The sequence below is a fragment of the Cimex lectularius genome, unplaced genomic scaffold (assembly GCF_000648675.2).
Source record: "Cimex lectularius strain Harlan isolate CLEC.00 unplaced genomic scaffold, Clec_2.1 scaffold314, whole genome shotgun sequence".
NCBI classification, from domain to species: Eukaryota; Metazoa; Arthropoda; class Insecta; order Hemiptera; family Cimicidae; genus Cimex; species Cimex lectularius.
Genome location: NW_019392997.1, coordinates 214,979 through 475,836, shown reverse-complemented (window position 1 = coordinate 475,836; position 260,858 = coordinate 214,979). Strand labels below are relative to the sequence as shown.

Sequence of the window (260,858 nt, the reverse complement as noted above, 5' to 3'; positions counted from 1 at the left end):
ATTCCTCAGGGCGGGGTTGAACCCACTCCATTCTCGCTATTAACTTACTTTTACTCTCCAGACGTCACACACTCGCCCCAGAGTACTCCTTCGGGGCGGGGTTATAATATTTATAAAGTTGTAATTTTCCTGGATAGAAAAGTAATGGTACTGTTCTTAGCAGTTGGCTACTAGATGAACAAAATTATGTTGAAGTCACAAATTTGTCGAAAGCCTGACAAAAAACAAAAACCAAAAAAAGAACTAACTAATAAATTTATTTAATATCTGTTGTATCTTTTTCTCTAATGTTAATATCCGTGAAGATTTATGTATTTATTTCTTTACTTCACAACAATCGGGATTTGACCAAAATGCGTTAAACATGTCCATGATCTATAATGAATATTTCCGGTCAATTGTGATAATTCGTATGTACTATTCCATATTATCGTCCAAGGATATCTTGATTATAGAATTTACAAAAACACACACACAATATGTATCATAATACGTTTTTGTTCAGTTTCATAATAATTTTACAGTACGACGACCGCGACCACCACGTTCCGGGCACTCTTTTGCAACTTCGCCAGCGGGTGTACGACAAATATATATAATAATTGTAATATTAATGCTTGTTACATCCTTATCAGTAAAATAAAGGGTTGAGAGTTTATATTGAGGTTGTAAATAGCCCGGTTAGCTTAAAGAATCAATTCGACCTGTTATTTGTTGCTGTTTTCTGTAACGGTTCAGACGAACGACGCTCGCTGGAAGCGCAAACGGCGATTCCAGGACGAGGTCCCAGCTATTAACTTGTCCGTTGCCTTCGACTCTTTGAGAAATAGCACACGAACACTGGTGATTTATAAGAAATCGAGCGAGATACGATAGCGCTTTCGCACCGGACGAAAATAGCCTTTCACGTGGATTACGAAATTTTGTTTTGTTCGACTTACAAAAAAAATTCTACCATTGCCCCCAATCCGTGGTTCTAGATTCGATATGTCCGTAGTGATAAAAGGCATTACGGGCCAGTTCGTCAAGGTGATAAATATGTTTTCAGGTTTTATCAAGGCTAAGGATTCGTCCGGAACGAGAGGCTATTTTTTTGTCAGATAATAATCAATAATTTCCTCGTTTGAGTAGGGTGTGGTAACATTGTTTTATTACTATCTCATTTGTGAATGAAACTTTTGTTGACGTAGCGCGATAAAACCCTAAAATGTTGAACAACGTCGTTCAATCTTCCATCACCGCGAATCATTGTAGTTTTTGATCTTCACCTTGTTGTCTGTCACCCTTTTCCATGAACTTATCGCATACCCAAAAGAAAAGTGATACAAGCCGAAAATTTATAAAAACCGGCTTATTTAATTTTTTGAAGTATTCTTTTGTCTGATGCTATAGGAAAAATGACAACTGTAGATGTACTCTTAGCTGTTAGGCATATCTTTGTTCTATGCAAGCTTTAAAGCATCAATTTACCAAGAAAATGGCACAGTTTTGGTTACGTCAGTTTTTTCTGGTTTAGTGAAGGATTTTATGCTGTACCGGAGTCACATATTCACATTATGAAAAAATTTGTTAAATCAATTGTACAAATATGTTTTCGTAATGTGAAATTAATATAGGCGCTGATGATGGCTTTGAAGCAGGTCGAAAAGTTGGCAGTAACAACTGTATCTTTGATTTTAATACCTTTTTTATTTACTATTGTTTTTTCATAATTTTACAACAATGTTATCTTTTAACGTTTATATTAATTTATAGTTTCAACGATTTATTAATGTTTTAATTACATTATTTTTAATAATCAATAAAACCTTTATTTCAATAATTAATTTTGTATTTTAAATAACTGATTAGCCCGGACTCCAGGAGGAAAGCACATTATTTAGGGTGAAAAATAGACTTAGTAAAATTTACTACATGAATATTTATGCTCGTTTGTTAGTCATTCAATGACCACCATTATCGTTTGAGCAAACGAACTAAAGTAAATTACTGAAAGCCAATTTATGCAAAAAAAAAGTGTCACAACTCAAAAAGGGGTAGTCTTTGAGGGGTAGTACTGCTGGATTTTTAGTGTTTTGTGTTTTCACTTAAGTCTTGAAGAAACGAAAGACAATATTGACGGATCATGACAGTTTTTATTGCCAACAACCGTAATGAGGTGTAGTTAATACATAAGTCAAAAAAAGTAAACTTCCATTTATCTGACCTCTAAAATTTTATTTTCTTGAGTGGGAACACTTTTCTTGTGTGTGTGCGTTATGATTTCTGTTGTACAACACTAATTTGTCGATATACAGGGTGTATTGCAAGTAGGTAATAATGCTGAAGGCGGTGAAACTAGATCAAAAATGTAGTTAAATGCCAACATTTCCAACCCGTTCCAGAAATAGGCCGTTTTAATTTTTTCTTGAAAAACCGCGTTTTCTGTAATAAAAGCTTAATTTTCTCTACTTTTATACATTTTTTTAACTTTTATTTTTAAAATTTAAATAAAAATACACGTAATTTATGGGCAGATTAGCGGCCTTCGTTCAAGAAACATTTCAACACGAGTGGTTTTAGGTTAAGGCAATACATACTTCATTGGGTTCCTCAATAGTAATTTACAATTTAAAGTATTGTATTTATTTCCACCCTTCCAGTTTATTTTAAAAAAGGGAAGTGTTGAGTTGAAAAAAGTTTTAAAAAAGTTTTTTTTTTAAGTTTAAAAAAAAGTTTGTATTGAGAATGAATGTATTTATTAGCGTGAATGTGTGATGTGAAATGGGTGATGGAGGAATATCGAGTACTCCATCACTCTAATTGAATGAAAGGTAGGGAAATAGGAGTAAACATATTTAAGAATGAAAATGGTTGCTTTATTGTACAATACTTACTCAAACTGAAGCAACTCCTTGGCTATATACCGGATGTCCTTTTTAGATGGCCCGGCTGAATTTCTCTTGAGCCAATGACACTATCAAAAAAAACAAAAAATACGTATTTAATATTTTTTAGCCTAGTTCCAAATTTTTACCTTTTTTGGAACAAAATTATACAGGGTACCTCAGGCCCAGTAAACTTCAAATTTCAAATACGACCCTATACATCCGGACACATCATTTTAAAAGATTTTTTTACGCGGAAAACAATGGTGCAATCGGATTTTAAATTAGTCAAAAAGTGACAAAGATATGTCAAACAGTTTGCCTTTATTGTTGTCACAGGCGGGATTCGAACCCACGACTTTCGGCTAAATACGACGCTGTTCTACCAATTGAGTTTTTGGCAAGGGCGATCGAAGGGTAGCTCAAATGGTAGAGCAGCGTCGTATTTAGCCGAAAGTGTGGGTTCGAATCCCGCCTGTGACAGAAATTTTTCATTTCAAAAAAATTGTGTATAATAAGCTGATAAAATTAATTAAATTAAAAGTTAAGTATGGAATCCTGGGAAACAATGTTGGTAATTCCCTAGTTTCGTGGTCCGCTTGACTAATTAATATCGTTCAATTAATTAAGGTTTTTAGTTTAGATAAAAAAGCCATTGAAAAATGGCAAAAAGAAGGGAAAATTCAAAAGGTGAGTTGAGATGGGAAGTGAGTGTCCGAGTGGATCGAGGTCAGGATAGCTCAAGTGGTAGAGCAGCGGCGTTTCTAGCCGAAGATCGTGGGTTCGAATCCCCCTTATGACACTGACTTTTTATCTCAACTAAAAACCTTAATTAAAATGCTGGTAATATCATAACAAACTTAATAGTGCATTTAAAATTTATATAATATTATAACTATATTTATAAAAATTTATATAATATTTATTATTATAAAACAATATAAAGCATCATTTTTAGGCTTAAGTTTAATAATTAACGTGCTAATATTGCTGGTATTCTGATAAAACATCCAATCATAAATTTCTGTTACTTTATAGTTTAGAACAAACGACCCTTCAAGTTCTATAAATCAAATGCAAATTATTTTATAAATACTAATTGTAACTCATTTGCAGTTAAACTTGTAAAATTAGTGGTAACAACAGTAATGACTCGTCGAACAGCCATTGTATTTTGTTATTTATTCGTGCATAAAGCTCAAGATAGGAAGGTATGTCCGCATTATTTAACAAAGGTCGCCTTCGAGAGCATAAATACAAAGCGTGATAATCCACTCCGACAATTTTCTCAGAGTTCATGTTTTCAAATGAACATTATAGATTTTATTGCGAGGCACTAATTTTAAAAGGAACAAGACGTGCGCCGGAAATTTACGTCTACGGGGCCGGTGCATGGAAATATAACGCGGCCCGTCACGCGATCTTAGAAGCCGGGGTCCAACTGCATCTCCGCCAATTTTCCTCCGACTCACGGGCTGGAAAAGACTTAGAAATACGACCGGGGAATTAATAGCGCTTACGCTCGGCCGGAGTACGGGGAAAGTTCGAAGGCTTAGCATATAAAACTTACAAAGTCCTATGGCATTTGACTCCGTGCCAACCCCGGCTGTCATTTCAGATGTTAACTGAACTTTAGAAATAACTTTAAGCTTAGCGTCTCCTGTAATATATATTTGCTTTTACCTGGCCGTGTTGTGGATAGCTTTCTACTTGCTGATGACCAGTTACAAAATATATAAATAATAAACGACTTATTAAATTTATCAAAACGTATATGAATGTAAATGGATTTGAAAAAGCAATGTTTAGAATATTGTAGGTAAATACTGTTTTCTATGAACTAATTAACTAATTTTACAAATGTAACAAAAGAAATTATTACCATTCGAAATTTTTCTTTTTCTGTCATGTTTATTGGTTACAGATGATCTACTAACAATAACACCCTTATTTTAATAAAACAACAAGAAATACACGACGAAAAATTCTATCAGTATTGCAATAACGTCTATAGAGGGCGTCGGTGGCCGCAACGGTTTAGGCGTTCACACGGCGCTTATCACTGTAAGGTAAAGGTCCCGGGTTCGAATCCAGCGGCCCTGCATTCGAACCCGACATACTTACAAATAGGCTTTTTTTCTGGAACACCAACACCTTGAGGGTTTATATGACCTCTGCTGTTGAGAACCCTCATAAGAAATAAATACAAAATAACATCTATAAAGACAATACATATACAGGGTGTTCGGCTACTCGTGTGACAAACTTTGCTAGTACATTCTACATTCAAAATGGAAATAAAAAGTCCTAACTAACAATGGTCCGAATCTCAACAGTTTTGGAATTATTACATTTTTTGATTTTTTAAGATTTCCAGACCTTGCTTCAAATAAACAATGATAATTCCAAAACTGAAATGTTTTGGACAATTAGTTGATACCATTGAAAACTACGTAAAATTTGCAATAAGATGTGATCAATACTAAACACGTAAATGTTGGTGAAATAAGCGTTTTAGTTGCTAAATTTTGAAAAAACAATTTTTTTTCAGTGTTGAAAAACTTACTATGGTGATTCTAAACTATTATTTCCAAACCTGGAGACCAGCACATTTCAGAAAACGTACTTCATTTAATGTCCCTTTTAGTAGTGTAATTGTTTTTTTAATTACTTTTTTCAAAGATGAAGAAATTGCTGAAGGAAAGGAAAAAACCGTGGTTGACATATTGGTAATATTGAAAGATTAATAATAATAAAAAATAAAAACCTAAGGAAATTTTGAATAAATTTATTAAACTTTTTTACAATTTTGATTGGAAAAGCTCTCCACAATCCGCAATCCACAAACGAGTCCGTTTCCTTATTTATATCAGTCACTGTAACTTGAAAGTTTAATTTAAGTTTAAGTTGTTCAGCACCGGATTTATCCGTTGCTTTAAAATGAGAACATAGTATTAACAACAAACATAACTAAAAACGTTTGGAATCTTAAAACTCTTTTATTCCGGGGAATAATAATTCAATAATCCTTTAATCAAATTTGCAGTCGTGGGTAAATAAGTAACCACTTGCACTACTTCGGTTTCGAACCCAAATTTTAAAAAAAGTTTAATAAATTCAACCAAATTTTCCTTAAGTGTTTTATTTTTTATTATTAATCTTTCCACCTCACCAATCCTTCAACCACGATTTTCTCTTTTTTTTCATCAATTTCTTCAGCTTTGAAAAAAGTAATTGAAAAATCAATTACACTACTAAAAAGGATATAAAATGAGGTACGTTTTCGGAAATTTGCTGGTTGCTAGTTTGAAATAAGGTTAGAAATAATAGTTTATAATCATCATAAGTTTTTCAAATTTGAATTTTTTTTTTAAAGTTCTGGTTACTAAAACGCTTATGTCATCAACGTTTACAAGTTTACTATTGATCACATCTTATTGTAAATTTAACACATTTTTCAATGGGATGAACGGATTTTTCCCAAATCTTTTAGTTTAGGAGTTATCATTGGTTATTTGAAGCAAGGTCGTGAAATCTTAAAAAATCCAAAAAAGGTTAATAACTCCGAAACTGTTGCGATTCGGACCATAGGTAATTAGGATTTTTTGGTTCAATTTTGAATGTAGAAACTACTTGTGTAACACGAGTGCCGAACACCCTGTATATTGGTGAACATAGATTGTAGCGGCACTGGGTCCGTCTTCACTCGCTGGTTTTTGGTTTTATTCAAACTTTTTTCGACTCGTATTTCGACTTCTTCATTGAGAAACTGTTTCTGTATAATAAGAAAGTACAAACTTTAGAAAAACATTTGGTATGTTGTGAGGTGGACTTTTAAATTTGTTAACATTTAATATTGTTAGTTTACGGTGTGGACTCATTGTGGGTTTGGGTCCAAGTAGTTGTCCGTATCTTCGGTTCAGTTCCGAGTTTGGGAGTTTGGGCAGAATGGCACAATTACACAGAAGACAAACACATTGAGCCCTGAAGATGATCTCAATAAAGATCGAAACGTTGGCACGATAAAGAAAATGTTTTTCTGAAACCTACATCACAACAGACCGCATCTCACGATTTCAAAATAAATATCGATCATTTTCTGAAACCTACATCACATCACACCAGACCGCACCTCACGATTTTGAAAATAAATATCGATTAACAGTCACTAATCACCACACATTAAACAATAATGTTATCAAAAAATAATGTGTAATTTAAAAACTAAGATGAATGTGCTTTTATACTTTCATTTATAAAAAACTTGTCATTATTTAACCTCTTACTTGTAATTAAAGCGAGTTAGCTGAAATTCAGTATTAATATTCTAGCCACATTCCTATCATTTATTTACTTTCAAGTTGTTTACCTACTGGAAATAACAATCTATAAAATAATTATTTTGTCATCACTTTACTCGAGTTATTCTGCATCTTGTTCTTTTTTCTTGTTATTTATTGCAAAAAGTATATTCCATTTGGCAAAAGAATAGCAGTATTGTCGTCAAAAGAGTACCTCGTCCTGTACGTTTGTGAATTTTTGCGCCCTAAAAATCACATTGTCAAGCTTAAAGGTTTCGGTAAGCACAAATGGTCAGTTTTGATCAATAATCAACTGATAACCGTTCATCGACCCGTAAGCCATCTAGCATAACGACCACGTGTGATGTGGTCGAGGTGCAAACTGCCATGAGTTTAATTATCTGTCGGTTGATTACCTCGAAAACTACGAAACACGGGCATAAAGTACTCGAAACGCCTACGACAGGAAGTATTATGACAGTAAGAGGAGTTTTTTCGAAAATTTATCGTCTGGATTTTCTTCTGGAGCGCTTCCTGCGCCAATAATAGCACGGCGACTCGACGCTTTAGTGTTTCACCCCTTTAAACACCTCAACAGCCCTCGGCCGACGGAAATAAACATGTGACAAATGCCCGGTCTATTTTAAAGCGCGTAGGAGGAACGGGTAACCGCACCCCTATGTAAAGTCCGCCTGGTTGAACGGGGGACAAAAAATCATGGAACAACATACTGTAAAATGCTTCAGTCACACTTTCCAAATTGTCGCTTTGAGATTTGTGGTTGAGGTGTCACGCGTTTAATGCGGAAGGTTTTTTTAAATCAGAAATAATATTTTGGATGGGATAGAAAATCTTTATAAACTCCCTATAATGATATCACATGAGTAAAAACAAGTAATCAGACAGTACGCCAAGCAATTTTGGAACATCCTGCGTTGCCTATCCTCGATGAAATCAGCGATAATCCTATTCTAATGCACGAAAATTCCCGTCCACATCGCGCGCACAGTAGAAACGTACCTTCAACAGCATAACATCAGGTCTTAGCCTGGCCAGCTTTTCTCCAGACATGAACCCCATCGAAATGTTTATCCAGTCTCTTTTGAATTCTGAAGCAATAAATTGTCTAGTTTCATGTTTGTTTTCTTAATTTCAATTTTTAAACTTAAAAATGCCGCTTAGTGCTGAGGATGTTGCGCATGGTGTCGCACTTATTGATGATGGACGTTCCATCAGGTGTGCGGCTAGTGCCATCGGAATTCCATATGAAACACTGCGAGACCCCTTTAGACATTTTCGAGAAACAGGGTCCTATCATAAAAGGCCCGGTTCTGGACGCCCTAGGGAAACAGAAGAATATGGTGACAGTTTTTTGACTTCGAAAATTAACCGAAACCTACACCTTACCGTTGTTCAAGCGATTCATCAGCTCTAGTAAGTTCGAGGTGTCCAAATTTCTGAAAGCACTGCTCGAAGAAGATTAAATCAGTATGGACTGACAGCTTTTCGCCCCATAACAGGACCATAATTGACCAAAACACACAGAGTTGCACTGCTCGCATTTGCTCGAAAATATGCCATTTGTCTTTGGACGAGTGGTCTGTTGTACGTTTTACAGATGAGTACTTTCAATTGCTGCCACCGGTCCCCTTAGGCGTCAGAAAAAGTCCAGAGGCGATGGTGGGGATCGAACCCACGACCGCGGGATCTACTAGCCGAGAGTCTGACGCCTTAGCCACTCGGCTACCGCGGCCCCCGACAACGATCTCTAGATGGGCGGGAAAGAGTGTGTAGAAGGTGAAATGAAAGGTACGAACCCTTGTAATTTTTTCCAGAGCCAACCATTTCAGCGTAGCTCAGTGATTGTATGGGCTGGAATTTCAGTAGAGAGTCGCACAGAGTTGGTTGTTGTTCGTGGATGGTCTTTGACGGCCGCTATGTGGATGAAATTTTGGAACATCATGCGTCGCTTAATACTCGATGAAATCAGCGACAATCCTATTCTAATATCATTCATATGTCGCTCGCATAGTACAGACGTACTTTCAACAGCATAACATCAGGTCCTAGCCTGGCCAGCTTTTCTCCAGACATGAACCCCATCGAACATTTATGGGATAACCTCAAAAGACGAATAAGAGCACGCCCATCACTTCTTGATACACCCAAAGATCTCGAAAGGTCTCTTCGTGAAGAATGGGCTAACCTCCAGCAAGAGACATTTCCAGACTGGCACAAAGTATGCCGAGGCGTCTTCGAGATGTAATTAAGGCAAAAGGAGGAAATACGCCACATTGAAATGTTAATTAAAAATCTAAAACAAAATTAAAACAAATTTTATCTATCCAGTTATATTAAAAGTGAGTGGAATTTTTTCCCTGTCAGTGTATTTGGCTGAACCACTGGTTAAGGAACAAAACAAATTACAAAATAGATATTTTAAAGTTATTTCTTCAATTTTCAGTGCATTAGTTGCGTACGAGTTAGCGGTTCACTGATTGATAGTTCTCATAAGTCCTAAGGAACTTCCACTAATGATATCATGTTTCACCCGGCAGGCAGGCATTTTTGTTTTTGCCCGGTGTAGTTAACCGACGTGGAAACGGGCCGAGATTGCACGAAAAAAGGGTTCGGTTTCAGATGTCCGGTTTACCGTTGGTTTTTAATTTATAAGCATTTTTCTCGCCCTTCTCCCCGTTGAAATTCGTCGTGAGATAATCTTGCCCTCGGATGAGGATGGGGTCATCATCCGGCTTTAACTCGTCTCACGTTTTGTCTTTTAGACGGACGACAAAATGTTTTTTGTTTTGATTTACCGAGGGCTCTCGTGTCGCGATGACACGGCAGATATACAAACACTTTTCGGACTAACGGCGAACCCCGAGACGGTCTCGTTTATCCCGATGAGTCCGAGTTATCGGAAATGGGGTTTTTACATCTGGAAAGGGATCTGAAACAAGTGACCTTATTCTGAAAACCAGGTCTTTCTTTATTTACGCCAAGACTTTCTAATATAAAACTGCTTTTATCTCTATCGGTATCTTTTTCATATCTCTGGATTTGCTAGATTTCACACGTTCGTCCGCCGAATTGGCGTAAAATTAAAAACTTGGTAAACTAATTGTTTAAAACACTTTGAGAAATTCTTTTCCGAGATTCCTTATTTTTATTTTATGGACTCTCACACAAAAAGAGACAGGCAATAAGACTCAAAAGACAAGGTCCGCTGATACACGACCTTTCACACTGTGGAGACATTAGTTGCCTATCACCTGTTGGGTAACCTAACCCTTGTGTAATTATGTCTTCATCCGATGTTAAGCGTAATGTCTCTGTAACGAGGAGAAGAAGAAGAGAAGAAGAATATTGAATGAATATGAATCTTATGTACAAACATCGTAGAGTAAGTCCGGAGACAGTTCGGTTATGTCAGGCATTGGGAAAAATAACAAAATCCAGAGCTTCCTGGACAGGGAGGTCACTAGAAGGTCGATCAATTTGTCAAAGTAAGTTCAGTTAAGATACCTATCATCCCTGAATCGTTTCGTTGCAAAGTACCAAATTGCAGGCACATTGATTAAACAATGAATTAATAATAAGCCCTCGGATCAATGGGAATCTATTCCAGGTCAGAAGCATCCAACAAGCGATTGATCAAGCTACTAGACGAAACAAAGTAAGAAAAGGCTTTATTAATTAATAATAGATAATTTGCAAGAGTTTTCACTCGAGAAAAGTGTCGGACGGAAAAATAACTGCAGATTACCATCTTTTTCCATAAACCGATGCAAACGAAGAATACGTTTTTTTGCCATATTTAAGAAGATTTGAGACAACATATAAAACAAAATCAAAAAAGTCTTGCCTAACTTTTGTTCATTTCTATTGGATGTCCGAAAAATAAGGCAGGTTTTCAGGTTTTCTTTCAATTACCCATTTAAACTGTTTACGGTTGATGTATTATTCTTTTCTACGATTGTCAACACTTTTTAAACCTCTTCCGGACAAAAATGTTGTTTACCTAAGTAGCATTTCGTTACTTGGTAATAATTCAGACAAAAAAGTCAGTGTCACGAGCGGGATTCGAACCCGTGACTTCGATCCTCTCGGACACCAACTCTCCATCTCATCCTCCTTCTTTTTATCTCAACCAAGACCTTACGTAGAAAGAATAATTTCATAAGTAGCTGAGAATCCAATCCGATTACATGACAATTGAAAATGGCAAAAAGAGGGAAAATTCGAACGGTTGTAGGTTGAGACGTCAACGAGTGATTTTTGCGTAATTTCGTTTTACGAGGTTAAACTCTGTAGGAACGGTGCCCAAACGGCCAGAAACATTAATGATGTTTGGGGCGATGGCAATGTGGGTGAGAGCACCGTTTCGAGATGGCTTGAAAATTTTCGAGATGGAGACTTTAGCCTTGAAGACAAAGAAGGTCGAGGAAGGATGTCTTCCAATCAAGATGATGTTCTGCGAGCTTTGTTCGAAGAAAATCCCCCCAAAAAAACTGTTCGAGAATTTGCAGAGAATCTTTCAGTTAGCATATCGACCATTGCTGATCAGCTTAAGGCAATCGGAAAGGTGAAAAAGCTCGAAAGTTGGGTTCCTCATGCATTAAACGACCGCCAAAAAATTCATCGTTAGCCAAGTTTGCTGAAACAGAAATGAACCTTTTCTCGGTAGAATTGTTTCTTGTAATGAAAAGTGGATTCTCTACGATAACAGCACGGTAATGGCTCGATGAAGGAAAAGCAGCACAACATTTTCCAAAGCGTCAACTCATCAAAAAAAGTTGTTGGTGAGTCTTTGGTGGGCTTCAATTGGGATGATTTAATACACCTTGAATTCAAATCATATCCACAGGTGTTGGCACTCCGGGATCAGTCCTCGATCTTATCCGTCCAGCAACCGAGGTTGGGCTACGAGTACCGTCGACAGCTAGGTCAATTCAGCTCCCAACGAATGCAGTTTCTAGATCCAAACCAATCTACACTCACTCTCTCTTAAATGCATTATTTACTACTTTCATTCCATTCACTCAACTAGGTGGTGGAGTACTTATTCTATATTCTTTCATGGCCCTTTACAATCATACAACTAAACTAATTGACGGTCGATGAGTTATTAATATTCCGCCATAAGCCCTCTCACACTACACATTCACCCAAAACACACAAAATTATCAGTACTATTATAGTTTGGTTTAAACCAAAAATCGGAACAGCGGACCTAAGATTCTCATGCTCTCAACATAGAGCCAAGGAGTTTCACCCTTCAATTAGGTGGGGCATCGAGCAACCTTTCTTTGACACATGCTTTGAGCCAAATATAACAGTCCGTGTGTCAACCTCGCATGACCTATCCTTAATCGGTCATGTTTATTTTGTAAACGAAAATGTTTATTTAATTAAAATATCCAATCATGTACTTTATCAATTTATTTGTAAGTTTTAACAACAAGAGACTTGAATAATTAAAATACATATATAAATTGTTTGTAAAAATTTTAACAACTACTTTAAGAAAGTACAATCAATTTAAAAAGTTTATATCTTGTAATGAGTCATATGTAAAATATTAAGTAATCGTTTATGGAACTGGTTTTGCGAAACAGACAATTAACGTTTTTAGAAGCACTCGGAGTTGTAATCATTATATTTTATGGACGTCCCGCCGAGAGTGTTTTTGGTCCGGACAGAACCACTGTATTTCTTATTTTCGAAAAGTAGTTTCTCCGGAGGACTGAATGTATTTCCTTTCTCTGAAACCGAGAGTAGGAGTTAAAATCTATTGGGCTTTTTATGAAAAAGAGTGAGGTGTAGTGTAAATAGGTTTTAATCTCTTCCTTGCGCCCTGAGTTAAAATATTTGGACAACCCTTCACCGATAAGATAAAACTCCCCCGGCTGTAGAATATAAAAAAAAAATTATTTATTACTATTTATTTTTGAAGCGCGATATTTTTGAGAAGATATGTCAAGAAGCTACAATTATTCCAAAATACAATCTTGTAACAATGTGAGCATATAATATATTTCATCTGTTAACTAAATGAAAAATTGTCCAATAATTGTTGTTCAAAATGGATACGAAACCCTTACGTTGATTTCAAATGACCTAATGGCAACGAAAATACATTCATTTTAAGTACGTCAAAAAACTTTGATGGAGTTTTACCTTTGTTTACACTTGGTACAATCTGACCAATTTATTATCTAAGTTCAATACGAATTGCATGAGCAGATATTTTTGTGAGATTTCTTGTATAGTCTGATGAACCTGTTTTGAAAATCAAATCTCTGTCGTAAATTAAATTGGCCTCAGTTTCTTTTTTAAGATGGGTATGTTTTTAATAATATTATTTACTTCTTTCAATTAATTAATCTTTATCTAATGTATTGGTTGAAATGAAAAAGGTAGTGTCACGAGCGGGATTCGAACCCACGACATTCGGCTCAATACGTCGCTGCTCTACCACTTGAACTATCGTGACTTCGATCCACTCGGAAACCAATTCCCCATCTCAACCTACCTTTCGAATTTTTCCTCCTTTTTGCCATTTTTCAAATGTCGTGTAATCAGGATTCGATTCTCGGCGACAAAATTCAAAAGGTGAGGTTGAGATGGGAAGTTAGTGTCCGAGTGGATCGAAGTCACGATAGCTCAAGTGTTTAGAGCCGAAGGTCGTGGGTTCGAATCCCGCTCGTGACACTAGCTTTTTCATTTCAACCAACGCCTTACATAAAGATTAATTAATTGAAAGAAGTTATTTGGTCAATCAGAGCACGAAATATAATGGATTTAATATTATTTACACTAATTTTGTTCATGCTGAAACGTTATTTGGTCTTCAATCGAACTCGAACTCAGCTTCTCAAACTTGTTTCGGCATTGCGCCATCTTCAGTAGGGAATATTCAACGATCCTCACTGAAGATGGCGACGAGTGAAGACGGACCCAACAAGTGACCCAATGCCGGTGCGTGTGTTCACCGCCTCGCAGACCAACCCTGGTATTAGAATTAATTTTATAGCGTGACCATTTTCGCTTTACTGTGGTTAGGTTTTTTCCTTCCTCGTTTCCTTATTTGAATAATTTTATTATATTCATAAACCTTTTTCTTTTTAAAAATTATTTTATTAATATAGTTTTTGGCAAACGATTGAAGATAAAAAAAACGCTTTCAATTATTTGAAATAGTTTGTTTGTTCCTGATCTCCAATGTCCATAAATTTATCAAAAAAACGTTATCTTCGTTATTGTTGTCTTTTTTTTTCTTTTTTATAGATGACATTTTTTTGGCTTTGGCATTTTTGGTTAAAATCAATTTTTTTTAAAAATGTTCATGTAACGCTGAAAAATTAAAACGACTTGAAAATGTCCTAGGATCGGCGAAACATAGTTAAAGAGTGAAACAATCTCCTCAAATAATAAGGCCTACAAAACAGAACTCTCTATAAAAACTCTCATGCTTTTTTAATTTTATATTAAAAATTAAAACTTTTGGAATTTGAAGCACCAAGTTACCAAAAGAATGTTCTGGGACGTGTTAACAGTGGGAGTTAACAACCCTTTATATCAACCTTAATTTACTGAGGATTTATTAAATTTTAAGGATACATTTGTTTTGTCAACCTTGAAATAATGCACGTCTGCGTTCTTTTTTTCCCAAATTATCCAGAATCGATTGTATTCAGTGAATAGAGCGCATAAATCCATATTCGGTTATTCCATAAATCTATCCTTTAAATACCATCGGGTAACGATGGTGGAAGAACGGCGTTCCAGATCGGTTTCTCGTAAATCGCCAGTTTCGGAGCCATAAACAAATTTAAAGCAATGCCGTCCCAAATGGCGAAAGTCGAACCAGCCGGAAAGAGAGACAAAATTCATAGACAATTTTTTTGAGCGTTATGAACCATTTTACAAACGTAGAATAATATGCACAATGCATACCAGCTCCAATTAAATATGGAAGGGTAAAAACATCTTGAATGGATAAAAATATAATAATTTAAAATTTTTACTTTGATGTATGATATTGTATGTTTTACATATTGTTACTTACTGCTGTTCCTCCATTTGAATGTCACTATGTATGTACCTTTTTTCCATGTCGAAATGGAATTTGGATTTGCCTGTCGGCGTAACAGGTCAAAACAACTTATTTTTCTAGTAGGTTTTGCGACGTAATGAAGCTGTAGTTCGATCTTTTCCGTTCATTTCATTTTGTGTATCCTATTTTGTCCGTCAAACGCGTTTCTTCTCAGGATTCAGAACAGTCCAAAATAGCAAAAGGCAGGTTGAAAGGATCGAAATCTACCAAAGTACAGTTGCAGAATAAGTAAGCCGATTTTTTTTTCATTGTGAATTTATAGTTTTTATAAAGTCACGTGAAAGTTGTACTACGCGGCTGAATGATTAATTGAACACGGACTGCCTTGAAATTCGGTATCTTGAATGAAATCGATTCGAAAATTGGGTCCGAGATATGTTCAAAACGGAACCCCCAAGGTGCTTTTCAGTGCTTAATGAAATGCTTATTAAGTTAATCCAATTTGTGCAACTCTCTGATCATAAATAGGAGCGATTTTCAATTTCCTCGCTGTTCGGTCGATTCTAATTGCCAACCTTTCGGTTTAGGACAAACTGGTTTTGGGGCCTTTCATGATTTTATTGCCGGTTAACGTCGCCTCTTTTCAAAGAGACTGGTCTCTAAGCAGACAGCTTTCCAGTTGCGGTCGGAACGCTTCGTCCATACGCCATACGCCAAATACGGCCTCTCGAAGCCCGCCCGATCGGATAATGCAATCCGCTCGCAGTATGAAATTAAGATAATCGGTGAATTTCGCGATTCGGATCCGCTACTTCAGGAGCTGAAAGGTCACCGCCCGTACACCTGCCGGCCGTCTATCTGACTTTCCTCTTGACCTTTAAGCCTCTCTTCATCCAAACACAGATAATTAACCCGCAAAAGGAGTGGCTAATAACATATTTCAACACGATTAACAAAAACAGTTTAAATACACCTTAAATGTAGAGCCTTTGTGCCGAATACCAATAGTTTACGGAAGACCGACCTCGTGTCAAGTTTTTGTCAATAAGAAATACAATTTAATCTATTGCAGTAGCTACATGAGAAAAATCATCATCTTTAACCAAGCGAAACTCGAAAAATATAAATTGTAATCATGCATAAATTATTATAATCAAAGTTAGTTCATACTGTTTGGATCCACAAAACAAATATGGATTACTTTAATAATTAAAATAAGTAATTACTTCACTAACAGCTTCCCGGGAACACTGCAGAAGTCGCTGAGAATTTAATCCTGATTACTTAATCCTGCAAAAAAGAGGGAAAAATCGAATGGTTGTAGGTTGAGATTAAAAGTTGGAGTCCGAGGGGATCGAAGTCACGATAGGTCAAGTGGTTAGAGGATCGGCGTATTGAGCCGAAGGTCGTGGGTTCGAATCCCGCTCGTGACACTAGTTTTTCATCTCGGCCAAAAACTTTACATTAAAAGAATAATTAGTTTATACGTTTGTATATATCATTATTTTTGTTATTTCACAATTATTTTAATCCATAATATTTATTAATTACCAAGAGAAACTTAATGATTATCCAACAATATCTTTAATTAGGTGGCCGCAACGGTTTAGGCGTTGACACGGCGCTCATCACTGTAAGGTAAAGGTCCCGGGTTCGAATCCAGCGGTCCTGCACCCTCGTAAAAAAAAATATATATATGCACATATATATTGTAACTAAAGGATGGTTAGTTTAATTATCTCTATTTGTGGCGTTCAGTCTGAATTTGCGTGAACTATCAATATTCAAATATTGGACAAAGCGCAATCTGGACGTCCACTCGAAAATTGGTACATGTGTTGTTCTGATGATGATGAGCTGAAAGCACTTGCCCGGCGAATCGGCGTCTGGACGCCGGTTTAAATGTAAAATTTCTTCGAGGGGACGCCGAGTTGATAGGAAGATGTATATATATATAATTTATTGCGAAGTAAATGTTTCACATGAAATTTAAGCCCAATCGGAACTTTAGCTGCTCAAGTATTAATCCATTATTTTCTTGATGGACAAACTATATTCGTGGTTGGTTTGGAAATGTTATCCCTATCCGATAAACGAGCTTTAACATAAATCTATGATGAAATTACTAAAGAGGCCGCGGGAAGGGAACCCCATCCAACCGTTAGCGAACTTGAATCCTGAGTAGGTTTTGCAAGTTTTTTCGTTTAATTTGGAATTTATTAGAACTTAGGATTAACTACAACAAGCAAATATAATGGTGATTGACTTGTACCTGAGTGGAGATTTTACTCAGTAATGACACTCCGATATAGGCTAAGGTTTAGTACTCACTACCTATCAATCGAATCGAGTTCACAAGGCCATCGGCGTTTCAGTCGGTGGTGTGGAGTATCGGGTTGTATGGATGAGGAAAGTTTACCGAGATTGGGACGACCAGTGAGTGAGGAGTGGAATTTATTTTATCTTGATTTGTCATATGGGATTTTGAGATCATGGTGAAGGGTACAATTGGGCACATAGAAAGGACCTATTGTAATACAATGGAGGGTTTTGCACTGGAAAGTTTGGATTGATAGGAGTTGTTTACTTTAGCTGCGCCTCATATTTCCATACAGTAAGGCAATGTCGGTTTCAGTAATGTGTCGTAGATTAGACTTTTGCTGTTAAGGGATAGTTTGGATCGTCTGTCTAAGAGCCAAGAAAGAAGTTTGTATCGTCAATTGACTACTTACCGTTTAAGTCTATTATGGGGATTCCACGTGAGGCGTTTGTCGATGTATGTACTAAGAGAACAAGGTTTGTCGTAGTTAAAGGAACACAGTTGAGTTACACAGGAGGAAGGATTGCTTGCCGTAATGTGAAATTGAAGTACTAGCGTTTATTTTCATTTACTTTTATCCTTCACTTCTTTGCCCAAGGCTTCTTTACCCAAGGCAAGACAGCAAGGGACGAACGGCGTTGTCAGAATCAGCGTATAGTGGACAGGATTGCCGTGTCATCAGCAAATGTGAACATGGAAGTATTTGGATGATTAGGTATACTAGCAGCATATATTACGGAACGGGTTGGATCCAGAACACTACCTTGGGTGTTCTGTTATTGCACATTTTATCTTGAAAAGTTGAAAAGCTAGGTAATGTGGGTCCCGCTTGAGCTGAGTGAAGTTAGCAGCGGAAACATCAAGATATGGTTTTTCATGTTTCATGATCAATTTGTTAGGTGCATAATAACAAGAGACCAATAATGGAATCTGTGGCAACGACGCTGAAAAGGTGTCGATAAGGACACATGCTATAAAAGAAATATATATAAACAATTATAGTTGTTTTGTGGTTTGGGTACGTTTCAACCGATGGAGGAAAGAATCATTTTATCGAGGTCCTACCAAGAAATTGACCAAATAAATCAAAATGTAATCAAAAACAGCCGACGCAGGTGGACAGGAACCATCCTGGTGCACTACCCTTTTTTCCACTCGCCGTGAACTGGTTAAGAGGACTTGAGCATAAAATCTTCCTTATTCTCCTGATTTGTTCAATTCAAATTACCATACTAGTTTTTTAGGAGTATGGATAATTTTATCCGAGGAAAAGTTATTTAGTAATGAATCAGAAAGAAAAAAAGTCGTTTCTTATTACGATTAATTAAGGTTTTTAGTTGAGATAAAAAAGTCAATGGCATGAGCGGGATTCGAACCCACGATCTTCGGCTAGATACACCACTGCTCTACCACTTGAGCTATCGTGACCTCGATGCACTCGGACAACAACTTCTCATCTCAACCCCACCTTTTGAATTTTCCCTCTTTTTTGCCATTTTTCATTTGCCATCCCGCTCGTGCCATTGAGTTTTTTATCTCAACTAAAAACCTTAATTAATCGTAATATATTAATTGGTTAAGCGGACCACGAAATTAGTGAATTTAAGTCGTTTCTTATTTTGTTTCATGCCGTGGTTGAAATCATTTCAAATTTGATGGGAAACAGTTCGTTTTTGGCAAAAATGGGTAAAAAAAGACGGTAAATCTTTTTAATTGTAGAGATTTGGTGTTAAAAGGTAAACACACTCCGAAGTAAACTAAACTGTATATATTTACGGTTTCCATTTCCTTCTATTATCCGGTTGTGGCGTTCGGCGACCCCGTTTTCCTGTGGACAATAAAGAGCTGTTTGTTTCCTGGTTATTCCTTCCTTTAGGAGGCATTCATCGAAATCCTTGTTGCAATATCCAAACCATTGTCCGTCTGGAGAAATTTTATCACAATATCTTGTACTGTCATCAATAAAGGCGATGAAGTACTTAGCCTCGCCGTTGGGTAGAGAACTATAGGTCCACAAATATCTGTGTGAATGATATCCACCAAGAATGGCTGGAATTCTTTGGGTAAATTGATGACATTTTTCCTTTTAGACCTCGAAAACAGATAATTTTTCCTTAAGGTGGGCTTTACAGGCTATAGAATTCTTGGCTGTTATTTCTTTCAAATCTCTTTCATTCAGATGGCCATTTCTTTCATGCCATAACTGTAACTGAGACTGACTTGTGACGCTCCGAGAAATTTCATTACTACCTTTTGGAACTTTTTCAAGATAGTGACGATTTCCGTAAAACCGTTTTTGGGTAATTTTTTCTCCAAAATTATTTCCTACAAAAATTTTAACACCGCCTTTTCCTTATATGACCAGTTGAAGAATAATTTGCTAGATCTAAAGAATTATTGTATGGAGTTAAATTTTCGAAAGAGGATTTTTGTTCAACATGGCTTGTACAACGACTATCTAAACGCCATCTGTCCAAGGTTTCATTACAGGCTTTATTACAAACCTATAAATTTGAGTGATGAATTTGTGCATTAAAACTTACTTCACGAGATGAGGCTCTGGTTTGGGCTTTTAAAACTTACTTGTTAACAATGAATAGGTTTGTGCGTCATTTTTGTAACGGTGACATTGAATTAAAAAAAATATCTGATTGTCATTTCAAGCTCTTGAGGCTTCTTGAAGCTTCCCGATGTGCCTTCATTCGAGTCTGGTACTCGGAGCTTCTCTCCATGTTAAACGTTCTTCTCCTCTCAACCGGTGCAGATCTTTCCTCTTTCTTCCTTGTTGGAGCTGGAGTACCGCAAGGAAGCATCCTAGGTCTTCTTCTATGTGCAGTATACACTGCCGATATACTTCTAAATCCTGACACATTCCTTGCTATATTTGCAGACGACACACTTATCCTTTATTCGAAAACGAAACCGAAACAGCAATGGATCATAAGATGGAGATAAAAATTAATCAAAATATATGTTTCCACGCAGCCTTTACTCTCCGCCGTCCGACATTTCAATCAGACTGCATACATAGTAGAATATCTACGCATTTTTGTCGATAAAGACTTATATGGAACCCCTACACGGGACTGAAACGACAGGAACTTAACGATATCCAGTAACGTAATCCCATTCATCGTATTTAAACCTCTATTTGAATTTTCCAAATATCGTAATCGGTCTACCGAACATTTCTAACCTCAATCCAGTTATTGAACTCATATTCCGATCAGTAACTATTTCAATTAAATCAATAACTAAACTTCAACTGTGCCCATAACTTGCTGATATTTGATTTTAAAAGTTAAACACACTCCGAAGTAATCTAAACTGAATATATTCAATGTTAACATTTACACATTACAAATACAATGAACGTGGGCAGAGAAAGTCACAACTAGAATCACGCTTTATATTATATTTATATTAGAGCCTACGATGTGGCACAGTGTAGCCCACGGCGCTGATCACATTGGCCTCTTCAACATTCCACCTCGAAGTCGACGATGTACGAGCTTTTACCATTCTTATTTCTTCAGAGCAGAAGTTATGCTTCCTTTTGGGAAAGTGGTTTGGATCTGCCAACATTTTATCGGTCGATAGGTACCGATTTCTGTCTCAGCACCATGCAGGCCTTCGGACCCTCCTTGGTCGATAAGTATGTCAGCGAAACCTTCATTGAGTAACCGCCTTTTAAAGTGATACTTTGTGGCGATATATTTCGTTCAAGCATTGATTCATTGCTGCATAGCTTCAATGCAGTCTGACTATCGGTAAAGCGCATTTGCTTGAGCATGGCCTAGTTCTGATTCTGATAGAAATTCCTTAAATTCGCTAACGCTACCGTCTTCTGTTCTTCGCTTTCCGACTCACTGGCCTTCCTGCTGGAAAAAAAATCCAGTGTACTACCTGCTATCTTAAATAATCATCGTACAGTTAGCCCAATCTGCATAACAATATCCAGTTAGTTTTTGAAGTGCGTCTTTTGTGTGGGGTTTTGTACCTATTAATCAACGAACCTTTCAAATACCTCAGTATTGTCTTGGCAGCATGACAGCGGACCTCAGTATAGTTAGAATTGAACTGGTTGAGGTAATTCCACGAAAAAGTAATGTAAGGACGAGTTAATAGAAATGTTAAAGATGGGGTGAGACGTTGTTCAATCTCTTTACAAGAGTTCTTCCTCACAGTTTCTGTAAGTTAGAAACAACTATACCAATTCTGAGTAAGAACTATCTTTTTTCTATGTTGTCAGTACGTGTTCCCGTTGTAAGTACATAAAATAACCGAAGAGGGACTGGTAAGAAAATTTCCTCACTAGTTCGTCATTGGGCTGTTCTTTTTTCTTCAGTATTTGTTTTGTTACCATCGGAGTAGAAGTTGCCCGGCAATCATCCATCTTTTCAGTTCTTTACTGCAAAATTTTCTTGGCTAATTATTATTCCATCGTGCACGTGTAGATCCAGACAATATGTTTTCAAATTCTTTAATTCTCGCAGGATCGGACGATATGCTCCAGGCGATCTTTGCTATTTGAAAATGTCGTCAACGTGCATCCCCAAATAATTGATTTTTTTTAAGATTACTAGTAATATAAACACGGTTCTGTCTGAAAGGTATCAAATCGATCTTCAAAAGTCTACAAACATTATCTTCCTGACATTTTTAATTTGTAAAGGATTTCTTCAGTAAACATACTTTGTCCCCCTGTTTTATTTTTTATCTCTGTTTTATCTGTGCAAGAGACCTCTTTCAAAAATTCTTTCAAACAGTCGGATAATTCCATTCCAGAGGTTTGCAAGCTTTCTGTTGGGATACACAAACTTAATATCAAGTTGGCGCATTTCAAGTTGTCTGGTTACAGCGATACCGACGAGCCTCTTAACGAGAAGAATGAGAAGTTGCCCAGTGTAGCCAACAGTAATGATTGGTGACTGCGCCCTCTTCAACATTAATAAAATATAATTAATTAGTTAATCATATCCATTAATAATTACAATTAATTAAGGTTTTTAGTTGAGATAAAAAAGTCAATGGCACGAGCGGGATTCGAACCCACGATCTTCGGCTAGATACGCCGATGCTCTACCACTTGAGCTATCGTGACCTCGATCCACTCGGACACTAACTTCCCATCTCAACCCCACCTTTTTTAATTTTTCCTCCTTTTTGGCATTTTTCAAATGTCGTGTAATCGGATTGCATTCTCGACGACAAATGAAATGTCACGGAGAGCTTTAGTGAATCATTAAATTCACTAATCCCGCTCGTGCCATTGACTTTTTTACCTCAACTAAAAACCTTAATTAATTGTCATATATTAATTGGTCAAGCAGACCACGAAATTAGTGAATCTATTAAAAATATTACAACAACTGGAGTTTCTTGGGTGACAACCCAATGTATCACTATATTAATATTATTTTATATTCATTTAGTTTTTATTTTACGGGCTGGATCACATGTAATAGTTTGCTTTAAAGAACTATAGTCTCAACATTTTTGAAAACCTCTATTTTTATTTTTCCCATATCGCTTTCGGAGCCTCCTCCTTTTCAGTCTTATTATATTTGTAAATGAATTCAGAAATAATCGAAATGATAAAAATCATTATATTTGCTTATTGGTAATTCATAAAAATGAGGGCAATTGATTCATAATAGTATTGTTCTAGTACTACAATACCAAACGAATTAAGTCTGTCCAATCCAAAGTGAACGCTACTTACTATAGTATGTCTCCAATACCACCCTTCACAACGACCACAAAATAAACCTCGTACATAAATTAATCCCCACCAAATTGTCCACATTCCATGAAAAACTACGCTCACAGCCTAGCACATTAGCCAAATCCATGTCCAACCTAGTAAGGCGATTGAAGCGAAGTTAGCCCCGGGACCTACTTATGTATATCTCCATAAATAACTTTTCAGAAACTATTCAACAATGGTTACTGGCTCCCCTCAGGATATTTCTAAATGATAAATATTGTCCCACATAATAATCAATAATAAAAACAGTATTGATTGCGTAGTTTTCCCAAAAGCGACGAAAATAGGTTGGGTTTGAATTTGAAGATCGTAGGTAAATCGAACCCGGAGGAGAGTTGTTTTGGGTTCTCCGTCACGTTGGTCCCGAGGGAACGGAAAGGCAGTGATCACGATTCATCCTGGACGGCGATAAGGCGTAAATGAAAAATAGAACCGTCAGCGAATCAGACAGAGAAATCAGTACAACTGCGTTGCGTGCTGCAAGGCGGGCGAAACAACTCGTAGGAAATAAAACCGCTCAGCATGTTGCCGGACAGTCCATATACAGACGAAGCTGGAGTACACAGGAAGCCACTTACACTCTCATTCATAGTCGAAGGACTTTACATACTCTATTTGACGTAATTTGTAGCTTATTTCCATTCCTTTGTGAACGAGTTTAATAAATTTAAGTCTAAATCAATATAAATCCTTTAGGTCAATGACATGTTACCTCATTCATATCCTGTACAGCTTTTAGTCTTAAGTCATTTTAAGCAACATACAGGATTTTACACTAAAGCTCTGTTTTGATGAAATACACCTTCGGACAAATTTAAGACGCCACTCAATTTAGTTCAAATTAAACCAATTTAGTATATGTACCGCTGAGTGTTACAACATATTGAATTAATTTAGCTAAGGGCCAAAATATTGATACCAGGCACAATTAAGTTTCACAACTGAACGCTACTTAGGCCCACCATACACGGAATGAATTGCGGTGGACCCAACGTGAATGCGATGCGACTGCAAGCCAACCTCAACTCGACCTAAAGGTGTGGTATCCATACACGGGTAGATTTTTGTTCAGTCTACTCACCATATAAACGGTCATTTAAAGGTCGTATAATGTGGTTCAAGTGATGAGGAGGACAATGTCATGGTACCTTCAAATGAAAAGTAGGCGAAAAAAAGAATGGGTACATCCATACAATCACTGATTAAGCCGCGGATGAAAAACAACTTAATGCACTTTTGGCATGTTGGCAGAAAAATCCCAAGTACTCAACAATCCTATGCGATGCTGAAACCTGAAAAAAGATATATCAATGACATTATTAGAGCTGTTTGTATACTTCACAACTACATTAGAAAAAAAGATGGCTCACAATAGACGCCACAAATGTTGTAATGAAATCCCCCATATCATTGGTCTTACCTAGTCGCGTGATTTTATATAAATACAATGCAACTTGTGTCGTAGTCGTTTTAGGGATAGGAATGTGGTTAAGAAATATCCTGTGATGGGTTTTGCTTCTGAGGATAAATGTAACATGGGTGCATTTGTTTTCATTGAATTTAAACCCTACAAAGTTTGCTCAATTCAGTTATTCATTGAACGTTCACCCGGAACTCCTCCGGGGCGATTGCAGACTGGGATCAGAGGCTGTTGGATGGTTTGGCGAAAAACCAAAAAGTTACGTGAGCCCAGAGCTGTCAAAACAAAGTAATGTACTAACTTAGTTTTTTACAGCTACAATAGTTTTTGGTCCTGAAAATCCTGTAGTTGGGATTTCTGAGGTGTAGGGGATATACAGGTGTGGTCCGAGAACATTGCCCTGTGGCACGGCCGCTCCAAGGATTTTGCTTCTGAGAGTGGTAAATACAACATGGGTGCATTTGTTTTCATTGATTTTTAAATCCTCCAAAGTTTGCTCCATTTAGCTATTCGTTGGACGTGTTCCCGGAACTCCTCCGGGGCGATTGCAGACCGGGATCAGAGACATGTCGTCTGCAAAGGATGCAAGGATAGTTGGTTTGTCTGGAGTGTAGAGGAGATGCAGGAGTGGTCTGAGAACACTGCCCTGTGGTACTCCCGCTCCACAGGACAGTAGTCGGAATATTCCGTCCTTGGCGAACTCGGAAATGAAAATAACCTCAGCGCGGCACCCTGCTCGTGTACTTCCTTTTACCACAGCTCAGAAAATGGCTTCAATTTGCATGTGAATTGGACTTCGGAAGATTGGAGTCGAGATCTCTTTAGAGATGAGCTGAGAAGTGGCCTCAAATCCTTAGATGGGCTAATTTCATATTGAGACGCTCGGGAAAAAGATACGCCTAGTGCAGTATGTTTCTTCAGATGGCATTCCACGGTGGGTCATTGTTTGTTGTGGGGTGGCATTTCCTTGAACGACCGCACTGTATTGGTTCTAAGGACGGTTTCTAACTTCACAGAGGTACTTACAAGACATGATCGAAGAGCCAGCCACGTGCCATTCCCCCTACATCGGTAAATATACTTGCTAATGCAGGATAATGCCAAGCCCATAGAATTTGTATTGTGGATGACTACCTGATTGAGGTCCTAACAGCCTAGGAGAGTTGGAACGGCTGTTCTCGATGAATCGGAATAAATTTCTCAGGTTTTTCTATAAATCTTTTCCAAGGAATGCAAAGATGTTAAACAGGCATGATTCGTGCCAGAGGTGACGATGAAAGTTTCGTTATTTCACGATTTTTGATTACTTTCAGCGCTTCCAGTGTCTCCACAACGACGGCCAAATACCTGACTGAGGCCAACTTATAACAGATATAACCTTGTTCTAAAGCATCCATCTAAGAAAAGAACATTCCCAAACGCCCTTTAAAAATGTCTGGCTCAGAATAGCTTCTTCCTTTTAAACTGTGACTGTCTTTTAATTTTAAAAATTGACGATATCTAATAAAAATCAAAGTTTTTTCAATCTGAGTTGCCTGTTTGAAACGAAGAAAGTCCTTCAACTTACGATCCAAGTAAATTTTGAAAAATAATAGTTCTTGAAATTCGGTAAACTGCTAATTACTATGTTAACATAGGAAATAATTTTTTTTAAAGTAGAAACTACAAACCTTGCCCTACATTTGTAAGATCATCAACACGTTTTGCACTTCACCTTACCTGTACCTTTGGAGCCTTTTTACAGGCGGACTTGCAATACAAGATTTTTAAAAAAGGGGCTTAAAATAAGGAGATTTTTTTAACATCATTCCTATTCCTCAATACAATGACTGAGGGATAGGAAGGAATTGGACAAAAAGTTTGTTAAATACTTCATTGAAGTTAATTTAACTAACTGGAAAGGTTTTCCATATTTTCTACCTTGTTTTATTCACCTTTACAGAAATATTGTTAACTGTAGCTGTGTCAAAACAATTAACATATATTCGTGTAGGCACTCATATTTCAATAATTTCTCAAAAATTTACTAAAAAAATAATTATATACATTTAAAAATTTATAAATTATGAAATTTGGGTTTTAACAAATTACTGCGACTACTTTAGACATAAGGTACTGTGGGGTTCTTCCAAGCAGTTTGCGATCACATTTCTAATTTGTGCTAATGTGTATAGAGTACAAATAAAATAACTTAAGAAAATACTTCTTTTAATTACTTAATCTTTTTATGTAAGGTTTTGATTGAAATGAAAAAGTTATTGTCACGAGCGGGATTCGAACCCACGACCTTCGGCTAAACATGCCGCTGCTCTAGCCACTTGAGCTATCGTGACTTCGATCCACTCGGTCACTAACTTCCCATCTCAACCTACAACCGTTCGAAATTTATGTCTTTTTGCCATTTTTTCAAATGTGTAATCAGGATTCGATACTCGGCGACATATGAAGTGGCCACGGAGAGCTTTAGTGAAGATGTACTTCGTTTTACTTATTAAATCTATTATATTTAGTGGTCTATTGGCCAAATTTCTTCTTTCAATTACTTAATATTTGTATGTAAGGTTTTGGTCACGATAGCTCAAGTGGTTAGAGCAGCGGCGTATTTAGCCGAAGGTCGTGGGTTCGAATCCCGCTCGTGGCACTAACTTTTTCATTTCAACCAAAACCTTACATAAAAAGATTACGTAATTGAAACAAGTAATTTGGTCAATAAACCACTAAATGAAATTGATTAAAAAAAACTTTTTTATTTCCTTTGGCAAAAAAAATTACTGAAAATGATATTTATCGCCTAACAATAACCTTCCTAAATGTGTTACCGCACTTAACAGATGAAAATCTCAAAACATCCGTTCACGTATGGCGGACTGACCTAATACAACGATAAAACATTTGACAAGTTGCAACAGTCAAACATTATTTTATATTTTAGTATTTATTTCAATTTTTCAAGTATTAAGCCAAGGTGTACCAACTAGGAGTACCAGCAGTGATGTTTTGGTGATACGTCCGGTTTATTTAAATGATATAACGGTCCTTCGGTACAATTCCTTTTTGCGGTCTGGGCCGAAAATTGCTTCATCATAGAACTGACCTTAGTTATCTTGATTGTGGTAAGGTGCCGAAGTCCTGAGAACTCACAACCGCTGGCACACTTCTCAAGAAGCCTTTCCAAAAATCAAAGACTTAGAGGGAGAGGGTTTTTTTTTCAAAAAGACGTTTGCCGAGGACCGGGCCTGGAATCCGAGGGCTTCGCGTTCTTTTGGACCATTTCGAGACCGCGTTCTATTTCTAGATAATGTCAAACGGCCTCCGCGGGTTCAATGTCAGTACAATCTCGGTTCGGGCTGGTCTTTACACGTTTCGGTCTTTCTAGAACTGCCAACAAATTCGACTGGACCTGTCTGTTCTAGCAGTGATCCAAACAATTGATAATTCCCGTTTCAATTGATTTTACATAAATTCCTAATGAATTGTTAATAGCTGACATAAGAAAACAATCGATTATAATACTGTAAAGGGCGCCACACAAACACCCACACGTGACAGAATCCTTACTGTACGACCAACTTTTGCCTTTATTCAGGAAATTTACAGATGTACAATAATACCGACTACGTTTGTTGAAAAAAAACTACCTCTCACAGTACATATTCATTGACAGAAATGTCAAGACTTCATTATGTTATGGGTCCCACATAACCTTCTCTTTGATAGACTCATTCCTTTATTTTATTTTTTTACAACTGCTTTCTCTGACGCAACAAGTAAAAAATATAATACTTACATAAGACAATAATAACAGTGGCATGAAAGCATGAACAGCTACCATCCAGTGATGGTAGCTCTTGATTATGTTATGGCTACCACATAACCTTCTCTTCGATTGCCTCATTCTTTTATTTATTTATTTTACAACTACTTTCTCCGACGCAAAAAGTAAAAAATATAATATTTACATAAAACAATAATTACAGTGGCATGAAAGCATGAACAGCTACCATCCAGTCAGTGATGGTAGTTGTTCATTATGTTATGGCTCCCACATAACCTTCTCTTTGATTGCCTCATTCTTTTATTTATTTATTTTACAACTGCTTTCTCCGCCGCAACAAGTAAAACAGGTAATATTTACACAAAACAATAATAACAGTGGCATGAAAGCATGAACAGCTACCATCCAGTGATGGTAGCTGTTCATTATATTATGGCTCCCACATAACCTTCTCTTTGATTGCCTCATTCTTTTATTATTTTTTTTACAACTGCTTTCTCCGACGCAACAAGTAAAACGTATAATATTTACATAAAACAATAATAACAGTGGCATGAAAGCATGAACAGCTACCATCCCAGTGATGGTAGCCGTTAGTACATCAATACGATGATTGAGATGGACTCCGTCCTAGGAGAGCGATGTCAAGTGATCAGGTTGTCGAGGGGCCACCGATGCGTCAGTCTTCTGTTGGGATTATAAGGTAATGTGGTGGATGACAGGTTTTTGATGAAAGGGTTCGGATGATGGTCGGTGATGGAACGTTTTGTAGCGGGATTGAGCTAGCTCGTTAACAAGAGGGGCTTTAGGTTGTTACTGATGGTGTAATTGGATGCATAGAAAGGGGCGTTGACTATTGTTCTGAGGATTTTAGATTGAAGGGATTGGATTCGATTGATGTTGGAACGGTTAGCAGTAAAATGCAAGTCCGTGTGTCCAAATGGGGGCCAGGAGCGCAATGCAAAGTTTTCTTTTCTTTGTTAGTGAGAGTTTGATCGTCTGTCGAGTAGTCGTTTAAGCATGAAAAATCGTATGTTACAGTGAGTGCGCTTAAGTCGTGTGTGGAGGTTCCACGTCAGCGTTTGTCCAGGTAGAGTCCGAGGTACATGGTTCGCAATTGGGATGGGAACGTTGTTGAGGTTGGTGGGAGCGTTTTCTTGTTTAGGGTAAATATTATGTTTGTTGATTTGGTTTCGTAACCCACATAACCTTACAAGTATGTCTAGGTTGAAAAGATTCTAAGTTACTAAAAAGGATTTTTAAGCCCAACACCGAACCACATTTTTTAAATTTATTTTTTATAATAAATAACGAATTATCCTGGTACAAATTGTAGTTAATATTAGGTGAATGTATAACTTTGTAATGTTTGGTCTCTGATGGATTTCACAGTAATCAACCTAACAACCTAACACCCATCGACCATAATTTAGATTAGATTATTAATATGGTGGGTTGGTCCATGGAGGAACATCGAGTACTCCGACTAATCAAAATGAGTACAATGTACATTGGTGTGAATGTATTTATTTGTGCGAGTATAGAAGTTAGTTAATTTTAAGCGAGATTATTTTACATGCGTAGGAGGCAGAAAGGACTTAACTGTCGAAAGCCCCTGTTGGTCGGAAGCAATGATCCCCCGGGCATTGGTTTAAGGGAGATACTAGCGACCCAGCCGCCCAACAGGGTAGATGTACTCCCCTGAGGTATCGGCCAGCTCATCGGGAGTGACTACCCTTCGGGGTGAAAGTCCATTCGTTTCTACAATTATGACCTTGGTATTGTGGTATTGTACATGGAGTTTAGTTTTTTTAGGCTGTATTATTTGAATTATAAATTTGTGAAGATTTCTTCTCGAGATTTGTTGAGTTAGGATCGTGTTGTTTGGTCATTTTTGATCAGTTTGGTCAGGCAATCATTGCTGTTTTCATTTGCCGTACTTGGTGGCATTTGTCCATCTTCAGTTGTGTATTTTTGCCCATTTATGATTTTACAAAAATCGAAAAGTGTCACAGACCCAAATAGTGGAAAAGCTATGTACCTATAAATTTAATAAAAACAGACGATTTCATCACGTGATCACCTCGCAATGTAAGCTGCAGAAAACAAAATTTGCTTATGTAATTGTTCATTTTAACTACGATTAACAATATTGCCTTTTTATTTCTAAACTTTTAATTTAAATTTATAATTTACTAATTAGGCCCATACAAATCCACACATACAAACACACAACTCACAACCTACGCGGACGACACCGCAATCTTATCAACACACTCCAATCCCATCCTAGCAACTGACGCAATCCAGCAACACCCGAACCTCATTACCGACTGGTGCAATCTATTGAGGATCAGGTTAAATGAACAAAAAAGCCAACAAGTTACGTTTACACTGAAACGTCAAACCTGTCCACATTTAAAACAAGATAATACCACCATCGAACCAAGTCCGTTACTTGGGCTTTACTTAGATAGTAGACTTACATGGAACCCATATACAAGATTAAAACGCCAAGAACTTAACAAAAGATAGTTATTCAGATATCGATTAACGGTCACTAATCTCTACACATTTCTACACGAGAAGAACGAAGAATATTAAAAAAAAAAACACCCGACCGCATCTCACGATATCTGAATAACTATCGATTAACGGTCACTAATCTCTACACATTTTAACAAAAGATACGGACTACTCAGACACCTACTTGCACCAAAATGAACACTAAGCATACATAACGAACTAACCGATTACAAAACCCTCATCAGACCTATTTGGACCTAAGGAGTCGAGCTGTGGATGATCCAAATCATCCAATATTACACGAATTCAATCTTTTCAATCTAAAGTTCTCCGCCGTATCCTCAATGCTTCCTTCTATGTCACTAATCAAACGATCCATAAAGATCTTAAAACCCCTTTGTGAAAGATCTTATCCGAAAATGCTTTTTCACTTTCCACTCTAAACTATCCCTCCACCCTAACCCACTAGCCCCGACTCATCTATCAACCTTCGTTCTTTCGCCGATGTCGGACAGTGTGAGAAGGTATACCCGACGGCCTTAGCCGACGTCCACCGCCCCATACCCCGACTTCGTTCAACTGATTGTTATAAACACGCTTTACCGAGCCCCTTGAGGCCGGGCGCGTGCATATCGTATATTTAGTTCACAAAATCCTTTTGCCCGTAGGCTAGTAACGTGTCCCTCGTGAGGGTAGCACAGAGTGTGTTTACACATTTGTCGTAAGCTTTACAGTCTGATCGAATACCTTATTGTGTTGACCTGCGGACGCCCGAGGCACCTCTCTGGGTCCTCTAGTCGACCGCGAGGTCGTAATAGTGCGTCGCCTGTGAGACCCCGTGACGAATCACATGCTCGCGACTATGCTGTATTTAAAAAGATGCCGAGCGCCGATTCGTACCGCGGCTGGGCAAAGCGTCCGCGTCAATCCAAGCATATTTGCGAGTATTAGTATAGGAGGCTTCTCCAGGCACCCCCCTCGCAGTGCGGTCAACGGGTTCTTGGGGACGGAGGGACGGGACTGAGTCTACGGAAGAGGTGTCGTTCAAGACGACACCCGGCGCTATTAGTTTCTCTGTCTGGGAGTCGGGAATCAGCCATTGAGACTTGTCCGCGGCCTGGGGCGTGGGCACTTTTCTAACCACGGTGGTACTATTTTTAACGACGCAAACTGAGAAACTGCGCACCAAGACGTTCGTAGTAGCGTGTCCGAGTGGACAGGCTCACCGTCTTCTTCCCAACTCCACACCCCATGTTAACCCACTAGCCCTAAGCCTTTCCTCAACTTCCCACCCTAACAATTCTCCGTGTCGTTTAAAACGACGATGGCCTCGTGACCTTCTATCTAACCCACCCAATTAAATAAAAGATAGTTTCTCTCCCCTCTGCCTCTGGTCTGAGAGGTCTGTCTGATTTGTTTATAACAATGTATATTTTGTACAGATAGCAATAAATAAAATAAAATGGTTAAAAAATAAACAATTATGAGAATTGTGCAGAAGACTTCGAATTTCTTACTGTAGGGACAAACTCTGGTTGATGTCTGTAATAGTCATTGCAGACGGGCTTTAAATTGAACTGGTTTGCAAAGTTTTTACCTTTAACGAAAGCCTTTTTTGTTTGTGATTTAAATGAAAGTAGTTAGTTCAAAATGAAACCTAGTGTGCAATAACTGACACGAAAGCTCAAATTGGTCCGGTCTGAACCTGAATGGGCGAATTGGTTCTGACGTTTTTTTTTTTTTTTTTTTTTTTAACAAAATTGATTGTCTGCTGATCAGGGAGCTTTCGGAATAAGCGCCTGTTCTCCCGGCTGATAAATCATTTGTGAGAAATGCCACTCGGCCGTTTCTCAACTGCTGCCAGTCGGTTTGCTCGTTTGTGATTTACAGGAAGGTGTGAGACGCGGATGGCATTTAGACTTCTTAATCTTCACTGTACAGGACTGGGCCCGGACGGTTGCACAACAAAAGATATAAGCTAGAAAAGCGTTATAAATTATATTTACGTTTTGAGTGATTAATCACAACTCGATGAAATTGGATGTCGATCAACTTCAAGGCTCGCGAAAGAGATTTTGTTTCAATTAGCTCGGGCTTTCATTAAATATGGCCTTATTTCATGTTTATATGTACACAAAATTTCTACCGATAAAAGGTTCCATTAGACTATAGGAGAATTGTATATAAATTTTTTTTTCATTTAACTTGATATAATTTTATAACTATCTAGTTAAGTATTTTAAGTAGTCAGTGAGGAAATAAGACCTCCGCTTTGATTAATACTGCCGCCGTGATCTCGCGGGCCTTGAATCAAGAGATATAATTGTTTATAATAAGTGAAATAATTGAGTTGAGACGTGCAGGCGAAGATTAAGGCAGTTAAGAACTCAATATGGAACTTGTAGTTAAGCGCAGTTTCGAATTGGATATCATATTATATAATATTTTTTGCTCACTTATACACATTGCTATTTGCAAAGGGTACAGAATTATTATTGCTAGTACTACCAGCCAACGCTGGCACACTGAGTGAGAAGAGGTTTTTATGATGGGTTCGTGTGGGAGACTAGAGAGGGAGGGCTTATGAATTGGGGTTTGGGTGGATAGAAAAGTTTGAATGGAACTCGTGACGTTGACGAAAAAAACATTCAGGTCATTACTTAAGCAATATTAAGATGGATTGGTGCATATGCATCAATATGCATTGGATATTGGTTTGGCGGAAACTTACAGTTCTGTACGAATATTACGGTCGAAATAAATTTAGTAAGGTAAATTTTTATATGGTGAAAGTCTTCGCAATAGTAATGCTTTTTTATGTTATGGCCTCGTTATGTTTTGCATCGGGATTCCGCGTGAGTGTTTCTTAGATAGGCCGGTTCGGGACTACGACGTGGATGGATTTCGGAATGTGAAAGTGTTGGATCATGAATTATGAAGGTTATTGACATAGTAAGAAGCTTTGATTATGAGGTCTTCTGATTAGAAGGATTGGATCAGCTGGATATTGGATGGTTTGCCGAAAAACCAAAAGTTATGTGTGCCCAGAGAGGTCAAAACAAAGTAATGTACTAAATTAGTTTTTTACAGCTACCATAGTTTTTGGTCCTGAAAATCTTGTAGTTGGGTTCTTGTAAGGGATAGACAGGAGTGGTCCAAGAACATTGCCCTGAGGGACGGCCGCTTCAGGGTTTTGCATTGAGTGTAAATATAAGATGGGTGCATTTGCTTTCATTGATTTTTAAATCCTCCAAAGCTTGCTCCATTCAGCTATTCGTTGGACGTGTCTCCGGAACTCCTCCGGGGCGATTGCAGATCGGGATCAGAGACATGCATGGATGATATGGTGTCTGGTTTGTCTGGGGTGTAGAGGAGATGCAGGAGTGGTCAGAGAACACTGCCCTGTGTCACTCACGCTCCACAGTACAGTAGTCGGAGTAGTCTGTCCTTGGCGAACTCGGAAGTGAAAATAACCTCAGAGCGGCACCCTGCTCGTGGACTTCTTTTTACCACAGCTCAGAAAATGGCTTCACTTTGCATGTGAATTGGACTTTGGAAGATTGGGGACGAGTTCTCTTTACAGATGAGCTGAGAAGTGGCCTCAAATCCTTAGATGGGCTAATTTCATATTGAGACGCTCGGAAAAAAGGTACGCCTTGTGCAGTATGTTTCTTCAGATGGCATTCCACGGTGGGTCATTGATGTTGTGGGGTGACATTTCCTTGGACGGCCGCACCGAATTTAACTTCACAGAAGTTCTAACAAAACATGATCGAAGAACATGTGTTCCATTTGCCCCTCGACATCGGTGAGATATACTTGCTAAAGCAGGATAAAGCCAGGCCCGTAGAACTCTTATCGTAGATGACTATCTGATTGAGGTCTAGGAGAGTTAGAAACTGCTGTTCTTGATGAATGGGAATTCCTCAAGATTTTACTAAAAATCTTTCCAAGGATTACAGACTTTAACAAACATGATTCGTGCTAGAGGTAATATGAAAGTTTCCTTATTTCACGATTTTTATTTCTTTCAGAGCTTCCTGTGTTTCCACAACGACGGCCAAATATCTGACTGAAACCCAATTGTATATATAACCAGTCCTGAAAATCTTCTTTCTACTATCTAGATATAGACCTAAGTACCTAACTAATAATATAACTTAACCAGCTAGAGGTGTCTTAGAGAGAAACTCGCTTTTTTCTTTTTTTTACATTAATTAATTAATTTTTTTAAACGAAGGTTCGCAATAGCAGAGGCCATATAAACATTCAGGTTGTTTTGAAAAAACTCCCATTTGTAAGTATGTCGGGTCGAATGCAGTACCGCTGGATTCCAACCCGGGACCATTACCTTACAGTGATGAACGCCGTGTCAACGCCTAAACCGTTGCGGCTCCCAACGCCCCCAGGGGCAAACCTGCTTTAACAACTGTATTTAATTTGTATATTTTTGAATAAATATTTATGCTCAGTTCTGGAATTTCTTTGTTGACGTACAGTCGATGACGAGACTTTTTTTCAATAAAGGCATTTTTCCTATAATATCAATTTAGTTTTTAACTTAGTGCATCTAGGTGTTATCGGATTTTACTGGTTTCTTAAATAGGATTCGAGCTAGGAAGGAAAATGGTTCGCGTAGGTTGTAACGATGGTCAGCTTATAAATGGCAGAAAGGATAGAGGAAAAATGGACTGTTTTGCGGGACGCCAACTTGTATTGTTCTTATCTCGGCGTTTTCATTGGGGCAGTTCACTCCAAAATAAGTCAGTTACAAGACGGTAAAATGGAGAGTGCAATAAAAATAAGGTAAGAAGTGTCGACCCTATCAAAAGCCTTGGCTACACCTCGTAATAAAATATAAAAACCTGTTTACTTTGCACACTAGAGTTGGCGTGGAATTGCACTGCCAGAGAGATAAAAGTTTCCAAGTTCGACTCTTTGTATCTTGCAAATAATTATCAATGATGAAAACAAATTATTATTAGCAGATGAATATTCAATTTTTGTATTTTTCTAAGATTAAATTTAAACGAAATTACTGACATTTTAATTTTGCAGCGTGTCAGGGTACAATTATGTCTAAATTTTTGTAATTTACATCAAAGCGGCTTATTTTAATTTATGATCGTTAAAGAAAGACCGTAGTTATTAATTTTTAAGGGATCTGATCCGAAACCACTCGCTGGACGGCTATCAATCAGCGTACAATCCATTTCTTAACAGGGCCGATATCGGCAGAGTAAATTATGAGCGGAATGAAACTCGTTCTTTGCACATTTCGTAAATGTTAAGGTAATAGCGATGAGGAAAACCAACGGAACAGAAGAATTTGACAATTTTGATCGGATGCAACTCTCCTCCTCTCACCTTTATCAAAAAACGTTATCCCAGTGCGTGTAGCGCTTTTTTTTTTGCGAAATACATTCGACCCCATTCAAGTGCATCTAATTAAGTCGGTGTCGGCTCCCGGTGCGCGGTGTCTCCTTCAAAGTCCTGAAAACCAGTTAATCCACTAGCGAGGCAGAGAATGCTAAACAAGAAAAGTGCTTACACTACCGAGGGCTGAGGAAGAGAAAAGTTATTAGCCTGCATCCCGGCCGTGTTTACGACCCGGCTAAGGATTAGAGACGGAAAGACGTTCAGCCGTGGGAAAGGTGTACGTCGCGTTGTAAATCGATTCGGTCATAACGCCTCCGGTTGAAAATTGAAGCCCATTGTTCGCCAGCGCATGTGCGCACCACTGGCACAGTAGTCATTTTTCATTATTTAGTAGCCGTATTATTATTAAGACCCGGGAGCCACTATTCACGTGAAAGTTGATGATTGTTCAGGCTCAAACAATTCGTTCGGCTTTGGAACCTTTCTGACTTGAAAAACTGCAATTTGTTCGTAAGCAGCCTGATCTTGTATTTGAGTATGACTGCCTATCTGCCTACCTTCAAAGATAGTGAGCTTTTAAATAATAGAGAATAAACACACAATGATTCTAAAATTTTCAAAAAATACTATTGGTATAATTACACGAATTTAGGCTAGCGTGAAAAAATGAGGTGTGACAAAATCAAAAAATTATTTGAATCGTCACACAATTTTGGCCTTTTCAACCTGGCCTCGCTGTTTTGCTCTGTCAGACGCGTTTCGGCATTTCGCCATCTTCAGTGGTCGGCCTGGATAGGCAGAAGAAACAAGGTTAGAACTCAGGCAAAATTTAAAAAAGAATGTCAAAATTATTCACGAACCCACCACTGAATGTCGAAACGCGTGTGACAGACCAGAATCGAAAATGGGTTGACCAAATGATCAGAATTGACCAAGCTACAATTCCATCACCTCGCAGACTTAAAGAAGAAAGGCTTTCCGTCCCTTTTATAAAGTGTGTAGAGATTAGTGACCGTTAATCGATAGTTATTCAGATATCGTGAGATGCGGTCGGGTGTGATGTAGGTTTCAGAAAAACATTTTCTTTATCGTGCCAACGTTTCAATCTTTATTGAGATCATCTTCAGGGCCTGGGATTTACAAACAATGTTTACATTTAACAATTACATTTAGGATGTGGAAAAGTGAATTTATACAATGCAAAATATATTTTATATTCAAACAAAGTATTTCTACTCACTCAAAGTGTTTGTCTTCTGTGTAATTGTGCCATCCTTGCGTAGAATTTTATTCGGGAGATGTGAGATGCGGTCTGGTGTGACGTAGGTTTTAGAAACACATTTTCTTTATCGTGCCAACGTTTCAATCTTTATTGAGATCATCTTCAGAGCTCAAAGTTTTTGTTTTCTGCGTAATTGTGTCATTGATGTGTGTAGTGTTGAGAGTTGAAGACGATCTCAATAAAAATCTCCGAATAATCATTAACTAACGGTCATTGAACACCACACATTCAGAATATTATTGAGCGAATCAAAAGATTGAGAAAATATAAACATTAATAGTAATTTCTATTAATTAATCTTTATGAAAGGCATTGGTTAAATAAAAAAGCTAGTGTCACGAGCGGGATTCGAACCCACGACCTTCGGCTAAATACGCCGCTGCTTTAACCATTTGAGCTATCGACTTCGACATCGAATTGATAGTAATGTAATTCCTGTCACACAGGAGAGTCCTGCTACCTGATGGGTGGTGTGGACGAGGGGTCCAACTACATTACATTACTTTTTCAAAATTGCCATATAACCTTCTAGCGTGACAAATACGCCCCCATAACCACTCAGCTTCCTTATAAAAGTTTATGAATCAATGAGCCGAAATTAAAGACTATATTATTAAGAAAGGCCCAGTTAAGTTACTTGCAAAACAAAGGAAGTCCAGCGTAAATTGGCTAAAAAGAATGTGAAAAAGCGAAAATGTATCATAAGCATTATTCATTATATTTCATACGCAGTACTGTAAAACTCGCGCACACCAACAAGCCGACAGAAATGTCCATTTTTGGTACCCAACACCATCCGAAAGAGGCGGTCACCAAATCAAAACTTCCGCAGCCACAAAAGCAAAAGAATTTCCCACGATAGAAAAATACTCTATATACACCCAACAGACAACATGCCAATGGTCATAACAGAAATACAACAAAGGAAACCATAATAGGTCTCTTTGGGATCATTACGAAGAATAGATAAACTGGATAAGACAGTAAAAATACAAACCACGAAGAGCTTAAGTTCTCTACTACGATTTCTGCTCAGCGCTTGGAGGCTATCCATACCGCATCACTCGTTGCATTTGTATCCTTTGTTTTAAAAATGTCGATCAACTGGTCGAGGGCCGAATTTCTTTTATTTCTATCGGGGTAATCATTGTCCACCACTTTCCATAAACATGGTAAACTTTTATGAAATTCAATCACCTCAACAATACAATCTCGAATGGATGTCATTGCCAATAAAGAATAAACGTTTTTGACTTTTTGAGAATGCAGGACGGAGATGTTTGCTCAGTGACTGAAAGACGGAGACTGCGCCAAAAAACGCGGGTTTTCCCATTCAAGTCCAAGCCAGGGCGCCAATATTCCACCGTTCATGCCAGGTTTTCCTGCGTTTCGGCATTACGCCATCTTCAGTGAAAAACTGTCATTCAGTCTGAGTGGGGTTTATATAGTNCTCAAACAAAAACCCGCGAGTGAAGACAGACCCAGTAGTGCCCGTGTGCCGGTTCAACATGAGTTCGCCAACTCGCAGACCAAACCCCATCATCTACTATATCTACCTACCTAAAGAAATATAATTTTAAAAATTTATTTATTTATTTTGTTTCAGGGTATGGAGGGATTCTTTCAGACATGGTTAGCCTCCCTGCAGATGATTGCATTTCTCTTTTAGAGCAAGACTTTGATCAAGGTAGGTCCAAATTCTTCTCTAATCATCAAATTTCCATCAAATTAAGCCTACGTTTGCCAACGCGTTTTGGTTTGAATGAGTTTCAATCCATTAGACAAAACATATTTACGTCGAAAATACTGAGGTGGATTTTAACATTTCAAAAATAGCAAGCGAAATATTGTTAATATTCCTGCGATTAATATTTCCTTCCTATGTTGGCTATAATTACCGAAGAGATGGAGAAGATTGAAATTTACATTCCTTCATAAATTAATTTCACGCGTCGTTAACTCTCTCGTGTTTTCCTCCCAAGCGGTTAATATTGAAAGTTCGTGGCATCTTTGATTATTAAAGCTGCAAAAAAAACTTAATAGGAACTATTCTTGCATCTCTTAATTTTGATCGCCTGCTGTGGCAATGTGATTCATTGCTTTGTTTTTTGTTTGAACTTTCGGTCTCCTTTGACACTCTGAACAAGCAAAAACATAATGGATACAATAAATGCGCTATTCATAGTCAATAAATATCCAAGAGTTGCCTTAAATGGAATTGCATCTGGACAGAGTAGCCAGACAAGCTGAGAAACGAAGAAAATACTACTCTGAGCTTGGAATAAAATTATAATTTCAAATCGCGTTATTTATTTATATGTTATATTTTGTTATGTATATGTTCAATTATGTCGATATTCATTCGTCTTAGTTAACAAGGAGTGAAATTCTCGAAATACAAATTCTGTAACAATATATGAACAGTATAAAGGACTACTGAAACTAGCTGGTACGTGCTTCCACAGCTACAAATTGTAGAAGTTTTCTGAATCTAGTTTGGTTCCATTCTGCTTATAATAATAATAATCATTTATGGTTAGTGGTCTAATTGACCAAATTACTTCTTACATCCATTAGATTTCGTGGTCCGTTTGACCAAATAACCTCTTTCAATTAATTAAACTTTATGAAAGATGTTGGTTGAGATAAAAAATTCAGTGCTCAACGCACCTTTTTATCTCAACCAATAGCTTACATAAAGATTAATTCATTGAAAGAGATTATTTGGTCAATCGGACCACAAAATCTAACGGATTTAATAAGCAAAATAAAGTATATCTTCATTAAACCTCTCTGTGGCCAATTCGTTTGTCGCCAAGAATCAAACAAATTACACATTTGAAAAAAGGAGGGAAAATTCAAAAGGTGGGTTGAGATGGGAAGTTGGTGTCCGAGTGGATCGAAGTAACGATAGATCAAGTGGTAGAGCAGCGGCGTATTTAGCGGAAGGTCGTGGGTTCGAATCCCGCTCGTGACACTGGCTTTTATTCAACCAATACATTACATAAACATTAATTAATTGATAATAATTAATGTGAAATAATACGAAAAAGCATCTTCACACATTAACCAAAATTTGTGTTGGCAACTGCTACCATATCCTATTTTCTGAAGATGATCAAAAATGTTTTTAAATAATTTAGAGAACTCTGATATGATTTCAATTTCTAATCTCTTTGCCAATAATTTCTTTAGCGTTTATTCTTTAATTTTTTACTTAATAACTTGCTCGTGACACTGACTTTTTTATCTCAACTAAAAACCTTAATTAATTGAAATTGGTAATAGTAATGATGAGTCCAGTCATACTTGGTTAGACATGTGTGGTGTTTAATGACCGTGAGCCAATGATTATTTGGAGATTGTGAGGTGAAGTCTGGTGTGACGTAGGTTTTAGAAAAACATTTTCTTTATTGTGCCAACGTTTCGATCTTTATTGAGATCATCTTCAGGGCTCAAAGTGTTTGTTTTCTGTGTAATTGTGTCATTCTTTACATTTAACACTTGAGCCCTGAAGATGATCTCAATAAAGATCAAAACGTTGGCACGATAAAGGAAATTTTTTCTAAAACCTACGTCACACCAGATCCCATCTCACGATCTCCGAATAATCATTGACTAACGGTCACTAAACACCACACACACAAATAGCTATAGATATAGTCACGATAGCTCATGTGGTTAGAGCAGCGGGGTATTGAGTCGTGGGTTCGAATCCCGCTCATGACCCTAGCTTTTCCATTTCAACCAAGACCTTACATAAAAGGAATAATTAATAACAATATGGGAAGTTTAGACCGACAAACCGACATAAAGTATATATAAATATAACTCAATGGAGACAATCTGCAATGGAATGAAAACCCAGGGAAAGCAATTGTAGCAATTGAACGAAGAAAAAAAGAAGGAACGAATCGGTTGGGTGAACTAGGAAAGTTCAATAAGTCAGAAGGCTGGAAAACTTGGGAAATAAACACAAATTCCTAGTATCCAACATCATTATAATCATCATCAAATGCATTTTTTTAGATTATAATATTAAAAAAATAATTATTCAGAAATCTTGAGATGCGGTCTGATGTGATGTAGGCATTGGAAAAACATTTTCTTTATCGTGCCAACGTTTCGATCTTTATTGAGATCATCTTCAGGGCCTGGGATTTACAAACAGTGTTTAAATTTAACAAATACATGTAGGATGTGGAAAAAAGTGAATTTACACAATGCAAAACTTTTTTTTTAAATATTCAATCAAAGTATTTTTACTCACGCAAAGTGTTTGTCCATTCTTACGTGTCGTGTTGACAGTGCCAGTGAGATATTGCTGTTTTATGTTTATATATGTTGGATTTTGAAGGGGTGGGGAAGGAAGTCGTTATAGAAAAAAAAAGTTTTGCATTGTATAAATAAATTCACTTTTTTCAACATCATGCATGTATTTGTTAAATGTAAACAATGTTTGTAAATCCCAGGCCCTGAAGATGATCTCAATAAAGATCGAAACGTTGGCACGATAAAGAAAATGTTTTTCTCAAACCTACATCACGACAGACCGCATCTCACGATTTCTGAATAATTATCGATTAACGGTCACTAATCACCACACATAAAAAAAGTTTATCTATAATTTATTTAAAATTAATTTCATTAAAAATTTGGTTATAATCTTATATGGATTGTATTTTTACAATTACTGTAGTCAGTTTTTGTGAAAACACATTCAAAATGTTATATTTAATGTATTCTTAATATATAACCTTTTTTTTCATATAGAGTATACATAAAGCAGGGAAAAAGAATTGCATGAAAAACCTTGATCTGTATAACAAGAGGTTGAGCATTTGAGAATCGTAAAAATACCGAGATTCTGCTCAAATAAAAGAGAAAGAACGGAACTTCTAAAAATATCTTTGTAACGCGTGCATTCCGTTTTTAGCGAATTCATTCCGTTTTGCCCAAAAGGGCCCTGAGGCCGTTTATAACGAGAAAATAATATTTTTCTTCCCCGGTACCACTCCGCACCCTCATTACACGGAATGACTCGACGGTCCGAGTCCAGCAGAAGCAGGAAACTGTGCGAAGAACCCGTTTGAGGAAACCGTTGAAAACAAACCGGGATGAAGACGTGTTCCGACGTCCGCGATTTGTGTGTAAAACAATCTTTATAAAATATCTTTCGAACGTAACCGAAGAAAATCCTCGGTACACAGGCACTGTACTCAAGCGCCTATCGGACAAGATGAATTTATGCTCTATGCTTTTCTCCATCCTCTTCCCATGAAAGACCAGTCCTTTTTTGTCTTGTATAAGGAGGAAATGTGAAAAATATATACCAATTAGGTACGCTTATTTATCATTTAATGGGGTGAAATTTATTTATTTTCCCCCAGTTGCTCGTTTTATTAGTGCAAGAAATAAGGAAGATAGCAATAGGAAGGAATAAGGATTTCACAAAATAAAATTGATAAACAAAATTGTTGCTCCAAGCATCCAGGACCACAAGAAATAATCATACATACAAAGGCCTGAACTAAAACCCTTTTTGCTGATATGTTCTACGTTGAAAATAATCTGGACCTCAGATCTGTCTCATATTATTAGTCCAGATATTTCACCAACCCATACAACTATGCAGGGTGTCCATTTTAGATGGCCCGGCTGAATTTCTCTTGATCCGATGACGCTATCAAAAAAGAAAAAATAGTCTCGTTTCACATTTTTACCTTTTTTTGGAGAAGAATTATAGGTACCTTAGGCTCAGTTCAACTTCAAAATTTCAAATATGGTCCTATACTTCCTGACACTGATTTTAAACGTTTTTTTTTACGTAGAAGTGCAATCGGATTTTAAATTGGTCAAAAAATGGCAAAAATTAAAAAAAAACCATGACATTTGGTTTTTCACATTTCATGATCGAAGTGCCTGACAAAGTTGCAAAAATGTGCTCTTTTTAAACACTCTTCACCGATGCACAGAGCGATAGGTCAAGGGAGATGGATTGGGCAAGAATTCTTTATCCTTCCCTGCAGTTCTTCAACTGAGGTTGCTGGGCTATGATCAGCATAGACAGTTTTATAAATGGCGTCAAAGAAAATGCCAAGTGGAGTTAAATCGGGTGACCGAGGATGCCAACGGATCGGGCCATGAGGTCCTATCCACCTATCCCCGAAGTGGATAGGTGGCATCTATCAAGCTGGAGAATTATTGTCATTCGACAAAATTGTCGTTGCTACAAAGCAACATCGTTTAATAGTGTTGGTAAAACCTCCACGCAAAAAATTGAGGAAGTAGTTAAATTATTTTCGTAGAAATATGGCCCAATTATTTTATTTCCGAGAAAACCACACCAAACGTTGATATTGTGAACCACCTGATGATGACAAGAGTACAAAATTCTGGGATTTTCCTCTGCCCACGTTCGGAAATACGACGGTTTATTATGCCATTAGAGGTGAACTTGGATTCATCAGTAGGATGTAAGGAAGGACGTTTTCTTTAGCCTGCCAAATCGACATTTGCGCGTTAGACGCCTGTCATAATCAAAGTCCCGAAGTCCCTGGAAAAGATGGGAGGGATGCGACTTAAAATTGTAAGTCCTGAGTACATCTATAATTGAATATTTTGAAAACTAAAACCCTTCTAATATTTCGGAGAGAGGAATTCGGATTTTCGCGAACATGCAGTAAAATATTCACCTCCTCTTCGTAATTACGCTGCCGGTTTCTTGGTGATGGAACAGCTACTGATCCGATTCTCCTCATATTGCGAGAAATACAAAGAGCAGTACGTTTTTTGGCCTACTCTGGGGAAATCAGGAAATTTCTGCGAGTACGACTCGACTGCACGACGATACCACCAACATCAATAAAACAGTCGTACATATCATCTGTTTATCGGAAAAATGTGCTCTTCGGTTCATTTTGGATAGAAAACTGTATGTATCGACTATGTACTATCAAAAAAATTTATTTACTCCCAGGAATTAAGGTTTGCTCTCAAAATGCGACTTGGACAAATAATGACAAAATTTAAACAATAAAGGCAATTAATATTTACTTTAGGGAAGAAGCAAATTATAAGAATTAACGACAAAACAAACGAAATCCGTTCAAAATTTTTGCCAAATTTTTTGACCAATTTAAAATCCGAATGCATCATTGTTTACCACGTAAAAAAACGTTTAAAATGATGTGTCAAGAAGTATAGGATCGTATTTGAAATTTGAAGTTGAACTGGGCCTGAGGTACCCTGCATAGTTTTCTCCAAAAAAAGGTAAAAAAATTGAAACTAGACTAAAAATATTTAACAAGTTTTTGTTTATTGTGGCATTGGTTCAAGTGAAATTCAGCCGGGCCATCTACAAAGGACACCCTGTATATGTGTTTATTTATCTATTTTATTTATTGTTATTTTTTTCTTATTTTTTTACGATGTTCGCAACAGCAGAGGTCATGTAAGCCCTAATGGTGCAGGTGTTTTTGAAAAAAGCCCATCTGTAAGTATGTCGGGTTCGAATGCAGGGCCGCTGGATTCGAACCCGGGACCTTTACCTTACAGTGATAAGCGCCGGGTCAGCGCCTAAACCGACGCCCCTCCTATTTGTGTTATTGTTTAACAAATACGCAAACAAGAAAAATATGAAGAAAAAAATTTCATTATGTATTTTTTAAGAGTGTTTTATAATTTCAATAAAAAATAATGATGAAAATTTAGGATGAAAGAAACCAGGTATTCCGTTGGGGTTTAGAGCCACTGTTTCAAACTTTATAAGTGAATTTTATATTCTAGCGATAATTATTACAAAGATTGAGGATATTGTCTAAATTAGCCACCGGAAAAATCAGAAACAAGTCATCCACACACATACAAATAGGCTTAACATTGTAACTGACCATTTAAAACCCAATCAATCCATTAATTCTGCAAAAATGGGAGAAAAAACTCCTCCAGTCGTTACATCATCAATCTGCGTATATATTTTCTTATAATATTTAAAATATCTATTCGTTCCTGTGAAAATCGCTAAATCAATGAACAGATCATGGGGCACATTTGCCAAAAAAAGGTTCATCTACATTCTTTATTTTTTCTATGGAATCAAACGAATTCTTTACATGGTATTTTTTCATTTCTCACATCGGATGATATTTCTACATCCTCTTTACCTAGACCCAAAGGTGTTGCACCCTTCAATTTGGTGGGACACATCCAGCTATCTTTCTCTAAATGTCGGACTCATACGCATTGGCTCAAATTTGTGTCCGTGTGTCAACCTCACATGGCTTATTCTTAAAAGAAATGGAATATAAAATATATTTATGATTCTATATATCGCTATTTTATTGTCTTATTTTTATCTGAAATCTCCGGTTATTTTCTAACTATAACAAAATTTTATTGAGAAAATACATTAAATATTAAATTTACTTTTGAAAAGATTTATAGATTAAATAACATCACCGCTACGAAATTTTAATACTGATCTGATAATCCATAACAACTAGTTTTTATGTGGAAATTTCAATCTTTCGAAAAGTTCCGATAATATTTCTACATTCTCCCTTCGGAATGGTACATAAACTGGTTTTAGATTTATATCTCTAGTAATAATCAGTTATAAACAAATCCATTAATGGGAAATTCCAAACCGACACACCACCTTGGTATTTCTAATTTGCAAGTTTCTTTGCTTTCTTACAGCTTCTGATTTTTCAGTGAGAACAGTGGAACTGCTTTTTGGCTATCGTATACAGAGTCATTTGCAATTTCGATCGTTTTATATCCAAAATATTTCATACAAAACAAAATAATTGATTATAATTTAAAAAAACATATTTTAAATTAATAATATAATTTATGAACTATTTTTCTTACAGCTTGTTTTCATGCTGAAAATTCTTCATTCGTGAAGTTCCATGAAAAATTGTGTTCCCTGAAGCATATATGTACAAGAAATGTGGAAAAAAAGCTAAGAGAGTAAAACTTAATTCTTTAGCTTAAAATGATTTCTAAATGACTTGCAAAGTCCGGGCTTTTCACAACTAACAAATATTACAGTCCTAACCGTTCAAAATTTTTCGAAATGCACAAAAATATGGAAAATGTGAGGTTACATGTCTGATTCTAGGGGGTGGAATTAAAAAGACTGTATCCATGCACTCCTGGTTTTTTTCCCCAACTGGTTTTGACCCTTTTAAGGGCTGGGACGGACCCGTGCTGCATACTGATGGTGGCGATGCGGTTCAGCTCCACCGTGGGAGACTTTTTTTTACAAGGGTCACTTTTATAATAGAGGCGCAGTAAAATCTAGCAAGTAGTTGATGTTGATCCTTGAATAACTTGTTGGATTGTAATTGTCCCGGGTTTGTCTACTTTATTTATCAGTTAATGCAAATTCAATTGAACATGTAGCAACACATTCCTTACATTTCAACGAGGGCGTATTTTACAATCGTCCTTCGCAAAGGAATACATTAAGTATATAATTTACTGCTTTTCGGTCCAATATCGAGTTGTTCTTTTCATTATTAAAGGAATTAACGCTGAAAAATAACTAAATATAAAATGTTAAAAATTGACCAAATCTTTTTTTATTGTTTTTCCGTGATAACGATAGAAAACCAAATTAAATACGATTTATATAGATATTTCTTGTTGAACAATATTACAAATGGAAGATAATATATCATTTACTAGGTATTATGTTATCATCGTGACAGCTGAGTGATAATTACAAGACAAGGAGCGAAAATCGTCTGGCAGGGGTGATGAATGAACGATGATCCAACTGCTGACATCAGTCGATCGACTGAGACGACCCGTCGTGGCTGAACAATTTAACAGAATTCATATTTATTTCCTTCCTATTACATGAAACTACATAACAATTGAATTAGCAGCATTGATTTTTAATGAAAATTCTCCATTTCATCCGTAAAATAAATAAAAAATAAAAATAGGGGTATTCACGATGTTTGTAAGATGTTAACTCGTGTTAACTCGAATAGAGAAATGTCCAATAAGATCGTGAACGCCCCCTTCTTTTCTTAGCATGTTAAATGTTAATTTTTCCGCAATGCTGCTCGTGGCAAGTGGTAGAACCAAAAATAAAGCTATAACAGTCCTTGAAGGCTTGCTGTTGTTTGTTTTGGTTTTCGTTTGGGTTAAATTGTAAGATGGCAGAAGTTAATAAAAAAAGGAAAATTAATCTTTTTCATTCAAAATGCTATCTATGCACTCGAAAAGTACTAACACGTTTTAATTCGTGCCGACATGCCTAACTTGTATCCGAACTTCTAACAGCCTACAACTTTAGAGGGCATAAATTAACAAAATAAATGTATTGATCCTACGCATTAATTGTACATTTATTACATAAAAATACATGTAAACAAAGAACAGCTGTTAAATTCATGGCTGCCATGTTGGTCACCTACGCCCTAACGGATAGCAAAGTGACTACATTTACCCTGGCCTGTTAGATCGAGCAATGTTAACTAGCCTTACAGGTCTATGTCATCATTTTTCTCTATGATGATGTACAGGACCTAACAGAGTTAACAGGGTTAACACAAAGATCGTGAATACCCATATTGACTTAGTTTTCATACAAAAGCAGAGAGTCAGTAACAGATCAAGACGCTCAAATAGCTTTTACCAGAAATTGCACTTTTCAGTTGGTGTGATAATTGACTAAGAGTCTTGATTACTCAGAGGGCGAATAAATGAGGTTCTACATGTTAAAATGGAAAATAATAATTGTAACATTGAAACAGACACTGTAGGCTTAAGTTCAATTTATGAAGGTCTTATTAATTTAAAAAGAGGTTTTTGATAATGATAGGAGACCTCCGGTTTCAAATTCATAGTCCTTGGATATTTGGACTGAGTCGGTCGGATTTATCATGTCCCAGTTGAAAGCCCAGCGTAGAGTTTAAGGACAGGTCAGAAATTAACAAAAGAAATATATATCTGATTTAATTAATGCGTATTTAAGAATAAAAATACTTATAAACAAAAAACAGCTGATAAATTCGTGGCTGCCATGTTAGTTACCTACGCCCTGACGGCTAGCAATGTGACTACACCTTCGACTTAACATCTAGCGTTGGCCCTGCCTGTTAGATCGAGCAATGTTAACTGGCCGATTCTTACAAGTCTACGTCATCATTTTTCTCGATCTAACAGGGCCTAATAACAGACTTAACCGGGTTAACACAAAGATCGTGAATACCCCTAATATCTAAAAATGAAGCTTTTACTTATTGACCTTTCAGTGCCTCTACAAAGTTGTAAATATATCCTTTTTTTAATTAAATTAAACTTTTTATTTAGTAAAACTTGTCAAATAAGACCATGTAATATCTTTACAATGGCTATTTTGACAAATATACTTTGGTACATTTATTAATGTAACAATTTGCCTAGTTGAGTTCACCCCCCTTTTTACAGAACTAACTCAAATCGTTTCGTCCTCTTCAGCCGTCTTAGGATTTAGCAGCCGGCTGGCCTCGGTGTTTTGAAGACATAGGTACCTAAGCATACCGTGTGATCTCAGCATCTATGCGCGGGATGGTCAGATCTCTGTGTATATCGCTATTGCGAACATATCAAGGAACATTAACTATATTTCGTCGCAGTTTATTTTCCGTTGTATAATGATTCAATTGCTTCTTTTGGCATCCGCAAAGTATCATACATATCGATATATACCATGTTTGTTATTTTATATTGATAGTCGGGAGTTCTTTCTAATTAATGGTATTTGAAATGAAATTCTTTCTTTCCTTTTAGCCATGTTTTTTCCAATTTAATTTTTTATCTATTGTCATGCCAAAATATTTAGCTGAACTGTTGAGCTGAAATTACTTTGCCTATGAAGACGATTGGTTTATCTACTGATTTTCTATTTGTAAAATTTATATGCACTCATTTCTAATCCTTTCAAGCAACTGTCCTGTCATGAATGCTGTTGACTGCCATTTGCAGTCGGTTCGTGCGTGGATACATTTCACGAGAGGGCAGCTGTGTCATTGGCAAATGTTGCGACTGTTATGTCAAGTTGAAAATATGAAAACGTCTAGGTGTCACTCAAAATATTACAAATGGCCGGTACTTTTAATTATAACAGTGGCCTTAAGCAAAATTATTACAAATATTAGGCAAGGAAGGCGTGCCGGGGAAATTAAGGTCAGACTTTATTGGAATTTAGGCTTTACTTAATAACTTACACGAGATCCGTCAATGATAAAATTTATTTTACATAGAACCAATTATACTTGTAGATTTAAGACGCTTTGGCTGATTTGATTAAACGGACCAATTAGAAAAAAAATGTATTCCAGTCCCGCCCTATCGGCAAACGGACAAAATCTGGTCAAGCGGGCCAATGGCATTTCCAAACAAATGGTGAAATTCATGTAAGTTCTAAAAGTTTTGACATTTCGGACAACGAAACATAAATTAAAGTTCGATTATTAGCGGGAGCTGACGAGTGTCGCGTAAAAGGACGTCTTTTTCCAAAAATGCTACATAAAATTTGTACAAAGACCGTTTCATCCCGGCGGATCGAGTTTTGAAACGCGAATTCCAACGAAAATACCACCGAAACCGCCACACACTCAAACAGGTTGTTTAATAAATCTTTTATTTGCAATATATTATTCTAAACAACTTCATATAAATGCTAAATGATTTTAAGGCGCGTGGTGATGAAAGTCTAGTTTTGTCGTCTCCAGTCATCCTGGGGGCCGACTGTCATCGATGGTAAGTAAGTTCGGTCAAACGAGTTTTAAATTTAACGAGTTTTTTTTCTACTTTTGGCCGGCGACTTTCACCTTTACAAAAATTAATAATTATTTATTTGCTTTAATGTTCAACAATTTCATTGATTTACTTTTTTAACTCGTCTTCTTTCCAAACAAACCACTTTAAAAAATAAAGTCTTTTTTTCTCTTAACATTAGGGTATGTTTGTAAGATGTTAACTCGTGTTAACTCGAATAGAGAAATGTCCAATAAGATCGTGAATGTCCCCTTCTTTTCTTAGCATGTTAAATGTTAATTTTTCCGCAATGCTCTGCGTGGCAAGTGGTAGAACCAAAAATAAAGCTATAACAGTCCTTGAAGGCTTGTTGTTGTTTGTTTTGTGTTAAATTGTAAGATACCAGAAGTTAATAAAAAAAGGAAAATTAATCAACTCTTTCATTCAAAATGCTATCTATGCACTCGAAAAGTACTAACAAATGGCACGCTTCAATTCCTGCCGAATACCTAACTTGTATCCTAACGTCTAACAGCCTACAACTTTATAGGATAGGGGATGTATCTATTATGTATGAGAGTATAAGGACAGGTCAGAAATTAACAAAAGAAATGTATTGATCTGATTTAATTAATGCGTATTTAAGAATAAAAATACTTGTAAACAAAAAACAGCTGTTAAATTCGTGGCTGCCATGTTAGTTACCTACGCCCTAACGGATAGCAATGTGACTACATTTTCGACCTAACATTGGCCCTGACCTGTTAGATCGAGCGATGTTAACTAGCCGATTCTTACAAATCTACGTCATCATTTTTCTCGATCTGACATGATCTAACAGAGTTAACAGGGTTAACACTAAGATCGTGAATACTCCTATTGTCTACGCGAAGTTGTTAAATTGATTAGAATCTGCGAACAGGATGATCAGGGACGAATAAAATACAAATGATCACTAATCCGTGCTTGACGACTGTATGTCCGAATTTTTTTTGATGCTTTATTCCAATCTCGGACACCGACATTTTAGGTGGGAAATATCGAAACATTTAAAGTTGGAAACGGACTTTTGTTGTGTCTACTATTTTGTAATGTCTGTCGTTGAGCGGCTAATCAGGCTCCGCTAACCTACCTGGTTATATTAAATAGTCTGCTCAAAATTGGACAATTTTCAAAAATTGTTTGTAGCTTTCATGACGATTCGCTTTGATTTTTTTCATTCAAAATTATTAAAAATGACTGTTTCCTCCTTGTAGAATTTATCAATTTTTTGTGCTTCTCCTATAATAACTGCTCTACATAAAACTTTTTTATAATTTTAAGTCCACGACGAGAAGAAAATGTTTTCCTGATGATGAATACATTGGTAAAAGAACAACAATAAATTCAACTTACCTGAATACCTGGTTTCGTTTATCCTAAATACGCATCATTATTTTTTTTATTGAATATAATAATTTTATGATATTGATAAGAGATAGATCGAAATGTAAATTCGTGTAAATGAACAGGAATTAGGCCATAGAAACATAGAAACTACCAACTTCATTCCAAGCTTTCATTTAATTTGTTAACATCTTCAGGACTGAGTTAGTTTACAACTTCTTTATCAGGTACATAAGTAGATGTCTATATTGATTTTAAATAAATAACATATAACAACAACAATTAAAATATCAAAAATACCAAAAACAATAATATAAATAAAAATGATTTTTTATTGATTAAATAATTTATGTATTATTTCAATTAATTAAGGTTTTTTGTTGAGATAAAAAAAGTCAGTTTCACGAGCGGGATTCGAACCTACGATCTTCGGCTAGGTACGCCGCTGCTCGACCACTTGAGCTGTCGTGACCTTGTTTTTTATCTCAACTAAAAACCTTAATTAATTGAAATATATTAATTGTTCAAGCGGACCACGAATACTAGTGATTTTAATTATGTATTATTGTTTTTAGTATTTTTGATACTTTAATTGTTGGATTTTATGCTATTTATTGAATTGCAAAATCTTTTTTATAATTTAATGATTTAAAATTCGTAATTTTTATAAATTTTAATATTCATCGTTATTTTTTATTGAAATGATAATACTCTCTTAAAAATACATAACTAAATGTTTTTTGTATTTTATATGTTTTTTTACTTGCATATTTGTTTAAAAATAAACACATATACTGGCTGTCCTTTTTTGATGGCCCGGCTGAATTTCTCTTGAACCAATGCTGCTATCGAAAAATCAAAATTAAATTTTTTTAGTAAATATGTAGACTTTTCGCTCTTTCTATAGAATTTTTTTTCTTTTTTTGTCGGGGAGAGTTTTGCTCAACCTAAGTAGTCCATATTCTGAAACTCAGAAAATTGTCCCAGTACGCAATTTAGATTATCTGGAAAACGACTAACTATAATCTCCATATTTTTTTAAAATTATTTTATTTAGGCCCTTTCCATATTAGCATATATTTCAAATGTGATCACAAGTTTTTTTTACACTGACGCAGCACTAACACTAAATCCAGCGCTGCACTTGGAGGACACATGCAATGAGAGACCAGCCAATGCTGAGGGAGGTCTCGAGGCGATCGTCGATTAAGGCAGTTTCTCAGGATGAACATGTGAAGAAAGGGCTCGAGCAGTGGTTAGGATGAAAGGCTGGTGTGAAACTTTTGGAATCGGAAACGAATCAGTTCGTTGGCGAAAGGAATGTTGAGGTCGTTGTGGATGTGTGGGTTAGAGACGAAGTAAGGAGCTTTGACGATTTCTCTAAAGACTTTCGATTGGAAGTATTGGATGCGATAGATGTTGGATGGTTTAGCAGAAATCCTCAATTTTACTCCGTATGTCCGAAGTTGTAGCAGTAAAATGTCGTATAAGGTTAGTTTAGTTTTGACTGTCAAGACTCATTTCGGTCCTACAAGTCTTCGTGGTTGTCCAAGTTTTCTTAAGCATTGTGTGGTAACTCTACGTCAATATACTGTCTAGGTATAGTTCTAAGTATTTGACTTGACTGGTAATCAGTATATCTATGTTGTTGACGTACGGAGAAGGGCAAGACTGTTTTTTCAATGCGTGAATGTACACTGAGTACATTTTTTTCTATTCAGTCTTATCCTCTACTTTTTGCCCCAGACATCGATTAGCTCATATAACCTCGTAGTTGAAAAAAAAGCATAAGTAAATTTTTTTTATAGTAATTCAGATATCGTGAGATGCGGTCGGGTGTGATGTAGGTTTCAGAAAAACATTTTCTTTATCGTGCCAACGTTTCGATCTTTTATTGAGATCATCTTCAGGGCCTGGGATTTACAAACAATGTTTACATTTAACAAATACATTTAGGATGTGGATAAGTGAATTTATACAATGCAAAATATATTTTATATTCAAACAAAGTATTTCTACTCACTCAAAGTGTTTGTCTTCTGTGTAATTGTGCCATCCTTGCGTGTCGTGTTGAGAGTGCCAGTGAGATTTTGCTGTTTCATGTTTATATATGTTTAGTTTTGAAGGGGTGGGGAAGGAAGTCGGTATATAAAAGACAATTTTGTGCAAGGCGTCGGCTTCTTTGAAGTGAAAAAAGGCCCTGAAGATGATCTCAATAAAAGATCGAAACGTTGGCACGATAAAGAAAATGTTTTTCTGAAACCTACATCACACCCGACCACATCTCACGATATCTGAATTACTATCGATTAACGGTCACTAATCTCTACACACGTTTTTTTTTCATTTTACATGTTTTTTTATTTGTATATTTTGTGAAAAATAAACACATATACAGGCTGTCCTTTTTACATGACCCGGCTGAATTTCTCTTGAACCAATGCAAAAAAGTGTTTAATATGCTTTAGTCAAGTTTCAAATTTTTACCTTTTTTGTTTTGAGAAAAATTCTACAGGGCACCTCAGGTCCAGTTCAACTTCAAAATTTCAAATACGACCCTACACATCCTAACGCATCATTTTAAAGTGTTTTTTACGGGGAAAACAATGGTGCAATTGATTTTAAATTGGTCAAAAAATGCCAAAGTTATGACTAAAAGTTTGCATTTTATATACATATACACAAATAACTGTGGTCATCGCCGACCCTCTGCGTCTTTACGTTCTTTTTGCTATTTTACGCCTATTTTGTTTGAAACTGAAACCATTTGAATGTCTCGATCCAGTTTATGACTCTGCTTTTTTATGTATACTACGTCAATATTCTAAAATACTAGCCTCTCCTACCTCAGGTAATGTGCAAAAACATACAATATATCATGTACATCCAACACCGATCCAAACATGTCTGGTCACATTCACTCCCCTTGGGCGCTCCATATTTCTCGAGCCTACTCCATTCTCGCTAATAATTTATAATTTTACTTTCCAGACATTAAACATTCACCCCAGAGTAATCGCTATTCTTTGGAGCTAAGTTAAACAACCCCTACCTTTCACGCTAATAAATTACATTCATTCCAATAAACTAACATCTCAAACACTATAAATATTTAAAAATCCCTATAGCTCTGAAGAGTGCCTGTCGCCGTGTCCCAAATATCTTTGTAGCGTTTCTGAAACGTTAACCCTCAAATTTACATTAGAAGATTTTATTTCTATATTTTATATCACGAATTATCGACCAGTGATGATTTACAATTTTATTTTAGTGATCGAGGATGTGGTATGAAATAAAATAGTTGTACCTTCTGTACAGCTCTTGAGGAAGATTTAATAAAAAATCGAATGCTTGGCAAAAATATACAACTACTTTATTTCGAACTGGTCAGTAAAATAAAATTGTTTACATTTTAAGAAACAACATGCATCTCGCCAAATAACGAGACAATATCTTATCTTTGTATTCATATTTTCCATAGTTATTAATTAAATCGAACTAATTGGCTTAGAGTGGTCATTTAGGATGAATTTGGTGCGCCTGTCCTCTCTAGTTTGGGCCGCCCGAAGTAAGAAACTCAAAAATAAGTTGAATTGAGAAAGCATTATAAATTATAATATGATTAGCATTAGTAGTAGTATCTTCGGTATATTAAGCAGTATAAAAAATACTAAAATAAAAAATGCAAATCGATAGCTTGATAAGTTGTAAGATCACAGTTATGGGCTTTATTTGCACTTTGGAAGAAAGGTGGGCCATCTTCCCGACTGAACAAAACCAAGACCCGTGTGAAGGCGTTAAAAAATGGCCATAAATCAGTCGTTTATCTCTGATCAGATATGAATCTTCGGAGTGAAGTACGAAACCGCGCCGTTTCCCGTTGTTCTGCTGATGACGGGGAGGGCGCCTTGCTGCAGCTCGGATGACCGATAGGTTTTTATTCATCTCTATCTCACAGTGGATCTGACAGTAGACCGTTGTATATTAGCCGGTCCTGCTCTCTGACAGTTGTGAGCAGTTTAGCGGTTAATAATTTTCGAGAGGATTGTGTCGTTTATACCCTCGCCGGTAGCCTAAAACGTCTATTTACATTTAAAAAAAGGCTTTTTAAGAGGGTTTAAACTTGAAGTTAAAATATGCAAATAAAATTATTCGAAGATACGTGAAAGAAGTAAATATGAAAATTATAAAATATTGCAAGATTATTTTACTACGTTATGAAAGAATCTTCAAATGTTTGCCAGGGAGTTTTTTTTTATTTCTAACGTGTGTGGTGTTTAATGACCGGTAGTCAATGATTTTTCGGATATCTGAGATGGGGTCTGGTGTGACGTAGGTTTTAGAAAAACATTTTCTTTATCGTGCCAACGTTTCGATCTTTATTGAGATCATCTTCAGGGCTCAAAGTGTTTGTTTTCCGTGTAGATGTGTCATTCTTGTCTGTTGTGCACTCTCAACACGAGTCCTATGTTTCTGGTCTAATAAACGTTGCCGAAGAAAAGNACTTCAATCTGTCACGGCTTTATTTCATAAATGTGTGGTGATTGGTGACCGTTAGTTAATGATTATTTGGAGATCGTGAGATGAGGTCTGGTGTGATATAGGTTTCAAAAAAACATTTTCTTTATCGTGCCAACGTTTCGATCTTTATTGAGATCATCTTCAGGGCTCAAAGTGTTTGTCTTCTGTGTACTTGTGCCATTCTTGCACTCTCAACACGACACGCAAGAATGGCACAATTACACAGAAGACAAACACTTTGAGACCTGAAGATGATCTCAGTAAAGATCGAAACGTTGGCACGATAAAGAAAATATTTTTCTGAAACCTCCTACTTCACACCAGACCGCATCTCACAATTTCTGAATAATTTATTTCTAACTTTTCAAAACTGCTCCACTGATGAAATTTGTTCAGGAGACAGAATGTTTGTACATAGTTTTCTCACAAGCACTTATCAATAAACACTAAAAGCCCCAAAAATAACAGTTAAAAAGGACGATATAAACAGCCCAATTATAAAACCAAAAATAACGAGTCGTTAATCAATCTATTTTAGCTGGTCTTATATAATAATTAATCCATTAGAGTTCGTGGTCCGATTGACGAATAACTTTTTTTCAATTAATTAATCTTTATGTAAGGTATTAGTTGGGATAAAAATTTAAAACATTTGAAAAATGTCAAAAAGGAGATTCGAAAGGTGGGTTGAGATGGGAGGTTGGTACCCGAGTGGATCGAAGTCACGACAGCTCAAGTGGTAAAGCAGCGGCGTATTTAGCGGAACGTCGTGGATTCGAATCCCGCTCATGACCCTAGCTTTTTTTTTATCTCAGCCAATACCTTATGTAAAGATTAATTAATTTAAAAAAGTTATTCGATCAATCGGACCACGCACTCTAATGGATTTAATCAGTAAAATGAAGTGTCATCACTAAAGCTCTCCGTGGCCATTTCATTTGTCGCCGAGAATCAAATAGATTACACGACATTTGAAAAATGGCAAAAAGAAGGAAAATTCGAAAGGTGGGTTGAGAAGGGATTTTGGTGTCCGAGTGAATCAATGTCACGATAGCTTAAGTGGTAGAGCAGCGGCGTATTGAGCCGAAGGTCATGGGTTCGAACCCCGCTCGTGACACTGGCTTTTTTATTTCAACCAATACCTTACATAAACATTAATTAATTGATAATATTAATGTGAAATAATATGAAAAAGCATCTTCACACATTAACCAAAATTTGTGTTAGGCAACTGCTACCATATCCTATTTTCTGAAGATGATCAAAAATGTTTTTAAATGATTTAGAGTACTCTGATATATTTTCAAATTCTAATCTCTTTGCCAATCATTTCTTTAGCGTTTATTCTTTAATTTCTTACTTAATACTTTAAGTTACCCTTGTGAAATCGAAATTAATGGTACATCTTTTTGGTTTGATATGTTTTGTACAAAAGTTCTTTAATTTTTTTATTACTGTCCACATGACTTTTTCCGGTTGAGCATTTCTTAAACATATTCACTATGGCTAAATTTGTCCAGACGGTCTATTAATTAAGTTAAGTGCTACATTCATTTTGATCTGGATCGAGTGTTGGGAATTAAAGCACAATATTCTGTCTGAGGCGGACAATGTCTTGATAATTGGACAACTCCATGAAAATAAAGCAAATCCATATACCGCAACTAGGGATCTGACCATTAATGAAATTTAAAAAAAAACACGTCATAGATCATGTTTCGTGAGGGGAGTTTACAAATATTGTTCACCAACTATATGCGAGGACTAATCGTCGTTCAGAAGGTAGCGAGGCATCTCTTTTTCATTTGTCTGGTGGGATTATGGAAGTTTCTATTGGCTAAGGATTGAGCCACTCTTTTAGGGTGAGTGGAGAGTTGATTATGGCGGATAGCACAAGAATTTTGAGATCATTGTGAAAGGTGGTGTTGGAGATGTAATAGGGAGCGTTGATTATGGTTGTTAAAACTTTTACTGAAAGATTCCAGTTGTCACAGCATGCCCCCAACTCATTGAGATATTTTTGCATTGTAATTGGCGAGTCGGCCAGGATTACATCGTCGGCATAATAAAAGAATCTTTATTATGGACTTTCCACAGTGAATTCCATAATCCAAACAATCAGGGAGGTCATCCAAGAAGAGTGCAATAACGGATAGTTTAGTTATTGTAGAAACAGTGGTTTAGTTCAATTTTGCCAATTTCGTTGTATTATTTTTATTATGGGATTTCTTCTCTCGTTTTTGGTCTGGCAAATGCGTTTTGGCATTGACCTGAAACCAAATACTACGTACGCACACTTGATAAACTAAACTAACATCAGGCAAACCAAAATACACCTACCAAACTACAGTTCATCAGTCCATGAAGAATTCTCACCTTGCTAAAATTTTCACTATCTCTCTTAACAGTAATATCAACCGGAAATCGTGAGATGCGGTCTGGTGTGATGTAGGTTTGAGAAAAACATTTTCTTTATCGTGCAAACGTTTCGATCTTTATTGAGATCATCTTCAGGGCCTGGGATCTACAAACATTGTTTAAATTTAAAAAATACATGTAGGATGTGGGAAAAAATAAATTTATACAATGCAAAAAATATTTTTTATATTCAATCAAAGTATTTCTACGACTCAAAGTATTGGTTTTCTGCGTAATTGTGCCATTCTTGCAGAAATATTAACTACATATTACCACTGTAATATTTTTTCAGATTCTCTTCATTTTTGTTATCCAACATTTGATTTAATCTGGAGTATTTTTATGTAATTTATGTTATGTCATTATGTTATGTTTTCGAACGGTTAAAATGATTCCAATTAGTAAAATTCTGTTGAGTAATACCGGTTGCAGTCTGATTAAAAGGTTCAACACTGAAGTAATTAATTTATTTTATATGTTGCGGCTTCATTCATTAACCGATATTTGACTTCTATTAATATACGTCTGTCGGTGATTGTCGCTTTTAAAATTATTATTTAAATACCCTATATTTACGTCGTAATAATTTTGGTCGTAAATAACGAAACCTAATGGTCCGTTCAAAAACCCGATTTCGATACTCTTCCGCGGAGGCTAATTGCAATCCGTTGGGAGGGAATTGAGAAAAAACTAGCCCTCAATAAACGTCCAGAGATGAGAGACGATAAAAAGTTTTAATTATCCGCAGAATGACATAATTGATCGAGTTTATCATCCCGATAAAGGGCATTTCCGGTTGAAACACCAGCTCCGTCGCAGCGACGCCCCTCGAGGGGCCCAGTGAGAGGTCGCCTCTCGTGATCTCTGAATCAAGATTGGCCTGGAAAGTGCCCGACTAAAGGTCAAAGAAAGTAAAGTGAATCAGACCGCGGAGGGACGTTCACTACAAAATATCTAAGGTGTTTGTGTTGGTTTTCACCTCCGCCCAGCCTATCGACTGCGATTAATTTACTTTCTTTTAGACAATGCGGTTTGTAAAACACTCATTACACTAATTGAACAGATCCTACACTAAATTATGGTACAAAGTGTATAATTTGGAAATTAGACGTAAATTACTGCAGATCATTAGGGTTTTATATGATGATGCTGTTACGTTCGTAGACGGAGTACCTTTCTTCCCAAGGATTTCCGGTATCTGAAGGTGTTTTGCAGGGCGAAGTTTTAAGTCATTTTTTCTATTCTTGTCCGACATCGATCAATTTTTCTCAAATTCTATTGGATTACCAGTATATAGGGGCAAAGAGTTACGTTTATTGATGTAGCTGAGACTTGTGGCACTTTCACCTTCCTGGAACAGGAAAAGTTAAATTTCCTTAATAAATACTTTGCAAATGTAATAAATGCGAGTCGATGATTATTCGGAAATCGTGAGATGCGGTCTGGTGTGATGTAGGTTTCAGAAAAACATTTTTTTTTATCGTGCCCACGCAGAAATCCAATACTTTGAGTGAGTAGAAATACTTTGGTTGAATATAAAACATATTTTTTGGCATTGTGTAAATTCACTTTTTTCCACATCCTACATGTATTTGTTAAATATAAACACTGTTTGTAAATCCCAGGCCCTGAAGATGATCTCAATAAAGATCGAAACGTTGGCACGATAAGAAAATGTTTTTCTGAAACCTACATCACGCCAGACCGCATCTCACGATTTCTGAATAATTATCGATTAACGGTCACTAATCACCACACGTTTCGATCTTTATTGAGATCACCAACACAAAATAGAGAACAAATATTTTGATTAAACCTAAAATTTCTACTTTGTGTACATCATTGTATAAATTCTTTTTCACATCTTACATGTACTTGTAAAATATAAACAATGTTTTTAAATCCTAGGCCGTGAAGATCAAAGATCTCAATAAAGATCGAAACGTTGGCACGATAGAGAAAATGTTTTTCTGAAACCTACATCACACCAGACCGCATCTCACAATTTCCGAACAACTTTGCAAATAGTTTTTTAACTGTTAATACCAACAAAACACAGCCTATGGGATTCACTAGATCTCGGCACAGTTGAAAAAATGTTTTATGTACACTTTTATTTACATTTGTAAAAAAAAAAATTATCTACGTATATTTTTACCCCAGTCCTATTATCTGATTATACAATCATACCTTAAGGACGGATTTTTCGCATTAAACCAGAGTATGGAGACTTCTGGGACGGAAAAAGTGCTTGCAGGTGTTCCACAAGGGTCAATATTCGCTCCGCTCCTGTACTCAATTTTTACTTCTGATATGGCCACAAATGAGAATGCACTTACCGCCACATACGCAGATGGCCAATCTTCAAGTCAATCTTCAATTATGTTACAAAACCAAATATCAACAATTGAAAAACGGAGCAATCTTTGACAAATAAATATTAACCCCTCAAAAACATAACATATCACCTTCGTGAGACTTGTCAGATCGTACATACAACGAAAATGTTCTTCAATCTGACAAAGTTACCTATTTATGGCTTATATTTGGTAGAACACTAACTTGGAATTCGCACCCACGATTTAAAAAAACAGACAATCAACTAATGATTTAAAACTTGCTTTATTACCTACTCAACCGACAATCAAGTTAACGATAAATGTGTGGTGTTTAAAGACTTAATGATTATTTAGAGATAGTGAGATGCGGTCTGGTGTGACGTAGGTTTTAGAAAAAAATTGTCTTTATCGTGCCGACGTTTCGATCTTTATTGGGATCATCTTCATCGCTAAAAGTGTTTGTTTTATATAAATAAATACAAAAATTTACATATAAATAAATGTAAAATGTAACAAATACAAATGTAAAAAACATAAAACTTACTGTTATAAAAATATTAAATTAAGCATATAACAGAAACACAAAAGAATAATAACATAAAGGAGGCAGGCGGATGGACCTTCTTTTAAATAAAAGAAGTAAAAAGCACACGTGTCTGATTAGTTCCAACACATCCCAATGAAGTGAAAAAAACCATCCCGACAAACGAAGAAAACAAAATTAAAATAAATGACATTTTTATGTTCTATATAGAAAGTTTCATATCATAGAGTCCCCTCACAAGTTAAATCTTATTTGATTTATTATTATCTTTTCATTGCTACTATTTATTATGTAAATATATATTCAATAGAATTTCAATGTAATATTACTTTTATCAGTATGTCTTATTTTATGTGGGCTTTATTTACAGATTATGTTGTATTAAACCAACCTCCTCTGTATAACTTATTTGGTTTGAACGGAGTAAATAAATACAAATCATTGAACAGGTCTTGAAATCTTAAGAGAATACGATAAACGCCATTAAATTTAATTACTTCATCTTTTTATGTAAGGTTGTGGTTGAAATGAAAAAGTTAGTGTCACGAGCGGGATTCGAACCCACGACCTTCGGTTAGATACGCTGCTGCTCTACCACTGGAGCTATCGTGATTTCGATTCACTCGGACACCAACGCCCATCTCAAAGCTACAACTCTTCGAATTTTCGAATATGTCGTCGAGAATCGAATCCTGAGTACACGGCATTTGAAAAATGGCAAAAAGTGGGAAAATTCGAACGGTTGTAGGTTGAGATAGGGAGTTGGTGTCCGAGGGGATCGAAGTCACGATATCTCAAGTGGTTAGAGCAGCGACGTATTGAGCCGAAGGTCGCGGGTTCGAATCCCTCTCGTGACACAAACATTTTTATTTCAACCAAAACCTTACATAAAAAGATTAAGTAATTGGAAAAAGAAATTTTGTCAATAGACCACTATAGACAAAATAATGGATTAAATTTAATGAATGGTAAAATATCTCAAAATTTGCGACAACAAAGGCTAATTGTTTTAACTAGGGACTTCATAATATTTAATATGATTTTCCCACAATATCTCTCATAAGGCGGTGGAAAATTCGATTATATTTATTTATTATTCCGATTACAAACTTACAACATAGATAGCAAAATCCAAAAAAAACTACATAATTTAATATTTTTCTGGATTGATTATGTTAAACATAACAAGGTAGATTTTTAATAATTGGCGAAATTCAGATACCTCGACCTCTAAAACTACAGGCCACATCTGACATTAAAATCATAATTTACAAAATAATAAATAATTATTATTCATAAAATAATAATTTACAAGGATCATTTCTAGGTATGGTGAATTTATGCCCAAGAGACATTTTATTGCAAATGTCCAGGACAACGTCGAGTGTGGAGAAATAACTGTTTCGACCTGTTGAAGGATTTCTAATTTTTAATGTTAGTGAAGCTACAATATTTCGCTTATTGCAGACATTTAAGGAAATTCTATTAACCAAGGAGCTAAATGCCTTTGGCGAGAAAAATACGGAAGTTAGGATAGGTCAGGGATGGCAAAAGGTATTTCAGCATTAATATTCAAAACGCGTCCGCAAGCATAACACTAATGATACGATCCGATCGGTTTCCCAAGGCGAGAATCGATTAATTAACTCAAAACCGGCAGGAATGTGATCCATTATCGACACTGACAGCTCGGATAATTCCCGAGTTACGAAACGGCTGGAAGGTCTATATAAAAGTACGAGTGTATATATATATACGNTATATATATATATATCGTTATTTTTGCCCTTTGATAGAAAGGACAGGAATTCGGATCGTGATTTACTCAATAAGAAGAAATCGCCATTTTTATAATTGAATTTATATCTTTTAGATCGGCTTATTTTATTTATGCGCTATTAATATGTACGTCTATTAGTTTTGTATATGACGACAGGGAAAGTTAAGTTGTGATCGCTCGTTCTTTCATAACTGCCCTTGGCAAAGTGGAACCGTCCGAAAGCCAGATTTCGAACCTTGCCATGAAATAATGAAAAAAAGCGTTGAAAATACACAACTCCGAAAATGAAATCCGTTCCCGTTACCGTAAATTTCATGAAAACCTCCAAACTACCGTGAATCAGCACAATCAACATCAGAAACCTCCAACCCGACGAATCCCCTCAAACCCTCCCCGCGAGATCTCCTAGGAAGTGATGATGATGATATTGAAAGTGATAAACGACACAAGTATCAACTAAACAGACAATATTTTAATAACATTGGAGTAATACCAATTGGTGTTTTCTCCACTCTTGGTTTTAATTTCGGATATATTACCTTGCTCACTGTTACTTGTTACCTACCTGAAGGTAGTTGTAATGTACTTCAAATTATTTTTCAAAAAATACACAACCTAACCTACGATGATTATTTATTATTATTATTCAAAAAACCAGAGAGATAATAAATCAAGTTGAAAAAAAAAATTATTAGCAATTGATTATCCAACAGCCGACCAATACAAGGACATTAACAATTACAGCTCATTTAACATTACTATTCAATAATCAAACAAATACATAATGATTACTCAGAAATCGTGAGATGGGGTCTGATGTGATGTAGGTTTCAGAAAAACATTTTCTTTACCGTGCCAACGTTTCGATCTTTATTGAGATCATCTTCAGGGCCTGGGATTTAGAAACACTGTTTACATAAAACAATTACATTTTGGATGTGGAAAAGTGAATTTATACAATGCAAAATATATTTTTATACATTCAATCAAAGTATTTCTACTCACTCAAAGTGTTTGTTTTCTGCGTTGGCACGATAAAAAAAATGTTGTAATGTGTTAAATGTTTTATTGTATGTATTAAGGCGACTGGAATCGTACCCCTAAAGACACATTCATTCTGGTACACTGACGGCTAAAAATCAGTTTTGGGAATAAATCCAAATCCAGATACACATGGCCAGATTCGCTACCGGTTCTCAATCGGAAGTTGACCACAAAGTAGCACTTCCAAAACTTGTGTTAACTCGAATAGAGAAATGTCAAGTAAAATCGTGAAAATGTGAACACATCTTTTCTTAGCATGTTTAACATTTTTCTGCAATGCTGTGCGTGGCGAGGCGAACCGAAAATAAAGTTATAACAGTCCTTGAAAGCTTGTTGTTGTTTGTTTTGATTTTCTTTTGTGCTAAATCGTAAGATGCCAGAAGTTATTAAAAAAGGAAAATTAATCAACTCTTTCATTCAAAATGCTATCTATGCACTCGAAAAGTACCAACAAATGACTCGCTTCAATTCGGACATACCTAGCTTGTATCTTAACGTCTAACTGCCTAAAATTTTATAGGACAGGGGATTTATCTATTAAGAATGAGAGTATAGGACAGGCCAGAAATTAACAAAAGAAATGTATTGGTCTGATTTAATTAATGCGTAGTTAAGAATCAAAATACGTGTAAACCAAAAAACCGCTGTTAAATTCATGGCTGCCATGTTGGTTACCTATGCTCTAACGGAGATCAACGTGACTACATTTTCGACCGAACACCTAACATAGGCTCTGGCCTGTTAGATCGAGCAATGTTAGCTGGCTGATTCTTAAAAACCTACGTCATCATTTTTCTCGATCTAACAGGACCTAACCTAACAGAGTTATCAAGGTAAACACAAAGATCGTGAATATTCCTACTGTGTATAAAGGCTTGGGAATCCACTCTAAAGAAGATAGCTGTACCCTCTGACAACCAGACACTACAAAAAGCCGTCTAACCCTCTAAGTTCAAAATTTATCCGACGTGGCATGGAATTATTAGCAGAAGTCAGTCATAATAATGTCCTAAACTCCTGACCCTCGCCTGGGCTCCCAGGCATTCAGGACACTAGAGTATTGAGCAGCTTGACCTACTCAATAAGAGCAGGGCAGTAAATAAACACAAACTCTCTCGCACAAAATCATCCGAACACTGAAGTTGGTATACAGGTAATATAAGTAACTATCAAACAATAAATAATTAGTTATTTTGTTGAATAAGGTTTAATTTCATATTTTTCTTTAAGCGATGGACTTGTAATTTCTATTTATTACCGGTGGAATGGCAATGCCGTTTAATAGTTTTACTTTATTTGTTTATCTCCTCCTCACCTTGAAATGAGGGCAGTACTATTCTAGGGTCGCATTGTCGTAAGACAAGCTTTTGATAGAGCTTCGTTCCTGGCCTTAGGTCCATCTTGCTGTACATGCTGAAGGGCATCCTTTCCTCCGCCTTCTACGTCACAGTGCACTGTTATCTAAATGACCGGTTTTTGTGAGTCATTATAAGCAATGCCCGTCTCTGCATATTTCCTTGCTGGTGTTCATCAGGGTAGCGTTCTGGCCCCCACACTGTACCAGGTGTTCACAGGTGACATTCCATCACACCCCAAACCACCACTCTCACATTTGCAGTCGATATAGCGATTCTCTCATTTACACTCGAAACCTTCAACAACACCTTATAATTAAAATTAACCATTAAATCCATCCACGTTACTTCAATCTCCGTAAGATTTCCCTCCAATCTACTTAATTAATATTCCTCTATGAACTGAGGACAATGTGAGGTACCTCGGATGGTATATCGACAGTTTGGCCTGGATTTCTTACACACGAGTGAAACATGAAGAAATTATGACACGATAGTCATGCACGACTTCTTGGCAACATTTTAATTTACCTTTCATAAATAAAACGCTGTTTTACAACACCATATTTAAGCCTATATGCACCTATATGATCAGGAAGTGTGGGGTTCAGCCAAGCATCTACACCACCGCACCCAAACTGCTCAATCCTTAATCATACAAAAAAAATCATGATACTCCATTTTATGTATCTACATCTATATATAACTTGTTCAAGTAGTTCAAGACGAAATTCTTGTCCAGTGTCGAACATTTCACGAAGCCGCTTCTTGCTGAATGATGAGACGATGGCCCCTCGAGATCTCCTGCACAGTGATAGAGAAAATGATAATGACACAAGTATTAATTAAATAGACAATATTTTAGCATCATTGGAGTACTACCAATGGTTATTTTCTCTATTTTTGTTTTTGATCTTGTATCTATTTCCTATCTCATTGTTACATGTTACGAATTGAAGGTAGTTTAGAAGCAGTGATAATGCATTGTAAATTAGAAAAAAAACTTTAATTTTATATGGAACAAACCGAAAACTATGCATCAGATTTGATACTACTCTTCGCTACATCCCTTGAAGTCTCTTATGTCCGTCTCGCGTTTCCTACATCGTCCAATCTGCAACTTTCTGAGGTCGTCCTCAATGTAGACCAACCATCTTTCTAGGCCTTCCTCGTAGCCGACTACCCCCTGGCTATCCGACTAAACTTTCTTAACAGGCCTGACCTCTGGCATCCTTTCCACGTTGCCAATACACCTGAGGCGGCTCGCTTTTATTTCAGCCACAGTATCTGTTGTCCGGTATAGAACTTTCAACTCTCCGTTTGTACGAATTCGCCATTGACCATTCATGCAAACTGCGCCAAAGATCTTCCGAAGTGCTTTTCCTTCGAAACGCCACAGAAAATCTTCGTCATGGTCATCGTTTCTGAGCCATGAAGGACCACCTCGCTATCGTTCCATAGATCCTGAATTTCAAACTGTAGCAGAGAGATAAGGAAAATCACCCCCAAGGCAAAGTATCTCAAGTTTCATTACGTCTAATAAACGATGAGAAAAAATTTAGAGTGTAAATAGATGTTAAATCGATGCTTTAATTTTGTCTTTTCCGATCATTCTGGTCCTCCTGTCCTCGTTTTAGTCAGCCATCTACGGCATTCTAATATTTTCATGTGGGTTTTTTTGCTATTTTTGACAAAAAACAAATACAAAAGTTGACAAATTTCTGAAACTCGTCCTCGGAAAAAAATCCAGCGAAACTAGTCAGACCAGCATCGAAAACGGCCATACTACCAAAACATAATGCATTTAATTTTCCTCCCGGCTTCTGTAGCAGTTTGTGACATTCTTCGAACTCTAAAAAGCTGCAAAATCTTGTCTTAAATGGAACGCGGCTAACATAAATTACACACAAACTTACCACTGAAGATTGCGAACGAAACCCTTCTGTCAGATTAAAAACAGCGAGGATAGGCGGAATGTTCGGAAACGACTAAACTACAGCATAATTTATAGCTTGGATTTCCACCCGACAAATGTTCAACGTTTATCTGATACATCCGACTAGCAGGTTTTCACCGTGTGCTCTTTAAAAATGAAATAAAATAATTAAATTGCCTCACAATTCCACTGTTAATAAATGAAAGGAAAGTTAGATAAAAACCTGACTTTCAGATGTTATATATATATTTATAGCTCAATTATCAAGGAAGTAAATCAAAATTATAAACCAGGGATAAAAATGAAAAATAATACTTTTCTCCCTTAGTTTTTTATATAAATGAGCTTGTATACCCGAAAAAATTATCCTTTCATGTGAAAGCAATTCCCGACGGACGTTTCTCTACCAGAGGTGAGAAATTATCTGAGAAAAAAAATCTGAAATAAAAATAAAAGAGGAAGGACTTGAAAGAAGATTTTAAAACCGAGTTTCGTTAAGTTCGGGGCTTGAAATTCCTTGATAAATTGTTTATTAAATCTAGAAAGTTTATATCAATACAGACTGGCCTGAAGCCCCGATCGTTCTTGAATAAATTCATAGGGTACAATTCTCAGGTGATTACTATGATTAACGTTAGTCATCAAACAGTACAACGAACCAGTTCAATAAAAATAGGTACTTTACGTAAACTTAATTTAATGACTTTTTTACCGCTTTCTTCTCTCACCGATTTTGTTCTCCTCGTCCAGTTTGACGCCATCGTGGTTAATTTGAAACAATATTATTAATGATTAGTGATTCGTGAGATGCGGTCTGTTGTGAAGTAGGTTTTAGAAAAACATTTTCTTTATCGTGCCAACGTTTCGATCTGATCATCTTCAGGGACTGCGATGCATAAACATAGCCCAAAGTGTTTGTGTCCCCTTTTTACGAGGGTTCGCAACAGGAGAAGTCCATAAACACTCAGGGTGCCGGTGTTTTTGAAAAAAATTCCATTTGTAAGTATGTCGTATCCAGCGGCCCTGGATTCGAACCCGGGACCTTCTCCTTACAGTGATGAGCGCCGTCTCAACGCCTAACGTTGCGGTACCATGAAACCTATCATAGCTGGGAGAACAGTTGCGTATTATATAGTAGAGTTTTGTAAGAATAATGAAAAATGAAAAAAGAATGTATTCGTTTAGCTGAAAAGTTTCTAGAACATCCAGTCATAAGATTAATTCTTATAAAAAAACAATGTTACAGGAAGAATATGACAGTTTACTATTAAATCATCATCGTTAATTACTGCCCGGAAGTCAAATTTTGATATTCACAATTTAGACATCTCTGTGCAGTTCTGTCTTGTGGTACGGCCCGTTTTCGGCCATCCTTGTCTGTCTACCTATCCACGATCAACGAGTCTGACAGAGAGAGTATAGGTGGACCAGGTTCAGAATGAAACGACCAAACTTATTGTATATTATACTCTGGTTGGGGGTTCACAACATCAGAGGTCATATACCTCAGGGTGCACGTTGTTTTGGAAAAAAAAAAGAAGCCCATTTGTAAGTATGTCGGTTATTCTTAGTGCGGGTTTGCAAGAGGCAGGTAGAACTACCACTATTGCTAAATAAAGGAAACATTTTTAACAGAAAACCAACAAAAAAAATTTAATTGAACCCATGCCAGTTCAGCATGAAAAGAAAAAATATTTTTAGTCCATAATGTTGTTCATAGTTGTAGTTGTTTTCTTATTTTCCCCACGAAATTGTATAAGTGATTTTTTTTCCGAGGGTTCCCAACAGCAGAGGTCATATAAACCCTTGTTTTTGAAAAAAAAGCCCTAATAAGTATGTCGGGTTTGAATGCAGGGCCGCTGGATTCGAACCCGGGACCTTTACCTTACAGTGATGAGCGCCGTGTCAACACCTAAACCGTTGCGGCCACCGACGGTCTCAATCTGTGTTGTTTACGTGATGTAAAAGTCAATTTTACAAATATTTAAAAAAATATCTAAACTAAATATATACTTAATTATATAGTGTATAGTATATATAGTAGTAGTATATATAGTATAGAATATATAAAAATATAAACTATATATAAAGCAAATAAACTCTAAATCATGAATGTATCAATGCTCGAATTTGCGATTCCTTGACCAGGAGTATTATGTTAAGATGTGTTGGTTATTACAACAACAGTAAGTTATACCGGAGCAGCATAAAATCCTTCACTAAACCAGATTAAAATTGACCTAATTAGAAATGTGCCATTTTTCCTGATAAATACACACAGCGATGCTATAAAGCTGAACGCAGAAGTATGATGTACCACTTTTCAAACTTGACTTCAAAAGTAACACAAGATTCCACTTACAGTGATTTCATTTATCCTGTATCATCACCCACCCGAATACTTCAAAACCCGATTTTAAGAATTTTTAGACTTTTGTCACTTTTCTTGTAGGTATGCGATATTTATTGTAAGTACAGAGCATGAGATAAAACATATATTAAAGATCACAATAAAGTAACATAACTCTTGGCATGTTCATCATTATTATTATCGTAAAAAAAGTTTTGATATGTCTGAAGAATTTAAAGTAGGATAGGAAAGAATAATTATTCAGAAATCGTGAGATGCGGTCTGGTGTGATGTAGGTTTCAGAAAAACATTTTCTTTATCGTGCCAACGTTTCGATCTTTATTGAGATCATCTTCAGGGCCTGGGATTTACAAACGTTGTATAAATTTAACAAATACAAGTAGGATGTGGAAAAAAGTGAATTTATACAATGCAAAATATATTTTTTATATTCAATAAAAAAATATTGTTTGTAAATCCCAGGCCCTGAAGATGATCTCAATAAAGGTCGAAACGTTGGCAGGATAAATAAAATGTTTTTCTGAAACCTACATCACACCAGACCGCATCTCACGATTTCTGAATAATTATCGACTAACGGTCACTAATCACCATACATAGGAGAGAATGTCACACACTGAACAGCGATCACCAATCGATCTACCTGATTCAGTTAATGAGTGGAAAAGAAACCTTAATTATTTTTATGTTCTAGCAAGGGTCGAAGTAAGAATGAGTTGTGGTTCCGAAATTATACAGCGCACAACTATAAATTGCTCAACTCCAATTCGAATCCTCGCGATTTGAAAGTGGCCGGCTGTAATTCGAAAAACATAACCGGACTTTTAGTTTTACGACAGTTATAGTTACTGGTTTTGATTTAGTTTGGAACTCACACGAAGATCAATTGCACAAGCCGTTCCTCCAGTCGCTGATGCTGGAAAATCGGTCAAAGTTGTACATTTTCGACCGTTCTCAGCTCACTGACAACAGGATTTATTCAGGATGAAATACTGGCCGGTACGGCGAATAACAAATACACGTATCATTTTCGCTTTATAGAATTTCATTTAATTTTGGGTTTGTTCTGTGATATCTTAACTTATCAGGAAAACAAAGAAATGCACAAAGAGACAAGTTAGACATGTCATGGAGATAAGAAAAAGAACATTACATTTAAATATTAATTCCATTAAAATATCAACACCTTTCAAACTCGATCCCGAATAATTTATACACCAAGATATCCTTCAGATGAAATACCACTGAAGTTTATTCCCTTCACCAGTATTATTGCAAAAAATAAATAAAAGGTTATAAGAATTTTTTGGACCGTATTAAAATAATAAATTACAAACAAATAAGAAGTTATTTTTAATCGCTGTAAGTCAGTTTTGAAAAAAGACAAAATATTTTGAACGACTTATTCAATTTATGAATGAATATCTGGAAAAGCTGTTAATAATGAAAAATGAAAATATAAAATTATATTTCCTTTTGTTTTATAAAAATCAAATAAAATCTGCTATTTTCTTAGTATTTAAGGCAAATAAATCTCTTTGGCCTCAATTTTGGAAAGTATCCTGTTGCCGATCTGCTTGAAGGCTTCACCGAAGGCAACACTGACGGAAGGTTTGAGCTCGTTGAGTATCTCACGCCAATGTTCGTTTAGAAAGTTGTTCATGTTGTCCCCTTAAAAAGTAAAACGAACGATTATTCAAATGCAATTGGCGATTTGAAACATGTTTACCTAAGGTCCTGTCGCCGTTGAAAAGATTATCGAACCTGAGCTTTAGCTTGTCAGTATCAAAGTGGTATTTGAGCTTCTCGATCTGAAAATAAACCTTGCCCTTTATGTTCTTCATAACGTACGAGATGAACGTGTTAGCTTTGACATTGTCTAGAAATGATAATAAGTTCAAACATACTTAACGATAACCTGATTTAATAATTTAATGTCCATTAAGGACACTTCAAGGCGATAGTTTACCAAGTGAAAGCTTAAAATGCCCTTCCCCGATTATAGGAAGAACCAGGACTTTGCCGTTTATCCTGTATTTGCCCTCTATGATAACCGGATCTCTGACTGTCAAATTGGACTTCATTATTTTCCAATCATTGCTAAAAAAATAATAATTTGATCATGACAAAATGTATGTTAAATTTGACGTAGTATGTACAGTTAAGAATAGAACAACGAGCAGGCTGTTTATCAGATTTGAGTAATGTTAGGTTGGTGCGATATCATACCTGTACTGGGCCTATAAATACCATTTATTTTAACATAAATAAGTGAAATAATCCCCCAATTAATAACTATTATTTGGAGCTGTATACAGGGTTCAATACTTTTAACATAATGCCTTCCATAACTCTCATTAATTAAGAAATAAATAAATTTTAATTGTATTTTTTGGCTTTTTTTAAAAATAAGTAAATGATAAGAATTTAATTTATGTTATTCATGTTTGTTAATGACTTCCTATCACATTATTATTATCTTCTTACTTTATTTTTTATATTAATTAAGCTAATAAAACTTTTATTTATTAAAATAATGATTACGGTGAGCGCAAAGTAAAGGCTGCCGACTCGTATGTCCCACGCTAAGGATTGTAGGTTCGAATCCCGGATTAGCCTTTTAAATTTGCATTGAAAATAATCCATTAGATTTCGTGGTCGGATTGACCAAATAACATATTTCAATTAATTAATCTTTATGTAAGGTGTTGGTTGAGAAAAAAAAAGTCAGTGTCACGAGCGGGACTCGAACCCACGACTTTCCGCTAAATACGCCGCTGATCTACCACTTGAGCTATCGCGAAATCGTTCTACTCGGACACTAACTTCTCAACCCACCTTTCGAATTTTCTCTCCTTTTTGCCATTTTTGATCTTGATTTTCCCTTTAAGATGTGAAGTAAGTGTCCGAGTGGATCGAAATCACGAGGAGCGGCGTATTTAGCCGAACGTCGTGGGTTCACATCCCGCTCGTGACATTAACTTTTTCATTTCAACCAATACCTTACATAAAGATTAATTAATTGAAAATAATATTAAAAAAGTAATGTAAAGTGGTTTTGTCGATGGGTGGCCCTAGGAGGACCTGACTCGAAGGAAGGTCATACCCACCCGATTAAGAATAGGCCATGCGAGATTGACAACCGACACTTACTTTTGGGCCAAAGGTCGCGTTCGTGATCGGTTGAAAAAGATTGCTCGATGTGTCCCATTAAATTGAAGAGTGCTATTCCTTGGCGCCATATAGAGAGCGAGTAAGGAATGCAACTCAATATGAGAATTGTGCTTGAGGTGTTGAGTATTTGGGTCCCCTGTTCCGATTCTTTGAGGAAACGGATTTGTCTATTGCATATAGTAATAATAGTTGAGTATCTAGTTTGTGTAGAGATTGAATGTATTTATTAGCGTGAATGTGTGGTGTGAAATGGGTGATGGAGGATATAAATCACTCTAATTGAATGAAAGGTAGGGAAATAGGAGTAAACGTATTTAAGAATGAAAATGGTTGCTTTATTGTACAATATACAGTAATTATAGTTTTGTTAGAATATGTTGAGAATGAATGTATATATTGGCGTGAATATTATGTGTGAGGGGGCCGAAGGCTAAATGAGTACTCCATTGAACCTAAATTAGGTTAGTTATATAATACGTATAAAGAGTGATGGAGGAATATCGAGTACTCCACCAAACTTTGCGAATGGTATGTGAAGTAAGAGTGTGAATGGATTTAGGAAATGATTGCGTTGGGGGTCTGAAATTACCTAAATTGTGAGGTGATAAACAAATTGCTTGACGGTTTATACCAAGATGACAGATAACTATTAAATGACTTAGCTGTTGACAGCCCCTGTAGCCCAACCTCGGCAGATGGACGGAGGTCTGACCCCGTACTGCCCACACTGGAATGGGTGATTCTCGAGGCCTAAACGCGCGTGCAGATTTGAGCTTTTATAGATCACATAATCAATAAAGTTGTTCTGACCCTTCGCCCTCGAAGCATTGCAGAAATTAAAGTTTTATCATGTATCTACATTCCAAAACGACTCAAAAAAATTACATATTCCAAATAAGCTTAAAGGAATAAAAAAGGAAGACAACAAAGACGAAACGAAAAAATGTGATATCGGCATGTGCCGTTTTCCCCTGTGCCCAACTTATTTGAGGTTAACATCATTTTGACCAAATTAAGATTTTCAAATTGTAAAACAAAAATTTAACAAAATTGTTGTATTAATTTTGGAAATTTATCCGATTTAATATAGATATTTATCTGTCCAAATATTAGAACTACAAGAAAGCTTTGATCAAAATCTGTAAAATCATTCCAGAGCCAAGCCAAAGATATTTTATTCCTGTGCAATATTGAGAAATGGTTTCTTCAAATATTTGCGATTTTATTCTTAATTATTAGTTTGTCTGTTTAATTGCCCATTTAATATCAGTATAGGTTATTTCGAATTTTCATTATGCCGTAACTCACACGAGATGGACTGTATGCATGCTCTTTAAGTTTTTGACGTCTGTATCGAAGAATTCCAGCTTAATGCTAACAGGACCAGAACCCTGATCGATGTAAATATGTTCGAATCTGAGCGGATCCATGGACGTCACGCCTAACCCTTTATGTCCTGTAAAAAGCCAATATTCAATTAAACAATTTATAAGATTATCACCGCAAACTTACCGTTTATCAGTCTTCCGAAGGCATCGTTGATTGCTTTCCGCAAGCATTCGTTATAAACGGGATCGCTGTTTTGACAAACTTTCCATTCTCTCGCTGAAATTTTATTAAATTAGACTTGTTGACACATAAAACTGACAAACAGCTATTAGATACTAATTTATTGACGTCAGCCCTGCGGGCGATGAATTTGCCGAGTCTGAAAGTGCAAAAGAAATTTTATTATTCACACTCCAGCGACATCTTGAACTGGACTAACGGAGATTTAAGAAGACTTCTGGAAGCAATCCGTCTTGACTTATTAAATTAACTTTTCACAAGAATTTATTGTACCATTTTCGATATACGGTGTGGAACCGTGGGGTTCTACCAAGCCATCCAACATCCAGCGCAACCAATCCTTCCAATCAAAAGTGACAAATAGTCAAAGCTCCTTACAACGCAACTATCCCCACTGTCCACAACGACCTCAGCATTCCAAAAGTTTAACACCAACCTCAATTCAAGTTTTTTTAATCTTCTTCTGATTCAATTTCTGCCACATTAGTCACTCGGCAGACGAGTTGCCCGAAACTGATTAGTAAATAGTCACCATTCGGTTACCTTATTCATTTTATAATCAAGTTTCAATTTTTTTCTGTGAATAATCTTTTTGAACACGTTAAAACAGTTAGAGGATGAAAATCTTAATAAGAGCACATTTAAAACTATACTACGGCCGCATGAATTTCAACGAATCAGTCAAACACGTAATCTTCAGTGAGGAACTATGTTATAAGGACCCAGTAAAGCGATCGGATTTCTTCGGCTAGTTTAATTTACGTACACCGATTCGCAGACCCCTCCACCAACTTTAAGTAGTTCATGACGATAATATAAAAATATTGAAAATTGTATAATGTATTTATATTTTTCAATTAATTCTTCTTTTTATGTAAGGTCTTGTTGGTTGAGATAAAAAGTCAGTGTCACGAGCGGACTCGAACCCACGACCTTCGGCTAAATACACCGCTGCTCTACCACTTGAGCTATCGTCGATCCTCTGGGACACCAACTCTCCATCTCAACCTCCAATTGTTCGAATTTTCCAACTTTTTGCCATTTTCAAATGTCGTGTAATCAGGATTCGATTCTCAGCGACTTATGAAGTGGCCACGGGGAGTTGTTAGTGAAGTCATACTTCTTTCATTTATTAAATATTAATCCATTTACGTTTTAGTGGTCAATTGACCAAGTTCCTTCTTTCAATTAATTATTTTTTTATTTGTGGTGTTCAGTGACCGTTAGTCATTGATTATTCGGAGAACGTGAGATGCTGTCCTGGTGTGACGTAGGTTTTAGAAAAACATTTTCTTTATCGTGCTAACGTTTCGATCATTATTAAGATCATCTTCAGGGCCTCTGATGCATAAACATAGTTTAAATTTTACAAATAAATACAGGAGGTGAGAAAAAAATATCAATTTCATGTATTTGTAAAATTTAAACAATGTTTATATATCCCAGGCCCTGAAGATGATCTCAGTAAAGATCGAAACGGCACGAAAAAAAAACGTTTTTCCCTACGTCACACCAGACCCGCATCTCACGTTCTCCGAATAATCATTCTTTTTATGTCGTATCTCGCTCGTGACACTGACTTTTTTATCTCAACCAAGACCTTACATAAAGAAGAAAGAAGAAGAAATTACTTGGTCAATTGACCACTAAAACATAAATGGATTAATATATTTATATTTAAACACGGCTGGCTATGAAACTGATCATGTTCGAAATATATGTAAAGGCAATTTCAATATCATGGCGAACATTCCACAAAAACTGAACTTTTCTGCCACATTTATAAGTGTGCACTTACGTAATTTCGCTTCGACGACGAGGAGAATCGACAGGAAAATCGGCCATAACATCCTGTACGGTAGTTGAGAGAAAAAGAATAAACTTCTATTTAATATGAGCTGCCTTGGTGGAAAAAATCGGCGTCTTTCTTGGAAAAACGATTGTCATATAATGATGGAAATAATAGGGATGCGCCATTAGGAGCCAGAATTATGCACAACCCCTCCTCGAATCCGTAGCTCTAGGCTGGGGCAATTACCTACGCACAGTAGCCAAATAGGGCCATTAGGGAAATAATGATGCCAAATTTGCCCTCTTCCGGAGCGTAATTATCTTTCGTTGTATTGTTTTACATTTGGATTGTATTTGATTATTGTGTTGGAAGAAGGGGGCTGTCCACAACTGGAAGCAGCTCCTTACCTTTGATGTTGAAGGTGCCTTCAAGTTCACTCTTTGCGAGAATGAATGATATCTATTTACAAAATATATACAGTATTTGCAAAGAAATTAAAAGACTGGCTTCAGGTTTCCTGCCGATATACCTGATTTAAAGTAAAAAAACAACTAATTTAAAACATATCTAAATATTAACGCAGAGGGAAAAAACCTCTACATTATATAGTTAATTCAGCAAAATGCGCTTGGCTCTTTTGTATTTATATTTTTTGTAAAGTGACTGCAAGGAGGCAGCGTCATAATTAACAATATTTCTAATTAATTAATTAATCTTTATGTAAGGTATTGGTTGAGATGAAAAAGTCAGTGTCACGAGCGAGATTCGAACCCACGACTTTCGGCTAAATACGCCTCTACTCTACCACTTGAGCTATGCTCACTTCGATCCACTCGGGCACCAACTTCCCAGCTCAACCCCACCTTTTGAATTTTCCCTCCTTTTTGCCATTTTTCAAATGTCGTGTAGTCTATTCGATTCTTGACGACATATGAAATGGCCACGCAGAGGTTTAGAAAAGTATATTTCATTTTGCTTATTAAATCGATTAGGTTTCGTGGTCCGATTGACCAAATAAATTCTTTTCAATTAATTAATCTTTAATCTTAACCAATACCTTACTTAAAGATTAAATGAAGGTTATTCAGATATCGTGAGATGCGGTCGGGTGTGATGTAGGTTTCAGAAAAACATTTTCTTTATCGTGCCAACGTTTCGATCTTTTATTGAGATCATCTATCGTTGGCACGATAAAGAAAATGTTTTTCTGAAACCTACATCACACCCGACCGCATCTCACGATATCTGAATAACTATCGATTAACGGTCACTAATCTCTACACATTAAATGAAGGATTGGAAGCTCCGGGGTGCACTTGTCCACACAAGATCATGTCACATCAGACTTATAATTGGCCACATGCGGTTGGACCACGTGTCTAACCTTTCTTTTAGGCGATGAATAAAGAAAATAAGAGAAGTTGTATTTTACTTCATAAAAGAATTTAAGGTTTTTATAATCTTATAAAGAAGAGACCGCAGTGTCGAATGGTTAGGGCGTCAGATTCCTATTTGCACTCTAGCTGTTGTAGGTTCGAACCCCGGCAAACCGCGTGGAATTTTTATTAACAATAATATGTAAAAGGTATTGGTCCGACCCTAGTATATGACAGGAATTACTTTACTTTTTTTTCCCTAATGTTTACAAACCAATATGGAGGGGCTAGTTGCCGACAAACTTATGAGCAAGGTTTAGGCTTATTATTCAAAAGAATAGTTAGCTTTGGCTGGAAGAATGTCACTGAGAAGTTCTTTTTTCGTCACAGCTGAGTTACGAACAGGAAATTTTGTAGTGGGAAATGGAGTCTGGCCGATGAAACAGATTTAAATTGGAACATTCCGTAGGGAAAGTGTTTTCAAATCCTGTATGAAGGCTAATTAGTAATTACTCATTGCTCATTTCCAAATTTATATCATATAAACCATCCTCTAAGCTGGTATTGACCAATCGCCATTCTTGTTTTTTTAAAGCTTTTAATACATGGATCATTCCCTTTTCTGAATTATACCAAAAACCTTATTTTCCTCCTAGTGACCCCCCTGGTTCCATTCTGTCCTTTCTCATCTAGTGTCCGTCCCAAATCAGCCTCCATCCCCTCCTAGGTGCATCACGTCTTGAATTCATGAAGGTTCAAGCAACTCCGCTTCTCATTTTTGCTGTTACATTAATGACTTACCAAAATCTTTAAAATAATGCTTCCTTCACCTTTTTGCAGATGACTTTCAACATTACCTTTCCTTCCCTTCTGCCACAAAAGCTGAAGCTTCAGACCTGTTCGTATGTGTATTTAGATCAATATTTTTATCATAACCTTAATACATTTTGTTTTAATGTGAATCAGGGGAAATTAAATGACAGCCTTAACTCAATCGTATCATTGCACTTAATGTATTTAAAAATTTCTCAATTGTCTCTTCATGGTGGGGAAATTTGACCGGCGTCGATTTTCGAGAATATCCTGTTGCCGATTTGTTTGAAGGCGGCGCTGAAAGCGCGAGAGATGGCCGACTTAAGCTCGTGGAGGATCTCCCTCCAGTTTTCGTTGAGGAAAAGGTTCATGTTGTCACCTGAAACAGAACATCTCAATAATAACAGCGGATCCGACTTTTACTTTTCATTTTGGTTTATTGCTTTACCCAGTGCTTTGTCTCCGTTGAATAGGTTGTCATACTTCATTTTCATCAGGTCGACATCGAAGTTGAACTTGAACGAGTCGAGGTTATAAAAACTTTTGTTTCCATCGTTCTTGATGGTATATTTCAGATAAGCCTTCGCCTTAAAATTATCTATAATAAGGAGCTTCGTTAATAATCATGCTATTTAGCTATGAAAATAAGTGTTTGCATGTCACATTGCTCATCTAATTAATGATTAGTTACGACAATTTAGAGATCCTTTCAGGAAAGAAAGTAGAATGGTGACAGTTTCAATTCTTGAACTTCTAATAAAATATAATTACCTAATTCGAGAATGCAAGGGCCATCACCGTTAATAGGAAGCACCATGACTTTCCCGTTGACCTTATATTTCCCTTCCAATGTCAACTTCGGTACGGACAATTCGATAATCATATCTTTCCAATCGTTTCTGAAAAAGAAAAAATCTTAGCAGTTGAAACGTTTTTCTGCCGGTGTAACAAGAACTTACTGTACTCTTTCAATCTTGACGTTTTTCAACCCGATGACGTCCAGATCGAAGAAGTCCAGCGTGATGCTGACAGGCCCTGATCCCTGATCTATGGTCAAATGGGTAAAGTGCAACGGATCTACGGGCAGGATTCCGAGCTTTCGATTTCCTGGAAAATCGATTAATTCAATGTATTTGTACAAATGAATAATTAATATTCTTACCGGTCATCAAATCGCTCAAAGCGTTCTGTATCGCACCGACAAGACATTGGTTCATGTCGGGATCACCTTTCTTGCAAGCGACCCAATTCTTTGCTGTGGAAAGTTATGGTTATACGGATATAATAAATTTGTAGTTAATATAAAATATAGTCCATCAGACTATCTACCTGTCTCTCCTTTCTCTCTCTCTCTCTCTCTCTCTCTCTCTCTCTCTTTCTCTCTTTCTCTCTCTCTCTCTCTCTCTCTCTCTCTCTCTCTCTCTCTCTCTCTTCATAAATGTTAATTACAAAGCAGACTGATTTGTATCAGCCAAGAGAAGATAGATGAATAATGAATTTCTTCTACTGTTGGAATACTACCAACATCAAACAAATATGTATTTTTGCTAATGTCTGAATACATTACGTACAAAAAAAAAAATGGAAATTTTTCGCTGGAGGAAAAAGAAGAGGAAACCATTTTAACAGCTTGAACTCGAGAATCATTAGGTTTATTTCGCAGGCAGGTCGTTGTTGCGCAGTTGAGTTTGGGCATTCCAACACGGTATGAAGGCAAACCCAAACTGTCAGTCGTCCGTTCCAGCACGTTTCCAGGCCCAGTTTGTGACTGGTTTTTGACCGTCCAAGGATTTGAATATGGGGCAGGTATATGGGCAAATGTTTCCCAACACGTTCGCTCTCGTCAAATCGCGAAGTTTTTACTTAACTAGGAACCGGATTTATACGTGAAATAAAACAAACAAAATAAGAAAAACAAACAAGAATATATATNCATTGTATAAATTCAATTTTTTTTATCTAACATTTTCTAGCATTGTATAAATTAATTTTTTTATCTAAGATTTTCTAGCATTGTATAAATTCAATTTTTTTAATCTAAAATTTTCTAGCATTGTATAAATTCATTTTTTTCAATATAAATTTTTCTAGCATTGTATAAATTCACTTTTTTTAATCTAAAATTTTCTAGCATTGTATAAATTCATTTTTTTCACATCCTACATGTATTTTAAAATTGAAACAATGTTTATAAATCCCAGGCCGTGAAGATGAACTCAGTAAAGATCGAAACGTTGGCACGATAAAGAAAATGTTTTTCTAAAACCAACATCACACCAGACCGCATCTGTCGACCTCCAAATAATAATAAAACATTTAGTTATGTATTTTTTTTCAAAAATTATAATTTCATTTGATATATTCAATAAAAGAAAGCTCTTTTGATGAATATTTAGGATTAAAGGAACCAGGTATTCCGAAGTAGTTGAATTTATTGTTGCACCCGGCATGCCTGGCTTCTTTTCACCAAAATATTCCTAATTAGAATTTTTTAAGTAAAAACTAAATACATATAATTGTGCTTATTCTTAACTAATATGCAAGTAAACAAAATATGTAAAATATGAAATATTTAGTTATGTATTTTTTTTCAAAAATTATAATTTGAATTTTGTTACTCAATAAAAAAAGTTCTTATGATGAATATTTAGGATAAAAGGAACCAGGAATTCCATGGTAGTTGAATTTATTGTTGTAAACGGTGTTGAGGAGAGGGGCGGGTCGTTTTGGACCAGCAAACCTCCGATCTAGTTTCTATCAATGCCTGTCTTCTTTCTCACTACGATATGACTACGTAAAGGCGGGTATAAACCTTCACGGAAAACACATTAAAAATAAAACAATTAAATTACAATTAAAATAAATAGGTATAAATCAATAAATCTTCTTTGATTAAAAAACAAATAATTTTAAGTAATAAAGAAAAAATATATAAATAATAGATTTCAACTTCAAGTAAATAAAGTAAAATAAATTGTCAACTTCTAATAAAATAAACTATTGTAAACTTCAAATGAATGAATTTAAAAAAATCCGAATCCAAAATAAGTAAAATTAAAATGAACTTAAATTAACGATCGATCGATATTACAAGCTAGCAAACAGTCCAAATATTTAATAAAGTGGTACCGCTTCCCTCATAAAACGACGATCCAACGATGAACGGGTTGGCGATGATATTGATGACGATGATGAGGAAAAATGGTGACGATGCGATGAGAAAAACGAAAAAAAAATTATTTCGACGGAACAACGAACGAAAGACGACTGACTCTTATCTGCCGTAATCCGCCAACGCCGACTCACTGAGCCAAATAATAAAAAGGTGCGGATTAACGAAACGCGATCTTTTAAATAAATTCAACAATTAATTAGCGTTAACAAACGGCATTCCTGGTTTCTTTTATCCAAAATGTTCATGATTTGAATTTTTTTTAAAAACCATTTTCTACCTCACCGTGGACCTAACATTTTAAAGAAGTTCTATGTGGTACAATTATAATATAAGGGGGAAAAAATTGATAAATTCTAGAAGGGATATCATCGTTAATAATTTCGAATAAAACTAATTAACCATAACGAATCTTCATGTTACTTTATCGACGTGAAATTCCTGTTTTAGGACTATAAACAATTTTTAAAGTGTTTCAATTTTGAAACCAGAATATAATTATGCCTGGGTAGACCAGTCGGAGATTGGAAAAAGCGTTACAACAGAGTTAAGAATCAGTCAATGTTCGGGCACGAGCAGTCATAAATCATGGATTATTTGGATGAAACCTATTTGTTTTTCTGGGACGGGGTTCGCAACAGGAGAGGTCATATCAACCCTCGGAGTGCCGGTGTTTTTGAAAAAAAAGCCCATTTATAAGTATGTATGCGGGCCCTGGATTCGAACCCGGGACCTTCACCTTACAGTGATGAGCGCCGTCCCTACGCCTCAACCTTTGCGGCCCCCTGAAACCTATCAAAGCTCGGAGAGCAGTTGCGTACCAACTGATAGAGTTTTTTAAGATTAATGAAAAGTGAAAAAAGAATGTTTTCGTTTAGCTGAAAAGTTTCTAGAAACGTCCAGTCATAAGGTTAATTCTTATAAAAGACAATGTTACAGGAAGAATATGACTTCCCATTAAATCATCATCATTAATCATTGCCTTGAAGTCAATTTTGTGTTTTCTGTGCAGTTCTGTCACGTGGTACGGCCCGTTTTTGGTAATCGTTGTCTGTCTATCTATCCACGATCAACGAGTCTGACAGAGAGAATATAGGTGGACCACCAGGTTCGGAATGAAACGACCAACTTATTGTATTTTATACTTTGGTTGATAACTTACGGAATTTGGCCGCTTGGCTGTTGGCGATGAGTGCAATCAGGGCTAACGTGAGCAACATGACGACGATCGTGAGATGAATCCTCCCTTGAAACAATACCAGAGGATATATACCTGCCAAACGCCCCCCTCTTGGAGGGAAATAATGACGCGAAGAGCATGCAAAGCCTTAAGATGTCCTTGCCGAGCGGTTAATTGCCCTTGTTACGAACAGAAGCCAAAATTGGTATACTTGGAAATAATAATTAACAAAAACAAATTGAGATATGTAGGAAAATAGGCACATCCTGCTATTTGTTTATCACACGACGTTTAAAATTGCATGTATGATGTGTCAAATGGCGTCTTCTTTTTGTCAAATAGTCTTTGAACTGGTCCAAACTTCCCTATATGCGTCAAGTTGTCAGCTTTAATTGGCTTAAGAGAAAATCATTGTGTAACACTTGAACGAGCATGATATATAAAATTAAAGCCAAAACTGCCAATATAGTTTTAATTATGGACAATAAAACATATCCAACACTGAAGGCATTAGTAAAACAATGCCACTAAAACACATTAAAAGCAAATTAGGCTGAATGATAATCTAGTGAGCTTAAAAATGTTGCAAAATGTGGTGTTATACATGTATATAAATGTACATAAAACACTGATTTACAGTGAACTGTGTTTCACTACTATAGGAAAGTACAGTACGCTAAGCGAGCAAAAGAATAACCAGTAAGAACTCTGGCAAACAACCCAAAATGGTGGTCAGAATATACACCAACTATTTGAAAGAATTTGCGGTCTAAATTACATATTTTTTGGTAGTGTCCATTCTGACTGTGGAAGTCCATAATAAGATGACGGTTAGGATATAAATTAAATACCTTGGAAATGCAAAACCTGCTGATCCCCTGGGTGGGTGCCAGGGCATACAGGAGATGAGTAAAACCAATAAGCAAATGTCCTTGGTTAATGAGCTGCCACACCGATCACACTTTTATTGCATTACAGAACACTTGCCCGCAGGAGTACCTGCAACACAACCGTGAAGTACCTACAACAACTTTTGTAGCGAGGTTGTATAACATTCTTCTACAATTGACAGGTGTACTTTAATTAAGTACAGAAAGTAGATCAAGCAAATCTTAATAGAGTAGTATAACAACCCTTGAAATTTTCATCATTATTAGGAAGAAAAGTGATGATATAAGTGTATGAAGTATGTAAAATAGAACACCGATTGTGAGAGTATGTCACACACTGTCACTCAACAGGATTTCTCGTAGATTATTTAGCCAGATAACTGCTGAACACTTTGGCAGTACTTATTTTTTTGGCGATTCATATTCAAAAGCTGCTGTTCTAAAGTTACGTGCTTTATTTATAATTAATGTTTAATTATTGTTAATTGTGCTAGAAAATCCGAGTACGCAAGTATCTTCCAATTTGTAACTCCTCGAATGATATCGCACGTTAAATGAAAATGAAATAAAGTAAGTCCGTAAATGGGTTGTTGGTTTATATATTCTACAATTAATTCATGTAAAAATATATATCTGTTATACACTAAAAGACGTAGGTTGTATTAATCGATTATTTTTCCATAATAATTAAGTAAGTATAAAGATTAATGGTTACTTGGAGATCGTGAGGTGCGATCTGGTGTGACGTAGGTTTTGGAAACACATTTCCTTTATCGTGCCAACGTTTCGACCTTTATTGAGATCATCCTCAGGGCTCAAAGTGTTTATTTTCCTTGTAGATGTGTCATTCGTGCCTGTCGTGTTGAGAGTGCCCACCACCATAAACACCACACATAAAGATTAATGGTTAACTTAAAACGCGAGCACAACATTCATAATTTGTTGTTTACCTTTATAGAATGTAACTAACCATTTTACACTCTTTAGATTAAAAATATCAAAAATCAGTTCGATTTTATCCTTTGCAGAGCCAACTTGTCGAATGAGTTAATTGGTTTTTAAAATGTTTTCTTTGATAAAACAATAAACTTGAATTAATGTTTTTCCTGAAAACAGCATGTTAACACACGAACACTTATTTCTGGGCCAAAACCCGCATATGTATCTGGCATGAAGAGAAAGGTTGCTCGATGTGTCCCACCAAAAGGAAGGATGCAATTCCTTGGCGCCGCGCAGAAAGGAATACAACCTGGTATGAGATTTGTGCTTGAGGTGTTGAGTATATAGATCTTCTGTTACGGTTCTTGGAGGTTCTATTGCATAGTAATAATAGTTGTGAACCTAGATTATGTTGTGTATTTATTAGCGTGAATGTGTGAGAGGGTCGATGGCGGAAAATTGAGTTCCCCATCGTCTCTCAATTAGGTTAGTTGTATAATATCCGAAAAGGGTAATGGAGGAATATCGAGTACTCCATCAACCCAATTGAATGAATGGCACGTCAATAGGAGTGAAGGTATTTGAGTGTGTTTGGAACTGCATGTGTTGGGTACTGAATTGAACTGCTGACAGCACCCCCCACCTCGGAGCAAAACCTCGTTGGCTGGACAGATAAGAAAGAGGTATACCCCGGGCTTTCAACACCCGGAGTGGATGATTCACGAATCTGCCGGCAATTTATTGAGAATAGCAAACGCTGGAATAGACGGGGGACTACGAGAAGCAAATAGGCTCAATTCGGCACATGCTTGTATGTATGTACTTACATGTGCGTAATTGAGCCTACGTAAATACGAATCCAATCCAATCTTAAAAGGATGGTTTTTAGTCGAGAACATCTCGCCGGGACTAGATGCTATGGCCAATGACATCGCCCATTTCCTGGGTGTCCAGCACTATACCATCTTCGACGGTCTCCAGCGGTTTAGAGCCACTTCAAATCTCAATCGAAGAGAAAGTAGTGGTCGATCGCAATATACGACGGCTAGGGACGATCGTTTTATCGCTCTACCTGTCTACGGAAGAGACATTTAACAGCTTCCTTGTTAAGTAGTCAACTCCAAATGGTCCATAACGATATCTAAAATAGGCATCTCAAAACATCGTGGGAATAGCTTCTCTTCTACTTCAGAGTCATCGAGCAGAATGGCGAATATTTGGAAATCAGCATTTCCCTTGGACACTTGAAAAATGGGGGCTGTTTGTTGCCAGATGAGTGCCGGTTTGGTTTGTGGCAATCATAACGGACCGTCTGTGGAGAAGACATGGAGTATGCTATGCGGGGGTCATAACCTTTTCTAAAAAGTCACTTATGGTGTGGGGTGGAATCAACTTCGATGCTTGTACTGGACTGATTATCATACGGAATCTGTTACTGTACTAAAGAGCATTGAGAAAATCTTCTGAAAGCTGTGCTCCCATTCGCTCCATTTATCGGGGACAACTTCGTGTTAATGCATGATAATGCTCAACAGCATGTAACTCGAGCTATCACCCATTACATGGAGGGTATTGGGATTACCACAATGAAATGGCCAGCACGTTTTCCTCACATGAATGCCATAGAAAATTTATGGGACATGATAAATGGTTTGACATCGTTCGCCGTCTCCAAAAACTTTGAACAGCTTTAAACCGCTCTTGTTGAAGAATGTGTTCTGTTTCACAAGACGAAATCCGATCACTCATTTATTTAATGTTACTAACTTACACTTAGAATAAATTACTTATATAAGGTTTGTGCTAATCTAAATCGTTGTCGTAATATAGAATAACATGGTTTTGAATCGTATATCACGATGGTGAATCCTACGCTTTCTGCGTGACTACTTTCATCGACGAAGGTTTGGGCGAAGGACCACGATGCTTTCGCTTTATGAGCTCGATGCGACCACTGCTCAAGCCGAGGATGCCTATAATTTGCCACCGCATGCACAGAAGACTTAAGGCCCTCCGCAAGCCCAGGGGAGGTAATTCGAGTTAATAAGAGCAAAACTAGGTTAAAAAAATTGTTAGTTAAATTTTAATTTATAACTAAATGATTTTCCGGTATGTTGATGAATTTTTTCAAACCATCATAATTAAATCATTTTTATTAAAACTTACGAATTTCTGATCTCGTTTAATTTGGTTTACATTAAAATTAGTATTTTGAAGTTAATATAACGACAAAAATACATATCGTTTAAAATAAACAATGAAATACGGTTGTATGGTTTTTTGTCTTTGAGTGTATAAATATTTTTGATTGTATACAATCGCTCTGACTAGTCATGTTTGTAAGTAACTTTTATAAATCCATGTTTATGCGAATGGCAGTGTGCTGAGTCGAAATTTTTCATATTAAGACCAGATAATTATCTTAATCATATATTTTTCGTGCGTATAAACATTTAACATGTATTATCATCGGTTATCATAGTATAAATTTGATACAGTTGCTTTCAGTAATATTATGTTTTTGTATAAATATCTTCACTTAGGTTCACAAATAATCAGTCTGAGCTTTTGTATACGATATGCAGTACTGATTTTTCATTCTGTACTCTAATATAAAATCAGTAAAATTTCGTTATTGCACAACCCTTGTTTTCCAAGCGCAGACTTAAAAAAGGATTATTTGGGGTTGGATGTGTTACAGGGGGGCTATTGAACTAGACTGGGAGTTTTTCTATTTCTATCTTAACATCGCCTTACAGTCTTCTTATTGCGAGTCAACCATTCAGATATCATTTTGAGGGTGGAAAATGTTTACGTGTGAAAATTAAGTACATATTCATTATTAACATTCCATTAACTTCATATTGAAAAAATGGTAAGTGGAGTTTTATTAGTTATTTTTATTACTATTATCCTGAACGTACCGAAACAATCACTTAGAGAAATTTACAAGCCATTAAACAAATTTAAAACACAAAAAAATCCCCTAATGTGATGGAATCTGTGTCAGAAATAAAACTTTGGCGTTATTTATTAAGTTTATTATCGTAGTATATTTTGTAAATAATAAAGCGGGCGTAAAGTTTCTAATGTGCAAACTTTTTTTACTTTCACTATTATTAAAATAAGTGGAACTAACTGAAATATTTCACATGGTTTAACGATTGAAAAAAATTAAAACCATAAAATTTTGAAGAATTAATTGGGCTTAAGAACTGAATATGGTCATTTATAAAAAATAAATTTGTTTAAGCCTTTACCAGTCTTTTTATAAGTTATCTGATGCTTTATTCGCATAATCGCACCGATTCACCCCAAATATGAACAACTCAGAACATAAGCATCATTGAGGCCTTTTTTAAACTTTTATTTTTTTTACATCTTTTGAAATCGCATCGTGAAAAATCAATTTTGGCTTAAACTTTGTTTACGGGATGCCAAATATGACATGACATTAAAAAATTATAAATAGAAAGCATTTATGAGCAGTTTGATAACCCCTGGCCAACTTGGTCCGTCTATTCTCGCTGTATGAGTCGGTCAGACACATTTCGGCATTTCGCCATTTCACCTCACTGCATTTCTACTTGAAGGGAGTGAACTTCGTTCGTAAAAATACAGATGGAAGGTGTACAACAGAAATATACAATATTATTAATTATTTGACTACAAGACTATAAATATAAATAGAACGCAAAAGATGTTGGTTTTCCGATTATCGGGAAATAATATACTCATACATATAATTTAGTCAAATCTTATTTGGTAGAAAGAGTTTTAACATTATAAACCTCTAATGAAGATTTCTAAAACAAATCGGTTTCCCTCAGGGTACATCCTTTGTACCTTGATTCTGGTCAATTATATGACCCGGTATTCAAGCAAGTGTACCCAGCAAGCACCAAGTGGTGACTTTTGTTGATGATTTTTTGTTAGTGACTTCAGGAAAGCCCCAATAAGAGGCAGAAACAACAGCTAACAAAACTTTATATCATATCGAAAAATGGGCGTCCAAACATAATCTTTTCTTTTCTTTAACCCTGAAAAAGCAAAGTTCTACTGGTCATCATTAGCATAAAAGTACATTGTGGGAGTGGATATTAATGCAAGAAGTTGGTAACCTGAAATATCTTGGCTTTTTTATAGGAAACTTAGATGGAATGAAAATAATTTTTACAATTAATTTATATCCATTCAAGAGCAGTAAAGATCCATTGAGATTGGGAAGTGATGGCCTTTAAACTACACTCAAAGGTGCACATCTCTAGATTCTCTCTGACGCTGTGCAATTTTGGGCTGATACATTAAATATTAAATTCACTAATTTCGTGGTCCGCTTGACCAATTAATACTTTACAATTAATTCGAACCCACGACCTTCGGCTAGATATGCCGCTGCTCTACCACCTGAGCTATCGTGACCTCGATCCATTCGGACATCAACTCCCCATCTCAACCCCACCGAATCCCTCTCGTGCCATTAACTTTTTTTTTCATCATGTGAAACAATGAATTGTCTTTGTTTTGTGATGGTTGGGGGAGAAATTAAATATGTAGTCAGTCATCAGGGAGCAGAAATTTAAGATCTTTAGGTGAATCGTGGTGACCCAGTAGCATATTTTTTTCGCTTTAATTTGTTGTTTATGAAATAAACCATGAACTTGTTATTTTCAATAGAAAAATATAACTTTTTCTAGTAATGACATAAAGGGAAGGTAATACTTCATACTCTGCGTCCAGTTGTCACAATAAATTATGAATGAAAACCAAGAAAAAGCTCATTATTTTCATTTTCGTAATGGGGTTTAGGAGAAAGTAGAATTTATTATGACTTTCCTTTGATAAGTTCATGGCCAGTCATTTCACCGAGCCCTGGGCCAGGCGATACCGCCGTTTAAATATAGGGGACAGGCGTTCCTACATTTATCCTCGCTCCTACTTCGCGACCGGGCAAAACTTAATTTTGCGCTTCGCGCAGGAGGGAGTCTGGAAGTTCATATGCAAATTTCGACCGGGCTTGAGAATAACGACTAGAAAGCACACCGTGTGTCAAAACAGGCGATAAACAGGGTGAGCACTGCGTTGTAAATTTGGCGGAAGTAAAACAGAACTTATTTAAATGTTACCGCGGTGTAAATGGAATTCAAAACGAGTCCATGCCCATTAAACCGCCCTCAAAGTGTCAATAAATTCCTCGGCGATTTTAATATTCTAGTTTTACACGTGTCTGATTTTATGGTTTCTACATTTTATAATATTTATTCCATGTTGACAAAAGGAAAAAGAATTAACAATCAGGAGATCCTGATTAGCGGTACAAGAATACACAGAAAAGTGATCTGTTTGCACAACGCTGCGCTTTAAACCTTAAACTGTTATGATGTTTGTAGATCGACCTGCAGATAATCTATTTAGGGTTCCTATCTTCGTAGAGGTCATTAGACAGGCGAAAAAGAGAAGACTTAGGGTTCACAGAGCTATCGGCATCTTATAGTGCCTTCATCAGGGCTTTCTCAAGAATGAAGAAAACTATTAGCATAGACAACTGTTGTAAAAACATTTTGGGTTTAAGTTTATCAAGCATATGGCCAGCATACTAAATTTTTGACTGTGAAAACAGACATCTCGCTAAAAATCCATATGACTAGAGGTCCAACTATTTTTTTGTTCTGACTCGCAATTTCTTACAGGTACATTTGTGATCACAGAGAATATATTTAAAACTAAAATTCCAGTTATTTACAGAAACTATGTACAAAGGATTGAAATTAATGAGAGAGAGAGAGAGAGAGAGTGAGAGAGAGACTGAGAGAGAAAGAGAGAGAGAGAGAGAGTGAGTGAGTGAGTGAGAGAAAGGAAGAGAGAGAGAGTGATTGAATGATGGTTTCATTATTAATCATTCATGCAAACATAGAGAGAGAGAGAGAGAGAGAGAGAGAGAGAGAGAGAGCGACGAACCCCGTCGCCTCCGTTTGGACTGCGACCCAGCATATAGTCTTGTTTTTTCACCTGTCTAATGACCTCTAAGAAAATAGGAACCCTACTTAAACTGTCGGTTTGGAAAATTACTCATAAAGTTAGCTTGAACGGTACCCTTAAATTTATTCAAGTGCGCATGCTCAGTTTTAATGAAACACTATCGGAAATAGCGTCCTACGTTATTTGTCTTAGAATAGCATCCTTGTAGGCGGCGTCGGTGGCCGCAACGGTTTAGGCGTTGACACGGCGCTCATCACTGTAAGGTAAAGGTCCCAGGTTCGAATACAGCGGCCCTGATGAAAAAAAAATAGCTTCCTTGTTAACGGTGGCAGTAAAGTCAATAAAGTAGTTAGAGTGAGAGAAAGGAAGAGAGAGAGAGAGTGATTGAATGATGGTTTCATTATTCATCATTCATGCAAACATAGAGTGAGTGATTGAGTGAGAGAGAGAGAGAGAGAGAGAGAGAGAGAGACGTAGAGAGAGAGAGAGAGAGAGAGAGAGAGAGAGAGAGAGAGAGAGAGCGACGAGCCCCGTCGCCTCCGTTTGGACTGCGACCCAGCATATAGTCTTGTTTTTTCACCTGTGCCAATTTAAAATCTAAATTTTTAAGAGTAGGAACAGAATGTGGTTATAATTGGGGTATGTATAACGTTAACTAACTGCAGTATAATATTTTAGTTATTACTAAAATTACTAACCTAAGCTAATAGCACTTTTCCTCCCCAATTTTACTAAAGTTCAACTAATGTTGCTGAAGTCCAGGTGTATCGAATTAGGATTCTGTATTGGCCTATGACCAGGCGACAACTACTGACCTTTTTTTCCCACCAACATTTTTTTTTCGGCGTGCAAGCGAAGAAATTCAATATCTACACTTTTTGGCATGTGACGTTCACCCAGCTCCTGCGTTAACTTTTTTAAAAGTAAGTTTATCCTATGTTTTACATGATAGTTTAGATAATCGTTTTAGGTAATTACTGATGAGCTAGAGCGAGGTACGAAGGCAGGGGTATTGGGTCCTGGAACTAAACTTGGAACCCACACCAGTAACTTCCAAGCTGAATAGTACCACCAGTAACTACCTCGAATGCGTGAGGAATGATGGACGGGGGGTATGCTTGTCAGTGGTTGTCGTCTTTACCGTAGGCATGATCTCCTACGGAGAGTGGTTAGAGATTCCACTAAAATCGAAACTGCGGCCGGAGAGCACCCGGAGGTTTCGAAGCTAGCAGAGTCCCTACACCCAGGGAGATAGAGTTGTCATCTCTATCTAGGGAGTGCGTAGGAGACTTGGCCGATGCATTTCGCCCACCTTTTAGGTATCTCTTTACGCGCGTCCCTGGTAAAGTGCACAACGTTAACCCATCCCCTCGGAAAGGGGCAAGCGGGAGAGTCGACATGTCGGCAGTTTGCTGCAGGATAATATGGGCTTCTACACCGAACCTCAGGGAAGAAGCAGATTTTCCGTGCGCGGAGGTGAGTTGCTCCTAACTTAGGAATAATATATATGTGATATGGCCTTATGGCAAAATGCGCACGCTGAAGAACCTCAATGTTACATGACATTGCGAGCCCAGTGGAAACATATCCAGCTCAACTTGAATGCCAGATAGCCAAGCATCTATGGAAGCTCTAAATTCAACTTAGTTCAAAGATGGTGCTCAACTGCTAAACTAAACTAAACAGGTGTGCAGAATGAGGTCCCAGGACATGCTGGAGTAGAGAGCAAACGCCCTTGCAAGGAATAGGGCGGATAGCCCCTGAGCCCTTCTTTGGTATATGGGATTCACACTATCAGTGAGTACCTTAGACAAAAAGACAAACTGAAAATTAGGAAATCGTGGAATTCACTCGTTGGACATAAAATCTATCAAATTCGGGATGGAAAGAAACAGTAGAATGCATCGAAGGTAGGAGGAATAAAGTTCGAATCCTGCAGGCATCTGAAGAAGATCGGTAGTTAGTAGTTTTCAACTATCCGGATTTCGAGCTTACAGCTCATCATCAGGTTGAAGGAGTTCTACAACCACGTCTCTCGACATGAATTGTAAGTCCCCCGATCCCCCGGCCAAGCGACGTTCCAATAAGAAGCTGTTTTTTTTGTCTACAGGCATGTGCAGATTCTGTAAAGAAACAGAGGAGAGAGAGGAACACACTAACAAGTGTGGGGGTACATTTGCCTGCAGGAGAAAGTGTTTTGGGATGTACAACGTAGAAGAAATTCAATCACTGAAACCGGGCCTATTAATCAAATTTCTTTATGAAATAGGACTGAGCGATGTGCTATAGGTACAGCAAAGGGAATACAATAACTTCAAAGGATGCAGTATATTATACGCCCCAAATATTACATCTTATCTTAATTAAAATACTATAAACTAGGGACGTGACGCGAGAACACAAAGTGGTGGTTATGGCTATAGCTGTTACTCAACCTTTTAATAAAAGTAGTTTAATATTTACTTATAAAGATAAATGTGGCGTTTGGTATATTTTTGGATATTTAAATCTATTATAGTTATATTGTTATACATCAAAAAAGTAATCGGAAATCAATAACAAGAAATCATCTCGGAGAATCGAAAATGGAATGTAAGAAAAAGTCTTTGATATTTGCAAATTGCTTATCTGATGTAAAGCACGAGAGAGCAGGACGGTAATGTAAGGAAAAGGTAACAAACCGGTGATCTTTCAATAGAAAGTAATTTGCATGAGATCATATTGAGAATCGCCATGGTGGAACGGCCTCCCTGGATGATATCAGATCTGGGCTCGCCCACGCTGAATCGGCCACAACTGTATTATAATTGTTACAATCGTATAAAAGATCAAGAATAATTGAATAGCCGCCTTTCTATCGGCTCACATCCTTTTCCAGCCTTCGGCATCGTTTTTGGAACTGTCCAAATTCCACAAAAATTAGTAGTAGTGTCTTAAAGTAAACCGTATGCTTTCAAATATATTGATATAATACGCAATCCATTTTTTCTAAAATATGTGAATCTTTGGTTTGCAAAAAGTTAAAAAATGAACTCAAAAAGGTTATTATTCTCCTACAACAGGGCTTCTGTACTGGCAGTTACTAATTTGCTAATATATCAAAATTATATTTTGGACGTTATAGCCGATGGTGTCAGGTGGATTCTGTATATGTAGATTTTTCCAAGGGCTTCGACAAAATTGATCCTAACGTCGTAACATGATTGAGAAGCTAGAAGCCAACGTACAAAACCAGGTAGAGAAGCATATCTGGAAATCTACTGCTTTTGCTGCACATTTATTTAAATTAACACACCCAAATAGAATATTTTAGACCGCTTTTCTGCATTATCCGGTGTGCCACAAGGCTCCCATCTTGGTCCTTTTCTCTTTTTCCTCTTCATTAATTATATTCACCTGATTCCATGTGGTACTGAGTTTCTTCTAATCGTTGACGACCTAAAAATATATACAAAAATTTATTCAGCCTTAGATTGCATTAATTTGCAAATCGCTCTGAATAATCTTTCAGGCCGGTGTCAAACTAACAAACTATTCCCAAATAATTCTAAATGTTAACGACAGCTTGTTAACCATACTAACTTCTATTAAAAATCTTGGAGTCATCTTTGATAATCTTACCTTTACGCTGGGTTTACAAGAAATCTAAAATCGCTCCTTTAAAATATTTGGCTCCATCATCCTACCTTTTACCTATCAGCCCTTCTGTCCTTCCTGTTCGGCCTATCCTCAATCATATGGAATCTGTACTACTGCACTGATATAAAACTTCTTCAAACTGTTCTAAATAAATTCATACATTACATTTCAAATTAAACTGTCACAATGATACATCCTCTCATGCTCCCACAAAATCTTTTTTCAATATTTCTGATCTTAGCCGCAGGAGAAAGTTTTTTGGGTTTATTTTTCTTTTCAAATTAATTAATAATTTTATAGATTTTCCAGAAATCCCTGTTAGACTCCAATTTTATGTACCTTCTTGCCACCTCAGAAATATGAAAATATTATCGATTCGAGTGGATCGAAGTCACGATAGCTGAAGTGGTAGAGCAGCGGCGTATTTATCCGAGGGTGTGGGTTCGAAGCCCGCTCGTGACACTGACTTTTTTATCTCAACAAAACTGTACTTAAAGATTAATTAATTCAAGGCAGTTATTTGGTCAATCGGACCACGAACTCTAATGGATATGCAATAACGTTAATTTATTTAATACTTACTACTTAATACTTTCTGTTTCCCCAATAAAACGTCAGTTAGGTAAGCATAATAATAATATTATTTAGTTAAAAAAATGTAAAAATGTACTTTTTATGTTAAGTTATAATGCTTTATCATATATATATTGTATGTAATTATCTAGAGGTTGTTTAATTAAATTTTCATATTGTTTTATTTATAAGAAGTTCATTGTCATTTTCATTGATATGTAGTACATTGTTTTATTTTTTATAAATGTTGAGTAAGTTATAAGCGTTGTATTACATTTATTTTTCCTCCTTTCTTTCGAATGCATTTTTTTTGTTTTTAAGAAATGGGTTTTTGACCCGTAAAATTTAAATATATATATATATATATATATATATATATATATATATATGTGTGTGTGTGTGTGTGTGTGTGTGTGTGTGTGTGTGTGTGTGTGTGTGTGTGTGANATGCTTTTAGTGTTATTTTTTAATTGGAATGAATCGTGGCTGGAGAAAATTAAAACGCGAATTGAGTTTTATTTAATTCCGATCTATTTTTAATAGATTTATTCGTCATGGGTCGATAGAACCTCCATTCATAAGCGTTTTTTTCTCTCTCCTTGAAACAGTATAATTAAAGGATTTTTAAAACAAAAATTGATTACAAATCAGCGATACCGCTGTTATCAAGTCTGACGATATTCCTGTTGGTGTATTTTTCAAAGGACACAAGGTCGTTTCATTTTAATTACATATTAACATAACAAAGAACTGGTTCAGTTCTTCCTGATACAATAAAAAAAAAACAGTTAATCCAATCCAATTTGGAAGCGGACAAATTAGATCCTATCGAGAGGGATTTAGTCTTTTCCTGCGTGACAATGATATTCTAATTATACCTGGGGCTGGACTATTAAATTTTTTATGTTTACATATTTCATTACATATGTAGTGGGAGGTTTATGGGCCTACAAACAGCTGAGGCTATCGCCTTGTTTTCCATATTTTCCTGGTTGTTTAAACCGTAGCCATTTGAGCGTCTTGATTTTTCACTGACTCTGCTTATTTTTAATTTTACATAATTATACTATTGATATCCTTAAATGCTGGCCTTTCATTGATACCTAAGGTTGTCAACTACAGAATAGACACTAGACATATAATATACACATATATAACATAAAATAGATTGATGATCAACACTTACCCCAGAGTACTCGATATTCCTCGGGGCGGGGTTAAACAACCCTGTTCTTTCACGCTAATAAATTACATTCATTTCAATAAATTAACATGAACACAACACAGTCACACAAACACTACATACATTTAAACATCCCTACAGCCCTCAGGTACCATAACAGCGATCTGTGCCTGGTGTCGTGCCCCAAGCTTACTTGGTCTGACAATATGCCAAAATATTGCATACATAACTAAAGCCTTCTAAGATCAAATAGCTCGACCGTTATTCTATCCTTGCTTAATGTGCACCTAAGTGGTGTTTTTAAAAGTTTTTTGGCGGTTGGTGCAGAAGAAAAATTTTTCCTCCACTATAGTGCTTGCTTTTTGCTCAACTATAGTTTTCTTGGAGCCTCATCGTCTCCTTGGGTATAAGAAATGCCCTACCTAAGTGGATATACCGTAAACAGGCTAACGCTTTACATTTGCAAAAGATGTGTGCTTGACTCTGGTTTCTCCTGACAGAGGCATGTTTCCTTACCAGCCTTGCCCCTTAATGTGATAGTTAAGAAGGCAGTGGCCAGTATAGAAGCCTGTAATTCTCAAGTCCTAGCTTCTAAGAGAGAGGAGAGAAGTTCCTTCGCCTTCCATTTTGAGATATTTATAAATCTCTTAGCTTGCCTTAGAGTTTGAGTATTTCTTTCTCAACCCGTTTTTCCAGCTCCATCTTAAGCACATACTCCGGAGTACTTAGTTGTGCTTCTGGTCCCATGGGAAGGAGGGGTGCCCCATGATAGCTAGTTAGTCCGCCTGTTCATTTCCTTCTAAGCCTTCATGTCCGGTAATCCACTTTTTAATTTGATCTTATTTTGTTTTCCCAGAGTCATTAGGCAGTTTAGGCACTCTATGTTTTTTCTTTATTAACTCCTGTACACAGAGTTGTATTGCACGGACTTCAGCTTGGAAAATAGTCTGAGGTAATCCAAAGGGCAACACTAAGGTGAACACATAGATCGGTACTTTGCGACCGAAAGGAGCTTGTCAGTAGGGTCTTTTCCCATTTCGACCCGTTCTCCGAGATCCAGGGACCGACGTCTTTTTAATATGGCACAGTTTAGCAGGTTTATTTTTATTTTTACATATAAATGAATGTGATCTTCTCTTCTTTTGTAAGAATATTATTTTCTTTATTAATGACTATGTCATGACTGTTTTGGGTGTTATGGTGGCTGTTTTGGGAATGCTGACAGAACTTCCAGTTTTTTACTCAATAGACATACAATTATACAAATATTCTATTTATCCTTTCAGGTGAGCGTAGTTATTACATTTTGTTTTTCTGACTTCGTAAACTTAAAACTAATTAAAATTATTTATTGAAACAAAAAACTAGTCTATGATTAAAAAAGAAAAAATGCAAGAAAAATAAACATACCAGGTTTTACGACACTTAAACAAGGTGATTCACTATTCGTACGACAATGTTTGACAGGTGGTTTTACACCTCAAATGCAACAAAAAAACCTTGGTCCGATTCTCAACCCTTTCACAAATATTTAATATAATTTTTTTTCTTCAACTATCTCCTGTTTTCGTCATAAATCTATTCGCAGCTCTTGAACTATTCATTTTAGGGGGGGAACACATTGAATAAGAGTTCAATTTCCTTTATAACGGCCTCTTTGAAAAACGATAAATTTAAAATTTGTAGGTCGTGAGATGCGGTCTGGTGTGACGTAGGTTGTAGAAAACATTTTTTTTATATTGCCACGTTTCGATCTTTACTGAGATCATCTTCAGGGCCTGAGATTATTAAACATTGTTTAACTTTTACAAATACATGTAGAATGTGAAAAAAATGAATTTATACAATGCTGGAAAATTGTTTGATTAAAGAAAAATTGTATTTATACAATGCTAGAAAATTTTAGATTAAAAAAATTAATTTATACAATACCAGAAAAATTTAGATAAAAAAGAATTTATACAATGCTAGAAAATTGCTGGCATTGTATAAATTTTTTTAATCAAAATTTTTTTCTAGCATTGTATAGTCATTTTTTAATCTAAAATTTTCTAGCATTGCATAAATTCTTTTTTATCTAAAATTTTCTGGCATTGTATAAATTCATTTTTTTAATGTAAAATTTTCTAGCATTGTATAAATTCATTTTTTTTAATCAAAACTTTTTGCTAGCATTGTATAAATTCATTTTTTTAATCAAATTTTTTTTCTAGCATTGTATAAATTCATTTTTTTAATGTAAAATTTTCTTGCATCGTATAAATTCTTTTTTTTCTTTGAATATTTTCTAGCATTGTATACATTTTTTTAATCTAAAATTTTCTGGTATTGTATAAATTCATTTTTTTATCTAAAATTTTCCGGCATTGTATAAATTCTTTTTTTTCTTTGAATATTTTCTAGCATTGTATACATTTTTTTTAATCTAAAATTTTCTGGTATTGTATAAATTCATTTTTTTATCTAAAATTTTCCGGCATTGTATAAATTCATTTTTTTAATCAAAATTTTTTTCTAGCATTGTATAAATTCATTTTTTAATGTAAAATTTTCTAGCATTGTATAAATTCTTTTTTTTTCTTTGAATATTTTCTAGCATTGTATAAATTATTTTTTATCTAAAATTTTCTGGTATTGTATAAATTATTTTTTTAAATCTAAAATTTTCTGACGTATAAATTCATTTTTTTAATCAAAATTTTTTTCTAGCATTGTATAAATTCATTTTTTTAATGTAAAATTTTCTAGCATTGTATAAATTCATTTTTTTAAAAATATTTTCTAGCATTGTATAAATTCTCTTTTTTATCTAAAATTTTCTGGCATTGTATAAATTCTCTTTTTTATCTAAAATTTTCTAGCATTGTATAAATTGATTTTTTATCTAAAATTTTCTAGCATTGTATAAATTGATTTTTTATCTAAAATTTTCTAGCATTGTATAAATTAATTTTTTCACATCTTACATATATTTGTAAAATTGAAACAATGTTTTTTAATCTTAGGCCCTGAAGATGATCTCAATAAAGATCGAAACATTGGCACGATAAAGAAAATGTTTTTATAAAACCTACGTCACACCAAACCGCATCTCACGACCTCCAAATAAGTTGTGAAACAAACTAAATTTGCAACCTAGTTCGAAAAATTCACGGTAGAGCTTGGGCAATTTAAAAACAACTTCGTTTAATAAGCTTTCTAGCGGTATACTTTTTCTTTAATTACATCAAACCAAAATGGAAAAGTTTATGCTAAATGGGAAAAAAGTTGTAACGGTGTGAAAAGGGGGTGGGGTTGATATAGTAATTCAATTTTTTTTTTCATGGGCAAAGTTTATTTCCCAACTTTAAGTTAACAAAAAAGCCCAAAAAGAAAGAAAATGAAACTAAACACATACAAAAGAGAGAACAAACAGAGCGAACAACTAAAGCCCCCAAAAATGGACTAAATGTACACTAATAAACATAACACACATAACACTAAAAGAAACCATAGATGCATTTAATATTGAAATTATAGTCAAGAAAAAATTGACTTAAATAGGCAAGATTTTTTACCACACAGTTTCAAAGAGGAAAACACCGCAGTGTTGTCGAGATCCTTCTTGACTTCATTATTAACAAGACATAGTTTCAGTATGTAAAGCGGTCTTATTAACTTGTACGACACGGGGTATTTTAATATTTGATTTATTTCACCGTGGATGACAGGTGTTGCCAGATGGTTCCACCGTGGGAATCGAACCCACGTCCAAACATCCATCCGTCGAAACCATCAGACCTGCACGATTTTCCGCCTTTCCCCGAAAACTTAAATTTCACGGGTGGAGCGACCGAATCGAGCATCAACCCCTCCACAGAAAAGCCATGTGACGCCAGGGAGGGGAGGAACATAACAGGTGGCATCAGTATGAATCCGAACGTCATACCGTCGGCTTCGCACCCGGTTCTTCATTCGTTCAGTTGTGATGTGTTACGACCAATCTTTTGGATACGCTTTTACCGGTAGGTAGACCAATTTTACTCAGTATTTTTCCTCGTTATGCGTACAGTGCTTTTTCTTACCTCCATTCGTTTTCTACGAGTAAATGATATATATTATTCCAATTAATTATTCTTTTTTATGTAAGGGTTTTGGTCGAGATGAAAAACGTTTGATAAAAAGAATAATTAATTGGAGTAATTAATATGGTCAATTATGACCACTAAGCAAGGACAAATATTGTTTCACTATCGTGGTTTACAATTTATTTTCATCAGATAGACGCACCATAAAACTGTGTCATTAAATTTATAATATTGAAGGGTTTATTTGTTATTACGATATTACTGTTTGGTAAGTTTTATACACTGTTTCGATGGTCAAGCTTTTTTTAATCAAGTCAGCTTTAAAGTACAATCTTGAAGCTACAGTTTGGCTCGAAACATCGAAGTGGATATTTGTCATTATGACATCATGACCTCAAGCCTACTTTGTTTTATAAAAATGTATATTTGGAACATTTTTGTTGAATACAAACGATCCAGTTAACAATACAGATAGTTGTGTAAATAACGATGTAGTTGGAATGTTACAATTGAAATTAGAAATGAGTTTACCTCTTGAACGAATTCATTTTTGGATAATTGTACATATATATATGCAAATGTGAAAAATATAATAGAAAAGTGCAACAGTAATAATGAAAAGAAACACATTGTAAGAGGAAAACTTGTTAATATGTTGATTAATTACATGCAAATAAAAAGTACGTTCAAAACAAATTATAACAAATGGATGGTCAAAAAATGAGGTGCTTTATGATAGGATCTATGCATTTTCACAAAAAAACAACACTATTTTTCAAAAAAATTTAAAGACCTCATAATACTACTGTCAAACAAAACAAATGTATAGAAAGCAAAATATTGAAAAAAATGAATTAGCTCATACAAGACAGCACAACATATAAAAATATAAAAGTAAATCCTACAAATAATATAAAATTATTGGATCTGAATACAAAGAAAAAAAAATTGGACAAAAACTAGATGCAAAAATTATAAATGATAATTACACTTTGGAGCACACAAAAGCAAAAAAGAAACATTTAGACCCCTAATCAGCACAATTAACTCTCCTTAATGTTAAACCATTAAAAAGCGTAACCAATTGTAAATTTGAAGAAAGATAAAGTTGGTTCTTAATAAAGTAATATTGTAGACATATATAAAAAAGAAAATGTAATAATCAAATAAAAAAGTAAAATGAAGAGATACATGTATAAAAGGCATAAAATAAATGTAATTAACACTGAAGAGAGGAATCATGCCATGACGAAAACGTTTTGTTAATAATGAATTTCCATGCAAAGTGTACAAGTGACAGAATTGTAGCGTAAACCGCAAAAAGATTTAAATATTGTTTTATAAAAAAATATATCAATAAAATATTAACGTTATATAAAATAACCAAATTCAAACAATTTTCCAATGAAAAATGATTTTGATAAAAAACACGCCATGGTGGGATTATAAATTAACACGTCTGAAAGTGATAACATTTTTTTAATAAACAAACCCCTCAGTATGTGATTATAATAACTGTAAAATTGTAAATATAATTAAAGAAGTTCAATGCACCATAATTACGTGCTACTAATTTGATGTAACGGAATTATGTAAATGAAATCGATGTGATAGAACATGCAGATGTAACCTTAATTTCATAAATGCGTCAGATAATATAGAAAAGGCGATAATTTATGTCGAAAGAGAAGGCAAAACACAACAGAGAAAGGGTTTTTTGTCAGTGTGATCATCCCCGATTTCTTCTTTGGTTCTTTGATTAGGGGGCTTTTCACCGTTTCACCACCAAATGGTGTCTATAGAAGAACAGCATCACAAATTATACTAATCCTTAATCTAATCTTATCTTTTGACTTTTTTCTATTATCTGTGTTATTAAAAACATTGAACAAACGTTAGATTCAGTCGTAGCTTGTATACTGCAGACATCTTCAGATTGGCATTCATGATAAATCAAACTTTTTTAGGCGCCCTCAACACGACAGACAAGTACGACACATTTACACGGAAAACGAACACTTTAAGCCCTGAGGATGATCTCAATAAAGATGGAAACGTTGGCACGATAAAGAAAATGTTTTTCTGAAACCTACGTCACACCAGACCGCATCTCACGATCTACGAATAATAAATCAAACTAATAATGCAAAACTGAAAATTTAAATAGATACTCAAAGGGAAAATGGTCGAAAATGGAGGACCAAACAAAACTTGTATAAGTAATTTTGTTATAAGTTTCAATTATAAACCAATTATTTTATTATGAACAATATTGAATGAACAACATCATCCGCATCATTACACAAACAAAAATATAAGAATGAAATATAAAATTTAAAACTAAAAGGTAGAAAACTTTTAAGAATACACGAAGAAAAAAAATTAAAAATATACACAATAAAAACTATTAATAGTAATTAAATTTCTTAATTAGTTCGACCTTAGTTTTGAAAACTATATATAACAATCCTATTCAAATAAAATAACTATTTATAAAAACCATTTAGAACGTTTCAGTTTATAAAAAAATCTCATTATCAACAAAAACAATAGTGAGTTGTTTGATCAACCAATAATTGTTTTTGGTTCAAAAAGAAGTGTTTTTAAAAATAGTTGATGTCTGAATGGTTTTTCTAAAGAAATGTAATATTATTTTAATATAATTTATTATAATTATTATATACAGCGTATATCGACTTCTATAGTCTACCCATTTAATTGGGAAACGTTAGCAAAAAATTTGGTCTTATACAAACCGCAAGTTAATTTTGGCCAGGAATCGCGTGGTGGTTACGGATTTAACATAACTTTCTCATCTAGCTCAGAAATGACACTAACTTTGTTATTTTAAATGAGAATCCCATATTTTTATTGTCCAGTTAGATACTAGAGCTTATTTTATGCCACTTTTATTCTTTTATTGAAAGGAAAAAAAAAATATAGGAGCGAGCATTTAATATTTTTTTAAATTTTTTTAAAGAGGTTTTTTCAAAAATAATATTTTGAACTTAATATATAGTGCTAGTTTAAGCTAAGCGTAAAAGCAACCCCATGATCCCTACCATATAAAAAAGCATATCCCCTTCAAGGGCATAACTCAGAAATGGTCGTTCGTATCAAAATTTTTCATTCGCTAAAATTGGCATAAAATAAGTTCTAGAATCGAATTGTACAATAAAAATATGGGATTCCCATTTAAAATAACAAAGTTAGTGTCATTTTCCAGCTAGATGAGAAAGTCTTGTTAAATCTGTTACCACCACGCAATTCCTAGGCAAAATTAACTTGGGGTTTGTATAAAACTATTTTTTGCTAAAATTAATCGTTTCCGAATTAAATGGGTGGACTATAGAAGTAGATACACCCTGTATTTTTCACAAATAAGGACTTTTAACGGCGAGTCTATGTGGACTGCAGGTTTCTTTTTGTCATGAATTTTACGTCAATTTTCCATTTTTTATTTAGGTGGACTTTATTTGCCTATTGTGCCCTGAGGAAGACATGAATATAGGCTTGGCAAACTTATAAAAGTTTTGTTCATTGGACCTCATCCCTGTTCAACAACTAGAATTAACAACTTCTAGCCGATAAGTACATCCTTGCTGATAAGCTTGACATTCCGCCTAATCGTACAAAACTTTACAAAAACAAAGCTCGATCAAGTTAAGGGTTTTATACACATGTGTGTAGGCAAAACAATAATTTTCGTTAAAAGAAATTTTATTGTATAATATGAACTTACGTACAGTAGAATTGTTTGTAAGAGCATTTGTTCTTTATTATATTGTTACTGTTTTTTATAAACTTATTTTCAAACTTTTTTCTCTTAATGTCCGTTTATTTTGACAGTACATCTCTGGAGGTCCCTATTAAAATTTAAATAATACCCGACTAGCTTTCGGACAAAATGAGCACAATGAAATAAAATTAAATATCCTTTTTGATGTTAAAACTTTTCAAATTGGGCAATTTGTATGCAAGAAAGTGACCCAAGGTGAATTGTTTAGCCACCATTGCGCATTCCTTCCCCGTTACGCGGCCGCCTAATAAATTCGAAACGGACTACCGACAAAAATAAATAATTATATTGTCTAAAAACACACCAACCGGTCTCATTGACACCGGGGCTGAGAATAAATGCGAGCGGTGGGCCTTGAACTCGTCGAAAGCCGAGTCTAATCCACTTTTGAGCGATCGTACCATTAAAATTACATACAAGTTGACGTCGAGAAAATAGGAAATATATAACATAATTGATTCGTTGAATTATATCGGTCATAATTCAAAAAAATCCCCTTTTACTCGACCCCTAGGTTTTTCGGTTAGAAAACACAATTAACTCAGTTTATTATTATTAAAGTTTTAATCGATTTTTGGAGATAGAAATCGCCAATTTAAGTTCGGTCGGCTTGAGCAAGCTGTTTAAATACCCCCATTGAATCATTATTATTGAAACTGCTGCAAGTTGGATTATTTATTTAACGATTTTCCAGTTACAAATGTATACAATAAAAGCATAATGTTCATAAGGCCAGATTTACATGCAATAAAAATCATTAAATATGCCATAAATAAAAAACAACAATAAAAAACCTCTCAAATATGCAATATTCTCCTGCCCTTTTCTCAGCTGGTTGATTTTTTTTATCTCGATGTAGATCTTTCGTTTTTTTCAATGGGGCTACCTCAGAGAGAAGCTAAGTTGCCTCTGGTGTTACGCAGGGTTCCCACCTTGGCCCGATTTTATTTCAGTGTTCTCAAATTATGTTGCATTTGCCTTCACCTGTAAAACCCTGCTTTTCGAAGCTCGTTGGTAGGGTGTTAAGGGTATTTTTTATATCGAATCGTTATCACAGGCTTTTAGTATCGCGGGATTCGAACCCACGATCTTCGGCTCACTATACCGCTGCTCTAACCGGTTCAGCTACCCATCGAAGTCACGATAGCTCAATTGGTTAGAGCGTGGCGTATTGAGCCGAAGGTTGTGGGTTTGAATCCCCTCGTGACACTGATTTTTCATCTCAACCAAAAACCTTTATAAAAAGAATACTTAATTTGGATAATAATAATAATAAAAATAACACAATATTTAAAATGTAAAAAATGCTTAAATTTACATAAACTGACATTAAATGCTTTCGAAAGAATGTATTATATTTGTTATTCTTGATATAATACACTGAATTTCCATAATTAGTTGTATGGCAATCAATGGGGAATGTTATTTGACGTCTGAAATGACAAGATGGAACATGAAAGTTAACTCGGTTAAGCAGAAAGCTGCAATCAGTTGAGGAATGTTATAATTGATAAAATAATGGCCGTCAAAGAATTTTCTTCTGCAAAGAACAGTCGTCAGTTTCAGATCCGTCATTAATGGCGTATCTGTTTTAAGTTAGAGGTATTGACCACTTTTTTACTCACGAACACCCAGGATCACGGTATGATTTGGATGAAAAAGTAAATTGAATTGTTACTGCCAAGCTTTCGACCTATTTTAAAGTCATCATCAGCGCAAAACTATCTTAAACGTCTCTACAAATTGGCATAATTATTATTCCTTATTATATCCAAGTTCGAAGTAACTTTTTTGTGTGATTTGCCATAACTCTATGGCTTCAAAGAACTTTTCCATTTTCAAGTGTGTTGCCAAGGCAGGAAATACGAGTTGTAAAAATCCAACTTTTTTCCGAAGCCTCAGGGTCTTTCTTCGTTTGCAAACCCAAATCTCTTGTTTCTTTAATGCCAGCAGAAAGCTCTTCAACTTTATCAGTACACTCTTCGAACCAGATCTCCAGCTCTTTCATAAAGATGGCTTGATTAGTGATGCTATGGAAAACTGAAAAATCGGAAAATACAAACTTGACAAACCATTATATTTCGTGGTCCAATTGACCAAATAACTTTTTTCAATTAATCAATTTTCATGTAACGTGTTGAGGTGAAAAAGTTAGTGTCAATAGCGGGATTCGAACCCACGACCACTTCTAGTGGTTAGAGCAGCGGCGTATTGAGCCGAAGGTCGTGAGTTCGAATCCCGCTCGTGAGACTAACTTTTTCATCTCAAACAAAACCTTACATAAAAAGAATAATTAATTGAAATAAGTAATTTGATCAATTAGACCATTAAGCATAAATGGATAATAAGTTAGATTGAGAAAGAAAGGGTGAAAAAGGTAGTTTCTTTGATTAATATATAAAAATATATACAAATCAAGTTATATTAAAGTGGGCGGAATTTTTTGCCGTCAGTGTATTTAGTAAGTTTTCTTAAGGCATGTTGAAGTTTTAACAACAATTGTTAAGTATGTATTTAAATCATCTGGGGAAAAAATAGGGGCATGACGGATGGAAGAAAATCAGATGGGTTAACGGCAAGTTGACTGTTAGAACTTATTTGTCTGGCTGATGTTGACGGCTTGTTGCAATTTAAAGTGCGAGGAAGCAGATGTAAAATGTTTTATAGGGTATAACGGTACGCCGGCCTTCTCAAAGATGTAATCATTGAATTACATTAGATTTTGCGATTTGGCTGTCAACGGGACGAAAGGATAAGTGAGTTTCGTGATACAACGAACTTTCATTGATTCCTATCATAGTTGGTCTGGTCCTCACTGACTGAAAGCTTCGACCTATTCTATTTCACCTTTTACGGTTAAACTTTTCGCGAACAATACAGAGTCGAGTGCTCTGGTTTAGAATTAATAAATTCCTGGCATTTTTTCTTATCTTTCTTTTATTTGTTGACTCTTCGTATAGATAAGGCCTATAATAAACTTATGACAAAAAATTAGGAAATGTACACGTGATTTATTGTTGAATGTAGAATAATTAGTAGCATAGGTTTTATTTCTCTGTGCTAAGCACACAATCAAGCTCCATCACCTTTTCCGACATGTAATTATGCTTTTAATCGAACGGTGATTACAACCACTGGCCGCGAGATTGTCTGATTGTATGTTAATGTTGTAAGTTAAGTCCTGAGGTGTGTTTGCTTTACACTCAGAATTTTTTTTATAAGTACATACAACTGGTATAGCTCAAGACCTACTTTCAAAGGTCGTGCTCGGTACAATGAATATTTAAAACATAAAGAAAGAAATTTGTTTTTCACCTATGCGAAATACATGGTGATACATTACTCGTATTAGAGTTAGCTCCGAGTAGATTTATGACGAAAACTGTAGATTGAAAAAACATAAAAAAATTTGAAAAATGGCAAAAAGGAGGGAAAATTCGAAAGGTTGTAGGTTGAGATGAGGAGTTGGTGTCCGAGTGTATGGAAGTCAAGAGCAGCTGCGTATTTAGCCGATGGTCGTGGGTTCGAATCCCGATCGTGACACTAACTTTTTCATTTCAACCAAAACTGATAGTTTCTCCCATGGACCCTCTCCTGCCGCAGCAAGCAACCCACTTAAAATAACTATACTAAAAAAATAATCTAAAAAACGGACATACCACGGAAGTTATCCTATGGAAGCGAGTGCATATTGGACATCCCTGTACTGTGTAATAATAGTTTATGAACTGTTACAGAAAGTTTGTACCAACTGTGTAAATTTAGTATTTTTAGGGCCTGTTATATGAACCCTGAAAATGTGGCCAGGTTTGCCTTGCGTATCCAGAATTATGAAAATTACTTGACACCTTTTTGAAATATCTAATAATTTATTCTGTAACTAAATGATTTCCTGTGTTTGGTGAATTTCAAGCCAGTGTAATTAAATTTTTTTTAAAACATATGAATTTCTGATCTCGTGTAATTTGGTTTACATTAAAATGAGTATATTTAATAATGTAAATAAACAGCATAATAAGAGTGTTCGTTTTTTTGTGTTTGAGTGTATTAAAAAAAAGTTTATTATGTACTATTCACTGTGCACACCGTATCATATTAAAGACGAGAATTTTTATGACGCAAGTGTGCTATTTTAGAGATAATGATTATTTAGAGACACTGATGTGATGTAGGTTTAGAAAAACATTTTCTTTATCGTGCCAACGTTTCGATCTTTACTGAGATCATCTTCAGAGACTGGAATTTATAAACATTGTTTAAATTATACAGATACATAAAAGAAGTGAATATGAATTTATACAATGATGTACACAATGTAGAAATTGTAGGTTTCTTCGAAGTATTTGTACTCACTCAAAGTGTGTGTTTTCTGTACACACGTGTCACTGTTGGGTGTGGTGTTGAGAGTGTGAGTGAGATACATATATAAAGAAAAAATATTAATATCTCACTAACACATACACTCGACGCGAGCACGTCTAAGGTATGTTAACTGGTGTCCTAATTAGTAAACTCTCTGAAAATAAGGCTTTGGTTTACTTACCACATGTTAAAAAATAACATAATGAGTTCAATAAATTATTCTTTTTGTGTAAAGTCTTGGTTGAGGTGAAAAAGTTGGTGTCAAGAGCGGGATTCGAACCTACGACCTTCGGCTCAATACGCCGCTGCTCTAACCTCTTGAAGGGGTCGTGTGTTCGAATCCCGCTCGTGATACTCACTTTTTCATCTCAACCAAGACCTTATATAAAAAGAATAATTAATTGAAATAAGTAATTTGATCAAATAGACCACTAAGCATAAATGGATAATGAGTTAGATTGAGAAAGAAAGAGGGAAAAAGGTAGTTTCATCATACTTTTTTCCAATAACAAAATCTTTAAACTGTTAGTCTAGCAGCACTAGATTTTTCAACCTATGTTATAAAAATTATTTTAAACAATAATTGTTCGTTATTAATCTATGAACAAAAACTAAGAACATTTAGTCGTAAACTTGTGAATATCCTTCGTGAACAAGTTAGGACATTTAGCGGATTAGCATCTTGACAGGTTTTTCACTTAGATTCGTACTATATTTACAGCACAATAATGCCACGATGGAGCAATAAATTATTTCGACATACTCTCTTGGCCATCTACTATACTTAACCGCTCGCATACCATCGGATTCATGCACTTTATACCATTATATCATTGTCTTCATATTGTATAAAATAAGAATTTAGGGTACATGAACTTTTGTTATGCCTTTTTCAAAATTTTGTTAACAATAAAAGCACAATTTGTATTCGGTCGTGGACCCTTGCTGGGGACGGGGTGTCTTAACCCCTCCAAATTGGGTAGTGCTGATCTAAAGAAGAAATAGAACGTCGGTGGCCGCACGGTTAGAGCATTGACACAGCGACTTATCCTCAGTGGCACGTACAATTTTTTTTGTTTTGTTTTGTTTTTTAAATGACCAATTGTGCTATTCCACCTGATAGGTGTGTTTAATTTTATGCTTAAAACTCTCTCATTTTCAGTCCTGAAGTCTAAAATGAATAATAAATATCATCAAAATATTTTATATTATAACATATGCGTGGTCAATGCTCTTTGCGAGGATCAAAGTTCAATTGGCGATTAGAAAATTGATAAAAATAAAACATTAAACTAGTTTTGCTTGGCAGATTATTTTGTCGTAAATCATAGGATATTTGAATTTTTGTTTTTTACTTCCTACGATTCTAATTGTGTTTAAAAAAATTTATTTTTTTTATTATTTTATTATTTTTATAGCAGAAGTCATATCGACCCCCGAGATGCCGGCGGTTTTGAAAAAAACTCATTTGTGAGTATGTCGAATTCAGGGCCGATGGATTCGAACTCGGGACCTTTACCGTATCTTTATCATGTCAACGCTTTAACTGTGGCAGCCACCGACACTTAATTGCTTACACATTACATTTACAATTTTTAATTTTTTACCCTTATCCATGGAAAATTTATAATGTTTATAAATTAAAAATTCAGTTTAAAAAATTAGTACAATAGTTTATGCTTTGCAAAGCTTGTTTATATGTTGTCTTAATGTGAATCAATCGTTATACAGCCATGTTGACTAATTAGTTTATTTTAATTTTGTGTGAACGAAGATTTAAATAAATGGCCATTAAGTCTATTGGTATAGGTAGGAAAACTTCGTATTTTATACAACAAATTTAAACACCTCCCTTGTGAAATGCCAAAATTATGAGTTCGCCATGTCGCTAGTTTAATTTGCGTGTTCGTCATAATATTTGTCTTATTTTTCCTTATGCAATTTCAAGTGGAAGAATAAGAAAACAACTAAATCTATGAACAACATTATAAACAACAAATATTTTTTCTTTTCATGCTGAATTTGCATGGGTTCACTTAATGGGTCCGTCTTCACTCGCGGGTTATTACGAATTACTCAAATTCGGAATTGATGGATTTCGGAATTGGGTCATCTTCAGTCAAGAATATTTTCTTCTGTTTAGGAACTATTTACAGGAAAAAAAAACTTGGACGCTTCACAAACGCTATTATCCGAAATTTTTCAATGATTATTTCTAATTATTTCAAGCGAAAGTTTATTTTTACAAGGGTTGGCTGTGAAAGGAATATTGGAACAAGCTCTTGGCCGTATTTTCGTTTGCCCCTCGTAAATATAGATTTATGTTAGTTTTATTCTTAACCTAATCATTAACTTTGGGTTGTTTACGGCCGATTTTAGGACTGATCAAATTTTATTAGACGCCAAGCGAAAAAAAAGAAAAAATCTCCGCACCCGTCTTTAGCATATAAATCGCACCAATTTGAAACCGTGCAAAAAATTGCCCATTTCGAAGTTTAAACCTGTTCATCCCGCATTTCCCCCACGGGTCTGAATAATATTAACAACAAATCGTTTTATTTTGATTTATTTGTGGTTTTTTAACAGCCTTAATCTTTCAAATAAAAATACAACCGTTGTCGTTTAATGAAGGAACGAAATCCATTCTTAGAACGTCATTCTCTATTCTCAGGCTGTCCACTCCGCTGCTTCGGGTTTGGCAAGTGGCTGAAAACTGTGGCAGAGATGTTTACTTTTTGCGCCATAAATTGAGCCACATATTAAAAGCAAGACCGAAACGATAAGATCATCCAGACGTCTAGACCAAGGGGTTCGTCCCGACTAGTTTTAGATAGATCTAAAATATACCGTGACGATTTAGATATTCCCAGCCGGATTGAATTTCATCAGGAGCAAAACCTAGAACAAATTGGTTTTTAATAAAAAAATATAATTCATACTAATTTGTACGTTAGGTCCATTATTTATTACTTCTTTCAATTAGCCAGTGCTATATTGCCAATGTATCTGCATTTTATTTATTTGTAAACTCTCTTGTTAAAAAAATTATATACAAAAATGTATTTGCTTTACCACATTTTTTTGGTCAAAGTGTTTCCATTTAAACTCAAATAAACCTTTATGTCCAAAGAAAAGACAAACGACCTGTAAAAATTCGAATTTTCTTTTGAATCAGACACAAATGGCTAATATAAATCAAATTTAAGAAATCGGATTATCAATTGCTAGATTTGCTAATGCCTGCTCATTTGGCAAGTTAAACCTAAAAGTTGGGGGCGTCGGTGGCCGCAACGGTTTAGGCTTTGACATGACGATTATCACTTTAAGGTTAAGGTCCCGGGTTCGAATCCAGCGGCACTGCATTCGAACCCGACATACTTACAAATGTCCTTTTTGTCAAAAACACCGGCTGATATGACCTCTGCTGTTGCGAACCCTCGTAAAAAAAAAAAAAAAAATAATAATAAAACTAAAAGTTAAAAAGCACTTGCCAGCAGATTTTATTACTACTGAACATTTATTTCGGATTTTTCGGTCCTGTCGAAATTTTTTACATTATTGAGCGTATCGTATGTTTTCATTTTGTCGTTTCCTAGTAACATTTAATTAATTTAATTGTTGGTGACGGCCCTTTCCAACAGATAACTTTTCTTCCTTTTGGAGTTTGGTGCCGAAGGAATTGTCCCCTTGTATACTTCAGCTTTCCTCCATCCTGTTGGGGAATACCCCTTTCCTTTTATATTCTGGTAAAATCTGGAGTCCCCAAGGAAGTATCCTTGGCCCGATCCACTTTATAATATTCACTGCTGACATCCTATTTCCCCAAGCACTGTGATTATCATGTTTGCCGACGACACGGCTGCTCTGTTGTTTTTTTTTTTTCCTTTTAGATATAGTCAACGTTGGTCATCTGTTAAAGTTATTTTACGAGGGCATCTCCCGTAAATACACCTAATGCGATTTTTTATTGCTTTCTGTACTGTGTTGTGATCTTCAATGACCCAAAATTCCAGTTCTTTTTTTTAATGGCTATAATTTTTGTCAAACAATGGATTTGGATGAACTTTTCCGAGGCTCCCTTTTCAGCTAGGATACCTGATGCCACGTTGCATGAAATTTTCTCATGATCCCACTTTAGCGTCAGGCTTTTTATAGATCCCGTATTTCTTAGTACATTTCGGCAGTTCCAGGCTAGTTTTTATTTGATCACGGTGGCTTGGTGAACTGCGAACGATTAATAGATTTTGTCAAAATTAAAAGAGTTGGCAGGGGACGTGTGGCGTAAATAAAACCTCTAAACAAAGTACGATAGGAGGCTGTGAGGGTAGCTGCTATAAATAAATAAAATGAAAATTTCTGTTATTCCAAATTTTTATATTATATTATTTTTCTATTTTCTTCAACCTCTTTGCCTAGAATTAAATCCACAGTTTGTCATAGTCTTTCATCTTCTTCCACTTTTTCTTCTCGCTGTCTTGCCCAAGCTTCATGACAAAAAGCTCTAGTTAATCTCTCTATCATGTCTTCCTGACTACCTCTCTTTTTATTTATTTGGGTTATTTATTTACTTTACTTTTGGCAGGAGACCATGCGGCTAGCAGCTAGGGCTATGGCCGGCTCTTCACGTTTTGTCTATCAGCCATTTTTTATTACCCATAATCTTTGATGTTTGACACTTTCAATATACAAATATTACATACATATATACAAAAATATACATTCTTGATATTTAAAATATTATCTAACCTAAGTTTGGTGGTCAAGATTTGTCGAAATACTGCTGAAGTTATGAACAGCCTGATCCTACGGTTAGGAGGCCTCTATGGCGATTTTCCAATCGACCCTGCCTTCATTCACGCTAATAAATGCATTCACACACAGTAAAATCATGAACTCGCTATTTTAAGCTAACTTTTGGTCGATCTTCCATACAGACGACTTAACCATTCACGCAGATTCACACAATTCCGTACCCACCAGGGTTTTTGATATCACACTACAAATACATATAACGTGTGATGTTCAGTGACCCTTACTTAGTGATTATTTAGAGGTCGTGAGTTGCGGTCTGGTGTGACGTAGGTTTTAGAAAAACATTTTCTTTATCGTGCCTACGTTTCGATCTTTATTGAGATCATCTTCAGAGCTCAAAGTGTTTGTTTTACGTATTGATGTTCTGTCGAGGCACTCTCTGTGTTTACATCCTCTACCATTTTCATTATGAAAAGGAGATTTTGACGAAACGTGGTGAAAATCATAATTAAAATTTACCAATACAACAATGCCATAATCTTTTTCTACCTAGCTTTGTATAAAATGTTCGAATAATAAAATGATTTGAGTGTTATTTTAAAACCGGGATGAACCATTCAAAAGGATTTAAGTAAGGATTTCGTCGAGATAGTTAACAGATGTTGCCCTTCTGAAAAACATTACTCCCATGTCCTTTCTATAATTAAAATTCTGTCATCTGTACAACAACTGGTAGTTTTCTTAACCCGCGTTGAGAAACTGTTGTATCAAATTGTTTTCATTCGGTTTCCCGATGTTATATAGTACATTGTAATATCTGTTCTGAGTACATTTAACATTTAAAAATTAATAGATTAGAAATCAGAAATAATTTTACGTTCTTCCAGAGCTTCTATACTATCCTCGGTTAAAAATATTATCAATTGATGTTCAATGTAAATTAGGCTTATTGTCACCACGCGGAATTGGTGTTCGGACAAATTTAACGGTATATACTTAAAATGGCACTTGTACAGTGAGGCGACGCTGCCACAGGTTTATAATTGCAGTTTAAGATCGTGAAACCGAAGGAGGTCCGCGGAAGAAGTGTCAAAATCCAGGAAAGGGTCCTCGACAGTGGCGAAATACCCGGCATTGCTATGATGGCAAAGAGATTTTGAACCTCTTTCCCCAGAAATCCGCTAAAAGAAGGAACGAAAATATTTTAATTTTTATGTAAACGAAATTTGATGTAAAAATGTGAACGTCATGAATAAATCCATTATATTTCGTGGCCCGATTGACCAAATAACTTCTTTCAATTCATTTTAAGGTATTGGGCGAAATGAAAAAGCTAGTGACACGAGCGGGTTTCGAACCCACGACCTTCGACGATCTACTCGGACACCAACTCCCATCTCAACCTACAACCTTTGGATTTTCCCTCTTTCTTCGATTCTCGCCGACAAATAAAATGGCCAAGGAGAGCTTTAGTGAAGATATACTTCGTGAGGAGGGAAAATTGAAAGGTAGGTTGAATTGGGGAGTTGATGACCGAGTGGATCGAAGTCACGATAGCTCAATTGGTATAGAAGCGGCGTATTTAGCCGAAGGTCGTGGGTTCGAATCCCGCTCGTGACACTACCTTTTTCATTTGGACCAATACCTTACATAAAGATTAGTCATGGATAAAATTGGAACCAACTGCCTTTGAAAGTCCACTTCGATGCTCTATCCAACTGAGCCAATTGGCCATCCCATCCGAATATTGATCTTTTTATCTCAAATTTCGAACATACAAAACTAAAAGAATATTTAAAAAAAGGTATTAAAACGATAAAATCTTTTAAAAAACATGTGGCATATGTGGTGAAAGTTGGTCATGATACTATGAACAACGGCTTTTCAGGTGGTTCAATGAGGCAGTGTAAAAAAAACATCCATACAGTGTTTTTTAAAACTAAACATGTATTATTTATCCCAAATATGGACCTTATGAACTGCGAACTCTACTACGGACATAAATAATTTACGATTGTCACAGGGTTCCTCGTTTTGCTTAGCGTCAACAATCCAAACCATTATTTGCTGTACTCTCAAGACCAAGTTAGGAAATATTTTAATAATTCTGCGGATGTCGTGAAATTGCGGTGCAACAGTTTTTCTACGGCTATCCCATTGAATAGTGCTGGGATCGAGCAGTTGGCTGAAAGACGACTAATGAAAGTGAAAAATACTCATTTACAATAGATTTTTTTTTCCTATGTTTAGAACAGTCAGTTCATTAATCACCTTTTTACACAAACCTTTATAGATGTTTTCTTTCTACATATCGTCAGTAATTAGACTATCGGTTCAAATGTTGTCTATGCGTGAAGGATTCTGTTTCTCATGAGCCGTGACTAGAAGCTGATTATTTAGCAGATGGGGTTTGCTTCTGCAGTTACGAGATAAAGCAGTGGAGGCGAGATAAGACCTGTACGCAATTTCCTTCTCGGCTTTCCCCGTTTTTAAAACTTGTGTTTTCAGGTGACTAAGTCATAGATGTGAGATGCCGACGGGCTCGAAGGGGATCGAGGCTTCCGAGGAGCCGGCGGAGGATCCGTTCTGGCCTCGCCTCGGTGAAGGTAAGCGAAGAGATTTTCTACCCCCATTTCCCGGCCCAATTACATAATTGTCGTGTTCCCGGACTGTGACAGATCCAGTTCTCGAAGTAGGTGAACGTCATCTTAAGAAGTTTATTTTTTTATATTTTTTATATAGACCGCGGTGTCTTCGGATGGGGTGTGTTTAACTTTAATCGCCGAATTAAGTATTTAAATCAGCCTTAATGACACAGGTACTGAAAGCGTACTGTCATTATGTGTCGATTACACCAACAAACCCATGTTTTTTTCATAAACTTCCGTTTTGCCGTATTAAGAATTAAGATCATCGTAGAATAGGATGGATTGATAGAAAGCCTGGTTAATATCCAACAGTAGAACATTATATTTTAATAAATATTATTTAATTTTTTAAATCCACAAATTTTTTGCTTTTTCAGCAATTCCAACCAATTTGACATCTTTAATGGGTCTTAATTCATAATATCTTCAAAAAATCAAAAATCTTTCCTTTCTTTCATCCATAGAAAACAATTCAACTGGACATTTATAACCCAATTCATTCACGTCAACTTTTCCAGCCCTCATTCATTTATTTTAGATTTACTTTATCTATACCTACCGGTGGTACTCTGATATGGAGAAGTTGAGACGTATCAGAAGAACACTGGGTGGAGAAATTCAAAATGCAACCGGAAGAACTCTGGGATGAAAACTTAGTAGAGCCGATGGAATCCTAGTGTCCTAATCATACCGGCGGTACTCTGGGATGGATAAATTCAAATTGTAACTGGAAGAACTCTACGATGAAAACTTAATAAAGCCAGTGGAATTCCAGTGTCTTAATCCTACCGGTGGTACTCTGATATGGAGAAGTTGAAACGTATCAGAAGAACACTGGGTGGAGAAATTCAAAATGCAACCGGAAGAACTCTGGGATGAAAACTTAATAAAGCCGGTGGGTTCCCAGTGTCATAATCATACCGGTGGTGCTCTGGGATAGAGAGGTCGAAGCATACCAGAAGAACACTGGGGTGGAGAAATTCAAAATGTTACTGGAAGAATTCTGGGATGAAAACTTAGTAAAGCCGATGGTATCCTAGTGTCCTAATCATATCGGCGGTACTCTGGGATGGATAAATTCAAATTGTAACCGGAAGAACTCTGGGATGAAAACGTAATAAAGCCAGTGGAATTCCAGTGTCTTAATCCTACCGGTGGTACTCTGATATGGAGAAGTTGAAACATATCAGAAGAACATTGGGTGGAGAAATTCAAAATGCAACTGGAAGAATTCTGGGATGAAAACTTGTAAAGCCGATGGGATCTTAGTATCCTAATCATACCGGCAGTACTCTGGGATGGAGATATTGAAACTTATCAGAAAAACACTGGGTGGAGAAATTCAAATTGTAACCGGAAGAACTCTGTGATGAAAACTTAGTAAAGCCGATGGGATCCTAGTGCCTTAATCCTACCGGTAGTACTCTGATATGGAGAAGTTAGACATATCAGAAGAACACTGGGTGGAGAAATTCAAAAAACCGGCAAAATGGTTATAGCAGATTGTTGAATTGATTGTTTTAGAATCACCTTTCTAGCTAAGACAGGTACTCCAAAGACAAAAAAAGTTACATAAATGTTAAACGCGCGTTGAAAATGTTAAGGATGGTTAGGATGACAAAGTCCTCATTTATCTGGTTTCCCATTCATTTCTTCTGACAAGCGTTTAGTTATTTTTAAAGTCCTCAGTCGGCCGTGGAAAAGAGAAAAGCGGATCGGAGTTGAAAAATAAGACATTCTGAATGTGAATTTCATCCTCTCCTAGTTATCGCGTTAGTTGCCTAATTCGTCTTTATCAAGGGTGATTGATACCCTGCTTGGGGCGGCTCGAACTTTCGAGACCAGTCGCCGAAGGATGGGAGTTGTTGGCCAACCGCCCTGGGCTGGCAACATGCCCTTATTCATGGCGAGATTTTCGATGTAAAAAACGTCTTGTGAAGGTTTAAGCGAAGGTTCAGGCTATTCTGACATACTTTGTTTCTGCTCATTTACATTTGCTTATAATAATTAAAAATAAAAATAATATATTAACTGATAATATTACTTGAAATGTTGAAATGTATGAAATACTTCCGTACTGATAATGAATGATCAAAGAGAAAAATGTTTCTTTTGAAATTTATTGTGGCTTTATGTATGTCGTTAATTCTGGTGTTTGGCGGTGTTAGTGTGGCATTTGTGAAGTTAAAATTGTTTTTGATGTGAGTAGGAAATATCTTGTGTTGTCTGCATTTCTGCAAAAAAGTTTTCTGGTTGATAGCCGATGCGAGTTTCTTCTCATTGCTGGCGATGTCCTTCAGAATACTTTTAGCTTCGTGTCCATATGTAGTTGAAATTTGTACATAGAATCCCATGTTTGGTTCTTCTTGTGTAGAAATGTGAGGTGATTAGTGACCGTTAATATGGGTACTCTCAACACGACACGCAGCAATGGCACAATTACACAGAAGACAAACACTTTGAGCTCTGAAGATGGTCTCAATAAAGATCGAAACGTTGGCACGATAAAGAAAATGTTTTTCTGAAACCTACGTCAGACCAGACCGCATCTCACGATTTGGAAGAATTATCGATTAACGGTCACTAATCACCTCACATTATTTATTTAGGTTTTAATGAAAATATTAGGAATAAATTTAGTCCTAGCGAGAATTTGTACGAAACTTTATTTGGATTTGCATACCTTGGCATGGGCTGGTTTTCACCAATTTTCACTCAGTCATTACCGTGAATTTTTTATTTCAGTACAAAATTAAATTTTAAGTGCCGACGGCTCAAATCAGGTGGATTGTTTACTAACACACATTTCTACACGAGAAGAACGAAGAACATGGGATTCTTTGAACAAATTTCAACTACATATGAACACGAAGCTAAAAGTATTCTGAAGGACATCGCCAACAATGAGAAGAAACTCGCATCGGCTATTAACCAGAGAACTTTTTTGCTGAAATGCAGACAACACAAGGCCCTGAAGATGATCTCAATAAAGATCGAAACGTTGGCACGATAAATAAAATGTTTTTCTGAAAGCTACATCACGCCAGACCGCATCTCACGGTTTCTGAATAATTATTGTTTACTAACTTGACAAGTCCGTCTTTCCAGAGTTCCACTAGTTTCCTCTAAATACAAGAATCCTCTCTATCACAGAGTTCTGCCGTTATTTAACCTTCAAACCAGAAGGATTTTGCCAACATTAAATGTTCCCTTATCCTAGAGTTTTTCTAGTATTCCTCAAAGGATGAGAATCAGCTTTATCCCAGAGTTCCACTAGTGGGTTTTTTTTTATCCCAGGGTTCGACTAGTGTTTTTTTATTATCCCAGAGTTCTGCCGATACTTAATCTTACAACCACAGACTCGCATATTTTGCGATATGTATTTGGTTTACAACAGATTGTACTATTACTAACACATGTACCGTAGGTCAAGATACATTTTCTTCGAGTCGCGTACTGTTCAAACATTTTCACGAAATATAACATAGGTTTTATACATAAAATACTGTAATGTAACGCATGAATGAGAAAAAGTTTTCAAATAGTGTAATTTGTAGGTGAAGCGATGCGAATATGTGGTAAATAATCCTTTTGGAAACTTCTGCGTGGTGATCCTTGACCTTCCGCAAGGCCGTCGTGGGCCTTCGAGATCCAACATGTAAACACAACAAGCGCGTGGGCAGATTCAGAAAACGTTCTACGGCAATGAGTCACCTGGACCAGAAGACAGACAGACGGTGGGGGATCGAATTCGAAACCGGGGCCGTTAAAGCCGAAAAACGATTTGTTACTCCACGCCGAGAAAATGAGTCAATTCGTATGCACTTTCATCCCTTAACATTTATACCCAGAGGACTTGATAGTAGAAAGTATTTCCTAATTATAAAGTAAATTTTGGCACTCCACTGATTGGGTTGCAGGTTTATTTCCTGTCTCCCGGTGGAAAAAAAAAGATGGTGGTTAATAAGCAGAACATAATTTTTATTATAACGGTGGTCGCAACAGCAAAGGCCATATCTATATCTACACGGCGGTTCTGGTGTTTTTCTACAGATAAATCCCTTTTGGTAGTACTTTGGATTTTATTCAGGGCCTATGAGATTCGAACCCGTTACTTTAGAGTCAAGAAATCGTAATTATCAAATGTTGCGATCTAATAGAAAAATTTCTGTAAAAATCCTTAGAGAGGTTATTATTTATCGAAAAATCGCTTCTTCCAGAGGGACCCCAGGTAGCCCGACGGGATGGGAGGCAAAAAATATAAAAAACAGGTGGACCCTTTCTCCCGATAGCATATTTCAAATCCCCGTTGGTATTGCGGGCAAACGGTTGGTCGGAGGACGAAGGGACCAAGACTAAACAATACTTCACTTGCAGGCCTGTATGGAATCTAGTTGACACATGGATGGTGCCGTCTGACGGAGCCTCACACCCTTGAATGCTAGCATACGGTAGCATCCGCTCAAGTAGGACGCGTGACGCAAGCCGTTCTTATTTACCTCTCTCCGGACCTTCTCGCCTCACACGGAATCATTATATTTAATATACGTACAGTTTCACTCACCGCGTTTCCACACGTTTTATTTCATCTACGTAATGACGTTTCACCACAGGCGATAAATTATTTTAGTCGGCCCGGAGACATTTGCATGTTTTGGCCTAAACGGGATGTCAGCTTTTGAGCATCAGTCGACAAGTCGATGCCTTACGGTTTCTGTAATCTTGCGTAAATATACGGGAGGATTGGCCCGACCTCGATCAAGCTGGTTCTCGTCATAATTAATTTGATATTAATTGTTTGCCCTTATTTGTAGTGTAGTATTGTTGCCTAATCTGTACAAAACTTTACATTCGGATTAACATGGAAATCGTTTTAAAAGTAGCGTCCAACCTTTATATTTTTTTTATTGATAGTAAAATTAAAACTACCTTCAAGTCGCTTACATGTAATAATGAGATCGGAAAAAATAATTAAAGAAATTGTGGAGAAAATATCCGTTTGTACTACTGCAATGATGCTAAATGTTGTCGTTTAATTAATGCTTGTGTTAATATCCCTTTCTCTATCACTTTGTGGAGATATCCCAACTATCTTCAACGGAATATCAGCTTGTACACCTGATATTATGTGTGGGGCTAGAACGCCTGAGAAAGCCCAGGCATGGTTATGGAAATATTCTGAGGAGGAATTGCCTTCAATGGCTCGGAAAAACCGGTCAGTGAGATAACTGTGCAGTACGAGATAGTAGGTGGATTGAAGGATGCCCTTGAGCATGAACGGCAAGCCCGGATGCCATCTCGATCAAAAGTTTGGCTTAAAACATGAATTCAAAATAAAGACATACTATCACGTGCCGTCAGTTATTTTCAGGCTTGAGGGTTGGTAATGATTCAACTGTATTCTTTAGATTATTTAAGTCGTGGTAGTTGATACGACTGAAATAATAAACTCAGAGGTAATATAGGTTGCTCGATGTGTTCCACCTAAATGAAGGGTGCAATTCCTTGGCTCCATACAGATAGCGTGCAGGAATGCTACCGGATTTAAAAATTGTTCTTGATCACGGCAGCGATTATTTTGGTCCCCTATTCCGATTCTTGCAGGAAACGGGGTTGTTCTATTGTATATAGTAATAACAAGTTATGAATACCAAGCTTCTGTCGAGTGAATGCATTTATTAGCGTGAATGTGTAATGTGAGAGGGGTCTCCGGTAGAATACCGAGTACCCCAACATCTCAATAGGCCAGTTTTAAAATATGTGTAAAGGTTGTGTCGAGAGAGAATGCTTTTATTAGCGCGAATGTATGGTGAGAAAGGGTCGATGGCGGAATATCGAGTGTACCCATCGACCCTCAATTAGGTCAGTTGTAAAATATGTGTAAAGGTTGGTCGAGAGTGAATGTATTTATTAGCGTGTGGTGTTTAGTTAGCCGATTATTATTTGGAGATCGTAAGTTGCGGTCTGGTGTGACGTAGGTTTTAGAAAAACATTTTCTTTATCGTGCCAACGTTTCGATCTTTATTGACACCATCTTCAGGGCTCAAAGTGTTTTTTTTCGTGTAGATGCGTCATTCTTGTTTGCCGTGTTGAGCCCTGACAAGACAAATCCTTTGAGTTAGGGATGGATTAAACACTTTGTGCCCTGAAGATGATCTCAAAAAGGTCGAAACGTTGGCACCATAAAGATCATGTTTTTCTAAAGCCTACGTCACACCAGTCTGCATCTCACGATCTCCAAATAATCGTACTTATCAGCGTGAATGTATGGTGTGAGATGGTCGATGGTGGAATATCGTGTATATCCATCGGCCCTCAGTTAGGTTAATAGTATAATGTGTGTAAAGGATGATGGAGGAATATCGAGTATTCCAACACCCTAATCGAATGAATGGTATATAAATAGGAGTGAAAGTATTTGAGTGGGTTTGGAACTGCATGTGTTAGGTACTGAATTGACCTGGCTGTTGACAGCCTTGGCTCTATATAGAGAGCGTGTTCTTACACGTTATATGCCATCCAATATGATAATCGTACTTGAGCACGGCATCAAGTTTCTGGGCCCCTGCTCCGACTCTCGTAGGAAACCGTATTGTAGCAGTAGTGTATTTATTAGCGTGAAAGTGTAGCGTCATTGGGCCGATGGGGTAATATTGAGCACCCCATCGATCCCGAATTAGATTAATCATATACTAGGTGTAAAGGGTGATTACATATATATTGAAAAAATCAGGAATAATAATTATAATACTAAGACTAATATCAAACATCAAGATAATACCGAGCACTTCACCACCCTAATTGAGTGAATGGTATGTAAATAATAAAGAATGTACTTAAGAATTAATGAGAGTGTGGATTTAGGAATTGAACGCGTTGGGGCCAGAAATTTTGATACCTTTTGATAGTTTCTGGAGCCCAACCTCGGTGGCTGGATGGATAAAACTGAGGTCTGCCCCCGGACTGGACTGCCCATGCCCGGGGTGAGTGATTCTCGACTATGCCGGCTATTTACTTTAAATAGCAAAAGCTGGGATTGCCGGAATGCGAGAAGCCAGTAAGCTCAACTTGGCCCATGTTTGCACGTATGTACCTTCATGTGCGGATTTGAGCCTATACAAATCCAAATCAGAGGTAATATGCAATAATGCATTTAGAACGTTGAAGTTTCAACGTGATACTCTTTTAGTACCGTTTTGCGGTTTGGATCTGGTAACCGGTTAAATTTAAAACAATTGCGTGCGAAGGGATTCGCTAAATGCGACCTCAACGGTCCTGCATGTGTCTGTCCTCTTTCCGGACATGACCTCCGCTGGTCCTCCTGGAGTGTAAACAAATTTATGTCCGTTATTAATTAAGAAGAGAAAAAAAACATTACGACGGTCAGCCGATCTACAACCGATAAGATCAAATTTTGGATTCATTAGAAATATTATCGGTGCCTCCATTTCCTAGATTGAGTTTCGAATATCAATTAATTTTATTAATAAATTTTCTAATTAAAGATTCAAATAATCCTCCTTGTGGAACGCGCAACCATTTCAATAAATAAAACACTGCCACAAAAAATTAATACGCAAGTCAATTAAGACAATATTTAATTGATCTAATAATAAATGATAATAATAATTAACGATTTAAAGAGATAAAATAAAGTTAAAAAATGAAAAATTCGAAAATCACACCCATCAAAATTTACAATAGCACAGGAAGTGAGTCTGTGGATGACGTCTCTAAAAAAGAAGAGACCATAGATACCCTGCTGAATTTCTGAGAGATAATTTAGTTTTATGATTTGTATCATACCTTACATATTTCAAATAAAGAATTATGTACATTTCAACTGTTAAAAATACGATAGAAAAACGACGCTAAATTGTAATAGAAAGTCTTATCAGTTGATGTTTTCGTACGCGTAGGAACTAACCAAGTAGCAGAAGGACAAATAAACATTCTGTTATTTAGAAAGATTGGAAGAGCTTTAGATAGAGACAAATTCAAGCTATGAGCTTGAACTTTACAAGCAATGAAAGTTTTTGAATTCTTGAAATTACGCTCTTAACTTATTTTTTATTCATCAAAGCTCCTTGTTCAATTATAAACAAAACGGTGATAAGATCAGACGTGATAATTTAATCAATTTAGCATTTAATTAATTTAATGCGGCATATGTATATGATCAGTATACATTACATTATCGTGTTTCGTATCGCATAAATATTTTGTTCCTATGGACTGTTACATGTACAAGTAAAAGCTTTTTGTAGCTGCGACCGACAATCGTTAATGTTTAAGTCTTAAAGGTCAGTCGTACGGTTCGGATCCATTAGAGTGAAGTCCTCGCAAGCCGTGGCACAATGGTAGCCCCAGGCTGGGAAAGAACGGAAACCGACTGTTCTCTTGCAACTAAGTTTTAGGTAGGCCGTCCACTAGAGCCGTTTTCGGCGGAACTTGCTCGGCCGTTGCACGGCCGAATGTGGCCGGATGGTCCAAAAGCGAAGAAACGAATGAGCACGCGTCCATTAGAACCAATTCGTTCGGTCGTGTTGGGCCGTGTACGGCCGAAGCACTTTCCGATCCAAATAAAGTTGGATTTTCCTGTCCTATTCGGCCGAATGGTTACTTCGACTTCAACTGTCAACCACGTGACATTAAACGCTCACCATTGTTTAACGCCGTTCTTTGCTTTTTGCTTACATTTTCGTTTCGTTTTCATTTCGATGGATTGCGAAAAATTGATAAGTGCGGTTGAGGAGCAGGCTCTTGGGACACGCGTGATCCACTCTATCATCGGAGAGATGTCCAGCGTAAGCTGTGGTCAAGGATAGCTTTAGAAATGTAACTTACAATATTTTTGTTTATTTCTTTCATTCCATTTGTATGTAAACTAAGAATTTTACAAATCTTCTACATCCATTTGGGGTGTGTCGTGAACTGACGAAAATCGGCTACAGTGGTCGACGGCGTTCGGCTATATTGCCGGTCGTCCGTTTGGTCAAATAGTTCGGCTGTTGAACGGCCGTCGTAGTTCGGTTCCAATGGACGAGCAGCCTTAAACTTCACATTGTGCTCAGGGCTTTATCAAGGAGGAGTCTGTGTCTAGTCACCATTGACACCTCTTCCCACTGGAGATTTTTTGATATCAGAGTTCGGGGAGGCACCCCTCAATCCAGCGCATATGAAACAAGAATTGAGGGGATGTGAAATTAAATAGTTGGATGTCTGTTAAAAAAGTTAAAAATTTTGTTCATTAATGTTGAATTGTTTAGTATGGATTGGAGGTCTTTGGGAGCTTGGTGAAAGGTTCTAGTAGCGGTGTATAAAGGACAATCAATTATAATTGGGATAGAATGAAAGGAGATGTACAGTTTGGACATAAAGTTTTAGAGGTTCTTTCAAAGAGGAAACTATGGTTGAGTCGGGAGTGACCAATTCGAAGCCGGGTTAGAAAGGCTTATCCTTTTTTGGAAGGTCTGGAAAAGAATGAAAAGATCAAGCGTCTCTTAGTATTTTGCAACTTAGTAAAGTTGTTCTTAGCTGACAAAACTTGATTTTCGACTCGCTTTGATAAAATCCTTTCACACTGAGTAATGTATGATAAACATGATAGGCGAGCAAACATGTAATTAGAGCAAATATAAACATAAATAAATTATTAGACTTGTTAATATTTATTAAAGCGACGTGGCGATCGCCCGAACCGGAGCATTGCCTTATCTGTCAACAGCACCACCACGCCTATTGTTCTTGAACGCCTCCAATTGTCTGTCGCAACTTAGCCTACTCGAGTTTCGGCCTGCCTTGGAAAATGCATTTTTCCTTGTAGTGTACGATTTATATTAAAACTGTTAGCAAATGTAGAATCAATTATGGATTTTAATTAGAAGTGGGGTAGATGTACATTTTTGACACATAAAACCAAAAGCATCTTACCATTTCCAGTGGTTTCACCATATTTATAAATGTGTGATGATTAGATGTCACCATAGTCACGATTTCTGAATAATCATATTTATAAATTTTGATCGAATAACCTACATATTTTTAAAAATAGTATATTTTTCCCAATAAAATAGTTATTACCATCTGTATGAAATAAAACATTTTAATAGAAATGATAAATGATGGAGTGATTGTGGTGTTCAATACTTTTTAAAAGGATAGTTCCTACTCACAGTAAGTTGTTTTGCAACGATCCGGATTTCGAGCCTTTTTGCTCATCATCAGGTTGAAGGACTTCTACAATCACGTCTCTCGACATGAATTGCCAAAGTGAAACCGCTGATACCTCCGCCAACGCGACGTTCCAATTATCAGCTGATTTTTTTAATGACGCTCAATTTGAACGTGCGAAACGCGGAAATTATAACACAAATAAATATTAGACTAATAAATACTTAATATTGTTAAATTACTATAAAAATAATAAAATTAAAATAATTAGTTTAATTATTTGGATGTTTGATATTATTTATGTACATATTTAAAATGGGAGGTAGATCAAAATCTGTTTATTAATGCATTTATCACCTTGTTCAATTTTACATTTTTTAATTTCAAATTTCTCAAACCAATCTAGTTCTTTCCCTTTGTTGAAACTATGTAACACTCTTGTATTTAAATTTGCATTGAAATTATGTTTTGTTTCTTTTAGATGGTCCTTAAATTCCGAAAATTTGCTCGATTTAGGCAATAGATAGATAATATCAAACATCCAAATAATTAAACTAATTATTTTAATTTTATTATTTTTATAGTAATTTATAGTAATATTAAGTTTTTGTTATTCTAATATTTCTTTGTGTTATAATTTCCGCGTTTCGCACGTTCAAATTGAGCTTCATTAAAAAAATCAGCTGATAATTGGAACGTCGCGTTGGCGGAGGTATCAGCGGTTTCACTTTGGCAATTCATGTCGAGAGACGTGGTTGTAGAAGTCCTTCAACCTGATGATGAGCAAAAAGGCTTGAAATCTGGATCGCTGCAAAACAACTTACTGTGAGTAGGAACTATCCTTTTAAAAAGTATTAAAACATTTTGTAATTTTATGGAATATCATACACATTTGCAATACGTTATGTCATGAGGGGAATTAGCAACCATTGTTGTTTTCTCAGCTTTACCCAAGGCTAGTCCTTGGCGAAGTACTGGGGCCGTACCGCTTCAGTCATCTGATGGGGATGGATTATGTTGGGCATGGCTTGAACTAGAGGGTTGGGGTGAGTGGATAATTTATCATCAAACATGGAAAATTTGGAGAAGATTAATTTATTTATAAAGGGTATTTTGGGGTCGCTCTGGAGAGTGGTATTCGAGACATATTAGTGACAGTTGACTATAATTCTGAAGACTGTGGATTGGAAGGACTGAATGCATTGGATGTTGGTAGGTCTATCGGTTCCATATGTCCAAATTGGTTTCAGTAGTACTTTGTAGTGTGAGTTGATTTTTGGCGATATGTTCAAGAAGTTATACAGAAGTCTGTACCTGTCTTTCTATTTATATGTCTCGGTTTCATGTTAGGTATTTGTCAAGTTTGAACCTAAGGTAGCGTACGCAACCGGTTTTAGGGTTAGGAATGTTGTTTAAAAATATGTGACCTAAATGGGTGACTTCGTTAATTTTTATCCTCCAAAGTTGGGCACAATTCGTAGGACGTGTGCCTGGAGCTCCTCGGAGGCAATTGCAGGATCGGAATCAGAGGCAAGGCGGTGTCGTCGCACAGGATGCAAGGGGATGTAGTTGGGATGTCTAAAGTGTACAGGAGGTACAGGGAGCACAGGAAAATCGTAGTCTGTAAACTCTGAATAATCGCCCAGTGAAGTAAGAGCTAACGATTAGGTTATAAGTGAAGGACGAGCTTTAGTTGGTATAAGTGACCCATCATGCCACTCCGTCGAACGCGGTATAATTAGTGCTGTTAGATTTATTCTTCTCAATTTTGTCTGATTAAACTGTGTGAGATATGCAATTATTCCCGGTTGAAAAATGTGATAGACATATATTTATACGTAATAACGACCTTTCGAATAACAACACTCTGCTAGCATAGGTATTTCGACATTTATCTTCCTTTAAAGCTGCCTTTGTGGAAGACAACATAACTGCAAGGTAAAATAGGCTAGAAATGGAAATGGAATTTAGAATCTGTAATTGTTTAATCCTAATTTTCCACCTTTAAACAAGACATCCTCTTGCGTTCAAAAAATTATTATCTTTGAACTTATACTTCTTTGAAGTTTTATTATTGAAAAATGCTCTACTATGGCAGTTGTTTTTAGTGAAATCTTCATGAAGAAATCATTATAAAGTATTTCTATTAGTTTTGGTAAGGGGTCCTTCTGAAAGGTGGAATTTGGGACGAGGTTTTAGCTTTTCTAGATATTAGTGGATAAATGTGACCGTTACTTAATGATTATTAGGAGATCGTGAAATGCGGTCTGGTGTGACGTAGGTTTTAGAAAAACATTTTCTTTATCGTGCCAACGTTTCGATCTTTATTGAGATCATCTTCAGGGCGTGGGATTATTAGACATTGTTTAGATTTTACAAATACATATAGGATGTTAAAAAAATGAATGTATACAATGCTAGAAAATTTTAGATTAAAAAAAAAATTATTTATACAATGCTAGAAAATTTTAGATTCAATCAAATATTTCTACTCACCCAAAGTGTTTGTTTTCCGTGTAGATGTGTCATTCTTGTCTGTCGTGTTAAGAGTGCCAATGAGATATTGATGTTTTATGTTTACATACGTCGGATTTTGAAGGGATGGGGAGGGAAGTCGGGAATAGAAATATATACATATACAGGGTTGGTCATTTTTTTACGCACCATTGGAAAATCAACGCGGGTGCGTTTAAATCTGACTCGAGGCTTATTTCCTTTGATTAATACGTTAATAAAAGAAAGTGAGTCAATTTTCAGTGCACCATTGGAAAATCAACGTGGGTGCTTTTAAATCTGACTCAAGGCCAATTTCTTTTGATTTTAACATTAAATAAAGGAAGTGAGTCAATTTTCGGTGTACCATATGAAAATCAACGTTGGTGCGTCTAATTATGACTAGGCACATGTTATTTTGTTAGTCTCGTACCAAAAAATAGGCGAGTCACTTTTCGACGCACCATTCGTTACAAATTAATTTTAGTAGATTGGAAGGAAAATAAACAAAACCAATATTATTAAAACATTATTCAAACACAATTTAAAAAATTTAAAAAAATTCTTCACAAATTAATCTGATTAAGGTTTAAGAGTATTTTTTTCTGGTAAAGTAAAAAAATTAAATAAATATAACAATCTCCTTTTCTCTGGTAAAGTAAAAAAATAAATGTAACAATCTCTTTTGTTAGCAAATCAAAAATGTTCAAAATCATTATAATAATTGTTCGAACAGACCTCCATTTGCTGCAACACAGTAGCCTAGTCAATCGTAAAACGATGATCGGACGAAAAAAATACTCTTAAACCTTAATCAGATTAATTTGTGAAGAATTTTTTTTGTAATTTTTACATTGTGTTTGAATAATGTTTTAATAATATTGGTTTTGTTTATTTTTTGGTACGAGACAAACAAAATAAAATGTGCCGAGTCATAATTAGACGCACCAACGTTGATTTTCCTATGGTGCACCGAAAATTGACTCACTTTCTTTTATTACCGTATTAATCAAAGGAAATAAGCCTCGAGTCAGATTTAAATGGTGCGTCAAAAAATGGCCCACCTTGTATAAGAAGTCGGCTTTTTTGAGGTGAAAGGAAAACAATAGGAAAAAATGGGGAATGATTCTGTCTGATTATCTTTTTAGGATTTTCTAGCATTGTATAAATTGAATTTTTTTAAATCTAAAATTTTCTAGCATTGTATAAATTTATTTTTTTATTTAAAATTTTTTTCTGGCATTGTACAATTCATTTTTTCACATCCTCCATGTATTTGTAGAATCTATACAATGTCTATGAATCCCAGACCCTGAAGATGATCCTCATAAAGATCAAAACGTCGGCACGATAAAGAAAATGTTTTTCTAAAACCTTCGTCACACCAGACCGCATCTCACGACCTTCAAATAATCATTAATGCATAAATTAAAAAAAAAAGTTTTTTTTATTTTCATATTTGTGGTTTCTATTTTATAAAATGTTGTACAATTTAACGAATAAAAAAAAGTTCAATTAATGTTATTCAGGTAGAGTTGTAGCATTAAGTTCACACCAATAGATTCAAATGTAGGTATGGCGTAATTAAATTGCTTATTTCGGAATAAATCGCTGGAATTAACTTTCAGCCTCATTTTCCAGTAAATGACAGTGTTTTCTTGTAGGGAACTAGTTCTAGAGACGTTCGTATTTATTTGTTACCATACTTGCTGCTCCAGGCTACATACAAGAGTCGTTTGTAGCCACTAACGGTGTCCCTCGTGTCATCCAAAACCCGGTTATCTCGTGTTATCATGTACAAAAAGATACCTTTACATTTCGGCGTCCATTTTCATCGTCGGAGGAAAAAAAACCGGGTAATTCCGTTTGTTTCTCACATATCACTCTTGTCTGGCCCTCGGTTAAATTACGTCGTGATGGCGATAAAACTCTTATTCCCGTCACGTATACCAGGAAGATGTTTTACATTTTTTTGTCACACTTTGTTACTTTGGAGGCGAGTGGAACTAATGAAAAAACCACCAATTAACAGGAAGACAATCGAAGTTTGTACAACGCGTACTACCATCGGGAAGATCCAATTAAAGATTGTTCTAATATAAATGCCCCACACAAAGAGATTCGACGATAGCGTGATACCAACACTCCTAATTGCCACGCGGACGTGTTTGTGTGGAGAGTTCTTTTTAATAACCTCAGACCTAATTTATTACCCGTAATATAAAGATTTACCAGGAGGTCTTGTTGGAGCTTCCATTAGGATCCAGGTTTAATGTAAATTCAGAAAAAGTCATGTCGATCGGAGGGTATTAGTGTAGGACGACAGCTTACAGTCGGCCACATGTCAATGTTAGGCGGTGGGTTTAGAACGGTCAAATGTTAAGGCCATATGATCGTCCCTGACGTACTGATGAGGGTTTTTTGTCCATTTCCGCACCCAAAACGCAGGCGCCAGGGGGAAACGTCAACAAAATTTTCTTGAGCATTTCACGTTCGCCGAAGATCTGAGTGTGTTGCCTACTCACTCACTAGTGAAAGACTAGCCTTGAAATGATCGAGGTCCAAATAATGGCGGAACGGCCAAACACGCAACTCGAACCAATAGGCAATTAAAAAACGAAATAAAAAAATCGCTTCTAGCTTTGATACAGCTAGTTCGACGGAAACATTAAATTAACAAGTTGATGGACGGAAACTGCTTAAATAAACAACCAGGAAATTCGACAATGGTTTCAAGCCAGCAGTCGCCATCCGGGTTCACTTTCCACCTTTCGTTTTAAATTGGCTAACAATAAATTCTACAATTTAATATGCTTTTCTATTGAAATCCGTTGTACAGTGTCTGAATTGCAAAGGGAAATAGGATTTTTAATTTAATAATAATTGAAAGAACTTAGTTCCTAGTTCTTCCTGAAAGGGGCACAAAATTATTATTATTTAGTTTCTAGACAGGCATACGTACATAACTACATCTAATGACGTTAAAAAATGTGCCAGCCTATAAATAAAAGGTAATTTTGCTTCAAACTGGTCGGTCCATCGGATTAAATTAGGTCATTTAAATGTGCATAAAAAATAAGTACAGTCAGCTCTTGTTAATTCGAAACTTGATAATTTGAATTTTTGATAATACAAACTCCTCAGCAGGTCACTTTGGTAAATCGAAAAAATTCTTTTTGTTGGTCTGTTTGTCGTTAAAATCCTTTTAGTCGTTTTCGGATTATATCCGTTTCGATCATACATCACGATAACGTCTTCACAAAAATCAGAAAAATTGTAGGGGTCAAAAAGTAAAAAAACTTAAAATCAAACAAAAAGTTAACTTTTGAGAGATTTTGCATATTAGTTTCACAAGAACAAAAATTTCTAACCTAACTTACAAAAAGAATATTTGATTTTTAGAAAGTTTGGATTATTGATCAACTTCACTAGTTTTCGTGGTCCTCTTGACCAATTAATATCTTTCAATTAATTAAGGTTTTTAGTTGAGATAAAAAAGTCAGTGTCATGAGCGGGATTCGAACCCACGACCTTCGGGTAGATACGCCGCTACTCTATCACTTGTCTTCGATCCGCTCGGACACTCGCTCATTTGTCGCCGAGAATCGAATAGATTACACCACATTTGTAAAATGGCAAAAAGGAGGGAAAATTCAAAAGGTGGGGTTGAGATGGGAAGGTAGTGTCCGAGTGGATCCAGGTCACGATAGCTCAAGTAGTAGAGCAGCGGCGTATTTAGCCGAAGGTCGTGGGTTCGAATCCCGCCCGTGACACTGACTTTTTTATCTCAACTAAAAACCTTAATTTATCGATCAACTTCGATACCTTTCACTATTTTACTTACTTACTACTTATACAAAACTATAGCTTTTACTTACTCTTTTACTATTTTCTATTGCCATCTTTAAAAAAAATGCTGTAAAATGATATATTAACATAGTTGATTGAGCAAGTAGAACGGTGAAAAAAATGATTAAAAAACGAAATCAAGACCTATTCACAATAATTGCCTAATAGTCCAATCAATATTTTGGAATGTAGAATCATCAAAAAAAGTTTGATCCAAAACCGTGACCCACCATCCTCGTACTGTTGTTAGAGCGTACCGTTTCCTCTAACGATGCAGTTATCGTCCGTAACACCAACGGTGTGTAAATTTTTGAATTTTTCATATAAATCGTTTCTGAAAATGATATACCAAATTGGCCCTGTAACTGAATCTCGTGGAACGCCTTTAGACAATAATTTAAAGGTGTTCGGATCGGTTACGGCCAATTTTGAAAGTCAATTCGATCACTCAACAATTAGTGGACATAAGTATGTTATTTCTAATGTTATCTCCAAATCAAAACCATCGATAACTTCCGTTTTGTCTGTTGCAAAATAATGTCAGTTGTCCTAGGTAGTTTTACATTACTAATAGAGTCCAAGAATTTAGGGTTGTTAAAATGTTTACACCGTTTTTTGAAATATCCTAACAACACTAAATTGCCCGACACATCCACAGCATTCCTATAACATTCTGATTATAGAGACAAAGAAATAGTGAAGTTATCAAACCGTTTCTATTTTTATTCATAAACAATCGTTAAACAAAACGAAAATTGATTTCAAAATAAGAACGAGTTTTCGTCCTCTAAACGAGCTCTGAACGGTGTCTGTTTTCTAGAATTGCCATGTCCCAGAAAGGGGTTGAAGTCGGGCAGGTCGAAATCCGGCTGTTCGAAGTTGCATTGTTCTTCGTAACCGTTGATTTCGGAAAGAATGGCCTCGAGGGATTTCCTCGACTCTTTGATGGTGTCTTTGAGAAGATCACAACGGATCAGCAGGTGCTTCAAACTGCGCAACGGCATCTCCTCTTCCTCGTCGGACCTGAAGCCAGGATCCCTAAAACGATCCTGAAAACGGGTGGATATCGCTCTCTGCAACTCTTCTTTCCATTTTCTATCTCTTTCCACGGGTCTGGGCGTGTCGACAAATCGCCTCCTCTCGGGCATGTCGCCGCCTCCAAGCCATTTGCGCTTGAAAAGTTCGAGATCGTCGGGTTCTTTCAACTGTTTCGTCTTCTCTTTACTCTCCTTAATCTGAATCGCGTTTAAGTTGAGCTGAAGACGCACCCGGTCCAACTGTTCGACGATCCCGTATATGTCCTCGACCTCGGAGTTGGCCCTGCATTGGTCGCAGCCGGAGCACGCTTTCGAGGAGCCTTTCGAAAGCCTCTTGGGGGCAGAGTTCCTCCTCACTTCTTGCAACTGTTGTTTCAAGTAGGACACCTCTTCGTCCTTCGTCATAAGGCGCTTCTTCAAATCTTCCAGGTTTCTCTCTAGTTGAGTCTTGTTCAATGTCTTGAATTTGGTCGATGTGGTTGAACTGCGGTTGGGCCTCGAGCCCCTTCTTTGTACGTTAGCAAATTGCATTTCGCTTAAAAACTGGAAATTCTTTACAAATTCCATATGTTTTAGTCAGATCTTTCATGTGATTTAATTCCCTGCGGTTCTCTTGTATTTTATTCTTTTGCAACAACACCGGACCTCGACGTCACATGAACAAATCATATTTGAAATTCAAAGCCCCAGTCGGGGTCGTGGCCAACCCCTGCTTAACCCTTCATTGTTCTAATTTGAAGGGACTGACAGCCTCCCCCTTGAAAAAATCATTTAACGCGGAGAGCAAGTGTAGAGGGGAGTATTGTTCGAGTCCGTAGGGTGCTTCGGATGCAGATGTTAGCCGAAACTGTTCCCCAGCGTTATCATCATAAAAAAAATCAAAGAGCTGAAAGATTAGATAAGGCGAGTCTCGTTAATGCCGCGCTTCGTGGATGTCCATTAACATGTTTCATACTTGACTTAGTATAAGTGGTTTCTCCGAAACATAAAATTATATATTATATAACAATAATATGAGCATAATTTTCACTTGACCAATAGGCCATGTCGTTTAAACGGGTTCAGGGCTTTACCGAACTAAATTTACACATGCCTCAAGGCTGAAACTTTAATAAAGTGTGTAAGGAGCTGTACATAATTTATATTATGGGCAAACTATTACAGTTGTAGGATTTAATCTCTTTTTTATTTATATAATAGAAAAATTAAAGCGAGACTCCCTAGAAGATGTTCCATGTCTTTCTTTCTGGATGTGATAATCATAATCTAATCAGGTGAGAAGTTTCTCATTCTGTGTTATCTCGACAACAGAAAATACAACCATTAAGATACAGTAAAATTTGTTTCGAGCCTCAATTAAAGGCGTGTTTTGACCCGGGGATCCCGACTGGGCAGCCCAGTTCGACCCCGGCAGATAAACGCCCCACAACTAGTGATAAGTCGTGTCGGGTTCGTAGTGAGATATGACCGTCGAATCCTAGATGGAACTCGCTCTGCACTTCGCCGTCGGTAGATGTCTCCTATCATTTTTTTTTTTTTTTTTGTAAATGATGGTTCTACTCACAGATTTGTCGCTTACGTTCCGGATTTCGAGAACTACATCATAAGTTTGGAGTACATCTCTCGACATGAATATTGAACCCAAGTGAACGTCGGGTTCGGCGCGTTCACTCTTAAAATTCATATCGAGAGAGATGTTTGTTTGTAACTACTCCAACTTGATGATGAGCGTTTAATGCTCGAAATCCGGATCGTTGTAAACAAAAAATCTATGAGTAGAAACATTTACAAAAGTGAGCCTACACACTCGCCCCACCTTCATTATTTCTATATATATACTATCATTTCCAGGCGTCAGCTGGACGTTTAATTAGACAATTTCCTCCCACGACACGGTCATTTTTCCCCTCAGCCGATTGAGATAAAAAGGCCGTTAATAATCCAGAGCGTACGGTCCCGCGACGTCAAACAATGCGTGTTATCTAGATACAACTGGACGGTTTCCGGGGCCGAGGTTGTCTGCCCTTCTCGACGTATTTTTTTTCCGGACGTGGAGAGCCGAATATTCCCAGCAAAATTGAAAAAGCGAATCATTTACGTAAAACATTAATAATTAGAATTACTTTCGTAGTGAAATTTTTACTTAAATATTAAAGAGATTTTGCATAACGTTTCCGCTATTTCAAGGTAATCGTTGTATTTAACGTCTTTCCCGTTGACGCTATTTGGAGATTTTTTGCCGAAAATGCTAATTTTCCTGAGGCGTTTATAGTAGTTCAGGTTACAGTCGTATCTTACGAACACCCTGGATCAAGGGTCTTGAAAAAATGAAGCCAGAACAAATTTACTTCCTTTGTAATTTCGACCGATTTTAAGGTCATCATCAGGGCAAAACCATCTTAAATATGTCTACAGATTGAAATATTTTTAAGTATTTTACTGTCGATGTCAAATTTCCTTGAAGGCCGACTCAGTCCTAATTTTGTCAAGGAATGTAACCAACAGAAACACCACAACTTGTGTATGGAGGTCACAGTCCTTGGCAATGTCAGGACTGAGTCGGTCTTCAAGGAAATTTAAGATCCCCTCTAAAAAACTTAAACATTGTCAATCTCTAGACATATTTAAGAGTCTTTTGCCCTCATGATGGCCTTAAAATAAGTTGAAAACTTGGCAGCAACTACTAAATTTGCTTTTTTTCTGAAGACGAAGGCTTGATTCAGAGAGTTTGTGGTATGGCATGGGATGGTAAAAAAGGATACGAGGAAGCGGGGTTTGTGCTCCCCAGGTACTTTTGGCTTATTGTACCTTCCTAGTTCTTTAGTTCAGTGCAATAGACTCTATCCTTCTCCTTAGAAGTATCAGGCCATTGACTATCGCTGCTGCAATTTGATTTCTTAAGTTTTTCCGTACGTTAAATCTCCACTCAGCTGTTGCTTCGCATTCGAAGAAGATATGGGTAACTGTTTCCTCTTCCTCATTACATAATCTGCAAATGGGATCATCGCTGTATATACCCATGTTGTGTAGATGTTTTCTCAGATACCAGTGACCGGTCAGTAGTCATACCACACCTCTGAGTTGTGTACTCTCCAATTGCAGCAGTTTTGCTTAGGGTTGTATCAACATAAGTTTACTATGTCTAGCGCCGCTAGAGTTTATCCACTTCACCTTTTGTGTTGTTTGGATCCATTCTGCGATGGAGGATTCTGTATTTGTTTTTGTTATCCCATGTATAGGTTTGGGGCAAGTATGGGTTATGGTCTTGCAGATCCTCCTCTGGCCAGACTGTCCGCTTTCTCATTACTCAAAATTATCCATCCCTAACCATCCCTGTGCCCTGGCACCCAAGATATCATCAGGTTGTATCTTGCAAGCATGTAGAGCTAACTTTATGCAGAATCTCACTATTGCAATGTCTTTCTTACTCGGCGAGTTTGTACGTTAAACAGTTTCGATCGTTTACGGAAGTCTGTACACTTGAAAATCGTTAAAAAGTACATATTATTTTAAGTACATTATTTTACTGCTTAATATATGATTCGGCTTAAAAAAGTCAGTTGTTCGAGGTTTTGTTTGTAAGTTAAATCATGGACAGGATAATGACCGTTAATTCACCTAGAAGACGCCATTTACTCTCCCATTTGGTCATGGTTCATTTGACTGATGAGTCATTCCGATAGTTTCGAGACTCACGACTCGCAAATCTTTCGGAAAAGCCTGCCCCAAAACCCGATCGCCGTTTCGTCAGGTCGAGCGTACATGGTGTTTTCGACGAAACGCCACCTTAACGACCCTCATCTTTATAAATGGTTCTATTTTCGTCCGGCGAATCGTGCAAATGTTTGAAAGCCGAGGCTTTTGTGTTACGGCCTTTTGTCCGACTGCATCCGAAGACGCACTTGTCGAGAGAATCCACCCTTCGGTAATCGCCTTCGGGTCCTTCAGGTAGCGGTTTTTTTCCCAGGCCACTTCTCGTTTCGAAACCCCGGCCCCCTCTATGAAGTCATAGACTTCCACTAGAGGAAGATTTGTTTCATTTACATAATCGGGCCCTCTCGAGTAAGGCTCGGATTTCATTCACGTTCGAGGGCCGTCACGTTGTAAATAAATACACTTCAAACACGTACGTGTGTTCTTAGGAAAATGACCATTAACCGTCGCTTCAACTTAAAAAGGTTGGAAAACAACTCACCCATCTTATTTTGATGGGTGGTAAAAAAACTTTAAAAGGCAAGAGTTTTCAAACAAAACTTAAAGCCAGACTATTGCTCACGTTGCATATTGGAAAAATCAATTTTCTTCTAAAGCACCATTGTAAAATCCAAAAAATGAAATTTTTAGATCATAATTCACATAGTTTCTATGGAAAAATTGTCTTTGTCGTACAAAATATTGCATATTGTATAAGATAAATAAACCTATTTATGATTTCTCAGTTAATTTATTTTTAAAATCTCAAACATTGTTTGCACTTTCCATTAATTAATCTTTATGGAAGGTTTTGGTTGAGATAAAAAAAGTCAGTCCTTTTTAAAAAGATAGTTCCTACTCACAGTAAGTTGTTTTTCCAACGATCCGGATTTCGAGCTTTTAGTTCTTCATCAGTTGTAGAACTCTTTAAATCTGATGATGAGCTAAAAGCTCGAAATCTGGATCATAGGAAAACTACTTACTGTGAGTAGGAACTGTTTTTTTAAAACTGATTGAACACCGCACTCACTCCACCATTCATCATTTCTATCAAAAAGTCAGTGTCACGAGCGGGATTCGAACCCACGAACTTCGGCTAAATACGCCGCTGCTCTTCCATTTGAGCTATCGCGATTTCGATCCACTCGGACACCAACTTCCCACCTCTACCCACCTTTCGAATTTTCCCTCCTTTTTGCCATTTATCAATTTTTTTCTAAGCCAATACCTTACATAAAGATTAATTAATTGAAAAAAGTTGTTTGGTCAATCGGAACACGAACTGTAATGGATTTAATAATTAAAATGAAGTATATCTTCACCAAAGCTCCCGTGGCCATTTCATTTGTCGCCGAGAATCAAATAGATTACATGACATTTGAAAAATGGCAAAAAGGAGGGAAAATTCGAAAGGTGGGTAGAGGTGGGAAGTTGGTGCCCGAGTGGATCGAAATCACGATAGCTCAAGTGGTAGAGCAGCGGCGTATTTAGCCGAAGGTCGAGGGTTCGATCCCGCTCGTGACACTTGTCTTTTTATTTCAACCAATACCTTACATAAAGATTACTTAATTGAAAAAAGTTGATTGGACAATCGGACCACGAACTATAATGGAATTATTTACACCACTCTTCATTTTTGTACTTATTACCGTTCAGGCCATTGCGATATATCATAGACAGCTTTTTTTTTACAAACTCATCAAAAAAGCTATTGGTATCTCTAATTGTACAATTATGATTTATGGGTGTTCTTCGGTTCCCTTTAATTCGGCAAAGTTTGCTATCAGTGATAAAAGCACTACAGAAAGAAAATCTTAGTAGTAATTTATATGACAGGTGGAATAAACGAATCGATTGTGAGGCAATGCCAGTTTCTAAGCCCGCAGCGAGCTCAGGCCAAGATCAAAATTGATCCTTTTATATCAATTAATGATCCTGAGAGAAATCTTAACGATGACAATGGAAAAGTGGGTCGAGTCTAGGCGAGGGAGAGGCTCCCAGTGGCCCTAGGGCTAGAAGGCCCATTACTGGTAATTCCGTGACGGGGAGGAAAAAAAGATAGGTGGAAGAAAGTCGCCCCCATACGAGTCATTACAGCGTAGAAGCCACGGATTCGAATCGATTAGCCATGGATTCTCAGACGGCCATCGTCAACCGAAATGACACATTGCCCAGTAATCGCCTTGGGATCCGGGCTCACATTTTTATAGACAACTCGTCTCTGATCATTAATCAAGGGGAAACCTATTTTTAAACCTCCCCCGCGTGGAGTCGCTTACTTCTGATGGAGGAAGATATAAAACTACTCCTGGTCGACAATCGGATGGATACTGGATGCTCGAGAATAAATTGACGAATAACTGTTTTTTCATATTCTAACGCGTTCGTTCGTTAGATCTACTCTTCTGTAGTTTGGGTCAACTCTCAACATCTGGAAGAAGCCCTTTTTGACTTTAACTAACGTCTTACGATACAGAAAGACTCAATGTAGACTCAACTTCCTCCTCTCGAGGACTTATCACGGTATATGAAATTCTTACTGCTGAGTAAGTGTTTGTTATGTGGTTCTTTGACTGCACAAAGAGAAACGTTTTCGTCTCAAATTTAATTGTTCATAATCACCTACCATAAAAATGATTAAACTGATAAAATTGCATTGGGGAGCAAAACGTTATTCGACACCCCACTCTGCTCGATCCCATTTACGAGCAGTGTTTGTTTTCGACGTTTTTATTGCCCGTAAACTCCGCTTCAGAATAAATACGTAGCTTGTGGGCTTTCAGCCTAGGTGCGGACCAGGTCTATAAAATATGAAACCCAGGAATCCTCAATATAATTAAACTTTTCCCACCCACTCTTTATTATCTTTTCCTATCGAGATTAGACGACGATGCGCCGGCGTCCCACAAGGGGGCGGTTTTTCTCCAATCATGTTTATCATTTATACTTGAACTTAGCTGTGAATCATTACGACTTACTGATGAAGGATTTTAATACGAAACTGAGCCCTGCTGCATTTCCATCCAACACCTCTAACATCCAAGAACTTCTTGAATGATGCACAGTGAAGATAATAAAACCGGCTAAAATACACTCAGTGTACATATTACACAAACATCTACATCATACTACATTTAACAAACCGACTTGCCTTCTCCTGTACATCAACAACTAGGGGATACCGACAAAAAAATAGTCTGAAAAATCCCATTATTTATAAGGCTGGTCGACTTATTGTTTGATGCATTACTTCGTTACTGCTCAAGGTGTTTTTACAGGTTGAGATGAATAAAACCAACCCAAACAAACCAAATATGACGATCCGATCGAATTGTGTACTATTTTTCTACAAAAATAACGTCAAAATCGATATTAATACATAACAGCAAGAATGCAATATTTCCTTTTTAATCATGTTTCAGCACGCTCTCTGATAATAAGATGACTACTGACCATAATTGACAATTTTTCAAAAATATCTCGAAATGCTTTTATGCACTATTATAAATAGTTACGTGTGTATTCTGAAGCGAGGAAGTGTTTTGCTTTCCAAGTTTTACACTATGTTTATTTATTTTTAAGTCAGGAAAAGCAACGGTTACTCTTTACAAAACCATCCGCTACCTATCCAACATTTCACGATGATAAAACTCCCCATTTTTATATTTCACTACGACTCTATAATTATTTTTTAATTATTAATTTTTAGCAATTACAAATTTTGTGTCGTACGTTGATAAATGAATAGGGATATTTTGCATACCGTTAGCGTGAACATTAACGCTGAATTGATAGAAGTGCGCATGCGCAGATTTAACTGAACGCTATAGCGTACGTTATTTGCCTTAGAATAGCGTGCTTATTAACGAGTGACAGTAAAGTCACAAAGCACTTTTTTGTTGGAAATATTGTCCGATTTAAAATTTAAAAAATTATATAGGTAGAAAGAAATGTAATAAAATTGTTAATTTTATAATTAACATTTTACAATTGGTACCAAACGAATGGTAAACCTCAATTTGTATTAAAAAAGACACTTTTTTATGGCTGACGACAGCCTAAGGAGACGCCGCCATAAATGAATTGAAGTCATAAAGTGATATACATCGACAATAATTCGAATTTACACAACGGCTCGGATAAATGACGCAGCCTCGAGGCCTTCTACAATTCGACCTGAGTAGAACTATTGGGCCTGTTTTTTTATAACTCACTGTCCTGCTCCAGGTTGTTAATCAACGTCCATGCCTTGCCAGCGACTCCTTGGTGTAGGATCTTGCTTGAGGTTTTTCCTGTCCTTGTTGCAAGAACCTGCGCGTAGACCTTCCCAGGAACATAAAATGTATTCTTTCGTCTCCTCCTTGGTAGTATCTGCACAATGTTTCTTCTGTTTGTACTCCTATCCAGTGCTTGTGCTTTCTCAAGTGGCACTGCCCTGTCAAGAGTCCAACCAGAATCCTGGTGCGGTTGCGGTCGCCTTCCAGTAATTCCTTTGTAAGTTTTGCAGATTTTGTAAGAATCCGTTGGCCTGCCTCATGATTGTGGAATTATTCCACTAGGTTTTGAACTCATTAAGCATCCATTTTATGATGTATCCTCTTTCGTGGTAGGATACTAAGCCATAGTAGGATTCAGGACCTTGAGTGTCCATGGCTCCCTCTTTGGTGAACATGTCAACCTGTTCATTGCCTCTATGCCCCGAGTGCCAATGGACCCAAGCCAGTTCCAGGTCGCTGACTTCTGACAGGACCTCCAAGCAGTTCCAAATACACTTTACCTTCACCTCGCCTGAGGCCAGGCCCTTAAGTGTTGCCTGACTGTCAGAGAAGATGGAAGAATCGGTCTGTATGCACGTTAGATCTTTTACAACTATGAAGACCTCAGCATTTGCCAAAATACACCGTCAGCAATCAATAGAAAATCCATTAACATCCGTGAACGGTGCCTTTGTTTACAAGCTTGCAACATAGGACTATAACTTCATCTATTACTAACTCACCCAGAAACTTATTGTTAGCGTTATGCAAAAAGGCTTCAAATAGCGTCAACGTTATTTGAAACGCGTTAAATATATCGGTGACCTTTACATAGTGGGAACATTATGCAAAATATGTCCATTATCTCAAGAAGAACTCTTTAAAATAACAGCTATCTCTCTCTGTACAAGCATTTCATTTAATTCTGAGTGTAATAATAAACCCGACGATGGGCGATAAATAACTGACTCTTCGATCGAGAATATCGATAGAGGTACATTTTGCAATTCTATCTACTTCGAATGCAATTTTTAGTCGTAATTGCCCCTCGCTGAATCATGCTAATGAAAGGGTTTTTTTTCCGAATCCGATTGCCCCAAACGCTCCTAAACTCGGACCTTGACTCGACAGTGCTGACACACTTTCGAACACTTTTAAATTTATTTACATTGCAAAAAACGTGGAAGGATTAAACCCCCGGGAAATAAGTAAAAGAACTTAAAACGCGGTAAATGCATGCTGTTTTCGAAAAGGCCTTGTCCGCCCTTTTAGCCTGTGATTAAACGATAGAAATTCCGCCATCTCGTTTTCTGCCTTTTCGCAAGAATTAGAAGAGAAAACCTGCAAAATTGCCGTGAAAATAGTCATTAAATACTGTTTACACAGCAATATTTAAATTATAATAATGGATGATGCTTGCCTGTCTAATTTTTTCGCTGTATTTGCGGAGGACAAATCTTAAAGAAAATAATAGAAATTATTTGACAGAAATTTCTGATGATGAAAGACAAATATTTTCAGACAAAAAGTTTAAATTACCTGCTTTCATTATCTTAATCTAACTACTTATTTTGGTGAATAAAAACAAGAAATTCTAGTCAGGAATATGTACCATGTATACACCCCCTCAAATAAAGCTTAGTTTTTTAGCGGGCTTCCGAAACTGTGGTCCGCCGACCCTAACTTCAAGCTGTCTCACATACCTTCATCAGCCCCAGCTTTACCATGCAAAAGTTGTGCTGTCTTGTGCGAAAGCACTTTTACGATTACAGGAATTAGGAATTACGCTCTGAAGACTTATGTTGATGGACCACAATTTCAAATTGGCCAACATTGTCAATGATGAGTCTTTCTTGGCATGGGAATAGTATCACAATTTTCGATGCTACTGACAAAGTTCACGCCTTTAAAAGAAAAACCCAGTTTTGCGTTGAATCTGTTCAGGAGGAAGAAGTGGGGTATTTTCCTGAGTTAAAAGATTTTTTAAAGAAACAAAACTGATGCTTGCGATTGATAAAATATGTGAACACCAATTTATGTTTTAGTGGTCAATTGGCTAAGTCTCTTCTTTTATGTAAGGCTTTGATTGAGATAAAAAAGTCAGTGCCACGAGCGGTATTCGAACCCACGACTTTCGGCTAAATACGCCGCTGGTAGACCTAACGTGGCTTGAGATGGAGAGTTGGTGTCCGAGAGGGCCTTCATGTCATATGTGAACACTTTTGATGTTTAAAGATATCCTTTGAGCAATACTACCCAACATCAGTGATGCAAGACCATGAATGGGTGGTCAAACCGTTTTCAGTTTTGACAAGCCAACCAGTCTATCTTCAAGGTTTAAACCTTTAACTTAAATGTTCAAGCTAGTAGGTCTATAAAACTTCCGACTCTTCGATGGCTTCTTAAACTCAGATGCGAGCAAGTGTTCCTCAATTCTGTGCCATGGAAGGAAGACGACGGAAATTTCTTGTGCACGCTCTGTAACCTAAGAGTTAGGGAAGATATCTTTCATTTTGTTGCCCAGTGTCCCATACTGTCTGAACTCCGTATCCTGTATCTAGGCTATAAATCGCTTTCCAGGTCTCAGCTGCTTGATCTGTTAAATATCGTGGATATGGAGAGGTCGAAATGTCTAGCACACTATGCACGTCATGCCTGGCAATATAGGTACGATTATAATATCGAGTCATAATTGTTTAACTTGTATCTAAAATCAGCTAGTTTTTATAATTTAGTTTTTACTTATAGTTTTCTAATATTACCTTTATTATATAGTTTATTTTATTTTTTATTTTTCGCTCGCCTGGAAAAAAAAAAAAAAAAAAAAAAAAAAAAACAGCCAACTTCCGGCAGACGGATAAGCATCCATGCTGTAAAACGCTTTTAATATTGTATATTATGTAACACTTCTCTTTAATGTAAATAAAGCATGTTATCTATCTATCTATCAGTCTATCTTCAAGTGTATACTAAAACGTTCGATAGACGTTATTCAGACTCCACCTTGAAATCCATTTTCGACTTCCAATACCCATACCACCGCACCGTCTGGAAAACAAAACATTTCAACCCTCCGTTGAAAAAGCAAAACGTGTTTTTCTTCATTTGCCAACTTACCTATGCGAATCCGGATTTCCAATCTATACAGCCACCATAACTAAACACCGAAGCTGCCTACATGCTGAATTCAACATCCGTCTCTACCTATCAAAAATTAAACCCAACATATCCAAATTTTGCAGTCTAAAACAACCTCACTCTTACCATTAAGTCATTAATAATAAATGTTTAAATTATTGCATTTGAAATTGGCTCGAGTTTTGCATACCTATGAAGATTCCGTTCTGTCCAATTTTATGTTAGTGTGCCGGATATTGTAAATAAAGTTTTGCATGTCAATCTAATGTTTTTATAGTGATGCCCTCTCCATAACCTAAATATGAATGGACAGGCTAATGCTAAGTATTAAACTTTAATTTACTACATATACTAAGTATTAGCATCTAATTTTAAAAACTTGAATGCAAGCAGTCCGCCCTGGATTTTGTGATGTGTGAAAAGGAGGGTCCGCTGGGTAAAAAGTTTGGAAACCCCTGGTTTATAGGATCTTCAATTTTGGTTTTTAATAGAATTGTGTGAATAATTTAGATCTCGGTATGGACTTATCGGTATGGTGACCGGTAGGGGCCAACTAATCCGTGATTTATCGCTGCGCATGCCATATCATTGTCCGATCACGGATTCTTACCTCTGTTGGAACGGTTTTCACTCCTGCTGAAATTTTTAGAAATATCGATCACTTTTTCACTGACTAACATTCTGGATTAAGGTGGGGTGAAGAAGAAAGCAAATTCAGTTTTCGACCTATTTTAAGTTCATCATCAGAGCAAAAGAATCTTAAATATGTCTATAGATTGACATATTTAAGTTTTTACTGGCGATCTCAAATTACCTCAAGACTTATTCAGTCTCAACTTGCACAGTCCTCGCAATGTTGGGCCTGAGTCGGTACACGTTCATAAATATACTATAAAAGTGTATACAATTCTTCCATCAAGACGTCGACATGTAATTATTTTTTTGGAGCCTTCACTTGAATATGGAATACACTTTTGAATTGGCCGTTTTTGGCTCTCCAATTATTTTTCAACAACACTCCAATCGGGATCCTAGAAGAAAATGAATAAAGATGAAGATTTACAACTCATGTGAACCCTGTGGTCATTGTGGTCTACGATTGGCATCTCTCGACTAGATTCAGCGATGCTTTTTTCTCGTAATATTCACGGCAAATTGGAATTCTCGGTGTGAAGAAGGGCCTAGGGAGATCTAAGATAGCATCTTCGCAGTTGAAAAAAAAAAAAAAACTGCAGGCACTCAGCGGTTATACGAAATGATAAAATCTCACTTCTCATTGTCCCTGATGATGGAATTAATTTGCGTTTTTCTTTATATTAACAGGTGGTTTACCTCAATTATACTGACACACCAGATATACTCGTAGTTTACTTTGAGTTTAATGTCAAAACACCAACTGGGCACTTTTCTTGTACTAATTGTGTTTGATTATCTGTTATAGGACGTTCGGCTCAAAGTAATAACGTTTTGAATAATTAGTAATGGATATGCAATTAAAAAAGTCTAGGTACCAGGTTAGAACCCAGGATAGTGGCTTTGTTTAAGGTATCTTGTTTCTCCGGAGGGTAAATGTGCTTTCGCTAAAGTTTATTCCATTCGGTTTTGCCAAGTCATGGGACCGGACGACTGTATAGTCGTGTCAACGGTGGAGGGTTGGGAATTCTAGACTAAGTCGAAGTTCACTGTCCTATGGACCCGAAATAACCCCCTGGATAAGAGGGTAGAATTAGGTATAAAGTTTAATTAGGTATAATATGCACGAATATGTGGAGACTTTCATGCCAGACTTCATCAATCGCTAGTGACACATCAAGAAAGGCACCTATACTGTGTTCTATACTCTCAGAGATGAGAAAACGTTATCAACTGCTCGAAGCACTTGCTGGCTTGTAGAGTGTTGAGGGAGAAAACCAAACTGGTGGTCTGGGAGAAAAATGAAAGAGTTAAGTAGCTGTATCAATTGTTTAAAGAGGATATTCTCGACTTTAAAGAAAGTTACGATCCTACTTACAATCATTCTGTTTCCAGAAGATGGCGGATTTAGGAAAGTTTGTGTATTCTAGTATTTCCAAAGTAAGGGAAAAATTAGTAGTATGGAGTATACTGTTGTATTTGTAAGATTATGGCTTTTTTTATGGAATTCATGGAGGATTCGGGACGTGTTGAGGTCAAATTCGAGACATTTAATTTCTAAAAAATGGGAGTTTTGAAACTATATATTTAAAATATAGATGTATACTTTAGTCTGTATCTTTTCAATAGAAAATACATTGAGGTCGGGACGGACAAATTTATGCATGCGCTTTGCTTTTCACTCTCTCGTCTGAGGCTTCACTTTTGCTAATCCGCTGGTTTTCTCTAGTCCCAGGGCTTAGTAAACTTTTTAGCTTGCGTACCCCTTTCACAAAACAAAATTTATGGTGGACTCCTCGCATACAAGATGTTAGATGGTAAATTAGGTGGTGAAGGGGTTATCACAATGAAAACAAACATTAGATTGATATTCCTAAATTTATTTACAAAATCAGGAACACAAAAATCAAATTGGACAGAACGGAATCAATAGGTATGTAAAATTCGAGCCAAATTCAAAAGTAATAATTTGAACATTAATGAATAAATTAATGAAAAGAGTGAAGTTCTTTTAGACTGCACAATTTGGGTTTAAGTTTTGATACCTGGAGACGGATGTCGGGTTCAGCTAATATCCTACTTCGATATTTAGTTTTGGTAACTGTAGAGACACAAAATCCGGATTCATTTAGGTAAGTTGTGGCAAATGGAAGAACACTTTTTTTTTCTTCAACGAGCGGTTGAGTTTTGGTTTTGTCAGACGGAGTCAGAAATGGGCGTAAGTATTGGATGCGAAAGTAGACTGCACAATTTGGATATGTTGGGTTTAAGTTTGGATAGCTCGAGACGGATGTCGGGTTCAGCTAATAGACAACTTCGGTATTTAGTTTTAGTGTCTGTATAGACAGAAAATCCGGATTCATTTAGATAGTTGTGGCAAATAGAAGAACATGTTTTGTTTTGTTTTTCAACGAACGGTTGAAATTTTTGGTTTTTCCAGGCGGAGTCAAAAATGGGCGTAAGTATTGGATTCGAAAGTAGACTGCACAATTTGGATATGTTGGGTTTAATTTAATTGGGTTTTATAGCTGGAGACAAATTGTTGAGTTCTTCGGTATTTAGTTAAGGTGGCTGTATAGATAGGAAATCCGGTAAGTTGTGGCAAATGTTTTGCTTTTTCAATGGACGGTTGAAATTTTTTGTTTCCCAGGCGGCGCCAAAATTGAGGATGGAATCGGTATTGGAAGTCGAAAGTAGATTTCAAGGTAGAGTCTGAAGTAATGTCTATCAAACGTTCGTATACACTTGGAGATAACTGGTTGGCTTTGTTAAAATTGAAAATGGTTTGACCACCCGTTCATTGTCTAGTAGCATTGTATCTCAAGCCGTACGGAAGTAGTGCTCAAAGGATATCTCCCGATTTCGAATGTGTTCAGGAAAACACCCCACTTCTTCCTTCTCAATAGATTCAACCCAAAATTGCATTTTTATTTTGAAGGCGTGAACTTTGTCATTAGCATCGAAAGTTGTAATACGTCATTAGCATCGAAAGTTGTAATACTTTCCCCTTCCAAAAAAAGACAACCCATTTATTTTAATGAAAATATCTTATATATACGACAGAATATATTGCCATTTTTCATCAGTGAAATCATGGGCCAGTTTGACATTGAGGTCTAACAACAGAGATAAGACTTTAGAGAGTAATTCTTGCAATCGTGAAAGTTCTTTTGTATAGGACAGCGACAACTTTTGTATGGTGATGCTGGGGCTGATGAAGGTGTGTAAGACAGCTTAAAGTTAGGTTGTTCGGACCACAGTTTCGGAAGCCCCGCCTTTTTTGTGAGGGTGTATACATGGTTCATATTCCTGTCTACAATTTCTTCGTTTTATTCAACAGAATGAGTAGATTAAGAAAATGAAAGTAGGTAATTTAGACTTTTTGTCCTTTCAATTCCTGTAATTTTGAAAGTGCTTCCCACGAGACAGCCACATCATGTCATAGATTTAGTTTTATAAGCCCATAATTTAGGAAATTATTATATTTCTAGATTACAACCAGCTGGCAACTGAAAAATAGTTAAATTAAACCCCAAGCCCTCCTTAAAGTTTTCTTCGTAAATTTACGAAGACAGCCACCTCACTTCCGTACGGAAAATGATGATGGCTTCCCATGTCTTCACATAGTATTGTATAAAGTCTTGACTTCGATGGCCGCGACTTGATATAATTAATAATTTGCGCAGACTCATCGAAAACGTTTTTGGAAGAGGCTGGCATTTATTTTATGGCTTAAGCATGTCTATGGAAAACATAATGACTACTACTGGAAAATAAAAACCTTTCATTTTCAGTACTCATTGTTATTAATTATTTAATTTAATTTATTCATTCTATGTTTATTTTTGTAATAATTAATTTTTATAGAAGTTCGCCGCGGACCCCCTAGTTAGGGTTGATGGAGCATAGTTTTTCCTCCTCTAGATTATTATTGTACAAGAATACCAAGTATGATTATTTGGAGATTGTGAGGTGGGGTCTGGTGTGACGTAGGTTTTAGGAAAACATTTTCTTTATCGTGCCACGTTTCGACCGTTATTGAGATCATCTTCAGGGTTCAAAGTGTTTGTTTTCCGTGTAGATGTGTTCATTCATTCTTGTGTGTCGCGTTGAAAGTGCCAGTGAGATATTCAATATGAATGGCACATCTACACGGAAAACAAACACTTTGAGCCCTGAAGATGATCTCAATAAAGATGGAAACGTTGGGATGATATAGAAAATGTTTTTCTAAACCATATATCACACCAGACAATCATTGACTAACGGTCCCTAAAACACCCCACAATACCAAGTATGTTGTGCCTCTCCGAATAAAAAATTCAGTCCAGCTATCTCACAAACACAAATTTCATTGTTCTGATATTGTAAATTACCGAAAACTTTTGTTATTTCCTGCGAAAAATTAAACTGTCAAGCGACGAGAAAGTTCCTTGGGCCCAGGGGTTGGGTAAGTCCTACGCTTAAGATTGAGTGCTCATCAGGCTCGTAAGGTAGACACCCAATCGATCCTTGGGTCGGCCACCAATTTGGCTAATTGGAAAATTACACATTCCTAATCTGCACGGTCTCTTTCCTTTTTATAGACTATTTTTATAAACGTTCCTGTTGATTCGAGTGCATTCAGCTCGGCCTTGAACTGGAAACCTTGCTCGGCCGCAGCAGATTTACATACGGAATTACAGGTTAGCGGACCCCTCGCACCCGAATCTTATTGATTTCCCTTTTACCTTAGGTATACATTTAATATTTAAATTTTCCACCAGTGCAAGAATAAAAATGACGACCTTTGAAGTAGCCGTTTACGTAATAATTATTACTGTACAAGCTTAAGTTAATTTCTAAATTGGGTGCAATCATAAATCTTAACACGATTACTTTCATGATTGGAATTCACCTTTTGAAAATCATAAACTTAATTAACTTAAAATCATAAAAGAAACATCTTCCTCGCAACTAGTGCAAATCCGATGAATAGGTGTTTATACAACCTAATAGAAATAGAACGAGGCCGCTAGTTACCTAATATCGACCTCCCGGCAATCCCTGAGTAATTCGTTAAGCTTATCAATATGTATAGGCATGAGTCACTTCGAGAACAAGAAATCCAGAAAAAAAATCGCAAAAGCAGAGGTTATATCTACCCCCGAGGTGCCGGTGGCCGCAACGGTTTAGGCTTTGACACGGCGCTCATCACAAGGTCCCGGGTTCGATTCCAGCAGCCCTGCATTCGAACCCGACATACTCACAAATGGACTTGTTTTCAGAAAAAAATCTGCGTTTTCAAGTTGAGTCTGATGGTCAGGATGTAGACTAAAATTGCAATAATTTAATTGCTGACGACCATTTTGGATATCGCCGTGGTGGTGTGTCATATGTTTTTCGGCTTTTCATCAACTTAAACGTAGGGTGTGAATAGATCATTGTACCTTGAAAACATTTTGAGAAATGACTTAATAATTTATAATTACAGTACAATCCGGGTAATTCGCACTGATAAGGGAACCAACACTGAAGATGACGCATTTAATTTTACACGGGAACTTCAAATGGTCAAGATTTCAATAGGTGCATTCACGATTTTTGTTGGATCTTATCGCTTGTTAAGTCCTGTCCAAAATGATCGGTAAGATATTTAACCCTTTTCTTGTCACGAATTTATGATAGTTCTTGACGGTAGTGCCGCACATAGCGACTAGTAAAACCAAAAACCGTTGTAAAGGTATAGCAGTACTTCAAGATTTGTTAATGTCGCAAAGCTTTTGTTTTCAATTGTGAAGGAAGAGTATTTTTCAAAATGCCAAAAGTCAGTCTATTCAAGTGTTCGATTCAAAAATGCCATTCACGATCTTGTGTAGACCCTGTTAACTCTGTTAGGTCCTGTTAGATCGAGAAAATGATGACGTAGACTTGTAAGAATCGGCTAGTTAACATTGTCGATCTAACAGGCCAGGCCCAATGTTAGGTGTTAGGTAGAAATGTAGTCAAATTGCTATCCGTTAAGGCGTAGGTAACCAACATGGCAGCCATGAATTTAACAGCTGTTTTTGTCTACACGTATTTTTATTCTTAAATACTCATTAATTAAATCAGACCAATACTTTCTTTTGTTAATTTCTGATCTGTCCTTATACTCTCCTTCATAAAAGATACATCCCCTATCCTACGAAGTTGTAGGCTGTTAGACGTTAAGATACAAGCTAGGAATGTCGGAATTGAAGCGTACATTTGTTAGTACTTTTCGAGTGCATAGATAGCATTTTGAATGAAAGAGTTGATTAATTTCCTTTTTTATTAACTTCGTCATCTTACAATTTAACACCAAAGAAAACCAAAACAAACAACAACATACCATTCACGATCTTCTGTTAACCCTGTTAACTCTGTTTGGTACTGTTAAATCGAGAAAAATGATGACGTAGACTAGTAAGAATCGGCTAGTTAACATTCCTCGATCTAACAGGCCAGGGCCTATGTTAGATGTGTTAGGTCGAAAATGTAGTCACATTGCTATCCGTTAGGGCGTAGCTAACCAACATGGCAGCCATGAATTTAACAGCTGTTTTTTGTTTACACGTATTTTTATTCTTAAATATGCATTAATTAAATCAGACCATTTCATTTCTTTTGTTAATTTTTGACCTGTCCTTATACTCTCATTCATAATAGATACATCTCCTATCCTATCAAGTTAGGCTGTTAGATATTAGGTACAAGTTAGGTATATCGGCACGAATTGAATCGTGTCATTTGTTAGTACTTTTCGAGTGCATAGATAGCATTTTAAATTAAAGAGTTGATTAATTTCCTTTTTTATTAACTTCCGGCATCTTACAATTTAACACGAAAGAAAACCAAAACAAACAACAACATGCCTTCAAGAAATGTTAGCTTTATTTTTGGTTCTACCAATCGCCATGTGCAGCATTGCGGAAAATTAACGTTAACATGCTAAGAAAAGAAGGGGGCGTTCACGATCTTACTGGACATTTCTCTATTCGAGTTACCACGAGTTAACATCTTACAAACATTGTGCATACCCCTAGTTGATGAAGATCCAATGCCCATATTATAAATGAGGTTATGAGGATAGATCGGAAACAAATAATCAGCTGTATCATATGCCGAACGTGTTTGTTGTTACCTAAGATGATTTCAATACCCTGTCTGTATTGACGTCATGACTTCTGGAGTAAACGATTCAATTTGGTACAATCACCAAAAGAAGTCATATTTATAGACGATTGTAATAATTGTATCGGTTGAAAATGGCTAATTATGGAAATGGAAAGGGTTCCCGAGAGGCAAAGGTGAGAGCGATTCTCCTCCAGGTCAGAGTTGGCATTTAGCTCCAAGCTCCATATTTGGTCACTGGCTTAACGAAGTTTCCGCCCCTCTGAAACGCATTCCCTTTCAGTTGCACTCTTCCTCGCGGCTACAGCCAAAATATTTTTTACCCTAAGCACTAACTAAATTTGATTTATTGTTTAATTCACCGCGTTATATAAATTAGTAGTGTCAATTTGTTTTTTTCTTTTAGGACCAAATGTCACGGGTTTCAACTAAAATTTATGGTTTGCAGTTCTTACTTTCGTTTCGTGACATAAACAAACATTGTAATTTATGTCGTATGAACGAGTTATTGAGTCGCCCCTCATGACATGTCCATTTCCGTGGTATGTACATACAACACTTCAAAATAGATAAATAGTTTCCTGTCGGTTCACAGCGAAATGTTACAATCTGTAATGAAAACGTGTTAATTCACTATTTAATACGTGCCATTTTTCTTTTCGTGAAGGCCCGTACATTTTAGTTGCCACTATGCGCGATTTCGAATACTTTTTTATGAGTTCATGCCCCTTGCACCAACTGCAGGTGATAATGTACAGGCTTTTATGGCGTCCTGTGATTATTTTAAGACCCTTCCTTCGGAAAATACGACCTATGAAACCCAATCCTCTGGACAGAAAATTTTCATCAAACCGGAAGAGAACCTGCACATGTTGTTGTAAAACGGTGATTTCCAGGCACTTCGAATAACTGGAAAACTGTGGCCTAGAGGTCATGGCGTCCGACTCGTATTTTCAACGCTACCGGTTATGGGTTCGAATCCCGTGTTAATTTGGTCAAAAGTATGGGTCATAAAGTGGTTCCGTCCCCTCGTCCGCGACACCCAACTAACCCCCCCAGGGTAGTTTAGACGCCCTTCTATGACAGTTATTACTTTACCCTTTTATTTTGGTTTTGATATAAAAGTTAAAAAGACACTGTATCCTGCATGTAGGCCACCTGAAACGTCAAAATGTGTATACTCATCTGTTTGCGCTTTTAGAAAAATTAATAATGGCTGTAAGGTTGTGTATGGTTGGCGTTAAGGTTACAATCAACTAAAACGTACCATCAAGAAATTAACCAAATGAATCAAAATTTGAAGAAAAACAGCTCTTGTGAAGAGGAAAGGTCGTATCCTCTTGCTCGACATCATCCGACCCCATGTTCCAAAGGAGAATGTGAAAGGCATTCAGCTTCGCTATGAAATTGTAGCACATTCACCTTATTGTACAATCTTGGACAATTATCCGAGGAAATATTTTACAAATGAATCGGTGATTTTAAAATAGGCCTTTTCTGACTTTGTTTTTACTCGCGACACTAGCTTTTTCACGTCCGGAACAAATTGCTGTTGGAAAAGTTGTATAGAAAAATATAATAATAACTTTGAATAATTAGTAATATAAAATATAAAATAATAAAAATATAATTGGTTAACTGTTATGTGTTACAACACAGTACATTAGTATGTAGCAGTGTTCTGACTCGAAAATGGTGTAATAGTATGAACAAAACCATGAAATAAATTGTTAGTTAAATTTTATAAGCAAAACCGTGTAATAAATTGTTAGTTAAATTCATTATATTAAAAAATGGTATTTCGGTGTTTTGATCAATTTTCTACCTAATCATTAAAAATGAACATAAAGTGTCCGGTTCTGTTGTCTTCGACTGCACTCGATGCTACCCGACGAAAATCTGGACAGTGGGGATCGCAGAACGTAGAGTAGGGTAGCGTTGCATAGCATCGGGCAGATGTGCACGGGGGTAATACAACCTTATGGAAAATTGGACTTGGATTTGCGTCGGGTAGCGTTGCATCGGGTAGGTGTGTTCCCGGCTTTAGATCTTTGTGGTTGGTTTGATTAGTGACATAAAAGGGAGCGTTGAGCGCGCAATTGACTTTTGATTGAAAGCACAACCATATAATAAATTGTTTATTAACTTAATTGTTTTTTAATAAAGTTATTCCGGTGTTTTGATCAATTTTCTTCCTAACCATCATAATTAAATAATTTTTATAAAAACTTATGCATTTTTGATCTCGTTTAATTTGGCTTACATTAAAATAGGAATGTTGTAATCGATATAACGACAAAAGTACATATAGAAAGTTTGAAATAAACTATAAAAATTATGAGTGTCCTGTTCTGAAGCTTCTCGACGAAAATGGTGTAGTGTAATTTTATGAGCAAAACCTTGAAAAAAAATTGTTAGTTAAATTGTATTAGTAAAACCGTATAATAAATTGTTAGTTAAATTCATTATATCAAAAAATGGTATTCTGGTGTTTTGATCAATTTTCTACCAAACCATTAAAATTATTTTTTTTTTTTTTTTAAATAAAAACTAAAGAATTTTTGATCACGGTTAATTTAGTTTAGATTAAAGTAAGTATGTTGTATTTAATATAACGACAATAATACATGTATTTTGAAATAAAAATATGAGTGTCCGGTTCTTTTGTCTTCGACTGTACTCGATGCGACCCGACGAAAATCTGGACAGTGGGGATCGCAGAGCGTAGAGTAGGGTAGCGTTGCATAGCATTGGGCAGATGCTCACGGGGGTAGCGTCGCATAGCGCTGCATCGGGTAAGTGTGTTCCCCGCTTTACACATGTACAGCGACTGGATCATTTTTTACCAACTAGTACCATTTTTCACCAACTAGTACCATTTTTCACTTTTTCACTTTTCAAAATTTATAGTAATTCATACATCAATTTATATTTTATACTCTTTGAGACAGAATCTCTCGCCCACATACAATTTATACAAATGTACTTATTTTACTCTACATTTATACAAAGTTTATTGATAGTTTATGAGACAAGAGTTTTGTAAAACTGCGCTAATGAAGACGCTATTTTTTGAAATTGGATTGTTTGGTCCTATTTTGAGCTATTTCGATTTGTACTAGTTTCGGCGTATTATTTATACATAATGCAATTGGTAAATCGTTATTTTAACAATTTTGGTTAAGGTCTAAGGGATGTACCTGTAGTTTTATTTCTATTTCGTACTTTGCTCTGCCCATCCTCACTGGTATTGACATTATACTGTCGTCTTCGGTATGTCTATCTTATTTTTGGACCAATAAATAATACGAGTTTGAAAGATCAACAGATCGAAATTCGACAGATCGGGATGTATCAAAAATGGCCAAATTATATAAAATATTTTTTCATGGAACTTTCCTCCAGAATTCTAGAGAATCCGCGATACTGCTCAAAGGGGTAATAAAATCATTCATCTGATATATTTTAGATGGAAAAAGAAGGAGAATCAATAACAAAATTACGTACAAAACCGCCACTGAAGATACCGATTTACCCGCTTCCGCTTTACGCCATTTTCTCTGAGGAACTGGGCGGAAAAAATCAAACCACAAATAAAAGCTTTACATTTTTTTAATTACATCTCCTGGGTCTGTTCTTTTACCCGGGTTGAATATTAAAACTATTTTTATTTTATGTAGTGTGACAAGGAAGATAATAAATTCGATATTCTTCGAGTTTAGCACTAAAAGTTGCCATGATATCATTGCTGCCGAGCGCAGCATACTTGTTTGACTTTCATGCATAGTTACAATTCTCGTGGATGGAATAGATACTGAGGATAAAACTATTGATTTCTTGTGTTGCTCGGGTAAGAGTGTTCCCGCTTAATACTTCTGTTTCATGTTTAGTCGTCACACAGTAACTGTAATATCGTAATATCGGAGCGTGAAAAGAAGGATTCCATTGCTTTATCGGTTGTCATCGTCAAAGGCATTTTGCGCGATGGTGTAGTGCATCTTGAGAACATGCACACTTCTCAAACAAAAACTAAAGGAACAGCCTGGTATTGCGCATATCCCTGTGTCACGACCATGTTTATTAGCGCTACATAGTGAGAGCCCAGACCCCAATGATAAAAGTTACTTGATTAAGTAACCAATTTGGGAAATAAATCGGATTAATATAACGTGAAAATAAATATTCTCTGTTTATTTATAAACTTTATCGAAAGGGAAAAAAGTGAGGGGAAAGCTGGTAGGACTTTACCCAAAGAAGATAAAACCAAAATTGCATACCGGCTAGGTATGTAGCACCGACCTTTCTCAACGTCCGAATGACGAGACCGTGCCCGTAATGTAAATATGTTATACCTGGGGAGTGAACTGTGCCCCTGACAAGTTGCGGGTCGGTGCTTTAGAGGTGGTACTTTCTGTGAGAAATCTGCCCTTACTTTTTCTACATGCCTGTCACAAAACATTATCTAAATGAAATAATCCTTTCAAATCCTTGTCGTGTAAAGTTGCTTATAAAACCGTCGATGTTCTGTCTTTTTGCTACCCCGGGAAAAATCAACCGTCCCGGGTGGGTATTTTTTATTTCGTCGGGCTCTTCTGTGGGATGACGAAAACAAATGACCTCTATCAGTCCTGCCCGATGTTCACTCCTTCACCTAACTGCCACGGCCTTCTCGCCCAAGGCATGTTAAACTCTTTATCACCTAATGGACCTCTAAAGCCCCCGATAAAACCTTTAGTCACGCCGCGCCCTTTTAACCGAGGATTTACTGTTTCCAGATTCAATAAAAAAAGCCTTGATGATTTCAACCGTAGTTAAGAAAAGATGTTGACATTCGCTTAAAACGAGACCTTCATATTGGTCAGGGTAATGCCTATCCATCTGTACAGACTTGGATGAATGGTCACGTAGACAACCATTTGAAAAAATTATAATTTATGAAATAATCGACCTGACTGACTGACTGTTAAAGCCGGGCTCACAGGAGTGTCGTTCATAATTTGAACAAATTTCAGAGAAGGTACAAATTTCAACCCTTGTACCATCTGTAGGGACCACCGTTGAACTGAACCTAGTTCAACTTCAAGTTAGTGGAGGCTTTTTTACGGTTATAGCTATAGGTCGTCGTTATTCATTGTTGGTATTGTCTGCTGTACCACTTTGTATTTTATTTTTATATTATATTCGTTGTTTATTGCACGTCTTGCATTACCATCGTTATATAGTTCTCCAATTTGGTCAAACTGAAAGTTAATCTTTGTGGATGCCATCACTGATAAATTGAATTAAATTGCACCTCATTATAATAACAAGTATGGGAAGCGACGTTTCCATACACCTATTCCTATCTCTAGGACGTTTCTCGTGCTTATTAAAGTGTAATTTACATATTGCTTCTGCTCTTGAAGTTGCTAGCAAATACTTTTATGGAGGTATCAACTGTCACCAATTAAAATATAGATTTGGATTATCAAATTGAGTTCTTAGCATTGCGTTTCTAATAACATAGGTATTACGTGTAAGCCCATCTGGCAATGATAGGGGTATTCACGATGTTTGTAAGATGATAACTCGCGTTAACTCGAATAGAGAAATGTCCAGTAAGATTGTAAATTTTTCTTTGCATCTTAAACGTTAATTTTTCTGCAAGCTGTGTCTGGCGATTGGTAGAACCAAAAATAAAGCTAAAACAGTCCTTGAAGGCTTGTTGTTGTTTGTTTTGGCTTCCTTCTGTTTTAAATTGTAAGATGCCAGAAGTTAATAAAAAAGGAAAATAATTAACTCTTTCATTCAAAATGCTATCTATGCACTCGAAAAGTTCTAAGAAATGACACGCTTCATTTCGTGCCGACATACCTAACTTGTATCCTAACGTCTAACAGCCTACAACTTTGTAGGATAGGTATGTATCTATCTATTATGAATGAGAGTACAAGTACAGGTTAGAAATTAACAAAAGAAATGTATTGGGCTGATTTAATTAATGCGTATTTAAGAATAAAAATACGTGTAAACAAAAAACAGCTGTTAAATTCATGGCTGCCATGTTGGTTACCTACGCCCTAACAGATAGCAATGTGACTACATTTTCGACCTAACATCTAACATTGGCCCTGGAGACCGCGGTAGCCGAGTGGTTAGCATGAGAGACTCTCACGCCGCGGTCGTGGGTTCGATTCCCACCGTCGCCTCTGGCCCTTTTTTCCCGATAACCCCCAAATTTGAACAACATATATAAGAGATTCGTTATGGCTAATATGCAAAGATCATAAGGCCAATTTAAAAAAAAAAAAAAAAAATTGGCCCTGGCCTGTTTGATGGAGCAATGTTAACTAGCCGGTTCTTACAAGTCTACGTCATCATTTTTCTCGATCTAATAGGACCTAACAGAGTTAACAGGGTTAAAACAAAGATCGTAAATACCCCTAGTGTTTTGAAACTTTAACTCTTCAACAAAAACTAGTTGTACATTCAATGGAAAAAATACGTTCGCCTTTCGAAAATGTTCTATTTAAGTACCATCTCAACTTTATACCCAGAGACAATTGTTACTATGCACCTTTCAGGATTAAATAGACGGGGATAATTAGGGAAAGGAAAGACAAATTGTTGAAGAATTAGACTGTGCAGAAATGTTTGATGTATGGAGTGTAATGATTATTTTATATGTTGTATTATATGTTTTGTGTGTTACTGTTATTGAATTTGATTAATGTTATTAGCGTAGCTGCGGCTGAGTTTGCATGTGTCTGTTCTGTATTTGATGCTGTGCTTATCTCTGTTGGTGTAAACCATTTTTAAAAAGTTATGTTTATGTTTGTTTTGTTCTGTGTGTAATATTTTTGGATTGTTGTAATCAAAGTTGTGTTGGTGTTCAAAGGGTAGACAGTGCTGTAAGATTTTGTATGGGTTTTTTGCAATCATAGATATGTTGCTTTACCCACTTATCCCAGATTTCGGGATGTAATTCCGATTTAAGTTGGCGGACAATTTAAACAATTGATTTTGTAAATTACATCAGATTTATTTGTTACTGGTGTGGGATCTTTAATTTTGGAAAAAAGAGTGTGAATAGTTTTATAGTTTTTGAAGGCTATTTTAACGTGATCATAAGAGAGAAGTGTATTTAATTTATGTGATCGGCCGTTAATGAATGGCTTGGTTATGTATGTTGGTTTGTCTGTATCTGATAGATTTGATGTAGTATTATTAGTAATATTAGATGGTGTTAGTAGTATTAGTTGTTGGTTATTCTGTTGATTATGTGTTTAGGCTAGTGATTGTTATGTAGGATATGACTCCTCATAGAAAAATGGATTTCTATCCCTTCTTCCTTCCCCACTCCTTTACAATCCAACGTGTATACACAAAAATCATTAATATCTCCCTGGCACTCTCAACACGACACATAGTAATGACATCTACACCGAAAACAAACACTTTGAGTGAGTACAATTACTATGATCGAGTCTAAAATTTCTATCATTGTATAAATTCATTTTTTCACATCTTACATGTATTTGTCTAATTTAAACAAAGTCTGTAAATCCCAGGCCCTGAAGATGATCACAATAAAGATCGAAACGTTGGCACAATAAATGAAATGTTTTTCTAATCCTATGTCATACCGGACCGCATCTCACGATTTCCAAATAATCTGAACAGAATTTAGACCACGCTCGGCCGTTCCAACTTGATCGACGTTCATTAGGTTTCTCTTGAGTAAATACAAATTATGCATGTATATCGCTTTATGACTTTATTTTTTTATGGCGGAGATTCCATAGGTTTATGGCTGTCGATACAATGGTTTAAACTTCAACTTAATGAAGATTAAAAATTGACTTTGTATCTTATCGAATGCGAAAGACAAAGTTGTACTCAATCTCGATAGAAGAGGGAATAAGTATCCAAAACAAAAATATAAAATCTCACACTTTTCAATTGTTCCATTTCCGCTAAGATGATATAAAAGATTTTTTTTCTATTTGAAATGTCCGACGGGTCGTTTAGAGAACGGTTGAAATGTCAGGTTTATGGCCACTCCCAGCCGGCTTCTGCCAAACTCCTCGTTCGCTTTGTCGGCCGCCCCTTGGGTGTCCTCCGGCAGGATGTTCTCCAAATTACAGGGTCGATACTTGTTTCTGGGAATGCAGTTCATAGCGGGGAGTTACCTACGGCCACATGAAGGTAAAAGATCAAAAAGAACCCTGAAACCATATTCCCCAAAGTGGTTTTAAAACCCCACGACCCGTACGACTCTTTTTTTATATTTCTCGTCTTAATATTTGACAAATTTTTGTATTTTACAATTCCTTGAAAAATACATAAATAGAAAAATAAAATTTGGATAGAAAGGACCTCAACCTCAATCCGAACACTATGGAATATCAATCGTGATCTTAAGTGGATGAAAACTACTCGTTTGGATTGACCAATTGGCCGAAAACAATGGATGTTTTAATTAAATAAAAGATTTCCCATCCTCTCATTAACTTTAATTTCTTTGGGTGAATTTTTTCCGATTTTTTCCTCGGCGATATCAAAATTGCTGCCCAATTGAATGATTTCTCGTTAGAGAGAGCTTATACGAAATTACGTTCATTCATACTCTTATATGCAATTATAATAATTATTATATAAAAAAACATATTTTTGTTTAAAATGAAATACACATTCCAACCCACTTGCATAGAGATTCTTCCAACAGCACTGTTACCTGTTATAAACAAAATGAGGAAAATCAAGTTTGAATTAGAAATGCCCATAGTTTATTTTGAGAATTTATGCTGAAAGAATTGTTCTAGCTTGAAGCCAAATAGAACAAATATTACACAAAACTTGTTAAATTAAATCAGAAGCACAGTTGGCTGGAGAAATCTATAATTCGGCTATGCTTCTCTACTGGCTTTCAAAATCAAGTTTATATCGTCAAAACAACTATTTGGAATTTGATCTATGCTAGAAAAAATGTTGTATATTATGAAATTGCCTTTGTCTGACATTTATTTTTTTCGTGGCTAATTGATGATCGTCCAACCTCTTCCACAATATAGTGGAATCACAAGAACGATCAGCACAAAATTTCTACAGATTTATCAATAAAATGGTTAAAATATACTATCGAATTTACCGATAAGAATTTTTATTAATAGGGAAATTGCACCCTTATGTTTCAGAAAAATTAAACAAAACTTTTAAATATAAGCTAGGAGGTATATGACGCTATCGGTTGAGTGACAACAATTTCCATATTTTATGGACATCATTTTAATAACGAATTTGTATATGTACACAATTATCGATTGTCACAAATCCGCATAATCCTATTCTGGATTTCTATCAAATAATTTTATTTATTTTCATAGATCTTTCAAACCTCGCTTGAATTTATGGTGCATAATTAAACCTCATACGACCATTGTCACCTGTTGGCGACACTCGTTTAAATTGCCCCATAAAATAAACTAAACGGGTCAGGACTTCCGATTCTTGTTTACTGTGTTCAACGAAGTCCCTTCTTTTACCTGAAAAAAAAAAAATCCAGGCCTTTTACATCGACCTCAATCGGTAATAAACCATTTTTATGTTCACTGTGGTCTCGTTCTCCGTCGTCTTTTAAGTTTGAATATTCTTTACTATAAAATGGATAGAAAAAAAGTATGTTATTCCATTTTTTTTACTTGGGCTAAATTTTGCACATTTTGTCGCTGGAGATGTCCTTTTCTTTCTCTCTCTCTCACTCTCTCTCTCTCTCCCTCCCTCCCTCCCTCCCNGTCTCTCTCTCTCTCTCTCTCTCTCTCTCTCTCCCTCTCTCTTTCTCTTTCTCTCACTCTCTCTCTCTTTCTCTTTCTCTCTCTTTCTCTCACTCTTTCTCTCTCTCTCTCTCTCACTCTTTCTCTCTTCTCTCTCTCTCTTTCTCTTTCTCACTCACTCACTCACTCACTCATTTTGTTGTAATTTCACTTTAGGTGTAAGAGTCGTCCTAGAGACTGTTAAATAAAGGAAGAATCAATCTCTTTCTTTCTGTCTTTCACTCTCTCTCTCTCTCTCTCTTTTTCTCTCTCTCTCTCTCTTTCTCTCACTCTCTCTCTCTCACTCACGCACTCTTTCTCTCTTCTCTCTCTCTCTCTTTCTCACTCACTCACTCACTCACTCTCTCTCTCTCTCTCTCTCTCTCTCTCTCTCTCTCTCTCATTTTGTTATAATTTCACTTTAGGTGTAAGAGTCGTCCTAGAGACTGTTAAATAAAGGAAGAATCAATCTCTTTCTCTTTCTGTCTTTCTCTCTCTCTCTCTCTCTCTCTCTCTCTCTCTCTGTGCGTGTGTGTGTTTGTGTGCGCGCGCGCGCAGCATTTAGAGCAGAAAAACCTGGTACTTTTGTGACAATGCTTACACACTTTTTAAATATCTCGCGTTGTTTGGGAAAAACTGGTCTTGTAATATGAAACATTTTTCTAAGGTGGAACAAATCGTTTTTCGGCGTCAAGCGATAGCCGAGTCAGCCTGCGGTTACAATGGGAGCAGACGGTGCAAAAAAAAACAAAGACCAGTACTTGCCGAGTCTTTTATTTTAGCTTAATTGGGGCCCTTGATTAGAGTGAATCCACACAATGTAATGAAAAGTGCATGTCATTTCAATATCGAAGATTCAAAAAGAAAAAAAAACTAGTTATGGTTCTTGAACCCAAGGGCCCGATTAAAGCGACCGACCGCCTAGACCGGTTGGTGCCATCGTCGAACGACCATTTACGGAATAGACTAAACCGCGTGTACCGTTAAAAAGTTCAACCCGGTCGCCGATTTTCATTAAGCACTTTAAACAACCGATAATTTGTTTAATTACACAAGAGCGGAGGCAAGGAGACCACCGAGTTTGGAAACCCACCTTATTTGGACGTCTGCTGACACGAATTTTTCAAAATATTGGCCGTAAGGATTCGAACGGCTTTTAAGGTTATCGCGAGACCGACGGCTAAAATGGGACCCATACACGTCGCATACCCTCACACATGCTCAATCTGTCAGTTAACCTGAATCAAGGTTCATTTAACCGTTTTCGTTATACCGAAAACTAATAACCTTCATTTTTACTGGTAGCATTTTAACGTGACCTTGTTCGATAAGACAATGGAAACAAAATGTCGTTTATGCAAACATAAATGAAGGTTTATCCAGTAAACGGAATTCTATTTTTAACGATGATGCACAAAAAAAATCAACTGGATATCATTCACAATAACAATTTAAATATATTTTATAAATATCCTGAAGGATGTGTGTATTTCACAAGAATAACTAAAATTAGCACTGCTTTTATAAGCTGGGTTGGTATAGATCTATGAAGATGAATAGTAATAATCAAGTGGGAAAAAAATAAAATGAAATGAATATAATAGGATCACAAGATCTACATTTTTTTATTTAATTTAAATACTTGACTTAAACTACTAGATTCATCGTGTATATTTTTACACAGGGCGAGTTAAACTTCTGTCCCCCCCGTTTTATTTTTATTATTATTTGGAGATCGTGAGATGCGGTCTGGTGTCACGTAGCTTTTAGAAAAACATTTTCTTTATCGTGCCAACGTTCAAATGAATTATAAACATGGTTTAAATTATGCAAATGCATGTAGGATGTGAAAAAAGTGAATTTATACAATGCTAGAAATTTTAAACTCAATCAAAGTATTGCTACTCACTCAAAGTGTTTGTTTTCTGTGTACATGTGTCAAAGTGTTTGTGTCATTGGGCGTCGTGACATGACACAATGACACATCTACACAGAAACCAAACACTTTGAGTGAGTACAAAGACTTTCAGTCTAAATTTACTAGCATTGTGTAAATGCACTTTTTTCACATCCTACATGTATTTGTAAAATTTAAACAATGTTTATAAATCCCAGGCCCTGAAGATGATCTCATTAAAGATCGAAACGTTGGCACGATAAAGAAAATGTTTTTCTAAAACCTACGTCACACCAGACCGCATCTCACGATTTCCAAATAATCATTAACTACTAATCATTAAAGCTCACTAAACACCACACATTATCATTTCTGATTAATGATTTTTATAAACTGAAATCTGCACAGTACGTCTGTACCAAGTGTAGAGAGTTGAGCCAGCCACTTATCAAAGTACAGAGTACAATTTCAAGCTTTTGTAATTTACAATAAATTTAAATTTAAAAAAACAACCAGCAAATGTTTGTTCATTGGTGTTGCCAAGTTGACTATGAGAAAAATTCGTAAAAAAATATATTTATACTGCATAAAGCAGATACTGAGCTTATTTTATATTTCGAGCAATTTGATCAGCTTTTTCTTTTTTTGAATGGCATCTATAAATGTAAAGGTATATGTTTTTTAATTGGTTTTCTGATCTGTAAATTAGTATAGAATTGAGATTCAAGATTTTCATGAGTATTGTGTTGTATACTTTTATCGAGTTGATTTGATGAAAGGACAGTAAAAAAAAGATCTATCATCCTTTTCTCTGTTTCAGCAGGTAGGACAAAAACCATCAGTACCATTCGTACTTCGTCTATTTAAATAGTGCGTTGTGTGTCGGATAGCCTATGTTGGGTGATCGTTAATAATACACACTAAAAATTATTTAAATATTAATTTAAAATCTTGACATTATTTTTCGAAAGGTGTTTCTGAAACGCCCAAATTACTAATTTCCTGTTTAAAGTGCTAAATGTATCGACTACTCTTCCACTTACGATACGGATCGCGGTATGGTCTTGATGAAAAATTAATTCATTTTTTACCTGTTAAGCTTTCGAACTATTTTAAGATATCATCTGGGGGCGTCGGTGGCCGCAAGGATTGGGCGCGCCCGTAACTGTAAGGTGAAGGTTTCGGGTTCGAATCCAGCGGCCCTGCATTCTAAACAGACATAATTACAAAATCACCGGCAACCTGAGAGTTGATATGACCTCTGCTGTTGCGAACCCCCGTAAAAAAAAATAAAAAAATAAAATAAATAAAAAGAAGACATCATCAGGGCATAACCATCGTAGATATGTCTACAAATTAAGATAATTCAGTTTTTAATAAACGATTTCATATTAATTTGAAACCGATTCCCAACATTGTCAAAGAGGGTAATTACTAATGTTTCGGAAGTGAGAATTCAACTGGGAAGTAATTGACAGAAATAAGCCTATAATTAAGGAGTTATTTTCACACACACACACACACACACACACACACACACACACACATATATATATATATATACNGATATATATATATATAGATAGATAGATAGATAGATAGATTTTTTTACGCACTAGCAGAGGTTATATCAATCCTCGGAGTGCCGGTGTTTTTGAAAAAAAAAAAAACCATTTGTAATTTGTAAGTATGTCGTGTTCGAATGCAGGGCCGCTGGATTCGAACCCGGGACCTTTACCTTACAGTGATGTGCGCCATGTCAACGCCTAAACCGTTGCGGCCACCGACGCCCCCTTTTTATAATTAAATTAGATTTTTTTTTGTATTGTAGCTTCTCTCATGGATTTCTAGATATGCTGGGCAACAATCTTGTTGTGAGATTTGTTTAAAGTTTGTGTCCGATTAAATAGAATATTTTTGTTTTCCACATGTCAGACCAGACTATAACAACGTTTCTCTATAGATTCATCACAGAGGATCCATGCACAAAAATGGAGACAATATTGAACTATGAGCAAGAAAGTAGACTAGGTGTCTTTCTTAAACGCATGTTGTACAATTCTTCTTCATGACAAGTTCAGACATGACAAATTACGATGTTATGCTCTATTCAATAACATTGTCAGATAATTTAACCAGGGGATCAGTTTTACGTTTTCACGGATTTCGACGCGATATTTGTGGAATATACTGCGGTCAGAAGAAATTAGTCTAGAAAAAGACGCGATCCATTCCGTCCTTGATGACCTTAGGTAAATTAAAAAGATCAAGAGACACTCTCACCTCTGACAAATCGAAAGAGCTTAATTTTGATTTTACCTGCTTCCTGGTTGGCCGGTCTAGATTCTGCCGCCGCTTTTCTTCCAGGCCCTCAGGACGTCCCAAGGATTTGCTTTGTTTCAAAAGAAGACGTTGAAGGCGAAACCGGCCGTTGGAAAGTCATGAGTGCGCCTTCTCGAGTAATGAATTATGCTTCAGGTAAAAGAGAGCTCCTTCTCCGTACCGCCTACTTTAAAACCGCTCTTTTACGCAGACTTGAGCGAAAACAAGACCGACATTTCATATTCGAACAGCTTGTTTTCCTTCAAGTCTTTTTATAAGTTTAGCCCTTTTTAGAGTTCCCAGAGGAAGGTGTCTGAGGTGAAGGTCGTTAAAGGCAATGTCAGCTATGTGGAACACCTGATTACAGGCTTACGAGCACTGTCTTCACTCGAAGTGAGGAGACCGAAGAGTTAATGGCGTGGCTATCTCATTCGGTATCATTATGTTGTCTCCGGCCGTGTTAGTTTACCCGATTTTCAAATGGATTTACTTACGGATTTATTAGAACGGAGAAACTGGTCGAGGGAGAAGTAATAATTAATATGAAATCTTGTATGAGACGCATTTGAATAATTTAAAGAAATAACTAATGATTCGTAGATCGTGAGATGCGGTCTGGTGTGACGTAGGTTTAAAAAAAAACATTTTCTTTATCGTGCCGACGTTTCGATCTTTATTGAGATCATCTTCAGGGCTCAAAGGGCTTGTTTTCTGCGTAATTTTGTGATTCTTGTGTATCGTGTTGAGAGTGCCAGTGCTNGGGAGAAGTAATAATTAATATGAAATCTTGTATGAGACGCATTTGAATAATTTAAAGAAATAACTAATGATTCGTAGATCGTGAGATGCGGTCTGGTGTGACGTAGGTTTAAAAAAAAACATTTTCTTCGTCGTGCCGACGTTTCGATCTTTATTGAGATCATCTTCAGGGCTCAAAGGGCTTGTTTTCTGCGTAATTTTGTGATTCTTGTGTATCGTGTTGAGAGTGCCAGTGCTAAACACCACATAAGAAATAGAATAATTGTGATTTCTATACTGTGTTGGACCATTTAATACTCGGGTCTTTTCTGTTATACGACCATATCCATAACCATTCCTAAAAATTTAATTGCACTTAAAAGTTTTGCCGAAGTTCGGTTTGGCACAGCGTATATGAAATATTGATTGTCTTCATGACATATCCCCACAAAAACACAAGGTTCCGTGATTGACATTTAAGTTTGTTGCGGTCTTGTTTTCGCTCAAGTCTGCGCAAAAGAGCGGTTTTAAGGTACGATTCATCCTACGTGGTTCTTTCCTTTTGAAAAAAATTATTTATCAATTTCGAGTTTTGTTAGGCCCACCAGTTTTTCGGAAGTTTTGAATAAAAGAATATTGATATCCGAGTGGATCGAGGTCACGATAGCTCAGGTGGTAGAGCAGCGGCGTATCAAGCCGAAGGTCGTGGGTTCGAATCCCTCTCGTGCCATTAACTTTTTTATCTCAACTAAAAACCTTAATTAATTGTAAAGTATTAATTGGTCAAGCGGACCACGAAAATAGTGAATTTAATGAATTAAAATGAAGTGCACTTCACTAAAGCTCTCCGTCGCCATTTCAATTGTCGTCGAGAATCCAAACCGATTACACGACATTTGAAAAATGGCAAAAGGAGGGAAAACTCATAAGGTGGGGTTGAGATGGGGAGTTGATGTCCGAGTAGATCGAGGTCACGATAGCTCAGATGGTAGAGCAGCGTAGTATCAAGCCGAAGGTCGTGGGTTCGAATCCCTCTCGTGCCATTAACTTTTTTCATCTCAACTAAAAGCCTTAATTAATAATAAAAGAATACACTCATACTTCTGGTAAGAAGCTTTTCCACTAAGCATTGGAGCTTGTACTCATGTTAAGTTCATCAGCGTTGTAATTTGCAGTTGTGTTTTGGTTTGCCCATAAATCTGTAAAAAAATAATAGTATCAAAAGATAATTAGCTCTTTCTTTTAATCACGTACAGATCGAGACGTTCGAATGGCTCCAGTTGAACAAATTTAGCGAAAGAATAAAATAGAACAGAAAAATATGGAAAATACGCAGAGGACCAGCTATGACTTCAGCTTTCCCATAAACCTCCCACTTTATATGTAATAAATGTTCTTTTAAGCACTTTTCGCGTGTCCCAAAACGAAGCCGTCAAATCTCTTAAGGACATTTAACCGTCTACGACAACAACCCAGTAACCTGAAACTTCAGTTCCGCACAAAAAATTATATGTATATAAGTGAGTGTGAGTGTGTGTGTGTGTGTGTGTGTGTGCGTGCGCGCGCGTGTGCGTGTGCGTGTGTGTGTGAGTGTGAGTGTGTGTGTGTTTGAGTGCTTTATTATTCGGAGTTGTTCGAAAAGAAGACCACGGGTTCTTCGCTTGTCGTGACTGGGAACCCGGTGGCACCTGAATAACACCTTCACCGGCCCTGGGCCCACAATCGCCTCGGGAACGCCTATACGACGGACAAATAAAAATATACGAGTCACATTTCAAACTCAAAGACAACGTACATTGTTAATTTGTTTTAAATTTCCCGGTTAAAATTGAACTATCTTTGTGTATGTGTACTTCTTTCGATTAAACTTATTTTTTTATGTAAAAATACAATTGAAGCCGTTTTGAAAGCTGGATTGTGCCAATTTGAGTTTTTAGTTTCGCAATTATTTATATTGCAATATGTGCAGCCGAAAATTTAAAATCTCAGGATCACTCGGGATGAAGGCTAATAAACTTGGGCTGACGTAATATGACAAACTTGAGTGCGTCAACTCTTTGCTATGGGAATTTCCAAAAAAGGGAGGGCTTTACAAATTTGAACAGAGATTACATAAGTAAAAATAACATGTTTATTTTTCAAACTTAAAACTAGTTTAAACTTGGTAGAACAGATGGCGGGCCACGGGACTGGATTGACTGGAATGGCATTTCCCGTCCAAAGCTACAGATCGCAGGGCAGTTCCGAGCAGTCTGTTCGGTCGACAAAGATTTCAACGCCCTTCAATACTCGATCTGATAACATAACATTATTTGTTAATTACTGTGAGTAACTAAAGCAATAAATGGCGTACTATTTTTAAAAAGATCACATCCCAAAACCCTTCGACAAAGATCATTTAAAATGTCAATAAATGAGGGATAACAAGAACCAAATTGTATTTTGGTCGTTGACGTTCATCCCGGTCTGCCTGTCCGTTTCGGCATTTCAGTGATAAACCTGCGAAGCCTGAAGGAGCAAGAACATAGGAATAAAAAAGGCACGACTGAGACACGAACCTGCCACTAAGATGTCGAAACGGAACTGACATACTGTAACAACCAAAGGTGGTAGTAATCGTAAATGTGCTCCTTTCTGTTAGACGACCATACAGCTTAAACCATTAAAGCTATTTTTATTTTATGTTGTATAATAAGGAGCGTTTTCGATATTCCTGGACTTTAGTACTAGAAGTTAACTTTCACAATACTTGCCATGATGCCGTTGTTGCTGAACGCTGCATGCTTGTGTGTCTTTCAGTGCAGAGTGTTCCGTTGACAATTATATCCCTCTTTCAAAAAGCTATTAATTTCGTTTAAAGGTATTCTGTACTTTATTTAGAAATCGTGAGATGCGGTCTGGTGTGATGTAGGTTTCAGAAAAACATTTTCTTTATCGTGCCATCGTTTCGATCTTTATTGAGATCATCTTCAGGGCTCAAAGTGTTTGTATTCTGTGTAATTGTGGCATTCGAGAGTGTACAATCGTTATTGCGTTAACGGACACGAAATGAACCTTACTTTAAGCGAATCATACGACAGGTGAAGATGCAGTAGAAAAGTATGTCGCGTATAGTAGACATAGGAGTAAGAAAAGTTATGTGGTTAAAAGGAAGCAAATTATATTTTGATGTTATTTTTAGTCATATTCACGGAGAAAACAATACACAAATTACAATCTTACAACTGTGGTGAATACTTTTTACAAATCCATTTGCTATGTTATCTTCTTCAAAATTTCCGAAAAATTGTTAGACCTAACAAAATTGTCGAAATTGATGCATCATGTCTTTTTCCAAACGAATGAACCACCTAGGACGAATATACCCGCAACAATCGTTTTGGGGAGTATGTGTCCTGATAAACAATGTTTTCTGTTCCCTGCGCCTAACCGAAAATCAGCAATACTTTAAACTGGAAAATTTTTAGGTATGGTTTGGATGTGAAATTTTAAAAGACATTAAGTTATTTTTATTTTAACTGTGCGATCGTACAACAGAGAAGACTCCGGAAATGACCAAGCTACATGTCACTGTGCAGACTTAAGGAGCAAAATCACCCTTCCTTTAGATAACGATTTGATTTTTCTCCCTCCAATGTATTAAACATTACATAAATAATCTAGAACAGAATCATATTATTATGATTAATAATCTAAGCACATGCGGGAATTCGAACCCAGAACAGCTAGGAGGCAAATACGAGTCAGACGCTCTAATCAGTAAATAATTTTAATAAATAATATTATTATTATATGAATAAGATAGAGCATTAATAACATAGAGCAGTGACATGAGTAAAGCAAAACATGTTCGCTTGGAACAAATGTGATGTCCAGCTTTGTCTATTTTGTATTTAATTTTTTTCCCGATGGCCCGAATCCCTTTCACCAGTTGGACAGATTTGAAAAATATCCTCTTCCTTCTAATCAACGTTCCTTTTAATATGAAAAATATAGCTTATAATCCGTTTGGCTCCTTGAGAACAGGTCAGTCGTAAAGTTTAGCTGTTACGAGTGTTGAAATTAGTCGAAAACTTGTCCCCTTTATTGATTTTTATCATCGGAAACGTGAATGAACCGTTTTCCAACGGGGGGGCTTAAAGACTACACGCTCCTTTCCAGGTTCGCCCACGTCTTGGCCGAAGCTGTGAATGGTGAACGCCCACCGACTTTCCGGAGGCTTAGCCCACAACTCGGACCATTCACACTTCACGGTCTATTTATGGACGGACTTCGGCCTCCACCGTCGCAAAACATTTCGTCCTTTTTTCCGCAAATCTTATGCAATTTCCCGCTGCGAAAAATTAACATTTTGAATTCTCTTGGATCATTCTGAACGTTTTCCCTTAAAATATATAGTAAATACTTAAATACTATGTAAATTTTAGTGAATTTATATATATATTTTTTTACAAAGTTATTGGATTGGATTTTGAAAAAAAATTCCATTTGTAAGTATGTCGTGTTAGAATTCAGGGCCTCTGGATTCCTGGATCCGAACCCGGGACCTTTGCTTTATGGCGATGAGCGCAGTGTCAACGCCTTAACCGTTGTGATCACTGAACCCCTTTTTACTCTTCATTCCAAGCAGTTCTGTATAGATTAAATTATTTTACCTGTGTAGCTGCTTCTCGACTTGCAAGGGCATCCGCTTCCTCTCCTTGGACCCAACATGTCATTTATTATTACTTTGGTCACGCAATCCAGAATAATTCACGTTCTGGATGGAAATATGTCTTTAAGTTTGGGTGATGCGGTCTTCTTTTAGAGATCATATGGATCAAAAACAACTTTTTGGGCTGTGCCGAGCATTCGGTGGATACTGTACCATGGTAAGCATTTCTGCGGCAAAATAGCAAAATCATGTGCAATTCGGCAGTTTACGTATACTTTTGGGGTGACGGGTACTGGCGAGTGATAACCTCACAGAACTTCAGGAAGTCAACGAGCTGATTGTGTTATTAAAGGTAGCATGAAGGTTATAAAGTATTTCCAGTGTGATCTTAGAAGCCTTTTTTGGATTTAGACATACCATAGCTAATAGCTCATGATTTGTGCGTTTTCTCCGTCTTCCTCCTTCTCCGTATGAATGGGTTTAGAGAAGAATGCCCGCGCTGGTGGGCGTCGCGTTACGACGGCGTGGGCCGACCAGGGACGTGAATGGCAAACGATGCGCTATCCATTTTGATCCGGTTCCATTTTTTACACCTTTCCACTCGCTGACACTGCAAGTTTTCCGACACGTTGTGGTTTAGCTGCGTCTGTCCACTGCCTGTCGTATCGCTGATGAGCAATCGAACAAACAAACGAAGGACTTGTAAATATCTCAGAACATTTATGATCTACGATTCTCTGTACACGTATTTCTGTTCGTGTAATTTATTCAATTCAGCCGCTGAATGAGCAAAATTTCTTAAGAAATTTACAACTCAAGCGGAATAATAATCATTTTCATCATCAACTTTACACACGAATCGAGCCATGTTGAAAAAAAAAATCATCCAAAGATCCCTGACCTGATATTTATAGATTTCATCTCACAAACGAAGGAGGGAAAACAAGTATGTAGAACCTTGAAATTTCTCATAAGAAATGCTAACTTGTCCCGATGCAGCCGTCTTCATTTGGCATTTTAAATATTTTAAATAAGCAATTTGAAACTGTGCGGCAATATCTAATATTGTCTTGACACAAAGATTCACGAGTCAATTTTTTAAAGTACTTCCTGAATATGTAATTGCTATGATTTAATGATTATTTGGAGATCGTGAGATGCGGTTTGGTGACGTAGGTTTTAGAAAAACGTTTTCTTTATCTTGACAACGTTTCGATCTTTATTGAGATCATCTTCAGGGCTCAGAGTTTTTGTTTTCTCAACACGACACACAATGACACATCTACACAGAAAACAAACGTTTTGAGCCCTGAAGATGATCTCAACAAAGATCGAGACTCCATTAAATTCACTAGTTTTCGTGGTCCGCTTGACCAATTAATATATTTAAATTAATTAAGGTTTTTAGTTGAGATAAGAAAGTCAGTGTCACGAGCGGGATTCGAACCCACGACCTTCGGCTAAATATGCCGCTACTCTACACCTGAGCTATCGTGACTTCGATCCACTCGGACACTAACTTCCCATCTCAACCCCACCTTTGAATTTTCCCTCCTTTTTGCCATTTTTCAAATGTCGTGTAATCTATTTGATTCTCGGCGACAAATGAGCGAGTGTCCGAGTGGATCGAAGTCACGATAGCTTAAGTGGTGGAGTAGCGGCTATCTAGCCGAAGGTCGTCGGTTCGAATCCCGCTCGTGACACTGACTTTTTTATCTCAACTATAAACCTTAATTAATTGAAAGTTCGAAACGTTGGCACGATAAAGAAAACGTTTTTCTAAAACCTACGTCACACCAGACCGCGTCTCACGTTATGACTTAATTATGTTGCCCGTACTTTCCTATTTCACAGATGAGTATTTCGTTCTCGAATGAAATAAGAGTGGGATTTTTTAATTAATGTTTTTTTTTCTCATTTACAATGTCGTTTCTCACATATGGAACGGGCTTTACTTTCTAACGTAATCCACTAAAACTAAAATGTGGGTTTGCGTTCAAAAAGTGAGAACTTTTGTCAATAGCAAAATATAATAGGAATACCGGGCGCGTTTTAAAGTGTTGGTAGTTGTTGAGAGCATCAACGCGTTCCCGTGAAGAGAGAACCAGTTCATAACCCATTAATGTTAATTTTAGTGCCCGTACGTGGGACTATCCAGTCGGAGATTAGTGCTGGATTGACCTTTGTGAGCTTCAACACGTTCGTATTTAGAGGCGTAATGCTATTTAACTGAAGACAGAACCCATAACGTATGGCATCGGGATGGTGGTGAGAATAGAAGAATCGGATGGCATATTCTTTGGGATGTGTAATAAGTAAGGCATTGGAAACATTAAGACACAGGCACGAAACAGTTATGATGCGCTTTACAAACACTACTAACAGTACTTTCGATATTTAAAGACGATTCCAAAACATTATTACACTTTCGTTTTTGATGTGAAGTCAACGTCTGTTTCAAGGATAGGCTCACCCGCTCGCATTGTCAACGGCCCGAGCTGGAAACGGCACGTTCGAAAGCCGGCGTGAGTCATCTCGCCTCGGGTAAAAGACGGGAGTGGGAGGACTGAAGAGAAAGAGGATTTGTGTAGATACCAGGGAGGAAAAGAGGTGCTGGTGGGAGGCAATCCATTCATGCCACGGGCTGAGGGTGGACAGTCAGCCGAAAGGAACCGGCCGCGTAGCATGTCGGTCCGTGAGTGTATGTTTTGTGCATAGTTGAACAGTGACATGCCGCGACCTCTCAGCAAGGGACGCCCCAATGGCAGCCTCAGCTTCAGCGTTCTCGGTATGTCGAATAACATTGATTCGCAAACCTTCTCAGCTTCTTCTAGATCACGGATAGATTCCAAGCGTGATTCAATTTTTTAATATTTTAAGGAAACTGTATTTCAGAATATGCTTCAAACCAAGACAATATTCTGAACGTTTATGAGTTATGCAATCCAAATTTGTGATTCATGAGTCAAGTTTTTCGGGAGATGGCGTTTAGTTAAATTTACTAAAAACTGACTGCCTATTTATGATATTTTTTATGAAATTGTGACTTTAGACGACTGTAAATAAACCGGCCTGACCTGGTCGTCGTTGAATTTACGACTTGGAAAATTTATGTGGTACGTCAGCCGCTTTACTACTAAAACAGGGCATATTCGATATCTGATGTCTGTTCATTGTTTCTTGCAAATAGTAAGTTTATAAGATCAAGTCGCAGAATGTGTGGGTTACTACTTTCCGAAACGTCGGCATATTTCAGTTTACTTTTACTTTTATCAGGCCGTTCAAGGGAAATTGCCCGGGTTTATTGCAAATGTACAGGTATTAGATCATCTGGAACCATCACGTGACTTCTAGAAGAATTAGATTGCGTTTACGAGAGCTATTCTTACAAGGGAAAATCTGCTATGAATTTTGCCTTAAACGCTATAAAGAAAAACTGTGAATAAACTAAAAACTATTCAAAATAATGAAACAAGAAACAAAAATGGATATTTTAAAAACTTTCGTTGTCGTGCTTAAGTCAGAAGTTCTGTAGTTTCACTGGTTAGTTTTGAGTTGTTTTAGGATTTTGTATCTTCGGATTATGGATTGCCAAAAATGCCAATAACCAAAACATCTAAACAAGGCTAACAAATTGCGAATTGCGTGGAACCCGTGTTTTGAATTTTTGCAGAGTAATGCGTCTAAATTCGACCGTAAATCGAAAAATTTAACCGTGTACTTATTTGGGTCGAAAATGTTTCGTTTATCAGACACGTGGCCAACGAAATTTGCGGCTACAACTCCGGTTTTTTACATAAATACCAGATATGAAACTGTCATTGGATAAAATTTGGCCTCGAGTATAAAATTCCTGAAATGTACGAATGAATTTTAATTCCGCCACCATTGCAATTATTGAATTTACTTTTCAATGAGATCATCCGTGTATATTCGACGAACGTTCAATCTCAACATTACATTAGCCGATATTCGATAACGATGTTATCTCGTCCTAATTCGGGTCTCGACGACACGAATTACACAATTCATAGTTAAACAGGAAAAAACATGAATGAGATCTCCCTTCCACGTGCCACAACAAGGGGTTAATTACCGTCCAAACAAGAAACACTAATGGGCAGGCAAACAAATAAATACATTAGCTGGAAACTGTACGAACGAGTGAAATCGTGCTAGAGTTTAACAAAGGCGACTAAGAATATGTCATAGATGATTAAGTAATACTTTTGAGATATGGTATAATTGTGGGCGTCGGTGGCCGCAACGGGTGGCGTTGACACGGCGATCATCACTGTAGGGTAAAGGTCCCGGGTTCGAATCCAGCGCCCCTGATTCGAACCCGACATACAAATGGGCTTTTTTCCAAAACAGCGTTGATATGATCTCTTCTGTTGCAAACCCTCGTAAAAAAAATGGTATAATTGCCATGTGGTATAGTTTAATTTCAATTTAAATTTAAATTGCGAATACGACAGTTTCCTAAAGAAAAATTATCCGGATTTGGTAACGTCTGAAGTTGTTCAAGAACTTCCTCAAAAAAGCCGTCTTTCTGACTACTTTATTTAATGTAGTATTGAGAACTACACAATTTCCCATTAAAAGCAGTCACAAATGGTCCGAAAGCCTTCTAAAAATTTAAGCTCCCCATCATCTTATCGTTCTATTAGGTTGTTACCTGTCTTTTTTTCTAAATTTACAAAATAAATATCTCTATTTTTACTTCGAACAACGTATTACCAGACCATCAATTTGGTTTTCGAACCCACCAACCCACTAGACATCAACTTCAAAGTACTGATGGCATTACTTCATATCTCGAGCAGAAACTGTAGTGTTTTTAGATGTTTCTCAGGCTTTCGACAAAATATGGCATGAGGGACTATTGTGCAAATTAAAACTATTTTTCCCCTAGGCTTATTAACATCTTACTCAATCACACCCAAAGGAGAGATTTTTCTCAGTAAACCGGGATCAAAGACTTCTGAGTTGAAAGAAGTGCTTGCAGTGCCTCAGGGGTCAATACTCGCTCCGCCATTGTACACAATTTTTACTTCTGACATGCCCACAAATGAGAATGCACTTATCGGATGACACCGCGGTATTAACAAGTCACCCCTCTTCTACACAAGCTTCACTTACGTTTCAAAACCAAATGTCAACAATTGAAAAATGGAGCAATCTTTGAAAAATGAAGTTCAACCCACCTTTACACTACGCCGTGGGACATGTCCGAGTATACAATAAAACTGTTCCTCAATCTGACAAAGTTACCTATTTAGGTATATTTGAAAGAAGACTAACTTGCAATTCGCTCACACGATTTAAATAAACAGACACTTAACGACTTAAAATACTTTACTACATACTGACTTGACGACCATAATTACCGTTAAAATCAAAAATTTCGACATACACATATTCAAATCACTACGGATATAAGGATATGCAAGTTATTCCAAGAGGATCTTCACATGATTTATTCATAAAAAAAATATTACAGACTTTTGCACAGTAAATTAATTACAAGATTACAATAACAAATACGATTACTCCATATCCCACAATTACCCCGTTGACGGTCGAAAAGAATATGGACAAGAGGCTTCTTGAATGATTAATATCATATTAAACGGCTGCCAATGGGCTGCTGCTTACATATAAAACATATACAGTTTTAGGTGAAAATAAGTGAAATAAAAAAACAAATTTGTGAACAGTTCAATTCACTAGTTTTCGTGATCCGCTTGACCAATTCACGATAGCTCAATTGGTAGAGTAGCGGCGTATCAAGCCGAAGGTCGTGGGTTCGAATCCCGTTCGTGACTCTGAGTTTTTTATCTTAACTAAAAACCTTAATTAATTGTGAACTGTGTGATATGGATCCGTTCACTTTTCCATATCTTCAGTATCTTAGACCTAAGTTACTACAAATATGTATTATTGATCCCGTGTACTTGGCAATTTCTGATAGAATGTAGTTTGTGACATTATTTCATGTTCTTTTAGTTTAAAATTTGAATATTTTTTTACTTGTTCTCGAGGTCTGTCTATTTTCAATAGTGATCAATATTTAATCTCATTTCAAAATCGCCATGACGTGGAAAAAATTCTTCTTTATTCGGATGATTTGTCCTTCATCTTCTAGTTGTTTTACGATTCTATTAGTTCTGCATTCTCGCAATTAAGATATGATTCATCATTGTGTATATTAATAGAATTTAGAAACCCGGTCATCCCATTATACCTTATTACATAATGTTTAATGTACCAATTTTTATCATTGTTATTTTTATTAAATATGTGTGCTGTTTAGTGACCGTTAGTCAATGATTATTCGGAGATCGTGAGTGCGGTCTGGTGTGACGTAGGCCTTAGAAAAACATTTTCTTCATCATGCCAACGTTTCGACCTTTATTGACATCATCTTCAGGGCTCAAAGTGTTACATACACGGAAAACAAACAATTTGAGCCCTGAAGATGATCTGTATAACCTCACGATCTCCAAATAATCATTAATTATGTATAGTCAATTGATTATACTTATACACGATTTTTCGAAATGAAAAATTTGTGTCACAGCCGAGATTCGAACACGCCATATTGGGATACTCCGAGGCTCTAACCGCTTGAGCAACTTCGAGAGACTTCGATCGCCCATACCAGGGTTCGAATCCCGTCTGTGACACACTTTTTCATTATTAATTAATTGATCAATTAATTAAATATATATGATATTTAATATTACCCACTATAAATATGTAACAAAGTTGATAGTTTAAGGGGTTTGTATAGAAAATAACGTAGACGACATTACCGCATCATGTGAACGGTAGTTATTGAACGTTATCATCGTTATATTTATTTAGCTTTAAAAAAAGAAACAAACTTGCAGTAAATGATTCAATTTGCAAGACAAGTGATTTTTAATCAGAATGGTTAAGGATTTTTTTCGGATATTAATTCTGAGAATAATTTTGATTCATCTATGAAACAGCAATAGGATAGAAAATGACTGAATTACAGCAGCAGCTTTTACAGTGGGGAGCCATTGCCAAAAAACAATAATCACACAAATAAAAAAAGTAAGGAAAACGATAAAATGTAATACATGAAGATACCTATCTTCTAAAATGAAATATTTTAACATTAATAAATTAAAAACGGTGGTTATGAATACTTATTTAGCCTTTTAAAAAAAGAAGAGATATGCAGATAAGGAGCCTGATTACTAAAAAAAAAGTGTTGCACTATCTAAATACCAGTCAGATAACAATTTACGCAATGCAATGCATCCAATTGGGGGACAACTAAATTTAAAAAATTGTGATGTTTTCCATGTGGTATGCGGGATTGAACCTGTAAAGTGGTCGTTAATGATCATTTTTGACAAACTAATGCCTGTTTTGTGTTAATGAAGACTATGAACAATTAATTTTTCCCCGCCAACAACACCCCATGGCCACTTCATAAGGCGCTGAGAATCGAATCCTGATTACACGATATTTGAAAAATGGCAAAAAAGAGGGAAAATTCGAAAGGTCGTAGGTTGAGATGGGGAGTTGGTGTCCGAGTGGAAAGACGTCACGATAGCTCAAGTGGTTAGAGCAGCGGCGTATTGAGCCGAAGGTCGTGGGTTCGAATCCCGCTCGTGACGCGAACTTTTTCATCTCAACCAAGACCTTACATAAAAAGATTAATAGACACAAGTCAATCAGACCACTAAATATAATGAATTATGAGAAATGCTCGAACAGACTCGCATGGAAACATTTTATCAATCATCATCAATATTGATATTATGAAAGTTGTGAGTAATGGGGATTCAGACATGCAGGTACGATGGAAAAGTGGACCAAAGAAATGACCGAGACCTTTTGTGTTACCAGCCACTTTCACTCATGTTAATTAAGCCTCTGTTTGAAAGTGTCTGTAACATTATTTTGAACGTTCTGGTTTCTAATTATCTGTTTAAAAATAGTCGAATTAACATTTTAATTGATCATTATGAGATTATTTATTACGGTCGGTAGCATAATTTTAAATCTAATACTTTAAATATTAATTAGCGCTGTATATTATCAAATGTAACAAGATCGACCCTTTTTCTCTTTCGGACGTACCCAAGGAATGATATCTAGATATCAACATATTTATGATTTATTATCCTTTCATTTATCTCGAACAACCTTGTTACTGCAAGTAATTTATGACGGGCATGGAAGAGTTGAGAGATTCGATGTGCAAGACAAGTGATTTGTAATTAGAATCGTTTAATTTTCTCGTTATTAATTATGAGGATAATTTTGTTTCATCTATGAAACAACGATTGAATAAATATAAATTTACTGTGTTTCAGCAGTAGCTTTTACAGTAGGGTAGCCATTGGCCAAAAAATAATACATATCATTATAATAAAAAAAGAAAAAAATGCAATGCCTAAAGGTACCTATCTTGTAAAAAGAAATATTTCAACATAAATAAAAATCCTTGTAAAATATAAATAAACTAATATATAGGGTGATACACTTACAAAATTGGTCAGGTGCTTCAACACCTCAAATGCAACAAAAATGTTAGCAGTCCGATTTTCAACTCTTTCGCTGATATTCAATTTTTTTTCAACTATCTACGGTTTTCGTCATAAATCTGCTCGTAGCTCTTGAACATCAGGGCTTGGCAAATTTCATAACAACTTCTTCGTTTAATAAGCGAACGATACAGTTTGTTTTAAATTACGTCTAACCAAAATGCAGAACTTTTGTGCTAAATGAGGAAAAAAGTGGTGACTGGGTGAAAAAGGGGAAGTGGGATTAACTCAAACAGTAATTCAACTTTTTGTCCAGGCGGAACTTTATTTCTCAACTTCAACTTATTAAAAAAGCACAAAAACGAAACAAAACACATACAGAGATAATAAACAACCAACAGTCCAGAAAAATTTGACAAAATATCGTCACTAAACGCAGACAAAACAAAAAGAACAACAATACAGTAGTTGTACAACCCAACTTTAACAAAATAAATTTACAAAATCAAAAAAATCAACGCAATTTATCTGTTTTGATTATCCATGGTTCAAACGAACTTTTTGCTGTGTTTGAGGTGTAGAAGCAGCACCTGACGGACTTTGTCCTACTTGTTCAATCACCCTAAATAATGAACTTAAAATAAATTAATCTTTTAAGTTAGGTTTTGGTTGAAATGAAAAAGCTAGTGCCACGAGCGGGATTCGAATGTGTAGGTTGAGATGGGGAGTTGGTGTCTGAGTGGATCGAAGTCATGATAGCTCAAGCGGCGTACTGAGCCGAAGGTCGTGGGTTCGAATCCTGCTCGTGACACTAGCTTTTTCATTTCAATCAATACCTTACATAAAGATTAATTAATTGAAAGAAGTAATTTGGTCAATAGACCACTAAATCTAATTGATTTAAAATAAATTATTACTTGATGCAAAAAAAAAAATTTAAATTTAAAAATATAAATAAACAAGGATTATTTATTTTTAATCTCGTAAATCTTATTCCTTTTGGTGCAACTTTTGGCAATGCGGCTCTATTGCTCATTGGCCATGTGAAAACTTCATTTTAAGTACCTTTTCAGGTAATAAATCTGTGTTCACAGAATTAAACGATAAATTTATTTTACATAAATCGACAATTCAGCATTGAGAAAATGGATGTCGATTTATTCTGATGATTAAAAATGGAAGTTAATAGCCTGCTCTTAGTAATTTTCCAAAACTACCTATTTCAATAGTTCAGTAAACTTAGAAACTATTCCCGCTGGTCCTAAAATTAAGTCCAAAACCACCGTAATGTTATTTCGTATAAATGTGAAAAGCGCAAATATTCTAGATTTGTGTCATCGATGAAGCCATGAGAAAGCAGGACACCAGATAAACCTTACGAAAATTCCAAACCCACTTCATCCGTCCGTGCAATTTGAATGCAACTCAGGGCAGACGGGTGGGAGGTACGAAAGGATGTTTGACGACAAAGTTGAGTCACCTGCTAAGTCCTTTTCCCATATATGGACTTTAAACAATAACCGATTAAGCCGCTTTCGATTGGATTTAACATTTAACTTAGGATTCTACAACCGAGGGTTTAAGTCAATATTACTTGGCAATAGTCAATTCTTGAAATATGCCGTGTGATGAACATTTAGTTTTGGACATTTTCAATTATTTTGGTGCGCCTATTCTCAATGTTTTGGTTTTACAGTCATTTCGGCTTCTCGTCACCTTCGGTCTGTGCTTTAATCAGTCTTGTCTTTAAAAAAAATACTAAGTCACTATTGAAGAAGATAATAATAAAATATATTATATTTATTAAAGTAAAATGGGCACGCTGAACACGACACGCAAGAATGGCACAATTACGCAGAAAAAAACACTTTGAGCCCTGAAGATGATTTCAATAAAGATCGAAACGTTGGCACAATAAAGAAAATGTTTTTCTGAAACCTACATCTCACCAGACCGCACGATTTCTGAATAATTAAGTAAAATGAAAAGTTGAGCTTATCAATTTTTCACAAGACACTTGACATGTCGGAAATCATTTAATGCACAAATTGTCAAAATTGTGGAAATGGGTTATTGTCCTGTTTACTCGTTATGTCAAACTTGAAGCGTGAGGCACAACATTGTGACTTGGACTTCATGGAATAACACTATAAATATAACTTTTAATTAATTAATCTTTTTATGAAAGGTTTTGGTTGAAATGAAACAGCTAATGCAACGAGCGGAATTCGAACCTTCCACTGGGTTCGAATCCCGCTCGTGGCACAAGCTTTTTCATTTCAACCAAAACCATTTTAACATTGAACAAATTTTACAGACATTTAGCCTATTAAATCATTATTTGATTTCAGTGTTAGTAAGTAAAAGAAACTGTATGTCTAAAAGTCTTTATTCCAAATGTTATAGTTTATAAAGTTTTTTATTTATCAAAAAACCGTTTATAATTGTAATCTCTTTTTGTTTTTTGTTATAGGTAGGTTGACAAGACCAGTGCAGCTTTTCTTCCCATCGTGTCGTAAGTCGATCGCATAGTTTATTCCGATTTTATCCAAGTAGAACACACTGCGAATTTCAGAGTCTGACGAACGTCACTTTCTACTGAATATAAATTCTGAGTTTTCTGTACCCTTTCCCTTTTATTACGAGACTTAAACGCGTCGACGTGGGACGCCCGGCAAGAGCTCGAGGATGACCAAAATGGCCCGGCAACGCCCACGAGTACGAGCGAAATGATTCCGCATGCCTGCTACGTCCATCTTCGTCCAATTAGTTAGCAGACGTCGTACAACTCTTTACAAATGTAAATTTGTACATAGGATAAATTTATATAACTACAAAGGCGGATAGTAGGGGTATTCACGATGTTTGTAAGATGTTAACTCGTGTTAACGCGAATAGATAAATGTCCAGTAAGATCGTGAACGCCCCCTTTTTTTTCTTATCATGTTAAATGTTAATTTTTCCACAATGCTGCGCGTGGTGATTGATAGAACCGAAAATAAACCTGTAACAGTTCTTGAAGGCTTGCTGTTTGTTTGGTTTTCTTTTGTGTGAAATTGTAAGATGGTAGAAGTTAATAAAAAAGGAAAATTAATCAGCTCTTTCACTCAAAATACTATCTATGCACAAGAAAAGTACTAACAAATGACACGCTTCAATTCTGACATACCTAGCTTGTATCTTAACGTTTAACAGCCTACAACTTTATAGGTTAGGGAATGTATCTATTATGAATGTAGTATAAGGTCAGATCAGAAATTAACAAAAGAAAGTATTGGTCTGATTTAACTAAGACGTAGTTAAGAATAAAAATACGTGTAAAAAAAACAGCTGTTAAATTCATGGCTGCCATGTTGGTTACCTACGCCCTAACGGATAGCAATGTGACTACATTTTCGACCTAACGCCTAACATTGGGCCTGGCCTGTTAGATCGAGCAATGTTAACTAGCCGATTCTTACAAGTCTACGTCATCATTTTTCTCGATCTAACAGAGTTAGCACAAAGATCGTGAACACCCCTAGTATCTTAACTTGTTTTTTAAACTTGAATCGTGTTTTATGCAGAAGCTGAATAATCTAATACGTCTTATCCGATTAAATGCACATAATGGAAGAACAGTTTAAGCCTAAATAGCACTTGTTTTGAAGAGGATTACCTCGAACAAGGCTCCACATAAAAGACCCCTTTCCACAATACCCAAGGCTTATTTTAAATAAATCCTTGAAATATAATTCGCTGCTATATGGCTAGAGGCAATAATTTGATCTGCTTATTTATACAAAAATATTATAATACCATTAATACAATATAATTATTAATATAGCATAATATTATAGTAATTATAACGTATGCACAATAACAGCTATATAAAGCTTATTCGTGAAGTTAATTTTTTTTAAGTGCACGTGTGTAATTAATATTCTTTTAGTGTAATCATTCATATTATTAAGTCCGGAAGCTTAGACAAGTTTAAACCATTGGAGGAATTTTTTAAATGGATTTTTACCAAGATTTGCTTGATTTGTGTTTCTAATATTTTTATTTATAGTATAACATTGCCTAAATGTAGTTTTCAATGTTGTATGTTTGTGCCCAAAGAATTTCTTAGTTCATTAGTGCATACAATGAACGATTTGTTATAGATACTAGACCATGATAAGCAGTAAGCCCATGATGGCATGATTCTGAGGTCGAGAAAAATAAGTTCAAACGACAATGAAATTACTGCCGTTGAGACATTTTCTGCCAATCATCCGGTTGAAATCCAGTTTTTTTTTTCAGCGTGTGTTCGGCTGTGTCAACCGGATTGCGCAATAGTGCGTCCAAAGGGGTAACTTGTAGACATAAGTGTGGGTCGCCCTGTAACGGTGCCAGTTGCGACACATTTCGAAAATAAGTGAATTAACCCACGCCGATTTCTGGCAGCCATTGTCAACCGAAGAAGGCCGATCCACATCCCCAACCATCGTTGCTCAGTGGTGACGCCGTATAAAGCGTTGGAATTGTTTTGACACCAATCGTGTCAAGAGTAAATTTACGCTTAGCGAACATAGGTTATATCAAAATTGTTCTGACAAATAGTAACATCCTGATAGACAATAGATAGTGGGATTTCTTCTGGAAGGAAGCAAGTGATGAATCTATAGGCCGGTGGTCGCTATGTCAAAGTGACGCAGAATCACCACTGAAGATGACGAAACGTCAAATGTGTCTGACAGACCGATTTGGCGAGGTTATATACACATCCGAAACGATCAAACTACATGTAAAAAGGCGAGTTTTTTCTTCTTCTTGCAATTTTTCTGAAAAATTGCGAGATGCTCTTAATTGCTAAGTTTACAATTTACAAATGAAATATAGTATAGTCGAATTAGGATGGACGTAGACGTAGGTTTACAGTTACGGTATCGCGTAAAATCCATTCGGCCTGGAAACATTTGTAAACCTTTCGATTCGAGTCCCACTCTAAACGTTTCGTCCCGGACGGTTCCAAGATAAATCTTGTCGTTTAAGGCGGGATCGGGACGTATGACGTCAAGGGACGTGGGAAGCTACCGTGTGGGCCGAGGTGAAGCTACGAACCGGAACGGAATCTGTACGCTGATTGCTCTCCACTAGAACGCTTTTCTTACATAATCACCGCTGATGATCATCTAAGGAGGGTGTAGAGGCTTCCGGTCGGATACAATCACCGTGTACAGAAATAAGTTATGTCTGAAAAATGCTTAAATTTAAAACCAGCGGACCTAGATCACTACTTCGTTACTACTTAAAGCTTCTGGTTCTATTTTTTCCACACCTATAACATTTAAAATAGATTCATCTTATACATAACAAGAATGCAATGTACCTTTTTTTGGTCGTTTATCAACACGATCTCTGACAATAAGTTGACTAATGGTCATAATTAGCAATTTTCCGAAAATGCCCTTTAAAGCTTTTATCGACTATAATCAATAGTTACGTGTTTATAATCTGAAGCGAGAAAGTGTTTTGCTTTTAAGTTTTACATTGTATTTATTTATTTTTAACTGTCAGCATAATCAACCGTTACCCTTTACAAAACCATCCGCCATTTAAAATCTCAGGATGATAAAGCTCTCTGCTTTTTTATTCCAGTATCTGAAGGTAGTTTTTTTTTTAATTATTAAGTTTTTAATAATTACAATTCGTGTCAATACCAATAAATATGTCAATGACATTCGCAACATATAAACTTTAGCCCACCGCGTTGTCGACACCATCGCCACCTACTTCGAGCTAAAACAATACCGTCCTGGTGTTTTCCTTGGCATATCCCACGTCTTTGATCGGCACGAGGGCTTGTGAAAGTTAATGAGCATCCTTCCATTTACGTACTACATTATCCTCAAACCGTTCCTAAAGAACCGATATTTCCAAGTAACCCAAGGCACCTCTTCTTCTATTTCTTCCACGGTAAGAAGACTTGCTCCCTCACTTTACACCTCATCTCCCATTGTATACCAACACCTTTACATTCTCCACAAATATCAATCCCTTTACTTTTGTATGCAACCTCTAATCCTAGCTTTTCATATACTTGAACCATGGCTTCGACAACATCAACCTAAATAATCAAAACTCTAAATACATAGTTTTCCTTAATACATCCATTATATTTAGTGGTCTGATTAACCAAATTGCTTCTTTAAATTAATTAACCTGTTTACGTAAGGTTTTGGTTTGTAACCGGGTAATTAAGTCGTGGCCCGGAGTTGGTGTGGATGTTGTTGGCTCGGACGCTTTGAACTTTGGCCGGAACTGGAGCGGGCGGAGAGGAAGCCACATCAGCACGGTCAGGATTCCACGAGTCGTCCTACGAGCGTGTTCGAAAATTTTTCATCTACCGGAATATCGTTTCCTTTCACGTCATCGGATACTGTCTCGTGTCTGTCTCGGAGAAGATAACGAGTGAGTGCTCACTTCAGACATTTTATTGTATGTTAAAGAACTAAATGTTATGTATATAGTTTTAGTTTAGTTAGGATAAGTACCTTAATTTCTTTTCGTTATGTGTAAATATATTTAGTTAACCATCACACTTTTATTTCTTTGTTTTCTTTAATTTCTTTACCTAACAAATAGTCAGGTCCATTGCGAACCCTCCCGTCTCACGCGGAGCTATCTCTTGGCCGCCAACATTTGTTTCCCCCCCTTGATAGTTAAAAGACTATCTGGCGCCCGTACAAAATTTTCTTTTGGTCAGGACAAACCAGACCGGGGGTTACAGGTTGAATTGAAAAAGTTAGTGTCACGAGCGGGATTCGAACCCATGACCTTCGGCGCAATACGCCGCTGCTCTAACGACTTGAGCTATCGTCACGTTTTTTCTTAATCTGAAAGCTCTCCACTTGTCTATTTATTATAGAATACGATATCTTGGAGTTTACGTGGTCCAAAGCCTTATGTAGAATCTACACACACACACACACACACACACACACAAAGACTGAAACGAATTTACTGTAACTTTAGATATAGAATACTGAAGAGACTACATGACAAAAGAACAAAAAACTATTATACACTACCCTAATCGCACCAATTTGGATCAACGGATTTCTACTGTACAGACAGCCCCGAGTTCCAAGCTTAGCAAAATCCAATCCCTACAATGCAAAATCGATTCCACGTCATCACTATCCAATCCGAACTCGACGTATATACAAACCGACAAGTTCACTCATCAAACTATCATCTCATGGCAACACTTTAATTGTCACCCTGTCCGGCTCAACCCTTCCTTCCAACCCTCATAGAAGACTAAAACGCAGGTGGCCTCGCGACCACCTGATTGTGTAACTTAGGCCTGCTAGGGTCTTCTGTTTACTTTACGCCATAATGCCTCCAGACAACATGCATACAACACTAAGTATGTGAATAAAATAATTTTTGCTTGTTGCATTTTGTATGCAGTTGTAAAATAGAATAAAAAAGGAATTCGTACGTGTAGTGAGTATGCTGTAAAAAGTAAAGAATAAAAAGCACCCAGAAAAAACAGTAATTAAGAATAGTAGGGCTTGAAATAAATGGCTCATGATTCGTATGTGTGTAATTAACAACAATAACACAGATAAAAGATGGAGGAAAACTATTTTTCTTTAGACCGAAATTATGTCGACGCATTCTTTTGACTCTAGGCCTATGTGGTAGACAACAATAACTTCTGCTGATTACATGCTACGATTTACAACAACGTGGTAGTGAGAAGAAGAATGGATTTCTATTCCTTATTATTTCTTTTAATTGCTGGGATGTTGAGGACTCTAAGGTACTGCTGAATGTTTTTGATGGAATGGCCACGTGCCATCAACGTTTTGCGTCTACGTAGTCCAGGATTGTCCATAGTTCACGTCTTGTCCTCAGCCGGCGTTCTTAGGAAATCGAACCGATGTGACATTCACCCCGACCCGGAAAGGAAACCGGCTCCCGGGCGGCTCGAAGACGGGCTTTCATTTCAGGTCAATTAGTTCGCTGTGAACCGATTCAATTGTAGGAAAAAAATATTTCCTATTTTATTATTAAGAGGAAATAAATTTGTCATGGAGAAGGTGGGCCGGATCGTAAATTTGTACAGTTGAAACGATTACGTCTCCGGTCAGAAACGAAACCAATAAAATGATGCATATTAATTAATAAGCCGGATGATCTGGGCCACGTGTTACATTAACATATTTTATACCCGAGAAACATCAATCAGCCGTATGTATTTACATATTTATGTGGACGATTTATCATCAACACTATTATATCGGAGTGAAACCCATTAATATTAAATTTACGATTGTTCCGTTTGAATGAAGTGCAAATAGTTTTTTCTTTTTCATTGATTGTCATAATTCTGTGCATATTTGAACAAAAAAAAGCTCGTTTTGAAGAAAAGGGACGTGTTATTAAGGGCCAATCTCGAATGTGTTCACGAGCTTTTACAAAACACATCCGCTCTTAAGTCCGCTTTGTTACGCCCCATCTTTCTTCTTCTTTTACGATTCTCAGACTTTATTGGCCTACCCGCGGACGAATACGTTCTGTAATTTATAACATGAAGTTAAGCTTATTCGTTTCCTTTCGTTCATCTTCGACGATTAATGTCAATCTTGAACCGAGTTGAGACTCGCTACGAGTAGTTTAATTGTTTAAAATAATTCCCCGTTTAACGGCACGGTCAGGTGGATTCAATTATTCGTGGGAGCCGGCTTTTTTCACCCCGAGTACGAATCAAAATGCGTAACGAAGCCCGACCGAGACCGAGTCGATTAAACAGGCTTCGGTCGGATGCGCGCAGCTCAAGATAAACCTTCGAAAAACCGGCCTTCGTGCTGAAGATGTTGCGACTGTTTTAGCCAGGCCCAGGGTTAAGACATTCGAATTTAAATGCTAATTTCTAATGTAAACATTATGCGGTTTCGACAGATGCGGTCTACCGCGCTTTTAATATTAGTGGGCCGGTTCACCATAAAGACAACAAACACTGTTATTTTCTCTTTAAATCTGATCTCAAAAAGTCAATTTTCGGGATGTATCGTTTTGGTTAGTAGAGTAAAGAACCTCTTCTACTTTGTGTGATTTCCGATTCAGAAAGCGCGATTATACGTTCGGAAGGGGGCTCGTGGTCGCAACGGTTTAGGCGTTGACACGGCGCTCATCACTGTAAGGTAAAGGTCCGGGGTTCGAAACCAGCCGCCCTGCATTCGAATCCGACATATTACAAATGTGCTTTTTTTCAAAAACTCCGGCATCCTGAGGGTTTATATGACCTCTGCTGTTGCAAACCCTCGTTTAAAAAAATAAATAAATAAATATAAATGGCAAAAAGGAGGGAAAATTCAAAAGGTGCGGTTGAGATGGGAAGTTGGTGTCCGAGTGGATCGAGGTCACGATAGCTCAAGTGGTAAAGCAGCGGCGTATCAACCCGAAGATCGTCGGTTCGTATCCCGCTCGTGCCATTGACTTTTTTATCTCAACTAAAAACCTTAATTAATTGTAATTGGTCAAGCGGACCACGAAATTAGTGAAATTAAATAAATATAGTTCCGACATAGAATGTTAAGGACGGCTACATACTTGCGATTGTCAGACGGCACGACTGAAAAATCACGATCGCTACAAACAGTGATGTACAACACTGGAGCAGTAAGAAAATATATCTCCTAGAGACAAGTTGTCTAGTCGATTTGTGCTTCATTAGTCCGAGAACAACCAAAAGAGCAATTTTATAAAATTCGTCTTAAATTGAAGGAAGACCCTGATAAATTTTTCGGATACGTTTTGTTCAACAAAGCTGGCCGTTTCTGTACTTCTTTACTTGTCGTATGGGATATGGGAACTGCCTAGTTCATTTTCGTAATCCGACATGATAGTTTTACACAAGAAACAAAAAGACACAAAAGCCACTCAATACAGGCAGCTTTGAACTTCAGCCTGGGGACCGCGGTAGCCGAGTGGTCATCGTGATAGATTCTCGGGCTCGAAATGTGACCATTCGCTGTTGCAGGTGCGCGCAAGGTCATCCATTTCTGTGATTTATTTATACTCGTGACAATCAATAACTTCGCCAGAAAAATAGAGACTATTACTCCATATTAATCGCCACAATTTTCTACTCGCGTTGGAACTCATTGAATGTAGTATCTTCTAAATAGTCGCGTCTGAAAATGGCAAGTGCGTAGCCGCCCTGACAGTCGTTCAATCGAAGATTTATCCCTTGGAAAAAATGAAATTTAACACTTCTCTTCTGTCATCCTTTTAAAATTGTAGCGATATGTCGCAATACAGGATGTGTGGAAGGAGCCGAGCAGTCTGCCGTTGGACGTCCCACGCGGAATCCGCAGCCCACGCAGCACCTGCAGTCCAAGGAAAACCTCTTTCCCTCGACGGGATCCGGAATGAAAATGAGGTTATCAACGCAGGGACAATTAATACTCGTCATAATAGCGATCCCGGCGTATAATTTAGTTTATTTACGCTTCCGGAGGTGTTGAAACGTTCATGTAAGTATACAGGTGTACACAGCTCGATTACCATATTAAAATATTCTGGAAAAAGTTAATTTAATCCCCTGTTCGTAAATAACTTCTCAGTGCGACTAATTCTGAACAACATAGCTTGTTTTATTTTAGTTGATAGCGGGAGTGGACAGTTCTCACTGAAGATGGCACAAAGCCGAACGCGTTGGGGAACATCAAAAATCCCCGAGTGTAGACGGACACAGTAAGTGCCCCACTATCATGTTTTTACTGGCTTACAGATTTAATCAGCCAAATGTTCACAATGTGTTCAAAAGAAAACCCTTATGTCACTGTACTCGTATTTTCTTAAGTTTATAGTATACCAGGATCTCTCCCTAATACAGAAACATTTTTTCTCCTATAGAACGACCAAATTGATTCAGGGATGAACAGTCCACCAGTTTCCTCTTTATTTTTATCTTATAACGAATAAACCTTCCCCATGCATACACGAGGGCTTAACTTCACTGTCGTGGACGAATGGTCGGAAGCACTTAACAATCATTTTTTTTTAATAAAAATCCAAAGGCTGATGCAAACCCAGAACTGCTAGTGTGGCAAATACGAGTCAGCTTACCCTGACGACTCAGCCACCGGAGTTTCGATAAAGCTGAGTTTCGGAAAATTTTGTTCAGTCTGTAAAAAAACCTTGTAGGTCTTAGTAACATTCCTATTGTGTTTATAGTTTCCAGTGCTGTTTTTCTAGCTAATTTAAGTTAGTTGTACGTATGTAAAAATATGAACCCATTTAATGTCTGTTTTTATGGAGTTGTTTCGTTTTTGTGCGCACGTATTGTTTATTTTTCGTGGAACAAATAGTGGTTAAAACTATGGTTAAATTCGTTCGTCTTTGGCCAGTGGGATTGATTTTAGTCTTTCATTTTGACATTTTGTGTCGGGTGAGTGGTTTCAGTCGGCTTTTGTGATGTTGTCAGTTGCTGTCGGTTTTCTGTATATGTGAAATAAAGTTTATACTGATATTTATTTATATTTCTACGTTGAATTGTATATTTTTGTGCAATGACTTCAGGTCTGTCAGTATGTTGAAAACTTGGCTGCAGACCCCAAAAAAATTTCAAAAAGCATTGACACTTTCAAATACACAAACATGAGCCACAATACCCACAGCACTCTCAAAAATGCACAAACAAAACTTTCAAAACAAAATGAAACTTATTCAGAAATCGTGACATGCGGTCTGGTGTGATGTAGGTTTCAGATAAACATTTTCTTTATCGTGCCAACGTTTCGATCTTTATTGAGATCATCTTCAGGGCCTGGGATTTACAAACATTATTTAAATTTAACAAATAACATGTAGGATGTGGAAAACAGTGAATTTATACAATGCAAAATATATTTTTTATATTCATTCAATGTATTTCTACTCACTCGAAGTGTTTGTTTTCGTAATTGTGCCATTCTTGCGTGTCGTGTTGAAAAAAAAATTGTTGAAAATTTAAACAATGTTTGTAAATCTCACGCCCTGAAGGTGATCTCAATAAAGATCGAAACGTTGGCACGACAAAGAAAATGTTTTTCTGAAATCTACATCACACCAGACCGCATCTCATGATATCTGAATAATCATCGACTAACGGTCACTAGTCACCACACAAAATGAAACGTTAAAAGATTGTTATTTCTATGCTTATACGTCCCCAAAATTGAACTTGATTTCTTGGGATCAAGTGTATGACTGATAATAACGGTGTATGGGGGCGTCGGTGGCCGCAACAGTTTAGGCGTTGACACGGCGCTCATCACGGTAAGGTAAAGGTCCCGGGTTCGAATCCAGCGGCCCTGCATTCAAACCCGACATACTTACAAATGGGCTTTTTTTCAAGTACATCGGCACCCTGAGGGTTTATATGACATCTGCTGTTGCGAACCCTCGTAAAAAAAAAATAATATGGCCCAGGCTAGGTCATGGGTTGGTTTAGACGCCATTGATGAAATGCCAAAGACAATTTCATATAAACAAATAGAGGTGGCCATGTTGGTAGTACCTATAAATTGACCAATAATTGTATTAAAAAACAGTTGGCTCTGGTCAACACCACAAGTTATAATTTACTTTTCCCTCAAAAATGGGCGAATTATTACAACCCTAATATGCATAAACTTTAAATCCGTTGATAATTTAAATAAACGTTTAAGTTATCTACCCACAGCGAACTGTACGCGGCCGACGCTGGCATTCATCCGACGGAGCACTTAACCTTAGGTGAATTCAACCGCTACGATCACCATAGAGATTATTACCGTCGGAGCCTCTAATTTCGCCGTTAGCAACGGGAGAATTGGATTCGCCGGCGCAAAGCTCCCAGCCGAGATTGCAGAATGATAGCGGTAGTCGCCCCCTTTTGTCCCGAGGAATAAAGTCGTTCCGGCCGGGAATGGATGTAAGAAAGCGCATTTATTGACAACGTGACTTTACACTTAAGCAAACTCTATTCTTAGCGACCGAGCCGGGACAACGAAGGCTATCGGTATGTAGCCTCGAGGACGCCTTTTCTGCTACAAGATCGGCTTCAGCATGACAAATTTTCCTTTAAAGTAACTCCCCCGAGCCCTCAAGCGAGGTAGACGCGCCTCAATGTTTAAAAATAACAATAATTTTCATAAGAGTACATCATCCATTAATAATTTTATTTCACTCTTAAAAAACTGTTTTCCTATAAAAGGAAACTTGCATTTGAAAGCCGGAATAACCAGAAAGAAGAATCAAAAGACCTGTTTCTTTCCTCCACAGTATTTATGCCTTAAATCACTTGATGATAATTAATGATAAATCAACTCTTGAATAAAACTCCTGTGCAATAGTGCATTTCGTACAGAAAATTTTATGGTAAAGCCGAAGAATCGTGTAAAAATTGCCTTGCATGTTGCAAATATTAGGGACCCAAGCATAATTGACATAGAACCTAACCGTAGAAAGATAAAGATTCTTGAAATATTGTACAAAATTATAAATGTACGGGATTATTCTACTTTAAAAAATATGGTAATGGTAAAAAATTACGAATAATTCTTTTAACTTATGTTTCAATATTTTGAGTTTTTCTTTTCTTCCTCATATTTTTTCGCCACGGTAAGTCATGGTATTTTCAGTGTTGTGTGCCATTGTTGCGTCTATGTACCTCCCGTATTGTGACGTACGCCAACGGTTGAGACCACCCCTTCTTGTATGCCTAGCAAAAGATGTTTCATTGCATTGGTTTTCGGGCATGTTGACAACTTTCTTCTACGGAGCATTTTGTCCAACTCTATTTTCATAAGGCTGAAATTTTCCTTGTATTTGGGATTTTCCGTTTCCGCACTGTTGTTGCATCGGCCTATAAGCACATCTTTTTGACTTTATCATTGTTAAATTTGCCACGATACCACTACCCTAGTTTAACATTGTAAGCATTTTTTTGTTTTTTCAGTTTTATGTATAATAACCATGACATAAACTGTATTGCTGATTGCCTTATCTCGAAATTCTATGCTTGGTAAGGTTTATATAGTCTCAAATCCTCACATGTACGTATGTACATACAAACATGTGCCTATTCGCTTCTAGTAGTCCACCGGGAATCCAAGCTTTTGAAGTTTACACTAAACTGCCGGCAGACTCGAGAATCACCCATTGTTGACAGTCCGGGGTAGATGAGGGTTATTCACGATGTTTGTAAGATGTTAACTCGAATAGAGAAATGTCCATTCAAAGAGTTTGAATGCCTCCTTCTTTTCTTAGCATGTTGAACTTAATTTTTCCGCAATGCTGCACGTGGCGATTGATAAAACCAAAAATAACGCCATAACAGTCCTTGAAGGCTTGTTGTTTGTTTGGTTTTCTTTTGTGTTAAATTGTAATATGCCAGAAGTTAATAAAAAAAGGAAATTTAATCAACTCTTTCATTCAAAATGCGATCTTTGCACTCGATAAGTACTAACAAATGACACGCTTCTATTCGTGCCGACATACCTAACGTCTAACAGCCTACAACATTATAGGATATGGGATGTATCTATTATGAATGAGCCTGTATAAGGACAGGTCAGAAATTAACAAAAGAAATGTATTTGTCTGTTGTAATTAAGCGTATTTAAGAATAAAAATCGTGTAAACAAAAAACAGCTGTTTAATTTATAGCTGCCATGTTGGTTACCTACGCCCTAACGGATAGCAATGTGACTACATTTTCGACCTAACATCGAACATTCGCCCTGGCCTGTTACACTGTTCGATCGAGCAATGTTAATTGGCCGATTCTTGCAACTCTACGTCATCATTTTTCTAGATCTAACAGGACCTAACAGATTTAACAGGGTTAACACAAAGTTCGTCAATACCCCTCTAGTCTAACCCGTACATGCACTGAGATTGGAATGGGAGGGTCGACAGCTAATTATGTGTCGATGGGTTATTAATAAATGTAATTTTAATTATTAAATGGTTTGGGTATTGTAGCTTTTTTATGGTCTTTTGTTAAGAATGATGAAGATGAGCTTTATATCCCGAAGCGCTCTAAATAAAATAATCTCTAATTAAACTACCGCGAAAAACGGTTTCTTTCAACCTTAGTAAAAAAATTAAATATATTACTAATGAATTTGCTCTCCAAGTTGAAAGTTTTTCTGCTCTTTGCAAAACGAAACAATTGAAGCAAATCATCGATCAATCTAATTGGAATCCGAATTGGATTCGACAGCGACCGCGTAATTGATGTTAACAGTCAATATAAAAAACGAAGAGTTTTAGTAGAAATTTCTATCACAGTTTTCTAATAGGTTTTATTTGTTTAGTTCACCGATCGGATTCATCGGTTTCATTGAATAAGTAGAAAGTTCGTAGGCCTTTGCCAATCATGCGTTACGATGTTCTACGATCGACTGTTTTCATCTGGTAGATTGGATCATTAATGATCTGTTATTCTCGTTCATTGTGTCGAAGCTTCATTTCATTATTAACTGATTCATGAAACGGTTCGTTGTGTCGTGTTGTCAGTTTCAGAATGTTCCCGTTGTACGTTTCTTTTTTGTTTTTTTAACCGAAGTAATTATGAAAAGTATAAATATTTAAGTGCATAATTGCATGTAGGGTTGTCATTACTCGATCTTGTCTGTCCTTAAGCACGTTGGATCGGATTTCGTGTCACTCTGTGATCTGTCGTCGGGCGCCGTGTTTTGCATACAATCACACCTACCGACTCATTTTCATCGCCTTCTTCCGCCGTGTTTATTCTAGGCGTCACTCATCCGGCCACACGGTGACAAAATGTGTCAACACACGGAAATCTCCCGGATGCTAATTTCTTACGTTACACCTTGGATCTTTCCCACCTGAGTCGTAAGAGAGAAAAAAACAGTGCCGAAATCGCCGGCTTTCATTGGCAATGCGTGCTTTCAGTCGTTTCGTAAGCCGGCCGAAGAGATAAGGCCCTTGTACGTCGAAAACATCGCCCTGGTTTCCCAGATATCATTTCGAGATAAAGCCCATCGTGGCGAAGTCCTCGCCCCAGATGGCCTCCACGCCTCGGGCCTTCAAGTTAAAATTTCACTTTGAAAAAGTTTTAACACTGCCGACAGGTTTTACAGTTAAAATAACACACGAGTCACGTTAATTGACGATAACGTTATGACCATTTTAAAAGACTGAAACCAGTCGCTTAAAGCAAGGAGTTACGCATGATATTTCATAAAATCTTCATAAAATCTGTTTAAGAAAAATAAAAAGCAATAACAATATTTACATACAAATTAGAGAGGTACGTACACACATATAGACAATCTATGCTAGCCAAATAAAAGTGACGAATGTGGGAAGTTTTAATCGTTTAATTAATCCTGTCTTTAATCCTCATGGATACAGAAGAGAAATCAAACTGAATAAATCACCGAATTAAATCAGAAAAGCGCGTTTTGCCAGGTCGCAGGAATACGCCGACCTTTGTGGCTTGTTCGGTCGTAGCTGATTTGAGGACAACTTTCAAATTGATTTTTCACCGCTGTGATATCTCGAACGATTTATCTTTTTCCAGAAGATGCGTGAATCGGATGCTTTCACCTTGCCCACGCGCTAATTGCCGGGGCATGGACACGAATATTTATCGCACACGCAGCTTGTAACAAGAGCTTGCTAACAGTTTGTTATGCCTCGTTAATTCCTCTCAGTCGTCGTGAAACGAGAACCAAGAGTGAGACAATGGGTTGAGACGTGAGACGGATTTGTAAGTCGTTGATTAACGGCACAGTTGAATAATTAAAAAGTTGACGGCCGATGGACCAGTGGGCAGGGCTGTCACCAGTAGCCGATTTCGAAACGGCGCGACATAATCCAATTGTGACACGGATTTATATCGGGTACGGCATGACGTGGGCGACAACCAGTTGGCTCGTAACCCACAGTCACCGTGATCGGAGAGAGTGGTCCGATCGGCGATGTCGAATTTTTGGATGATCGCAATTCCGACAGTTCCGTGGCGTACTCGGAGATGGAATTGCGGTCAGACGCCGATGGCCGGGCGATTGGAAGGCGGCATCGGCCAGGGCCCGGAGCAGATTAAAGATTGCGGTCCGGGCATCGCAACGAGGTTCGCACGAACCGGAAGGAAATCAACATCAAACAACGGCCTCGAACATAAAAGGCCTGCGGCGCCGCATAGAATTGAAAATGGCACGGATTCAGAATTGCCTGGGTACGGTTAACGGCGATGGGTGAGAACGTTCTGCATTCACCTCTTAAACTCAATCCTTAGTAAATTATATTAAGGAAAATTGTACTCTGTCATTTTCTAAGATTAACCGCACCCTGAGGATATTTTTAATTGGGATCTTTAGGTTGACGTTATGATTTTGAATGTACAGAACTCTAAGAGAAGGAAAAGGTATCGATGACCTTACAAAGATGACCTAGACTGTGTTCAGTGTCTACAAAAAAACTAAGGTGGTGAAATGCCGAAGCGCATCGGACAAACCAAAACCAGCAAGGGTGAGCATACCAAAAATGATCGATAACGATTAAATAACAGGTTCCTCAGACTCAATGGAGAAACACAGAATATAGAATCTATAGAACGAAGCATTGGATACCGGTGGCTCCATATTCGAATATTTGCCAACTCTCGAGATACTCGTCTACAAACTCAGTCGCCAATCAGTGACACAGAGTTGTTGCCACATACGCTTCCACGCGTACAAGTACTCAGAATGTGCGGAAACAGCGGCTAAGTATTTGCCAAGTGCCCTGCGAGTCCTCAACTTAGTACCAATCGTCATGGACAGCAATGAAACTGTCATTGCTGCAGCTGCGGTTACTGCTTTGTGTAGCTGCTTCAAACTCAGTCGCCAATCAGTCACACCGTGTTGTTGTCCCCGTTTCCACGTTTCGCAAACCTCGTTTCGATTTTTGTGATTCGGAAGAGAAGCGTCCCAAATTATTGGTTCAGCTTGGTTCCGATCGAGCAACTTCAACATTATTATGTTGAGCAATCCATTCCTAACCATCAGAAACGACGCTATTCATTTACGTGCAGTACAGTTGATTCTCGAATGTGTGGATGCTTTGAGTTCGCGATTATTGCACTTTGAAGCGGAGTCGAACAAGGGAAGAATCGAATATTGTTGCCCGAGGAATAACCGAGCACCGATCCCCACTATTCGAGATTCGGCGAATCTAGCATATCTGGTTTAGAAATTAAATTTAATTAGAGTGGCGTAAAAAGTATTAGCTATTAAAACTTTCAACTCTAGGAAGAAAAGTTACAGTGATAAGAGCTGACAATAAAATGCACTGAACCAGCGGGAGAAACGTTATTCCCAGATAAACATCTAGCTAATGTTAAAATAAAAGTCGTACTCCCGGTTTTCCGTTTTTTTCTTCTTTTTTTTCCCATGCATTAACGCGCTGTGGTCCGTTGCCCATTCCTAGCAAGTAGCCGTTTACATACAGATACCGATGGGAAAGGGATTTCACGAGATCCAGTTCGTAGTGAACACGGGCATTTTCCCCCGGATAACGGGTCTCGGTGCCACTCGTCCTGACCTTTCGAGAAGACGTCGAGTCCACATCATCAAGCGATGAGGCGGACATTTACATCGCTTCCTCATTTCCGTCGGGGTGGGCTTTAACGGCCACAAGTTAACGTCATCGCGTGCTTGCGGATTAAATTTATTGTCCGGCTTGTCCGTTTGAAAACTCAACTCTGCGTATGTCATACTCAACTCTTTTTAATTTTAGAGCAGTTTAGATAAAAGTTTTTAAAATAGTACCACTTAGGCCAGCGTGCAGAGTAAAATTTTTCTTTTGAAGCCTCATTTGGCTCACAATCATTTTTTCATCCAGTTTTTTATTTAGATGGCTTTAAATCCAACATTGTTAACGGTAATTATTCGGAGATCGTGAGATGCGGTCTGATGTGACATAGGTTTTAGAAAAACATTTTCTTTATCGTGCCAACGTTTCGATCTTTATTGAGATCATCTTCAGGGCGTGGGATTAATAGACATTGTTTAGATTTTACAAATACATATAGGATGTGAAAAAAAATGAATTTATACAATGCTAGAAAATTTTAGATCATAAAAAACAATTTATACAATGCTAGAAAACGTTTTAGATTAAAAAAATGAATTTATTCAATGCTAAACGTTGTTAACTGTCATTAATTCAAATCTAGAGGGAATTTTCCCCCGATATTAGGCCCTATAAAATCAATCATGGTAAGAATACTTCAATTTTGATGTCAAATTTTGGTGAAATGAAAAAATTTGTACCACGAGCGGGATTCGAAGTCACGATAGCTCAAGGGATAGAGCAGCGGCGTATTGAAGGTCGTGGTTCGAATCCCGCTCGTGGCACCAATGTTTTCATTTCAACCAGAACCTTACATAAAAGGATTCATTAGTTTTAAGAAGTAATTTGGTCAACAGACTTCTAAATATAATGGAGTTAATGTCAAATTTGAAATCTGCATCGCGATATTCAACCGAAGGATATTTTGACGTTATTGCAAATAACCTCTTATTTATGAACTGCCCTTGGCAACAAACTTGGTGAAATGAAGTCACACTTTAGTGGCATAGGCGCGGTTAGAAAACCCTCTTTCGCGACAACCAACTAAGTAAACCAACAATCGGATAAGTTCAAGGTTTGAATAAAAATCGTATGTTTTAAAAAAACACTCGATTTCACCTTTCCTTCCCCCCGAAAACGAGTTGTGAAGGCGTTGTCATCAAATAAACACGACAATAGAAAGTGTGACCGGTAATCGCCAAGGAATCACGCATCTGAGGGATTTTTCATTTGTTTGTCATGCCCTCTCGACTCCTTGGCCAACCGTTATCCCGTCCCCTTTTCGGCTTTCAATTAAAAACTTTCTTGCACCCACGTGACGGAAAGTTGTTTTGGTTCCTTTTTGCACGGAGTTAAACGGCATCGTATTCCGAGAGTGTACTCACAAACCCCTTTTGTGCCTTTTGAAAATCATCTCTCGCAGACTCGGTTAAAAATGGAAACACGCCAGCCCAGCCATTTGATACAGAAAGTATATATTTTTATGGGTCATAAAACAACCCGTATAAAATAAAAGGTGTCGTCCTATATCTGAATCGGATGAAAATTCATTGGGGGTCTGGCCTCCGACATCCGTCTACAACTACGGGAATTGAATTAGCGTTCAAACGGTCACCATCCTGCTTGAAAGCAAAATTATTCAGATCATGTAGAAAACAGCCTTGAATTAGTTAATTCTTTAATATCTTTCAACCTTCAACTGAACAACATATTATGAAAGTTTTACAAATTATGTGACTAACATGCACAAATATAGAGAAAAAATTCCAAAAATCGATTTAATTCAAATTTTTCTCCCATAGCTTGTTCAATCGGTAAATAAAATTCCAGTGAGTCCTCTTGTTTACGTCTTGCCAAATAATTTCTTGGATTTAGTAAAACTACCGTAATGGGCTTCGTTAGTCAATATGCTATTAATTTTTCAAGAGTAGTCCAATTTTTAATACCGCGGCTAAAACAGTTTTAGTTTAACTAACATTTTGTTTAATTGAATATTAATAATTGTATGTATGAATTTTATTATATACAGGGTGTTCGGCGACTCGCGTTACAAATTTTGCCAGTAGATTCTACATTTAAAATGGAACCAAAAAGTCCTAATTAAGTGTGGTCCGAATCGCAATAGTTTCTGAGTTTTTCGCCTTTTTCTGATTTTTTAACATTTCACAGCCTTACTTCAAATGAACAGTGATAACTCCTAAACTAAAAGATTTGGGACAAATCCGTTGATAAACTACATTAATTTTACTATAAGATGTGATTAATATAGACTTGTTAACGTTGGTGAATAAGCATTTTAGTAGCCAGAACTTTGAAAAGTAATTCCTTTTTCATTGCTGAAAAACTTACTTAACATTTATTTATTTAGAAATCGTGAGATGCGGTCTGGTGTGATGTAGGTTTCAGAAAAACATTTTATTTATCGTGCCAACGTTTCAATCTTTATTGAGATCATCTTCAGGGCCTGGGATTTACAAACATTGTTTACATTTAACAAATACATTTAGGATGTGAAAAAGTGAATTTATACAATGCAAAATATATTTTTCATATTCAATCAAAGTATTTCTACTCACTCAAAGTGTTTGTCTTCTGTGTAATTGTGCCATTCTTGCGTGTCGAGAGTGTGTTTATCTCTGTTGATATAAACCATTTCTAAGAAATTACGTTTATGTTTGTTTTGTTCTGTGTGTAATACTTTTGGATTTTTGAAGTCGAAATTGTCGAAAAAAACACAGCATCAATTACAGAACATATACATGTAAACTCAGTCGCAGCTACGCCAATATCATTAATCAAATTCAATACAGATAACATACCTATATCATCACATTACATTCCACACATCAAATATTTTTCACATAGTCTAATTTCCCAACAATTTAGCTTTCCTTTTCCTATTTATCCCTTTCTATATAATCCTGAAAGGATAATCTGGCCGAACCATTACCAACACATTTTTTCCCTTCGTCGGCTCTTTTCACCTCAAAGAAGCCGACGCCTTATACAAAAATGTCTTTTCTATACCGACATCCTTCCCCACCCCTTCAAAATCCAACGTATATAAACACAAAATAGCAAAATCTCACTGGCACTCTCGACACGACACGCAAGAATGGCACAATTACACAGAAGACAAACACTTTGAGTGAGTAGAAATACTTTGATTGAATATATAAAAAATATATTTTGCATTGTATAAATTCACTTTTCCACATCCAAAATGTAATTGTTATATGTAAACAATGTTTGTAAATCCCAGGCCCTGAAGAAGATCTCAATAAAGATCGAAACGTTGGCACGATAAAGAAAATGTTTTTCTGAAACCTACATCACACTAGACCGCATCTCACGATTAATAAATAAATATCGATTAACGGTCACTAATCACACACATTACTTAACATTGGTGTTCTAAACCTATAGACCAGCAAATTTCAGAAAACTTACTCCATTTAATATCCTTTTTAGTGGTATAATTGCTTTTTTAATTGCTATTTTCAAAGATGAAAAAATTGATGAAGGAAAGGTAAAAACCGTGGTTGACGGATTGGTAAGGTGGAAAGATTTAAAAAAAGTAAAATTAAGGAAATTTTGAATGAATTTATTAACCGTTTTTAATTTGGATTCGCAAGCCCAAAATAGGGCAATTGTTTACTTATTTACCACTGCGATAGGATAGATAAGACAAGTTGAATTCATTTGGCTCGAACGCATAATTGCACCTTCTCACCTACCCTTCATTAAATGTAAGAAGCATTTTATTTTAAAATATACGTAGAACATAAAATAGTTTAGGGGAAAAATATATTTAAAAACCCCAGGCATTATACAAACCAGTAGATAAGATAGATAAGACAATAAGAATTTTCCAGTACTTGGTATATACAACAAATCAACTAACCCTCAAGGTCTTAACATCTATTTACACATTATTTATCACCAATTGGTTAATTAGGTATATTAGCAGACATTTCTTAACACATGTTATTTTTCAAACAATATGTGCTTAGCGTCTTTTAGTCTTGTATTTACGGTAGTTCAAGTCTGCTCTACTATAAATAAATGTGTGGTGATTAGTGACCGTTAGCCGATAATTATTCAGAAATCGTGAGATGCGGTCTGGTGTGATGTAGGTTTCAGAAAAACATTTTCTTTATCGTGCCAACGTTTCGATCTTTATTGAGATCATCTTCAGGGCCTGGGATTTACAAACACAGTTTATGAATAACATTCAATTAATTAAGGTTTTAAGTTGAGATAAAAAAGTCAGTGTCACGAGCCGTTTTCGAACCCACGACCTTCGGCTTGATACGCCGCTACTCTGCCACTTGAGCTATCGTGACTTAGATCCCCTCGGGCACTAACCTCCCACCTCAACCCCACCTTTTGAATTTTCCCTCCTTTTTGCCATTTTTCAAGGGGTCGATGCCGAGGGGATTCGAATCCCGCTCGTGACACTGACTTTTTTATCTCAACTTAAAACCTTAATTAATTGAATGTTATTAATTGGTCAAGCGGACCACGAAAAATAGTGAATTTATGAATAACTAAAAATAAAAATATTTTTTATATGTACAAATGGACAATTCGTGCATGAATTATAAAAATTTACATAGATGTGGGCCGTTAAGGTATGTTTAGGGGTTACATGCTTGTAATATATCTCACTCCAGCGTGGAAAACCTCCAAAAATTCTTAGAGCAGCATTTTGGACTACCTTGAGCCTAGTAAAATTGAATTTAGACATATTTCCTCAAATGGGAGCTCCGTAAGTTATTAATGGACGTATATATAGTTATAGTAAATATAATTTTTTTACATTTTTTCTATCCATATATGAACGCATATAAGACCGGGTAAAGGCTCTTTAAGACGGTCCATGCTTTTGGGTATTTTTCTTTTTTTTATATGTGATATCTAAAATTAAGTCCGGAATCCAAAAATGTTCCAAGTTAGTAAACATTCTTGGTCCATGTTATAGGCGAGTTATTATTTTGTCATCATAGACATTGTGTCCATCGAGTAAACAGTATTGCTTCAGTATTTAGTATTCCTACCATTATGCCTGATTCTCAATTTTGCAAAATATTTAAGCACATATCTATAATTGCTGATAATTCTCTGCATATAGAATCAGCCATGTAAGAGTTTCTTATAAAGGCCGAATCATCAGCAAAGAGAGGCAATTGTTAGCTTGCAAAGGTCGACTTTTTGCAATATTTTTGGGGTGTTAGGTTAGGTTTGCTATATCGTCAACACCGAGAGTTCGTTCAGAAAACAGCATAAAAATATCGAAAAACTGTAAATAGATAGGTCAAATTGCTCTCCCTATTCTGTGTTGGAAAAGCGCGTAATAGACCAACATAGCGATGATAGGTAGACCAGAATGATCGTTAACGACTAAATCACAGGTTCATCCACTCGCAGGCTCACAAAAATATCAATTTCGTAGGATAGACTTTAATGATTCGGTGGAAACCTGGCGGATTTGGTTGTTCAAACTGCAAAAACATTACCACTGGGCTTGAGGAAATAAACAGGCTATTAAATAATTTGTAGTTCAATTCTGATCATTTTCATATGTCCTTCTTTCCTGGGTTAATGTTGTATTTGACTGTTGAGTTGACAGACAAAAACAACGCGAATGGACAAGCCACGGAGACATGACGATGCCTAACAAAACTACACATTAACCACCCAGCAGATCTCAATGTTCTTCAATGTTGTGCTGTAGTAATACAAACCAGCAAACCAGAATGATGATGAACAAACAGTATCTATCAATTGATTCATTGCAGATCAAGTTAGTTGTTCACAACTCCCTCGTCTTGTCAGAAGTTAGGTCCAACATTGAAGATGGCGAAAACCTGAAACCCTCTTCTCAGACTGACCCAGGGAATGGATGATCGGATGATCAATAACGACCAAATTGCAGCATACTAAATGAACAAATCACAATCTTCTTCAGGTAAAAGATAAGTATATTTAAAATCTAATCTCTGTATTAAAGCAGATGATTGTGTTACAACCATGCGAAATCAACACGTCTGTACTGTCCAGGACAGTACATTCTTTATTCGAAGAAAACAATGTACTGCATTGAGCAGAGGTTCTACAGAAACATTAAATTTTCATCTTGTTCCTCTCTACCAGACAATGAACCCGGCATCTATTATTCTCAATTATGTCGGCCGAAGGCAGCAATTGAAAAGGACTACGATGCACGGCCACACGTTTCAATCAGTACTCTGCAGAAATGGCCCCGTTTTATACGGTTTATTTCGACATCGCTCCCTCGGACAACCATCTGTTTCGATGAATCGGTCGTTTTCTGACTGTTAGCGTAAATAAAAAGTAGACATTGCAGCAGTTTGTAGAAATACCCATTAATCACAGCCACCGTCAGGCGCATCTTCAGATTAGGAAGTTTTGCCGTCTGGTTTTTTGTGACTATCCAGATCGGCTAATACCCAGGCAAGATCCTTAAAAACCAAATACACGATAATTATTTTTTACAAATTAAATTACAGTATATAAAAAACTTTCGAATACTCTATACCACGGTATGGTTTTTGATGAAAAAGCAAGTTCGTCCTGGTTTACAGTCAGTACTTGGCAATTTTGGGGCCGAGACTTTAAAGAAATGTTAAATCGTCTGTGAAAAACTTAATTGTGTCAATTTGTATACATATTGTTTAGATTGTGTTCCCTTGATGATGACCTTAAAAATAGATCGAAAGCTTGCAACTTTGTTTTTTCATCAAGACAAATGTAACGTGATCTATTTTCTGCATTCGTGAGTAGACAAGTGGTCGATACATCTAAAACTTAGAATATAAAAAAATTTCACAAAAAATACGCTCCATCTAAGAATGTTTTAAAAATGCATTATTACAGGCAAACCATGACCCTAAAATAGTTGGTTGTTGCGAACTAATTTAGAAAAAACTTTATCCGTTAAACTCCACCATATTAAAATGATTCAACCTATCATTCTACCCCATATAAAAATATTATTAATAGGTGTTTGTAATATAATGAATTCATGCAAAACCAAAATCTAGTTTAATTAGATCACACACATAAAATAGTTTATTTACATTATTAATATTTAGATTAACATTAAAATTATTTTCTTCTTTCTCTTTTGTGTAGATTAGTTATTCCCATGGGTTAAATTAAGTATTTGAATCTTCTCTTTGATACCATTATTTCTCATGTTCTCCAGGTTTATTGAAACTGGAAGTGAACTATACTGTTATGATACGTAATGGTTTACATTTTGAAATTATATTCGTAATGATAATCATAACAGTATAAATAAAGACTAATAAATCAAAACAAAAAATTGCCATATGCCAAATCCTTGTGGGCGTTTTAAGGTAGGAGCGCAAGTAGGCAGAGGACGAACGTGACTGGACGTGTTTCGACGAGGCTTCGCGCCTGGGCGATGAAAGGCGTTCACTATGGTCGTCTATGGGGCCGCCGACCATGGGCAGACTCGATCTGGAAAAACAGACGGTTTTTCGCCCTCGGCAACCCACGCGTCGGACGGCAAACCTAATCGAATGTGACTGAACGAGGAGGTTTTGGCGGTACTGTTTGCCCACACTTGTCCTTTCCGTCCGTTTTGCAAAGCATAATCGGAGTAGAGATGGTGAAAGTCGCATGGAAGTTGCAGAAATATTCCTTATGGATGGCATCTATGGAAGAGTTGAACAAATAGTCAAGACCGAATTTATTACTGGATAAAACATCGTTTTGGAATGTCTTTGCATTGACCAAATTATGAAAAACTCGAACATTTCTAGAAAATTTAACATCGTGTTGTAACTGTACTGCTGAATTGAATTTGAGTTGAAACTTCTTTTACCAAAGTCTTGGATATTGTCACTGCTCTCTTCAGTAACCCAAGTCTGCTTTCTTTGTCGTAATCGGTCAAACAAGCAATGACTATCACGCTAGAAGCAGCTCCAATGACGGACGTCTTTCCATAATCACAAAAATTGTACTGAATTTATAAATGTGTAGGCAACATGGTGTAAAAATTGGTGGCGTTTGTTGGTCGGCGATTGGATGGACACGCGTTGAACTTATCTGAACTCCTGTGTGAAGATGTCGAGAGCGTAAACGCATATGACCGAAACTTACATCGCCATCTTCAGAGTTGAGCTTGTGGGTAATTGTTGTAAATCCTTTTCTTTTTCTGTTCTGAAAATTATTGTTTCTTCAAGGAATGCTGATGGAAAATTAAAATTGAATTGGCTGCCTTCGGCCTGTCTATTACTCGATGGTCTGACAGACGCGTTTCGGCTTCTCGCAAACTCATGTCCATACTGAGCACGGCGAGAAGCCGAAACATATACCAGTCAAAAATACATCTTGTTTTGAATGGTCAAATTTGGAATTCCTCGGCTACTTTTTAAACAGACTTTACAATGAAAGATTCGCCCAGAAAATGCATTTTTATAAAATTTTAAAATGTTCTAACACTTGAATCTTGAAATAAACGACAGATTTATAAGTCATAAACCTTTGTTGACGCAACAAATGAGAGTGTGAAAAAAAAGTACAATGAACTTGGAAAAGTACTCCTTGAAAGTTTAGAAGACAAATTAAATCACATAAAGCGCTGCCCTACTTAAGCAAAGACAAATATGTGACCTGACCAGATAAGCAGAAAATGGAATAACTCGTGGATCCAATCATGAACATATGCATAGGATAGGTTGATGGAACGTAAATACATACATAGTTGAAGATAACGTACCTCCACTATGAATGAGAGTATGAGGATAGGTCAGAAATTCACAAAAGAAATAGGGGTATTCACGATTTTTGTGTTAACTCTGTTAGGTCCTGTTAGATCTAGAAAAATGATGACATAGACTTGTAAGAATCGGCTAGTTAACATTGCTCGATCTAACAGGCCAGAGCCAATGTTAGATGTTAAGTCGAAAATGTAGTCACATAGCTATCCGTTAGGGCGCAGGTAACCAACATGGCAGCCATGAATTTAACAGCAGTTTGTTAGAATACAAGTTAGTTAACACGAATTAACATCTTACAAACATCGTGAATACCCCAACTGTATTGGTCGTATTGTATTAATGCGTATTTAAACCTAATAATATATAATAACAAATAATCAGCTGTTCTATTCATGCCGTCCTTGTTTGTTACCTAAGTCTGACTTTACACTGCTATTCGTCCGACTTAACAGCTAACAGGTCCAACTCCTTTAGATCAGCCATGTTAAGTAGGCGATTCTAACAGTCGATTGTACGTCATCATTTTTCTCCTGTCTGGCACGACTTAACAGGGTTAACACAAAGATCGTGAATACGCCTGCTATTTTAAAAACTGCAAGCTGTTTAACTTATCAATCATTAAAATAAGAATATGAGATTTTGCTAGAGGTCTTTTCGCCTGTTTAATCAGCGAGGATGACCAAGGATGAACGGAAATGACAGAACTACATTATGCGTTATTCCATTAATTCACTTTGTTCGAATGCAGACATGGTTAAATGAAGACCAAGCATTTCCTTTTGATAAAAAGTCTTTGTCCATGTCCCTCTTTGTTGAGTTGATCTTATATAGTGCCTGAGTAGAATTAACAATAACACTCATTGGATTATGTCAAAAATTCTATAATGCTGAATTGAGACGACACTTGATAGATCACATTTCTCTTTTCACCTCATAATGCGTTTTTCAGTTAGGGCAACCTACGAGGAACGATTGGTTCGTCAGTACGGAACAAAATAAAATAGCTTCTTCCCACGTTTTCCAGTCAAAGGCGTCCATGTAACAATAATAATAATCCCACGTTGAATGAAAACTGGCGTCGGCCGATTATAGCTATTAGCGGCATCATACAAGATCGGAATTCGTCATTAGCACATTGCTCCTATAAAAAGAAATTATAACTCGCCCTCCAACAAAATTTCTCTGTTGACTTTTCCGCTAAGTAGAGTTTATAATTAAAGCTAATGAGGGGAAATGAGATAATCGCTTGTCCCTTTTCATTTGCATACCAATTGCTTTATCAAGTGAATGCTCTCGTGTTTAATACTCCCCTATGCTGTTGTCATATCAAGGAAATTACGCTAATTGCAATTACATTTACTAACTGGCACCACCTAATAATGCATAAATATAAAATAAAGTAGTGAATTAAACATAATAATGAAGTTATAGACCTTTTTTATAACTATATTAAACCCGACATAATCGCCCCTTATTTTTAAAATAGTTGTTTTAAAAAACTTAAAATAAATACTTTTTAAATATATAAATGTGATGGGGATCTTTTCTGTTAATGGATCATACAGCTTAAAATGAAAATAACTTAAGTCTTTTAATATTCGATATCCATAACCACCGAAAAATTGGTGGACCTTAATTTCGACAGTTTTTTTAGGTTCACCAATTTTTTTTTAAGTTTTGAACAAGAGAATACGAACGTACTTCTCGACATAATTATAGTGATTAATGTAGCTTATACTTTCAATTAATTATTCTTTTTATGTACGGTCTTGGTTGAGATAAAAAAAGTCAGAGTCAGTGTCATGAATGGGATTCGAACCCACGACTTTCGGCTAAACACGCCGGTGCTCTACCAGATGAGGTATCGTGACTTCGATCCTCTCGGACATCAACTGTCCATGTCAACCTACAACCGTTCGACGTTTCCCTCTTTTTGCCATTTTCAATGTCGTGTAATCAAGAGTCGATTCTCAGGACTTATAAAGTGGTCACGGGGAGCTGTTAGTGAAGTGGTACTTCTTTTACTTATTAAATATTAATCCATTCATGTTTCAGTGATCAATTGACCAAGTTACTTCTTTCAATTAATTATTCTTTTTATGTAAGGTCTTGGTTGAGATAAAAAAAAGTTAATATCACGAGCAGGATTCGAACCCACGACCTTCGGCTAAATACGCCGCTGCTCTACCATCTGACTTTGATCCTCTCTCCAGAGAGTTGGTTCCGAGATGATCGAAATCACGTTAGCTCAAGTGGTAGACCAGCGGCGTATTTAGTGACACTGACCTTTTTTATCTCAACCAAGACCTTACATAAAAATAATAATTAATTGAAAGAAATAACTTAATCACTTGACCACTAAAACATAAATGGATTAGAAGCTTATACTATTGTTAAGTTCGACAGCACTGTAATTTGTAGTTGTGTATTGCTTGGCCCAATATGGAAAAAAAATTGTAACAAATTTTACTCCCTTTTATTCAAGTACCTTTGTTACTCCTATGGTTACTCGACGCTCTTTTCCATTGCATCTCCAATTTTCGTCTGATTGATTAGCTTACACAAGTCATTTCGTGTCCGATAACACAATATCGCGTGATAGGGCAGATACCGTTGGTCCTTGCCAAATAAAATTCAAATTTTCGTTTAAAAGAAAACATACAGTCCAATGAATTTTTATAAAAAAGGTCTTGCAAGACCAACAGAGAGCTAGTTGATTCTTTATAATAATTAAATTTTTTATAATAATCCCTCTTAAATCTTATTTGTTTATCGGCCGTAACATCGCATATAATGCTGGATACCATTATGAGGCAAGAAATCAACAGTTTTATCCTCAGTATCTATTCCATGCACGAGAATTGTAACTATGCATGAAAGTCAAACTCAAGTATGCTGCGCTCGGCAGCAATGATATCATGGCACCTTTTAGTGCTAAACTCGAAGAATATCGAATTTATTACACGCCTAGTCACACTACATAAAATAAAAATGGTTTTAATAGTTCAACCCGGGTAAAAGAACAGACCCAGGAGATATAATTAAAAAAATGTAAAACGTTTATTTGTTGTTCGATTGTTTCCGCCCAGTGAAAATGGCGTAAAGCGGAAGCGGGTAAATCGATAACTTCAGTGCCGGTTTTTTACGTAATTTTGTTATTGATTCTCCTTCTTTTTCGTATTATCCCCTTTGAGCAGTATCGCGGATTCTCTAGAATTCTGGAGGAAAAAATGAAAAAATATTTTATGTAGTTTGGCCATTTTAGATACATCCCGGTCTGTCCAACTTCGATCTGTTGATCATTCAAACTCGTTTTAATTATTGATCCAAAAATAAGATAGACATACCGAAGACGACAGTATAATGTCAGTACCAGCGAGGATGGGCAGGGGATAGTACGAAATAGAAAAAACTACAGGTACATCCCTTAGACCTCAACCAAAATTGTGAAAATAACGATTTACCAATTGCATTATGTATAAATTATACGCCGAAACTAGTACAAATCGAAATGGCTGAAAATAGGCCCAAACAATCCAATTAAAAAAAATAATTCGATTGCCTTTATTAGCGCAGTTTTACAAAATTTTGTCTCATAAACTATCAATAAACTTTGTATAAATATAGAGTAAAATAAGTACATTTGTATAAATTGTATATGGTCGAGAGATTCTGTCTTAAAAAGTGTACAAAATATAAATTGAAGTATGAATTAAGTATGAATTTAAGCCATAAAAAAAAATTTTGGCCAGCTGGCAAAAAATGAGCCAGTCGCTATACATGTGTTAAGCGGGGATCACACTTACCCGATGCAATGCTACGCGACGCTACCCGATGCAAATCCAAAGTTCAATTTTCCATAAGATAGTATTACCTCCGTGCGCATCTGCCCTATGCTATGGGCTCGATGCTCTGCGATTCCCACTGTCCAGATTTTTGTAGGGTAGCATCGAGTACAGTCGAAGACAAAAAAAACCGGACAATCATATTTTTATTTCAAACTATATGCATTATTGTCGTTATATTAATTACAACAAACTTATTTTAATATAAACCAAATTAACCGAGATCAAAAATTCATTAGTTTTTATTTTTTTTTAAAATTAATGTTTTGTAGAAAATTGATCAAAACACCGGAATACCATTTTTTGATATAATGAATTTAACTAAAATTTATTACACGGTTTTGCTCATAAAATTTAACTAACAATTTATTTCATGGTTTTGCTCATAAAATTACACCATTTTCGTCGAAGCTTCAGAACAGGACACTCATATTTTTTATAGTTTATTTCAAACTAAGTATATATAATTTTGTCATTAATTACAACATACTTATTTAACATACTTATAAACCAAATTAACGGAGATCAAAAATTCTTTAGTTTTTATTTTAAAAAATAAAAATAATAATAATTTTAATGGTTTGGTAGAAAATTGATCAAAACACCGGAATACTATTTTTTGATATAATGAATTTAACTAACAATTTATTACACAATTTTGCTCATAAAATTTAACTAACAATTTATTTCATGGTTTTGCTCATAAAATTTAACTAAGAATTTATTTCTTGGTTTTGCTCATAAAATTTAACTAACAATTTATTTCATGGTTTTGCTCATAAAAACACCATTTTCGTCGAAGCTTCAGAACGGGACACTCATATTTTTTGTAGTTTATTTCAAACTAAGTATATGTAATTTTGTCGTTGTTATTATTACAACATTCCTATTTTAATGTAAACCAAATTAAACGAATTCAAAAATTCATGTTTTTATAAGATTTATTTAATTATGATGGTTAGGAAGAAAATTTATCAAAACGCCGGAATAACTTTATTTAAAACAATTAAGTTTAACTAACAATTTATTACAAGGTTTTGCTCAAATTAATTAAATAAAAACAAAAGAGGCGTTGCGATTGTGATAGTGATTATTGTGATCACGCTGTGTGACTGTACGTGGCGTGCGCTTGACGTCGCATAGATGTGCACAGCCTACCAAAACGTGACAAGGCGTCGGGTAGCCTCGCATAGCGTTGCATCGGTTGTTTCTCGATCCAAACAAGACGGGCCCAATTCTGAATCCAGATTAAGAAACAGAGCGCCCGAGATCTTGATCAGACCTGATTACAAGCTGATCAGGTGCCTTTTATAATACGAATTAATTAAAACGTTGAAAAAACAAAATTATTAATTAAACAGGAAAATCATGATAATTACAAGATAAATTGAAGTGTGACAAACTATACGTTCGTTATAAAATGAAAGGCTTGTATTATTAAACACCTCTAATATTAAATGCCAACGAGCATTATTTTCACTAAATTGTATCGATCATGGTTATTTTATGACCGGCATGAAAGAATGGAATTAGAACAAGGCTATCGTGAAATTCATTAATGAAGCAACGCCGGATAAGTATGTATGTACTTCTCTCGGTATTTCCGACTTTGCATGAGCAACATCCGATCAAAAAGCACTTTGGAATGCTTTACGGCGAAACGGTAATTGCTCGGAATGGGGCATGCTCTAACATGCACCTCGACCCACGGCTTCCTTCATCGTCCGATGTGACTAGTGAAAATCCGAGGAATGGAAATCTCTCGTGTTTAACATTATTGGCTGGATCGATGTATTAAGAAAAAAACAAACACAACAAAAAATTTGAAAATTTGTTTAATCGTATTAATTCGGACATCAATAATGTATGGTACCGATCGGCCACCCGCTGCAAGCGTGCATGAGCATGTCGTTGACTTGTTCGCGGCACTTAACATGTAAATTTCGGTTCGCAGTTTCTAGTCTCATTTGCTCACGGAAAGCCTTCACGCACGTGCGCTTTTTTAAAGAGGGAAAATGTTCAAGTCGAAATTTTTAAAGAAAATCTTCGACCGTCTGTCATGTATCAGTAAGTCTCGTGGTTGAAAAATTCTCCTTAATTAATGTAACGTTCTCTTTTACTTTTTCCAGATCTCGCGGCTATCAGAAAACTTTTAGAAGCCGAAGAGCCGAGTGAGACGTGCCCCAGCTGCGAAATGCCGTTTGACAAAGGTAAAAAGAGGAAGCTGATCGACACATGCGGCCACGAAAGATGCTACTCTTGCATGTTCACCAACGAGATATGCCCCCTCTGCAATCCCCACCATGCGAGTAAGTACTCTTTTTAATTACTTGAACCGACTAATTAATTCTAGATGACAATTTAGTTCTCATTTATATAAAATTTCTGAAATTAAATATTGAACCTCAATTCTTCTTTTAACTTGATGTTGTTGTCCTGATCTGCCTGTCAGAACTTTTTGCCTTTCCAAAATCTTCATTTGTGAATGCGTTCAAAATCAGAACTGATGAAAATATTAAATGGCTGAAACGCGCCTGACAGAGCAAACGATAGTTACGACAGGATAACCAAAACGATCCAAACTGTCAAACTACCATTGACAAATAAAATTACCATACCACCTAACATCTCACGAAGATTAACTGTTCACTTTTTTAATTATTATTATATTTTTTTAAGTGGCCTTATGAAATTTGCATATTAACGAAGGAACGTGATATCAAATGTGAAAAATTCTTATCTGGGTGTAATGGTCGCGTGAAAAAAAGGGCCAGGAGCTGGCGGCGGGAATCGAACCCAACACCGCGGGATGGTGAGTCTATCACGATGACCACTCGGCTAACGCGGCCCCCTAAAATTGACGATTTTCATGCTTTAAAACATATTTGCATAATTCAAAAATCCCCGAAGTCCAATAAGAATTGCATACGCCTCACTTTGGATTAGTTGATTTTTTTCAATTTTTTTAGCGATTGCTTAAAATTCATTTATTTTTTTAAATCTACTCAAAATCCCAAAGTTTACTCAATCAATGTTAGAATTTTAAATAAATTTCTCGTCCATTGCCCGTTTCCAAACTCAAAATTATTAGTAGTCAGATTTATTCTTGAGTCTTGGTTTGGACATATATGGTAATCTTGGTCTGGCCTATCCTCGCGCTCACAGACCATAGCCAGTTAGGTTCATAGCCTTGTTGAGGATTATAAAGAAAATGACAAAATTAATAAATAAATAAATTATTATTCTTTTTTTCGTTGTTGTTGACCTTATTTTTTTCAATTTATAGATGAAGATTTTTTTAGTTAGTACTTTTTTAAAATAAAAAATAAAGATAGAATAAGAAATAAGATATAGTTTTCTCTGTTTGGGCACCTGCGCCATTTCCAGAACTATTTCATTTCTGGAAAAAAATTCAACATAATAATTTTTCTCCTTTGGATGTTCACTATGTTTATTGTCACTTTTTTATGTTTGTTTGATTTTTACGGTGAATTTTTCTTTCTTTTTGTGATTTTTTTTATTATGTTGGGCTTTACAACTTGCGTATTGTTGTTCTTTGTTGTTTTGTTTTGTCTGTGTTTAGTGTAGATGTTTTGTCCAATTTTTCTGCTTTGATTGTTCCCTATGTTTATTGTCCTATTTTTATGTTTTGTTTCATTTTTATTTCGTTCTGTGCTTTTTCTATTAAGTTAATGTTGGGGAAAAAGTTTGGCCAGGAGAAAAAGTTGAATTACTGGATCAACCCCATTTAACATTTTTCACACCTTCACCATTTTTTTCTCATTAAGCTTAAAATTTCTGCATTTTGGTAATGGATAAATTTAATTGATGTAATTAAAGAAAAATGTATACCGTTAGAAAGCTTATTATACGAAGAGGTTGTTATGAAATTTGACACGCTACCATGAATTTTTCCAACGAGGTTGCAAATTTATTATCTTTATAAAAATTTTAAATTTAACAATTGTTGAAAGATATAGTGTTTGTTTTTTTGGCAAAAATTAAACTGAAAGTTATATAAGGGGGGCCTTCTTGAAGGAAATTTAACGCTCTTTTCAATTTTTTTTTTTTAAATTTCCTTAAAAAAACCATAAAATGTTGAAAGGGTTAACAATTGGACCACGAACTTTTTTGTTGGATTTGACGTGTAAAAGCACCTGGCGAACTTCGTCGCGCGAGTAGTAAATCACGCTGTATATAAACGTTTTTATTTTAAAAAAATTTAACACAAGGCCTAAAGAAAAATATTTTAATCTAATAACTAAATGTTCTTAGATCATTTGGAGCCATATCGATTATATGTTTTCGTGAAAACGTTAGATATAGTATATATTTTTTTTAGCCTTCCCTTAAATTTAGGTTCATTTTTAATCTAAATTTTGTTTTTAAATTTTTACTTTATTGATTATGACATGCCTCGCGCTAACCTATCTTGATTATTATTATTATTTTTTTTTAGATTCTCCAGTGAAGAAAATGCCTGGGACGGGTTTGAGGGACTCCCAGGGCACTCTGAACACAGAAAGCAGGCAGAGAACCGGGGTTAAGACAAACGGCCACCTTTACATGCAGGTAAGAATCACAGGGAGCACCCTATAATAATCATTAGACGGGTCCACCTTCTCCGTACAAATCCCTTGTCTCGATAACTACATCAATTTGCACATAAATCAACGGCTTTGTACGAAATTCCGTTCAATGTTTAAAAACAAAACCAAAACACAAAGGTAAATAATTGGCTAGAGGCCTTTTGTCAAAAACATAATCGATCTCTCAATTTATTTTTGGGTCGTTCATTTTGATTACAATCATTTTCAACTGACGCCATGGGTCGTTGTATGTTTTATGTAATTTCCGTAACACTTTTGACATTTTCGGTTCGTATGTGACTTTTGATAAGACATTTTCTATTCCTGTTCATTTTTAAATTTGGCCGTTTTGGTTGAGATGGTACTAATATATTTTTTTTTGTCATGACCCGGAAAACCTTCAACGTAAACTATGTAGTTCGCTGTGAGGTGCAAAATAAACCATTGGCTGACAGTAGACCGGAAATGGCATACGGATTTTCGTACTCATTCCATCGAGGAGTTACGATTTTTAGAAGAAAAACGGATAACCTATGTATCAAAATTCAGAACGTTTTTAAAATATACGTTAAATTGTGTACAAGCTTTCGACCCTGTACGGCACCCATTGTCTATTTACTGTCGGAACTCAAGAAGATTCTTCCCAACCTTCTAACTTATTCCTCCGATGCTACCTGACAGGCCGATATTGCCGTGTCTGTCGTTGAACATCCCTTTCCTCCGGTAACCACTGGAATCACCCAAGGAAGTATCCTTAGCCCGATCCAGTTTACGATATACACTGCCTTCTACTTCCCCAAACACACGTTTTCCGACAGCACGGCTCCTATCCGCAGTCATCTCACACTATAGGAAGAATGGTACCGTAAATGGAGAATGTGAACGAATTCTAATGTCACTTTCGCACTAAGAAACTTTTTCCCTCCAGTACGACTCATACTGACACTGATTCTGTCATAGTACGATACCTGGGTCCGTACACTGATGGAAGACGTCGTGGAGTCCACACACTCACCTGAACAGACATGAACCGCAGTAACAAACTCCCTGATCTACTCGACCATCGATCTTGCCTAAACCTTAATAAACACTGACCATTTAAAAAAACGTGTAGAGATTAGTGACCGTTAATCGATAGTTATTCAGATATCGTGAGATGCGGTCGGGTGTGATGTAGGTTTCAGAAAAACATTTTCTTTATCGTGCCAACGTTTCGATCTTTTATTGAGATCATCTTCAGGGCCTGGGATTTACAAACAATGTTTACATTTGACAAATACATTTGTTAATTGGTTACATTTTCCAACAATTTAGCTTCCTTTTCCTATTTATCCCCTTTCTATATAATCCTGAAAGAATAATCTGGCCGAACTATTACCAACACATTGTTCCCCTTTGTCGGCTTTTTTCACTTCAAAGGAGCCGACGCCTTGCACAAAATTGTCTTTTATATACCGACTTCCTTCCCCACCTCCTCAAAACCAAACATATATAAACATGAAACAGCAAAATCTCACTGGCACTCTCAACACGACACACAAGGATGGCACAATTACACAGAAGACAAACACTTTGAGTGAGTAGAAATACTTTGTTTGAATATAAAATATATTTTGCATTGTATAAATTCACTTATCCACATCCTAAATGTATTTGTCAAATGTAAACATTGTTTGTAAATCCCAGGCCCTGAAGATGATCTCAATAAAAGATCGAAACGTTGGCACGATAAAGAAAATGTTTTTCTGAAACCTACATCACACCCGACCGCATCTCACGATATCTGAATAATTTAAAAAAACTCTCACTCCTTCCGATATGAACTTACGGAACGGAAGTTTGGGGCTCAACCAAACATTCCAATTCATCCCGTATCCAGTCTATCAAATCCAAAATCTTAAGAAAAATGTCCTCTCCTACGTCTCCAATAAACCATTCACACTGACCTCCAAGACCTTGCAAGAACATATCAGGAATAGAAATGATAAATGATGGAGTGAGTGTGGTGTCCAACAATCCTTTTTAAAAACAATCCGTTTTTTGCAACGATCCGGATTTCGAGCCTTTTAGCTCATTATCTGGTTGTACAAGTCCTTCAACCTGATGAACTAAAAGGCTCGAAATCCGGATCGTTGCAAAGAACTTACTGTAAGTAGGAACTATCTTTTTAAAAAGGACATATCAGAAATTTCACAAAATCTTTCTGTACACCCAAACCACTTCGTCACTCGATTTTATTTGAGTACTTAGTTTTGATACTAGTACATTCAAACTTAAAATCATATTGTTTTATTTATTGTCTGTGTTAATTTTTTTCATGCAAGTCCTGATATTTCGTAAAAATGAATTCATTGACGGTGAATTAATTTTCGATTTTATCCTGTTATCGTTGAAAGGCGTTTTGTGGAGTCGCTGGTTCGGGCCGAAAGGGAAGGGTGCATTTTTTCCCAGCTGGGATAAAGAAAAAACTGTATACGGGCGGCTTCCTGTCAGTTGAGTATGTTGAAGAGGGGGCTTTATGAGAAAGGTCTCTGGAATTTCATCCCGTAGTAATTAGAAATTAACATTCCCCATCCGGAATGATCTCCCGTTCTCGGCCGGAGCAGGATCGTAAACTTCATCAGCGCGAAGTACACCGCGCATTCCGACTTCGCGACGAATATGGACGGTACACAAATAGCACTTTGAATCGTGGTCAATCCACTAAAATCCTTGAGAATATTCGATAAATAAAATTTGTGTGACCTGTGAGATTTTGGAAAATACATATTGGCTAAAAATGAATGATAAAATATCTAATTTAGACAAGTTTTTCTAGTCAGCTTTATGCTGTTAATCAGGGTCCACAGCCTCGCTAGTGGTTCTTTTGTGAAAGAGACAGTTGAGGTTTCGCCTCGCCTAGAAGCAGAAACCTTCTCCTGGATAAACACTCAGAATGTCCTTTGTCTCCTCTTCTATGCAAAAATCTGCACCTTACTTCTGTCAGAGCTTCTATCGGTACATATGCCTTCAAATATGACTATCCAGTCAGGAGTCCTACGGGAATCTTTTATTGTTCATTTCAGTTACCTCAATTCGCTTGTTGATACATACACATTAAGGATGTCTTGTGTCACTTTTTGCGGCAAATAGCAACTGGGCCGAAGGTATTCATACTGGCTGTTAACCTGCTATTTACACAGTGCCCAGAGTACCCGGGAACCCAGGCTAGGGTCTGAATTGTCCTTGAGTTCCGCCAAGGATTCCATGCAACTCCAGAGACATTTTCATTCCATCTTGCACGATGTTAAAGCTTTTAAGGGCTGCCTGATGATCAGAGGTGATACTTTCTTTGAAATCCAAGCCATTTAATATGGCACAGTGTTCAGTTGTTACCGTTTCTGACGGAAAACACATTGCTATATAGCTTGGTTTAGACAGTTCAGTCTTTGCATTTATTTGCAGGACTGCTACTGTAAGTTTTTGAGCCGTCAGTGTAACACAAATAATTAGTCTTGAGAAGTATTCGATTGCTTGAGGCTTACCTTTCTGGTATACCGTCACATGGTCTGCCTATTTTCTTTAGTTTGGTCTGTCAGACGCGTTTCGGCTTTTGGAAAGTTTCAGTGACGAGTCAGTGTATTATTTTGGACAAACCCATCGCGGAAGATGTAAGATGATCGTAGACGTCAAACTTCAACTTCATCACCTGCAGACCTCAAAGAGAACTCGTACAATTTATAACGTATACGTTTAGTTAGGATAAGATAAAGTTATATTAAAAGCATCCCAACTTCTTTGCGTGGGTCTCGGTTACTGTGTCTAATCCTAAATCACGTGTCCGCCTTCATCTTCTCCTGGAAAAATGGATCATGACCATTCGAGGATAGACATCGATCAAAAAAGTCGAGGATCGAAATAGGTTAGACCGGTTAAACGGGCCGTGAAACTGCCATCGAGATGACTCGATTAACGTGTATTAATCGTCCCCCAGGAATTATGCCACAACGAACAGTAGCCGCCACTGTCGACCATCTCCACATCTCAGTGGGTCGAGGTTTCGCCGGTTTTCTCTCGAAAAAAAAGTCATCGGCCAGGGCATTCTCCGCGGAGCTCGTGCGTGCAATTAACGCCCTGGGGTGTTGGCCTAAATGAACCGCGAGCACCCTCCGCACCTCGGTGGTTGTTCGTCGATGAAAATAAGCATTTTCCGACTGCGGCCGCGGTTGAATTTCTTCCCTTTTCTACCTTGCTCGAGGAGAGAGAAATTAGATCTCATTCCAGTTATGGCCAACGATTAATTTATAACGGGAAAAGGAGAAATGAGCCGACTATAACCGGAAAGACAAATCAACAATTTCATCTTTTTTTTTCTGAATAAAATAGATTTCTGGCTGTTTATAAATGTTTTCCTTTTATAGAATTTATTTAAATTACAGTCAGATCGACATGCTAACCTTGACTATTCAAAAACTCAACCCCGATTGCTGACTTACTTCAAGGGAGTTCACCTACCCCGTTATGATGCTGGGTCATTAGAATCCCAATTAAGCCAGATGCCCGGAAGATCTCACTTCCCAACAAACGGCTCCAACGAGGGCTTTCGATAGTTAGGTCACAACATCCCCCGGCACATGCAGAATATAATCTAGTCTAAAAATAACATAATATAACATAATCGCTTTAGCAGTCACCTAAAATTTATTATCATAAATGAGAATTCTGGATGTGTTATTCTTCTAAGGGACGTTGCACCAGTCACGGTTAAAACTATAACGTCGTTCTTAATTTGAACCAAGTTCAGAGATGGAAGGGCCATCTGTAAGGGACCACCGTTCTACTGATTCTAGATCAACCAATAGTTGGGTGAATTGGCTGCAGTCCCTTTGTACGGTTATAGCTAGTAATAGTGTTTACTTATTATTTATATTGGTTGTTGTACCACTTTTCGTAGATTTTTATTTAGTATGTTTGTGTTTGTACTTCTTTTACTTTCCTCTAATATATTCGACACAATTTTTGTTGACATTCCGAATCTATTAAAAAATCCATTTTCTCATTCGTGAAAATGGTCGTGTTTGGTTCTCAACATGGTTTCTAATTCTCAAAAAATCCCTTCTTTTGTATACCTACCATCTTCGTCGTATGTTGTTCCCTATGTATCTATTTATTATCCAAAGGAAATTTCGTTACGATTTAACTTATGTTGTTCAGATTTTGTTCAACAAGTTTTTAGTTGTTTTTGTTTGTAAAATAGTTAAAAAACAAAAATAAGCCTCAAGTGAATTTGAAGTTGATGATAAAGTTATTCGAATTTTATCGTAAGTATCACTTTTGATATGCCTTATTTATAACTGCAAAAACGTCTTTTTGTTTGTTTTTTGCCTCGGGTTTAGCGCCTTTGCGTAGTCGTATCTTTGGGAGAAAGAAGACCGGTATTGATATAAACGAGATCGGAGTTTGCTGGTCTAAAACGACCCCTCCTCTCCCCACAGCATTTTTGGTCCTCCGGGCAGGATCCCATTTCTCACTTCCTCATTGGCAGTTTATTATTTATAATAACTATAATGAAAAATTTTGCTAAACAACTAATAGAATTTTTTACAGCATTACTTCCTTTGGAATCAACAACTTATACAGTATACATATAAAACAAATACTGATTAGAAAGAAAATGTTTTAGTTACATTGTCATAGAAATGGAAATTAACGGATCCGCTATTGCAAAATTAAAGTCTTTGGCACAAAATTTATGGTTTTAGGAACCCCTCGGCCTAATGATGAGTATATGTGATGTCCCGACTTGATGAGTGTACATACGCGAGATAATATGCGAAAATGTGAGTTATAACGCAAAAAAAAATTGCCGACCTTAGTAGTCCTGATTAGAAAAAAAATTAAGACAATTAGAACAACGGATAAGAATGAACATTGGTTTTCAAATCAAAGTTAATAAATTTTTGTTGAATCGTGTGAATAAAAAATCAAAAGTTGGATATTGCCTTTAAAAACAGACTGGTTATATTTTAATGAGATGGACATACTGTCAGCTCTGATTTCCGTTTAACTCCACACTCGACGGCCATCAGATTTGAATCAGGATCTTCGCTTGAACGCGGTTCAAGTCAGACTGAAACCGGCAATTTTTGAGTTGAACTGAACTGATTTTAAACCAAATTGATGCAAATGGCACGGCACATCGATTTAACCGACCAACAGTAGCTTGTCCTGAGTAAACTTGTCTACTTCGAAACAGAATTGTTTTTCCTTTTTTGCATTTATTGAGGAGAAGTTTCCTTTTCTGCCTCGAAGTCGCGAAACGATTCTCTGTACGACCTCACATAGTATTATAGTTACGGTGATGACTTCCAAGTTTGCAGAGAAAAACTTCGAAGCCGTTCTTCACTTCTTTTTAAAACAACATATTTACGTTGGGTTAAGTCAGTTAAATAACCTTTTAACGCCCGTTTGAAGTTCATCCGAGATAAATCGAGAAATTCTTGAGTCGAGGTTGTCGAACCGGCGATCGTCGACGTGCGACCCCCGCCCGGAGGCCGTTCCTCGGGCAACCGTATAATATTTTAAGGGATGATTTTTTAATTGGGCAACTTAGCCGAGTAACGGTGTCTTTGAATAATTGAAATTCGATCGGGGGTCAGTCGGACGGCGTAGATGGCCATCGGACCAGCCCTTTCGTCACTAAGGAAAGCAGCTGGCCCCTTCTGCACGGGAAATCCATCTGCTGCGGAAAACGCTCCCGCTCCTTGAAAAGAAAAGGGTAAAACTCCTCGGCCAGCTGCCTCGTCTCGACGACAGCTGTCACTGGTTATAAAAGCCGCGGTTTATAGCGAAAAAGCCGATTGAAGTTCTTACACTTTAAATCGTGGCGTTGAATCGATATGGTACGATTTCATACACTCACCAGTACGTTTTAAGTACATACTTTTACATTACAATATTTTCGTTAGTAGCAAATTTTATAACTGAACCGCGAAGATGATCCAATTCTAAAAATCTGACTGACGAATTGCGAGTTGTAAATCATTTGCTCCAGATTCATTTTCCCACTAGCGAATTACTAGTGAATACAAAAGTATCAACCATCCCTAACCAAGACCTTCGGCTAGATACGCCGGTACTCTACCCCTTGAGCCATCTTGACCTCGATCCACTCGGACATTAACTTCCCATCTCAACCCTACCTTTTAATATCTTTCAATGAATTAAGGTTTTTAGTTGAGATAAAAAGTCAGTGTCACGAGCGGGATTCGAACCCACGACCTTCGGCTAGATACGCCGCTACTCTACCACTTGAGCCATCGTGACCTCGATCCACTCGGACACTAACTTCCCATCTCAACGCCACCTTTTAATATCTTTTAATTAATTAAGGTTTTCAGTTGAGATTTTAAAAAAAGTCAGTGTCACGAGCGGGATTCGAACCCACGACCTTCGGCTAGATACGCCGCTACCACTTGAGCTATCGTGACTTCGATCCACTCCGATGAGTAGAACCAACCTTAACAAAAAGAGAATCTACATTCAATACACATACATTCACCCCAATTTCATCATTTTAGAATATCTTTTTCGCGGACAAAATTCTCCATGTGTCGAAGCAACAGAGCAAAAAAATCTTTGAAACCGAATCAATAGATGCCTCTGTAGTTGTTGACATCAGTAGGGAAGCACTGGGACAGGATGAATATAACAGAGTTGCCGAACGATGGAGGGTTCCATACGGTGAGCAACCATTGGATTAAAAAGTTGAAGCAATTTTCGAGAAAGCAATATATATACATATACTTTTTTATTATCAGCACTTTCGTTGAAGTAGGTTTTTGAAAAACATTTCCTTTTTCGTGCCAACCAAAATTTTAATAATAATTTCCCCATTCGACACAAAGGGCAGAATCAATTCTCTATCTCTTCTCGAAAAGTAAATAAAGTAAATTTAACTTAGCTACAAATGTAGGGTTTCAAATAAAAATCGTGATAATGTTGGTTGACTTTGATTCCACTCCCAATTACCACAGTATGATAAACGAGAACGCACAACCAAAAATTTTCAAGAAAACCTTAAATTCCCGCGTATGTGCCCGGCATTTGGAGAAAGGTTGCTCGCTCGATGTGTCCCACATAACTGAAGGGTGAAACTCTCCTTGGCTCTATATAGAGAGCGTGTAGGATTGCCACTCGATATGAGAATCGTGCTTCAGCACGGCTTGGGTATCCTGTTTCGCCTTTTGGATAAAACAGGGTTGTTTTATTATACATAGTAATATTTTTTCTCCCTAGCGTGTGTTGAGAGTGAATGTGTAGTGTAAAACCGTCAATAGCGGAATATTGATTATACAATCAATCCCCATCTTAGTTATTATGTTATTTATGTATAGAGGGTGATGGAGGAACAGCGATTACTGTGTATTTAAGAATGAGGGATAGTGAATGGGAATTTAGGAACCGTTGGATACTGAAATGACCTAGCTGTTGACACCTAACCAACCTCGGTGGCTGGATGTATAAGAACGAGGTTCCCCCGGATAGCCAACACCCGAGATGGGTGATTCTCGAAGTCTGCCGGCAATTTATTGTAAATAACAAAATCTGGAATTGGTGGACTGCAAGAATTGACTCTGAACCATATATATTTACATACATGGGCAGATTTGAATTGTATAAATCCAATCATTTATTTATTCTTTTTACAACTGCGTTCTTCGACGCAACAAGTAAAACATATAATATTTTCATATAAACAATAATAACAGTAGCATGAAAGCTTGAACAGCTACCATCCAGTGATGATAGCCGTTAGTACATCAATACGATGAGCGAGATGGACTCCATCCTAGGAGAGCGATGCCAAGCGATCAGGTTGTCGAGGGGCCACCGATGTTTCATTCTTCTGTTGGGATTATTATGTGATGGATGACAGGTTTTTGACGAAAGGGTTCGGATGATGGGGTACTTTGGAATGGAATATTTGTAGCGGGATTGGGCTAGTTCAGTAACAAGAGGGACGTTTAGGTCCGTATTGGTGTGATTGGATACATAGAAAGGGGCGTTGACTACTGTGGAGTATTTTAGATTGAAGAGATTGGATTCGATTGAGGTTGGAACGCTTAGCAGTGCCGTAAAGTTGAAGTCCGTAGTTCACATGGGGGCCAGGAGGGCTATGCAAAGTTTTCTTTTGTTTGTTAGTGAGAGATTTGATCGTCTGTCGAATAGTCGTTTAAGCTTGAAAAATCGTTCAGTCTGTGCGCTTAAGTCGTGTGTGGGGGTTCCACGTCAGTCGTTTGTCCAGGTAGAGTCCGATGTACATGGTTCGCAATTGTGAGGGGAACATTGTTGAGGTTGGTTGGAGAGTTTTCTTGTTTAGGGTAAATATTATGTTTGCTGATTTGGTTTCATTGATCTTGATTCTCCACTGTCGGATGTGTAAGTGATTTTGGAGATTACAGGAAGCTGTGACAGGATCTTTATCAGGAGGAAGGATTGCGGTATCATCGGCAAAGGTTAAGATGATAGTGTTAGGTTGCGTAGGTAGATCGGAGGTATAAATTGAGTAAAGGACAGGAGCGAGCACGCTGCCCTGAGGGACACCTTCTAGACTAGAATGAATAGGAGACAATGAATTTCTCTAGGATACTTGGAAGTAACGATCGTTAAGATAGGATTTTAGGTTAAGATAATAGGTTGCTGGTAGGATGTTCCATAAATCCAAACCAAAACGTTAATTTAAGCCATGTAGCAATTACATAATAGTATTAATTGGATTTTAACATTCCGTTGATTTATCTTACTTTGATAATGATTTTTTGTAATGAGATAAAAATTCAGCGGAATTGTCATCCTAAGCATAACAAATAAACTGCATGTAATTTGCTAATATCTACTACCTATATCTATAAATAATAAATGTTAGCATTAGAACATGTTTCTTATCTAATGGAAACATGCCTCGTTTATTAGGCGTAGATCTAATAGACGGCTAGCATGTATTAAATTAAGAATAAGCAATCGTTAATCATGACATTTCATTATGATATAATCTACCTTTGCGCATAATATTTTAACTCCGTTTATACTCTGTATTTGGGATACTTGGAAGGAAAAATCCTTCGTCCTCGGGGGCCTGTTTATCTATCTCAGCCAAAAAACGTGAGATAGATATAAATATTCGACATGATGATCGAAACCGCCCAAGGCCGTGGGTGGCCGTAGAAATAGTTACAGAAGAATTAGGCAGAGCAGATCTTTCTTCCGTGAGGCGTGTAAATATCCTTGGGGGACGAAGATTGGTCAATAGCAACGCCTCGGGTTCGAACTGCGGAAAAGAAAAAATATCCGACTTGTTACATCGAATTTATTCCGCCTCTATATTTACACGGCCTGTCCGGTTGAAAGACAAATTAGTCAATTAAAACCCTATAAGGGAGTGGGTCGAGGGATCACACCCACCCGAGGATATTTCCGAAAGATTGTCCGGCCGGTAATGGAAGCCGACACATCCGATCGGATCACGACGGCTATAAAATACTTACACGTAGTTGAACCCGAGGCCGGTTATTTCAAACACTTTCAGTTCAAAATCGCCGACTAAATCAATCATACTACCTTACATGAACATTTTGAGCACGTGCTTTCTCTCACTTTCACTCTTAATATCAAAGTTTTTTAATTCCTCCTACAACGAGCTAACTTTGATGTTTAGGCATTGACTTCAGTATGTATTTTTAATTATTTGGAGATCGTGAGATGCGGTCTGGTGTGACGTAGTTTTAAAAAAACATTTTCTTTATCGTGCCAATCTTTATTGAGATCATCTTCAGGGCTGCTCAAAGTGTTTGTTTTCTGTGTAGATGTAGAGATAGAGAATTGATTCTGCCTTTTGTGTGGAATGGGGAAATTATTATTATAATTTTTAAAAACTGTGACGTTTTGAAAAGATTGCATTTTTTATTTTTCGACTTGTTCTCCCTCAATTACAGTTTCAAAATAGTCGCTTCAGTTTTGCCCTCGAGATCGAAACAATTTAGATATATTAGCTAGTTGGAATTTGGCATTTATTCACATCCTTGAGGTGTATAAAGATGTCGAAGTATCCCATCCGATAGTTTTAAACTTTTTTAAGAAAACCAAAATTCTCCAGATTGACGAGTGAATGTTTTATATTATATATTTTGAGTTCTCATACATTGAGAACTACCTCACTTCATCGTCTAGCTAACAAAACAGTATAAATTTGTTTTTAAGATTTTATTAATTATTTTCGAACTTAACTTGTTATTATAACATATAACATAACCCGTGGTGGGGGGGGTCCGGGTAATGCAGAGACGCTTGGCTTAAATAGGCGCGACAGCGTCTTCTGTAAGACTTCATGTTTACATTTAGATCAATTTATGATGTAAATGGACCCGACGGAAATTCAAAGTATGTGAAGGCCGCCGGTTTTCCTTTTATTACGCGAGGAATGAATTTTTTTACGTGGGAGTTTTCCAGTTAAATAATTCCAAAGGCGCGTCATTGCTATTGTTAGTCGGCCGTTTCTAAAATGTTTTCGTGCTTTCAGGCGAGGACCGACCAGACGAGGGACACATCTCCGAGTCGACTCCCGAGGCCGAACAAAGAATGCTGCAACCATCCCTGCAACGCCATGACACAGAGTAAGTACACAATTTGATTTTTACCTTGGACTTTCGAAACGTGGAGGCCGGAAATCGCTGTCCGTAAATATAACGCGCCTCGGGCCTCCACCAGCGCAAATGGATTTTTCACAATGAATAAAATCCATTGTATTTAGTGGACTATTGACCAAATTACTTCTTTCAATTAATTAATCTTTTTGTGTAAGGTTTTGGTTGAAATGAAAAAGCTAATGCCACTAGCGGGATTCGAACCCACGACCTTCGGCTCAATACGCCGCTGCTCTACCACTTGAGCCATCGTGACCTCGATCCACTCGGATGAGTAGAACCATCTGCGTATTTAGCCGAAAGTCCGTGGCATTTGTTTTTTCATTTCAACCAAAACCTTACATAAAAATATTAATGAATAAAACTTTGTAACATATTTTTACGGGCTTCAGTGTGATAAAGTGTTGTGATGTCTTCTTGAAGGTCATGGAAATGTAGTTAGGTTGTTTTCGGCTGTTTGGTCCGCCTAACCTCGCAGTTTTTGTCTCTCTTTTCGGCTATTTCGTGTTGTTCTGAGGGTTATTTTGGACAAACCCACCACTGAATATTTTGAAATAGTAAAAAAACTTCTAAAATTTTTCGAATCAACATAACACGAAAGAATGACACAATTACGCAGAAAACAAACACTTTGAGCCCTGAAGATGATCTCAAAAAAGATCGAAACGTTGGCACGATAAAGAAAATGTTTTTTCTAAAACCTACGTCACACCAGACCGCATCTAACAATTTCTGAGTAATAATCAACTTAACGTTTTTGCATTTTAATTATCACTTTTTTTCATTTAGAATTAATTTTTTTACACAAAATTAAAAATCGCCAAGAAAATAAATTATTTCATTTACAGATAAGATACTCGTGACTAGATTGTACAAAAATAAAATTTGTTCGTTGCATTTATTGCCTTATTTTCATTGGCCTTTTCCAGAAAAAAGTAATTAAACATATCTAATTATAAAACAAATTAATACACTCCAGGCGCCGCATCGTTTGCTTGAAATAGTTATAAAAAAGCCTCGCGAAATAATTAATTTTATCGCACAATTGGCACCAGACAAGAATATCTGATATGTGATACCACGTTGTAAAAAAAAAAAAAATAAAGGAAACAAACAATATGATGCGATAAAGTGGCGAAAATAGACCGAGAAGCCATCGCATTGCAACGAACCGGATAGGAGATAAAAATTGATGACAGCATCTGGACAATCTCACGAGAAGCCGATTATTGAATATTTTGACAATGAACCCCAACAGCTTATCTCTGCTTACTTTTTTTCAGGCTGCCCTACTCCGCCCCAGGGCCGAAAGAAGTTCTTCCTCAGCCCCAAGGCCCTCAGGAACCCGTGGGGTCTCAGGAATTCTTCCAGGGCCCCTTCGGACAATGCCCTTTCTGGTAAGATTTTGCCCGACATTTTTAATTAATTGTAACCTCCATTATTAAAAAGAAAATCTTCCTCCTAGGTAAAGTATCCTTAGTAAAATTTAATTCAATTAATTAATCTTTTTTTATGTAAGGTATTGATTGAAATGAAAAAGTTAATGTCACGAGCGGGATTCGAACCCGTGACCTTCGGCTCAATGCGCTGCTCTACGTTCTAACCACTTGACTTCGATGCACTCGGACACCAACTCCCCATCTCAACCTACCTTTCGAATTTTCTCTCCTTTTTAACATTTTTCAACCATTTTTTTTTCTTTTTATTTCAACCAATACCTTACATAAAAAAATATTAATTATTGAAAGAAGTTATTTGGTCAATCGGACCACGAAATATAATGTATTTAATTAGTAATTTAAGTTAACAAGTTGTCGAGGAAAAATAATTTATTTTAGCATACAAGATTACATATTCGTACTAAACTACTTAAATTTATATAGGCAAATTGTTTATCTCAGTGCCGTATTAATTTTATTTCTACTAGTATTCAAATCCCTGCGACAGACTACTATTCTATAATTACTATTTCCGAAATCTAGCTCGTTCTAAGTCCAGCCGTACACGATGAATTTGCGGGCAAAGTGTAGAGGTTACGTGCACAGGTAACGAGCTCATAAAAGGAACGATAAACCTATAAGTAAACCGGAGGTTTTAGCTCCATTTGCCATGGCTTCCTCGCGAGAGGACGCGATCGGTTTATTCCTGATTACTTTGATGAGTCAGGCTTTAGCTTTGTCAACAATTTCTCATAAGCGGCATCTCTCATATCACGATCAAGAACTCCTTGAACACGGTTCTGATGACAACTCAATAAACACCTCGATCACTTGATGATTCCTCTCTCGATATGACTTGGTGAACAAAAACGAAAAATGCGAGAGCGTCCGCTTTCGACCAAACTGAATACAGAAACCTGTGCAGATGACCGACAGTCCCTAGCCACCCTCCGGTCTCGGCTGTGCAGGTAGTAGATCCAATGTCTAGGTTACCAGATCAGGTACGGTACTTAAGCAGTTTCACCGGAAGTAGTTGGCGATCACGTTCCGGTTTATCAGTACCGGTAAACCACAACGCGTATGTCCTAACTTTGTCTTCAGGTGTATACCTTCAAATTTCCCTTCGCTCGCGGAAATAAAGATAATAATTGAAACAAATTGATGGTATTTATTTTTAGTATGTCTTAAAGAGGTCGTATAAAACGAGGTACATCGTTATATCTGTACACCCAAATACAGTGAGGACCGGGTATAACGTACTTCTTTTTATTCGACTTCCTTAAGACAAGTTAGATTTTGCCCTCATGGCGGTAAGGTAAAGATGCCGCTGCGTTCGAACTTACAAATGGGCTTTTCTTTAAACACCGGCAAGGGTAGTTGAAATGCCCTTGTAAAAAAAATCACTGTATACAACAGAAGACGTCGGCCTTTTAGGTCGTTATGTTACTTTTTAACCAATTTATGATTGCTCGAGGGAAAGGAAGATAACGGAACTGTAAATAATTCTTAAAACATTAGTTGCCTTCTCTTTTAAAAAAATTGTATCCCATTTTGAACCGTCACTCAAACCGTCAAACAGGTAAACACACCGCAGACCGGTGATGGGTTCTAAAATCGTCTGGTAAATCGTTATAAACGGAGGAAGCGTCTTAAGAAAAAAGAAAAAAAAAGCCGTAATGTTTGTTTCTACTTCGATTATTTCGTCCAGCATGTCTCGATTTTATTTCCGTCATCATGAAAAGAGCCGCATTATTAAGTAAAGTATATATTTAACCTTTTTTTTTTAAATTGGTTACCATAGTCAAACATGACCTTTAGTCATCCTGATTTTTTTTTCGCCTTGCTGTAGCTCCGGTTTCATAAATGATCTAAGTCAGATTCAATCAATAACATGTAGCGAATTTATATTATATGTCTTAATTCATTTGAATTATCTGTTTTGCACTTAAATCGTTACGAAAAATCACTTGGATTTTATTTTTTTAATTGCACACATTATCGTTTGTTCTGTAACTGTGGGATGATTAAACTGACATTACAGGCATACATGCTCACAACATATTATACGTATTATATAGTCATAGCATTATTTCTAATAATAATAATTTAAAAAAATAAAAAAACGGACCCTCCTATATAATTGTTTATTTCAAAGTATATGTATGCATTTTTATCGTTATAATAATTAAAAAATTCTTATTTTAATATAAACCAAATTAAACGGGATCATAAATTCATGAGCTTAAATCAAAAATATTTAATTATAACGATTTGAAAGTAAATTCACCAAAACACCGGAAATTTGTTTAATGATAGATTAGATTAAAATTTAACTGACAATTTTTTCTATCGCTAAATCATTTTTCAATGTTTTGGTGAATTTTCTTTCAAACCATCATAATTAAATATTTTTTATTAACTTATGAATTTCTGATCTCATTTAAGTTGGTATACATTAAAATAAGTATGTTGTAATAAATACGATTTTTTTGTAATTTTTGAGAATATTTGCATTTAAATTGGGACCAAAATCATTTCGATTTTATTTTTTAATTTAATTATTTATTCAATCATTTTATAGTTCATTCTGAAATTGTGTGGTTTTTATACTGACATCTAAGCATAACTTACTATACATGCTCACAACATATTACATGTATCATATAGTCAAAGAATTCTTTCTAATAATAAAAAAAGTTTCTTTATCAGATGCATGCCCTCAAAGGCAGAAAAACAGGACCCCTTCCTATATTATTACGTATTTGAATATATATTATTGTTTATTTCAACTATATGTATGTATTTTTGTCGTTATAATAATTACATACAATCATTTTATTGTAAATCAAATTAAACAAGATCGTAAATTCATGAGTTTAAATAAAAAATATTTATGAAAAATATGAAAAACCAAATTAAATGAGATGAGAAATTTATAAGTTAATAAAAAATATTTAATTATGTTGATTTGAAAGTAAATTCACCAAAACACCGGAAATTCGTTTAATGATAGATTATATTAAAATTTAACTGACAATTTATTCTATCACTAAATCATTTTTCAGTGTTTTGGTGAATTTTCTTTCAAACCATCATAATTAAATATTTTTTATTAACTTATGAATTTCTCATCTCATTTAATTGTTGGTTTTTCATTAAAATAAGAATGTTGTAATTTTTTTTTTTAAATCTGGGTAAATTTGTACCAAAAATCATTTCGATTTTTTTTTTAATTATTTATAGCACCACTTTGTAGTTTATTCTGTAATTGCATGATGATTAATCTAAGCATAAATTACTATTCATGCTCACAGCATATTACATGTATCATATAGTCAAAGAATTCTTTCTAATTCTTAAAAAGGCAAATAACCGGACCCTCTCAATATATTATTGTTTATTTCAACTATATATATGTATTTTTGTCATTATAATAATTACATGATTATTTTAAAGTAAACCTTAAACAAGATCATAAATTCATGAGTTTAAATCAAAATATTTAATTATAATGATTTGAAAGTACATTCACCAAAACACGAGAAAATAATTTAATGGTAGATTAAAATTTTACTAACAATTTATTCTACTTATTCTACAACTAAATCATTTTCCAGTATATTGGTAAATTTTCTTTCAAACTATCATAATTAAATATTTTTATTATCTTATGAATTTCTGATCTCATTTACGTTAGTTTGCATTAAAATAAGTATGTTGAAATTAATATAAATATAGTTAGAAATAAATCACCAAATTGAATTTTTTTTTTGTTTTTTTTTTTAAATCTTCGAGTAATTTGCACTTAAATTGGTAGCAAAATCATTCCAATTTTATTTTTTAAGTTAATTATTTATTCCACCACGTTGTAATTTATTCTGGAATGGTGATTATACTGGCATTTTAACATAAATATGTAATAATATATGCTTCACGACAATGTGAGGAAATGTTTTCTTAATAAAATAAATAAATAAAAGGTGTCTTTATCAAATACACATTTGAATGGTTTTGTGAAACTACAACGATTGTTGGGAAAAATTTATTAATAAGAATCTGAAGAAAATATAATTTCATTACTAACAATTAGGCTTTTTCTCTATTTTACAATTTAATATCAAAACAACTGACTTCCGAGGATAGTTTTTTCTTACCCAGTTATCCTTCTGTTTCATTTAAATTCCCATTTTATGAACACAAAATGAAGATAGATGCACATATTTTCCACCACTTCATTTCAAAAAAAAAAAAAAAAATTACCGTCGGTGTTTCTGTTTCAATGGAATCGGTTTTGTAGCGTTTATGACTTCATCGGCCTCTGCAGCGATGGAGTCGCGGAGGTGGTCTTCAGTTGTGCTGGGGAAAATAAAATCACTCTGGAGTTCCTCATCCTCGGCAATGACAGGCCTCAATCAACTAGTATCAGGCAATGAACCAGAAATACTTGCCTGCTTGTTCTTTTTTTTAACTTTTTTTTGTTTAACTTTTGTGTATTTTTTCAAGCCTTTTCTTATTATAAAAATATTTTTACTGTATTTTTGTGTGTGGTTTTTGAGCATGTCAAGGCACTTTTTTTTAGTTTATTTTAACTTACTTTAATTACTGAATATTGATTGGCCAATTCTTTTCACATGCACAGCTTTAAGAAATGGAGTTTGTGTTTTTTATTTTTTAAGTTATTATTACTAATAGTTTCACTATTTTCATTGTAATTTTTGTGTGTTTATCTTAACTTATTACGGCCTATATCTACTGAGCTAGGCGTGTACCACAATGAACTTAATCCATTGAAAACTTGGAAGTTTTATTGTTACTGCCACAAGTAATCAATGCATAGCCATCAAGCAATCGAGCATGTTTGCATAAAACTAAATATCTATTATTGAATTATTCCAAAAAATAGCAAATGTTTGCACAATGAAATAGCTTTTTGAATGTTTTTCCTTTTTTTTATGTTCTGTTTAGTTATTTTGTGGTGTTGGACTTTTTCAGTTTATAAATTTTTATTTGCTATTAATTAATAATGATTAAAATTGTTTTGTAGATGATGAAGGTGGTAATATTAAACCGGTATGCCAGCCGAAAAAGAGCTCCCAGCAAGACATGTACATGCGGCTGGGTCTTTTACTCGGAGAAAATGCAAAGAGATCCAACTCGAGGACTGGTAATCGTAGCTCAAGAAGCCACGATTCAATATCATCCTTGGCAAGTTTGGAGGCGCACACATTAGCTTCAACCAACACCAGTCCTGTCTCGACATTGACAGGTATTTCAATTTTGTTTGTTGTTTTTAACAAGAAATTTACGTGAATTTCACTTCCGTCAAAGGTTCGTCAGAAGCTGATCCCCATAGGACGTTGAAAGAACCTTCATCCGATAGCGTCGGGTCATTAATGTCGATGTCAGGTCATAGCAACTGTTCTTCAAGTCCACTTCAACGCAGGCATTCCCTAACAAGTAAGTGACTTCGAATCAAGTTCCGTTTTGCTTTTTTTTTTAGCAACTAACAGTTTTTGTTCACAATGAAAATCACATGTTTTTGTGAATGTAGCACTAACTTAGGTAGTATTGAGTGCCGCTAAAGCATTGCATGCATTGAATTTCAGCATCCCATCCAGGACAACAGCAAGAGCTCAACGCATTCAAAAACAGAAAACAGAGCATTAGGAGGTCAGCAAGGTCTGGTACAGTCAAAGGGCCCATTGACCCTAAAGGTAATTTAATTAAGCACACAAACTAAACACATTTTGTATATAAAATTTGCTTTTCAAACTTATGCAAATGTATGCTTGTCTTTGAATAGTAGAGTTGATAATTTTGAGAATTTTTTTTTAACAATTCTAACATTTTTAATTGTTACATTGCAAATATGCTAAATTTAATTATTTTGCTCAGTAAACACAGTTAAAAATTAATTTAACCATATTGCTTATTTAAGTTTACAATTATCGATTTTTTGTACTTTATTAATTGCATATCAATGAAACATTTTAAATATTTGACTAATTTTGACTTATTTGATTAAATAAACGTTATTTTATTAAAATATGACAAGATTCAATTATTTAGAAATCAAATATTTTTTTGAAATAATTTTCAGTAAAATTTTTCCTATACATCTCAACTCTATGAATTACAATTATTCTTCCATATAATTTTTAACCATTGTCGGATTTATAATTTCAGTAAGATTCGCTCAATATCGTGCACAGCAGTTACCATTGAAGCCGTTATTCTTTGAAGTGCCGGTTCAAGAGTCGGATCCCATCTTCATCGGTCGCGATGGGATTGTGAAGGAAATCGAGCATTGCCTCGGAACGTCTTTGCCGGGTGTGCTCATTTCGGGGCATCCAGGAACTGGAAAAACCGCCTTGATGTTGCAGCTAGTCGAATATAGCTGTTTTGGTCGTAGGAAGCAAGGTAAGTCATCGGTCAATCCTAACCATCCAGATCCCTCAATTAACACTTATTTTTCCAGATCTTCATGTTTACAATGGCAAAGACAGGCCAAATCCAAGCTCAAGCACAACTCAAAGCATATACTGTCAAATTAATCTAGTCTCAGAGAGAATTCAACGTCTCGCATCTCATGTCGTAGCGTATCATTTTTGTCAGGTATCATTTCATTTTATTTTTTTTAGCATGAGTTCAATTGTATTAACCTATTCATGTTTCTCCAGTCCGATAACAATTCTACATGTCACGTTCCCGATTTCATACACTCCATCGCAGCCCAACTGTGCCAAGCACCACAGCTATCGGCATACAAGGAATATTTACAGACTGAACCTCACGTTTTGGTAAGTTTTTATACTCATTATCTACTGTCATACTTTGTACTTTTTTCAGTTTCGTATAGGTTATATTTATGTGTAATTGTTTGAATTTAGGAAATGAGCTTTATATTATTTTTCGTTGCAGGCATACTTAACAATTAAAGAATGCATGGCTGACCCAGACGGAGCATGGCGCCATGGCGTACTTGAACCCCTATCAGCTCTGAGGCGTGTCGGAAAGCTATCAGGGGTCAAATGTATTATTCTGATCGATGGCCTTTGTGAAGCTGAGTACCACAGGCCTGATACTGGAGACACGATCGCTTCATTTGTTTCCAGGCATTCGCATGCCGGTCCATCTTGGTTGAAGTTTGTACTTACAGTCAGAACCCATATGGACGAAGTGATGACCACAATGCCATTCCAACAACTAAGGTAATAATCAACTTATTCTTTGTAAACTGATATTCAATCTGTACCAAGTTTAACCGAATGAAAATATTTTCAGTTTGGACATAACGAGCACGCATAGTGAGTCGCTTCAGAAGGACCTGCTCGACTATATCAACTATAGGGTGACACACAGCCCAAGCATCCAGTGTAACATTATATCTGGAGCCAATGGACAGTTTCGGTTCTGCCAGCACCTTGCTGGTTTAGCTAAGGGTTCGATGCTCTTTGCCAAGCTCACACTCGACCTTATCGAAAGAGGCAGCCTTGTAGCGAAATCTTCAAGCTACAAGGTCCTCCCAGTCAGCCTTGCACAGATCTACCTCCTTCATTTCAATCTACGCTTTCCGACTAACAAATCCTTCGAGAAGGTCGCTCCGATAATAAGCGTCTGCCTAGCAGCTCTTTACCCACTTACGCTTCTTGAAATTTATTATTCGGTCAATTCGTTAAATACAGTCGATTTTCTATCTTGGGATGAGTTTCTACAGCGCTTTAAGGTTGGCTACCGTATATTTATTTTTATTTTTTTAATTTTGTAATGTATTAATTTTTTACAGTGCTTGTCGGGCCTTCTGATCAAACGTATGGATAACACATACATGTTTTTCCATCCATCCTTTAGGGAGTGGCTGATTAGGCGGGATGAAGGAGAGAGCATTAAATTTTTATGTGATCTCAGGTTGGCTATTTAAAATACAAAAATTTAACAGAAACTGATCACTTTTTTTAATACATTTTTTTTATTATAGAAATGGCCATGCTGGTATCGTATTCAGGCTATCTAGATTAGAAGCACCTCTCGATGCTGACAAAACTTTGGAACTTGGCCATCACATTTTAAAAGCGCATATTTACAAAAACATGACTCTTCACAGAAACCCTTCTCGAGACCTTCAAGCACATTGGGTTGCCAATATGGCTGCGGATGTTTCTGGTGCAATTTGCTCCTTGAGAAACATATACAGTCCTAATGTCATGGTGAGTAAATTTTATATTTATTTTTTAAATGTTTCTTTAACCTGTGGTGTGTTTAGGTTTCCCGTTTATTGTTGCTCGCTGGTGCGGATCCTAATCATTTAACGGAGAATCTAGGCCGAGCTCCAGTGCTATGTTTGTATGCACATGAAGGCTGCCAAGAGATGGTCAGTCTTCTTCTGGAATTCGGTGCCAGCGTACACACGGCGAACAGCCAGGGTAGCACCGCCTTGATCCTGGCTTCAACAAGAGGACATATGCATGTTGTGAGCCAACTCATTGCAGCGGGTGCTTCACTAGGCCATGTTGACACTGGTGGAAAGTAAGACATAAATTATATATAGAAATGTAATTTCTCAAAACAATAGTTATCAATTTTTAATAGTCATACAAATTTCATAACCTTATGCTTGGCTGTATACTACATTGATGTTAACTTTTGAAGGTGTGCTTTGGTGCATGCAGCGAGAAACGGCCATCTGAATGTAGTGAGTTATCTGATCTCATGTGACTGGATGATCCAGGACAACAAAAACGAAGTAGAGTTAGCACCTGCCTTACAGCAAGCTCTGGTTGCTGCTGCTGCCCAAGGACATGTCGAAGTAAGTATTTAATAGAAGAAAATAGCTCCATCTTCAGACGAAACACTTACAAATGATTTTTCTTTTAGATTGTGGAATATCTGCTGGACCTAGCAGAGGTGTCTCCGAGTATGTGTGACAAGCTGACAGGAGAGACTCCACTCACTGTTGCTGCCATGAACGGCTGTACAGAAATATGTTCAACTCTCGTGGCCAGGGGTGCCCACATTTCACAAGTCAACCAAAGGGTAATTTTTTTAATCATAAATCAAAATATATACAACCAAATTATTTAAGTATATTGTGTTGATACAAAATTAATGCAGGTTTTTAAAATTTGTTTTATATTTGCAGGTGCTTGTCTTGTAAACAAAGCTACATCCTCAAATACAATTTATGGATTATAATAAATAGTTTTTACTATTATTTTTTATATCAAACATTTTAGTTTATACTGCTTGTGACACTGACTTTTTTATCTGTGTCCAAATGGATCGAGGTCACGATAGCTCAGGTGGCAGAGCAGCAGTGTATCGAGCCAAAGGTCGAAGGTTCGAATCCTGCTCGTGACACTGACTTTTTTATCTCAACTAAAACCTTAATTAATTGAAAGATATTAATTGGTCAAGCGGATCATGAAAACTAGTGAATTTAGCACAATACGCCGCTGCTCTAACCACTTGTTATTGAGCCGAAGAAAACCCCTTTCGTGACACTAATTTTTCACCTCAACCAAAAACCTTAGATAAAAAGAATAATTAATTAAATTCTATAGTAATACATTTTTTGTTAGATTATCTGTTATTGCAAAAGTTGAAAGGGTGAGTTTTATAAGTCAAATAGGACAGAAGATATTGAAGGTTAAAATGTAATAGTTGTCTGGCATTCCAACATTTGTGTGTGTTCAAATTTTGAACATTTTTCTTTTCAATTAATTAATCTTTAAGTAAGGTATTGGTTAAGATAAAAAAGTCAGCGTCACGAGCGGGATTCGAACCCACGACCTTCGGCTAAATACGCCGCTGCTCTTCCACTTGATCTATCGTTACTTCGATCCACTCGGACACCAACTTCCCATCTCAACCCACCTTTCGAATTTTCCCTCCTTTTTGCCAATTTTCAAATGTCGTGTAATATATTTGATTCTCAGCGACAAATGAAATGGCCACGGAGAGCTTTAGTGAAGTACACTTCATTTTGCTTATTAAATCGATTAGGTTTTGTGGTCCAATTGACGAAATAAATTCTTTTCAATTAATTAATCTTTAAATAACGTATTGGTTGAGATAAAAAAGTCAATGTCCCGAGCGGGATTCGAACCCACGATCTTCGGCTAGAAACTCTGCTGCTCTACCACTTGAACTATCGTGACCTTGATCCTGAAAAATTGCAAAAAGGAGGGAAAATTCAAAAGGTGGGGTTGAAATGGGAAGTTAGTACCCGAGGGGATCGAAGTCACGATAGCTCAAGTGGTAGAGTAGCAAGTAGCAGCGTATCAAGCCGAAGATCGTGGGTTCGAATCCCGCTCGTGACACTGACTTTTTTATCTCAACTTAAAACCTTAATTAATTAAAAATAGTTTTGACTGCTTTTGCAAAACCTGCATTATTTTTGCACCAGCCCAATAGTTACATTTATTGTTACAAATTTACACAATTGCATTTACAAATGTATGCTTTATATTTATATTTTCATTTGTTTTGGTGTTTTTTTAGAATCTTTCTCCACTCGTTCTGGCGGTGAAAGAAGGTCATTGGGTGGTGGCTGAAAAATTGCTACAGTTGCATGCCCCAGTCGAACAGGTCGATGACCAAGGTAGATCGCCATTGATGGTCGCTGCGTCAGAAGGCCATGTCGGCCTGATCGAGCTACTTTTGGATAAGGGAGCCGACTTAGATAAAGAGGACAAACAAGGACAGACTGCACTCGTCTGGGCTTGTTCGAGAGGTCGGCTCCAGGCGGCGCAGGCTCTATTAGATCGAGGAGCGAGGGTAAACCAGGTCGATGTAGTTGGCAAGATCCCGTTGGACCATGCAGCAGCTCAGGGCAATCCAGCTCTTGTTCAAGTAAGTTCTATCAAATCTATAGTCGATTGTCAATGCGCTGATTGCATTTGATTCTAGATTCTGCTGGAGAGAGGTGCACTGCTGGAACATGTAGACATGAACGGACTCCGACCCCTTGACCAAGCGATATTATACCGCAATATCCCTGTAGTACAGATATTTTTAAAAAAAGGTGCTAAACTTGGGCCAACTACTTGGACATTATCAGAAGGCAAAAATGACATTATGTACGTTAACATTCTATTTATAATCAAATAATTCAAATTTAATTATAGATAAGATTTTTATTAATAGTGAACAAATGTATTTTAAAAAATTTTTAGTTCATTTTTTATAAATATTTTACAGGATTGTTTTGCTCAATAAACTGTTGGAAGATGGGAATGTGTTATATAGGAAAAACAGATTACAAGAATCTGCTCACCGTTACAATTATGCCTTGAATAAGTTTCCCCCTCTTGAAACCCTCGATTCATCTTTCAGACAGCTAAGGCTCAACTTTTTGCTCAATCACTCAAGGTGCAAACGAAAAATGAATGTAAGTGTATAAATGAATGTCAAATTGTCATATAAGGAATTTTCTTTCCTACGAGGGTCTGAATATTCACGGAAGGTTTTTATTTTTCAGGAGCCACAGGCAGCAGTGGACCTTGCAACACAGGTTTTGAAACAAAAACCTGACTGCTACGAGGCGTACTACACAAGGGCAAAAGCACATGTTGACCTCAGGTAATTAAAAATCGGTTTATTTATTTAAAAAACGGAATCCATATATCAATGCATTTACATTGGGTTTAAATTACAACAAATCTATAAAATATTCTTTATTGCATTTACTTCAGCATCGTGTCCCTCTGATAATATAATTCATTAGAATTATTTTGACATGACTTCAATAATTAACAGAGCCAGAGACTTCAATTTGATTCTTACTGCTCTTTACAACTTTTGGCCATCGCACAATTGTATCTATGTTCAATTTGAGAAAATTCTCATGCTCTTACACCTGAAGTTCTTTGTTTATCAGAGAACTCAATACCACACGCCGTGCTTTGTCATGTCACAGAATCAGCCTTTTCCGATTGGCCCAAGATGCCAATATATAAGACTAATTTATGGTGCATTGCTTCAATTTGAGAGCAATACATTTCAGATTTGTTTGTTTCGCCAGGATTCAGAAGGATGTAGTAAGTCAGCCCAAATTAAGCCCACCAAAGAGTCACCAACACTTTTTTTTGATGAGTTGGTGCCTTTGGAAAATGTGGTACTGCTTCTCCTTTGCCAAACCACCGCCCAGATGCCGTTATCATAGAGAATCCAGTTTTTATCACAAGTAACAATTTTATCCAGAAAAGGACCATTTACGTTTCAGCAAAGATTTGATTTTTAAAGCTCTTTACAACTTTTGGCCATCACACAATTGTATATATGTTCAATTTGAGAAAATTCTCATACTCTTACATTGTACATTCTTTGTTTATCAGAGAACTCAATACCACACACCGAGCTTTGTCATGTCACAGAATCAGCCTTTTCCAATTGGCCCAAGATACCTTCAATAAGACTAATTTATGGTGCATTGCTTCAATTTGAGAGCAATACATTTCAGTATTGTTTGTTTCGCCAGGATTCAGAAGGATGTAGTAAGTCAGTCCAAATTAAGCCCACCAAAGAGTCACCAACACTTTTTTTTGATGAGTTGGTGGCTTTGGAAAATGTGGTACTGCTTCTTCCTTTGTCGAACCACTGTCCAGATGCTGTTATTATAGAGAATCCAGTTTTTATCACAAGTAACAATTTTATCCAGAAAAAGGATCTTTTACATTTCAGCTAAGAAGTATTGCAAACTCCAAAACAATTATTTTTTTGGCCGTCCTTTAATGTATGATGAACCTTTTCAGTTGCCTTAAGGTGGTCAGGGACAGTCAATTTCCTTACTGAAATATTCTCTGTCAGTTCTCGAACAGTTGTTCGGGGATCAAAGCTCGTATCATCATCCAGGGTTAAAATCCTTCCACGAACTTCTTTTCAAAGCTAAAGACCCCTCTAGAAATTTTTTAAACCATTTCTGAATTGTGCTCCCACTCACATTGCCAACGCCCCAGAATTCATTATTGTTTCTCTGGCCATTTGGGCTCCGTTCCGACCGAGTTTAAACCCAAAAAAAACGAAATTGCCCAAAAATCATTGCCATGTTAGTAAAGACTGAATTATTCCTGTGTAACGAAACAGTACTGAGGTAAACAAACATTTTTGTTTAGAAGAGCATTAAAAAGTGCTGACATTTGTATAAAAGAATAATCCATCATACATAAACATTTTATTACAGAAGTGTAATTAAAAGAAAACTGAAAAACTGCATGATTTTCCAGACAATCCAATATAATTGTCCACAATATTTGTAACTTATGACGCTAAAATGTATTAATTTGAAATTCCTTGAATTTCCAGGGAGTACGATAATGCTTTGCAGGATGTGCAAGAAGCGCTTATGCTCGTGCCACCCCAGAACAAAGACATCAAGCGCATCTTGCTCACGTTGAGGGATGAGATCAGGTTTGGTAAAACAACTGCCTCGGTTGACACTCTAAATCAATCCGTAACCAGCCTGTGAATTAGTAGTTATAATATTTTAATGTATTGGTGTTTTTTTTTTGTAATTAATCTGTAACTTTAATTTTAAAAGTGAAATCAAAGACTGGTCTTTTCCTAACTGTGCCAAGACTTGTTGTAGGTTCAGCAATTTTTATACTTAGCTCTTGCATCTTCCTTATTATTATATATATTTATATACTCATAGTGCTAAGCACTTTGTTATTAAGTCTGTACTTCTTCGGTTCAATTTTTTCTCCTATTCTCTTGCCATGAATGTAAAGAACTGTATGTACGATATAGATTATATTTATATTATTTTGTTAGTAGTTTTTTCTTTTAATAGTTCCAATTAAGCATTGGTTTTCTTTTGTCTTGTTAAGAAACCTACAATAGGTTGTCATCGGCTTCAAGCTGGAATTTTTAAAAATTAAAATTAAAAAATTAAAAAACATTTTAAAAAGTGTCAGTTATGTATGAGAAAAATGTTATTTAAAGAAGAAATATAATTATTAATTTATTAAATTAGATAAATTTTAATAATGTTGTTTGTAATAGTTTAACTTTGAGTGAGCAAAAAGTGCTTAATATTAAGTATCGAAGTGCAAAATCTATTTTACGATTGTCTAAATATGCGCTTCTTTACTTTAAAAGACGTTTGTTTTGTATAACTATTTTGAAAACAGTAACAGATTAAATGTTTGCAAGTTGTAATACTGTCAGATCAGAAATTTTCATTCAAAATAATATAAAAATACAAAAGAAAAAGCATAAAATTAAATATAACAACCCAGTCTTCCCCAAAAACTAAAGGGTATACGTATTAAGAATGGAAAAATTGTTGTTTAATAATGTTTTGACAATAAACAATTACATCACCATTAGTTTTATTCCTTACCATTATGTATTCATCCATTCCAATAATTTGAAAAATATTTTAAGTAATAGTTTGAGAAAGACAGTGCCAATCTGTTGATATATTATTTTCTCAAAAAAAAATTTTTTGTGAAGCTTATGGGGTCGCACTTTCAGCCTGTCCATGCACACGTACATTCAAAATATTATCGCTCAATTACGTGCAAAATAAAACTGTGTGGGGCAAAAATAATGAAAAAAGACCCAATTATTTGCATTGTTTCAATTTTTTTAACATAACCAAATGATATCAAACCTAGTTTTTTTACGGTACAAACTTGTGGGTCCTGCCCATTAAATAAATTTAAAAAAATATTTACTCTGATTTATTAAAACTGACCTTTTTGACCCTTGTTGACTGACCCTGATAATTAGCATAAGTTACTAGTGATTTCCGTTGTGACCTTTCTGACCGGGATCACATTTTAGATGTGCACCAGCACATTTCATGCATATTGGAGTGTGATTACAATATCTTTATGACGATATCATTGTCACCTTTTGCATTGAAACGTTAACTTGCTGTTTCTGATTCCTACGATCTTTACTTTCAAATGACATATTTCGTATTGTAAAGATTTTGTAATGTTTTCGGTATTTTCAAAACTGAGCATGAATAAAGGAAGCGGAGTTGACTTTTCAACTTTGTTTTCCTTTGTCTTTCTTAGTTTATTAAAAATTGATATCTTAAAGTCTTAATTATGGATGGCTGCGTCACCTTCCAAAATCAAAAGAATTCAGGTACTACAGAACAAAATTCCGAGGATTGCAGTAGATGCACCGTGATTTGTGCGTAACTCTCAATTGCACCGGGAACTCAATATACCTTCCATTGGAGAAACAATCCAAGAGAGATCAGAAAGTTTCACTCCAGACTACCAGCAGTAAAAGGAGCCGTACACTTCCAACTGGGGAACAAGATAGCATCGAGGATAATGCCGCATAGGATGTATTGGACATTCCTTGAATATAGTGGGCATTATGCACATTGTTGTTATACATAATTATTTATTTAATGTTATTGCTTATATAATATATGTATAAATTAAACTATTTCCATCATTGTTGAAAAAGGCTTGTGATAGATTTATTATAATCAGATGTCTGATGCGAAGTAATTAATACAAGACTGTGTATCACTTAAACTAAGTTGGTCTAGTGGAAAAAAAATTATGGATATTATCTATCGGATCATACGATGAATGCAGATTCCTGGCTCTTATGGGCCTGGTTTTTTTAATTTTCGTATGTGCCACTCCATGTTTTTTTTGATCTGTTCATGAGTTTTGTAATTCTCTTATACCCAGATTTATCGTCAATGTTAATGTTTGGTCATTACGAATGAGTTTAACTTCCGATGTCTCTCCCACACATGCAAGCACACCTGTCAAAATCGACACAGCTCTCCGGTTCGTTCCTAAGAACACAAATCCCAATGAGTTCAAGAAACTTCAACAACAGATAAAAGAAAATCGACTAGCTGATAAAATAACTTCAGGGCCTCAGTCTCACATCCTCGAAGGTGTATCTTGGGAAGAAGCGAAGAAGCTTCAGGACGCCAACATAAGCATGACAGGGGATCAAGTGATACTTGTGGGTGCTGCTTCAAAAGGCATCATTCAACGAGGTTTCCAGCATAACGCCACCGTCTATAAAACCCCGTATGCAAAAAATCCATTTGACTGCGTCTCAGACCAAGAGCTGGAAGAATACAAGAAAATAGTTACCAGAAGACAAAGGGGAGAATACTATGATGAGGAACAGAGTGAAAGCGAAGCTCTTTCATCATCAGCAGCACTTCCACCATCCGGTGTGAAATCTCCCCTCTCTGAAACTGAAGAGGACAGCAGAACAGAGCCACAAGTTTTGAGAATAGAAACAAAAGTTAATTTTCTGTTATTGAAGAGCTTCATATCCTTTGCTTGCTTTTTGTCTGATCAAGTATCAACTGAGATTTTGGCTAGATCCAATGTATTGCTTAAAGTTTTGATTGAAGATTGTTTTGATTACAATTAATTAAGGTTTTTAGTTGAGATGAAAAAAAGTTAATGGCACGAGAGGGATTCGAACCCACGACCTTCGGCTAGATACGCCGCTGCTCTACCACCTGAGCTATCGTGACCTCGATCCACTCGGACATCAACTCCCCATCTCAACCCCACCTTATGAGTTTTCCCTCCTTTTGCCATTTTTCAAATGTCGTGTAATCGGTTTGGATTCTCGACGACAATTGAAATGGCGACGGAGAGCTTTAGTGAAGTGTACTTCATTTTAATTCATTAAATTCACTAATTTCGTGGTCCGCTTGACCAATTAATACATTACAATTAATTAAAGTTTTCAGTTGAGATGAAAAAAAGTTAATGGCACGAGAGGGATTCGAACCCACGACCTTCGGCTAGATACGCCGCTGCTCTACCACCTGAGCTATCGTAACCTCGATTCGCTCGGACATCAACTCCCCATCTCAACCCCACCTAATGAGTTTTCCCTCCTTTTGCCACAAAAACCTTAATTAATTGTAATGATTTAATTGGTCAAGCGGGCCACGAAATTAGTGAATATAATTGTTTTGATTTTTCAGGCAAAGACATAATTTTGTTTTTTTATTATTTTGAACAAGAAATGCCGTTTCTTTGGCTACTATTTCTTCTTCTTCATTGGATGTTGACAGTATGACATTCTTTTCAATTTGCGTTGCAATTGGTTTTTGTTCTTTTCCAATTAGGGATTTAATATTGGACTTGATTTGTACGATCATGTTTTGTTAATCCTGATTATTTCAATTGAAGGGCATTCTTGCCAAGGAAGATGGATGCTTTATTGGCTTTTATGTTTTATCATAAAACCAATAATTTTATTAGTAAAAGGGTGGATTATTCACAGGAGAAGACCAGAAAATGACTTCAAATAAAGCCGAAAGCTTGGCAGAACTTGGAGTGAACTTTTTAGATTAAGAAGCACCTCCGGACCGGGACCACAACCTCGATCCTAGTGAACAATCATTACAAGTATTCCCTGTATAATATGACCTGGCAGGGCTGAAATGACCAAACTGTCGGATGCCCTTTAAAAAAAGAAAAAAATGACAATATTTAAATTGTTAAGTTAGTAAAGCAGTTTTCTTAAGGAAACAGTATTGGTACTGTCTTCTACAAATGGAGAAGTTTCAGGTCAATTTTTGAAGAAGAAACCGTCGAAAATAGTGCGAAACAAAACTCGTCTAATCGCGTTTAACGAATTTAAAAATGGAGTTTTTGATAAGTAATTTTATTTTTCAAAGTGAGCCGTCACTCCCCTCCATGTAATTTAAATCGGCTTGAATCCATAATTGTTTTATAAGCTATCTTTTTACTGCGGCTAAAATAAGGAGGGGGAGAGTGAATGGGTAATAGATAGATAAAATGTCTCATTGAGATCCCAAAGATCTGTGAACAACGAGCCAGTCGAAAATGGTGAAAAGCGGCGACATAGGGCATCAAGGCGATTTCGAGGATGTCGAAAAATCCACCCAGGTAAGCGAGGGAAAGTGAAAAAATGCGTGGAACGCGTTTTTGTGACCCCAGATAAATCCGACCGAGCGATGTTTCAGTCACATATCTTTATGAAATGTTTACTATGGGCACACGAGTTTTTTCTTTTTTTGGTGGAAAAATGAGGTGAAAATGTGGAACTTACCTGTGTTGATGAGTTTCATGTTATTGTCTAAATATGCACTTTTTTACTGGTATCATTATTTTGAAAACAGTAACAGATTAAATGTTTGCAAGTTATAATGGTGTCATACCAGAAATTTTCGATTATTTGGAGATCGTGAGATGCGGTCTTGTGTGATGTAGGTTTATAAAAACGTTTTCTTTGTGCCAACGTTTCGATCTTTATTTAGATCGTCTTCAGTGCCTGGGATTTACAAACAGTGTTTGGATTATACGAATACATGTAATATGTGAAAATGAAAACTCTGTAAATCCCAGGCCCTGAAGGTGATCTAAATAAAGATCGAAACGTTGGCACGATAAAGAAAATGTTTTTCTATCAGTGTTTCACACCAGATCGCATCTCACGATCTCCAGATAATCCATTAATTAACGGTCACTAAATTTCTAAATAAGAAATTTTCATTTAAAAAACTCAAAAATACAAAACAAAAACACTAAAATTATATAATTTATTGTAGTGGTAAGGAGTTTTGCCGACGTTGGAAAAAACTGGGTGTACTGTGTTGTGGTTTTTGAAGGCTATTTTAACACTACAATCAATAACATATTCAACAGCACACAAATCATCAACCTAATCACACAAACCATATGTCCATTCCATTCGTCCAGTCATTGTCACACAAACGAAGTATATTTCTATCCTAGAACCACATTAAAATAGCCTCCGAAAAAGCAGACACACTTTTTTCCAAAGTCAAAGACCACTGAGCTACAAATCCTGATGAAAAAAGTGTCACCATCGGCATTCGAACTATAAAAATATACATAACAACATTTCTTTATCTTGCTAACGTTTCGATCTTTATTGAGATCATCTTCAGGACCTGTGATTTCTAAACATTGTTTGTTTATGGAGGATGTGAAAAATAAGAATTTACACAATGCTAGAAATTGCAGATTGAATCAAAGTATTTGTTTTCTGTGTAGATGTGTCATTATTGTGTGTCGTGTTGAGAGTGCAGTATAGTGCACTATAAAACGTTTTAAACATTGATATTTATCTATTTATGATTAGTGTGTAATTGACCAAATTACTTAAGCCAATTAATTATTCTTTTTTATAAGGTCTTAGTTGAGATGAAAAAGCCTAAGGTCGTGGGTTCGAATCCCGCTCGTAACGCTGACTTTTTCATCTCAACCAAGACCATACATTAAAATAATAATTAATTGTTATATTTATATTGTACATTTTTTAAAGGCTTATTGCAAATTGTATTTACTTTATAATTTATTAATATCCACATTGTATTTTAAAAGATAACCTCTTACATATATGTGTTTGGGACTAGCTTATAAAAATGTAAGCAAAAAATGACGACCATAGCATGCATCTTTATTTGCAAACAGATAAAGCAAGAATTAAAAATTGTTTACGAGAGATGGCCTGCGAGCCGGTGAACTGCTAAACAGGCATTGGATCACTTATTGGGTCCGTCTTCACTCGCGGGTTTCACTAGCTAAAATAGGATTCAATCAATATAAGACCAAGCCATTTTTCCTCCAGCAGGTGAAGTTTCATTATGTGAAGTCAGATTATTTTTCTTTTGGGAAAAAAGATAGGACCAAACACCCCAGCTATCGTGACCAATTTATAAGAGTCATCCTGAGCCGGCATTGGAACATTTATTGGGTCCGTCTTCACTCGCGGGTTTCACTCGTTAAAATTGGATTCANAATTTCATTATATAAAGTCAGATTTTTTTCTTTTGGGAAAAAAGATAGGACCAAAAGCCCCAACTACGGTGACCAATTTATAAGAGACATGCTGAACCGGCATTAGATCTCTTATTGGGTCCATCTTCACTCGTGGTTTGTTGAATTTCTCAAACGCGTTTCGACTTTGCGCCACCTACAGTAAGGAATTCTCTTCTCCACTTTACTCACTGAAGATGGCGCAATGTCAAAAAGCGTTTGAGAAATTCAACAAACCCGCGAGTGAAGACAGACCCTAAGGGGCATCGGTGGCTGCAACGGTTTAGGTGTTGACAGGTTATTGGCGATTACCACTGTAAAGGTCCCGGTTTCGAATCCAGCGGCCCTGCATTCCAAACCGACATATTAACAAATGGGCTTTTTTTTCAAAAACTCCGGCATCCCAAGGTCTCATATAACCTGGTAGTTGAAATACCTTCAAAATAAATAAAAATGAATACAGATCCAATAAGTCACCGGTTCAACATGAGTTCACCGACTCGCAGACTGAACCCATCATCAACTCTAATTTATGGGAGGGTGTTCTTTACTATTCTGTCAAGGTAACTGTCGTCGAAACTAAACCTATTTGTCAGCATTGTGCCAGTCCTAGTCTCGCATTGCTTAAAAAATTTAGTTGGTACATCTTTGAAGTAATTCCAGCACCCTCGGCATGTTAGTTTATTGAATTACTCAAAACCACGAGTGAAGATGGATCTAATAAGTGACTCTATGTCGGTTCAGCATGAATAAATAAAAATGCTTATTTTTCTGTCAGATATTTAGGCCTGTTAAATATTTAGATTTTACTTTTCTGCAATTATGTGTTAAGACAAATAAAACAAGGACAATTTGACTGAATTCCGCGTCATAATTTACTTCGAAGATTTAATTTCTTGATTTTTCAAGCTCGGCTTGACTCTGGATTGTTTAGTACGGTTTAATCCTACTTTGCAATCTTCCTTTTCTCCAGTTTTCCTTGAAACGCTATTCTTTGGAAACAAAATTAGACCTTGATGTTTGTCCTTGTCGTGTTGTCCCGATCTTCTTCTATTTGTGTCGGATCTATTCACATTGAATGTTACAATTTTGGACACGAGGAAACCGCCGAAAGCGGAGAAGTAGACGATGCCTTCATAGCTTAAATATTAAACGACAGTCCATTTCTGCACTAAAATTTACACAACCAAATAAATGGCTCATCGACCCACAGACCACATGGGGAAATTCCACAATCTATATTAAAGATTTTATATTTTTTTTAAAAATGAAGAAACAGCCAATGCTGAAATACTTCTTCTTTAGATCCATTCGTGCAATTAAGAATTACTGTCCCAGAAAAATTAAAGTATTACAAAGGTGTCTAATTGCATTTCCGTCGCGGCAAATCAAGGTTTTCCTCCTTTTTCAAGAGGGCTTGCCGTTCCAGGTACAAGGCGAGGTGTGTGCAGGGTTGAACTTCCTATTCATCAGGGTCATATTTTATTTTAAAAAAGCAGGATGATGAAATATATATGAAATTTTTTAAACTGTGGTTGAGAGACCCAATAAACACAATTTAGAATTTGCCAGTAATTTTCAATGATAAAACAATTATATGAACAAAAAAATATTATAATAATCCATATATGTAATTAGAAGTTATAATTGACCGTAATAATTATTTTAATTAATTATACTTTTTATCTAAGGTTATTGATTGAGATGAAAAAGCAGTCACTTGCGGGATTAGAACTCACGACCTTTTTTTTTTTTTACGAATTTTTACGAATAGTACGAATTCTTGTGTGTTCAAATTGGGGGTTATCGGGAAAAAAGGGCCAGAGGCGACGGTGAGAATCGAACCGACGACCGCGGCGTGAGAGTCTCTCATGCTAACCACTCAGCTACCGCGGTCCCCCAAACTTCACCATTAACCGAAGCTCGGGGGGCGTCGATGGCAGCAACGGTTTAGGCGTTGGCACGGCGCTTATTTAGGTAAAGGCCCCGTGTTCGAATCCAGCCGCCCTGCATTCGAACACCCGAAAATGTGCTTCATATAATCTCGTAGTATATAATTAAAATACCCCCGTTAAAAAAATAAATAACTCCTGAAATGTTTTATTTATTTTGTTCCTTCAATTATAATTTATTTACGGAGTCCAGGGTTTTACCATTAAGTGAAAGTTGTTGGGTTCAATCCCTTGTAAAGTTTCCTATATATCAGTAGATGTAGATGTAGATATAGTATACTGCGCCCCTTAAGAGCTAATGGCTAATGTATCCCCCATTCTCTGCCTAAAATATACTATTTCATCAAGAAACTTGATTAGTAGGCCCGGTTTCAATGGTTGAAGCTCTTCTATGGTCACGTTATACATCCCAAAACATTTCCTCCTGCGGGCTAGTGTAGCTCCGCAGTTTGTTAGTAGGTGTGTTGGTGTCTCTTCTGCCTCTTTGCCAGAATCTGCATTTTGGATTATTCCAATCTTATTTAAGTGTCCGTTTAACTTGCAGTGTCCTGTTAGGAATCCTATTAGGATTCACAGTTTATTCCTGCTTCCCTTGGCACATTCTGTAATTTCTTTTCTTCAGAAATTGGTTAGAAGATTCTTGGATTGTCTGTGCCTAATGAGTGATTTCCATTGTTCCTTCATTTTCTTGTTGCCTTCTGTCTGTGATACTCGTTAATAGTGTGGGTTCCTATGCCACATAAGGGTTCAGGTCCTGTCAGCGGTGTAGCAGCTCCTTGCCTTACAAGGGTGTCCGCTTTCTCATTGCCTTCTACTCACATTTGTCCTGAGACCCAGCATAGGCTGACATTTGTTTTGCAGTTCAGCACCATTTTTGAACTAATGATATTTAAGCTTAGTGCTTTGATGGCTGCTTGGTTATCTGTCATGATAGTCCTTGTATTTGTACCCTTTGTTCAGGTAGAGTTGGGTACTTCTTTCGATCGCATGAATCTCAGCTTGGAACATACTGGTGTATTTTCCCATGGGTCCTAAGTATTTGGTTCCAGTCCAAATACTCCTGCCCCTGAACCTTCTTGTGTTCTAGATCCATCTCTGTACCAAAGGATGGTGCCATTCTTAAAAGAGGTATTTCCCTCTCGTTCCCATTATTTTTTCCCATACCTAGGTTTAATAGCCTATATGTCAGTAGAGTCATTACAGAGTTATCACTCCTGTTGGGCTTTTAAAATAAAGAAAAATAATTAATGTTGGGTTCAAATCCCGCGCGTGATACTAGCTTTTTCATCTCAATCAAGGCCTTAGATAAAAAACAATAATTAATTAAGCTAAAATTATACTGTGAGATTTATTCTTGAGGTCTTCGAGATGATGACTCTCAAGATTGTTCGGCTCCGAGCATAATCCATATTGAGTCTACAAACAATCAATAATCTCTCCGAACTCAATACATAAAATCAATCCACTAAAGAATCAGAAAAACACCAACTTAACTTACTGTAAAAATGCTGACAATGGAAGCATGAGGTGTAACAAATTCTACCAGCAGGGATGTAGTTCTTACGGAGGGTTGTACCCCGAGGAATCGGATGAAGTCATCAGTGAAGTTAAGAATTTACTATATGATTAAACGAACCAAGAAAGGACTCCCCATTGAATGGACGAATCACGACTGGTTAAACGTGTTATTCAGTTTGACCTAATGGACGCCGATATAAAGGAGGCTACCCACTGTGGTTGACGTGAAGACGGCCGCCAGTCTAATCCCTGAAATGAAGCAGAAACAAAGTCCAAATGCACACACACTCACACATTACAAGAAAAATAATTTAACTCGTTTGCTATGAGCTTTAACACCATCTTGCCTATTATTTTCTTCCTGTGTGCGAAAATGATATACAAAAACTTCGAAAATTCATGCACAAAATGCTGGAACACGTGTCTGATATTTTCGACCTAGTACTACCAAAAACTGTTTCATTGATATCAGTGATCAACATCCGCGGTGGCGTTTCCGGTTAACGTTTCTGTGGTAAATCTTAGGGGTGAACCCGGCCTTAGGGAACCGTCGACCTCCCATAGAAGCGTTTGCCAAACCATAACACCACCACCTCCATACCTTCACCGGAGTGAAAATGTCGCTCTCCTGTTCTTCTCCAAACCCTCTCTCGGCCGAAGACCTTAAACGAAACCTTGAATCACCCGCAAACAACATTTTAGTCCAATCATCTCCGACCAATCGATGTGATTTCTTGCGAAATTTAACCGAATTGTTCTGTCCTTTGCCAAAAGTTCTGGAAACTTCTCGCACGTAATCCAGCTTGTGAATGTCTTCGCCTTAAGGCAGGACCCCACAAGACCGCACCGCGTGACGGCCGTCTGTCTGGCATCACACGGAGAGCGATTAGGACAATGGAAGTGAGCCGGCCACACCGTGCCCGACTCGTTTGGTTTCGTTCGTGTAAGGTGCAGTGTAGAGATTATTTTTTAATATTTCGTTTATCTATTCTCAGTTGTCTTTTTGAAATCTTAGTACAATTTTATTTAAAATAAAATAGAAGCAAAGAAACTAATTGAGGAGGTCAGAAAAGAAAGTTTCCTGTGTTGTCCAACGAAAATCACAGTAATACGGAATATAAAGACAGAATAATTTAATTAATTTATTTAAATAATAATCTAATAAATTAATTCTCTTTCAAGACATCTTTTTTCCATGCGTTGTGAACGCACATTCCTCTCCTTCTGTGATGATTTCTTCGCCAATTAACATCTTCCTATAAAGCAAGGGCTATCATCCCTAATAATTATTTTTAAAACTGCTTAACATTTTTTCTCAACGAAAGGATGTAAGTTTCGAACGACGTAGCTTTGAAGTACCAACACGGTACGGACAAGTGAGGTCCTCCGTCACCGCACCGCAAGTCGGCTGACTGTGGGGTCCAGGCTTTACAGTGCGTAAACTGACATTAACGTTTCTTGTTGAATTCATCGCTTGATCTCAACAGCGGTAGAACTTCGATTACGGAATAGAATACATGGAAGCAATAAAACGATCATCTCTCCGTGATACGACGGCGACCACGCCTTCTTGAATGCCCTCCAGTATCTTGGTAGGGATGGAAGACCCTTCGGGCAGTTGTTTTTGGAATGTTAAGCACCCTGGCCATATCCGCTTGTCTTCTATCATCCAACAATGCTATGTTTCTAGCCGAATCTGTATCACTTAAAACCAACTCTCAAATAAATTTAAAACTTACAATTGGTTCAACTTAAAAAAATCAAATCACCGGAATGTTAGGCAAAAGTTTTACAGAAAAACCAACAAAAAATAGAATTACTCAAATTGTTAAATTTAAAGAATGTTTGTAAATCCCAGGCTCTGAAGATGATCTCAATAAAGTTCGAAACGTGGCACGATAAAGAAAGTGTTTTTCTGAAACGTACATCTCATCAGACCGCATCTCACGAAATAATTATTCAATCTACAAAAAAACCGAACTATTCAAAAACTTATTTACAAAATCCAATTGAAAACACAAGTGTGTTTATATGTGCTTTATTTCCCTTTAATCATTTAAAACGGACCAATAATGATTGTTATAAGATAATAAATTGAGGGTTGTCAAAAAGATAATAAAAAATAAAAAAAGGGTGACCACCTTTTTTTTCCCTCTCAGTGTATAAATCCAAAATCCAATAAAATATAATATATTGTTCTGAGGAGGCAAGGCTCTTGTCGATGAGATTTAGTAAATTATCGTGTGTTTTTTTTTACATGTAATTAATTGTTTTTACGAGTATTTTTGATCAATATTTATCGGCATTGACCCGGGTTTGTTGCTGTTTAAAAAAAAGTCAAATAATTAACTATTAAAAATCTATCGGCCCAAACATCTAATCTAGACTGAAACGGGAAACGCCATCACGGTCGTTGATCACTGATTTCAATGAAACTTTTTTTGGTGGTACTAGGTCGAAATCATCAGACACGTGTTCCAGCATTTTGTGCATAAATTTTCCAAGTTTTTGTACATCAGTAGTATTATTTATTTATTTATTTTGCACAAGTAAGAAAATAATATGCAAGATGGTATGAAAGCTCGTAGCAAACTAGTTAAATAATTTTTCTAGAAAACAAAAGTTGATCGTGAACAAAAATCATTTTCTGCACCCTAAAACACCCCTAAATACAGATTTTTCGGTTAATCAGAAAATAAATTGTTTTTCTTTATTTTAAAACCACAACATGAGTGATAACATCGTAATGACTCCACTGACATATGGGAAACTTTACAAGGGTTTGAACCCAACAACCTTCACAAATTATTATATTGGTTAGTTCTTTTGTGAAGGATAATAACATTTTTATTGTTTTTAATTGATAAGGCGACCTCGACGAATGTTTTATATTAGGCAAATGAATATTAGGTTTCGTGTTATGGTGAGCTTTTTCCATTTGGCAGTTTTTAAAATAGGATTTTTTGATTTTATGCTCTTTCTTTTAAATCTGGGTTTAAATTTACTTTGCTTCTTTTTTTATACATAAATTATATCAGGTATTTCCGGTGATTCCAACCTCGTCGCATTTCTGGTGGTGATAACCTATTCTTTGTTGGTTCAATTGTTTTCATTGATCATTTGGTACTTGGTTTTTACATTTTCTTTACGATTACAAATCAAATTATTAAGCAATTGAGTTTCTAGGTTCATATGCGATGGGGATTCTCGTTCAATGTGGCCATTTATGATTTTAATGAATATATAATCGTATTCATTAATGTGTGGTGATTATTCACTTTTCCACATCCAAAATGTAATTGTAATATCTAAACAATGTTTGTAAATCCCAGGCCCTGAAGATGATCTCAATAAAGATCGAAACGTTGGCACGATAAAGAAAATGTTTTTCTGAAACCTACATCACACCAGACCGCATCTCACGATTTCTAAATAAGTATTCATTAATGATTTCAATAGATTTTGATTTTGCGACAAAATGAATTGATGTGCCGCACTTCGCCAATAAATTTTACGAAAATCTAGTTTGAACGTATTTAATTTCGCAGGTCCTCACTCTTATAAATTTCAATATAAACTAAGATGTTTTATGGAAAAGATAACAGTTAAAAGTATTTAGTAGAATTTAATAAATTGGATTAGAACATTTATATTTGTTTACATGACAAGCACCTGCGAAAATAAAAGAAATTTTCAAAGCGTGCATTAATTTTGAACCAACCCGATAATTTTCTCCCGACTCGAAAAAATAATTATCATTATTATGTTCTAAATTCCCAGAATCTTCTAGTATGAAATTTCCTTTGATCGGATTTTCTGAAGTAATTTTGGCTCGTATTGTCTTCTAGCCAGTCTAAAATTTGTTTAATAACTATATATAGTTAGAACTAAAAGAAATAGCTTTTACGGCTTTATTTGAAATCGTTAATGGTGAAACATACAAACAAAAAATTGGCTTACCTATGGGTGGTAGTTTATTTCCAATAGTAGGACGAATTGATACAAATGAATTAATAGAAAAAAATGTTAAAAACCACAAAATCAAGGGTACAATTCCTTAAGTAATATGCTGGCACTGATGCGGCACTAATATCATAAAAATAATATAAAAACTGTGTTGTGATTAGTGACCGTTAATCGATGATTATTCAGCGATCGTGAGATGCGGTCTGGTGTGATGTAGGTTTCAGAAAAACATTATCTTTATCGTGCCAACGTTTCGATCTTTATTGAGATCATCTTCAGGGTCTGGGATTTACAAACATTGTTTAAATTTAACAAATACATGTAGGATGTGGAAAAAAAGTGAATTTATACAATGTTTGTAAATCCCAGACCCTGAAGATGATCTCAATAAAGATCGAAATATTGGCATGATAGAGAAAATGTTTTTCTGAAACCTACATCACACCAGACCGCATTTCTCGATCTATGAATAATCAATATAAAAACTGCACAATACGAATTCACGTTTCACAACACTTCCACACAAAACCAATCTGACATCACAAGAATAGCACCCCACTTTATGCAAGTTTGAAATACTTGGTTCAAAATTTATATTTACATGTGTGATGTTTAGTGATATCTAATATCTATATCTCATATATATATCTATCTCACTGGCACTCTCAACACGACACACAATAATGACACATCTACACAGAAAACAAACACTGAGTGAGTACAAATACTTGATTGAATTTAAAATTTCTAGCATTGTATAAATTCATTTTTTCCACATTCTACATGTATTTGTAAAATTTAAACAATGTTTATATTGGGTTGTCCGGAAAATAATGCAGGATTTTGGTATTAAACAAAAAAAAAGAAACTAGTTACTTTAAAGCAATGTTCTTTAATCANCCTGTAAACGTAAACAGAATATTTTATATAGATTTTTTTTAATGAAAACTTAAAATCCTGCATTATTTTCCGGACAACCCAATAAATCCCAGGCTCTGAAGATGATTTCAATAAAGATCGAAACATTGGCACGATAAAGAAATTTTTTTAAAATGTTTTTATGTATTATTTTTATAATTCGAATGCCGATGGTGACACTAACTTTTTTATCTCAACCTAGACCTTACATAACATGAATAATTTATAAATTACACAGGATTTGTAGCTCAGTGGTCTTGACTTTGGAAAAAAAGTGTGTGTATTTTACTTCATTTGTGTGACAATGCCTGGACGAATGGAATGGACATATGGTTTGTGTGATTAGGTTGATGATGTTGTCAATGCTGTTGAATATGTTGTTGATTGTAGTTTTAAAATAGCCTTCAAAAACCACAACACAGTACACGCATTTTTTCTCCAAAGTCGGCAAAACTCCTTACCACTTCAACAAACTTTTTAATTGTAGTGTTTTTGTTTTGTATTTTTGAGTTTTTTAAATGAAAATTTCTTAGTTAGAAATGTGTGTATTTAGTGACCGTTAATTAATGATTATTCGGAGATCGTGAGATGCGGTCTGGTGTGAAACACTGATAGAAAAACATTTTCTTTATCGTGCCAACATTTCGATCTTTATTGAGATCAACTTCAGGGCCTGGGATTTACAGTGTTTTCATTTTCACATATTATTACATGTATTTGTATAATCCAAACACTGTAAATCCCAGGCTCTGACGTCGATCTAAATAAAGATCGACTTTAGGGTCTGGGATTTACAGTGTTTTCATTTCCACATATTACATGTATTTGCATAATCCAAACACTATAAATCCCAGGCTCTGACGACGATCTAAATAAAGATCGACTTTAGGGTCTGGGATTTACAGTGTTTTCATTTCCACATATTGCATGTATTTGCATATCCTGCACTGTAAATCCCAGGCCCTGAAGACGATCTAAATAAAGATCGAAACGTTGGCACAATAAATAAAACGTTTTTCTAAACCTACATGACACAAGAACGCATCTCACGATCTCCAAATAATTTATATTTACATCTAAAATTGTATTTTTTCCAATCAACATGTTTTTTAATTTACCCAGGCCATGAGACCCGAATAAAGGTGGAAACGTCGGGAAAAAAAGGGTTTTTCTAAACTACCTCATTCTACCGCTCCTCACGACCAAGAAATTTCATTTTGAATCACAAATCAAACAAACAAACAACAGATCATTAAGAAACATACATTTAAAAAAATTCGCAATTAATTTAAAGAAGTGTTTTAATAGTCCCGCCCCCGAACGTATAACCAGTTACAAATTTACATCAATTTTTTCAACAAAGGCAAAACTCCAGACCAGAGATCTCGTCAGATCCAGTAAAAAAGAACAAGGCTTAACATAATATACAATTATAATTTAAGCATTAAATTAATTTAAAAGACTATTTGTTTAATAATGTCTGACTTCTAAATTGTAAAGGAAAATATCAAAAATAGAAAGAAAATAATGAAGACAAAGAACTTTTTATATATTGTTGTATAAATCCTATCTGACATAATAAATTGATTCAAAACCTGTTCTATCAGATTATCATATAAATAGAAATGTAAATTTGATTCACTACTGTTTTTCTTCAGAAACCAATGTGATATACTGAAGGTCGAATTTATTTAATATTTAAATTTACTAATTCTACTGGAACAATTCTGTTTGCCTGGATTAAATTGACCTGAGTATGTCTCATGCCTCACGCACTGATTTTTAAACAATAAAAAAATTTCAAAAATCAACAAGTCTTAATAAATTTAATTATTATCGGGGTCACAACAAACAAGAAACAGGGAAAATCTTGAATATTCGAACTTGACAGTACGTAATAAACATTTTTTTGTGCTATTCATATCTTCTTTTTTTTGGTCAGATAATGTTGTGGTTTTACCTCTTTAAATTCGACACGGTGTACGATTTTTAATTAAAACATTATCAAACCGAACCCTTTCAGATTCAAAACGCTCACGTGTTTATTTAAATATTGCCAATATCCGTCAAAATTTCGAAACGTTCAACCTCTAAGACTTTTCCTAAGAAAAAGACCTTGTTCCAAAGATTGTCGGAAGTGTGCAGGCTAAATGCATTAAGCATTCACTTCCTTAAAGTCCCTCGAGAGCAGAATTTTGCCCAAGGCTGGCTCTGCTTAGTTTTTATCTCGATGGAACAAACACATATTATAAATTACTTACTGAACTAGTTTAAAAGTCTGTTTGGTCGAAAATTAGAAACAACGAGAAATATTGAAATATGACAAAAATGTAACAACTTGATTTCTGACTGTTTATGACGTTCTTCTTCAATTTATATTGCAGTTGATAGTGTCAATTTCTTTCCTGTCGAACAGAAAAATTTTAATAACAAAAATAGGGGGCGTCGGTGACCGCAATGGTTTAGGCGTTGACACGGCGCTCATCACTGTAAGGTAAAGGTCCCGGGTTCGAATCCAACGGCCCTGCATTCGAACCCGACATACTTACAAATGGGCTTTTTAAAAAAACACCGGCACCCTGAGGGTTTATATGATCTCTGGTGTTGGGAACCCTCGTAAAAAAAAAAAAAAAAAAAATACAATTTAACAAATCAAGAAATAATTTATTAAAAACTTAATTATGTCAATTTGAAGACATATTTAAAATCGTTTTGCCCTGATGGATTGGCAATAGCCATCGAATTTGTTTTTTCGTCAAGACTATGCCGTAATCAAGATTATTCCTGAGTAAAACTGTGGTCGATACGTCTAACTCTTAAAACAGTTATCTATTTTGCCTATTATTGTCTATTTATATATTACATTTGAAAAATGGAAAAAGGAGGGAAAATTCGAAAGGTAGGTTGAAGTGGGAAGTTGGTGTCTGAGTGGATCGAGGTCACGATAGCTCAGCTGTTAGAGCAGCGGCGTATCTAGCCGAAGGTCGTGGGTTCGAATCCCGCTTGTGACTCTTGCTTTTTTATTTCAACCAATACCTTATATATATATATTACACAGGGCGGGCGACCAGGACCCGAGGGGTTAAAAGCCTGAGTAGGCCCGTACCCCATCCCTAGAAGGTCCGGGACCTGGTCGGCTCACGAGTCCTGTATAAACCTATTGGACCTATTCACAAACCCCAGGATTGTGGACCATTTTATCCTGGGGAGTGTTTTGGTTATGTCCTCTCCTTCGAAAGTATTAAATCTTTCCCTAGCATACCTATCGCATTCTGCGAGGTAGTGTCGGGCCGTTTCTTCTTTTGTTTCGCAGAAGCGGCAGAAGGGGTCTGGTAGAGTACCCATTATGAAGAGGTGTCTTCTCAAGGGGCAATGGCCCGTTAGGATACCTATCAGCCTCCTTATTCCCCTCC

At 36.4% G+C, this 260,858-nt stretch overlaps 2 protein-coding genes and 2 non-coding genes across 9 annotated transcripts; 2 read left to right on the top strand and 2 right to left on the bottom strand.

The window, feature by feature from the left end:
* Positions 1-26,996: 26,996 nt before the first annotated feature.
* Positions 26,997-27,070, bottom strand: Trnan-guu. Its single transcript has one exon. It is a non-coding gene; the product is annotated as a tRNA-Asn (tRNA).
* A 44,500-nt stretch (positions 27,071-71,570) lies between these two features.
* Positions 71,571-83,321, bottom strand: LOC106661796. Its single transcript, XM_024229706.1, has 14 exons — positions 83,214-83,321; positions 80,042-80,134; positions 79,839-79,986; positions 79,651-79,778; positions 79,328-79,477; positions 79,109-79,258; positions 78,868-78,962; positions 77,098-77,149; positions 76,697-76,840; positions 74,842-74,934; positions 74,638-74,785; positions 72,125-72,255; positions 71,885-72,034; positions 71,571-71,826 (listed from the first exon to the last, which is right to left on the bottom strand). Exons 1-14 carry the CDS (start codon positions 83,269-83,271, stop codon positions 71,675-71,677), a joined length of 1,692 nt encoding a protein of 563 aa, XP_024085474.1. The 5' UTR covers positions 83,272-83,321; the 3' UTR covers positions 71,571-71,674.
* A 17,028-nt stretch (positions 83,322-100,349) lies between these two features.
* LOC106661795 (protein TANC2) lies at positions 100,350-243,646 on the top strand. 6 transcript variants are annotated; one of them, XM_014385434.1, is made up of 25 exons: positions 100,350-100,437; positions 115,922-116,019; positions 213,743-213,922; positions 216,073-216,185; positions 227,760-227,853; positions 229,167-229,280; positions 233,620-233,748; positions 234,367-234,588; positions 234,651-234,779; positions 234,929-235,036; positions 235,509-235,742; positions 235,801-235,937; positions 236,003-236,122; positions 236,244-236,533; positions 236,607-237,048; positions 237,109-237,230; positions 237,301-237,529; positions 237,586-237,848; positions 237,972-238,128; positions 238,197-238,355; positions 239,823-240,173; positions 240,231-240,400; positions 240,522-240,711; positions 240,802-240,902; positions 242,625-243,646. In XM_014385434.1, the coding sequence occupies exons 2-25, from the start codon at positions 115,944-115,946 to the stop codon at positions 242,785-242,787; spliced, it is 4,293 nt and encodes a 1,430-aa protein (XP_014240920.1). In that variant the 5' UTR covers positions 100,350-100,437; positions 115,922-115,943; the 3' UTR covers positions 242,788-243,646. The 6 variants fall into 6 exon arrangements, with proteins under 6 accessions (XP_014240920.1, XP_024085476.1, XP_014240921.1 ...); XM_024229707.1 differs by lacking the exons at positions 100,350-100,437; positions 115,922-116,019 and adding exons at positions 174,508-174,657; positions 182,874-182,915; XM_024229708.1 differs by lacking the exon at positions 115,922-116,019 and having other exon boundaries at positions 100,367-100,437.
* Positions 179,454-179,527, top strand: Trnan-auu. Its single transcript has one exon. It is a non-coding gene; the product is annotated as a tRNA-Asn (tRNA).
* Positions 243,647-260,858: the final 17,212 nt, after the last annotated feature.

Excerpts from the sequence above, each read along its gene's own strand:
- LOC106661796 (XM_024229706.1), bottom strand. The coding sequence starts at position 83,271 with ATGTTGCTCACGTTAGCCCTGATTGCACTCATCGCCAACAGCCAAGCG. Across the intron at positions 79,779-79,838 it reads GTCAAGATTGAAAGAGTACA|AAACGATTGGAAAGATATGA; the intron begins GTAAGTTCTTGT and ends TTTCTTTTTCAG. Across the intron at positions 72,256-74,637 it reads ATGCATACAGTCCATCTCGT|CAATGATTGGAAAATAATGA; the intron begins GTGAGTTACGGC and ends TTATTTTTTTAG.
- LOC106661795 (XM_024229707.1), top strand. The coding sequence starts at position 174,600 with ATGCCGCGACCTCTCAGCAAGGGACGCCCCAATGGCAGCCTCAGCTTC. Across the intron at positions 233,749-234,366 it reads CCTCAATCAACTAGTATCAG|ATGATGAAGGTGGTAATATT; the intron begins GCAATGAACCAG and ends ATTGTTTTGTAG. Across the intron at positions 238,356-239,822 it reads TTTCACAAGTCAACCAAAGG|AATCTTTCTCCACTCGTTCT; the intron begins GTAATTTTTTTA and ends GTGTTTTTTTAG.